This window comes from Erinaceus europaeus, chromosome 7 (assembly GCF_950295315.1).
Source record: "Erinaceus europaeus chromosome 7, mEriEur2.1, whole genome shotgun sequence".
In the NCBI taxonomy this organism is placed as follows: Eukaryota; Metazoa; Chordata; class Mammalia; order Eulipotyphla; family Erinaceidae; genus Erinaceus; species Erinaceus europaeus.
This window is the reverse complement of record NC_080168.1, coordinates 53,350,966-53,639,323: the sequence shown is the minus strand read 5'-3', so window position 1 is coordinate 53,639,323 and position 288,358 is coordinate 53,350,966. Positions and strand designations below refer to the sequence as shown.

The window sequence follows — 288,358 nt, the reverse complement described above, 5'->3', positions numbered from 1 at the left end:
GCATGTACACTAGAACACGCAGTGGCTCCCTAGCCCAATATCTATTCTGGTTTTTAAAAGAGAGATGAGGAATGGGCTGTCAGGGGACAGAAGTTCTCATGGGGTGCCAGAGATCAAAAGCAAGGCCTTGGGTGCCAGGCGGTAGTGCAGCGGTTTAATTGCACATGATGTGAAGTGCAAGGACTGGCGCAAGGATCCCAGTTCAAGTCCCCAGCCCTCCCTCCACCTGCGGGGGGGGGTCACTTCTCAAGCGGTGAAAGTCTATCTCTCTCTCTTCACTCCTCTCTCAATTTCTCTCTGTCCTATCCAACAACGATGACAGTGATAACAATAACAACAACAATGGCAACAAGGGCAAAAAAAAAAAAAAGGGAATAAATGTCCTCCAGGAGCAGTGAAATCATAGTGCAGGCACCAAGCCCCAGCAATAACCCTGGAGGCAAAAAAAAAAAAAAAAAAAAGCAAGGCCTCAGACATTGCAAGAGTCAATTCCTGGTTCATCTTAATAAGTATTTTATAATACTAGGAATGACTAAATTGTATTTTGTCTGTGAGGGTATAAATATTGCCCTTGGAGCTGCATGACAGGAAAAGTAAAAGATCATGTTGATTGCTTCCAAGGAGACTCACCTTCTAAGGCAGAGATGTATGGATATAAAATACAACTCCACGCTTTCTGGAGCAGATGCTACTGACAACCCAGGAATGACTTCTGTTCTCCCAGTCCACACTACACAGTGCCATGACAAGTGCAGGCATTGCATTTGAAATAGCAGACAACCTGGATTCACAAGAACTAAGTCAATCAATTTACAATATGATCTTGGACAAGGGACTAAATAGATCTGAGTGTATGTTTTCATCTGTAAAATGGGATTAGATAAGAGCTTTCCAACTTGCTTGTGAGAACTAATGAAGATCATAGAGAACACATGGGGGTGGGTAGTGGTGCACCTGGTTGAGCACACATTTTACAGTGCACAAGGACCCGAGTACAAGCCCCTGGTCCTCATCTACAGGGGCAATGTTTTGTGTGTGGTGAAGCAGTGTTATAGGCATCTCTCTGTCTGTCTCCTCTCTATCAAGCCCTTCCCTCTTGATTTCTGGCTGTCTTTATTCAATAAATAAATAAAGATCAAAAATATTTTTAAATGATTCTTTTAAAAAAGAGAGAGAAAACACATGATAAGAAATCAACACATAGCTACTGATGCTGCTACTGGTCACTCAGTCTGCAAGCCCCACCTCAGTGTAATTACTCCTGTCTTCGCATATTTTTAGCAACATTTATGATACCCTTTATCTGTAACTCATCCAGTTCCCTTGCTCCAAGACAATGGAGTTCCATATATCTGAATACCAGAATCAAGACTGAGATACCATTCACTGGCCCTGGAACAGGCTTGCTCCCTGCTTAGTTTAGAGCCCTGGAGCTGCAGTTATAAACTGAATGGGCAATCTATGCTTCTTCCCAATCACAACACAACGTTTCTTCTCCCCTTGAGATTCCCCTTCTATACACAGAGTTCTGTCTTGACCTCTGATTCTCATCATTGATGCAATGTTCCCCAGAATACTGGTGTGTTATCAGGATAAGCACTCGGATACATTGCATTATGCCTGATAGGATCACTCCACTCTTAACAGTGGACGATAATGCAGAATATTGGAATCTTCTTTGTAATAATGACTAATATCTAAATAGACTGCAGATTAAAAGTCACTTTCACACAACAACATAAGAGAGATTATTTATTCCTACAGAAAGAAAATGGAAAGTGGAGACGGTTAAGTGAATTTTGCTAGAATCATACATCATCCTAGTATATCCAAGCTAAAACTAAAACAGACAAACAAACAAAAGTCTTCTGACTCGAGCACCTATGAGTTTATCATGTCCAGACTTTCATAAAGTGAGTATCTTCTTTGCCATCTTAATCAAAGCATGCATTCATTTAGTCATCCAATGGTTACTAAGTGAGCACCTGTAGGTTATAAATACTTCTTCTCTCCAAAAATGTCCTCACTCTAGCAAGAATACAATCCTATAAACACAGGTGCAATGTCTTCTTCGTTTTAGAATTATGAGCTTCTGACACAGTACCTGGTACACAGCTTGCTTATTGAATGAATGGATGGATGGCATATGAATGGATATACTAAACATGAAATTGCCTTTTAAGGCTAACAGCAACACAATGAGAAATCATTCTGAGATGCACAAAGAGCTATATAAATTTTAAGCATTATAACTGTATTCAATTTTCGGTGGAATTTTAATTTCAATTAGAATGCCAGAATGAGTTCTTAAGATAATCTTCATAATGTCTCCTTTTATCCTATTGAACATTATTTCCTTCATATTCATAATACCATCAGTCAGAAGACTGTTTTAAGTTCTACTTCAAGGGTTCTTTAATCCTCTGACCTGATTGCAATCACTTCAGCACATTCACCCACACCCCGATTCTGTCACTGTCAAAATCCCATATGGAAGGGGAGGAGTCCTCTCAGAGGACTTGGCACAAATCCTGACCAGCGCACTTCTCACATTTCATTGTAATCATCTGTTGACATGTCTCCACCCCCTCAAATCAACGCCACTTGATAATTTGCTCTCTCAAAACACAACTCATAATTTTTAAATAAAACTTCTCCCCCTAAATTAGGGTAAGATAAAGACACTTTATATTTAGAAAATATTTAACAATATTTCCACTGTTTCATTCAATTTTCTTTTTTATTCTACACTTTTTTATTAGTTATTTGATATTTATTCACAAAATTATAAGATAATAGGGGTATAATTCCATACCTTTCCCACCACCAGAGTTCTGTGTCCCCATTCCCTCCACTGAAAACTGCAGTAGTTCTCCCAAGGTCACAGATATGGGGATGACTATTATTTACATAACCATCTATCTATATTTATATATTTTTGCCCACTTCTATGGTCATGCATTCTCTTCATTTCTAAGTCACACCTGGTACTTCTGAGTATCCCTCCTGTTTTTTGTTGTTTTTTTTTTTTCCTCTCATCCCTCTGGGTCCTGATGGAATCAGAGTTCAGATCCCTCTGGTCACCTCCCCCTAACACTTACCCCTCTGGGAATATGGATCAAATATCTTTATGGATTGCAGAAGGTGGAAAGTCTGACTTCTATAATTGCTTCTTTGCTGGACACAGGCATTGGCAGGTCTATCCATACCCACAGTCTGTTTCTACTTTCCCTAGTGGGGAAGGGCTCTGGAGAGATGAGGTTCAGGGGCACATTGGTGAGATCCAGTTTTCTTAAGATATGGTTTTCACTGAACAGAGAACTCTCAGAAGACTAGAAGTGGACCTACCCTATGACCCTGCAATTCCTCTCCTGGGGATATATCCTAAGGAACCAAATATACCCAGCCAAAAAGATTTGTGTATACCTATGTTCATAGCAGCACAATTTGTAATAGCCAAAACCTGGAGGCAACCCAGGTGTCCAAGAACAGATGAGTAGCTGAGCAAGTTGTGGTCTATATATACAATGGGATACTACTCAGCTCTTAAAAATGGTGATTTTACTTTTTCACCCCATCTTGGGTGGAGCTTGAAGGAATCATGTTAAGTAAGGAAAGTCAGAAAAAGAAGGATGAATGTGGGATGATCTCACTCATAGGCAGAAGTTGAAAAACACGATCAGAAGGGAAAACACTAAGCAGAACTTGGACTGGAGTTGGTGTATTGCACCAAAGTAAAAGACTGGGGTTGGCGGGGGTTGGGGGGAGTCTAGGTCCTGGAATGTGATGACAGAGGAGGACCTAGTGGGGGTTGTATTGTTATGTGGAAATGTTATACATGTACAAACTACTGTATTTTACTGTCAACTATAAACCATTAATCCCCCCAATAAAGAAAAAAAAAAAAAAAGAAGATACGCTTAAGTCAACATGTGAAAGTCTAAGATGAATATTCAATGTCTGAAACAGACAAGAACAAGTAGGAGATCATAACTTTGAATTATAAGGTCCTCTGCTTCCAGCGAATGATGATAATTATTACCTAGTAGTCCAGGCTGATAAATTCTAATGATGAAAGGTCAGTCTACTCAGTTACTACCAAGCTGTTCACTAAAAACAGCGTTGTGAATCTATGAATACCATGAGGCACTTTCAAACAGACATCAGGGACCTTGTTCTGACTTTCTACACAAGATAAATATAAAGTTGCTTCCTTGAGTTTAAGAAAAATATTTAAAGAACAGATAGAATCACTGTTTTAATAACAGATGGTCATTGCTTCAAATTCATCTTGTGTGTTAAATGTGCTTATCATTTTATGTGATATCTGTGTACACATGCTCAGCTATTCCAGATTCTGTTAGGCTCTGATGAATACCAGTCTCTCAGAGAGAGAGAGAGAGAGAGAGGAGCAGCACTATTTTGGAAGCTCAGTATCAGGGAAAGTTGGAAGAGTTCCTGGGGTGATCTATCACTGAGACCCTTGGAAAGCCAAGATTCTTCTGCTTTATATAAATAAAGCAGATATTTAGAGTTTATTCTGTGCACCAGCATCTCCAGATATTTGTATTGGCTTCAGGCTTCTATGGACAAGACCTCAAATACTACATGACTCTCAGAATTCAGTTACATAGAAGGAGATAGTTCATTTTAAGTAAAACTTGGGACAAAATATGAATTAGGAGAGTATTTGACATTCATGGCTTAATTCATTTCTCTGTACCTTTATACACATTTTTAAAAGTCCAACCTTTGAATTTTTGGCTCCTGAAATTAATTTTTTTTTTGCCTCCAGGGTTATCTATCACTGGAGCTCAGTGCCAGCACTATGAATCCACTGCTCCTGGAGGCCATTTTTTCCCTTTTGTTGCCCTTGTTGTTTGTTGTTGTTGCTATTGCTGTCATTGCTGTTGGATGGGAGAAAGAGAAATCAAGAGAGAAGGGGAAGACAGAGAGGGGGAGAGAAAGACAGACACCTGCAGACCTGCTTCACCCCCTGCAAGTGAGGAGCTGGGGCTCAAACCAGGATCCTTGTGCCAGTCCTTGGCTTTGCACCATGTGCTCTTAACTCACTGCGCTACCGCCTGGCCCCCTCTGAAATAATTTTTAAGTGAGAATGCCCAGTTGCAATGTTCAGAAAGTTCATTTTAATGGTCAATGCAATATGGTGGTGGTGGTAGTGGTAGCAGTAGTAGTAGTAAAACAAGCTTTAGGACAAAAACAAGTTAAGGAGAAATTTTGGAGCAGCAATATTCTGTCAAAAGGATCCCAGCCACAATGGCAATTGTGCAGTGACAGTGGTTCTTCCGATACACTCCATCTATGACAGAGCAACTGGAAAAATGACTGACACATTTCATCAAACCTTCCCCTCAGCTGCCTTAGTCAACTGTCGCTGGAAAATGACTTAATCTTTGCTAAACTTTTCATGCAGTAAGAGTAGCGTCTCTGCAAATGTACCCACATATAGACCTGAAACTCTAATGAGATCATTTGACATTCTGATTGATATGAAATCTACACTGTGTTTTGACTTGCCTGCTACCCTTGATAGTATGTATTTCCAGTTTGGAAAGTTAGGAAGTGACAGTTATTTTACATTAGATTGACTGTAATGGAAAATGAAGAGATTTGGAAACACAAGGAATTAATTGCCAGTTATTTGGTACAAGGGAAACTTTTAATGACATTTCCTAGGTATTGGTATTTTTCCCTTTTTTTTAATTTTTTGTTTGTTTTTGATGAGAGAAATACCAGAGTAGTGCTCAGCTCTGGCTTATGGTGGTGCTGGGGACTAAACCTGAGACCTTGGAACCTCAGGCCTGAAAGTCTTTTTGTATAACCACTATGCTATCTCCCCAGCCCTGTACTGGTGTTTTTCTTAGGTAAAGCAAACATAATGAAGGGCAGAGGAGCATCTGTATTGTGTATAATAAAGAGCCTCCTAAAAATAAAGAGTGGGGCGGGGGCAGGTGGTAGCACAGTGAGTTAAGCGCACATGGCACGATGCTCAAGGACCGGTGTGAGATCCCTGTTTGAGCCTCCAGCTCCCCACCTGCAGGGGGGTCGCTTCAAGCAGTGAAGCAGGTCTGCAGGTATCTGTCTTTCTCTTCTCTCTGTCTTCCCCCTCCTCTCTCCATTTTTCTCTGTCCTATTCAATAACAACAACAGCAGTAACAACCACAATAACAATAATAACAACAACAATGATCGACAACAAAAGGGAAAAAAATGGCCTCCTGGAGCAGTGGATTTGTCGTGCAGGCACTGAGCCCCAGCAATAACCCTGGAAGCAAAATAATAAATAAATAGTCATGGGGGTTCTCATGAATGCAATGTTTATGCACCTCCCTTAGATTGAGGGAATGTATTCATGGATGTTGAGATGGCAACATCAGTGGCAGCATCTGCCTCCATCCATAGAAGTCTAGCCACTGCCACACTCAGACACCCAGAACTTTTCTATCAGGGGTTCAGACCGGTTTGGGTTTTATGGCAAACCCACACTTCCCAGATGTGCATCCCATGTGGTTGTGGCTTTTGCTTAGTGCTGATCTTTTCTGCCAACCCCTGTGGCCTTTGAGAGCAGAGGAGGGAAGCAAAATGAATTTGGCTGCCTCCACTACACTGGACTGCAGAGTCAGGTCAATCCTTTTATTATGTTTACATGTGAGCTGGGCAGAGGGGTCCGGCATCTGCATTCGTGTGCATGCCTTCATTTCCTCCACTGCTTAGGAAAGATAAATTGCTATTACCAGAAGTATTAACAGGAAAGCATGTTTGGCTTGTGTCATCTGAAGCCTCTTTGCTGAGGAGGCCGACCTAAGCTTGTTAGTCACCCAACATACCAAGGCTCTGTGACCAACGGCATCAGACTCCAAATTGTTATGCCGATCAGTTTTCCCTTTGTTTTCCTTTCTACCTTTTGAGATGTCAGTCCATCTGCTTCTGATTCTTCACAATTAACTGTACTCTTTCTCTCTCTACTTCCCTCTCTCCCTTTCCTCACTCCTCTCTGCTGTTCTTCTCATCCCTCCTCTCTGCTTCTTTCTCTCTCCCTCCCTCTCTTCTTCTCCCTCTCTTTCTCTTTGTATGTCCCAAGAATTAATTTTCTTTTAATTAGAGAACTTTATCTCACCAACTATCAGAGTTCAAATACAGCCATACACAATTTTCAGCTGAAACTCTTAATACATAAAATTTGAACTGCTTCTCTGTTTGGCAAAATGCCTTGCTTTCTCCAAATTCTTAAGACAGATGAGACACAAAAGTGAGATGAATGATGTCATCCTGCTATTTCAAATGCCATATTGATAGAGTCATTATTTGTGTGCCAATAAGGCTCACTGCCATCTAATTTTAACCTGTTTCTGTATTAATTATGCTTCATTTTTGTCTTTCCTTTTTTTTTTGATAAATTATGTGCTTCATTTAATAGGGCCCAAGCTTGTGAACAATTTAATCCAATTTCAAACAACTTACTGAGTGCTTACTATGTGAAAGTCACTACACTTTCCTCTTGAAATGGCGGCTAGAGAAATATAAAAATGTAAACAGAAATGCCTTGTACATGACAAAGATTCAATAACCTATGAGAAGAGAAAAAGCACAAGAGAGGGAAAGAGGGAAGATAAAAAGGGACTCAATAATTCATTTCATGTAAGAAAATGTATACTTTGTAACTGATTTTTCTAGACAGAGAGATAGAGAGGGAGCAGGGCAAAGAGAGAGTAAAAGAAACTGTAGCACCAAAACTGCCTTCAGTGGTGTCAAGGTCAGGCACAACCTGGGCCGTGCATATGGCAAAGCAGCACACTATCCAAGTGAGGTATTTTACCAGTCCAGAAAACTGTATCCCTTTTTAAAGATTTCTTTATTTCACACACACACACACGCACACACACACACACACACACAGAGAGAGAGAGAGAGAGAGAGAGAGAGAGAGAGAACGACAGAGAGAGAGAGAGAGAGAACGACAGAGAGAAAACTAGAGTCTTAGACTGGCATATGTGATGCCAGGGATCAAACTCAGGACCTCATGCTTGTAGGTCTAGAATCTGCAGCAAAACTGAGGACCGGGCTGGGAGTATGGATTGACTTGTCAATGCCCACGTTCAGTGGGGAAGCAATTACAGAAGCCAGATTTTCAACCTTCTGCATCCCACAATGATCTTGGGTCCATACTCCCAGAGGGTTAAATAATAGGTAAAGTATATATACAGATGTTGAAATATCGTTTTATTTTTTAGTTAAAATCAATAGCTAATATGCTATAAAAAAAAAAAAAAAAAACCTTAAAAGCTAAATCTCCTCCACATCAAGTAAGACTTATTGTAGGGCTGTCCAAGTTGAAAACTGAATGTCTTTGATGGGATTTTCCCTAACAGGTAAAAGGCCTGATCCCTCATCCCTGTTAACAACTCTGCTTCTTCATTTACTCCTTCTTCCAATTTCATCCCTATTTAGCTTTTTCTTTTATTTAATTCTTCTCCATTTAGCCTCCACAAGTCCTCTACTTCTCTTGGACTTAAAAATCAATAGAACAATATGCTTGGAGTCCTCTGTCCTTTACTTTCCACTTTACTATACAGTACCCATCCTATGCCCACCCCTTCTTTAAAAAATATTTTTAGGGAGTCAGGCTGTAGCACAGCAGGTTAAGCGTAAGTAGCGTAAAAAATATTTTTATTTATTTATTACTGGATAAATACAGCCAGAAATCAAGAGGGAAGGAAGAGAGTGATAGAGAAAAAGAGACAGAGAGACACCTGCAGGCTTGCTTCACCACTCATGAATCTTTCCCCCTGCAGTTGGGGACCCGCAGCTTGAACCTCCATCTTTGCACACAGTAATGTGAGTGCTTAACCAGGTGCACCACTGCCTGGTCCCTCACCCCTTATCTTTATACACATTTTATTTATCACAAACAGCCATCTATTTCTTCCTGGGGGTGGGAGGGAAGTATGGTTGCCACAGAGAACATACTGCCAAAATAACAGGAAGTTTATTGTTGATTATTTGTACTTATAGTTGAGATACTCATGAAAAAAAAATCCTTATCCTTTTTGCAGTTAGGTGTGGTGATTAGGAAATCTTGTGTATCACTCTCCAGTTATGCTTTAAAATCCCTCTTGTATTTAAGCTGTTGTAATTGGCTCTTAATTTTATATTGTAAAGGTAGATGAAAAAGAGGCAGCTTACTCTTGAGAGAAATGGAGACCCCAAAACTCATCTGCTATATCCTTACCTTTAGGTTCCTGGCTGTTCAATTTGTTCTGCTTTATAGCTTTCTCATACACCAAGTTGCAGATGTTACCATGACACCAACCTGACTTCCCTGGGCAGGCAACACCACCAATGTGTCTTAGAACCTCACCTCCCGGGGCCCTAATTGGGGAGTCCTGAGATTCCCAAACAACTTAATGGGCTTAGACCTCGAATAAATCCCTCTCTCCATTGTTACCAGTCATTTCTATCAGAATAGACCCCTCTGTGGGCCCCCATAGGATCTTGCCCTCAACTTGGATCAACAATGGTAGAGAATGTTCCATCCTCCAAAAGGAGGATGGACAACAGACTCTATGCTACACCTGAGGAAGATGGATCGATATTGGGGCAGCATGGAATGTTCCTACTCATGACCACAGGATGTGAGCTCAGATCTAGAGGGATGCGGAGGTCACATAGGCTCCTAAGCTAATTATGGGCCCCAGATCACATCAAATCGATAGGGTTTACATTTATACCCCTTTCCCATATTAGGGAGCTACTCTCTTCCCTGATCCAGCTTTCTGGTCCTTTTCCCAGCCATGACATCATCTCCCCAGACAATAACTTGGATCCACTGGCATATCAGATTTCAGGCTCAGGGGCAAAAAGAAAAATGAAAAAAAAAAAAAAAAACTAGTATAGACACAGGCCCTTTGGAATGTAACTAAAATATGCCTACTAGCTATCTACAAAATGGAGGACCCCCCCAACTCTTCATCTGCACTATACCAGCCCTTAGGTCCATGACTGGTCAACAATTTGTTTGGCTTTGTATGTTAACTCTCTTTTCAGCCACCAGGTTCCAGATGCTAGCATGATGCTGACCAGATTTCCTTGGACAGACAACCCCACCAATGTGTCCTGGAGCTTGGCTTCCCCAGAACCCTTCCCCGCTAGGGAAACACAGAGACAGGCTGGGAGTATGGATCAACCTGTCAATGCCCATGTTCAGCGGGGAAGCAATTACAGCAGCCAGACCTTCCACCTTTTGCATCCCAAAGGGTTAAAGAATAGGAAAGCTATCGGGAGGGGATGTGATACAGAGTTCTGGTGGTGGGAATTGTGTAGAGTTGTGCTGGGAAATTGTGCCGATGCAGTCACATCTGCCATGTTGTCCCCTCAGGCTACTGCTAGTTCCCGCCAGAGTTGGGACATTCTCGGAGTGCCTGTTCAGCCATGTTGTGCCCTCAGGGCATTGTCTATATCCCCGCGATATTTGGAGTGCTTTGGTTACTCCTCCCCCCTCCCATTCTCACGAGAGTTATTATCCTATCCTGGAGTGCTATGGTTACTCCTCCCCCTTCCCATTCTCATGAAAGCTACTCCTATAAAAGCCCTTCTTCTTCCGCACCTCGTTCTCTTGCCAGGGCTTCACTCCAGTGTTCAGACGCAGGAAAGGTTACTGCATGAAGTGGCCATTTTTGCTACCTCCACGTGGCCCAACCTGCCTCTCTAGCACCCAACTCTGAGGTGCCAGCACAAATAAAGATCTGTGTTTCCTCTTCGCTCCGGACCCCCTCTCTCTCTTCTCCGCGGCCCATGCACAACAACAGAGTTGTACCCCTCTTATCGTATGGTTTTGTCAATGTTTCATTTTAATAAATAAAAAATTAAATATATATATATGTATATATATATACACACACATATATATATCAAATGAAAAAAGGAAAGAACCTCACCTCCCCAGAGCCCTACCCTACTAGGGAAAGATAGAAACAGGCTGAGACTATGGATTAGCCTGCCAACACCCATGCCCAGCGGAGAAGCAATTACAGAAGCCAGACCTTCTACCTTCTGCACCTCATAATGACCATGGGTCCATGCTCCCAGAGGGATAAAGTATAGGAAAGCTTCCAAGGGAAGGAATGGGATACAGAGTTCTGGTGCTGGGAATTGTGTGGAATTGTACCATTCTTCTCCTATGGTCTTGTAAATATTTTTTATAAATAAATTAACAACAATTAAAAAGAGAGATAAAAGTAAATGTTGAAATCACTGTTATACTGGCAAAGTCATTTTCTAAAGATAAAGTGAATGGCTAGAACAAAAAAAAGTTGTTAAAGGAATTAGACCATAGTAACCTGTCCACCCCAAATGGATCTGGGATCTCTTAATGACTAATAAATAAATAGCCGCCAGCCAAACTTTCACAGCATTCCTGGGGCCACAGGAACATGAAGAGCAGCCTCATTTAGAGGCCTGCAGAGAAGAATAACTATTATTATTTTTATTTTTTTTGCCTAAAAAAGGTTCTAAAAAAAACCTGTCATTTTGTAAAAATATTGCCGTAGGGAGGGCCCCTACTAAGACATGTAAGACATGTGCAATTCACACATCCCTGTGAAATGCACGTGGCTGTGAACTCTGACAGGCTGTAATTACCAGCAAGCAGCTGGCTGTCAGTTGACTGGTATGATTTTAGTGTGGTAAAATGCATCTGCCTGAGACTTCATCCTGTGTGGCCTCTAGCAGATATCTGAAAGCCCCTGTTAGACATGTACAGGTTTAGGTCAGTGATTCTCGAGAGGGTGGGAGGAGGGAGACAATGCTATAGAGAACCTGCCTCCAACTTGTCATTGGTCTGATTGCAGGTTGAGCGACATTCCAGAAGGGAGAGCGACATTTGTGTAATTTGGAAAATATACCCAGTGCTTCATTGTTTCCTTATACAATTAACCAGAATTCATTCTCTTGAATTATTTTGTTTGTTTGTTTTTATTTGTCTTGTTTTGCCTCCAGGGTTATTGCTGGAGCTCAGTGCCAGCACTATGAATCCACCATTCCTGGTGGCCATATTTTTCCCATTTTTATTAGATAGGACAAGGAGAAATTAAGAGGGGAGGAGAGACAGAGAGGGAAGAGAGAAAGACAAACACCTGCAGACCCGCTTCACCATTTGTGAGGCTTCCCCACTGCAGGCGGGGAGCCAGGGGCTGGAACCTGGATCCTTGTGCTGGTGCTTGTGCTTCATACTATGTGTGCTTAACCTAGTGCCCCACCACCCCACCCCGTCTCTTAGTTTTGTATCTTCCTTAGTTGAGGAAATAAAGTTAAAAAAAAAAAAAAAAGCACTGAAAGAGGCCTGAGTTTTGCAATATTGGATAAAAACTATTTAGGTGGAGAGTATCCTCCGTGATTCTTGGAGTAGATAAAATGTCTTCCTGGGCATTGGTTTATCTGCTTACTTTCCCCAACAGCACTGGTTTAGCAGAGTTTTACTTTCACTGGTAGTTTTGGAAAGGGACATGGCAGAATGAGACCTGCTGGATCCTAGGACCTGCTTCCAACTTGTCATTGGTCTGACTGCAGGTTAGGGGACATTTCAGAGGCTTGACAAACAAAACAACTGTGCCCATCATTCCCTGCACACTGCCAGAGACGTTCACTGGCCTGGAGGTGTGCAATGCTCCATCTTTTCACTGCTGCTCACCTTCTTTCTTTCTTTCCTTCCTTCCTTTCTCTCTCTCCTTTTTTAAGAGTTCTTTCCCCACCAGGGTTATCATTGTGGCACAACAAATCCACCACTCCCAGCTCCCATTTTTTTTTCTATTTTTTTATTTCTATTTTATTTGACAGGAAAAAGAAATTCATAGGGGAGGGTAAGATAAAAAGGGAGAAAGAAAGAGAGACACCTGCTGACCTGTTTCACTGCTCATGAAAAGTACCCCCTGCAGATGGGGAGAAGGGGCTCGGACCCGGTTCCTTGCGTGTGGTGATATGTGTGCTTAATCATGTCCCTGGCCCCACTGCTCACCTCTTTTTCCAGATAAGACTGAGTCATTCCTAGAATCACTCTCTAGAACACATCTTCCTTTTGCATTGCCCCAAGCTCACTGACTGCGAACTAAATATATCAGTGGCTGCCTTGCCTCTGCAAATTGCCTGGCCCTGCTTTAGAATGCTGGAGAGGGAGGGACTCTGCAAACCTCTTTCCTTCTTGGGGGAATGTCCTGGGAGCAGGGCTGCCAACAGGGGGCACTGGAGGGAGTCTGCCAAACTGGAGCAGAAGAGGTGTTTTCTCTTCATTTGCCCTTGTGCTTAGCTGGTGATGAATTGGATTGTTGTGCAGGGGTCTGTGCTGCATTTGCCTCAGAGGCACAGTTCACCAACAGGGAGTGTTTATTAGCACATACCATCTCCAGAGGCTTTGGTATCTCCATCTCTTTCTTTAATTTTTAACAGAGACAAAGAAAGCAGAGTGACCAGGACCACAATGGCAAAGCTTCTATCAGTGCAGTGGGGGGTGGGCTCAAACCTAGATCACACACATGTGAGCTATCCAAGTGAGCTATCTCTCCAGCCCTATATCCTCTCTTCTGAGCTGGGATTATTATTCACAAAGGGGGCCCTCCTCCAAGTCCCTGCATCAGTCTTATTTTCTTCTCCTTCAGCTCGAGAACTGGATGCCACAGCTGCTAATTCTGTATTGCTGTGAGTTCTCTTTCTGCCCATTTGCAGTTTGCCATCATTCACCAAGACACTGTTGATCTACTTCCTGCCAGGGTGGTCTCTGTCTGCTACCTGAGTCGTAACTGACACGCCTATGTAACTCCCAGAGCTGGTTAAACAATGCTTCCAGAAGCTTGAAAAGGGGATACAGGTGGAAGAATAGCATTTCCTACTCACACTTATCTCACTGGAAACCCATAACTGCATATGTCAAGCAATAATGTAACCTCTGGACTGGCAAGATAGCCCATGTGGACAGTGTGTTTGCTTTGCCATGTACATAACCCAGTTTTGAGCCTGGTCCCCATTGTCCTGAAGGAAGCTTCCTTCAGTGCTGTGCTATCTTGTTCATTGTCTCTTTATCTCTGTCTATCTGAAAAAGTCAACTTGGATCAGTGAAGCCCCATTAAAGACAAAAAAAGGGGGGTTGATATGGGGTTGAGGAGACAGCCTAATGGTTATGCAAAAGCATGTCATGCTAGGGGAGGGGATGCTGGGCAATAGTACAGCAGGTTAAACGCATTTAGTTTGAAGCACAAGGATCCTGGTTTGAGCCCTGGGCTCCCCACCTGCAGAAGGGTCGTTGCATAAGCGGTGAAACAGATCTGCAGGTATCTCTCTGTCTCTCTCCCTATCTCCCCCTTCCCTCTCAATTTCACTCTGTCCTATCCAATAAAATGAAACAAATGACCACAAAGAGTAGTGGATTTGTAGTGCTGGTGCTAAGCCTCAGCAATAGCCCTGGAAGCAAAAAAAAAAAAAAAAAGAATTTCATGCCTAAGTGCCGGGATAGCCTGAGGGTACTTCTTCCTGAGCTAGTGCTCTCTGGGTTGGAGAGAACTCAACTGGAGCCGATCTAGGCTGCTACGTGGGAGAGGCATCAGGAACTCGTGCCGCACTAACTTCGCAGGAGATACACTCTGGAACCCTTGGAGCCAGAAAGCAATTTCCAAGTGTCTTTAATTAGAAAAGCAGCTGATTTTATACTCTCCAAGTAGGGTGGAAACAGGATGTGACATAGAGAGAGTGGAGCAAAAAGTGACTGGTGGAAGATCAGGGTGTGACAAAGAGAGGATCAGGGTGTGACAAGGAGAGGGGGTGGAGCAGGTGAGAATTCTACCACTAAACCACCAATGCCCTGGAGGGAGTGTGGTGCTTTATGTAAATGTAAAAGTGACTTATGTAAATATACCAAAGCTTTGAATGGGATCAGATCAATCCCTATATAGGCATATGGTTAAGCAGAAGCCAGGGGGAGCTGGCATACTACCCAACACCTAAGGTTCAATCTCCAGCACTACCATAAAGCAGAGCTGCACAGTGTTCTAGCTAGCCCCCACCTCTCTCTCTCTCTCTCTCTCTCTGCATCTGCCATAAATAAATGAATAAATAAATATCTTTTTTAAAAAAGAATTACTTTTTTAAAGATTTTTTAATATTTATTTATTTCCTTTTGTTTTCCTGATTGTTTTATTATTGTATCTATTATTGTTGTTGGATAGGACAGAGAGAAATGGAGAGAGAAGAGGAAGATAGAGAGGGGGAGAGAAAGACAGACACTGCAGACCTGCTTTACCACCTGTGAAGTGACTCCCCTGCAGGTGGGGATCCAGGGGCTCAAACTGGGATCCTTACGCTGGTCCCTGCGCTTTGTGCCGCCTGTGCTTAACCCGCTGTGCTACCACCCAACTCCCATGAATATGTTTTAATTAACCTCTTCTGAGGGCATCCACTCCCCTCAGCTTCTTGATGACAATTTTACCTCTTCATATCTCCTCAACGCTCCAATACCTCTCTCCTGGTTCTCATCTTCACCTGGCAAACCTGCTTTTTCTGTTGTTGACAGAGTAGCAGCCATCAGAAGAGAATGTGCTCTGGTCCCTAGTGTCACTTCCTGTGTCTGGACCTTTTTATCCCACTTGCTGGTCACAAGGAATGAACTGGCTGGGCTACTGTTGAAGACAGGAGGGAATCACACTTAAGCATCAGATCTCGTCTACAGTGAAAGACAAGATGGAGAGAGTCCACTGTACTGTTTCCAAATACGGCTGACTCCAACTTAATCAGGGTGAGAGCTGCTCAGTTCTCACAAATCAGGGAATAAAAATATCAGGATTTCCTTAGAGATGGCAAAGCAATTTGAATCTGTCTGCCCAGTTCTGTTCTATGCCTCAGAATAAGCTACAGCTATGAGCAATGCCACTGTGATTCCAAGACCTAGGCTGATTTAAGTAAGCTTAATAAATGTGTCCCCAGGTTACCTGGTCTCTAGCTTGGGGAGTTTGATTAGTGTCATAATCAATTTGTCAATGATCTGGAGCCAAGGGGATTTTGATCTCATTATTATCCCATCTAGGCAGAATCTTAATGAAATATGTTGATTAAATAGACTTTTACAATAAATCTATTATCTTTCCACAAAGATCAGTTAAGAGCAAGTGGGGTGAAATTTTACTATATCCACAAGGCAAACTACTGGAGGAAGTAATTTTGAGCTGAGGTTAGTGGGGATTTTATTGTTGTTTATTTATTTTGTTTTGTTTTTTGGGAAGGGAATAGGAGCCGGCATTGGTGACATAAACCTCATTCTTTTCATCCACTGACAAGGATTCCCAAAGGAAGAACTTCAGGGACACTATCTGTCCCAGCAGGAAACCAAACAAAAGCTCATCTTGTGTTTGAAGTTTATCACTTTTAAAATATTGCCATTATGATGATAAGCCCTTTTGAGACTGAATTTTTTTTCTCCTCCTATGGAAATTTTGATAGTGCTTAAATCTGAAGCAAAACAAAGTCACCTTTGGATTCCCTTTTTTTTTTTGGTGTGAAGTGTTCTTCACTGAAAACTGAACACCTCATTAGCATGGAAAGAAGAGGCTGAGGAGATTATCTGGTATTTAGACCAAAATTAGGTGTTCCTAGAGGTAGCCCAGTGTCAGAGCACAGGACTTATATGCCCTAGGTCTTCGTGGCCCTGGGTTCAACACCCACCCCCAGTCAAAGCTAAACAATGCTCTGGTGTCTTCCACACATTTTTTTTCTTTGTTCTTTTTTTTTCCTCTCTTTTTCTTTATTAACATTATTTTATTTTATTATTTTTATTTATTTTTAGAGACAGCCAAATATTGAGAGGGAAAGGGGGAGTTAGAGGGAAAGAGAGACACCTGCAGCACTGCTTTACCACTCATGAATCTTCCCCCAGCAAGTGGTGCTAGGGGCTTGAACCCAGGTCTTTGTGCATTATAACATGTGTGCTCAACCAGGTGTACCACTGCCGGGCCCTACAATTATTTTTTTCTAAAAGATATATTTAATGAGGTGCTCCCTGACAGACTATCCAAGGCCAAGTGCGTTAGACAGGGTCCCAAGTAAGGCCTCAACATGTGTGTGCACCTGCTCTCTAGAAAAACAGCATCACAGCTCAACCTGCTGAGAAAATGTTCACTCTGCATCCTCGTGACCAATTTGGAATTAAGAAGTGAAGCTTCTGAGGGGAAAAAAAGAAAGTGTCTAGGACATTTTTTTTCAGAGCTAGAGTCTCATGTTTGTACAATTTTACCACTTTATGCTTTTTCATTCAGATGAAAGAAATGGGAGGTATGGAGTGGGGGGGGGGGGCGGAGAGACCAGCACCAGAGCTTCCTCCAGTAAATGAGTAGGCAATTCACAGAAGAAAAATGGAATAGCCAAAAAAAAAAGTTTAAATCATATGAAAAGAAGGTTCATGGTAAGGGAAATAGCATATAGTGTAATGGTTATGCATAAAAAGACTTTCATGCCTGATGCTACAAAGTCCGTGGGTTCAATTCTCTGCACCACTATAAACCAGAGCTGAGCAGTGATCTGGCAAGAAAGGAGAGAGAGAAAGAGAAGGAGGAGGAGGAGGAGGGGAAAAAGGGTTCAGCTTCATGATGAATATAATATATGTGACTGTTTTAAAAGATATTTTATTTTATTTTATTTTAATGAGAGATAAAGATATATACAGAAAGGCCACAGAACTGCTTAGCTCTGGTTTATGGTGGTGCTGAGGATTTAACTTGGGACCTTGGAGCCTCAGGCATGAAAGTCTTGCAGAACCATTATGTCTCCCAGCCCTTATCCAACTTTTTGTATCAGTGATATGTAACCCAGTTAGTCTGCAGCGGAAAGCCTCAGTCCTTCCTAATGCCTTTGGAATTACTCTGAATCACTTATAATGCTTCCAAAATCATACTCCCCCTTGGCTCCATGAGTTCAGGGGTAAGTGGCCCACAAACCCACCCCAATCCCACCCCTTAGCCATTTCCTTAACTTTCATATAAAAACAGACTGGCCAAAGGCTTATGGCAACACAAGGTGAGAGTCACTATTTTCCCATGTCCTATTTGTTATTTTTTAATAGTTTATTTATTTTATTTTAATGAGAGAAAGATACAGAGAAAGGACAGAATACTGGTCAGCTCTGGCTTACAATGGTGCAGGGGATTGAACCTAGGGCCTGGAAGGCTCAGACATGAAAATCTTTTGCAGAACCATTGCTGACTCCTCTGCCTCAGCCTTATTTCTTCTACAGACTCCCTAGCCTTCCCCTTTCCTCAGAATACTCAGCTCAACCCACCCCCTACTGCTCTACCTCTTCCTTCCAGCCCCCTACCTACATAAAAACTTATCTTCCCTTCTTTTTCTGTAGTTTTCCACTCCCTGCTAGGCTCAAAGCACCTAGAGTCACTGGTATTTTTCAGTAAACAATAAATCTCTACTCTGTGTCCCACCTTCAGCACAGAAAAACTGAAGTGACAGGGGCTTTGAAATTTCTTCCCTTATCCTTCCATAATGTTATAGGTCTCTAAAAAGAATGGGACGGTTTGAGTATTTGTTTTCTCATGATTTTGAATCATGTCACCTCCTTTAAGAAGCAGAAACTGTTTCAACAAGGTTTCCCCCCCTCTTCTATATTAAATTAACTATGATTTTTCATAGTAATACTCAATGCCACCAAGGTTATATAGTGAGACAGACCCATTCACATATAAGCACCAGGAATACAATTCCATAAAATTTTTCAGGGAGCAAATAGGGAGTTCATGAAAGTCAAGAAATTTTGGGATTTATATTTTTGAAGCTAGTAATTATGATTCTAGAAAAAGTATGCTAGTGATTTGTAAATTGTTATTTTGTTTAAGGATGTTTCTTTTCTATATTATTTATAAGGAGTTTAAAAGTACAAAGGCAAGATAGTAAAAATCCTCTTTTTTAAGATTTTATACAATCTCTTCTTCAGAGTGACAGTTTAGACAGGAAGAAAAGATAAACACATATAACAATAGTGAACACAAGGCTTTTCTATAAAGTGCTGATTTCTGGCTTACAGTTCTATGCATACAGAGCTTGAAAAGTATGAAAGAGTTTGAAGAGTTTGAAAGCTTGATGCTAACAAGTGAAAAGATGGACAAACTGAGGCTATCATAACTCTTCTTGAATCTGCAAATGAAGGCTGGGTACTGGGTAGTGAGTCACAGGGAAAGAAGCAGATACAACATAGCACCACTCCACTACTCTCATATGGTGGCCAAAGGCTTGAACCCAGGTCCAAGCCCATGCTGACGTGTGCACTGTACTGGGTGAGGCACCTCCCTGTCCTAACAAGAACAGTATTTGTTTGTTTGTTTTTGAAGAGTGACAGCTGGGGCTCAGTCCTGGCACTACAAATCCACTGCTCCCAGTGGCTTTTTTTTTTTTTTTCCTATTTTATTTGATAGGACAGAAAGAAGAAAATTTAGAGAGAGGAGGAGAGGTAGAGAGGAAAAGTGGAAGTGGGAGAGAGAGAGAGAGAGAGAGAGAGAGACCTGAAGACCTGCTGCACTGCTTGTGTAGAGTCCCCTCTGCAAGTGGGGAATGAGGACTCAAACCCAGGTCCCTGGGCATATGATAATATGTGCACTTAATGGGTATGCCACTGCCCAGCCCGAGAATAGTTTGTTTCTTTCCAATAACAGTTCCTTAAAAAAGTACATTTAAAAACTTTACCTGTGTAAAAAACTAATAAAAAAAATAAAAATGAATAAAATAGCCTGCAAAAAGAAATTAGCTGGTGAGGAGCTAGGTGGTGGCACACCTGGTTGAGTGCACACATTATAGTGCACAAGGAACCTGGTTCAAGCCCCTGGTTCCCACCTGCAGTAGGGAGTGGGGAAACTCCACAAATGGTGAATCAGTGCTGCAAGTGACTCATGTGTGCTCTCTCTCTCTCTCTTTCTCTCATCCTCTGTGTCTCCTCCCTCCCTCCCTCCCTCTCAGTTTCTCTCTGTTTCTACTGTAAATAAGTAAATAAAGAGAAGAAAGAAGAAAATCTAGTAGTTAAGAGTCTGTTAGGGCTGGCAAAGTAGCTCACCCGAACAATGTGCCAGATTTTCTATGCACAGAACCCGGCTTTGATAATGACCTCCACCACATAGAAGGAAGATGTGGTGCTGTGGTGCCTTTCCTTCTCTCTGTCTCTGTTTTTCTTTCTCCATCTGAAAACATCAGTCTGAGATGGTGAAGCCCCAGTGATGACAAACAAACAAAACACATTTATATGTTTCTGTTCTAAGGTAAGATTAAAATAAAAGGCAGATACTATGTACACAGTACACATGCACATAGATACTCTAGGTGTATCCGTGTGTGTGTGTGTGTGTGTGTGTGTGTGTGTGTGTGTGTGTTTTTATATATCATGCCTTTGAAAGACCAGCAACTATAATTATTTCTAGTAATTTTCGCATGTCTCTTCAAGCCAATTTTTGCTCTTTTGGGAGCAAGATCATCCCCACTGAGAATGAATCACCCACAATATTCTTATGAAGAAAAAACAAACACACACACCAACAAAGACACTTGTTGAGCGACACTATGCTGGATCTCTTGGGTTATCTCTGTACAGAAGATTCATGGCATATAAGAGATAGTATCCTAGTTCCTTAAGAATTTGATTCAGGGGCCAGGCAGTGACGCATCTGGTTAAGTGCTCACATTACAATGTGCAAGGACCCAGGTTCAAGCCTCTGGTCCCCACCTGCAGGGGGAAAGCTTCACGAGTTGTGAAGCAGGGCTGCAGGAGTCTCTCTGTCTCTCTCCATATCTCTCCCCCATCAATATCTCTCTGTCTCTATCCAATAATAAATAAATATATATATTCTTTAAAAGGAACTTGATTCAATCAGGGTGTTTGTTTGTTTTTCTCCTTATAATCATTTATACTCATTGGAAACTTTGGTGAAGAGGTAGGGGTAAGAAGTAAAAGGAGATGAAAAACAAAACTTTTAACAATGGATAACCAAGCGTCCCTTTGATAGACAACTATTGGCCATTCTGTACATGTGCCTGGAATTCCACTCTGCTCTCCTCCCTCCTCCCTCGTTCATTCTGCAGACAACAAATGCAGCCACATATCTATATCACTGAGAAAGGATCAATCATTTTTTCCCCTCTGCTGCCGAGACATACAATATTTATCACAGGTTATAGGAAAGAAGAAAAGAAAAACCTGAGAATATTCCCTTCAGCTGTATTTCTGTTGTGGAACCAAGAGAGTCCCAGTTCCTCCTCGTTTTGCTTAGTTGTCAGCTCAGTCCAGAGCAATCTGTAGTGCAACAATGCTGATAAAGTTAGGTACCCACTGGCCATTGGAAAGAAAAACAGGCCTGGTTATTGGTGATCTTCCTCACTAGATTAAACACAACTCCCATTAGGCAAACTCCCTTCCATTGCTTTAAACCTCTCAATACCTTGTAAATAAAATATTTATCAACTGAGAGCCTCTCTTCTAACTGTCTGATGTTTCAGCTCTGACAAAAGTTGGACACTAGCCAGTCGGTGAAAAAATATGTGAAAGGGAATCAGTCACAAGAAAAAAGAAAACTCTATTTCATTTTTATTTCACAGGAACAAACTGCCAACAACTTTCTCCCACCCCCTTTTCTTTTTTTTTTAATTCTTTTTTTTTGTCCTTTTCCTTAAACTTGTCCATATAATGTTTGCTGGAATCAGCAGACCTGGATACTCACTCAATCAACAAATACGTACTGGACAGTCATCCACTGAGGCCATATGTCTGTAGGTGTCTGTAGTCCGCATTAAAGTGTTTCTGGACAAACTTGCCGTTTAAGTTGCACATTGTAACTGATGTGTAACAGAAGTATGAGCTTAAAGCACAGAAATTTGCAAAAGTGCATGGGGTCAGTTTGACAGACCCTATGCTCAAGGAGAATGGAGGGAGCTGTTTATAGAAAGCTTTCTGAGAGAGATAAACCCTGAACCCTGACTTAAAACAAGAGAAGGAATCCATATGGTGAGTGGGCAGAAAGAGGTGACAAATCTACATGAAGACGCAATTTGGCATATTTTCAAGAAAAGTAATATCTCCAACAAAATTGTCATGTCCTTGGACCTCATTTAAATTAAGTCAGAACCATTTTCAGAACTGTTCTATAACTACTCATATAGACTTTTGCCTAAGGTAAGATTGTCAGTGATTATCTACCAAAAACAACAACAACAACAAATCTTCATTTAGGACACTAGGATGTTACATTGTACTCACTGCAGCAATTGTCACTGGTTTTGAGGAAAGGATACATTCCATACATCTAGTGCACATTTGCTATCCAGGACCCAAGTTCATCCTCTATCTTTGACAAGTGGCAATTTTATTTATTTATTTATTTATTTATTTATTTATTTGCCACCAGAGTTATCACTGGTTCTCAATTCCAGCAGTTCCACTGCTCCCAGCAGTCATTTTTTTTCTTTATTTGTATTTGACAGGACAGAGAGAAATTGAAAGAGATGGGGACATAGAAGGGGAGAGAGAAAGAGAGATACTTGCGGATCTGCTTCACCACTCATGAAGTGTCCTCCCTGCTGGTTGGGAATGGGGACTTGAACCTGGATCCTTGTGCATGATGATATGTGCACTTAACCCAGTGTGTCACTGCCCTGTTCCCACAAGTGGTGATTTTTTAAGCATATATACTCCCAGGAGCCACTGCTGGAGCTTCTGATCTAGGGGAAGAGCCTCAATATTTTTTCAATAACTCCATGGGTGGCTCCAAGTTGCAGTACAATAGCAAATGATAGCTCAACACAGTTTCTTAATGCCATGAAGGTTCAAAGTAACTGACTTCATTTTACTACAGAAGAATGTCTACATACTCTACAAAGTCATTTCTTCATCTCATCAGATGTTTTCTATTTTTGTAATTTAAATCTCCTTTCAGGAGAAGAGTGGTGATCTATCTTTCCCTAGTGGGGCAGGGCTCCTCTTTTCCTACTAGGGAAAGATAGAAACAGGCTGGCAGTAGCGCAGCGGTTTAAGTGCACATGACGCAAAGCACAAGGACCCGTGGAAGGATCCCGGTTCAAGCCCCCAGCTACCCACCTGCAGGGAGGTTACTTCACAGGCGATGAAGCAGGTCTGCAGATGTCTATCTTTCTCTCCCCATCTCTGTCTTCCATTCCTCTCTCGATTTCTCTGTCCTATCCAACAACAATGTCAGAAATAAGAACTATAATAATAACAACAACAACGATGATAAACAACAAGGGCAACAAAAAGGAAAAAAATAGCCTCCAGAAGCAGTGGATTTGTAGTGCAGGCACCGAGCCCCAGTGATAAACCTGGAAGCAAAAAAAAAAAAAAAAAAAAAACAGGCTGGAAGTATGGATCAACCTGCTAACACCCATGTTCAGCGGAGAAGCAATTACAGAAGCTAGACCTTCCAGCTTCTGCACCCCATAATGATTCTGGCTCCATGATCCCAGAGGGATAAAGAATAGGAAAGCTTTCAATGAAAGGTAGGGGATGCAGAACTCTGGTGGCAGAAATTGTATCCCCTCCTAGCCTACCAACCTGTCGATCATTATTAAATCAATAAAAAAAAAGTGGTGATCACTCCATTTCTGAGATGTAGCAGTTAATGATTTCTGTAAGATTGTATTAGTCCCTTTCACCTCACACACATGTAAGAACTTCATTGTGGACTGAGCACATAGTATTTTCAGAAGCCTCATGCGAGTCACACAACCAAGAATTTAAGGTTAATGATGGCGGTGGTTTATAACAGGTGAGTTTGTGTGTGTGTATGAGAGAAAGACATGGGTCAGGTGGTGGTTCTCCTAATTGAAAGCACATATTACAGAACACAAGAACCCAGGTTCAAGCCCCTAGCCCCCTCCTGTGGGGGGGTGGGACTTCAGGAGAGGTGAAGCAATGTAGCCGGTGTTTCACTGTCTCTCTCCCTCTTCCTCCCCTCCACTCTTAACTTATCTCTGTCTCTATGCAAGATAAATTTTTTAAAAAGAGATATCTGTGTGTGTTCACAAAACTAAAGGAGAAAATATGAAATCCTGTTCCCAGCTCTTCTAATAAGTACCCACACAGATTCAGGCATCGTATTTGGTACTGGGCAGTGCCTGGTTGCATCAGCAACCTTGTGTTCTGTTTCATACATAGAGCAGAAAAGAAATTACATTACTGCATGGTACATCCTGAGTCAGATGATGACTTATGGGAGGAGAGGAAGAATATGACTGTATGGGAAAAGACCAGAAGAATATGACTATATGGGAAAAGACCAGAAGATAGGACAGTCATACAAAGGTCTCTACTTAACTATTTCTTTTAATTTTATTTTTTGCCTCCAGGGTTATCACTTGGGCTCAGTGCCTGCACTACGAAACCACTGCTCCTGGAGGCCATTTTTCCCATCTTGTTGCCCTTGTTGTGGTTGTTATTGCTATTGTTGTTATAGCTGTTGTTGCTTTTGGATAGGACATAGAGAAATGGAGAGAGGAGGGGAAGACAGAGAGGGGGAGAGAAAGATAGAAGTGAAGTGAAGTGCCCCCCCTACAGATGGGGATTTGGGGGGTCGAACCGGGGTCCTTATGCTTTGTGCCATATATATATTAAGATGCACTTCTTTTCATGAGGGAGAAACCAGACCATTGCTCTGCCCTGGAAGATGGTGGTGCTGGGAATTAAGCCTGGGGCCTCTGGAACTTCAGGCATGCAAGTCTGATACTTTACCACTAAGATATCTCCCTAGCTCTGGATAAGGTCTCTTTGAAATGGGAACATGTGCATCTAAGCTTTCTACGAAGGCCCGAAGGATAAGAAGACATTTCAGGAATGTGAGACAACCTACAGCTGGAAAGGACTTAACCATCCTGGGCCACTGTGTAAAGATTAATTGAGCTGTGCAGTTTCAAATAATACTTCCCCTCTACAATTCTATAGATAGCAGTCTCAAGTAATTAGTAGGTTAGCTGAGAAATGAAGAAAGCATTAAGCAAAGGATTTTATTCCCATCTGATAGACACACTAAAAGTTAGAGATCGAAAAGACCTGTTTGTCTAATTCCAATGCTGCCAATTGGCTTAATGACCCAGAAGTAAGGTTACTCACCCTTTCATATTGGGATAACCAGAAACCTCTATTCACAGATCATCTATATGGCATTTCTTGAAAACATCACTTTTAAAAGGAGAGCTTAATGGACAAAAATACATAAATGGATAATGTAAAATGAAGACAAGAATCAATTATTCTCATTAGTCATGAAGACAGAACAAAAACTAATGGCTTTTAAGCTGTAGTAGGAAAAGCTTGGGTTAAATAGAGCAGAGCTCCCCAGTTCTTATTTCAATAACTGCCATACTCAATAATTTCCAGAAAGAAAACTGGTTGTCTTAGCTAGATTTCAGTAAGCACTGAAAAGCACAAAGGCAGATGGAGAACTCTTGTGAATTAAGATTCCATTATGTTCCAAAATATACTATACAAATGTTTGCTAGGCAAAAACCATGCAATATCTTTAATAAAGGAAGTCTTTGTCAAAAGTAATAAGCTAAATATAAACTTGGCTGTGGCAATCTTCTTCTGTCCTTAAAGAACTTTCCCTCTCTGTTGAGCTCTTACTCTCAAAATCAATAAACCATCAGATGTTTTTCCATATAGCACCATGAATTAAAAGTCAGCCATGAAAGAATCCCTTTTAAACAGAAGGATAATCTTGCTTCAGAAAATGCTTCATCCTATTTATTTTAAATTGATAGATGCATCACCCCAAAAGATGAAAACTGTCCTACAGTGTCATCTTTCCTCTTTCTTCAGAATACAAAAATAAAAGTACCACTTGAAATTTTTTAAAAAGTAAATAATGCCATGTCATTAGCCATTTTTAATATTTCATTTAGAAAGTGCTTTCTGGTGAAACCAGAGAGAAGGGAAGACAATCAAATAACAATGAGGAAAAAAAAAACAACAACAATCAGTCTGCAAATTAAACTATTCCAAATTGGCTACACAAACCCCCCCTTCCTAAAAAAAAGCAAAAACATAACAAAAAAATTACAAAAGGCAGCATAAACTCAAGAGATAGAGGGAAGGAAGAAAAATAGATAAAGCACACTAAACCAGACTGCTATCAAAGCACCAGCAGAGGCAGAGATTGGTTAACGAAGTCAACCAATCAGAAAGAGCTCCAGTCCCCTTGGGAAAAGAAAGAAAGGAGGGGGGAGGGATGGAGGAAGGAAGGAAGGAAGGAAGGAAGGAAATGGAGGGAGGAAAGAAGAAAGAAAGAAAGAAAGAAAGAAAGAAAGAAAGAAAGGAAGGAAGGAAGAGGGAGGAAGGAAGGAAGGAAGGAAGGAAGAAAGAAAGAAAGAAAGAAAGAAAGAAAGAAAGAAAGAAAGAAAGAAAGAAAGAAAGAAAGGAGAGAAAGAAAGGAATAGGAGTATGGATCCACCTGCCAATGCCCATGGTACTTAATATGTAAAATGAGGTGTAGCATTAGTTGTATTTTTTGCTTTACTGTTTTATAGACTGAAATTCAGACATACAGAAATACATCTGAGGAGGTGGAAAAAGTCTTTTTGGAGCACAAAGAGAATCAGAGAAGTCAGAATAGGAGGTGGACTAGGAAGCAGTAGCATTGAGCTAAATCCCAAAGGGAGAGTAAGAATTAAATGCACAGGAAGGAAAGACACAAAAAATACTGAAAACTTTCAAGGGAAGAACTATGTGAGCTCAGCCACCAAGGCACGAAAATTTATTCAGAGCACTGGCAAATGTTTAGTATGAGTGATGAAATAACTTACGATAAGCAGAAGAAGATTGGACCAGAGAGAAGACTGGAGTCAGATCATGCACATTCAAAGGATGACTCTAGCACAAGAGATGAGAGAGCTAGAGAGGGCCAAGTCAAGAAGGGGATTACTGCACTAAGTTTCACTAAGACAAAGGAGACTGAATTGTCAGGAAATTGTGAGGAGCCTCACAAAGCACCCTGCATTTTTCTGCCTCCAGGAGCCTGGCATTCCTTAAAACATTAAGCCAGCTCCCCCTGCTTCACCCTGCATTCCTGATACTATGGCCTATCTACATAATCATTGTTTTGCCTAAAAGATCCCCACCCATTCCATCCCTTTGATCTATCTTCTTTCTACCCTCAAAACCCACCCTGCCTGCAGGATATTATTAATCCTACCAGTTAAAACCCTCGCAGCAGTTGCTAAGGAAGTTCCTACCTTTCTAACCCCTTTTGCCTTTCTCCGCCCCTTTCCTAGCCATTTCCATTTCCGACTTGCCACTTCCAGGTCTGCCCTTTAAAAGCCTTGGCTCTCTGATCAATAAAGATATTGCATTGCCTTGCCATCACAAGCTTGGTTCATAAGTCATCTCCCTCGTATCGCTAAGTGAGTAGCAGCCCAGGCTGGCTCCAGTTACATTCTCTCCAACCCAGAGAGTATGCATCCAGGAAGAGGTGTTGGGAAATTGTGCAGATGTAGTTGAACATTGGCAGGGCCCACAAACCACTATATTTCCATGCAAGTATTATTTAAAGATCCCCACCACGTTATCCCCTCTGGGTATTGCTAATTCAGTTAAAACCATTGCAACAGTTGCTAAGGATGCTTCCACCTTCCCAGCATGCCTTTTGGCTCTCTCCACCCCCTTTCCTAGCCAATCCTGTCCCGATTTGCCACTTCCGGTTTTTGCCCTATAAAGCCTGCTGCTGTTCTGGTTTCACTCTCTTTACTTTTCCACATCCCAACCTGGAGAAGGGCTGGTGGGCATAGCAGGAGGAGGCCATTTTGCTAGCTCCACGTGGCCTAAACCCTTTGTGCCCACACCCAACTCTGGAGTGCCCGTGTGAATAAAGATTGCGTTCCCGCTCTGCCACAAGTTCCTGGCCTCTTCTCTTTCCTGCGACACACCCCGACAAAAAGGCACCCCCACACTAGCCCAGCACTGAATAAAGGTGTTGGTGCATGTGGTGGGATAGAAGTAGGGGTAATCAGAAGGAGAAAGTTCATATGAGCCCAGTTTTCACATATGATCCACACTGGGAAACATTTTCTATTGAAATACATATACAGATATACACATTAGCACACACATGCACAGCTATTTATGACAGAGACATTCATGAAACAATGATTAGCTGGACTACATGCAATGCACTCTATTTTCAATTTTTTTTTGCCTCCAGGCTTATCACTAGGGCTCGGTGCCAGCACTATGAATCCACTGCTCCTGGAGGTTATTTTTACCATTTGTTGTTGCCTTTGTTGTGGTTGTTATTGTTGTTGTAGCTGTTGTTGTTGTTGGATAGGACAGAGATAAATTGAGAGGGGGGAAGACAGAGAGGAGGAGAGAAAGATAGAAACATGAAGACTTGCTTCACCACCTGCAAAGCGACCCCCCTGCAGGTGGGGAAATGGGGGGCTCGAACCGGGATCCTTATGCTGGCCCTTGTGCTTTGTGCCATGTACGCTAACATGCTGCACTACCACCTATCCCCCTCAATTCTTTTTTTAAATTGCCAACAGGATTGGCACTGGGCCTCAATGCCAGCACTACAAATCCACCACTCCCAGCAGATATTTTTTTCTTTTTATTTTATTGGATAAGACAGAGAGAAATTGAGAGAGGAGGTGGAGAGAGAGAGACCTGCAGAGGGAAGGGTGGTAGCACACAGGTTAAGCTCACATGGTGGGAAGCACAAAGACAGTTGCAAGAATCCTGGTTCAAGGCCCTGGCTCCCCACCTGCAGAGAGCTTGTTGATATGTTTGCTTAACCAGGTATGCCACTGCCCAGCCTCCCTATTCTCAATTCTATCTGTGAGGGTTTTTTTTTTCACTTTATTGCAAAAGGTAATGGTTTATAGTACAGTTTTTGACACATAGGTACAACCTCTCATCTCCCCATATAGGTGTCTGCAAGATACTCAAATGCTGATATATAAACTGGATACAGAATACCCTGCAACTCAAACTTTGTACACACACACACACACACACATCTGTTTTGCCCTTCTGTTAAGCCTACTTTTCATTATTTCTCCCAATCCTCACTACTCTGGTCCCTTCATCCCATCACAGTCAAATCTATATATAATCCTGCATTCTGGAAGATTCCCTGTTTTAACACTAACCATCACAAATTAGGCCATATATTTCAGAGTCTAATTTATGAGGATAACTGCAGAGCTGTCATCCTATCTTGGAACAGCAGCATGCTTGAGTTTCCCCTTTCAGTGGGGTACCATGTATTCTGCTGGTAATTTTCACGTGCTAACTGGTTTTCTTTTGTTGTCACGGCCACAAGAGCTCAGCCATTCCCACCACAACAGCCCCCTAGATTTCATTCCTCAATTTCTGCATCCTTATTACCTCCAGGAAGCCTCTTTTACTACCAGAATATCAACTACCAGCTAGGCCAAAATGCGCCAAGTCTCTATCTTCACTCAGCCCATGCCACTTTTTCAGAGTTCCAGAATCATTTCTACATTTGTCGGTTAGGTCTCACTATGAGAAGCACTTCAGTATCAGTAGGTAGGTCCACACAGAACTCATTTTTCATTGCCCTCTCCCAAATCTACGCCTCCCTTAACTGTCCTGTCCCTTGCGTTCTTGATCTCAGACCACTAGAGATGAGAGGTCTTTGAAAGTAAAGAACAGCTAGAAAGTCCAAAGTAACCACTGTCCCATATTCTATTCCTTTAACAGAAACTCTTCATCCTCCTGTAAGAAAGGAAGACTTGGGATTTTTTTTTTTTTAATCCAGAGAGTTGGTCTTATCAACACTTTCAATAGCAGATGATGAGGGTTGCCTACCATGCTTATTGAAGAAACCCTGTTGGCTTGCGGCATTTAGCTTGATCCTCTCATTTTTCCTTTTTTTTTTTTTTCCTACTGGGGCTATGAATTCCAGCAGGACAGTAGAGTCAAGAGAAAAAGATTATCTAAAATGTGAAAAACAGTAAGTTTTCACTGAAGACTTCAAATCCTTTATTCCAAAGATAGGACTCTAAAAAAAAGAAACTAGCGTTTTATCAACCCAGGAGAAGTCCAATCTGTAATCCCAGTGGTTCAAAAAGCAGATGCCAGTTTTAAAGCATCCGTGTCTGTCTCTACAGTACACCTTCTGGGCAGACATTCAAGAAAGTTTTTATTTAAATGTCACAACCTGATGAGATAAGGCACAACCAGCTACTTAATTGGTCTCTAGGCTCTCTCTCTCTCTCTCTCTCTCTCTCTCTCTCTCATTATTAAATCTGATGCTCCCAAGGAAAACACAGGGAAAACAATTTCTCAAGAGCTGTTGAGTAACTTTCTCCAGACCTTTAGGATTCTGTGAGAACCTGTGATATTCAGCTACTGGGCTAAACCACAGGGGACCAGACTTGATTAGTGTAGAACTGGGCTGGAAAGATAGCTCTCTGGGGAGGGTGTATATCTTAGCAGTACACTAGGTATAGGTTCAAGTCCTAGCCTCTCATGGGGGTTTCACAACACCAAGGGGAAGTTCTGGTGCTGTGGTGTCTTCTTTCTGTCTCTCTTGAAAATAAATAAATAAATAAGACCAGCCTGGTAGTGGTAAAATTACACATGTATAAAACCTTGGCTTAACAGAAAGAGAGAGAGAGAAATGGAGAACAGAATTATGGTGTGTCTTTTTTAGCAACAGACAATTCTTTTTTCTGGTCTATGATGGATTGAATGACTCCTGCCATACCCACAAGCCCTACAGTGACATATGCTGAATCCTAATCTGAAATATGATATTTTTAGAAAATAGGACCCTAGAACCTGACAGTGGAGCTTTCATGAATGAAATTAGTACTCTTATAGCAGAGACCTCTCTCACCCCTCTATTATGTTCTGGCATAGCAAGAAGACTGCTTGCTGCCTGTGAACCAGGAAACAGGCCCCCATCAGGTACCAAAACTGTAGACTCCTTGATCTCAGACTTCTTGGCCTCCAGAACTGGTGTGTATATGTATGTGTGCATGTGCGTGTGCGTGTGCGCGTGCGCGTGTTTTAATTTGCTACCAGAGTGATAGCTGGGGCTCAGTACCTGCATGACAAATCCACTACTCCCAGTGGCCACTGTTTTCCTTTTTTTTCTCTCTCTCTTTTCTTGCTTTTGATAGAACAGAGAAAAATTAAGAGGGGAGGGAAAGGTAGAGAAAAAGAGAGGAGAGAGAGACAGAGACCAAGACCTAATGCACTGCTTCACTATTCATGATGCTGTCCTCCCTGAAGGTGGGGACTGGGGGCTTGAACTTAGATCCTTGAGCATGATACCAATAAACATCATTCAGCCCCTTGGTTTGTGATATTTTGTTACAGAAGTGTAGAAAGTAGAATACCACTCATCCCAGGGACAAAAAAAAAATTTTTTATTATTACTATTTAATCTGAAACAAAAATAAATAAATAAATAAATCTCAAATGCCAGAAGTGACTAGAGTAAGCAAAGAGAGAAACAGACCAAGTATGGTTCAACTTTTTTTTCCTGTCATTTCACCAGACACAGCTTTTTTTTTTTTTACTAGTGCTTTAATATTTATTTAAAACGTTGTAAAAAAAAATAGGGGTATAATGCCATAGTTTCCACCACCAGAGTTCTGTGTACCATTTCCTCTACTGAAAACTGCAATAGTTTTCCCAAGGTTACCAATATGGGCTGATTCTATAACTGTCTATATCTAAAACAGACCTACCAGCTTTTTCCAAAACGAAGACTCCAAATCTTCATCTGCAATATTCCAGCCTTTAGGTTCATGATTAGCTAATAATTTGTTCTGCTTTCTATCTTAACTCTTTTCAGCCACCAGAATCCAGATGTTACAATGATGCTAACCTGACTTCCCTGGGCAGACGACCCCACCAATGTGTCCTGGAGCCCTGCCTCTCCAGATCCCTGCCCCACTAGGGAAAGAGAGAGATAGGCTGGGAGTATGGATCAATGCCCACGTTCAGCGGGGAAGCAATTATAGAAGCCAAACCATCCACCTTCTGCACTCATAATGGCCCTAGGTCCAAACTAAGAGGGATAGAGAGTGGGAAAGCTATCAAGGGAGAGGATTGGATACAGAGTTCTGGTGGTAGGAACTGTATGGAGTAGTGCCCCTCTTATCCTATGGTCTTGTCAATATTTCCATTTATAAATAAAAATTTAAGATAATAAAATTTAAAAAATAATAAATAAATATAACTATATATCTATCTATTTTTATTTTAAAACATATTTATAAAATGGAAATATTGACAAGACCATAGAATAAGAGGAGTACAATTTTTTCCCCTCCAGGGTTAGCACTGGGGCTTGATGCCAGCACTATGAATCCACTGCTCCTATGGCCATTTTTTTTCCATTCTTTTTTTGATAGAACAGAGAGAAAAGGGAAAGACAGAGAGGGGAAAAGAAAGACAGACACCTGTAGACCTGCTTCACCGCTTATGAAAAGACTCCCCTGCAGGTGGGGAGCCCAGAGGCTCGAACAGGGTTCCTTGAGCATGTCCTTGCACTTCAAACTATGTACCCTTAACCTGCAGAGCTAGATCGTGGCCCCCTGGTCTAACTTTCTAAATGGTAAAATATCTGCTGCAGTATCTGACATTTAGCATGTGCTTATTAAATACTTCTGACCTTTGCTGGCACTACAAACCCACCACTCCTAGCAGCCATTTTTCCTCTTTCTTTCTTTCTTTCTTTTTCTTTCTTTCTTTCTTTCTTTCTTTCTTTCTTTCTTTCTTTCTTTCTCTGTCTCTCTCTCTCTTTCTTTCTTTCTTCCTTTCTTTCTTTCTTTCCTTCTTTCTTTCTCTTTCTCCCTTTATTTGATGTGGCAGAGAGGAATTGAGAGGAGAGGAAGAAGTAGAGAAGGAGAGAGAAAGATAGACACCTGTAGACCTGCTTCACAGCTTGTGAAGCAACCCCCCTGCAGCTGGGGAGCTGGGGGCTCAAACCTTGGTCCTTGTGCATAGTAATGTGTGCTCTTAACCAGATGAGTCACTGCCTGGGGCCCCTGGACATGTTTTATTTCTTTTTATGAAAGGTAGGCTTTTATGCATTGTGTAGAAGAAAATATTTGTGTAACATATAAGACCTATTGAGAAAAATCTGAAGATTCCAAAAATCTCTACCTCCCTTCAGTAGCTGGAGTGCAAGTGTCATTTGAAAAAAAAATAATTAAGTGCTTGATAAAGACTGAGTACAATATAAAGTGGTAAAACTTATATTTCACTTTTCTTTTTATATTATTATTATCATCATCATTATTATTGCTGCCAGGGTTATCGCTGGGGCTCATAGTGCTGGCACTATGAATCCACTGCTCCCAGTGGCCAGCCCCACCCCTATTTTGTATCAGTGTATCGACATATTAGATTTTATTTGTGTGTGTGTTTCATTTTTCTTTAAATTTATTTTTATTTGTTGTTAATAGTCTGTTACAAGATTGTAAGATCACAATGTATAGCTCCACACCACACTCAGCACCAAAGTTCTATTCCCACCCACCTCCCAAAGATAACCACCAGAGTTCTCACAAGACTTAGAAATAATTTGATTGCTTCTGTTTTTTTATTTATTTTTATTTATTTGCCCTTTTGTTGCCCTTGTTTTTATTATTGTTGTTAAAATTCAGGGGCTCCAGCAGGCCAGGCTAGCTTCGTGGCAGTAAACAGAGACTTGGGGACACACGGCTGGGCCGGGAAGCTGTATTTCTTTATTCACAAACAACGATTCATAAACTAACCCAAACTAATCACCACACAGATCTGTCCCTCATCCTTCTCCTCATGCGGCCGTGCCAAGAACTCTCGAATTACGTAGCATAGGGGGTGGGGAGAAAAAGAGGTGCGAAACTAGCAAGGGCCAAACCAAATCTCTCAGAAGAGGGGGTGGGGGGGAGACCAAACCAATGTGAAGCATACAATAATTTCCCCTTTTCTTTTTAACTAAACGACCAAAGTACCAGGGGTGTGGGGTGAACTTCTTGTATCGTACAGGCATTTTCAAAAAAGAAACTGGCACAAACATGGAGGAACATGTAAGCGAGCAACAAGAAACAGTGTGCTCCCAAGGGAAGGCCTGGGGGGGGGGTGTTTTTGCCTCTGTGGGCAAAACTTTATCAGCTAAAAAAAAAAAAAACATTTCTTGCCTCTGGGGGCTTCTTTTGCCTCTGGGGGGCGTTACTTGCCTCGACGGGCATTTTTTAGCATGGGAGTGGGGAACGGCCTAGAGTCCCAAGGCAGCTGGCTGCAGTCAGTCTTTGAGAAACCCAGCAGCATAAAGGGAAGCTGCAAAGTGTCCAAGAGGTGTACCAGTGAGTCCGATAGAAATGCCAGTCCAAAGCAGATGTCCACAGAAGAATGCCAGGGGGTGGAACATTGTATGAGCAAGGTCAGCTGCTGGAATTCCGCTTTTCTGTAGAGAACTTGACAGCTGCAATTTACTTACTATGAAACAAAACTTGTAGCAGGTCAGAAGTTTATCACAATTGATACCTCTATTACAATCATTAGCATAACCATAGCACAATCTAACGGTTTTAATTGAGAAGGAATTTGAGAATTTTACATATCAATAAGTCTATTTAACCTTTTGTTACACCCATTCAAGATGGATACACACCCTAGGTGTGCGCAGGTTTTTTTTTTTAGACTAACTTAGTTAAAATATATTGATTGTTAACTAATTTTTACCTCAGACTTTAAATGTAAGTTAATTTTACCTTTTTGAGAACTATGTTGAAAACCTTTTTCATTTAACTCTGTCTGGTAAGAATATAGCCTTAAAGTTACATTTTTAACCTTAAAGTTAATGTTTACCAAACTTTAAACACACGTAAACATGGTCTTTAATACACAAGGAGAGAAACCTTTGTTACGAAGACATGTCATTTTAAACACGAATTTAGATCTATACTGTCTTAGTTGTTGGGGGAGTGCATTGTCTAGCGGTGGCCTCTTGAGCAACTTCAGCTTCAGGAATTGTAGGTAGCGATCTCTGGACGAATCTCTGCATATTTTAGCTCGTCTGTCTTCAGACCCAAGTTGGAGATCTCGGCCAGGGGGCCCAGTTTCGGCAGGGAGCCCTTGGTCTCTGGGTGGTCCGGGATCTACCCAGACTTCTAGCAGGAGCCGGGTGGGCCAGCCTTACAGAAGGCGCAGGCCAAGGTGTCCCGGGGTCCAAGCAGCGTGGAGGGAGCCCAAGCCCAATGCCCCGCTCCACACAGCGAAAAGCTGGCTCATGAGGGCTGGTGTTGGGCTCCTGCAGGCTGGCGTTGGGCAGAAACCACAGAGTGGTCCAGAGATAAATGTTCCACAAACAGTGAAACAGTATCGTGAAGAAAGGGCAGAGGCCTTTGGAGATCTCTTCACAAGCAGAAGAGAAGGCCATAGTGCATAGGTAGCCAAATTGTCTTCACTTATCTGAGATGTGTGCAGGTCAGGTCCACGTGGGCGCCATTTGTCATTAAAATTCGGGGGCTCCAGCAGGCCGGGCTAGCTTCGCGGTGGTAAACAGAGACTCGAGGACACACGGCTGGGCCGGGAAGCTTTATTTCTTTATTCACGAACAATGATTCATAAACTAACCCAAACTAATTGCCACACAGATCCGTCCTGCATCCTTCTCCTCCAGCGGCTCTGCCAGAACTCTCGAACTACGTAGCATAGGGGGTGGGGAGAAAAAGAGGCGCAAAACTAGCAAGGACCAAACCAAATCTCTCAGAGGAGGGGGTGGGGGGGGAGACCAAACCAATGTGAAGCATACAACAGTTATTACTGTTGTCGTCATCGTTAGATAAGACAGAGAGAAATGGAGAGAGGAGGGGAAGACAGAGAAGGGGAGAGAAAGACAGACACCTGCAGACCTGCTTCACCAACGGTGAAGTGACTCCCCTGCAAGTGGGGAGCTGGGGGCTCGAACCAGGATCCTTATGCTGGTCCTTGCACTTCGCACCATGTGCGCTTAACCCTCTATGCTACCACCCAACTCCCACTTCTGTTTTTTTTTTTAATCAAGTTCATGTGTATCCAATATCTAGAGTCCACATATGAATGAAACTATCTGGTAGTTGACATACTAGATTTTAAACCATTTGGAAACATGACTAGAAATTTCTAGAAACAAGGTTGTCCCCAGGTGCAAACTTGGAGTAAGGGGAAAATGTGTAACCTCTGTTCTATACATAAATTGATAACCCCCACATGGGTCCTGTGTGACAGCAAACTGTCATCAGACCATTACCACAACATATGTATTAAAAACTGGAAGGAAAGATAGGAAGATGGTGATGGGAGGAAGAAACAAAGGCAGAAGGTAGAAGACAAGAGAAGGAAACTAAAGAAATCTTTCCCCTTTATCTCAATGCTCAGTATTAAATAAGGCATTCTGCAAGCTAGATAGCAGAGTCAAATCACCTTTTGGAGTCTCGAAGTAAATTACCAGCCTAGTCCAGACCCAGGCTAAGACAGATATAGCATTTAACTTCATGGGTGGCTATAATTTCTGGATTTGTGAATGTGAAAGAGTGATTCTTGCTTAGTCTATTCCAAAAGGACATGAAGTTTCTTAAAGGCCTTGTATAAATCAATTCACAATCATACTGAGGTAGTTTGACTGTGACTCCAAAATGTCTGAGTTTCATTTTCTCCCTGTTAGAGATGAAACCACTGACATTCATTTTTTATGGACATTTCTAGCTAAAGACTTTTTTGGTAAGTTAAAATTTGAAGAGCATGAAAGAGAAATTATTCTGATTTATGATGACTTCCAATCAGGACCAATTAAGGGAAAATGAACCAGGGAAATTGGAGTGGGGAAGGGAAATAAGATCCTGCAAAGTGAAAAGAAAGTATTTAAACCTAGGTTTTCTCTCACTTTTGATCCCCTGGGTAGAATTGAGCAAAGGCAGCTTCAGGATCAAGTGTCCTTATGTCCCCAGGTCTTACCTGCATCTGTTTTTTGTTTTGTTTTCATTTGGTTTGATTTTTTGCCTCTAATGTTGCTGTAGGCACCCAAAACTTGGCCTGGCAATCTTTGTACATACCCTTTACTCCCGAGTCAATCAGACATACAGCAGTATGCGTTTCTTGTGCAAGTAAAAGTATAAATTGAATTCTTCTATAACACCAGTTGCTCCAATTATTTGACTTGATTTCCACACAAATGCCCTCTGGTTTCACACTGAAAAACCACAGCCTCGTGGTCTGGAGTAGCTTACTAGCTAAGGCACATGTTCTGCCATGCTTGTAGTTCAGGTTCAAGTTCCAGCACCACATAATATCTTTCACTTGTGTCTCTCTATCTCTGTCTCTATCTGAATAAGCAGTCCAGTGAAATCATGCAAGTCTGAGGCCCTGACATAAAAAAAAAATGAACTCAGATTCCACATTGGTCATTTTTTTGTTTGTTTGTTTGTTGCCTCTAAGGGCTCAGTGCCTGCACTATGAATCCACTGCTCCTGGCAGCCATCTTTTTTTCTATTATTGTTGTTATTGATGTCATTGTTGTTATATAGGACATAGAGAAATGGAGAGAGGAGGGGAAGACAGAGAGGGGGAGAGAAAGATAGACACCTGCAGACCGGCTTCACCACTTTCAAATCAACCCTCCTGCAGGTGGGGAGCCAAAGGCTCGAACCAGAATCCTTGCGACTGTCCTTGTGCTTCGTGATATGTGCTCTTAACCCAGTGCACCACTGCCTGGCCCCCTGATTCCACACGTTTAAAAAGTTATTAACAGTAGTCGGGTGGCAGTAGTGCAGTGGGTTAAGCGCATGTGGCGTGAAGCCAGCCCCCGGCTTCCTACGTGTAGGGGATTGCTTCACAAGCAGTGAAGCAGGTCTGCAGGTGTCTTTCTCTCCCCCTCTCTGACTTTCCCTCCTCTCTCCATTTCTGTCCGTCCTATCTAACAATGATGGCATCAATAACAGCAGCAATAATAACTACAACAACAATAAAAAAACAACAAGGGTAACAAAAGGGAAAATAAATAAATAAATATTTTAAAAAATTTTAAGTTATTTACATCAGTACTGCTCTTAGATCTATGCACAAGGCTCTATGATGGGCTGGTGATTTAGAAGGTCTTAAAAGCATACTTCACCTGTGAACACACACACACACACACACACACACACACACAAAATTATTGAGAACTGTCTGGATGCCTCTGCCCTTTGGGAACTGTTGCTGACATATCAGTAACTCATATTCTAAACACCCACCTTCATGACTGACACTACTAAGACTCCAGAAAAGCCTTATCAACTCTTGCCCCACATCCTCCTCACAAAAGGTGACTTCATCCAATTGTGGATATATATATATATATATATATATATATATATATATATATATATATATATATGTTGGTTGAGCCACTGCTGGTGAACGGGCATTTCTTCGAACTACAAAGGAGACTGCAGTGGCAGAGGCACTTAAGAGACAAGACAAATTAATTAGCCTGTCAAATCTTCCCTCCGAGGTACTGTGAAGGCAATAGATTATTGCATAACAAAGTCTTGTGCCCCAGTGATGTTAAACATTTTCTCATTTCTCTTTGTGCCCCAGTTCATGGTGCCAGAGGTGCTCACAAATTAGTACAGTGTGCAACCACTGCACGTGGTGGCTGAGAAGCCTTTTATAAACTTACACAAGTCTTGTCAGGGGAGAGAGAGTCTATTGGGATTTCTAGCCCTCTAAACTTTTTATATTGGAGGGTCATTGTTTGGGTTTTTTTTGTGGGGAGTTCTCTGGAGACTGGGGGCTTTCCTGTGCATTGTGAGATATTTAACAGCATCCCAGGCAGGCTTCTACTTAGCAGATTCCAGCAGCTTCTTTCAGCTTTTTCTCCACTATTGACAACCTAAAATACTTCCCACACATGGCCAAACCTCCATCACTGAGAACCACTATACTACACATCACCTATGAGAAACCCAAGGCTGTCTCGTCACCTTGGCAATGATGGAGGCTAGACTATAGAAATGCATTTATCTCCATATTCACAAAAACATAAAGGATCAAAATTTGAGAGAGGATCAAAATTTGTTTCAAAGTTATTCACAAGATGAAAAAAATTTGCTCAGAAGCAATGTATTTGTTCCAGAAACTCAGAACTGGAGAATTCATTCCAGATGCTCAGAGCTGTTTTTGTAGGGATCACAGCTTATACTTGTAGCAACAAGTTTCTCTCTCTCTCTCTCTCTCTCTCTCTCTCTCTCTCTCTCTCGCCTCCAGGGTTATTGCTGGGGCTCAGTGCCTTCACTAAGAATCCACTGCTCTTAGAGGCTATTTTTCCCCTTTTGTTGCCCTTGTTGTTTATCATTGTTGTTGTTATTATTGTTGTTGTTATTGCTGCCATTGTTGTTGAATAGGACAGAGAGAAATCGAGAGGGGAGGGGAAGACATAGGGGAAAGAGAAAGATAGACATCTGCAGACCTGCTCCACCACCTGTGAAGCGACCCCCCTGCAGGTGGGGAGCTGGGGCCTCAAACCAGGATCCCCAAGCTGGTCCTTGCACTTTGCGTCATGTGTGCTTTAACCTGCTGCGCAACCACCCAGCCTCCGCAGCATATTTTCTATACCTAACAGTGGCTCCCAGGTTCTTTTCATACTAAGATTTCCCTTTTTAGGAATGCATTAGACTCCACCATGCCCTGTGTCTTCACCTATGCGCACTGAACACCATTACACTTTCCAGGTAGATTCTGAGGGGACTGGTAGTGGGGAGCTGGACCCAGAAAGCAGGTGCATTACAGTACTGCTTGGCAAGAATGAGTCTCAGCTGGCAGCACTGGATGATGTACCTGATGGCTTCTGTTATAGTGCAGGCACTGCACCCAAGTCTATTCTCCCCAGGTGCTGAACACAGAAAATGACCATTAGGTCAGCTTCTGAATGTTAAGACACATCTTATCACTAAGTAGATGCTGTGACAGTCAGAAGTCAAAACAGTGTCATGGTGTTGACGCACTTCAAGCGACACATTTCTGTCCAATAAAATTAAATGACTCTGCTATGTCTACAACAAAAATCACTAAAAGGAACCTGAACAAGGGGGAACGCATATGTATTTCTCTGTTCAGAAAGAAACACACTTCTGTAACCAATTCAACTCAGTGCAATTCAATGTTGTAACAATTTTCACCAATGCCCACTTCAAGTTACCACTTCAGCAGAATTTGTTTACAATTATCAGGGTTACAAATGGCCTTCCAACTCACATCCTGGGGAGACCTGACAAAATTTTCTATCAAAGAAGTGCTGACCCAGTGGGGCAGTTTACAGTCAGGTCCAGAGCACCACTGGAGGTCAATTTCCAAATTCCAACAAGTATCTGAGTTAGCTGTGCCTTTTATGTGATGTTGTGAACTGCCACTTCTACACTGAATTACCTATTCTTAAATCTAATCACTCTTTAAGTCTTATTCTCAGTTGTCAAATACCGTCTTTCCTATGGTGTCAGAGAATGAACCTATAGTTGTCCTTGTGCTCCATACTATTGAGTCCCTACTCTGTTTACATTTTGAGAGAGGAAGGTAGCAAAGCACCACTCCACCATCCATGAAAATCCTTCTGGTGCTGATGAGTCCATGTTGCTCCCTATGGTACTGAGGGTCCAATCTAGGGCTCACTTACAAAGGCATGCAGTACCCTTGTTGAGCCTCCTCCCAGGTCCTGTAAAATATCTTTTAGTTTATTCTATTTTTATTATTATTTGGCCTCCAAGGTTATCGCTGGGGCTCAGTGCCTGCACTACAAATTCACTGCTCCTGGTAGCCATCTTTTTTCCATTGTTGTTGCTGTTATTGTTGTTGTTGCTGCTGTTGTTGTTGTTGGATAGGACAGAGAAAAATCAAGTGAGGAGGGAAAGACAGAGAGGGAGAAAGAAAGATAGAAACTTGCAGACCTGCTCCACCGCTTGTGAAGTGACCCACATGCAGGTGGGAGCTGGAGGCTTGAACCAGGACTTTTGCACAGGTCCTTGCAATTTGCACTGTGTGCACTTAACTTGGTGTGCTACCACCTGGCCCCCATAAAATATTATTTTTAAAGGTCCTCATTGATCTCTGATAAATTGGGGGTGGGAGGGTGGGCCAGGGAATGGTAAAGCATCAGAGAGCCTGGTTAAGCATACATAGTACTAAGTGCAAGGACCCGCATGAGGATCCAGGTTTGAGCCTCCAGCTCCCCATCTGCAAAGGGGCCACTTCACAAGAGGTGAAGCAGGTCTGCAGTTGTCTTTCTCTTTCCTTCCCTATCTCCCCTCCCCTCTCAATTTCTCTCAGTCTAATCAAATAAAATAGAAAAAATGGCTGCCAGTAGCAGTGTATTTGTTGGGCTGGAGCTGACCAAGTCCCAGAGATAACTCTGGAGGAAAAAAAAAACCAAATTCTTACACTCCAAAATAAATTGGTATATTCTGAAATGAATATTTTCCTAACTATAAATTCCATCCTTCTAGCTATAGGAGGGGAAAAGCCTCTAGAGTGTATATTTTAAATTTAAAGAATTAATCCTAATTTTATTTATTTATTTATTATATTTAAGTCTCCAGGGTTATCGTTGGGGCTCGGTGCTGGCACTGCAAATCCACTGCTCCTAGAAGCCATTTTTTTTCCATTTTATTTGATAAGACAGAAATTGAGAGGGGAAGGGAGGGAAGAGAGGGAGAGAAAGACAGACACCTACAGACTCACTTCACTGCTTGTGAAGCATCCCCTTCCCCCTAGGTGGGGAGCAGAGGCTCTAAACTGGACCCTTGAGCAGGTCTTTGCACTTCATACTATGTACGCTTAACAACCAGGTACATCATTGCCCAGCCCCCTTAGAATATTTTTTACATTAGGTCACCCAATTTAGGAGTCCAACAAACATAGGTTCAAATGTCAGGGCTGGGTAAATTTAAGAAGCTATTTACCCTCTTAAGTCTTAGTTTCCTAATATGTAAAAACTATTACCAACCCACTAGGATGTCATAAAGATTGAATGAGGCAATATACGTAGAGAAACTTAGCTAAATGGGCACTGGGAGAAGATGGTAACAGTATAGATAGTATATCTTTGTAAAAACAACAACAACAACAAAAAACAACCTTTTTTTTTATCTGCCCCAATCCCTATGTGAAAAACAGACAAAGCGATTACACAGAAAACTAAAAGTCCATGGGCAATATTTACAGTGAAACTAGATGACAATATTTCTTTGCAGACTTCAAAATGCCAGCTGGTGAAGACAACCATGGACCTCTCAACACCAGTGTGCTATCAGCTTCTGGAGGGAAGAAAGCAGAGAGGCAAAAATAAAGCACTGTGAGTCCAGTGAAGAAAGCCACTGAAACCAGCAGGGTGTTATCCAGCCCAGTAATGGACACTCGCAGAGGGAGCTCAGTGTGGTACTGAGGGGCTGCAGGAATTCAGCAGGAATGAGCATTCTCCTAGGGTCTAACTCCTTTTCAGGAAAAAGCGCTGCAAAGAAAAAGAAACTGCTGGAATGTAATCAAAATTGAAGAGAAGAAGCCTAATAGATTCAAAGGAAAGAAAAGGATAAATGGGAAAGGAAGATTGAATCAGGAAGTTTTGGGAAAACAGCAGCAGATAGGACTCTGGATTGAGATAGCAACACTGGATCAGATCTCTTAAAAGTTCAGATAACTTGTTCCACATAAAAAATGAGTGGCAGAGAAGTATGAAAGTCAAGTCCTATGCAAAGATAAAAGAGAATAAAAAGCAGAATCGCATCACTGTAGATAATAAAGACATCAGGAAGATGTGAGAGATCAAAACTGTAGACTGCTTCAAAATGAGCTAGAAGACATTAGGAAGATAATGCAGTATATAAAAGAACAGTAACAATCAGAATTGTAAAAACTCCAAAATGAGGTGACAGAGCACAGGAAAGAATTATAAATAAATGAAAAACACTTTTCAGAAATGAAGACTAAGCCAAAAGAAACATAAAAGAAAATATAACTTAAGAAATTAGGTGAATGGTGGGGGGCACTGCAAATCAAAAAGAAACATAGAAAGGATTGAAAAGAGAGTAAGAACAAAAAATAGATGTAATATTTAAATTATATAACAGAAATTCTTGAGGAGGAAAACTAAAGTAAGAAGAAAAAAACCCTCAGAAACAATCATTCAAGAAAACTTTTCTGAGGGGCTGGGTGGCGGAATAGCCAGTTGAGTTGCACGTGTTGCTGCACATAAGGATCCAGGTTCAAGACACTGGTCCCCACCTGCAAGGGGAAGCTTCATAAATGGTGAAGCAAAGTTGCAAATGTCTCTATCTCTCTCCCTCCCTATTTCCCTTTCCTCTCTCAATTTCTCTCTGTCATAAAAATAGAATAAAATCAGACTTTTCTGAAATTAAAAAATAAAAAGTAACACTATACATTGAGAACACACCGTACATCTCTAAGAACCCAAACTTTGACCATCACCAAGGCAAATTCTAACAAAATCACTGAATTTTAAATAAAAATAATATTTGAGCATCTAGGGAAAAGGCAAACAATATATAAAGAAAATTAAGTTACCATGAAACTTTACATCAGTATTTTATAACAGAAAAAAAATAGAGCAACCTAATAAACACACTCAAGGAAGAAATGTCAAAGAGAGATTAAAAAAGAAGAAGTGTTTTATCCAGCAAGTCTGACTTTTAGACACAAAGAGAATAAACAAGCGGTTATTAACATTTACAAACTCAAAGAATATCATCCCCATGAATCTTTCTTGAGGACTATATGAGAAATGAACTTGAGACACACAAGACCTAAGGATGAACAGTGAGGACTAAATATATAAAGCACATAGTTGTAGAACTGAGATAAAATAAATGAGTATTAAAAGAGGAAAACATAAAAATAAATGAAGTATCCAATAAGAAGACAGAGGAGGAGAAAGAGGAGGAGGAAAGTATAGCATTATGGTTACGTGCTTAGGAAATGTAGACATAGTACAGCTATCAAAGTTAATGGAGTATGGGAAAAGCATATGCAAAATTTGAAGGTATAATGATCACATCGCCATTGGTATTGTTAGCATCATGGTGAAAAAGAAGATTTTTGGCGTGGAAGAAGAAAACAGGTGCAATTCTAAGGAAGCTAAAGAAAAAAAGAAGTATTTAAGCTAAAAATGTCAACATGAACACACAAAGAAGCTATATAAATGACAGCCATGCCAAATAAACAGACTGTGGTTTTCAATACCCATTCTCCCCAAAATAACACCTGCAGTTGTTTCTAAAGGAAGAAGAGAAAGCTCTCCCGGGTCTCTAACCTGCCAGCTGTTACATTCCTCTCTTCCAGGTCTCCATTTACTTCTCTATCAACTATCTTCCTCTCAGTTGGCCACTGAACTTAAGATTCTCAAGTGACCCCCTTTCCCAAACACCCACTACATTTTACTAGGGAATCTGTACTCACTCCTTCAGTTTCAGTGGCCAACTTCTGTATCCAGAAACCAATCCCTTTTACCATAGCAACAAAAAACAACAAAAATATCTAGGAATAAACCTAACCAAAGAAGTGGAAGACTTGCATGGTGAAAATTATGAATCACTATGCAAAGAAATAGAAAAAGACACAAAGAAGTGGAAAGATATTCCATGTTCATGGGTTGGAAGAATCAGCATCATCAAAATGAATATATAGTACCCAGAGCCACATACAAATTTAGTGAAATCCCCATCAAGGCCCCGCCCACTTTTGTTAATTTTTTTTTAGGAGAACAGAACAAAAGCTACAAATGTTTATCTGGAACCAGAAAAAAAAACTTAGAATTGCCAAAACAATCTTGAGAAGAAAGAACAGAACTGCAGCCTTCAGACCCCCAGATCTTAAATTGTATTATAGGACCACTGTAATCAAAAGTGCTTGGTACTGGAATGGAACGTAAATAGAAACACTGATCAATGGAATAGAATTAAGATTCCACAAGTTAGCCCTCACACCTATGGGCATCAAATCTTCCCATAAAGGTGCTCAGACTGTTGAATGGGGAAAGGAGAGTCTCTTCAACAAATGGTGTTGGAAAAATTGGGTTGAAACATGCAGAAGAATGAAGCTAAATCACTATATTTCACCAAACACAAATGTAATTCCATATGGATCAAGGACTTGTATGTTAGACAAGAAACTATCAAATACTTAGCAGAGAATATTGATAGCACTCTTTTCCATCTAAATTTTGTAGGCATCTTCAGTGATACAAATCCAATTACAAAGAAGACTAAAACCAAAATAAACCAGTGGGACTACAGCAAATTAAAAAGCTTCTTTTCTTTTTTAATTAGTATTTTTATTTATGTGTTGAATAGAGGCAGAGAGAAAGTGAGAGGGAAGGAGAGACAGAGAAAGAGAGAGAGAGAGAGAGACTCTTTTTTTTTATTTTTTTTCTGTTTCAATTTCTTTTTTTTTTTTTTTTTACTTTCCCCCCCACCCAACCACAGCACCCTTTAACCTCTGCTTTAGAGAGATGCAGGTAGGATTGAACCTGGATTTCCAAGCCTCAGGCACTTAGAGGATATCTGCATAACGATCATGCTATCTACACCAGGGGAAAGACTTCTTGTTGGAGTTCCTAGTATAGAGACATTGGAAAAGTGTTCAGATTTATCACCCTCCACCTGTTTTAGAAAAACGAAGATAGCAGGAAGGGCTCGAAACTTCTTAGATTTTTACAACCTGGATTATTACTGGGACTCAGTGCCTTCACTATGAGTCCAGTATTCTTGATGGTGACTTTTCTTTTTTTTTTTTTTTTTTTTCCCACCGCCCAATCTCCATATCCCACCCCCTCCCCTGATAGCTTTCCCATTCTCTATCCCTCTGGGAGCATGGACCCAGGGTCATTGAGGGTTGCAGAAGGTAGAAGGTCTGGCTTCTGTAATTGCTTCCTCGCTGAACATGGGCGTTGACTGGTCGGTCCATACTCCCAGTCTGCCTCTCTCTTGAGAGAGAGACTCTTAAAGCACTGTTTCACCACTTATGAAGCTTCCTCCCTACAGATGGAGACTGGATCCTTGAACCCAGGTCCTTGTGCATTGTAACATGTGCACTTAGCCAGGTGTACCACCACCTGGCCTCAACCGCTTCTGTCAGCTATGCATATATTTTATCTATTCTCAAGTTCTTTTGGCATGTTGGTGCCTTAACCATCCTCCCCACCCCACCCCAAGACACACACTCTATTAGGAACCTCTTCAGAGTAGGAACTGAATGCTATTACCCTTTTTGTTTGTTTGTTTGTTTGTTTGTTTGTTTTTGGACTCCATCCTTAACAGTCTCTTCAAAATGGAGTAGAACCAACAAGTGTAGTAAAGATAGCTGTGTTAAATACTATGTTGACCCAAAAACTCTATAAATGTTATATACCTGCACACAACAAATTCACATCTAAGAATTAAGACTAAACCATCTTTTATATTTATTTATTTATTTTTATTATTTTGTTGCCCTTGTTGCTTTATTGTTGTAGTTATTATTGTTGTCATCATTGTTGGATAGGACAGAGAGAAATGGAGAGAAGAAGGGAAGACAGAGAGAGGGAGAGGAAGATAGAGACCTGCAGACCTGCTTCACCACTTGTGAAGCAACTCCCCTGCAAGTGGGGAGCTGGGGGCTCGAACAGGGATCCTTTTGCTGGTCTGGTCCCTGCACTTTGCGCCACGTGCACTTAACCCACTACACTACCACCCGACTCCCAAGACTAAACAATCTTAAATATATACAAATGGACAGTCAAATGGTATTTCGAGTCTTCTTTAATGTTTGTCAGAAACATGAATATTCCATGTTAACCAAAGTCACAACACTTCCTATGACTTAGGAATTTATTTTTATAGGAAAAAAAAAGTTACCAGTATGCTTCATTTTTCAAGCTGAAAACAACAACAACAACAAAACACTGAACCTTGTGGACCAGGAGGTAACACAGTGGATAGTGTTGGACTTACAAGCTCCAGGTCCTGAGTTTGATTACTGGCATATGTGCTGGAGTGATACTCAGCACCTCTCCCTCTCCCTCTCCCTCTCCCTCTCCCTCTCCCTCTCCCTCTCCCCTTCCCCCTCCCCCTCCCCCTCCCTCTCTTCCCTAAATAAGTCTTAATAAATAATAATGGAGTATGGATCGACCAGTCAATGCCCACGTTCAGCGGGGAAGCAATTACAGAAGCCAGACCTTCCACCCTCTGCAACCCACAACAACCCTGGATCCATACTCCCAGAGAGATAGAGAATGGGAAGGCTATCAGGGGTGAGGGTGGGATGTGGAGATCGGGTTATGGGAAATTGTGCGGAATTGTACCCCTCTTATTCTATGGTTTTGTTAATGTCTCCTTTCTTAAATAAAAAAAAATAATAATAATCCATAAGCCAGAAAAAGGTTAGAATTTAACTTTTGGTATCTATGGACTTTAGGCATTTAGGAGTATGGATGTATTAACAGAGACTTTAGAAATAGGAGACACTTCACAACAATCTTACTCAACACAGATACAACTTGAACACATTTTAGAGATAAAGCCTGCTTTGTGTGGGAAGATAACACTTATTCTTATAGAAGCTGCAAACATTTTACCAGATTTGGTAACAATGAAGTAAGTGCAAGAGGTGACCCAGGCATGTTCTGTGATGTGGCATTGCTAGAGTGAGACAGCAGAAGAGCTAGAGGCCTGGGCTCGGTCGAGAGCTTTCACAGCACTATTAAAAGGGACACAGAAGGTCTGGAGACAGGGATCTAGGAGATCTGTGAACACTTGAATGGTTGCTTCCACTCTCTCATCTGCTGGCTAACCTATAGAGAGGAGGATAAGGAAAAGGATTCTCTCAAAAGTTCCCATGACAGGGGTGGGTGGTAGACCACTCAGTTGAGAACACACATCACCACACTCAAGGATCAGGGCTCCAGCCTCTGCTGCTCACCTGTAGGAAGGAAGTTTCACAAGTGATAAAGCAGTGCTGCAGGAGTCTCTCCTCTCTCTCTCTCTCTCTCTCTCTCTCTCTCTCGTTTCCCTCTCTACTTCTCTCTGTCTCTATCAAATAAACAAATAACTTTTTTTTTGCCTCCAGGATTATTGCTGAGGCTCGGTGCCTGCACTACCAACCCACCGCTCCTGGCAGCCATCTTTTTTTCCATTGGTGATGGTGGTGTTGTTGGATAGGACAGAAAGAAATCAAGAGAGGAGGGGAAGACAAAGAGGGGGAGAGAAAGATAGACACCTGCAGATCTGCTTTACCACTTGTGAAGCGACCCCCCTGCAGCTGGTGAGCTGAGGGATCAAACCAGGATCCTTAGCGCCTTACACTACGTGCACTTAGCCCAGTACACTACCTTCCGACCCCCCCAAAAACATTTTTTTCTTTTGCCTCTAGGGTTATTGGTGGGGCTCTGTGCCTGCACTAAAAATCCACTACTCCTGGAGGCTACTTTTGCCCCTTTTCTTGCCCTTGTTTTTATTGTTGTTGTTGTTATTATTGTTTTCATCATTATTAATAGGACAGAGAGAAATGGAGATAGGAGGGGAAGACAGAGAGGGAGAGAGAAAGATAGATGCCTGCAGACCTGCTTCACCGCTTGTGAAGAGACTCCCCTGCAGGTGAGGAGCTGGGACTCAAACCAGGATCCTTACACTAATCCTTGCGTTTCACCATGTGCGCTTAACCCACTTCACCACCACCCAGCCCCCCCAAAAACATATTTTTAAAGTTCCTGGCACTGGTCAGTGGTACACCCAGTTGAGTGCACACATTACCATGTACAAGGACCCGAGTTCAAGACCTCTCTCCACCTGCAGAGAAGTTTCACAAGCAGAGAAGCAAATCTCAGGAGGTCTCTCTTTCTCTTTCCCTCTCTATCTCCCCTACCTCTCTCAACTTCTCTCTGTCCTATCAAATAATAATAATAATAATAATAATATTTCCAGGACAATCTTCCAAAAGATTTCCCACCCGACTTCCTAGCTAGGTCTGTGTCCACAGGGCTGTCTCTAGGTATTTGAAGTTTAGGTCCAATTAACTTCAACCTTTCCCACCACCAAGAGGAGTCCTTACTTCTGGCCCAGCTTGTGGTGGAACCCACACTTGCACAAGCAATGATTGGGGGGAGTGTTTACATTTATCTTTGGGATCACAAGTTACTTCCAGAAGAAGAAAGAGTGAGGAAACCATCCTACTCTCATTCAAGAACAATAAAGTGGTCCAAATTTGAAAACGGTGTTCTGCTGCAAAACTCTTCTAAGGGATTTATTTCTGAACTGTGCTAATTAATCCCAGAAGCCATACAAGGGTGTTGTTTCATGCTGCTTCTGAGAAATCCCCTCTCTGAGTCACCAGAGTGTCCCTACCAGCCACACGTTGGCCACAGGCCTCAGGAAGAGCCTGCAGATTTGTCCCCTCTACTCCTCCTGAGCAGCTCAGCAGACACCCCCCCCCCCAAAGTGGGTAGAAATATTCATAGGAGCCAGACAGATGCAGCAGAACAGCTCAGCAGTGCCAGGACGCAGTCAAGTAAACAATCTCGTGGCCTCTGAATGTGTCAACAAGTGTGGCATCACTTCAGTCCTCTTCCCTTCTTTATCCCACAGGACAGGAAAGGAGGTTCCGTAGTTACAGAAGGCACGCCATTTTAGAAGGTTAGCTCAGGGGCCAGGTGGTGGTGCATCTAGTTAAGAGCACACATTAAAGTGCATGAGGACCTGGGTTCAAGCCCCTGGTCCCCAGCTGCAAGGGAAAGCTTCATGAGTGGGGAAGTAGAGCTGCAGGTGTCTCTCTGACTCACTCCTCTCTCTATCTCCTCCTCCTCTCTCAGTTTCTCTCTGTCACTAACCAATAATAAATAAATAAAATATTAAAAAGAGAAAAGAAAAGGAAAGGAAAGAAGAGAAGAGAAAAGAGGAGAGGAGAAAAGAAAAGAAAAGAAAAGAAAAGAAAAGAAAAGAAAAGAAAAGAAAAGAAAGGGGGTGGTGGTAGTCCAGCAGGTTAACCACACATGGCATGAAGCACAAGGACTGGCATAAGGATCCCAGTTCGAGCCTCCAGTCCCCACCTTGAGGGGGGTCACTTCACAGGCTTCACACAACAATGTCAGCAATAACAACAATAATAATAACCATAACAGTAAACAACAAGGGCAACAATAAGAAAAAAATGGCCTCCAGGAGCAGTACATTCATAGTGCAGGCACCGAGTCCCAGCAATAACCCTGGAAGCAAACAAGAAAGAAAGAAGTTTAGCTCAAATCACCCTTGTGTATTATAATATTGAGCACCTGTAGCTTTATAAATACTAAACTGTGCTTTGACCAGGGGCCTCTTTAGAGGAGGAAAGAAAAGATGCCACTAACAGTGAATTGAGACAAACAGAAAAGCATGGTGGGAACTCAGGAAGTCAAAATTACCAACTCCTGCAACTACTGGCATTTGCAATTTGGAAAAGAAGTGTTTGTGGCATTAAATCCTGAAAGATGGATAGGTACCAAGATGAGGATGGGCATTTGGGACACAGAGAATAATATATCAATGGTCATATCACCCAGAACATGCCAATCTCATCTGATCTTGAAAATAATGTGATGGAAGATGAGAAGGAATGAAGGAGCAAGAACAGTCCTGGGGCGTGGAGAAGGGTGTCTGGGGTGGGAGTAGACAGCATAATAGTTATGCAAAGAGACGCTCATACCTGAGGTTCCTAAGTCCCAGGTTCAATCCCCTTTACCACCATAAGCTAGAGCAGAGCAATGCTCTGGTTAAAAAGGAGAGAGAGAGAGAAAGAGAGAGAGAGAGAGAGACGGAGAGAAAGCTGTCTGGAAATGAGCTTGGAGACCCAAGATAGCGCCTGGACACAGAGGTCTTCATCCCATTGCAAACTTCCTATATGATGTCCCAGGCGGAGAACTCAGGCCAGCAGCTATGCTGAGGGCTAACCAGTGGTTTACAGGTAGAGCACAACAAGCCTTGTCCTCACATGAGATCGATCTGCCAATGCTTATGTCCAGCGGAAAAGCAATTACAGAAGCCAGAACTCCTACCTTCTGCATCCCAAAAACAATTTTGATCCATACTCCCAGAGGGGAGAAGTGATAGGAGGAAGAAAATAAGAGGGCTCTGAACTCCAGCTCCAACAGGACCGAGAGAGAGAGGAGGAAAAAGGGACATTTGGATGTAGTAATAGAGTTGTGTGTGACTTGGAGGGGAAGAAAGGAGTGGGCCTAGAAGAAAAAGGAGGCAAATATGTACAGATATAGACAGACAAATATAGAGATGACAGTTAACCCATGTCTGCAACCTTAGGAGGACTGTGGTGGCTTGCAATGGAGGGATTGGGGATTCAGAACGCTGGTGATGGGAATGATATGGAATTGTAGCCCTGTTGACATGTAATTTTGTAAATTAATATTAAACCACTAATCAACTTTTTAAATATGTCAGCCTGAGAGCAGAGGAACTGCACATGTATAAGTCAAAAAAATAAAATTTCTATTAAAAATGAAAATGGGGATAGTTGTATCTAACAAGATTACAGTGATGTAAGTGAAACTGTGTACCACCTATTTGTTACTATTACCCTGAAAAAATAAATTTCTACCCATCTACCTACACATATTACTCAAACTGTTTTGTTTATTTATATATTTACTAGTCCACTTATCCAGGGACAGTTATAAAGTGCTTGCAGTGTACCTTAAGCTGTGATAAAAGCAGATGTATAAGGCAGTGCCCACTCTGTAGGGAAGAAGACATAAATACACAAAGGCAATACAAAAATAATATGAAAACTCCCTTGACTCCTCCAGTTGTGAGTAATCAATCATATATCTGATTCTATATGTCATTTTCATCACTTAAGGCAAAATTACCTCATAACATAGTTAACATCTCACAAAGTGGCTGAGATTTATCTTCCCCAGCCAGATGTAAGTTCTGTAAGGATGGGCAATGTACCTCATCATTTTTGCACTCTCTCTGATGCCTTCTGATCACAAGAATTTAATAAATACATTTTAGTGACGGTGATGAGATGGAGAGGCAGCACCAGCCGCGTTCACTTAAAAATGTTTACAAGGCTAAAATCTACTCGTGTGCTATTCAAGTCTTTCATGTCGACCAGTCTCTTCTAAGACAGAAAAAGTGATGTGATAAAAATCTTCATTGTAAGATGGGTGATTTCTCTTCCAGGCTTATTTTTCTTTCTTTTCTTTTCTTTTCTTTTTGTTTGTTTGTTTGTTTGTTTTTGCCTCTATCACTGGGACTTGGTGCCTGTACTACGAATCCACTGCTTCTGGAGGCTATTTCTCCCATCTTGTTGCTCTTGTTATTGTTATTATAGCTTTTGTTGTTGTTGTTGGATAGAACAGAGAGAAACAAGAGAGGAGGTGAAAACAGAGAGGAGGAGAGAAAGACAGACACCTGCAGAACTGCTTCACTGCTTGCGAAATGACCCCCCTGCAGGTGGGGAACTGGGGGCTCAAACCGGGATCTTTACGCCAGTCCTTGTGCTTTGCCCCGTGTGCACTTAACCCGGTGTGCTACCGCCCTGCCCCCCAGGCTTATTTTTCATGTTGACAGGGCAAAGAGAGAACATAATTACAAGAACAAAAGAGAACAACATATGCAAGGCCCCCCACCTGCAGGGGTAAGCTTCTTTAGTGGTGGAGCCATGCTACAGGTCTCTCTCTCTCTCTCTCCCTCCCTCTCTCTCTCTCTCTCTCTCTCTATATATATATATATATATATATATATATATATATATGAAATGACCACTGGGATCACTGGACTTGACATACTGACACCTAGCCCCAGTGATAACCCTGGTGGGGGAAAAAAAATAGAATGTGGGAAATAATTTAAGAGGAAATAATTTAAGACAAGACGAAGTCTGCAACTATCTTAAGTTACCTATGAACGGGAGAGACACACTCCTCACACAATATAAAGTCACTAGACCTACTTTTATTAGAAAAACAGGCATTATGGCAGATTTCAGCATGTATTGTCCACTGCAGTTTCAGTGCATATTTTGGATTTCAACTGAGTGAGTGGGCTGTGCTGTAGAGTCAATGGAAAGAGTTCTCACCTGGGGCCTGAGTGGTGACACACTGAGTAAAACGCATATAGTACAAAGCGCAGGACCAGTTCAAGGATCCTGGTTCGAGTCCCCGGCTCCTCACATGCAGGAGGTTGCTTCACAAGAGGTAAAGCTAATCCTTTTCTCTCCCTCATTATCTTCCCCTCCCCCTCTCAATTTCTATCTGTCCTGTCAAAAAAAAATTTTTTTAATGGCCCCAGGAGCAGTTTTTAGTGTTAAGTACCAAGTCCCGGTGATAATCCTAGAGGCATAAAAAGAAAAAAGAAAAATCTCACCCCAAGGGGTAAACACAAATCCACAACTCCACTGTTTGAAATGGCTCTTGGACTACATGGTTTTCATGTCAGTAAGTTACGTATCTCCATCTCTAAAACTCTATTATTTCACATTCAGTCGTTTGAAGGAGAAAGAGAACAATTTCAGGCATGATGATTCTTTTTTTTTTTAATTTTATATTTCTTTATTTTCCCTTTTGTTGCCCTTGTTTTTTTGTGGTTTTGTTTTTTTTTTGCCCTTGTTGTTTTTTTATTATTGTTGTAGTTATTATTGTTGTTGTAATTGACATTGTCATTGTTAGATAGGACAGAGAGAAATGGGAGAGAGGAAGGGAAGACAGAGAACGGAAGAGAAAGATAAGACACCTGCAGACCTGCTTCACTTCCTGTAAAGTGACTCCCCTGCAGGTGGGGAGCCAGGGCTCAAACTGAGATGCTTACACTGGTCCTTGCTTTTGCACCATGTGTGCTAAAGCCACTGCTACTGCCCGACTCCCCAGGCATGCTAATTCTATGGTCAGATCTTTTTTTTTTAAAGATTTTAAAAAAATATTTATCTATTTATTCCCTTTTGTTTCCCTTGTTGTTTTATTATTGTGGTTATTATTGTTGTTGTTATTGATGTTATTGTTGTTGGATAGGACAGAGAGAAATGGAGAAAAGAGGGGAAGACAGAGAGGGGGAGAGAAAGATAAACACCTGCAGACCTGCTTCACCGCTTGTGAAGCGACTCCCCTGCAGGTGGGAAGCCGGGGGCTCAAACTGGGATCCTTACGCCGGTCCTTGCACTTTGCATCACCTGCGCTTAACCCGCTGTGCTACCACCCGACTCCCACTCAGATCTTATATTAAGCCATTAATATCCTCCCCCCAAAAAAAGCTTTCCAGGTACTTCAATGGAATTATAAGAGAAGTATAGGACAGTCTGCATGTCAGGAATTACAGAAGACTCGATTGGTTTAGTCTATTTTTTCCCATTTCTCAGTGGCCCCCAGTTTTATGTGGAAAATAATGTATTCTCAGCAATGCAGGAAGGCACATCGGTCTCCCTTTTTTTTCAGGCTGCAGGACTTCTGTTACACAACTAGGAAATAAATGTTCTCCACTGACAAACTGGGCCCTCTTCAAACATCACCACATGCATGCAATACACTGTTTCTTTGCTTATGAAAGAAGACATTTTGGGGTAGCATCTGGGCGGCGAAAGATTAGTCTTTGAAGTTCTATGACATTATGTCACAAACTGCATGTATATCAATCCAAAGGTAGTATGCACAGTACCTGCTCACTCTCGGATTCACTCTTTTCTGAGTAACTGCTAAATTGTATTTTCTTTGATTCTTCTGAAGACATTAGCATGAAGAAAAAGATAATAAAGTGTTCCCATTCTGCTAAGTAGTGATGCTTCATTCCAACAGCATCTGTACCTGCCACTGGTGCTTTCTAAACCATATCACCTGACAAGTGACAAAACTCAAGGCTCTGTTTCTATTATTCCCATCAACAAGCAGTGACTTGAAGAAGGCAGATGTAATTACACGAGTCTTCTTCCTCCCTTGCTTTTCTCTACAAAAGTAGCTTTTCCAAACACTTTACTTCATTAAGCAGGGTAATATTTAATAAGCCTTGGCTGTTTGCAAGGCCTTCCCTTCTTCATCATGATTCTTATGCTTTCCAGAGTTCTGTGCCATACTCTTGTTCTTTTGTTTGGATGTGTGTTTTTATTTTCATTATCTTTTTTTTTTTTTTTTTGGTAGCAGTGACAAGATTCTAAGAATGACATAAAAATAGCCATGTAATTCCAGCCAGGATGTCCACCAATGACTAAACTTATAACGCTGTGGTCTCTTCCACTCTACCTTGTTCTCTGCCTCTATCTTAAAAAAAAAAAAAAAAAAAAAAGTATAGGGCGTCTAGCTGTGGCACACCCAGTTAAGCACACACATCACTATGCCTTAGGACCCAGGTTTGAGTTCCCACTCTCCACCTACAGGGGAGTCGCTTCACATGTAGTGAAGCAGGTCTGCAGCTGTCTGTCTTCCTCTCCTCCTCTAAATCCCTCCTCCCCTCTCAATTTCTCTCTGTGCTGTCAAATGAAAAATAGAAAGAAAAAAAATGAAAAAATGACTGTCAGGAGCAGCGGAATAGTAGTGCAGGTACTGAGCCCCAATGAAAACCATGGTGGCAAAAAAAAAAAAGTATAGAGTTATCAGCTAGGGAGAAAATAATAGCCATGTAAAACTTTCATACATAAGACTGTAAAATCCCAGGTTCAATCCCTGGCACCATTATAAGCCATAACTGATCAAAATAATAATGATTATTTTAAATATATTTATTTATTTATTTTGGATAGATACAGAGAAAAGCTGACAGAGAGAGAGGGAATGGGATGGTAGAAAGGGAAAAATGCACCAAAGTAAAAGGCTCTGTGGTGGATGGGGGCAAGATTTCAGGTCCTGGAACATGATGGCAGAGGATCTAGTGGACATTGTATTGTTATGTGGAAAACTGAGAAATGTTATGCGTGTACAAACTACTATATTTACTGTCAACTGTAAAACATAAATCCTCCAATAAAGAAATAAAAAAAAAAGATAGGGAAGGAGACACCTACAGAACTTCACCTTGTGAAGCTCATCTCCTGCAGGTGGGTACTGGGGGCTTGAACTAGGGTCCCTGTGCATTATAATGCGTGCACTTAGCCAGGTATACCACCATGCCACCGATTATTACCATTACAATAAAGGTATAATGATCAACTTTTCCAAATCTGATGACTGTTCAGTATGTACAAAGAACTATATCAAGTATCTTTCTCTTAAAACCAGTCATGAAAGGGGCTGGGCAGTGGCACACTTGGTTAAGTGCACCCAGTACTAGGTACAGGGACCTGGGTTCGAGCCCTTACAGTCAGGACACTTCACAAGTGGCAAAGCAGGTCTACAACTGTCTCTCTCCTTCTCTATCATTGCCTCCCCTCTTAAGTTATTTCTGTTCTATCCAATAAAATAGAAAGAAAAAAAGGAAAAAATGGCCCCTGGGAGAGGTGAATTTGTAATGCTAGCACTGAGCCACAGCAATAACCCTAGTAGCAATAAAAAAAAAAATCATGAGAATTAAGCAAATATTAAAAGCACAAAATAATAATAATAGATTTCTCACTGGAAATAAGACAAGTGAGAGGAGGTAGAGAAATACCTTTAAAGTACTTAAAAAATAACTCGCTAATGCAGAATAAAGACAACAATGAGATACCACTTCACTCCTGTGAGAATGTCATGCATCAAAAAGGTAGCAACAACAAATGCTGGAGAGGTTGTAGGATCAAAGGAACCCTCCTACATTGTTAGTGGAAATGTAAATTGGTCCAACCTCTGTGGAGAGCAGTCTAGAGAACTCTCAGAAGGCTATAAATGGACCTACCCTGTGACCCTGAAATTCCTCTCCTGGGGATGTATCCTAAGGAACCAAACCTACCCACCCAAAAAGATTTGTTTATACCTATGTTAATAGCAGCATAATTTGTAATAGCCAAACCCTGGAAGCAACCCAAGTGCCCAACAACAGATGAATGGCTGAGCAAGTTGTGGTCTATATACACAATGCAATACTACTCATCTATTAAAAATTGTGATTTCACTTTCTTCATCTCATCTTGGATGGAGCTTGAAGGAATCATGTTAAATGAGACAAGTCAGAAAGAGAAAGATGACTATGGGATGATCTCACTCATTACTACCATGACGCCAACCTGACTTCCCTGGGCAGAGGACCTCATCAATGTGTCCTGGAACCCTATCTTCCCAGACCCCTAACCATCTAGGGAAATACAGGAACAGGTTAGGGGTATGGATCAACCTGTCAATGCTCATGACCAGTAGAGAAGTAATTACCGAAGCCAGACTTCCCACCTTCTGCATAGAGATCTTCCCCATAGAGATCTTTGATCCATACTCCCAGGGGGATAGGGAAGCTTCCAATGGAAAGAATGGGATACAGCACTCTTGTGGTGGGAAATGTATGAACTGTACCCCTCTTATCCCATAATCTTGTTGATCATTATTGAATCACTAATAATTAAATGTAAAAAGAAGCTGAAAAATAAGAAAACACAAAGCAGAACTTGGACTGGAGTTGGTGTACTGCACCAAAATAAAAGACCGGAGTGGGGGTAGGGTTCAGTTCCCGGAACATGATGGCAGAGGAAAACCTAGTGGGGGTTGAATTGTTATGTGGAAAACTGAGAAATGTTACACATGTACAAACTACTGTATTTTACTGTTGACTGTAAACCATTAACACCCCCAACCAAGAAAAAAAAAACTGTTAAAATAGCAGTTAGTTAGTTAAAAAGAAAAGTACTTTTTCTTTTTACTTAATTGGAGGGTTAATAGGTTGGATTTGGTGTGAAAATAACTTTTAAAAGTAAAACAGTGGTAGAGGAGGTGACTTGGTAGAGTACTGAATTTACATAATTGAGTCCTCAAATGCTCTGGATTCTCTATCTATTGCATGTGAAATTCTCATATAAAATATACAGACTTTTAAAAAAATACTAAGTGAATTTTATATGCACAGCTTAAAATAATGCATTAAAACTATGTGGATAGATAGAAAAAAATTATCATATTATTTAATTCTCCCTAGAATTGATTTGCATTTATAGCAAAGAACATATTAAATGGAGCTTAATCATTACTTGTTAGGAAAAATGCAAATTAATCTAACAACAAAATGCCATCACCCATCAATTAAAATCTCTAGAATTAAAAATACCAATGCACAGGAGCAAATAAGATGTGCTTTCATGCACTACTGGAGGAAATGTAAGATGGCACAACCACAACCAGTCATTCCATTCCTAGATATTTCCTGAATAAATAGGAAATTCCAAATTGACACAACTCAGACACAAATGCTCACAGCAACTTTATTTGTTAATCATCAACAAGTGGAAATACAAGCCAAATGCCCATCAGTATAAATATAAACAGTGGGGTTACCTTGGGGCCAGGCAATGGCTCAGCTGGTTAGGCACACACATTATGTTGTGCAAGTACCCAGGTTCAAGCCCCTCATCCCCACCTGCAGAAGAAAAGCTTTGCAAGTGGTTGAGACTGCAGGTGTCTCCATGTCTCCTTCTCTCTCTACTTTTGTATTATGTTTATTTATTTATTGGATAGAGAAAGCCAGAAATCGACAAGGGAGGTTGATTGAGATGGAGAGAGAAGAAAAACACCTGCAACCCTGACCCACCACTTAAAAGATTTTCCCTCTGCATGTGGGGACTGGGGGCTCAAACCCAGGTCCTTGCACATTGTAACACATTCACTCAACCAGGTACACCACCACCACCTAGACCTTCTCTCTTTTCCCCTCTATCATTCCTCCCCCTCTTAATTTCTCTCTGTCTCTATCCAATAATAAATAAGTAAATAAAATATTTGTAAAAAATAAAAACTTGGACTTCCAGAGGCGGGGCTATGGAGCAGCAGCATCTCTGTTTCTCTCCTCTCCTCTCCCGGATTAACTAGGAATACTAAAGGAGACCATATGGGACCGCAACAAGACAGGACTACGACTTCAGGAACCCACCAAATCACCTGTGAGTGCAAACACATGTGGCTCATGGACAGAGAGGAGGCTAGAGAGAGCTTAAGTGGCTGGTAACAGTTCCGAAGTTTACCAGTTGAGACACCACCTCCAGTCTGTTTCACCAACAATACCTACAAACTTCCAAAATTAAATAAAGGGGAAATAGAAAACATGAAGAGGCCCATCACAGCTAATGAAATTGAAACAGTTATCAAAATTCTCCCCAAAAATTAAAGTCATGGACCAGATGGTTTTATTAATGAGTTCTACAAAACCTTCAAAGAACTAATACCTCTACTTTTAAAAGTCTTCCAGAAGATTGAAGACACTGGAATACTCCCTGCCAGCTCCTATGAAGCCAACATCACTTTGATACAAAAGACAGACAGGGACACAACCAAAAAAGAAAACTACAGACTAGTATCTCTGATGAACATAGATGCGAAAATATTGAACAAAATTCTAGCCAACCGGATACAGCAGTATATTAAAAATATTGTTCATCATGACCAAGTGGGGTTTATCCCAGGCATGCAAGGTTGGTTTAATATACGTAAATCAATCAGCATGATCCACCACATCAACAAAAGCAAGGCCAAAAACCACAAGGTCATATCAATAGATGCAGAGAAAGCCTTTGACAAAATACAACATCCCTTTATAATCAAAACACTACAAAAAAATGGGAATAGATGGAAAATTCCTGAAGATAGTGGAGTCTATATATAGCAAACCTACAGCCAACATCATACTCAATGGTGAAAAACTGGAAGCATTTCCACTCAGATCAGGTACTAGACAGGGATACCCACTATTACCATTACTATTCAACATAGTGTTGGAAGTTCTTGCCATAGCAATCAGGCAGGAGCAAGGAATTAAAGGGAAACAGATAGGAAGAGAAGTCAAACTCTCCCTATTTGTAGGTGACATGATAGTATCATAGAAAAACCTAAGGAATCTAGCAAGAAGCTTTTGGATATCATCAGGCAATACAGAAAGGTGTCAGGCTACAAAATTAACATAAAAAGTCAGTGGAATTCCTGTATGCAAACACTAAGTTAGAAGAAACGGAAATCCAGAAAGCAATTCCTTTTACTATAGCAACAAAAACAATAAAATATCTAGGAGTAAACCTAACCAAAGAAGTGAAAGACTTGTATACTGAAAATTATGAGTCACTACTCAAGGAAATTGAAAAAGACACAAAGAAGTGGAAAAATATTCCATGTTCATGGGTTGGAAGAATTAGCAACATCAAAATGAATATACTATCCAGAGCCATCTACAAATTTAATGCTATCCCCATCAAGAGCCCAACCGCGTTTTCAGGAGAATAGAACAAATGCTACAAATGTTTATCTGGAACCAGAAAAGACCTAAAATTACCAAAACAATCTTGAGAAGAAAGAACAGAACTGGAAGCATCACACTCCCAGATCTCAAATTGCATTATAGGGCTGTTGTCATCAAAATTGCTTGGTACTGGAACATGAATAGACACACTGACCAGTGGAATAGAATTGAGAGCCCAGAAGTAAGCCCCTACACCTATGGATAGCTAATCCTTGACAAAGGTACCCAGACTATTATTATATGGGGAAAGCAGAGTCTCTTCAACAAATGGTGGTGGAAAAAATGGATTGAAACATGCAGAAGAATGAAACTGAACCACTCTATTTCATCAAATACAAAAGTAAACTCCAAGTAGATCAAGGACTTGAATGTTAGACCAGAAACTATCAGATACTTAGAGAAAAATATTGGCAGAACTCTTTTCCGCATAAATTTTAAAGATATCTTCAATGAAACGAATCCAATTACAAAGAAGACTAAAGCAAGCATAAACCTCTGGGACTACATCAAATTAAAAAGCTTCTTCACAGCAAAAGAAACCACTACCCAAACCAAGAGACCCCTCACAGAATGGGAGAAGATCTTTACATGCCATACATCAGACAAGAGGCTAATAACCAGAATATATAAAGAGCTTGCCAAACTCAATAACAAGAAAACAAATGACCCCATCCAAAAATAGGGAAAGGACATTGTCAGGATATTCACTACAGAAGAGATCCAAAAGGTCAAAAAACACATGAAAAACTGTTCCAAGTCTTTGATAGTGAGAGAAATACAAATCAAGACAACAATGAGATACCACTTCACTCCTGTGAGAATGTCATACATCAGAAAAGGTAACAGCAGCAAATGCTGGAGAGGTTGTGGGGTCCTGCACTTCTGGTGGGAATGTCAATTAGTCCAACCTCTGTGTAGAATAGTCTGGAGAACTCTTGGAAGGCTAGAAATGGACCTACCTGCAATTCCTCTCCTGGAATTGCAACCCAACAATCTGGTCCCCTACGCCTTCACTGAACTTCTCTGTTCCAGTCTCTTGGAAACAGAGCTGGCAGTCAGCTGAGGTAAAGAACAAACATCTCATCACAGACCCCTGCAAGCGTCAACCTGGCTTTGACCTAGCACGTTATGATTGGGCCCTCCTCAATCGCTATCGAACAGGCCATGGCCGGTGCGCCGCTATGTTCCATCACTGGGGAGCCAGAGACGACCCGAACTGCCCCTGTGGCTCCAGACAGACTATGACCCACATAGTCAACGACTGCCACCTCTCCAGATTAAAAGGAGGTCTTAAAACTTTACATCAGGCTCAACCTGATGCTGTTGACTGGCTACGGAAGAAGGGCAAATGCTAGAAGAAAAAAAGCAATCCAACACACCCATCCAGAAAGATCTGTGTACACATATGTTCTTAGCAGCACAATTTGTAATAGCCAAAACCTGAAAGCAACCCAGGTGTCCAACAACAGATGAATGGCTGAGCAAGTTGTGGTATATATATACACAATGGAATACTACTGAGCTATAAAAAATGGTGACTTCACTGTTTTCAGCCGATTTTGGATGGACCTTGAAAAATTCATGTTAAGTGAAATAAGTCAGAAACAGAAGGATGAATATGGAATGATCTCACTACCAGGCAGAAGTTGAAACCAAGATCAAAAGAGAAAACACAAGTAGAACCTGAACTGGAATTGGCATATTGCACCGAAGTAAAAGACTCTGGGGTGGTTGGTGGTGGGGGGAGCATACAGGTCCAAGAAGGATGACAGAGGACCTAGTGGGGGTTGTACTGTTATATGGAAAACTGAGAAATGTTATGCATGTACAAACTATTGTATTTACTGTCAAATGTAAAACATTAATTCCCCAATAAAAAATAATAAAAAATAAAAACTTTAAAAAATAGTGTGGTGGCTTGTGATGCAATTCTCCTGAGGAATAAAACAGAATTCACTACTGGCATACACAATGCTGACGGTGATGCACACAGCAACAAAAATGAGTATCAAAACGATGATCTTCAGAACACAAAGTTCAGGGGCCAGGTGGTGGCACACCTGGTTGAGCTCAAGTGTTCCATGAGCAAGAACCTAGCTTTGAGCCTTTGGCCCCACCTGCAGGGGAAATCTTCACAAGTGGTGAAGGAGGACTCCAGGTGTCTCTCTGTCTCTCTCCCTCTCTATCCCCCCCCCTTCCCTTTCAATTTCTGGCTGTCTCTATCCAATAAATAAATAAAGATAATAAAAAATTTAAAGAGACCTAAAAAAAAAAAACAAAATTCAACAAAAAAAGTAAAGGAAATGCATTAGTACATAGAGTGCTAGAAAACCCAGATTAGTTCAGATTCAGATAAAGCAAAGTGATGGTTGGAATCTAAATGGGGTACAGGTATGTATATACACTAAGTTACGTGCTTTAAAGAGGAATTATATACTTGAAACATCAATTAGAGCTCCATGACACTTTTTTAATGTAAAAGAATAATATTAAATGTAATCTTTATGAGGTAAGGATTATTACTTTTTTTGTCTACCTTAATTGTTAAATCCCAACCACAAGCAAACGATTGACATAATACTCTATATTATAGATACTCATTAAGTATTTCTGTAACCCAAAGTACTAAAAAATGCTATGCTGTCTTTCTATAGGATTGTGTATGGAAGGTATTCATTTTATTAGAATATGATCCTATTGTAAAAAAAAAAATTTGCCTAGCTAATAGCTTTCAGTATCCTAGTAAGAGCACTTTCTAGAAAATGTTTAGCAGCACAGTTACCTAGATATCTTCTTTCTTTTATATATAGAGATAGAGAGGGGAGTCAGGCAGTGGTGCACCTGGTTAAGTGCACACATTAAAGTGCACAAGGACCCAGGTTCAAGCCCCTGGTCCCCACCTGCAGGGGGGGAAAGCTTTATGAGCGGTGAAGCAGGGTTGCAGATGTCTGTCTGTTTCCCTCTCCATCTCCCCTTCCCTTTCAATTCCCCTCTGTTTCTACTCAATAATAAATAAATAAAAACATTTTAAAAAATAATAAAGTCAGAGAGGCAGAGAGGGAGTGAAAGAGACCATAGCTCCAAAGCTTCATTCAGTGTAGTGGGCATTGGACTTGAACCTTGGTCACACATGGCAAAGTAGCACTCTATTCAAGGGGACTTCTCTAGTTCTTGACACTTGGCTACTGTGGGTTCTTAAATTCATAGAAACTTTAATTTGATTCAAACTTGGTAACAGTGCTGGAGAGTGGTGGTGGCTGGTTGGTGGCACACCTGCTTGGAAGCACATGTTAAAGTGTGCAAGGACCCAAGTTCAAGCCCCCAGGCTCCCCCACCTACAGGGAGGAAGCTTCATGAGGTTTGAAGCAGTGCTGCAGGTATCTCTCTCCCCCTTCCCTTCTCTAGCTTGTTCTTTCTCTATCAAATAAATAAATAAAATATATTTTAAATGTTCCTAGGGCCAGGTAGTGTCATACCCAACTGAACACACACACACTGCCATGTACAAGGACCCAGTTTCAAGCCCCCACTCCCCACCTATAGAAGGAAGCTGCACAAGTAGTGAAGCAGGGCTACAGGTGTCTCTCTCTCTCTCTCTTTCTCTCTATCTATCTCTATCTCCCCCTTCTATTTCAGTTTCTCTCTGTCTCTATCCAATAAATAAATAAATAAAATATTTAAAAAGAGAGAGTGGCCATATGTCCACCAAATATTCATCATCTCTTCCCATCATATAGCCCTAGAGTTCAGGAGGCACTGCCCTGTTGAAGATAATTTTTGTCTGCCTCACGTCCTGATAAATTGCTTGTGTGACCTAGTACAGAATTAAAATACAGAGAGCCCTCTTGGAGAAAAATTTTGTAAGAACTTCGAGATAACGACAGAAGAATAGTAGACTTATATATAGAAGAATATAGCAGAGAACACTTTTTTTTACTTCTTTATTGAGGGATTAATGTTTTACAGTCGACAGTAAATACAATAGTTTGTACATGCATGACATTTCTCAGTTTTCCACACAACAATACAAACCCCACTAGGTAGCAGAGGGCACTTCTTTATTTTTTATTTTTGTTTTTTGTTTTTTGCCTCCAGGGTTATCTATGGGGTTCGGTGCCTGCATTAGGAATCCACTGTTCCCGGAGGCCATTTTTTACCATTTTGTTGCCCCTGGTGTTGCCCTTGTTGTTGTCATTGCTGTTGTTGTTGTTATTGGATAGGACTGAAAGAACTCAAGAAAGGAGAGGAAGACAGAAAGGGGAGAGAAAGACAGACAACTGCAGACATGCTTCACCACTTGTGAAGCGACCCCCCTGCAAGTGGGGAGCCGGGGGCTTGAACCGAGAACCTTAGCCAGTCCATCCGCTTTGTACCATGTGTGCTTGACCCGCTGCATTCCCAATGGCCCCCAGCATTTCTAAACATGATGGTAGAGAGGGATCTAAGTTGCGGGTGAAAGTGTTTTGCAAACACCCATGACAAGGAGATGAGAAATTATATCCATCTGTCAGTTACTATATTGTAAACCCTTAGTGCCCAAATAGAATTATTAAAAAGTTAAAAAGGGAATACCCCTTTCCTACAGAGGTCACAATGGGTTTCCCAGAAATTGTCATAATATATCTAGAAATTGCCATGATATAGGTTAAGACCATTACATATCACTGTAGGGTCTAACCCCTTTTGAGTAGAAATAGCCCAGTAAACACACAAATTACAACTATCCAGGAGGCCTGAAATTGTACATGGTCAGAGGGGAGTTGTTGAGAGAGGAGAGAAATAGACATGTAGAGGGGCCAGGTGGTGGTGCACCTGGTCAAGTGCACACATTACAGTGCATGAGGACCCAGATTCAAGCCCCTGGTCCCCACCTGCAGGGGGAAAGCTTCATAAGTCGTCAAACAGTGCTTCCGGTGTCTCTCTGTCTTTCTCCCTTTCCCTCTCCAACTATCTCTATCTCTCTAATTCTCCCCTCTCAATTTCTTTCTGTCCTTATCCTAAAATAAATAAATAGAAATAGTCATATAGTTTTTAAGTCAAAGCAAGACAGAGAGATTACTTCAGAGAAATGCATTTCTGTCCACAAACCAGATTTTATTCCTCCTGGCAGCACCATTGCCTTTAAATGGAAGAACCTATCTCCCTTGTCACACACACAAAAATATTTTGGATCTTACTGTACAAATCTTCCAAAAATAGCTGTGTCGCTACTGTATGATACCGAACTGAAAGTGGTACAATAACCATGCAGTATGTAGCAAGACTTTGAAGTTCCACATCTGAGGCAATAATCATTTTTTAATTGCTGTAATTAATTTCACATCTAAGTAAGCAATTTAATGGCAAAATATTTTTTAATTCCCCACAGGCAGAACCTATAGAAATTAACTTATATCCCTCTCCCCCCAAGCTCAAGAGATGTGTGGAGGCCTTGCTGAAGCTCCACCAAAGTCTTTGATAATAGAGTTTTACCTTCATTTTTCTCATATTGAAAGAGAGCTACTTCAATTCTAGTAGAAAGAAGCCTTGGTAAGGGACTCAGGCGGTAGCGCCGTGGGTTAAGCGCATGTGGTGGAAGTGCAAGGACCATTGTAAGGATCCTGGTTCGAGCCCCTGGCTCCCCACCTGCAGGGGGGTCGCTTCACAAGCGGTGAAGCAGGTCTGCAGGTGTCTATCTTTCTCTCCCCCTCTCTGTCTTCACCTCCTCTCTCCATTATTCTCTGTCCTATCTAACAACGACAACATCAATTACAACAGTAATAAAAAACAAGGGCAACAAAACGGAAAATAAATTTAAAAAAAATAAGCCTTGGTAAATTGGTAGTTCCCTACTCTGTATTTTTTTACATTTTTTGTTGCCCTTGTTGTTTTTATCATTGTTGTGGTTATTATTGTTGTTGTTATTGATAGATAAGATAGAGAGAAATGGAGAGAGGAGGGGAAGACAGAGAGGGGGAGGGAAAGACAGACACCTGCAGACCTACTTCACCTCTTGTGAAGTGACTCCCTTGCAGGTGGGGATCCGGTGGGGCTCAAACCGGGATCCTTAGTCGGGTCCTTGTGCTTTGATAAAAAGCAAGGGCAACAAAAAGGAAAATTAATAAATAAAATATTTAAAAAAGAAAAAGAAAATCAGAACCCTGAATCGTGGGGGTGGGGAGCTACAGCGATGGGGAAGCAGAGATTGAGGGTGCCTCGGCCCCTCCTCCTTTGGGCGGGGCCAAACTAAAATGAGACAGGCTACCGGGGCTTTGACTGGCTGGAGTCTTAAGACCCGCCCGCCCCTCGGGGGACCTTTCACCTGCTTCTATGAAGTAGACTGAAGTCCCTTTTGCTGAGGCTGAGCGCAGGTCCCAGCGGCCTGGAGCACAGTGTCTCAGCTCCAAACTGGGATGGGGGACCCCCTGCCGACCCCCCAGTTTGCAGCACGCTTAGGCACCGCTACTCTGTCTTTTTATAAGTTCATGGCATGCACAAAACATGCACAGATAATAAGTAGGCAGCTCAAAGACCGACCACAAGGAGTACACATCTATGTCAACATTGGCCAAGCAAAGAATTGAACAGCTACACACCTTCACCAAGACCCCTTCCCCATCATAATCCTTCAGCTGTCTCACAGATGACTTACATTCTGATGTCTAACACCCTGGCTTTTTCCTTTTTTGAATTTCACATAAAGGGAACACCATATGCAAACACACATGTCACAATACGCAAGGATCTGGGCTTGAGACCTCAGCCCCTACTTTCAGGGGGAAAGCTTCACAAGTAGTGAAGCAGTGTTGCAGGTGTCTCTCTGTCTCTTTCCCTCTCTATCATCCCCTTCCCTCTCAATTTCTGGCTCTGTTTATCCATGAAATAAATAAAGCTAATAAAAAATTTAAGGGAATACCATATGTATCCCTTGTTTTCACATCTTTTTTCTTCTGTAAACATTTAAATCTACAGAAAAGTTGTAAAATTATATAAAGACTTATATATTATAAATTATATAAATCGTAAAGTTATATAAAGACATATTATAAAAAATTATATGTCACTAATGTGGTTATAAATGTTAGGTTACACTTGCTCATTTCAGCTCTCTCTATTGATTGGTAAATTAATCACTAGAAAACAAAGTACACATTGTAAATATAACACCTTTTTTAAATTTACTTGACAGAGACAGGCAGAAATTGAGAGGGAAGAGTGAATAGGGAGAGAGACAGAGAGACACCTGCAGCACTGCTTCACCACTTGCAAAGCTTTCCCCCTGCAGGCAGGGGCCAGAGTCTTGAACCTTAGTCCTTGTGCACTATAACATGTGCACTTAACCAGGTGCACCACCACCTGGCCCCGGCTCTTCATTTTTATCTATTTCACCACGTGTGTCCTAAGATTAAAACCATTCTTATACATAACTTTTAGACACAGACTTTCTCTAAGCAGTATTTATTAAGGCTTCACATCTTATATTTGGTTGACTACCTCTTTAGTTTCTCTTAAGGTAAGAACTAACCTCTATTACTTTTTATTTTCCTCCATAACATTTCCTTTTTGGAAAGTTTAGACTAATATCATATCTTTTAGAGTGACCCACCCTCTGGATTTCTCTGCTTTCCTATGGTGTAATTGAACTTGTGTCTCTAACCTTATATTGTTTACACAACAGATAAAGTCTACAGACAAGATTGGTCATGTTCAGGGTGGTATGGCCGTAGAGATTAGGTCTACAGATTTGAGTAATTCAAGTCTACTATTTTTGCTAGCATTTTGTTTAATTGGGGGGAATTAATGGTTTACAATATATACAGTTGTTGGTACATGTGTAAAATTTCTGTTTTCTGCACAACACTCTCACCCTCAGCCTAGGTCCTCCTTCACCATCAAGCACCAAGACCTGAAAACTCCCTGCCGCCACCACCACCCCACCACCACCATCACCACCCCATCCTTTACTTTGGTGCAATACACCAAAGCCAGTCCAAGTTCTTATTTGTGTTTCCCCCTTCCGTGCTGATTTCTCAACTTCTGTTCATGAATGTGATTATCTCATATTCATCCTTCTCTTCCTGGCTGATCTCACTTCACATGATTCCTTCAAGCTCCATAGAAGCATAGTCTATTTTCATATCTGTGCAATATCCAATATGCATTCCTTGCATATGATTTCCTTTCCAATTTTCTGTGACTGTTTCTAAGAACAGCACCTGGTAAGCCCCAGAAACCCTTCTAGAAAACTATAGAGGTTCCCAGAAAACATGGAAGGAAAGTGGCTGATGCATGCAAGGCCCCTAGGGAAGTGTGATGAAGATGACTGCGGCATCATTTTTGTTGAAGCCTTAGTTTCCTTACACTTGTGATGGCAAAACAAAATCTTTAATTTTGTGTCAGAAGGACAGCATACTCTTCTTCTTGTTATTTTAGAGATGCAGCCATATATATATATATATATATATATATATATATAGCAAATATTCCTCAGTGCAGTTCATATCTATCAGCATCAAAAAAGGCAAGAAAAGAGAATTTAAATAAAATAAGGGAATCAGTAAAGAGAAATCCATTGCATTAGAGAGGTAATTTAAAATGTTTTAGACCTAAAAACAAATACATATAAACTTTAAAAGGTATTTCAGAAGAGAAAATACAAGTAGAACCTGAACTGGAATTGGCATATTGCACCAAAGTAAAAGACTCTGGGTGGGTGGGGGGAGAACACAGGTCCAAGAAAGATAACAGAGGTCCTAGTAGGGGTTGTATTATTATATGGAAAACTGAGAAATGGTATGCATGTACAAACTTTTGTATTTACTGTTGAATGTAAAACATTAATTCCCCAATAAATAAATTTAAAAAAATACAACAAAAGGGAAAATAAATAAATATAAAAAAGGTATTTCAAAAAACCATCCTTACCCCTACCACATGTAAAGAAACCCTGGTATTTTATATCTTTGTGATGATATTCTTTCAAAAAAAAAAAAGAAGAAGAAGAAGAAGAATCTGTGTTTTATCCAGAAATTTACCTAGTCCCCAATGATTCATAACCTGGAACTTGGGGGGGTTATTAGATTAAATTAAGTGTTTGGCAAACAAGGAAGAAATAGAGTAACAGTAATACATAAGGAATTCCTTTCTGCTTTATGGCAATCCAAACCCATTTTCTCTTTCTTTTCTCAATCAGTGTGAGGGAAAAAAAAAAAAAAAAAAAAAAAAGCCCTGATGGCAACTGGAGAGAGTAAAATAGTTATGCAAAAAGACTTTCATGCTTGAGGCTCGAAAGTCCCAGGTTCAGTCCTCTACATCACTGTAAGTCAGAGTTGAAAAATGCTGAGAGAGAGAAAGACTTGAGCCCCTGGATTGCAGAGGTTAAAGGACAAAGAGAATGTGACAATAAGTGGCATATAAAAGCAATAAGTGGATGCTATTTTATGGTTTGAGTCAGCATTGGAAGTTATAGTTCAACTTCCCTTTCTCTTGGCAAGAGCAGAGTAAGCCATGAGAGAATCATATTAGACTATACCCCACCACCCTGATAGCCCATCACTTCTGCAGATGTTTCAGATCTTCTGGAGATGGTAGCTAAGATGGTCACAAGCACAGAGGCCAAAAGATAGTGGGATGTATCTATATCCCTTCAGAGGGAAGCAGTGCTTGGCTCAAGAAATGGTGGACTGATAACATTAACTATCGATTGTCTTTTTGAACCCTAAGACAGCAGGAACCTCACATCTCCACTATAGAGCCCCTACTTCCCCCAGTCCTGGAATCCTTGGATAGGGCCCACTTTCCCGTATGCCTCTCCCAATCCATATCAAATGATATTGCATCCGCTGATCACAACCTAACCAACGCAACAATTGCCACCTCAACATGCTTCACCTCAGACTGTGTCCAGAGACTTCACGTGTGGAATGACAACCCTTCAGCTTCATTACTCGGGTGAGACCTTTCCTTTTATAGTACACTCTAATTTCATCTCAGGTGGTTCACTTTCTAACAAAGTCCCATAACCTAGATATACACCAGTTTCTGTGAGAGAGAGCTTATGTTCACACGTATCCATTGCAGTGAGTACCTCCCTAACACTTCCTCTCCACTATTCCAAGCTTTGGGTCCATGATTGCTCAACAATTTGTTTGGCTTTGTATGTTAACTCTCTTTTCAATCACCAGGTTCCAGATGCCACCAGGATGCTGGCCAGGCCTCCCTGGATTGAAGACCCCACCAATGTGTCCTGGAGCTCAGCTTCCCCAGAGACACACCCTACTAGGGAAAGAGAGAGGCAGACTGGGAGTATGGACAGACCAGTCAACGCCCATGTTCAGCGGAGAAGCAATTACAGAAGCCAGACCTTCTACCTTCTGCAACCCTCAATGACCCTGGGTCCATGCTCCCAGAGAGATAGAGAATGGGAAAGTTATCAGGGGAGGGGGTGGGTTATGGAGATTGAGTGGTGGGAATTGTGTGGAGTTGTACCCCTCCTACCCTATGGTTTTGTTAATTAATCCTTTCTTAAATAAAAAAAAATTTTTTTTAAAAGAACAAAAAAAAAAAAAGAAAAGAAATGGTGGACTTTGTCACAAATGACAGCTCAGAAGATGTGAATTTCTAGCCCTGAAAACAGTAATTGAAAAACCAATAACATGGTTCAAGTGTGTGTGTGTGTGTGTGTGTGTGTGTGTGTGTGTGTGTGTGTGTGTGCTTGTTTATTCCTCTAAGAGTATGTGTCTTGCTTATCATTTGCTTTAATTATTCCTAATGTGTTGCCTATCACATCACAAGCTTCTTCAAAGGGAAAGGAATAAGCAGTTGTCATAACAACAAAGCTCTTCATTACCCTGGGAACCTTCGACAGCTTTATTTAAAATGAAGGAGAATAAAGAATCCTGACCGATTAGCTTTATCAGTCTGATTCATGTTCTTCTTAAACTGATAATAGTGTTTCCAGAAGAACTTACAATTATGATGGGGAATGTGTCATGAATATTTATGGTAACATAAAACTCTGAGGAAAAAAAATGGCAAGCTAATTATCACTTGGAAGGTGCTTGTGGTCAAATTCCTGCCCAGTGATCCATTTGATTTTTTGGTCATGACTCTATTTAAACAAATCAAAGAGTTAGTGGGGCTTTTGCCCACATCTATCCATTGGTTCAAGAACAGCAATGAGTCCTATTTAGGTTGAGACTTTAAAGTCATGGCTTCAGCCTCAGCTAATTTCATTTGCATTCAGTTACACCAGAAATGCCCTTACCAGCTTCCCATTCTCCCTTCCCTGTGCCTGAGGTAGAACGGAAGTCCCTAGAGAATTTTAATGCTGCCCTTCTCTGCATAATTTTAAAAACATATGCTTTCTTCTGACTTCAGGAGATAAGACTGAGAAGTAATTATTGTCTGGTCCCAAATCCCACAGGTGTTTTCATTCCTGCCCTGTCACCACAGGAAAAATAAATAGTAAATCTGAGGAGGTCTAGTTGGGGCTTTCTTCAAATTCAAACTTGAAGCCAAATGTTTGAATATCTCCTGCATGGGGGAAAAACTATTGGTTAAAGAGCTTTTGGTAATGAGCTAGATATCAAATATTTTGGGGGAACTTGGATTTTTATTGTTATTACCCAGTATCACCATTGTTGAGTGAAGCAGTCATGGGTAGTATGTAAACCAATGAACTTAGCCTAATTTAGCCCCCTCATTGCTGATTCCCTAGGACACTACTAGTAAGAATGCAAACTGGTGTGGTCCCTGTGAGAATGGTAAGAATATTCCTTTCAAACATAAAAATGTAAATACTTTTTGATTTGCAGTATCACTTTGAGGTGTTCACCAAAAGGACACAAAAACACTAATACAAGAAGATATATGCAACCTTCTCTCAGTTCATGCCTGCAATATATACATAGTCAAAACAATCTAAATGGAATAGAATCAACCTAAACAGAGTCAACCCAAATGTCCATTCACACATGACCAATAAATGAATGGAATACTTTTTGGTCATTAAAAAGAGGAGGGGGAAGAAGAAGAAGATGATGATGATGAAGAAGACACTGTCATTTGAAAAAATGTTGCATGGAATTAGAAACTATTATGCTTAGAGGACTCAGGAAAGAAACAAAAAGCAAATACCTGCTGGTTACACTCATATGTGGAATATCAATGACTAAAACAAAGGAAATTGTTAAGAGATGATAATAACCTGCTGACTCTAACTCCATGAAGGCTATGGTGGGGAGGGGAAGACTGGGGAAGGGAAGATTGGGAGAGGGGTCTCTGGTGGAAGGACACACGACCTTTGGTGGTGGATGTGGTGGGTATAGTGATATATACAAAACTATACTATACTCCTAAAGCCTTAACATATTATAAAAACAATGTTGAGTCAATTAAAAAAAGATAAACAAATTTAAAACCCAGGTGTTAAAAAAACAAAAGAAGGTTCCTAAGAAATCAGGTAGCACCACCAAGGAGGAACAGGCATCCAAGTCCTAAAATAAATAAATAAATAAATAAATAAATAAATAAATACACAATGAATGCTTCAAAATCATGTTCACAAAGAATTTCCACATATATTACTTCATCTAATCCGGAAATGAGGATTACCCTAAGAAGTAGGTATATCATGTGAGAACGTCACTTAGGGTATTCAGGTAATATCCTAGCTTATCCAGATCAAACAACCCATCTCTTATTATCAGTTCCAGTGACTTTTCTGTCAGGTTGTCAGAAAAGTCATGATGCACTCTTGTGTAGAAAAGTGCATGCCAGTGTCTCCAACAACCCACTGCTACACTCCCAACCGCCACAAAAACAAAGCATTTGATACTCATCAAACAGAAAGATAAAAATTTCTAAACAATGTACTTCAATGGGTTCTAGAGCTGTTAGTACTCAAAAGAAGAGGGGAAAACAATCCTCCAGAGGGCACGGTGGTGGCACACCTAGGTGGGCTCACATTACTATGGGCAAGGAACTGGGTTCAAGTCCCCAAACCGCAACCACAGTGGGGAAGCTTCACAAGTGCTAAAGCAGTACTGCAGGTGTCTCTATTTCTCTCTGCCTCTTTATATTCCCCCACCCCCAATTTTTCTTCATCTTACCAAGTAAAAGAGGGCTGAGGGTGGGAGAGAAGAAGAATGACCACTGGGATTGGTGGATTCATTGTGCTGGCATTGAGCCCCAGGGGTAACCCTGGTGGCAATAAAATAAATGAATGAGAAAATAAATAAATAAATAAATCCTTCAACACTTACTAAGTCCATTAAGTTCCCCATGATCTTGAAACAAACATGAGACTACGCTGTCTATGACCAGAAAGCTAGAGAACGCCTGTGTCTAAAATCAATTCAGAAACTACACAGGCCCACTTCACTCCAAATTGCCATCACAAACTAAAATCAACTATGAGTTCATCACTTGTTCAGAACCAGCTAAGGACATCCACCTAGTAACAGAACACAATGAATCAAAGGCAGGAGTCATTACTGATGATGCTTAAGGTCCACATGTAGGGAAGATTCCTCAGTTACCAAAGATTGTGCAAGCTGCTATTACTTAATTATGACAACTATACACAGTCAGGATATTGCATTAGGAAACGCAGATGCACCATCTGTTCAGGAAACATGATTAAACTGATTTTTTTTTTTCCACTAGGCTTCAGCTTTGTGAATATTAACTCTACATTGTTCAGCTCAGAAAAAACTCTCCATGAAACACACTGCTGATAGGGCATCTGTCAGTGAGATCCTCTGCACCCAATTCAGTTCACTCTACAAGCATGGACATAATATCTCCTAAGTGCCAGGCATAGCCAAAGAGCCTCTGCCGTCAGGTAGTTTTCTTTGCTAGCAATAAGAACAAAACACACAGACAAATGAGTAAGATGTAAGACAGAATCTCTTGCGAGAAAAGACTCGCTGTTACAAGGATTCAGAGGAAAAAGTGACCAGAAAGAGGAAGAGAAGAGAGGGAGGGCTTATGAAACAGAGGGTCAGGGAAGGTTCAGGGCCCCTGAGACTGGGTGCTAAACAGCCTGGGGAAGAATAAGGTGTTTGGTGTTTAGTTGGCTTAGAGGGAGTAGCTCACTGGGTTAAATGCACATCGTACGAAGAACAAGGACCCACGCTAGGATACCGGTTCGAGCCCCCGGCTCCCCATTTGCAGTGAAGCAGGTCTTCAGGTGTCTATATTTCTCTCCCACCCCCCTGTCTCCCCCTCCTCTCTCAATTTCTCTCTATCCTATCCAAAACAACAACAATAATAACAGCAGCAACAACAATGGGAAAAAAGATGTTCACTAGGAGCAGTGTATTCATGGTGCAGTCATTGAGCCCTAGTGATAACCCTGGAGGCAAAATAATAATAATAATAATAATAATGAAGCCCCTGGGCAATATTTAACCTGGAAAGAATTTCTGGTGTTTGTTTGTTTTGTTGGGGTGGGGAGTTGGTTTACACAGTACTTTTTTCTCAAGACAACTTTGTAATAATAAAGTAGGATGTTTCATGCAAGCATTTGCTTCTAGCTCCCTGTAAAGATAGGAAAACCAAAGCAAGGGAAATATCTCGGTGGGTAGAGTGCAGGACTTGCAAGCTTGAGGTTCCCAGGTTCCACCCCCAGCAATGTGCATCTCAGAGTTGAGATGGTACTCTGATGTCTGTTTTTCTTTGTTAAAAAATAATATATATACATATAAATTAAATATAAGTGACCGGAGCAGCATTACTGCATGTCAACAAGCATGTTGTGCAGAGGCTGAGCCTTAGGTGAGGTCATGCCCCTCCCACTTGGTCCCATATAGATCCACTAGATCTACCTGTTACCTGCATGGTCTTAGTAGACGTTTGAAGGTGGCCTTGGGAAACACTTGTATTTGCAACAACTAGTACAGAAGAAACACCTGAGATGTCTTCCAAAAAACACAAAAAAATGTCAGTAGTATTACAAAAGTACTTAAATTATCCTTCTCTGCAATAATAAGTGGTCAACTCAAGCTGCGGAGACAGCATAACTATATGCTTTCATGCCTAATTCTCCTGAGGTCCCAAGTTCAGTTGCCTGAACAGCCATAAGCCACAACTGAGGGTTGTCAGGGATAGATTATCTGCATCTCTATCTCTGTATCTCTCTTTCACTAGAATAAATAAATATGTTTTTAAAAAGTAACTGTTCAACAATCACATCATGAGCCATAATTTTTTTTTTTTTATTGCTTCTAGGGTTATCACTGGGGCTCAGTGATTACACAAAGAATCCATTGCTCCTGGTGGCCACTTTTTCCATTTTGTTGTTGTTATTGTTATTATTGTTGCTGTTGCTGTTAGATAGGACAGAGAGAAATCAAGATGGGATTGAAAAACAGGGGGAGAGAAAGACAGACACCTGCAGGCCTGCTTCACTGCCTGTGAAAGGAACCCCCCCACACAGATGGGGGGGCTGGAGACTCAAAATGGGATCCCTACGTTGGTCCTTGCATTTTGCACCATGTGCGCTTAACCCGCTGCGCTACCACCCAGTACCCCCTGAGCCATAATTCAGTGAAACAGGGGAAGCATATTGAGTCATCTGTGCTGTAGAGAAGACTTGAATCAAGCTAGAAATTGTTAATAATACAGTTAATACTGGTGAGCAATTAGAAGTTTTTCTTTACAGAGAGGAGTGATATGGTCGTCGTTAATGTTGGCTTTTTCAAAATATGCTGATTCTGACTAAAATAAATGTTTAGATGTGATGCTTTTCCCCCCCAGAAAGTAAACAGGTTATTTTATGAACTATGTTAGAAATAAATGTGCTGGGAAGGGGTAGATAGCATAATGGTTATGCAAAACAGACTGTCTTGCCTAAGGCTTTGAAGTCCCAGGTTCAATCCCCTGCACCACTGTAAACCAGAGCTGATCAGTGCTCTGGTAAAAAAAATAATAATAAAATATTAATTAATTAAAAAAATAAAAAAGAAAGAAATGTGTTATGAAGCACATTTGTGTTTAGATTTATTGCTTGACCTCAATTTGAAGCACTTTTTTTCAGTGCTCTGCATGAATTCTACAACAGTTCCCATAAACTCAAATATAAATATATGTGGAACCACAATCATTAAAATACTTTAGTTTTTACAAGTTGTGCATTTGCCTATTACTTTTCTTTTCTTTATAAATAACACTTATAGGCAATTATTTCCAAATGGAAAATAATTCAGGCTGAATATCATCTAAAGTCCATTTACAAAGCAAAGGAAAATCATTTACGAGCACATGTTCTAAAATTCTTCACATTGGCTGTTGACTATTATTGCAGTTCGTCATAAAATGCCAAAATGTCACTTGATTACACAAGTGAGTTAAAGTTAATCTTTCATAACAATTATATATGTACAATTAACCTTTCTGAGTAGCTCATAACTCAGGCAAGAAATTTTTCATTTATATTTAAAATACTCATGTTTTCTTTATGTATTCATATAATAAATTTAGTATCGTGTGGCTATAATACAGCTATCATTTAAGAGAATGAGCAAAGCAATGTTAAGCACCTTTCTGATAATAATTTAGATTAGTTCAAGCTCTTTTAGCTTTTCTAAGAAACTATGTCACTGAATGGGTACATCTCCCACTATCTAGCATTTTTATTTTTCATTTATTTTCTCTGTTCTATTACTTCTCTTCTCCTAGAGTCACAGTAGTCACGATTCGCTGTAAGATCTCATATTTGTAAAATTCCAAATTTACTTTCAGGTTATTTCCAAGAGTAAGTCCAGCAACCTCTACTAGCTATCTATCCATTCGGGCTATTTTTCATTCCTATTGCCACAGGAAGAATTTTTCTTTAGAACTATAGTCCCTTTAGTTTATTACAGATGAGCATGGGTTCAACAATTGTATGTAAACTGCACACTACTTTTTTGTTTGGATAAAGCTGGCTGAATATAAACTTTTAAATCATCTCCTCTCCAGGGCAAGGGATATTACTTAAGGCAAAAAAAAAAAAAAAAGAAAGAAAAGAAAAGTTTATCCTTAACAATATAACTACAAAAACAAAACAAAACAAAAAAATAACAATTTTGATAATCATTGAGTTTCTGGGAGAGATAGACACTTGCACATGTTAAGGTGTTTGTTGTTCCAGTCATAGCTCATAAATCAATCTGGCAGGTCCTTATAATCACTTGTGTCTTTCACATCTGAATATCCTTTGTTTTGCATTGTCTCCCCAGTGCTGAAATTCTAAGACCTTGTATAGTATTACAAGAGTGTCTCGCCAAGAAGATACAGACAGACTTGCCAATATTTGCCTTGATCTCTAATGCAATTTCTTTGCTTAGTCTACCTAGAATTAGATTGTGTTTCTGTCTACACCCCCTGGCATTGCATATTCATATGAATTTGCTACCAGTTATGACTCCAATCTATCTAGTGTTACTAGTTTCCAAGTTCTCTGCCTTCTATATGAATGCCTGTGTTTCCTATCACATCTTCCAAATACATTAGCACCATTTATCACATCGCTATTCGGAATAACTCCTTGTGTATCATTAGCAAATTTTCTTTTCACATTTCATGCTAATGCATGCCCCGGTAGGGATTTGGCAGTGATTTTTGAGAGCCCCTCTAGCAAATAAATGATAGTAAATTCCTTCATGTACACTTAGATCTCTTATCCCTATTTAAAGTACTTGTTCACCTATCACTGGAATATGTGATGTCTGCATCTTCATGACCTGTCGAGTAAACCTCTCTGCATGAGAAAGCATGAAAACTTCTCGATCATTCACAGCAAGAAATTGACAGCATGATATGCTATGTGAGGAATATCACTGATCACATGCCATAAACAGCCTTGGTATATTAGAGAGCTTATAGTAGCATCTTTCAACTTGTCTCTTTTGAACTTTTTAGGTCCTGTCTCCTCAAATAAGTTGTAAATGTTTGAGACCATGGAAAGAAAGAAAGAAAGAAAGAAAGAAAGAAAGAAAGAAAGAAAGGGAGAGGGGACATAAATCTCAGGGTGCATAATGTCCATAAAAGAAGTATACAGTTCTGTGAAGAAAGGGATGGAGGGGACAGGGGAAGAAATGGGCAGTAGGAATCAAAATCCTTTATTAGCACCAGCACAGGGAAAGCAAGGGACACAGGCCTGACTGACATATCACCAAGTCACTTGGCATGAAAAATTCTTTTATTATTATTATTATTTTTTTTTAACACCAGAGCACTGCTCAGCTCTGGCTTATGGTGGTGTAGGGGATTGAACCTGGGACTTCGGAGCCTCAGGCATGACAGTCTCTTTGCATAACCATTATGCTATCTACCCCCACCCGGCATGAAAATTTCTATGACAGAAGACAAAGAGAGACTGGGAGAAGTAGTCCAGTCAAAGACTGCTTGTGTTGTTTGAAAGAGAAAGATAGATAGATAGATAGATAGATAGATAGATAGATAGATAGATAGATAAGTAAATAAGAACCATTACAGAGAAAAGGAAAACTAACAGGTCTTAAAGAGGCCGCAGTAAGGGGGCCAGGCAGTATCGTAGTGGATTAAGCACATGGACCGGTGTATAAATGCTAGTTTAAGCCCCCAGCTCCCCACCTGCAGGGGAGTTGCTTCAAAAGTTGTGAAGCAGGTCAGCAGGTGTCTATCTTTCTCTCCCTCTCTCTGTCCCCCCCCACTACTCTCTTGATTTCTCTGTTCTATGCAACAATAGCAATAACAACAACAAGGGCAATAAAAGGGGAAAAATGGCCTCCAGGAGCAGTGTATTCATGGTGCAGGCACTGAGCCCCAGCAATAACCCTGAAGGCAAAAAGGGGGGGGGGGAGATGGAGACCTTTGCACAGAGAGGCCTTTTTGGGACCTTCCCAGGGCCCTCGGGGAAAGTGTCCATGAGCTTTCTCTCTCCCTCTCCCTCTCCCTCTCCCTCTCTCTCTCTCTCCCTCTCCCTCTCCCTCTCCCTCTCCCTCTCCCTCTCTCTCTCTCTCCCTCTCTCCCTCCCTCTCTCTCTCTCTGTCTATCTTTTAAAAATATTTATTTACTTATTCCCTTTTGTTGCCCCTGTTGATTTATTGTTGTGGTTATTATTGTTGTTTTTATTGTTGTTGTAGTTGTTGGATAGGACAGAGAGAAATGGAGAGAGGAGGGGAAAACAGAGAGGGGGAGAGAAATATAGACACCTGTAGAACTGCTTCACCACTTGTGAAGTGACTCCCCTGCAGGTGGGGGCTCGAACCAGGATCCTTATATGGGTCCTTGTGGCACCATGTGCACTTAACCTGCTACGCTACCACCGGACTCCCTTCTCTCTCTCTTTAAATTTTTAATTATCTTTATTTATTTTATATAAACAGCAAGAAATCAAGAGGGGGTGAGAGAGAGAGAGAGACTTGCAGCCCTGCTTCATCACTCACAAAGCTTCCCCCCCCCTTGCAGTGAGGACTGGGAGCTTGAACCTGGGTCCTTGTGCACTATAACATGTGTGTTCAACCAGGTGTGCCACCACTTGGTCCTCCTTTCTAATTTCACTACTGCACCAATTCTACCTCATAATGTAATAAAGGATGATTTAGAGATTGCACACCTATCATGCATGTTCTCTTGGAATTCTTTCAAGCAAATTTCACGTCAGACCCACAGAAGGGAATTTAGTGCCCCCTTCACCTCTTACAGCTCCACTGTTGATAGATACTCAATGTATTTTTAACAGTCTCAGCATGTAACAGGGACTCAGCACATGTTCTCAGGATTTATTTACATCATTTGTATGAACTTGATCCTATGCCAGTCTCTGAGCATGTGAATTATCTCTACTGCAAAATTCACTAAATGTATAGGAAGAAGTAATCAATCCATCTCATATAAACACCTGTCTAATATGTTGGACTCACAGAATTCTTGCTAACTCTATGAAGGAAGTACTATTGGAACTTTTGTTTGTACATGTAAACAGGTGAGGAAACTCATGTTAAAAAGTGATGAGAAACCGATCCAAACTTTTCTAACTAGCTAGTAAGTGGCTGGGCAGAGGAGTTCTAATACCAGAGCCCGCATTTAATCACTAATCCACAATTCTAGGTATTCTTTTATATAAGTAATACGTCTCAATCTCATCATAGACAAGTTCACTCTGAGCAAGATAGAAAGGGGCTTGAATAAGCACTTCAGCTTCTTTTGAGCTCATAGGTCAGACTGCTGAAGGGAGCATTCTAGCAGTAATGTCATCCTACAGAAGCAAAAAAACCACAGTGATTGTTTATATAAATAATAATCAAAATTCTGAAAACAAATACAGTTGGGTCAGGAAAACTTACTCATCTTTGGAACACTAAAGACTTACTGATTTATGCCAAACTCTCTGAAAGTCATTGGATCATGGATAGTAAACACTGATTTTTTTTTTTGCATTTTCCTTCCTTTTGTTGCCCTTGTTGTAGTAGTTGTTATTGATGTCATCGTTGTTGGATAAAACAGAGAGAAATGGAGAGAGGAAGGGAAGAAAGAGAAGGGGAGAGAAAGATAGACACCTGCAGACCTGCTTCACTGCTTGTGATGCGACTCCCCTACAGGGGGGGAGCTGAGGGCTTGAACCCGGATCCTTATGCCAGTCCTTGTGCTTTGTGCCACTTGCACTTAACCCACTGCGCTACTGCCCGACTCCCATAAACACTGATTTTTAAGAGCATATGCCATGAAATAGCTTTAATAAATGGTCATAGTACTAATGGTGGCATTCATCTTGAACGCAAAAATTATAGGGGAGGTAAATTATATGTAGGTCAGAGAAGGCTCTGAGCTCCAGTATCACTAGGACCTGGAAAGAGAAAAGGAAGAAGGAGAAGGAGAAGGAGAAGGGAAGGGGAAGGGGAAGGGGACGAGGAAGAAGAAGGAGGAAGAGGAGGAGAAGGAGAAGAACAAAAAAGAGATGGACACTCAGAAGTAATAGGTGTGACTTAGAAAGGAAAAGAAGGCAGGACCATAGTGGGGCAAATATATATAAATATAGATAGATAGTTATAAAAATAATAGTCAATTCATATCTGTGGTCTTGAGAGAACAACTGCAGTTTCCAATGGAGGGAATGGGGACACAGAACTCTTGTGGTGGGAAAGGTGTGGAATTAAACCCCTGTCATCTTATAATTTTGTAAATCATCTTAAATTAAATATTAAATCATCAATAAAAATTTTGAAAAAGGGGCTGGATGGTGGAGCACCTGGTTAAGCACACACATACATTACAGTGAGCAAGGACCAGGGTTCAAACACCGATCCCCACCTGCAGTGGTGAAGTGGTGCTACAGGTGTCTCTCTGTCTCTATCCCTCTCAATTTGTTTCTATCCAATAAAATAACTGATTAGTTTTTTAAAAATTTAAAAAGATACATAGGTCAGGAGTTGCAAGCTTTCTGTTCATATCCAAATTAAAATAAACAGCAATGAGCTACATCTCATACAACAGTAAAGAGAAATTATGACAGTAATTGGGAGGAACTATTTTTAATGAAGTATTACATATAGTAACAGTCCCTTCTTGCAGACGAGGACTTAATAAACTATTTCCCAATATAGTCTAAGAAGAAACAAATGGTTTCTAATCATAACAACTGGAGTAAATCACCAGTAAAGACCTCCAGCAATTTAGGCTGAAGACTCACTCCCCCTGAAGGCTGCTGCTGCAAACACCAGAGTGGATCATAGTCCAAAACTGTTGCTTGTTCCCAAGAGATTGGGTCACCCTGTTGAGTCCCCCAATTTATTTAAATCTGTTATTTTATTTCAAGTGTTAATTGTCTCTCACAACAAACAGAGACTCCACTCAGCTGCAATTATTGGCATTACAATAGCTAATCAACAGGAAAGTCTGAAAGCAGGCTGGGAAGAGTTGCCTTGGTTACCAACCTAAGATGCCTTTGGTATAACAGTTGTGGCCATGTTTTGAAATATCCTAAAACACCCCGAGAGCAAAGTGTTACATTATTTCTTCGCTTCTTGTGGCCCATGCAAGTCAGTTTTTAGCCAAAAGAGAAGCCTATCCTTATATGGATATTCATAAGAGGTCTCTCCAATAAATGATCCTTACAAAGTGAGATTTTTTTGTTTGTTTGAAACATTTGTATATATTGTTCATGTGCTTTGGGAAGAATGAGAAGGAATTGGAGCTATTGTTTCATGCTAGAAACATATTATATTTGCTCTCCCCATAATCATACAATGCAACCATTACCCTCCATTATAATCTCATCTCTCTTCTTTAAAAAGAGAACAGAAAAATAAATCACCCCTCCAGTCCATTCCCATTCCAATTCCAAAGTGTAATTTCCCCCCCTTGAATATGGGCTAAGTATAACCAGTATGGCAGACCGAGAAGGTAGGTCTCTATAAAAATGACTATGCTAACAAATTTTTTTGTTTTGTTTTTCTACTTAGAAAACTGAGGTTTATTGTTTTTATTTATTTATTCAAGAGAGAAAGACCAAGGTAATGCTTTCTCAGACAAATGTGATATTAGGGATCAAAATATGAGGGGTCTCATACAATCAAGTCCTATACTCTGCCCACTGAGTTATCTTTCCAGTCACAGGGGAAATTGAGATTTTAAAAATTAGGATGATGGGGCCAGGTGGTGGCGTACCTGGTTGAGCACACATGTTACAATGCCCAAGGGCCTAGGTTCAAGCCCCAAGTCCCCACATGCAGGGGAATGTTTTTCAAGTGCTGATGTAGTGCTGCAGGTGTTTCTCTCTGTCTCTCTCCCTCTCTATCACTCCCTTCCCTCTCAATTTCTGGCTGTTTCTATCCAATAAACAAAATAAAGATAATTTTAAAAAATAATAATGAAAGTTAGGATGATTATTCAGATAACAATGTATTATTACTTGGAGCCGGGTGGTGGAGCACCTGGTTGAGCACACATGTTACAATGTGCGAGGACCTGGGCTCAAGCCCTCGGTTTCCTACCAGCAGGGGGAAAGCTTTGTGAGTGGTGAAACAGGGACGCAGGTATCTCTCTCTCTCTCTCCATCTCCCCCTTCCCTCTCAATTTCTGACTATTTGTATCCAATAAATAAATAAAGATAATAACAAAAATAACAATATATTATTTTAATTATATGTTTCAGAAGTGCAAGAAAACACATGCTATTCTTTGGAGAACAACCTGTTTCAGATCAGGCTGTACTAGTGGCTAGTGTGATCTCTCTTTTCACTCATTATTCTTGATTACAGATATATTCTTAGTCCCCAGATATCACATGTACACCCACCTGACTCACACTTCCCCTACCTCAATGGAACTATTCAGAAATATGAACGATGCTCTCACTTATTAAGGACTTAATACATAGCAAATGCTTGACATGAACTTTTGATAAATACATTTACTAAGTAACTATTAATAACAACCCTATCATGCAGGACTTGTTGTCCTGGTCTAAAGATTAAAAAAATGGACATTTACAATAGAACATGAGGAATTTTTTTTAACCCAAAACTGTTTTTACTAACAGTGTAGAGTTAAATGCTATGGGTCAGAATCCTAGAGTACAGTCCTTCTTATTTATTTATTTATTTAGTTATTATTGATGTCGTTGTTGTTGGATAGGACAGAGAGAAATGGAGAGAGGAGGGGAAGACAGAGAGGGGGAGACAAAGATAGACACCTGCAGACCTGCTTCACTGCCTGTGAAGTGACTCCCCTGCAGGTGGGGAGCCAGAGGCTCAAACTGGGATCTTTACGCCAGTCCTTGTGCTTTGCGCCACCTGCGCTTAACCCGCTGCGCTACCCCGCCCGACTCCCCCAGTACAGTCCTTCTTACATTGGTCATTTAAGACTGTGAACCACTGGCAAGTTAGCTGACCTTTCTGTGCCATAGACTTTGCAGTCATAAAATGGGGAAAGTAAGAGACACAGAGTGACAATAAGAATGAAGTGATTATCAAACACTGAGAAAATTTGTCAAGTAGGTAGTAACACTACAATATTAACTCTTTAAATGTTTGGGACACTGTATTAATTTCCCAATGTGACGATGTTTCTTTAAAAACTATTTTAATCATTTATTTATTTACTTTAGATAGAGACAGAGGAAATGTGAGTGGGCAGAGGAGATAGAAAAGGAAAGAGAGAGGCACCTGTAGCACTACTTCACCACTGAAGTTTTCCCCTGCAGATCTGAACCAGGGACCCAGGTCCTTGTGTACTATAATGTGCACATACCTGTACCAGGTATACCACTGCCTAGTCCCAAAGTGACTAAGCTTTAATTATGTAACTATAGACATTTCGTCTAGCTACGATTAGTTTAATTATTTTAATCAAGTCACTGAAGATCAAAAAATATCAGTGTAAAGTATTTCTATGCCATGCTTAGCATAGTTAGGTAGGCAATATGATGTTAAACACAAATATGTCTTGTTTTGTTACTAATCATTTACTAATATTTACAAGCAACATTATTATTATTATAATTTTTTTTTGCTTCCAGGGTTATCACTGGGGCTTGATGCTAGCACTAAGAATTCACTGCTTCTAGAGGCCATTTTGTATTGTGTTTTATTGGATAGGACTGAGAGAGGAGTGTGAGATAGATAGACGACAGACAGACAGGGAGAGAGAGAGACCTGCAGACCTGCTTCACCACTTGTGAATCGACCCCACACACGGGGGCGGGGGGACGAACCGGGATCCTTGTGCCGTCCTTGCACTTCGTACTATGTGCACTTAACCTGGTGCACTACTGCCCAGCCCTCTACTCCTGGCCCCCAGCAACATTAATCTTTAACAAGATGATCAGGGGCATTAAATATTTCAGTCAAAATTAATACTGCTAAATTATCACAAGCACACCTTCCTATCCTGCAGCCCTCAGTAGTTTCTTTTGTGTTCCTCTCCAAGTTCACTAGAATCTGTCTCCCTAAGTATTCTCCTCTTTTAAAAAAAATAATAATTTTTATTCTATTCATTTATTTTGCACATAGACAAATTGAAAGGGAAAGGGTGCATATATAGAGAAGGAGAGAGATATCTGCAGAACTGTTTTACCACTCGTGAAGTTGACAGATGGGGACCAGGGGCTTAAGCCACAGTCCTTACACATTGTGATATGTGCGCTCAACCAGGTCGGCTGCCACCCAGCGCCCCCCCCACCAAGAGTTCTTCTCTGTCAAAACCAGTTTGCAAATCTTTCTATTGATGGTAAGTGTGCTGTCTATTAAGCTTCTGTCTTTCCAGGATGGAATTCCATTCCTCCACAGTCTATGAATATGGTGCTAGGTCGAGAGGACTTTACAAAAACTGCTTCTTCAGGGGTAGATACCATAATAGTTATGCAAAGAGACTTCCATGCCCGAGCCTCCCAAGTCCCAGGTTCAATCCCCGGCACCACCATAAGCCAGAGCTGGGCAGTGCTCTTGTCTCTCTCTCTCTCTCCATCTCTGCATATCTCTCAAAAATAAAATAAATAAAATATTTTTTAAAAACTGCAGGGGTCGGGCGGTAGCACAGCAGGTTAAGCACAGGTGCCGCAAAGTGCAAGGACCAACGTAAGGATCCTGGTTCGAGCCGCTGGCTCCCCACCTGCAGGAGAGTCGCTTCACAGGCAGTGAAGCAGGTCTACAGGTGTCTATCTTTGTCTCCCCCTCTCTGTCTTCCCCTCCTCTCTCCATTTCTCTCTGTCCTATCCAACAACAACAATAATAACTACAATAATAAAACAACAAGGGCAACAAAAGGGAATATATATGTAACTGCTTCTTTGCCTTCTAAGCACCAGCAATATAGGAGGGTGGGAAGAGAGAGAAAGAGAGAAAGCTAGAGGAGCTGTTTTTTCTAGTCAGCTGTTCATGTCTTCTCAACAATGGTAGCAGTGGCCCCAGTCTCCAGCTTTCTCACCACTGTAAACAGCTTAGAAGCAACATGGTGTCCCTTCATGAACTCCTGAGTCCCAAATCCATGGGGCGGTTCCTCTGACTTCCCCAAGTGGCAGAAGCAGCAAGACAGGGCTCCCTCTGCAGGAGTCTGATCTTCAGTCTGCAGAGCCTCTTCTGAAGCTCCTAGATTTAGATCATTCTAACTTCTTTCTTTTGTCTCTGGGGCCCCAGTTGAGAGCTACTTCCTATAACTTCTCTGTTTAATTTACATGCAAACCTTCTGCTTTTTTTTTTTTTTTTTAATTCTTCCGACAGACTTTGGTTTAAGCCATTCTTCATTTTACATCCCCTCTACTGAAATGTCTAATGTGGTTTCTTATTTCCTGTCTGGACTCTTCTTGATTCAAATATGCCATAAATTACTGCTTAAAATGTCATATTCTTGGAAGTTTCAGAAATACATCAAGAAGAAAGACATGGAGAAAATTTCTATATAAAGAGAATTTCTCTTTCCTTTTTTAAAATTTCTTTATTGGGGGATTAATGGTTTCTAGTTGACAGTAAATACAATAGTTTGCTACATGCATGACATTTCTCAGTTTTCCACATAACAATACAACCCCCACTTGATCCTCTGCCATCCTGTTCCAGGACTTGAGTTCTCCCCCCCCCCTTTTCTCAATATATCTCATTTATTTATCTACTGGGGAAAGAAAAATCAAAAGGGAACGGGGAGATAGGGAGAGAGAGAGAGACATATGTAGCACTGCTTCACTCCTTGTGAAGCCCCCCCCCCCCACAGGTGGGGACCAGGCACTTGAACCCTGGTTCTTGCACATTTTAAATGTGTGTTCCAACAGGGAGCACCACCCCCCTGGACCCAGAATGGAGAATTTTAAATGCCTTTCAATAGACAGAGAAGACTTTTGGGGAGGAGGGGGAACGGGTGGGTGGGTCCTCTCTGGACTGAAAACAATTTTGTTTTTTAACTCTATCTCCTTTGCCCCCTCTCCCCAAATAATTATACTTTATCTAGGCAGTCAGCTCTGGCCACAGGCAGAAGGAATGTTCCCTTATTTGGGAGAGAATCAATTTTTTTGTTCTATTCAGACCTTCACCTGAAGGTCCTCCCTGATGCTTTTACTCAGTCTACCAATCCAAATGCTCACATCATCTGAAAATACTTTCATGGAAATATTCAGAATAACAGTAGACCACATATCTGGGCACTGCAACACAAAGTCAAGTTGGTCAGAAAAAAGAAAGAAAGAAAGAAAGAAAGAAAGAAAGAAAGAAAGAAAGAAAGAAAGAAAAATAGAAAGAAAGAAAGAAAGAAAGAAAGAAAGAAAGAAAGAAAGAAAGAAAGAAAGAAAGAAAGAATCACTATTACTAAGTGACCAGAAGAGATTTTTGTCTGTTGTTATTTTGGGGGCTGGGGAGATAGCTCCACATGTAAGAGCATAGGACCTGCAGGACTGGATGTCCAGATGAGGTCCTCTGAGCAACACTCTGATTTCACTGTCTATAATGACATCATCATTGTCATAATAATACTAGAATAAATCTGCAACAATTAATTGGCTAGGTTATTAAATAGCCATAGTTGAGGGAGAGGGACAGAGAGAAAGAGATAGAACTCTGCCCATCATCCTGTCTTTCTTTGTAAACTTCTCTGTGTCTTTCCTGTTGAAGAGTTTTGTTTTATTTTGTTTTGTTTTTCCCTCTCTGTCAGGGCTTCCTGTGAGTCTCTTGGCTACTCAGATTATGTGCAGTGCCAAACAGGAACAAAGCAGTGTAAAGAACCCAGCAATCTTCTGGGAAAAGTGAACTAAATAAAAAGGCATGTGTCCCCCAAGGTAATTTAAAAAAAAAAAAACATGATCTGGAGGCTGGGCAGTAGTACACCCAGTTATGGGCCCATATCACCATGCATGAGGATCCGGGTTTGAGATCCGTTCCTCATCTACCAGGAGAATGTTTCATCTGTGGTGAAGCAGGTCTGCAGGTGTCTCTCTTTCTCTCTTTCCTTCTGTCTCTCCTCCCTTCTCAATTTCTCTCTGTCCTGTCAAATAAAAAGAGAAAGGAGGGACCAGGGTGGTGGTGCATCTGGTTGAGTGCACATGTTACAAGGTGCAAGAACCTGGGTTTAAGCCCCCAGCCCCCATCTACAGGGGAAAGATTTGCAAGTGGTGAAGCAGCACTGCAGGTGTCTCTGTCTTTCTCACTCTCTATCACTTCTTCCCTCTCAATTTCTCTCTATCTCTATCTAATAAATAAGCAAAGATAATTTGAAATTTTAATTAATTAACTAAAAATAGAAAGAAAAAAAATAGCTCCTGGGAGCAGTGTATTCGTAGTGCAGGTACCAAGCCCCAGTGATAAGTCTGGTGACAAAAAAAAAATGGTCTGTATGTTTTTCAAATGAACACTGAATCTAAAATGCGTGTGATTTTTTTCCTATGAGCTGTGCTCATTCAGCCAGGGTGTTTAAGTAAAAGACTTAGGCCAGTAATCAGCATTATGGACTTCTGTTTCATTAGGAGCCCTTTTGATGACTCTTACCTTTGTTATCTGCAAGATGTCAATAGCAAGTAAAACACAGGGTCTAGTAGCACATGAAATCTTAAATAATTCAGAGACTGATTATAAGGCTTGTGAATTACTATATCTATCTCTTCTCATATCTCACACTGCCCACATTCATTAGCTTCTCTCCCAAGAGGGTGGCTTTGAAAAGTTAAAATTTATAAAATGGGATCTGGGGCCAGGTTAAGAGCACATGTTACAATGTACAAGGACCCGGGTTCGAGCCCCCAGTCCCCACCTGCAGGAGGAAAGCTTTGCAAGTGGTGAAGCAGGTCTGTAGGTGTCTCTCTGTCGCTCTCCCTCTCTATCATCCCTTTCCCTCTCAATTTCTGGCTGTCTCAATCCAATAAATAAATAAAGATAACAAAATAAAATAAATAGATATAAATAAATAAATGGATCTATCCAATCTGAAAGAGACTTAAAAGGCTAAATATACCTTAACTTTGTAGGCTAACCAGTGGTTTTAAAGAAAGCAAAGTTAATTGTCAAGGTTTATTGAATGAGTTAATGGAAGGAACTAAACTTGGACAATGAGATTCTTATAAACTCACTTGATCATTACATTGCTCAAGAACCCAGATTCTAGCTAGCCCCCTGGTCCCTACCTTCAGGGGGAAAGTTTCACGAGTGATGAAGCCTCTGTCTCTCTCCTTCTCTATCTCCCCCACCCCTCTCAATTTCTCTCTGTCTCTATCCAATAATAAATAAATAAATAAATAAATAAATAAATAAATAAATAAATAAATAAATAGAAGAGGGTCTGGGTGGTGACACACCGGGCTAAGCACATATAGGAGGAAGCACAAGGATCCCAGTTCAAGCCCCTGGATCCCTAACTGCAGGGGGGAGGGTCACACCACAAGCGGTAATTCAGGGCTGCAGGTGTTTCTCTGTCTCTCTCCCTCCCTATCTCCGTTCCCCTCTCAGTTTTTCTCTGTCCTTTCCAATAAAACAGAAGAAAACAGTCTCCAGGAGCAGTGGATTCATAGTATAGGCACTGAGCCACAGCGATAACCCTGGAGGCAATAAACAAATAAACACTCACTTGGTTGCACCTCTGTGGTATTCTGAGAAAAGAATTACAATAACAGTGGAAAGGAGACTGGGGGTTAGCTGAAGAGTTTAATTTTCTGTCTTTTTCCTTCTCCTTCTTCTATGGAAAATACGAAATTGAATAAACTATTGATAACGTTTCCTAATCCAGTGTCCCAAGCCTAAATCATCATGGATTTATAAAAGGATAGGCAGGTAGACAGTTGCACAGGAAGATACAGAGACACAAATACAGCTACAAGCTATTATCCTTTGCCTTTGAAAATGCTACAATGTTGACAGAGTGATCCCCCTTATTTACAATTACAGTTAAAGAGGTGGAAGCTTCCTCCCAGCTGACCTGCCACACAGACACATGAATCAAATGTCCTTTCTGAGGGACACAGCCCCTCCATTCAAGCACTGTCACTGACAGAGGCTGCCACCACTTCATCTATTTTCTACCAGAGTCCCTGACACCCACGGTCAGCAGCAGAGCTAGTAAGGGCCCTTCCAAATGTAGCTGGAGAAACATAACATCTTAATTCTCCCTGGCCATGTCTCCTGTGGCTCAGATATGTTTAAAAGGAAAACTGGGAGAAATAACAGGGAAGAAGACATGAGGGATATACTGAACACACTTAATCCTGCTAAAAAGAAGAGGTGGCATTAACATTGTATTAGGTACACTGAATCCAGGTAGCATTCTTTTGACCTGCAATTTTTCTCAAACACTATTAGGGAGCATTTTTCTGATTAAAATCAGTCCAGGCATACCTATATCCTCTAAGTAAGATGCAAAAAAAGGTTCATTTGTGAATTTATATGTTATAATTCATCCAGCCTTATTGCTAACATTTTCTGGGGGGGCTGGAGGGGGCAGCAATGTCCTCCTGCTTCAAAACTTTGAATCATACAACAGATTGACAATTTCTTTCCTCTTTTCTTGCTTTTTGTTTTTTTACTTTTCTTTTCTTTTCTTTTCTTTTTTTTTCATCCAGTCACTGGGGCTCAAACCTGAGTCCTTATGTGTATCCTTGTGCTTAACTGAGTGTGTCACAGCCTAGCCCCCAGCACTTCCTCTCTTTGGTACTTTCTCATATGCAGTCGCTCTGCAGGGAACATTTGTCTACCCTCCTTGCTGACACAGCCTGCTAGAGGTACCCCTACCACTCTCTCCTACAGGAAGCCTTCTTACCTCCAAGGGATCTGTGATACTCAGTCCAAACACTTTATTATTATCTTTTTTTGTTTCATTTTATTTTTGCCATTACCAGAGAGCAACTACTCTAAGTTGACTTTTTCAAACAGAAAGAGAGAGACAGAGGGGGAGAGGGATAGACATCATAGCACTGAATTGCACCCCCCCCCCCAGTCTGGTGGGAGCCAGGTTTGAACCCGGGTCATACACATGGCAAAGCAGGCACTCTCCCAGGTAAGCTATCTTGCCAGCTCCCCCACCCCCATACCTGTCCCCAGCCCAATTACTTTAGCTCCTGGGTTTTCCTACCTCGGTATCCTTGCACACTGCATTATGTTAACCAGTGTAACTTAGAGGGTCTTGTGGAATGTGTGCCTTTTGAGACTAGTAAAACAGTAAGTGCAAAGTATGTGCAGGATCAACAGATATCTCACTGGAGAGGGCAAATACTCCACCATGCACATAGCCAAGGTCCCCCCAGCACCCCCTACTGATGGGCTTAACTTGGCACCAGTTGGCAAGGAAGACATATTCTAGCATCATTAGCAGGGTGATGGAGAGTGGGCTTGTAGCTGACAGGCCATAGTGGGTAACTGGTACATCCATCTAAATAGAAGAGAATTGTGTCCACACATAAGGAGTGTGCTGCTTTTTTTCCAGATTCTCACAAAGGCACTTTGTGGCCTGAGTGGTTGGCTTGTTTTGTTTTGTAATTTTATTTGTATTGCCACCAGGGGTGTCACTGGGGTTAAGAACCTGATGATGAATCCACTGCTCCTGGTGGCCATTTTTGTTTTCATTTCTTGCTTTCTTTTTCTTTCTTTTTTTTTGGATAGAGACAGGGAGAGAATGCAGAGGTAGAGAGGGAGAAGGAGACACACCTGCAGTAGGGTTTCATTGCTCATGAAATTTCCACCCTACAGGTGGAGGTTAGGGGCCTGAACTCGGGTCCCTGTGTATAGTAATATGTGCTCTCTTTTGGATGCCCCAACCTGGTCCTGTGAGTGGTATTTTAGAGTCATGAAAACATAGCCAAGGAGTTGACTCAGCAGAACTGCATTCTTTGTATGTGTGAGGACTTGCCAGAGCAGTGTCCCCCCCACTTCCTCTTCCTTCTTTCGCTCCCCACTCTCATAAAATATATAAATAAATGTCTTTTTAAAAAGATTTTATGATTTACTAATGAGAAAGATAGAGAGAGAGAGAGAACTAGACATCACTCTGGTACATGTGCTGCTGGGGATTGAATTTGACACCTCATGCTTGACAGTTCAACGCTTTATCCACCGCATCACCTCTCAGACCACAATAAATGTCTTTTTTATTATTATCTCTTATTTATTTATTGTATAGAGACTGCCAAAAATCGAGAAGGTAAGGGGAGATGGAGAGGGAGAGAGGAGAGATACCTACAGCCCTGCTTCACCACTTGTGAAGCTTTCCCCTTGCAAGTGGGAGACTGGAGGTTCAAACCCAGATCATTGAGCACTGCAATATGTGTGCTCAACCAGGTGTGCCACCATCTGACCCCATAAATGTCTTTTCAAAAATAATCATATGGACCTGGTTTGGGGGACTTGGTGTCAAAGGATTCTTTTTTTCTGCTTTGCACTTCATAACTGTTCTACTCAGATGACTGCTTTCTGAGATAATTTACACTATTTTCTTAATGTGGCACCAGGGAATGAACCCAGGGCCTTGGACATGTGCTATACTAAATGAGCAGCCTCCCAGATTCTGTGTCTCATTTGTTATTTTGGGGAGGGAGCAAAGAGGGGGCAAATCCAAAAGACACCTCCATGGAGCTCTCCAGTACCATTCATGGTGTTCCCATGGGGTGTTGAAACTCAAAAGCAGGGCATGCCCTCAACTGGGCGAGTTATCATCCAGCACAAGATATGCTATTTCCACTGACCGTGCCTTTAAATTGCTCTATCTTCACACCTCACACTTACCCCACCCTCACCCCCCCAATCCTGGTGGTCATCTTTCTCCAGACACAGCTGCATGTACTGTCTTAACATACATGTCAACACAACACCTGGGCCCTTTCTTATTCCAAACGTGGGCCTTGCAACTGATGCACATCAAGTGTGACAGATGAAAGATGATGCCTTCCCTAGTGCTGACTCTGATGAAGAAACAGGACTTCTGTCACGTTGAGGTTCCCTGACTTTTACAAAGCAGTTTGTCTTACAGCATCTGCCTGAGAGGGATAATGTCTTGTGACATCAAATCACAATAGTATCTCCACTAATAGAGTTATAATCGTAATAGCTACTTATACAGAGTTACACAGCATGAAACTATGGCTTGTTGTCTCTTCCTATTTGTATTGTTTCTGTTTCTAATATTTTAACCTACAAAAATAAAATGAGAATATTGCTATACATACCGAGCAGTCTATTTATCCTGATGCACTGAAGAAATACACTTAACTACACATTGAAGAGAAAGTCCTATTTCTAATGTATTAAGGATAGAATTGATGTCACTTAGTTCAGCCAACATTTATTGAGGCTGGTAAAGTCACAAAGAAAGAAGAAGGTGGTATTGTAACTTTGCCCCAAAGTAACATGCAATCTAATATCTCCTGCCATGGCTTTCTGTTGGGAGCCTGTAGACTGCACTTAAAAAAAAAAAAAAAGAAACATTTTTCTCCTCTTTTCTGTGATACTTTGATATTAAATGAAAGCAGAAAGCTGGAGAGCTACACCGTATGATGATCTGGATTTTGTTGAGAACTACTGTGAGCGATTGTCTCCTTTATCTGGAGGTGTACACTCTCGTTTCTGAAAGGACCTTGAGAGGGTAAACAGTTCGAAAGTAAAATCTAAATGTAGCTCTATTCAAATGTACTTGGTAAGCAATTCCTTATATTCTGGGGGGGAAAGTGTCACACACAAAATCTATAGAGAAGCTTTGACTGTTTCATTATAATTCATGGAGAAACACGGGGGGGGGGGTGTCTGTAAATAAATAAGATGTAGTAAGTCTAATAACCATTACTTTGAAGAAAAACAACATAGGCAGTTTGGATAAATCAAACTTACTCACCAGTGATGCCTTTCCACAGAAGTTTGAGCGCAGGCTTAAACAGCATTAATCCAAAGAACATACATTGGATGCTCTGGAGAAAGGCAAAGAGTCAGAGGTCCAGTGAATCAAATAAAATTGATAATTAATGAGGAGTCAGGTGGTGGCGCACCTGGTTAAGCGCACACATTACAATGCTCAAAGACCCAGGTTCAAGCCCCTGGTCCCCACCTACAGGAGGAAAGCTTCACAAGTGAAGCAAGTCTGAAGGCATCTCTCTCTCTCTCTTTCTCTATTTCCCCCTTGCCTTTCAATCTCTCTCTTTCTATGTAATAATAAATTTTAAAAAAAGAAAACCAATTTTTTAAATATTTATTTTATTTATTTATTCCCTTTTGTTGCTCTTGTTGTTTTATGTTGTAGTTATTATTGTTGTTGTCGTTGTTGGATAGGACAGAGAGAAATGGAGAGAGGAGGGGAAGACAGAGAGGAGGAGAGAAAGACACCTGCAGACCTGCTTCACCGCCTGTGAAGCGACTCCCCCTGCAGGTGGGGAGCCAGGGTTCTAACCTGGATCCTTATGCCGGTCCTTGTGCTTTGCGCCACCTGCGCTTAACCCGCTGTGCTACAGCCCGACTCCCTGAAAACCAATTTTTAAATGATAATTAATGCTAGCAGCAGTCTCTGTAGAGCCCAGGAGGTGGTTTGGTGGGTAAAAGCCCACATGCTAGAGTGATGCTCTAGTGTTTTTCTCCTTCTTCTCCCCTTCCCCTCCCTCTCTCATTAATTAAGTTTTAAAAACACTTTAAAAATGTTCTTCATTGTTCATAAATCAGACACTATTCTAAATCTATAGCTGGTATATTAGTTGTATTTTTTAATGCCATTCCAGGGACTATAACTCCAGGACTTGAGCTAAGTTGTCTCCTAGTCCTTTTTTTCCCATTTTATAGAGAAATAAAGTGAAAGGGGGAGAGGAAGATACACAGAGAGGCAAGGCATCATAGAACCTCGATACCATGCATGGAGTCCCTTCAGTGCTGTCCATGGTGGTCCCATATGGTGCCAGGGCTCAAATCCCCAGTCTCCACATGGTAAGTCAAGGCTATAAGCTGAGCTATTTCCCAGTATAATCCTAACATTTCTTCAGAGAAAGAGAACCCAAATGGGGTGTGTGTGTGTGTGCGCACACACACGCGCACAGGAGTGAACACAAGTGTGTGTACAGAGACAGACAGACAGGCACTATCAGAATTGACTCCTGTGGCTGTGAAAGCTGAGGAGTTCTGCACTCTACTGTCTCTACAAGCTGGAGATCTCAACTGTAATAAGTTGGAGTTCAAGACCTGTAAATAGAAAGAACTTGCTGTACCAAGTGTAGGAGAATGAGAAAATGGATATGTCAGCACAGGCAGAGAAGAGCTGCCCTTCCTCTGCCTTTATTATTCATTTAAGACCCCTGAGGTCTTTCTTATTATTTTATTTATTTTTTGTTTATTTATTTATTTATTTTGTCTCTAGGGTTATCTCTAGGGCTTGATGCCGGCACCACAGATCCACTACTCTTGTGGCCATTTTTCCCATTTTGTTGCCGTTGTTGTTATTGCTAATGTTGTTGTTGGATAGGGCAGAGAGAAATTGAAGAGGGAAAGACAGAGAGGGGGGGAGAAAGACAGACACCCGCAGACCTGCTTCACTGCCTGTGAAGTGACCCCCACCTGCAGGTGGGAAACTGTGGGCTTGAATTGGGATCCTTACACGGATCCTTGCACTTCACGCCATATGTGCTTAACCCTATGTGCTACCACCTGGCCCCCTATTATTTTATTTTTATTAGTAATTTAATATTTATTTACAAAGTTATAAGACAAGAGGGGAATAATCCCACTCCCTTCCCAACCCCAGAGTTCTGTGTCTCCATCCCCTCCACTGGTAACTGCAGTGGTTCTCCTGGAGGATTTTTTTTTTTTTAACATTAGAGATAGAGGTAGAAAGAGCCAGAGTAAAAGAGACTCCAGCACTAGAGCTGTACTGCTTCAATGTGGTGGGGGCAAGGCTTGAACCCAGGTCCCACATATAGCAAAGCAGTGCACTATCCAAGTGACCTATTTCACTGGGCCCTACCCTCTAGGGATTATATAATGCCCACTTGCCTTGGTGAAAGGACTCTTTTTCATTCAGTCTACCAATCCAAGATATCAAGTCCCTTTTGAATGGAATGCAGACAGAGCCAGAAATAACGTGCCAAAAGCTGCCTTGGGCAGCTCTTCTCTCCATCAGGTTGACAGCAGATGAACTATCACAGGTAGGTGTGGTCATTATCAGCTAGCCTGACCCCACTTTCAACCATTCTATTCTACTGAAAACATATTACACACTTTAACTTGAATAATTCTGTTAAGGTAATGTGTGGAAGACCATGACCTTTCCATTGGCAATTAATCTATAAAATGTAGGATCCATGATTGCTAGAATGTTCGTGGGATAAATGTAAGCAAAGAGAAAATACTGGGGTTGGAGGAGAGCTTATTCAGTAGAGTACAAACCTTATCTTGCATGGGGGAGGCAGCACAATGGTCATGTGAAAAGAGTCACATGCCAGAGCCTATGAAGTCCCAGGTTCAATTCCCCACACCACCATAAGCCAAAGATCAGAAATGCTTTAAGAAAGAAAGAAAGAGGGAGTCAGGCAGTAGTACAGCGGGTTAAGCACACATGGTGCAAAGCGCAAGGACCGGTGTAAGGATCCTGGTTTGAGCCCCCGGCTCCCCACCTGCAGGGGAGTCACTTCACAAGCAGTGAAGCATGTCTGCAGGTGTCTATCTTTCTCTCCCCCTCTGTCTTTCTCTACTGTCTCCATTTCTCTCTGTCCTATCCAACAACAATGACATCAATAATAACTACAACAATAAAACAAGGACAACAAAAGGGAATAAATAAATAAATAAATAAATATAAAAAATTAGAAAGAAATAAAGGAAGGAAGGAAGGAAGGAAGGAAGGAAGGAAGGAAGGAAGGAAGGAAAGAAGGAAGGAAGGAAGTCGGGCAGTAGCACAGCGGGTTAAGCACATGTAGCGCAAAGCTCAAGGACTAGCGTAAGGATCCCAGTTAGAGCCCCCCACTCCTCACCTGCAGGGGAGTTGCTTTATAGGCGGTGAGGCAGGTCTGTAGGTATCTGTCTTTCTCTCTCCCCTCTGCCTTCCCCTCCTCTCTCCATTTCTCTCTGTTCTATCCAACAATGAAGGACGACATCAACAATAACAATAATAACCACAACAAGGCTACAACAATTGTGGAACTATATGAAAGCTTGGTAGAGCTTAGGGAAGCTCTCCCATCCTTGGATGGAGGTCTGGAAAGACACCCTACTTGTTAGCCTCTCTCCTTATAGAAATGAGCCAAGAGGGAAAAGTCTCCCAGACTCAGTTTCTCCTTCTTAGTCTCTCAAGCTCACAGAAAGCCTACAAGCCTCTCACACTTAGTTCCCCCTGTTAACAGGCCAAATGGCTGCCTGCTTGAGGGTTCATTCAAAGTTCACACATCCACTATAACTTCACCTTTTGATCATATAGAACACAGTCTATGATACACCCCTGCCAATACCAGGCAGTGAGGCCCCCATATTCTATTTCCTTGTTCTCTTTGATATCTGTGATTCACATCAAGCTTTGTTTTTCTTCTTCTCTACCTCACCTTTCTGGTTTAACCCCTATGCTTCTTTCAAATACCTTTGGATAATTAACTCACCTGCATCATGGAGACTAATCGTTTTGACCTTTATGTATCTCATCAATTAGTCATACCAGCCCCCTACCATAGGGGCAAGCTGACCTTTAAGAAACCTATAATTTCTCACATATGTGAAAAATGTTCTTTGTTTAACTCAGTATAAAGGCCTGTACCCTTCTCCAAATAAACGAATGTTCGTACCAGAATGTTCCACGATGCCTCTTTCTAATTCATGCAGCCAGTAGAGCTGGTGAGGGAGGGTCAGAGGCTTATCTCCCCCTCCAGTTGGGGCCACTCCACATGAGCCCCAGCAAACAAGGGCAAGAAAAAGGGGAAAACAATGGCCTCCAGAAGCAGTGGATTCATGGTGCAGGCACTGAGCCCCAGCAATAACCCTGGAGGCAAAGAAAGAAAGAAAGAGAGAGAGAGAGAGAGAGAGAGAGAGAGAGAGAGAGAAAGAAAGAAAGAAAGAAAGAAAGAAAGAAAGAAAGAAAGAAAGAAAGAAAGAAAGAAAAATAGCCCAGCTGGTAAAGCACAGGACTTACACATCTGTGGTTCTTGGTTCAATCCCCCACACTGCATCTTCTGCAGTGATGCTCCAAATTCTTTCTATCTCATAGATAGAAATAGATACAAAATAGATAAAATACATATTTTATACAAATAAATGTATTATTAAAAGCAGCAGCAGCAGCAGCACACCCACGTCTCCTGCAAGGAAGATGGGGAAGGAAAATGTTTGTAACATTTGATCTTTCCTTTTCACCAAGATCCCTCTAATCCCCTCTGCTTTCTACACTGGTCTCATAGGCTTGTTTTTGGTGCCTCTGGTGTATGTCATCCTTAATATAGGGCCTGCAGTGATGGGAGAAGTGACTGGGCCAGTCCTGTCTTGGAATTATTTCCTCTTCAATCTAATCATCTACAGTCTGAGAAGGTGTCAGAAAATTTAAATGTGAGGCTGTAAGGCAACAGCCTTGGGTTGGCGAGTGTGTACTGGGAAGGGTCATTGTATATTTGTGAGCAAATCAACCAACATCTAGTCTACAGAAGAGAGAATAGGAATACAGATAATTCAACTCTGTGTGCCTAAGTTTCCACATCAGTGAAGTAGGAACGGGAAAGATTTTTGTGTACGTGTATGAGAATTTGTGATTTAATTTATATGACATGCTTAGAATATACAATGTCTTTTTTTTTTTTAGAATATACTATGTCTTATCTAGAATATACTGTCTATAGTTACTATCAGGGGTCAGTTCAGCATGTGTAGACTAAAGAACCTAGAATATCAAGGGCCAAGCCATGGCACACACAGTCAAGTGCACATAATACTAAGTGCCAGAACCTGAGCAAAGATGCAGGTTTGAACCCCTGGCTCCCTACCTGCAGGGTGGATGATTCATAAATGGTGAAGCAGGTCTACAGGTGTCTCTTTCTTTCCACATCTCTCTCTCTTTGCCTACAGGGTTACCTCCTGAGCTCAGTGCCTGCACTACCAATCCACTGCTCCTAGAGGCCACTTTTTTCTATTTCATTGGATAGGACAGAGAGAAATTGAGAGAGCAGGGGAAGACAGAGAAAGGGAGAGAAGTTAGACACCTGCAGACCTGCTTTACCGCTTGCAAAGCACCCTACCTGAAGGTGGGGGGTGGGGAATGGGGGCAGGGGACTCAAATGGGATCCTCCCTTGCACCAGTCCTTGTGCTCTGTACTATGTGTGCTTAACCCAGTGTGCCACTGCCCCCAGTGGTTGAATTTTTATAGAAGAACTAGCCAGTCAATCATTTCCAGGAACCCACACTGATTTTTTTTTTCCATTTAATTGATTTGTATCTTGACCACAGTGTAGGCATGTTCTGAAATGCAAACATTATTGAACAAAGTAAAACAAAGTGGCCCATTAAAACAGGTTGCATGACAACTTGGACTGGAGGTGGTGGACTGCTCCAAAGGAAAAGACACTGGCGTGGGGGTGGAGGTTCAGGTCCTGGAACTCGATGGCAGAGAAGGACCTAGAGGGGGTTTAATTGTTATGTGGAAAACTGGGAAATGATTTGCATGTAAAAACTATTTTGGTTTATTGTCAACTGTAAACCATTAATCCCCCAAGAAAGAAATTAAAAAACGAGCGTCAGAGCGGTAGCACAGTGGGTTAAGCGCATGTGGCGCAAAGCAAGGACCAGAGTAAGGATTCCACTTCAAGCCCCCAGCTCCCCAGCTGCAGGGGAGTCACTTCACAGGCGGTGAAGCAGGTCTGCAGATGTCTTTCTCTCCCCCTCTCTGTCTTCCCCTCCTCTCTCCATTTCTCTCTGTCCTATCCAACAACAAGGACATCAACAGCAATAATAACTACAACAACAATAAAAACAACAAGGGCAACAAAAAGGAAGTAAATAAATAAATAAATTATTTAAAAAATGAAATTAAAAAACAGGCTGCATGGGGCAGTGAGAAAGCTCACTTGGATGGTGCGCTGCTTTGCCACCTGCAGAAGCCAGGTTCCTGCATAGCCCCCACCACACTGAAGGAAACATTAGTGCTGTGGTCTCTCAGCCTGTCTCTCTCTCTCTCTCTTTCTCTCTCTGCCTTTTTGCTGCTCTTTCTCTTGAAGGGAAGGAAGGAAGGAAGGAAAGAAGGAAGGAAGGAAGAAATGAGAAAGGAAGGAAGGAAGGAAAGAAGGGAGGAAAAAGGGAGGTAGGGAGGGAGGAAGGAAGGAAGGAAGGGGTGCAATAAAATAAAGCTCTGCTGGTTTTTAAATAAGCTACCCCCATTTTAAAGTAGCAGAGGGTTTCTTTTTAAGTCTTCATGACTTGAAGTTATCTTGTGATTTCTGATACAGAAATAATGTGGCACTATTCTCTATCCCTTGAAAAAAATATCCCCCCATCCATTTCTGTTTTGTGTAGTGCCGGGAGCCAAAACCTTAGCTAAGTCTCTCACATAACTGGTGAACGGACATTCTGATCATTGTAACTGCGATTACCATCTAACTGTTTGGAAAGTTGCTCACCCACCTCCCTCCCCCCACTACCTTAGCAGAACTTCCTCATGGTGTGTGCTTAAAATGCGGCTGTAAAATAAAATTTTCAGAGCTTGATCAGAAACCTGTCTTGCTCTCGTTCTTCGTGTCTCATGTCCCCTCCATTCTCTCGCCCCCTACCCTAGGTTTCTGTCGATAACCCCGCAGGCCGGGGCAGTGTAGCATGCTTGGCAATTACAATTCTAGCTCATTTTTCCCCCCAGGGGTTATTTCTGGAGCTAGGTGCCTGCACAATGAACCCACCACTCCCAGTGGTCATCCCCCCCCCACCCTTGTTTTATTTGATAGGACAGAAACTGAGAGGCAAGGGGTAATTAGAGAGGCAGAGTGGAAGAGAGGCACCTGCAGTGTGGCTTGAACCCAGGCTCTTGCCCATGGTAATGTGTGTTCTCAATCCAGTGCACCACTGCCCAGCTCTTTAATTCATCTTGTCTTACTTTTTCTCTGAAATCTAACATTATCGAGGATTTCAAGAATGTAGATAATCCCATAGTTTTTCCTATGAAAGGGAGTATGGATTTTGAGTGTGTGGATTTTTTTTTTTTTTATTTTGCATCATGGCTGTCTCTACCCCCTCCACTTCCCTGAATTAACTTATCATTCATTTTTGTACTGCCTTCTCACTTTCCAAAGAAAAAAAAGTTATTTTTTTTTTTTAGTCCTTTCCCTCTGTACTGTCACTTGAGATTCACAGTTGCTAAGTGTTCCAGAAGCCCACCAGAGGGACTATCTCATGGTGTGATTTGCAAACTTTGAAATAACACCCACCAGCAGAAGCACCATATGCTATGGAGTTACACAGTAGGCTGACAGAAGCACCTCATTTGTCATTTGAAATTCAGGAAATGTCAGCAATTTTCATACTCAGCACTTGCCTAAACATCTCTCTGGTTAGCAAGGAAGAATTTTCATTATCAGTGCTCATGAAAATGTGAAATTTTATACTGGGCTTCTAAAGGAATAATAGTAGCAAAGCCAATGTTCAAACCAACACAATTCCATAAGGATATGGACAGACGTATCAACTTCCTTTCTTCACTGTATATCCTATTGTGCATCTCTTAGGGGAATGGTTTCATCCATAAGGCTTATAGTATTTGGATTATGTGAGTGCTGGTGATTCAAATGTGCCTTTTTATGATAAAATATAATATTAAAGAATATTTTAATCCATTAAAGGCAAATTGAACATAAAACACAAGCTGTTCCCTTTGTGATGAAGTTGAACTTCCATCCAGCTGCATTTAGCTACAACAAAGACAAGACAGAAAACAACTTGGCAATTCTTCCTAATTAAAAAAGATGTTAATTACAGCTAAATACCATACACTTTCTATGTTAGAGAGGTTCTTCTAAATCAATGTTATTAAAGTGCTAAGGAAATTGATAATGATTTCAAGCCTCCTAAATGTAGCCAAACTACCCATAAGTTCATACTTTCAAATTACTTTTGCAGTGAAAGATCTAAATCGGGTGGTATAAAAACTGGCGTGTTGATGACCTCACACATTTAGTACATCTTTAATGTATTAATTGTACCACCTGGGGGCCCGGCAGTAGCGCAGCGGGTTAAGCACACATGGCAGGAAGCATAAGGATCCCAATTCAATCCCTAGGCTCTCCACCTGCAGGGGGTATCGCCTCACAAGTGGTGAAGCAGGTCTGCAGGTGTCTATCTTTCCCTCTCTCTCTCTGTCTTCTCCTCGTCTCTCAATTTCTCTCTGTCCTGTTCAACAACAACAAAATGGAAAAATATGGCCTCCAGAAGCAGTGAATTCATAGTGCAGGCACCAAATTCCACCAAACCCTGGAGGCAAAAAATTAATTAATAATAATAATAATAATAATGCCTAATGTGGTCTACTTTCGCCCCTACATATTAGTGAAATGTATACAGAGATCTGTAAGTTGGAGGTAATTATATACCTCAAAGTAAAAGTGCCCTATAGTCCAGTGTAATTAGACTTAGGCCTAAGAAGCTTGAACCCCCACCCCCCACCCACCCCAGAGTCTTTTATTTTGGTGCAATACACCAATTCCAGTCCAAGTTCTGCTTAGTGTTTTCTCTTCTAATCTTGTTTTTCAACTTCTGCCTGAGAGTGAGATCATCTCATATTCATCCTTCTGTTTCTGACTTATTTCACTTAACATGATTTCTTCAAGCTCCATCCAAGACAGGCTGAAAACAGTGAAATCACTATTTTTACTCTGAAAATGTCCAATAGTTCTAGTTTATCTATCACTTCATTTATGTCCCTTGTTTCTTTATTGATTTTCTGCCTGGATGATATTATCTTTATTTATTTATTGGATAGGGACAGCCAGAAATAGAGGAGGAGGGTAGAGAGGGAGAAAGACAGAGAGAGACCTGCAGTCCTGATTCACTCCTAGTGAATCTTCCCCTGGGTGGTGGGGGCCAGGGGCTTGAACCTGGATCCTTGTGCATTATAACATGTATGCGCAATCAAGTGTGCCACCACCCATTCCCCTCTTTCTCCCTCTCTGTCTCCCCTCCATATATATTTCTCTCCTTCTCTATCATAATAAGAAATAATAATGAAGGTTTCTCTCTTTCTCTCTCTGCATCTCTTTCAGAAATAAAATAAATAAATTATTTTAAAAATAAAATAATTTTTAAAAGAAATTATAATGAGAAATAAAATTTAAAAAGAATACCTCAAGTGGTTGGAGAGACAGCATGATTATGCAAAAAAGACTTTCATGCCTGAAGCTCTGAGGTCCCAGATTTGATTCTCAGCACCACCATAAGCCAGAGCTGAGCGCTGCTATAGTGTCTTTCTTCTCTTTCTTTCTCACTCCTCTCCTTCTGTATCTCTCTTTCATAAATAAATATCTCACGACATGTGAATGCCCATGAAATGTTTGCAGCTATTTATTTTGTTTGAGCTCTTGGAATCCACAGATGGGAGGAACTGATAAAAAAAAGGGGGGGTCGGGCGGTAGCGCAGTGGGTTGAGCGCATGTGGCGCAAAGCGCAGGGACCAGCTTAAGGATCCCCGTTCAAGCCCCCGGTTCCCCACATGCAGGGGAGTCGCTTCACAGGTGGTGAAGCAGGTCTGCAGGTGTCTATCTTTCTCTCCCCCTCTCTGTCTTCCCCTCCTATCTCCATTTCTCTCTGTCCTGTCCAACAGCGAACAACATCAACAATGGCAATGATGATGGCCACAACAAGGCTACAACAACAAGAGCAACAAAAGGGGGAAAAGGATGGCCTCCAGGAGCAGTGGATTCATGGTGCAGGCACCGAGCCCAGCAATAACCCTGGAGGAAAAAAAAAAGTCTTGGAGAATCAAAGAAGGCTTTGCAAAAGCACTAGCATTTGATCTGCGCCACGTGAACTTGACATTCAGAGGAAAGTTGGTGGTTATGAAAATCCAGCAATATAGATGGCTTGGAATGGCCTACACCACTTGCAGCCTTCAATGCCCAAGCCATCTCCAAACTTTTAAATAACTCTTGTGAAACCAGGTTAGCAAGCTATTCTCTTTCCATGTTGATTTACACTCTTAGGAAGACCATTATATGAAAAAAGGAAAAAAAAAAAAAACAACTATTTAAAAACACATAGTTGTCAGAAACAATCTAAGATACCCTCACTGGAAGACTGCATAAGAGAACCTCTTAGCAGAATGAAATTGCTCCTAATGTGCAGGCAAATACAGGAATCCATCAGCCCTTTCTTGGCACTCTTGTCTGTTAATTTTATATAGTTGCCCAGTTTGACAAGAAATCCAGAGAAGGGCCAAAGAGTGTTGTCACCATAAAGATGGGAGAGGAGTGATATACTAGGCTAATAAAAGGACTCACAAAGGTTCCTGAAGTCATCAATCCTGCCTGCAGCTTTTAAAGTCATTTTCCTTTGTAGGAATTGCTGTGATGGAGCTTCAGCAGAGGGCCCTTTCTCTCCTCTTCCCTGCATTATAGGAACCCATAGCTAAGTGCAAGGAGAGAAGACAAAACATGATATAACTCCCTGCCTCAACTGTTCTCTCTCCCTCCCAGCAGATCTGCGGATGCCTCACTGGTAGACTGTAGCTCCTGCCAGGGCTCTTTAATCTGCCCTCCTCTGCCTGGGCTGGCTGCCTCTTTTCTCCCTCTAAATTCCCGTTATTGTCTCCTTCCTACACACTTGGACATCTACCCTGATTCTCATACATTAATCCAAGTCCTGAGCATTTAAAAATGTCATGAGGTAGGGGGACCAGACAGTGGCACACTGGGTTAAGTGCACATAGTATGAAGTGCAAGGATTCACACAAACATCCCGGTTCAAGCCCCCCAGGCTCCCAAACTGCAGAGAGGTGACTTCACAAGTGGTGAATCAGTTCTGCAGGTGCCTACCCCTCCCCTCTCCTCTCTCAATTTCTCTCTGTCCTACCCAATAATAATAGTAATAAATTGAAAAAATGGCTGCCAGAAGCAGTGGATTCATAGTGCAGGCTCCAAGCCCCAGCAATAACCCTGGAGGCAAAAAAACAAAAACTGTAATGGGTGGGTTTCTCTTCAGTTTTAAGTAGGCTTCGTTGCAGGACTCTGGCACAGGAAATGGTACAAATCAAGCAAACACTCGGGTTTTACTCAACCAAACGTTATGAATGGTCTCCAAGGATTCCCCAAATAGGTCATCTATGAAAATGAGCTTCCAAGTGACACAGCTCCCACATTGCTGTGTTTGAAGTGATCTGCTTTCCCACACTTAGGAAATACAAACACATTCCTATACATTCAGGAAAAAGGCAATCAGGGAAATGCCACTGTACAAATATACTACACAAAGACCTCCAGGAGGCATGGCCTAGGAGTAACAGGGAACAGAATTGGTCTCCCCCCAAACAACAAGTACCTACAACTATTGAACTAAACAAAATTCACCAACTACAACTGAGACATCCACAGAAGCACTGCAGCCTCAGCCACCAAGTTTCAGAAACTACTATGATTTCATCCTGACTTCCCTGGGCAGACAACCTTACCAATGTGTCCCAGAACCCCACCTCCCCAGAGCCTTACCCCACGAGGGAAAGATAGAAACAGGCTGGGGGTATAGATCCACCTGCCAACACCCATGTCCAGTGGAGAAGCAATTACAGAAGCCAGAACTCCCACCTACTGCACCCCCCTAAATAATTTTGGTCCCCATTCCCTGAGGATTAAATGTTAGTGGAAGATGACCAGAGGGCTCTGAACTCCAACTCCATCACGACCCACAGAGCAAAGAAGAAAAAAGGAAGGACATTCAGAAGTAATAACAGATGTACGTGTGACTTGGACAGGAAGAGAAGACAGGACCATGGAAAAAGATGGGCAAATATATACAAATATAGATAGATAGTTATAGAAATAATAGTTAACACACATCTGTAACCTTGGGAGAACTACTTGGGAGAGCTTCCAGTGGAGAAAATGGGGGATAGAGAACTCTGGTGGTGGGACCAGTGTGGAATTATACCCATTAACTTATAATTTTGTAAATCAATATTAAATCACTAATAAAATTTAAAATAAAAGATATAAAAATAAAAATAGAAAAAAACATAAAAATGTACAACCTGAGGGAAATATTGTGGCTGGGAAGGGGGTTAGGAGAGTTCAGCAAGTAGACTATGTACTTGCTTTGCAAGCCTGAGGTCCCTGGTTCACTACCAGATACTAGATATGCTAAAGCAATGCTTGCTCACCCTCCCTCTATATCATAGGACAGAGAGCAATTGATAGGAAAGGGAGAGATAGAAAGGGAGAGATAAAGACAGACACCTGCAGACCTGCTTTACCACTCACGAAGCCTACCCCTGCAGGTGGGGAGTAGGAGCTCGAACCCAGGTCCTTCCACATGGTACTGTATGCACTCAACCAGGTACACTACCACCCCAACCTCCATAACGTTCTTTTTCTAATAAAACAAGAAAATAACTCTTCACAAAAAATTACTAACATAACTTTAACCTTATCATATATATATACATATTCTTAGAGAGAGAGAGAGAGCAGAGCACCATCTGGTCATATCCAGTACCAGGGGATCAAAATTGTGACCTCACACATGTAAGTCCTGGACTCTATCTACTGAGCGATCCACCCAACTGTAATACTAACACATTATTATTAGTAAGTTTTTTTATTTACCCATATATTATTTTTTCTTATACACTGTATTTCAGTGTTCTTAAAGATACAATGAAATTTAAGTGCCCTTCCTGGATAAAGAAATTTGATTTGGGGGGTGGGGTGGTAGCACAGTGGGTTAAGTGAACATGGCGCAGAGCACAAGGACCAGGGCAAGGATCCTGGTTTGAGCCCTCAGCGCCCCACCTACGGGGGGGGGGGGGTCGCTTCACAGGCAGTGAAGCAGGTTTGCAGGTGTCTATCTTTCTCTCCCTTTCTCTGTCTTCCCCTCCTCTCTCAATTTCTCTCTGTCCTATCCAACAATAACAACTACAAGGGCAACAAAATGGGGGAAAATGGCCTCCAGGAGCAGTGGATTTGTAGTGCAGGCACTGAGCCCCAGAGATAACCCTGGAGGCAAAAAAAGAGAGAGAGAGAGAGAGAGAGAGAAAGAAAGAAAGAAATTTGATTTTTAGAGAATTTCCTTTTTTAAAAAAAGTTTCTACTTTATTCAAGAGAACAGAGACCAAATTGAGAGGAGATGGGTAGCTAGAGAGGGAGAAAGAGAGACACCTGCAGACCTGCTTCACCACTTGTGAAGCATCCCCGCTATAGGTGGAGAACGGGGGCTCGAGCCCTAGTCATTCTGTGGGTCCTTGCACATGGTACTATGTGCACTTAACCAGGTGTGTCATCGCCCAGCCCTTCTCCTTCTCCTCCTATTTCTTCCCTATTAGTTGATTTCTCTCTGTCACTACTGAATAAAGAAAAACAAAATTTTAAATAAATTATGGCTCTAACTGCCACATCTGAAATAAAAGATAATGTGAAAATGGATTATTAAGCAGTGGCTTTAAAAACTAAAGAAAAAAGAAATAAAGTTTAAAGGTCTGGAGGTATTGGGCAGTAGCGCACCCAGTTAAGCACACAAAGCATGAAGTGCAAGGACTGGCCTAAGGATCCCCATTCAAGCCCCTAGCTCAGCTCCCCACCTGCAGTGGAAGGTCACTTCACAAGTGATAAAGCAATTCTACAAGTGTCTTTCTCTTCCTTCTCAATTTCTCTCTGCACTATCCTACTAAAAAAAAAAAGTGGAAAAAGTGGACTCCAGGAGCAGTGGATTTGTGGATCCTACACCGAGCCCCAGAGATAACCCTGGAGGAAAAAAAAATTAATAAATAATAAAAAGTAAAAGCCCTGGACTTGTGAGAAGAAAAAAAGATTCAGGATGAGAAATTTGAGAAGCAGAATATTTGAAGCAGACTTTTTTAAAATGGAGCCACAAGATCTTGAAGATACTCAAAGGAAAAGTTCCTAAAACTTGGAAGGCAATTCCAAAATAACAATCCCCAAAACTGTTTTTTATTGATAACAAAGTGGTATTGAAGAAAGTATATAAATATCCCAGTTTGGTGTGTGGGACAAGGCAGTGAAGCACCTAATTGGATATGTGAATCGTGGCCTATTTGTTAAACATCAGACATATTACCCTAGAGTAATCTCTTTAAATATGCATTGTGTTCAGATACAGGGAAAACCAACTTGGTATACCAGTGTGTTTTATTTCTTTTTTTTTTTTTTTTTTTTTTTTTATTTAAGAAAGGATTAATTAACAAAACCATAGGGTAGGAGGGGTACAACTCCACACAATTCCCACCGCCCAATCTCCATATCCCACCCCCTCTCCCGATAGCTTTCCCATTCTCTATCCCTCTGGGAGCATGGACCCAGGGTCATTGAGGGTTGCAGAAGGTAGAAGGTCTGGCTTCTGTAATTGCTTCCTCGCTGAACATGGGCGTTGACTGGTCGGTCCATACTCCCAGTCTGCCTCTCTCTTTCCCTAGTAGGATGGGTCTCTGGGGAAGCTGAGCTCCAGGACACATTGGTGGTGTCTTCAATCCAGGGAAGTCTGGCCGGCATCCTGATGACACCTGGAACCTGGTGATTGAAAAGAGAGTTAACATACAAAGCCAAACAAATTGTTGAGCAATCATGGACCCAAAGCTTGGAAAAGTGGAGAGGAAGTATTAGGGAGGTACTCACTGCAAACTCTAGTATACTTCTGCTTTCTTACTTTGGTGCCATACTCCAAACTCAGTCAATTTCTGCTTTGCGTTTCTACTTCTTTTTTTTTTTTTTACATGCATAACATTCCCCAGATTCCCTTTTAGCAATACAACCCCCACTATTTCATTCATCATTTTTCATGGACCTGTATTCTCCCCACCCACCCACCCACCCCAGAGTCTTTTACTTTGGTGTAATACTCCAATTCCATTTCAGGTTCGACTTGTGTTTTCTTTTCTAATCTTGTTTTTCAACTTCGGCCTGAGAGTGAGATCATCCCATATTCATCCTTCTGTTTCTGACTTATTTCACTCAACATGATTTTTTCAAGGTCCATCCAAGATCGGCTGAAAACGGTGAAGTCACCATTTTTTACAGCTGAGTAGTATTCCATTGTGTATATATACCACAACTTGCTCAGCCACTCATCTGTTGTTGGACACCTGGGTTGCTTCCAGGTTTTGGCTATTACAAATTGTGCTGCCAAGAACATATGTGTACACAGATCTTTTTGGATGGATGTGTTGGGTTCCTTAGGATATATCCCCAGGAGGGGAATTGCAGGGTCATAGGGTAAGTCCATTTCTAGCCTTCTGAGAGTTCTCCAGACTGTTCTCCACAGAGGTTGGACCAATTGACATTCCCACCAGCAGTGCAGGAGGGTGCCTTTGACCCCACATCCTCTCCAGCATTTGTTGCTGTTACCTTTTCTGATGTGTGACATTCTCACAGGAGTGAAGTGATATCTCATTGTTGTCTTGATTTGCATTTCTCTGACAATCAGAGACTTGGAGCATTTTTTCATGTGTTTCTCGGCCTTTTGGATCTCTTCTGTGGTAAATATTCTGTCCAATTCCTCCCCCCATTTTTGGATGGGGTTATTTGTTGTCTTGTTGTTGAGTCTGGTAAGCTCTTTATATATGTTGGTTATTAAACTCTTATCTGATGTATGGCATGTAAAGATCTTCTCCCATTCTGTGAAGGGTCTCTTGATTTGCGTAGTGGTTTCTTTTGCTGTGAAGAAGCTTTTTAATTTGATGTAGTCCCATAGGTTTATACTTGCCTTAGTCTTCCTTGTAATTGGATTCGTTTCATTGAAAATGTCTTTAAAATTTATGCAGAAAAAAGTTCTTCCAATATTTTCCTCTAAGTATCTGATAGTTTCTGGTCTAACATCCAAGTCCTTGATCCACTTGGAATTTACTTTTGTATTTGGTGAAATACAGTGATTCAGCTTCATTCTTCTGCATGTTTCAACCCATTGTTTCCAACACCATTTGTTGAAGAGACTCTGCTTTCCCCATGTAATAGTCTGGGCCCCTTTGTCAAAGATTAGATGTCCATAGGTGTGGGGCCTCATTTCTGGGCTCTCAATTCTATTCCACTGGTCAGTGTGTCTGTTCATGTTCCAGTACCAAGCAGTTTTGATGACAATGGCCCTATAATATAGTTTGAGATCTGGCAGTGTGATGCCTCCGGTTCTGTTCTTTTTTCTCAAGATTGTTTTGGCAATTCTAGGTCTTTTCTGGTTCCAGATAAACATTTGTAGCATTTGTTCTATTCTCCTAAAAAATGTGCTTGGGATCATGATGGGGATAGCATTAAATTTAGATGGCTCTGGGTAATATATTCATTTTGATGATGTTAATTCTTCCAACCCATGAGCATGGAATATCTTTCCACTTCTTTGTGTCTTTTTCAATTTCTTTGAGTAGTGACTCATAATTTTCAGTATACAAGTCTTTCACTTCTTTGGTTAGGTTTATTCCTAGATATTTTATTGTTTTTGTTGCTATAGAAAAAGGAACTGATTTCTGGATTTCAATTTCTTCTAACTTAGTGTTTGCATAGAGGAATGCCACTGACTTTTGAATGTTAATTTTATAGCCTGACACATTACTGTATTGCCTGATGATTTCCAAAAGCTTCTTGCTAGATTCCTTAGGTTTTTCCATGTATACTATCATGTCATCTGCAAATAAGGAGAGTTTGACTTCTTCTCTTCCAATCTGTATTCCTTTAATTCCTTGCTCCTGCCTGATTGCTATGGCAAGAACTTCCAACACTATGTTGAATAGTAATGGTGATAGTGGGCAACCCTGTCTAGTACCTGATCTGAGGGGAAAGGCTTCCAGTTTTTCACCATTGAGTATGATGTTGGCTGTAGGTTTGCTATATATAGACTCCACTATCTTCAGGAATTTTCCATCTATTCCTATTTTTTGTAGTGTTTTGATCATAAAGGGATGTTGTATTTTGTCAAAGGCTTTCTCTGCATCTATTGATATGACCATGTGGTTTTTGGTCTTGCTTTTGTTGCTTTGGTGGATCACATTGATTGATTTACGTATATTAAACCAGCCTTGCATGCCTGGGATAAACCCCACTTGGTCATGATGAACAATCTTTTTGATATACTGCTGTATCCGGTTGGCTAGAATTTTGTTCAATATTTTCGCATCTATGTTCATCAGAGATATTGGTCTGTAGTTTTCTTTTTTGGTTGTGTCCCTGTCTGCTTTTTGTATCAGGGTGATGTTGGCTTCATAGAAGCTGGCAGGGAGTATTCCAGTGTCTTCAATCTTCTGGAAGACTTTTAAAAGTAGAGGTATTAGTTCTTCTTTGAAAGTTTTGTAGAATTCATTTGTAAAACCATCTGGTCCAGGACTTTTATTTTTGGGAAGATTTTTGATAACTGTTTCAATTTCATTAGCTGTGATGGGCCTGTTCATGTTATCCACTTCCTCTTTAGTTTTGGAAGTTGGTAGGTATCTAGGAAATCATTCATTTCTTCCAGGTTCTCTAACTTGGTGGCATATAGTTGTTCATAGAAGCCTCGCATGATATGTTGAATTTCTGCAATGTCTATTGTGATATCTCCTCTTTCATTTACTATCTGATTTTTTTGGGTCTTCTCCCTTTTTTGTTTTGTGAGTCTGGCTAAAGGTTTGTCGATTTTGTTTACTCTTTCGAAGAACCAACATTTACTTTCATTGATCTTTTGTATGGTTTTCCTATTCTCAATGTTATTTATTTCTGCTCTAACTTTAGTAATTTCTGTCCTTCTGGTTGCTTTAGGGTTCCTTTGTTGTTCTTCTTCTAGGTCTTTAAGATGTGCAATCAGGCTGTTTATTTGTGCCTTTTCTTGTTTCCTAATGTGTGCATGTATAGCTATGAACTTCCCTCTTAGGACTGCTTTAGCTGTGTCCCAAATATTTTGATAGCTTGTGTCTTCATTTTCATTGAACTCTCGAAAAATTTTGATTTCTTCCTTGATTTCCTCTTTGACCCAGAAGTTGTTAAGAAGTGTACTGTTGAGCTTCCACATTTTGGCACTGTTACTAATCTTTTGTTGATTGTTAAGTGTTAGTTTAATTCCACTGTGGTCTGAGAAGATGCTTGGGATGATTTCAGTGCTCTTGAATAGGCTGATGCTGTCTTTGTGGCCTAACATATGGTCTATCCTTGAGAATGATCCATGTGGATTTGAGTAAAATGTGTATTCCAGTTTCTTGGGATGAATGACTCTGAAAATGTCCAATAGTTCTAGTTTATCTATCTCTTCATTTAGCTCCCTTATGTCTTTACTGATTTTCTTCCTGGATGATCTGTCAAGTTAAGATAGTGGGGTGTTGAAGTCTCCTACTATGATTGTGTTACTGTTAATATATTGCTGTAGCTCTTTCAGTAGAAGTTTGATGTATTTAGATGGCTTCTCATTGGGTGCATAGATATTAATAATTGTTAAGTCCTCTTGATTGACTGATCCTCTGAGCATTAAGTAGTGTCCATTCCTATCTTTTTTAATCTTATGTATTTTAAAGTCTATCATGTCAGATATGAGAATAGCTGTTCCTGCCCTTTTTTGTGGGCCATTGGCTTGAATGATAGTTTTCCATCCTTTCACTTTAAGTCTGTGTTTGTCTTGTTGCGTTAGGTGAGTTTCCTGTAGACAACATATTGTTGGGTTGTGTTTTCTGATCCATCTTCCTACTCTGTGTCTTTTAATAGGTGAATTCAGGCCATTCACATTTATTGATATCAAAGATTGAAGATATTTTAACGCCATTCTCGTAGAGTTTTAGAGTGTTTTGATATATGTTCTATTTGTGGTGGTCTGTTTGTTTATAGGAAACCTTTCAGAACTTCTTTCAAGGCAGGCTTGGTGATGGTTGCTTCCTTCAACTGTTGCTTGTCTGAGAAGGTTTTGATGCTTCCATCTAGTCTGAATGACAATCTAGCAGGATATAGTATTCTTGGCTGAAAGCCTTTCTCATTGAGCTCTCGATAGATATCTTGCCATTCTCTTCTGGCCTGTAGTGTTTGTATGGAGAAGTCTGCTGCTAATCTTATGGGTTTTCCTTTGTAGGTGACTCTTTGTTTTTCTCTTGCAGCCTTGAGGATCCTTTCTTTATCCTTATTCCTTTCCAATCTAAGTATGACATGTCTTGGTGTCTTTAGGTCTGGGTTAATTCTGTTTGGGACCCTCTGGGCTTCTTGAATCTTTATGTCTTTGGTGTTGTCTAGACTAGAGAAATTTTCAGCTATTATGGCCTGGAGAACGCTTTCTTCCTCCCCTTCTCTTTCTTCCTCTGGTAAGCCAATAATGCGTATATTGTTTCTTTTGAAGTCATCCCATAGGACTCTGTTGTTGTTTTCAGCATCTCTTAATCTCTTTTTGAGGTTTCTTACTTCTTCTTTAGTTGTCTCTAATTCATCTTCAATCTTGCTAATTCTGTCTTCAGCCTCATTGATTCTATTCTCTCTGCCCTCTACTGCTTTCTGGAGTTCATCTATTTTGTTGCCCTGCTCTGATACTGTTTTAGCTTGTTCAGCTAGTTGCCTTCTTAGCTCAGCAATTTCAGCTTTCAGCTCTCTAATAACCATGAGATTATTAGAATTTTCTTCCATATTTTCATTTGTTGTTCCTGCAGTTCTGATTACAATTTTTTCAAATTCTTTACTCACTCCTGTTATTATTTCCTTAGCTAATGTTTGGATGTTGAACTCGTTGTTTTGTGCTTCGCCCTCTGGAGGACTTTTAGCTGGACTCTTGTCCTGGTTCGAGTCTCCATTATTTTCTCTTGTTGTTTTAACCATTTTATATAAGTTAAGAGGTTTTTCAATCCCTGAGTTGGAGTTCAGTGGTGTAAAAGCCTTTTTTTTTCCCCTGTAGGCTATGGTAGCCTGAGGGCTTTTAAACTATCAATAGGCTTCTTGGCTTAATCAATGACTCCTGACCAAGAGATAAAGCAGGGTGTGGCAGAGATAACCCAGTGGTTATGCAAAGAGACTTTCACAGCCCTTCAGCTATGCCACCGAGGTATAGGTCTTCTCCTGAGTTTCCCGGTTAGATCTCTGTGCCCTGGTGTCCCTCCCTGTTGCTGCTCCAGATTCTGAGGGTAGTAGCAATGGAGACTCAGAGTTGTACTTGGTGAGTCTCTGGGGAGTCCTTTCCTCCCTTCAGCTGTCCCCTTGTTAGTGGAGCAGACTGGAGGTGGTGTCTCCACTGACAAACTGTCGAACTGTTAGCAGTCACTTAATCTCTCCTTAGGCCCCTCTCTCCTCTCTGTCACCAGCCACGCGTGTTTGTACTCACGGGTGATTTACTGGGTTTCTGTGGTCATTCTAGTCCTGTCTTGTTTCGGTCCGGGTGGTCTCCTTTGGTATTCCTAGTTGATCGGGGAGAGGAGAGGAGAGGAGAGAAAGCGATCTGCTGCTCATAGCTCCGCCTCCGGAAGTTGAATCTCAGTGTGTTTTATTTCTTTATTGCTGGAGGTCCTATTCTTTTGTTGTTGGTATTGTTGTTCTCCTCAATAAACGAAGTCTTCTTATTTTTCTTATATGAAAATATTTATGTGTCTATGTGAGGAAAGGAGGGTTTTTTTTTTTTTTTGGTGCATTGTTCCTTGAAACTTTTTTTATTTCTACATTACTGCATTCTGACACATCTTTTTCCATGGGGCAGAATGACTATTTTTGCTTTATAACCACCAGTTCACAAATCCACTGGGACCCAACATGGCAAGGCTCATGATAACTTTCTAGTTGTAAAAGATCTAGGTGGGGAACTATATTAACTTCATACCAGAAGAGGAAGTCACTCAACTTTATTTGAAACCTTTATCAGACTGACCCCTTGAAGACAAAAGGCCCTGGGCTATCCAGGTTGCAGGAGGTACAGTGACCCAGAGTCTGAGCATAATTCAAGCTACAGCCTGACTTCATCTATACTTTGTGAGTGTTGGACCAAGGAACTTACTCGACTTCCTGAAATTTCAGTTTCTTCTTCTAGTGCTTCCCTCCTAATGCACAAAGAGACTATGAATATTAACATCAAGGGACTTTGAGTGCTTGAAATACAAGGTACTAAGCAATCTGAAAAACTTCACTTCATGATTATCATATAATCAGGAGGATTTTTACCAGATCAGTTACTTTATGCTAAATCCAACTAGATAATGAAAAAGAGATTGGTGAAAGTAACAGAATCTAGCACATGTCCTACAGGGACACGCAATAACACTTTAGCCAGTATGGAGGCCAAGACAAATCAGTAAGCAAACTGTCAAGAAATTGTGAGGATGTGGTAGAGCCTGGCAGGACTTAACCTGAGGAGTGTGTCTATCCTGTCGGTCTCTCTCTCTACCAGGAGGTTGAGTAAGGAGGGACAGGAGTAACCCCAAAAGTTCGCCCCATCTTATCAGACTCCCTGCCTCACAAAACACCCTGCATTCCTGATACTATGGCCATTAGATAAAAAGAAAGGGAGAGGTGTTGGGAAATTTTGAGGATGTGGTTGAGCTTGGCAGGGCTTGACTTGAGGGGACATCCATCCTCTCGTCTTATCAGGTTTATTATCTACATAATCATTGTTTTGCCTGAAAGAACCCCACACATTCCATTCCTTTGATCTATCTTCTTTCTACCCCCAAGGCCCTCCCTGCCTGCAGGGTATTATTAATCCTACCAAAACCCTCACAACAGTTGCTAAGGAAGTTCCTACCTTTCCAGCCCCTTTTGCCTTTCTCCGCCCCTTTCCAAACCATGTCAAGCCATTTCCTTTTCTGACTTGCCACTTCTGGGTCTGACCTTTAAAAGCCTTGGCTCTCTGATCAATAAAGAATTGAATTGCCTCTCCACCATGAGCTCTTTTCATGAGTCATCTCTCTCATCGATGAGTGAGTAGCAGCCAAGGCTGGCTCCAGTCACATTCTCTCCAACCCAGAGAGTACACACCCTGGAAGAGGCACCCCCACGCTTGACCCACAGCAAACTACCTGGTTGATGTGCTTGATTTTACATGATCACTATCCCCATCTGATAGAGAAGATCAAGTTCAGCTCAGAGGAAAAGAAGTATGACAAAAATGCTCATCATTAAGCACCAGTGAAATGCAAGTTAAGTAAAAGAAAGTGGTTACACACCCAGTCAAGTGGATAAAAGTCAAAAAATGGACATTACCAAACATTAGTAAAGATGCAAAGCAAGCTGATCACAGATTATTGGCAGGAGTGTTAAGAGGTGTAAATCCTTTGGGCATAGGTGTGGGAGATTCTTACAAAGTTAAATGGCTCCCACAATTTCACTTCTATTTTAATATTAGTTGACAATGTGGAAAAATACTTACCAATAAAAAAGTGTATGTTCACAAAAAATGCATAAGAATGTTCACAATGAATTTATTTACACTAGCCCTAAATTGTAAATTATCCAAATATTCATTCACTGGTGAACAAATAAATTTTCATGGCATCATGAAGGCATGAAATTAAGTGCTACTCAGAAATGAAAAAAAGAAAACTCAGGGACTAGATAGTGGCTCACCTGGTTAAGTGTACACATTACAGTGTGCAAAGACCTAGGTTCAAGCCCTTGGTTTCCACCTGCAGGGGGAAAGCTTCACGAGTGGTGAAGCAGGGCTGCAGGTGTCTCTGTCTCTTTCCCTATCTCCTCTTCCTTTTTCAATTTCTCTCTGTCTCTATCCAATAATAAATAAATAAAATATTTTTAAAAAGAAAGAAAAAATCTTTTTTAAAAAAGCAGGGAGTCGGGCGGTAGCACAGCAGGTTAAGCGCAGGTGGTGCAAAGCCCAAGGACCGGTGTAAGGATCTTGGTTCAAGCCCTCAGCTTTCCACCTGCAGGGGAGTTGCTTCACAAGCAGTGAAGCAGGTTTGCAGGTGTCTATCTTTCTCTCCCCCTCCTTACTTCTCCATCTCTCTCCATTTCTCTCTGTCCTATCCAGTCACAACAATAATAACTACAACAATAAAACAACAAGGGCAACAAAAGGGAATAAATAAATTAATAATAATAATAAAGTAAAGAGAGGGTGCCAGGCAGTGCAGCAGGTTAAGCACACATGGTGCAAAGCACAAGGACCAGTATAAGGATCCCGGTTCAAGCCCCTGGATTCTCACCTACAGAGGTGTTGCTTCACAGGCAGTGAAGCAGGTCTGCAGGTATCTTTCTCTCCTCCTCTATGTCTTCCCCTCCTCTCTCCATTTCTCTCTGTCCTATCCAACAACAAGACAGCAATAACAACAACGATAACCAATAAGGGCAACAAAAGAGAAAAAAATAGCCTCCAGGAGCAGTAGATTCCTAGTGCAGGCACCAAGCCCCAGAGATAACCCAGGAGGCAAAAAAAAAAAAGTTGAGAGTGGTCCAGGAGGTGGTGCAGTGATTGGACTCTCAAGCCTCAAGCATGAGGTCCTGAGTTTGAATCCCAGCAGCATATGTACCAGAGTGATGTCTTTCTCTCTCTCTCTCTCTCTCTCTCTCTCTGTCTCTCTCTCTCTCCCATCTTTCTCATTAGTAAATGAATACATTTTTTTTAAAAAAAAAAGGTAAAGAGAGAAAGAGAAACTACTAGTATGGCAACAATATCGCTATATCTTGCATGGGGAAAAAAATAGACAAGGGAGATATTAGGTTGACAGTAACTATTCTACCACAAAGACTGTTTTCCATTTGCAGCTGCTGAATTATAACTAATTCTCATTGTATCTCTGTCTTTCTCACACACATAATCTATGAATTCATGGCACATAAGAATGTAAAAGCGTTACACTAAAGTCAAATCCATAAGCATAGCCCCCAAAATTTAGTGCTTCAAATAGGTCAGAGACCATAGCAGATGTTTATGTGAACTGCTTCATATCATAGACAGGGCACTATTATTACCTATTTATTTGTTTTATTATTTTTAAAATTTATGTCCTTTAATGTTATTTACATATAGCTATATTTTATAAAGTGATGCCACCAGGTTGCGATCGGCAGATGCAATACTATTGATATGAATTGGGAGAGGCATGAGGGAAAGTGGGCCCTACCCTAAGGTTCCAGGACTAGGGAAAATATAGGCTCTATAGTGGAAATGTGAGGTTCCTGCTGTCTTAGGGTTCAAGAAGACAATGGATAGTTATTGTTATCATCACATTATTTGGTAATTGGGTTAACTTTGAAAAGTCCCATTGTTAGGGTTTGCTGTACAGTACCCAGTATCTTGTAATAGCTGTGCCACTGGTTGCTTCTGATCTACTTGGTCTAGGCTTTTGAGAGAGTCGACATATCAAAGACACAGCCTATATATTAAAAAGACTCAGTCTGTGTTTTAAAAACTTCCAGACATACAATCAATTTTCCCCTTCTCATATTAATTAACTAGTGATTTACATGACTACACTTTGCTAGGAGTGTACATAAACACCATTCCCACCACCAAAAGACTGTGTCCCATCCTACCCACCCACCCACCCCCAACCCCCGCTGGCCCAAGAAGCCACATGTCTATCCTCCCCCTCACCAAAGGGTTTTTACTTTGGTGCCCTACTTTCAATTTAGTCAGATCCTGCTTTTAGTTTCCCTTTCTGATCTTCTTTCTCAACTTCTGTTGATGGGTGAGATCATCCCATACTCATCTTTAACTTTCTGACTTAGCTCACTTAACATAATTCCTTCTAGCTCCATCCAAGATGGGTCAGAGAAGGTGGGCTCATTTTTCTTAATAGTTGCATAGTATTCCATTGTGTATATATACCACAGCTTTCTCAGCCACTCATCTGTTGTTGGGCACCTGGGTTGTGACTGCCACCTCAACATGCTTCAGTTCAGACTGTGTCCACAGACTTCAGGTGTGGAATGACAAGCCTTCAGCTTCATTACTTGGGTGAGACCTTTCCTTTCATAGTATTCTCTAATTCCATCCCAAGTGGTTCACTTCCTAACAAAGTCCCAAAACCTAGATATAGACAAGGTTCCATGAGATGGAGTATACGTTCACATGTATCCATAAACTAGTGCAAAATATATAACTGAAAGCAGAAGTACACTGGAGTTTGCAGTGAGTACCCCCCCCCCAGCACTTCCTTTCCACTATTCCAACCTTTAGGTCCATGATTGCTCTACAATTTGTTAGGCTTTGTATGTTAACTCTCTTTTCAGCCACCAGGTTCCAGATGCCATCAGGATGCCGGCCAGGCTTCCCTGGACTGAAGACCCCACCAATGTGTCCTGGAGCTCTGCTTCCCCAGAGACTCACCCTACTAGGGAAAGAGAGAGGCAGACTGGGAGTATGGACCGACCAGTCAATGTCCATGTTAAACGTCCATGTTCAGTCAACGTCCACATTCAGCGTCCATGGAAGCAATTACAGAAGCCAGACCTTCCACCTTCTGCAACCCACAATGACCCTGGGTCCTTACTCCCAGAGGGATATTGAATGGGAAAGCTATTGAGGAGGGGATGGGATATGGAGATTAGGTGGTGGGAACTGTGTGGAGTTGTACCCCTCCTATCCTATGGTTTTGTTAATGTCTCCTTTCTTAAATAAAATTTTTTTTAAAAATAGTGATGCCACCAGTTGCTTCTGTTCTCCCTAGTCTAAGCTTATAGGTGATTTAAAATTTCAAAGAACAAGCCATTATTAGATATGTATTAACAATTTGAGCCCACTGTTAAAATTCAATCTGATTACCAACTTGGAGTCTTAAGTGCTTAGAGTGAAAGAATATATACTCAAAAAGTTTTTAGTATTTTTTTACCAGAGCACTGCTCAGCTCTGACTTATGGTGGTGCTGGTGATTAAAACTGGGATCTTTGGTGCCTCAGACATGAAAATCTTTTTGCATAACCATTATGCTGTCCATCCAGCCCTTTTGTCCCTGTTTTACAGAAAAGGAAACCAAGGCTGAGAGCACAATTTAGTCACACAGATAAATACGAACAGAGTGGAACCCAAACCATATTATGTTCAATGCTTCAACTACCCCTTGCTGTGTACTGCTAGTTTGGTTTTCACTGAATCTGTGCATTATTTTGAGCAATACAGAACTAGTAACAGCATTAATTATCCCAATGCATCAGCAAGATTTCTTCAGTTCACTTCATCAGTGCCTTATAGTTTTCAGTTTGTCTTTTACTTCCTTGATTAAATTCATCCTCAAACATTTTATTTATTTTTATAAATCAGGACTGTTTTCTTAACTTGTCTTCCTGGTAGCTTATTACTGCTTAGGGAGGGTGAGATAGAAAGGGAAAGAGACAAAGAGATACCTGCAACCCTGCTCCACCACTCAGGAAGCTTCCCCCATGCAGGTGGGGACCCTGGGCTTGAACCCAGGTCCTTGTGTACTGTGATGTGTGCATCACTGCCTGGCCCCACAGTGGAGTCTTCATACAAGAACTGAGCCACTGAGCCTAAATAATAATCTTGGCAGTAATTATTTTTAAAAGGAGGATGAGAAAAATAAAAGAAAGAGAGAAAAAAAAAGGATGAGGAGGAGAAGGAGAAGGAAGTAGAAGAGGAGGAGAAGAAGAAAGGGGAGGAAGAGGAGCAGTGGTGGTGCACCCAGTTAAGTGCACATATTACTATGTGCAAGAACCCAAGTTTGAGCCCCCACGTCCCACCTGTAGGGGGGCCACTTCAGGAGCAGTGAAGCAGGTCTGCAGACATCTCTCTTCCTCCATCTCCCCTTGCCTCTCAATTTCTCACTATCCTATAAAAGGAAAATAGAAAAAAAAAATTTTTAAGGTTTCCAGGTAGAGTGGATCTCTAGTGCCCACACCAAGCCCCAGAGATAACACTGATGGCAATAAAAGTAATAAATAAATAAATAAACAAATGCCAGGTATCCGGGCTGGGAAGGCAGCACGATGTTGATGAAAATTATTTTCATTCCTGAGGTTCCAAGGTCTCAGGTTCAATCCCCAACATCATAAGCCAGAGCTGAGCAAACAAACAAACAAACAACAAAAAAATACACGGGTGGGGCTGCTGGGCAGAGGCACACCGGGTTAAGTGCACATACTATTACCAAAGGTAAGGACCTGAGCACCCCCCCACCCCCCACCCCCCACCCCTGCTCTCCACCTGCAGGGAGTCTGCTTCACGAGTGGCGAAGCTGGTCTGCAGGTGTCTTTCTCTCCTTACCTCCCCGCCATCTCTCAATTTCTCTCTATCTTATCTAGTAAAAATTAGAAAGAAAGGAAGGAAGAAAAAAAAAAAAAAAAGGAAAAAATGGCCACCAGGGGAAGTGGATTTGTAGTGGTGGGTACTGAGCCCCAGAGATAACCCTGAAGGCAAAAAAAAAAGAGTTGCAAACTAAAAATGAAAGAATGCAAGGAAGACACACAAGATCCTCTGGGTGTGTGTCTAGCCACAGAGAATTGTACGTCAGCCCGGTGGCATTCTGGCTGATCCTGGGAGGAGGAGGAGAAGGAGGGCAACCTGGAGGAGGAGGCCCCAATACTACTACCTCAATGGCTACCTCTGGCGCCCACCAGGTCCAGCTGAACCTGCTGCCCTACCAGAGGTCACTCCTGGTGGTCAAGCTCTCCTTGCCAGTGCAGATCCCTCATCCTGTCCTCTCATCAGATGCCATCTTCCCCCCCACCCTTCCAACCACCACAAGAGCCTCCTGAGGTGTGCGGCCTCCCTGCACCAGCTGGGCCTGGGCCTGGGCCAGGCCACACGGGCAAGCTCTGAGCTGCATAACTGCTGCCCTGCCCTGGGCCAGGGAGCCACAGTTCATCCAGAAGCCATTCCCACAACAGTCCCCGCCCTTCCATCCCAGAACCTAGGGTTTCCGCCTCACAGCCTGCTGTCTGGCCCTCTCAAGTCCCTCCCTCAACCCCTCAACGGCTTCTGGGGCACCAGAGATGCTTGCCCGCCACCCCACCCCACCCCAACACCCGCTGAAAGAAACCCTTGACTGGCCTCCAAAGCTCTTGTCCCACCCAGGCCTCTGCGATCAACCCCAAATTTGCATAATGGTGATGCAAAAAGACTTTCATGCCTGAGGTTCCGAGGTCTGGGTTCAGTCCTCATCACCACTATCAGTCAGAGTTGAGCAGAACTCAGGTCTTTCTCTCTTGTCTTTTGTTTCTGTATCCCACTACCCCTCTCTCTCTCTCTCTCTCTCTCTCACACACACACACACATACACACACACACACACACACACACACATTCAAATAAAAGTTAGGAAAGCTTCCAGTGGATTGGATGGAATACGGAACTCTGGTGGTGGAAAAATGTGTGGAATTTTACCCCTTTTATCCTTTTTTTTTTTTTTTTGGCGATATTTTCTATTTTATAAATAAGTTTAAAAAAATAAAAATAAAAGTTAAAGAAAACAAAGTGGCCACTCTGGTGGCCTCTGTGTCCTGGAGGTGACTGGTAAAACCAGGCCTCTCGTGCACAGGAGCCATGGGGCATCCAGTTCCAAATGTCCTCAGTCCCTAAGAGGCCACTTCAGGCCTTTTTAGCTCCTCTCATCCTCCCCTCCCCCAAATAATACCCTCCTCCTGACCCCCTATACCCAGCCTGGCCTACCTGTTCGGGGGGCACAGCCTCAGGAGGTGAGCCAGGCGCCCTGTCTGGCTGGTGCACCGACCCTCAGCGGGCAGAGCGCATGCGGTGTCCAGTGTCCACCCCCACCCCCAGGCCGTGACCCCCAGGTGACCTTGACCCCGCCCACAGGTCCGTGGAGGTACTTGAGGTGTGAAGGGACACCAGGTGTGCACAACAGCCTAAGGCCTGCTCAACCAGTGGAGTGGAGCTCTCCCCACCGCCCCAAGGTCCAGCCCTGGTCCCCTGCCTGCCCGAAGATTCTCCCCCAGCAGAGAGGGAGCAGGTAACGTCTCTGCAAACAGAAAGTTCCCACTGTGAGCCCTCCTTTAGAGCACATGGAGGGAGTACAGGCCCGCAAGATAGTCACCTGGATAATGCGGTTGTTGCTTTGTCATGTGCACAGACCCCGGTTCAAGCCTGGTGTCTTTCTCTCTATCTCTGTCTTTTCTCTGGAAAAAAAAAAATCAGTCAGAGTGGTGGAGACCCAGTGCAATAAATAAATAAATGCAGCAACGCACATGGAGAAAATCCATCACGGTCCAGGTGAATCATCAAATAAATGGAGCATTTCTGAGTAGAGCAATAAAGGGAGAGGGCTGGGAAGACAGCATAATAGTGATGCAAAAGACTTTCAAGCCTGAGGCTCCAAGGTTGAAGGTTCAATCCCCTGCACCGCCATAAGCTAGAGCTGAACAGTGCTCTGGTCTTTGCCTTTGTTGTGTTTGCTTTGGTAACACATATTTAAAAAAGAAAGAAAGAAAGAAAAAAAGAAAGAAAGAAAGAAAGAAAGGAAGAAAGAAAGAAAGAAAGAAAGAAAGAAAGAAAGAAAGGAAGAAAGAAAGAAAAAGACTTGTTTTTTAAACAAATGACAGGCCGTGGGGCGTTGGTAGCGCATTGGGTTATGCTCACATGGCTTGAAGCGCAAGGACGGGTGTGAAGATCCCGTTGGAGCTCCCCGACTCCCCACCTGTGGGGGAGTGAGGGGGGATTGCGTCACAAGCAATGAAGCAGGTCTGCAGGTGTCTTTCTCTCCCCCTGTCTGTTTTCCCCTCCTCTCTTCATTTCTCTCTGTCCTATCCAACAACAACGACATCAATAACAATAATAACCACAACAACAAGGGCAACAAGAGGGAAAAATATAGCCTCCAGGAGCAGTGAACTCATGGTGCAGGCACTGAGACCCAGCAATAACCCTGGAGGCAAAAACAAAACAAAACAAAACAAAAATGAGAGGGCCAGTGAAATAGCTCTTTGGGATAGTGTGCTGCTTTGCCAAGTTTGCAGCCCAGTCTCAAGCCTGCTCCCCTAACACATAAATGGAAGCTTTGATGCTATGGTGTCTTTCACTCACTCCCTGCCTCTATCTAAATAATAAAATAGTTATATGAGAGACATACCAGAGAGCCACTCCTATACCTATAGGACTTGCAGTCTAACCCAGACAACACAGGGCAAGTTCTGTGCTGCACCACCAGCTGAGCTCTTTCCCCGGGCAGCAAGGCTTCTGTTTGGTAGACTGTTGATATTAACAAGTAGCCATAGGAATAAACGTTATGGTTTAACATTTTTCCATGTATCTTCAGCAGGTGGGTCCCTTACCAAGTGCTAGGCTATGTTCTCTGAAGGCATTAGTGAACCCAGCAGACAGTGCCTGCCCTGGAGAAGCTGAAACCCAGCAGAACTGCTATCAGTATGGGAGAAAGTTTTGAATTTCCTTTTCCAGTATAATTCCTTCCAACTTCTCTAGATCCCAGAAGCTTTCCTTTGCTCAGGGGCAACTTGATCTTAACTGGGTCTCCATTAACATCCTTCCTCCCTCTAGTCCCATACCTACCCTCTAATTATCCATGAACTCTTCCTCTCCCCCTTCTCTCTCTCTTTCTCTCTACATCTCTCTCTCCTCCTATTCTCTCTCTCTCTTCGCGTTTCTCTTTGCAAACTGTCCAAGACGGACTTCTTTAATCACTACAACTCTCTTTGTGAAAGGAGACTAACCGTTGTATACCTGAATTTGTTGATGTTCCCATGTAACACAAGGAAAACTAGTTTATTCATTTACTTATTTGCCACCAGATTATCGCTGGGGCTCAGTGCCTGCATGAGGAATCCATCACTCTTGGCTACAATCTCCGCCTCCCCCCCCCCCCATTGATTTTTCTTACATTTTTTTTCTTTTGATAGAAGCAGAGAGAAATTGAGAGGGGAATAGAGGAAGAGATAATTGCAGCACAGCTTCACCACTCCTGAAGCTTTTTCCCCCTGCAGTAGGGATTGCATCATATTGTTTAATATTAATTGTTTATATTTGGAATCATCATCCCAGGCCATTCAATGTTAATCTGAAGTAAACAGCTTCCTCAAGATTTGCTACAATGCTTCATGACCATTCTTAGAAACATATCTGCATATCCTTGTTTTCTAAGGGAATTCCAGTTGTAAAACTGCCACATTTTGTGACTTTATGGGTTATGGGTTATCAAATTGGCTAACTACAAAATTGTTTCATCTCACCCTTCTATTTCTTTAATAAATATACATTTGTGTGTGTGTGTGTGTGTGTGTGTGTGTGTGTGTAAAGAAAGAGGAAGAATGGAAAGAGAGTCAGAGCATCATTACTCTGCTAAGAATTGAACTTGGCACCTCATGCTTGTGAGTTCAAGGCTTTACCCACTATGCCATCTCAGGGCTATCCACCTTATCCTTCGACTAGCAATAGATGGAACATTCTATCACCTACAGGGTTGGCAAGATTTGATAATATTGTGCCTATTGCTAATTATTACCAGGATGAAATAGAACTATGTCTTCTATATAGTATTTTTCATAAATTTTAGTAATCTTTATATGTTTTGTATCACATCTATTTCTTTCTCCCATATTAAAAATATTGTATTTATGGGTTTGGGTGGTGGTACACTTGGGTAAGTACACATGTGACCCTGGACAAGGACCCAGGGTACTGCTTCACCACTTATGAAGCTTCTCTCCTTCAGGTAGGGACTAGGAGGTTTGAACCAGGGTCCTTTAGCATTACAGCATGTGCTCTCTACCAGGTGTGGCACTATCAGGTCCCTTTCCTATATTTTCATTGGAATGCCTTTTTAATGACTGGTAAACATTTCTACATATGGTGACTTTGAATTTTTCTTTTCTTTTCTTTTTTCCTTATCTTTATTTATTGGCTAGAGACTGTCAGATATCAAGAGGGTAGGGGGAGAAAGAGAGGGAGAGAGAAAGAGAGACACCCCCCCATCCCTGCTTCACCACTTGCAAAGCTTTCCTCCTGCAGGTGGGGACCATGGGCTTGAACCTGGGTCTTTGTGCATTATAACAAATGTGCTCAATCAGGTGCAGCACCACTTGGCCCTGAATTTTTCCTTTTAGTGTTTCACGTTTATCTTTTTTTTTAAACCAAAGCACTGCTCAGCTCTGGCTTTTGGTGGTGAATGGAATTGAACCTGGGACTTTGTAGCCTCAAGCATGAGAATCTCTTTGCATAACCATTATGTTATCTACCCCATCATGTTTTTCTTATTTATTTATTTCTAGATTTATATTGTTACCAGGGTTATTTCTGGGGCTCAGTGATGAATCCACTGCTCCTGATGTCTCTCTGTCTCTCTCCCTCCCTATCTCCCCTCCCCTCTCAATTTCTCTCTGTCCTTCCAATAAAAATGAAATATGGCCACTGGGAGTAATGGATTGGTAGTGCAGACACCTAGCCCCAGAGATAACCCTGGAGGTAAAAATAAAATAAAATAAAGTTAAATTAAAAGTTCTAATGAAGGAGTCAGGCGGTGGTGCAGCGGGTTAAGCGCACGTGGCACAAAGTGCAAGCACCGGCGGAAGGATCCCGGTTCAAGGCCCCGGCTCCCCACCTGCAGGGAAATCGCTTCACAAGCAGTGAAGCAGGTCTGCAGGTGTCTGTCTTTCTCATCCCCTTCTCTCTCCATTTCTCTCTGTCCTATCCAACAACAACATCAATAACCACAACAATGTTAAACAACAAGGGCAACAAAAGGAAAAATAAATAAATAAATATTTTAAAAGTTGTAATTAGGGAGTCGGGCTGTAGTGCAGTGGGTTAAGCGCAGGTGGCGCAAAGCGCAAGGACCGGCATAAGGATCCCGGTTCAAGCCCCCGGCTCCCCACCTGCAGGGGAGTTGCTTCACAGGCGGTGAAGCAGGTGTCTATCTTTCTCTCCCCCTCTCTGTCTTCCCTTCATCTCTCCATTTCTCTCTGTCCTATCCAACAACAATGATATCAATAACAACAATGATAACTACAACAATAAGGGCAACAAACAAGGAAATAAATAAATATTTTTTAAAAACTTTAGTTTAAAAAAATGTTCTAATTATATTCAAATTTTGTCTACTGTGTGAAGCTTAACTTGCTGACTTTCTCTTATTTATTTGACTATTATCTTTTATATATAAATTCACAATTTTATATATAAATTCATAGTGCCTGCACTACAAATCCACTGCTCCTAGAGGCCACTTATCCCATTTTTTTTTCCCTTTCTATTTTTATTTGACAAGACAAAGAGAAACTGAGAAGGGAGGGGAGATAGAGAGGGAAAGATAGATATATAAATGTATATACAAATTCAACACCATAATATATATATTAAGGCTACTGCATGCAGGTTACAAAGGATTCAAGTATAAAAGGTATGATCTCTGCTTTCACATATCTATGGAGACCCAAAAGCTATAACTATCTCTGGTATATCCCCTCAGTTAGAAAATATTTTATTTTGGTTAGACTGAGAACTTTAAAAAAAATTTTTTTTGAGGGAGATGCAGAGAGAGAGAGAAACAAACACCAGAGCTTTACTTAGCTCTGGCTTATAGTGGTGCAAGGGATTTAACCTGGGACTTTGGAGCCTCAGGCATGACAGTCTGTTTGCATAACCATTATGCTATCTCTCCTACCTGAAAATATTCTATTTTTAATTAATTGATTAATTTTTTAATTTATTTTAGATAGAGACAGAAATTGAGAAGGGGGATAGGAAGGGAGACAGAGAGATAACTACAGCACTGCTTCACTACTCATGAAGCTTTTCCTCTGCAGGTGGGAACTGAAACCTTGAACCCAGGTCCTTGCACACTCTAACATGTGTGCTCTGCTGGGTGTTCCACCACCTGGATCCTCCCTCAGTTCTTTTTTTTTTACACCCCCTATATTTATTTTATCAATCAGTTTGGAAGACTAAGAACACAGGCATCTTTCGGCATAAAATAATTTACACGGCATATACACTATCTGAAATCTGTCCATTTCATTTGACCCTGACAAAGATAGTCAACTTTCACAGTGGCCCTGAAATCTTTCCAAATTACTACTCTTCTGTCCTCTCCAGATCAGTAAGACCTATCTCCTGTCATTACTACCAAACCAAACTATGTATTTTCCATGGTTCCCGTTTTCCCCAGTAACCTTATGCTTGGGTAGACGCCTTTGTGTTTGTGTTTTGTATTTAGAGCTAACATGGTAGGAACCTGCAGTAACAAAGCTCATTATATTAGGATTTGGAAAGAACATGGGCCGAACCCCAGATCCTAAGACACAGCAATTAATATAATAGAAGCCTGGAATAACATCTTTAACCTATAAGGAGAGCACTGTAGCTGTCCCTGAACAGCTCGTTACAGAATCTCTACCACATTGTCAGTTCTCCCCATCTCCATGGCAGCCTGCAGATGTTTACCAGCATTATCACTGGCTGAATGGGAAGATTAAATGACCTGTAAGGTCTGGTTTTACCTCCCTTAATATTCTGTAATTTTGGTGCGTTTCCTTTTCTTGGAAGTCGGGCACAAACGCTTTGTTTTACCAAAGTTCCCGGCACATCATCTGCCAGTGGTAACAAGGGAGCTTACAGAAAGTCACCCCACTTCTCCATGGCTCTGTAACTCATCTGTAGTTACCATGATGGATCTGTCTCATGGGCATGTTGTGAGCATTGAATAGTTCATTCAGATGAAAGGTCAAGGAAATAGTTCAACTGGCAGAGTACAGTGCTTGTGGATAAAGAATTTACAACTCTGACTACCACATATAATGTTTACAATAAACTATGTTACTATTGCTAGCAACAACCACTATGTGATTCAAGAATTCCACCATGGGGGCTGGGCAGTGGGTACTAGGTTAAGCACACATAGTACGGAGCCAAAGGATCTATGTAAGGATACTGGTTCAAACCTCCAGCACCCCACCTGCAGGGGGGGAGTGTCACTTCACAAGCAGTGAAGCAGGTCTGCAGGTGTCTTTCTCTCATCCTCCCTATCTTCTTCTCCTCCCTAAATTTCTCTTTGTCCTATCCAATAAAAATGAAAAAAAAAAAAAAAAGTTGCCACAGGAGCTGGGGATTCATAGTGCAGGCACCAAGCCCCATAGATAACCCTGGAGGCAAAACAAGCATAAAGAATTCCACCAGGAAACACTGAAGTTTGATCTTGGATCAGAATTTTATAAACTTATCCAAATCTTTTTAAATACACTGTCTCATTAAAATAAAAAGGTTTTGAAGTTAGAAAGGCAATCTTTTTTGTTTTTTTTTTTTGGGAAAACTAATTCTCAGCATATACATCAGGCACATACTTATTGAATCTATAAATGAAATCCTCTTATAGGACTATGTTTGCATAATTCTGTTATATTAAAAATATTCATATCTACTTATCAGAGCTTGAATCAAGCATTACATACACCCTAATATCTCTTTGCAAAATCTTGATGTAGGTGTGTGTTAAATATTCTAGTCAGTCCACCAGATATGAGGTACTCACTGCAATTTAAAATGCATCATCAAAGAGCACATTAAATAATTCCACAATGCTTGGGAAGTTAACTTTTAACTACTTGGTGGCTTAAACAACATGTAAATATGGCACATTCACTCTTAAGTCATTCTAGAAGCATTAAAATGTATTTCAAAGATTTCAAACAGGCAATTATTGTTCCTGCCACTCAAAACATGGGATAAACATTGCTTTAAAAAGATATGTGCCTTTTTAGCCATCAAAACAAATAACTTAATGAATAAAAATAGCTTCCCCAGACCATTTTTTTCAAACATTTCAACTGCTCCAGCAAGTTTTCTTTCTTTCTTTCTTTCTTTCTTTCTTTCTTTCTTTCTTTCTTTTTTTTTTTTTGTTGTTGAGGCAACTGTTTCTTTTGAATATACTGTTGTATCTGGTTGGCTAGAATTTTGTTCAATATTTTAGCATCTATGTTCATCAGAGATATTGGTCTGTAGTTTTCTTTTTTGGCTGTGTACCTGTCTGTTTTTTTGGTATCAAAGTGATGTTGACTTCATAGAAGCTGGGAGTATTCCAGTGTCTTCAATCTTCTGGAAGACTTTTAAAAGTAAAGGTATTAGTTCTTCTTTGAAGGTTTTGTAGAATTCATTTGTAAAACCATCTGGTCCAGGACTTTTGGGGGAGATTTTTGATAACTGTTTCAATTTCATTAGCTGTGGTGGGCCTGTTCATGTTATCTACTTCCTCTTTACTTTGTTTTGTAAGTTGGTAGGTATCTAGGAAATCATCCATTTCTTCCAGGTTCTCTAGCTTGGAGGCATATAGTTGTTCATAGAAGCCTCGCATGATATGTTGAATTTCTGCAGTGTCTGTTGTGATATCTCCTCTTTCATTTATGATCCAATTTATTTGGGTCTTCTCCCTTTTTTGCTTTGTGAGTATGGCTAAAGGTTTGTCGATTTTGTTCACTCTTTTGAAGAACCAACATTTACTTTCGTTTATCTTTTGTATGGCTTTCTGATTTTCAATGTTATTGATTTCCGCCCTAACTTTAGTGATTTCTATCCTTCTGGTTGCTTTAGGGTTTATTTGTTCTTCTTCTTCTAGGTCTTAACAATGTGCAATCAGACTGTTTATTTGTGCTTTTTCTTGTTTCCTAATGTGTGTTTGTATAGCTATGAACTTCCCTCTTAGGACTGCTTTAGCTGTGTCCCAAATATTTTGATAGCTTGTGTCTTCATTTTCATTGAACTCTCGAAACATTTTGATTTCTTCCTTGATTTCCTCTTTGACCCAGAAGTTGTTAAGAAGTGTACTGTTGAGCTTCCACATTTTGGCACTGTTACTAATCTTTTGTTGATTGTTAAGTGTTAGTTTAATTCCACTGTGGTCTGAGAAGATGCTTGGGATGATTTCAATGCTCTTGAATTGGCTGATGCTGTCTTTGTGGCCTAGCATATGGTATATCCTTGAGAATGACCTATGTGGATTTGAGTAAAATGTGTATTCCAGTTTCTTGGGATGAATGACTCTGAAAATGTCCAATAGTTCCAGTTTACCTATCTCCTCATTTAGCTCCCTCATGTCTTTATTGATTTTCTGCCTGGATGATCTGTCAAGTTGAGAGAGTGGGGTGTTGAAGTCCCCTACTATGACTGTGTTGCTGTTAATATATTGCTATAGCTCTTTCAGTATGTTTGATGTATTTAGATGGCTTCTCATTGGGTGCATAGATGTTAATAATTGTTAAATCCTCTTGATTGACTGATCCTCTGAGCATTAAGTTGTGTCCATTCCTATCTTTTTTAATTTGATTTATTTTAAAGTCTATCGTGTCAGATATGAGAATAGCTGTTCCTGCCCTTTTTTGTGGGCCTTTGGCCTGTATGACAGTTTTCAATCCTTTCACTTTGAGTCTGTGTTTATCTTACTGAATTAGGTGGGTCTCCCGTAGACAGCATATTGTTGGATTGTGTTTTCTGATACATCTTCCTGCTCTCTGCCTTTTAATAGGTGAATTCAGGCCATTGGCATTTACTGATATCAAATATTGAAGATATTTTAACGCCATTCTTGTAGAGTTTTAAAGTGTTCTGATAGATGGCATATTTATGGTGGTGTGACTGTTTATAGGAGACCTTTCAGAACTTCTTTCTTAGCAGGCTTGGTGATAGTTGATTCCTTCAACTGTTGCTTGTCTGAGAAGGTTTTTATGCCTCCATATAGTCTGAATGACAGTCTAGCATGATACAGTAGTCTTGGTTGAAAGCCTTTCTCATTGATCACTTGATAGATATCTTGCCATTCTCTTCTGGCCTGTAGTGTTTGTGTGGAGAAGTCCGCTGCTAATCTTATGGGTTTTCTTCTATAGGTGACTCTTTGTTTTTCTCTTGCAGCCTTCAGGATCCTTTCTTTATCCTTATTCCTTTCCATTCTAAATATGATGATGTGTTTTGGTGTCATTAAATCTGGGTTAATTCTGTTGGGGCCCTCTGGGCTTCTTGAACCTTTATGTCTTTTATGTTGTCTAGACTAGAGAGGTTCTCAGCTATTATGTTCTGAAGCATGCTTTTTTCCCCTCCCTTTCTTTCTCTGGTAAGCCAATAATGCGTATATTATTTCTTTTGAAATCACCCCATAGGTCTCTGTTGTTGTTTTCAGTATCTCTTAATCTCTTTTTGAGATCTCTTACTTCTTTTTTAGTTGTCTCTAATTTGTCCTTGATCTTGCTAATTCTGTCTTCAGCCTCATTTAATCTATTCTGCCTCCCCTCTACTGTTTTCTGGAGTTCATCTATTTTGTTCCCCTGTTCTGATACTATTTTAGCTTGTTCAGCTAGTTGTGTCCTTAGCTCAGCTATTTCAGCTTTAAGCTCTCTTGAGATAATTAGTGCTTTCTTCCAGAGTCTCATTTGTTGTTTCTGCATTTCTGATGACAATTCTTTCAAACTATACTCACTCCTGTGATTATTTCCTTAACTAGTGTTTGGATGTTGACTTCATTATTTTGTGCTTCAACCTTTGGGGGCCTTTTAGCTGGACTCTTGTCCTGGTTCATTTCTCCAATATTTCTTCTTGTTTGTTTAACCATTTTATATATTATGTTATGAGATCACTCTCTCAGTACTTTTCAAATTACTGATCATTCTTGCCTGGATTGACTTGTGTCTAAGTAAGACAATGAAAGGGTTCACAGTTGTGGAAGTTGACAGTTGTTTCAATAGTATTTTAATCCCTGAGTTGCAGCTCAGTGGCTTAAAAGCCTCTTTTGTTCTTTTTCTTCCCTGTAGGCTATGGGAGCCTGAGGGCTTTTAAACTGTAAGTAGACTTCTTAGCTTAATCACTGACTCCTGACCAAGAGATAAAGAAGGGTGAGGCAAAGATAATTCAGTGGTTATGCAAAGAGACTCTCACAGCCCCACTACAAGGCCAATGAGGTATAGATCTTCTCCTGAGTTTTCTGGTTAGTTCTCTGTTCCCTGGTGTCAGCACAGGGTGTCGCTGCTGCTGCTCCAGGTTCTGAGGGCAGTAGCAATGGGGACTTACAGTTGCATATGGTGAGTCCTTTCCTCCCTTCAGCCATCTTTTTGTTGGTGGAACAGACTGGAGGTGGTGTCTCAACTGGTAAACTGCCAAACTGTTACAAGCCACCCAATCTCTTCCTAGGCTCCTCTCTGTCTGAGAGCCACACGTGTTTTGGTGGGTTCCTGAAGTCATTCTAGTCCTGTTTTGTTGTGGTCCCAGGTGGTCTCCTTTGGTATTCCTAGTTGATCCTGGAAAGGATAGGAGAGAAATACAGCTGCTGCTGCTCCATAGCCCTGCCTCCAGAAGTTCAAGTTTTCTTTTTTAAGTATGAAATTACAGAAACCACTAGTAAAGTATATTATTGCCTCCCCCCCACAACACCATAAGAAAATCAGGGGGTCAGGCGGTAGTGTAGTTGGTTGGGCGCACATGGCACAAAGCACAAGGACCAGTGTAGGGATCCCATTTCGAGCCCCCAGCTCCCCACCTGCAGAGGAGTCACTTCATAGGCGGTGAAGTAGGTCTGCAGGTGTCTATCTTTCTCTCGCCCTGTCTTCCCTTCTTCTCTCCATTTCTCTCTGTCCTATCCAACAATGACAACATCAAAAACAACAATAACCACAACAATGATAAAACAACAAGGGCAATAAATGGAAAAAAAAGTAGCTTCCAGAAGCAGTGGATTCGTGGTGCAGGCAATAACCCTGGAGGCAAAAAAAAAAAAAGAATCAAAATGCATTGATCTCAAAGTGTGCTTGACTACTCAGTACAAACTCCTCCAGTACAGTGTACCATGTATCGACTTTGGCATCCCACTCACTGGCATAGCTGTACTTTTGTCTGCTTGGCTGTTATTGGTGGCTTATGCTTTCTTTGTGGATAAGGCACATTTTATACTATGTGCACTTAACTGGGTGTGCCACCATCCAGCCCCAAGGCACATGTTGTAGTCCTAATCTCCCTATATCGTTCCAAAAAGAGAATTGTCTTCTAAGTTAACTCAGCAAATAAGTCTGGAGCATCTCCTCTCTGAAAAATATGCCACTGGCTATTTTCAGGGGGTTAAAGGTGGCTACAACAGGTTCACTCCCTCCGAGATACCACTCAGGGTGGACAGAAAGGCAGTGCAGATAAACAGACCCACACAACTAACTGCTTTGTCCTGCTGCCTTTACAAGTTCTAGGCCGAAAATAGCAATACAACAAAGGGATAACACATAGGCCAATGAGAGTTATACCTTTGAGCACCCCTGCTTGACACCTGTTCTCCATTACCTAGTCTCAATTTCCCAGTTAAAAATCTGGCTCCCTCCACCCACCCCAGGCTCATACATTTGTTGACAGATACATCTAGAATTTCTCTGCTGACTCCAACATCTCTTCACATTTTCCCCCTCTTCTGTCACCAAGGATATTGCTGGGGCTCAGTGCCCACATGATTCTCCAGCTCTTGGTGGCCATTTGCCTTCTATAAATAGAAATAGGAGGGGGAGGTGTTGGGTCATAGTGCAGTGGGTTAAGCACACATGGCTCAAAGTGCAAACACAGGCGTAAGGATCCTGGTTCAAGCCCCCAGTTCCCCACTTGCAGGGGGGTCGCTTCACAAGCAGTGAAGCTGGTCTGCAGGTGTCTCTTTCTCTCCACCTTTCTGTCTTCTCCTCCTCTCTTGATTTCTCTTTGTCCTATCCAACAACAACAATGATAAACAATAAGGGCAAAAAGGAAAAAAATAGCCTCCAGGAGCATGGATTCGTAGTGTAGGCACTGAGCCCCAGTGATAACCCTGGAGGCAGAGAGAGAAAGAGAGAGAGAAGGAGAAATACCACAGCACTGCTCTTGAAGCTTCCCCTTGTAGGTGTTCCTATGGGGGTGGTCCAGAGCTCAAACCCAACGCTTTGCACATGGCAATGTGTGCACTCCACTGAGTGATCCACCTACCACCCCCACTTCTCTCAACTTCTGAGTTCCAGCATTGCAAGACTCCAGGAAAAAGATGAGTCTGCTAATTATTTTTCTTGCATGTAAGCTTTTTAAAATTTTTTTTATCTATTTATTGGATAGAGACAGTCAGAAATTGAGAAGGAAGGGGTGGTAGACAAAGGGAGAGACAGAGAGACACCTGCAACCCTACTTCACTACTTGTGAAGCTTTCCCCCTGCAGATGGGGACCAGAGGCTTGAACCCGGGTCCTTGTGCCTTGTAACATGTGCACTCAACCAGGTGCGACACAACCTGGATTATTATTATTACTATTATTATTATTATTTTGCCTTCATGGTTATCACTGGGGCCCAGTGCCTGCACTACTCCTGGCAGCCATTTTTTCTACTTTATTGGATAGGACAGAAATGGAGAGAGGAGGGGAAAACAGGGATGGGGAGAGGAAGATAGATACCTGCAAACCTGCAGGTGGGGAGCTGGGGGCTTGAACCAGGATCCTTACGCCGGTCCTTGCGTCTCATACTATGCACACCACTGCCCGGCCCCCTGCTAGTTATGTTTTGAAAGCTGATGATATTTAGTCTAGATCCTTCTGGTTCCCTGCTGTCCCTTCCCCCCATCTGCCTGCAGCAGATGGGCAATCAGAAAAAAAAAAAAACAATAATTTTACTAAAGGATGTTATAGACATAAACCAGAGATCAAATAGTTCACTGTATAGGGAACCTGCGTTGTCAAACACAGTGCTCGGAATTGAGCCCCAGGACCATATGGGAGGTACTATAGCGATGGAGAAAGCTCTGGTGCTGTGATACCTCTCCCTTTATCTGAATTAAAGACTTGCCTGGAGAGATGAAATTGAGCATCTACAAAGCTCTAATGTCCTTCCCATCAAGAAAAAGGAAAAAAGATGAAGTGTTGGGTGGTTCTGGATGCCAGCATGATGCCAACCAGACTTCCCTGGACTGATGACCCCACCAATGTGTCCTGGAGCTCTGCTTCCCTAGAGATCCACCATACTAGGGAAAGAGAGAGGCAGACTTGGGAGTATGAATTGACCAGTCAATGCCCATGTTCAGCAGGGAAGTAATTACAGAAGCCAGACTTTCCACCTTCTGCAACACACAACGACCCTGGGTCCATACTCCCAGAGGGATTGAGAATGGGAAAGCTATCAGGGGAGGGGATGGGATACAGAGATCTGGAGGTGAGAATTGTGTAGAGCTGTACCCCTCTTATCCTATGGTTTTGTTAATGTCTCTTTTCTTAAGTAAATAAAATATATATAAAATAAATAAATAAAAGAAAAAAAAGAAGGGGGTAGACAGCATAATGGTTATGCAAAGAGACTCTCATGTCTGAGGCTCCAAAGTCCCAGGTTCAATCCCCTGCACCACCATAAGCCAGAGCTGAGCAGTGTTCTGGTGAAAAAAAAAAAAAAAAGAAAAAGGAAGAAAGAAAAGAAAAAAAGGAAGGAAGGAAGGAAGGAATAAAGAAAGAAAAAGAATGATATAGGGTGATAGAAAACCAACACTGTAGAAAAGTCAGAAGAGGGGGGTCGGGCGGTGGCGCGGTGGGTTATGCACATGTGGCGCAAAGCGCAGGGACCGGCGTGAAGATCCCTGTTGGAGCCCCGGGCTCCCCACCTGCAGGGGAGTCGCTTCACGGGCGGTGAAGCAGGTGTGCAGGTGTCTATCTTTCTCTCCCCCTTTCTGTCTTCCCCTCCTCTCTCCATTTCTCTCTGTCCTATCCAACAACGAACAACATCAACAATGGCAATAATAATAACCACAACGAGGCTACAACAACAAGGGCAACAAAAGCGGGTAAAAATGGCCTCCAGGAGCAGTGGATTCATGGTGCAGGCACTGAGCCCAGGAATAACCCTGGAGAAAAAAGAAAAAAAAAGAGAAGTCAGAAGAGGGAGTTGGGCGGTAGTGCAGTGGGTTAAGTACAGGTGGCACAAGGTGAAAGTACCAGCTTAAGGATCCCAGTTCAAGCCCCAGCTCCCCACCTGCAGGGGAGTTGCTTCACAGGCAGTGAATCAGATCTGCAGGTGTCTCTCCCCCTCTCTGTCTTCCCCTCCTCTCTCAATTTCTCTCTGTCTTATCCAACAACGATGACATCAATAACAACAATAATAACTACAACAATAAAACAAGGGCAACAAAGGGGAAAATAAATAAATAAATATTTTAAAAAACATAAAAAAAAGAAAAGTCAGAAGAGTGATAAATGGCTACTGTATTTGAATCTTTCTCTTTCTTCTTCTCCTTCTCCTTCTCCTTCTCCTTCTCCTTCTTCTTCTTCTTCTTCTTCTTCTTCTTCTTTACAAATCCACTGCTCCTGGAGGCCGCTTTTTTTGCCTTTGTTGCCCTTGTTGTGATTATTATTATTGTTGATGATGATGTCATCATTGTTGGATAGGACAGAGAGAAATGGAAAAAGGAGGGGAAGACAAAGAGGGGAAGAGAAAGATACACCTGCAGACCTGCTTTACCACCTGTGAAATGACCCTCCTGCAGATAGGGAACCTTGGGCTCCTTAAAATACTCCTTGTGCTTTGCGTCATGTACACTTACCCCTCTGCACTACTGCCCAGCCCCCCCCCCTTTTAAACCAGAGCACTGATTGGCTCTTGTTTATGGTGGTGCAGGAGATTGAACCTGGGACTTTGGAGCCTCAGGCAGGAAAGTCTCTTTGCATAACCACTATGCTATCTACCCCTGCCCTGTATGTGACTCTTTTCTGACCCTGCTCAGGAAGGTTTTCAAGAATGCCTGGCAGGAGGAACTGGAGTCAAATAAACAAGCTTATAACCCTAGAAAGATGAGATTTGAACTATCAAAATAATATATTTTTACGCAAATGGATAATATTTTTTGTGTATGTGTGTGGAGGTGGGAGGTGGGGGGAGAAGAACTGGGATGTTTTAAACAGCTTCTAAAAGCTAGGTACTTTCCAAATTCAGTGTGTTTGTTATTCACCTCCATATCCCAACAGCAATATAACTTTTCTCTAAGGAGGAACCTCCAGTGCTGAAGCTCCCCCTCCTCCTTAGCATTTTCAGTTGTGGACTTATTATTGCTCTTATGACTGACTTCAAAGTGAATCAGTATGTGTAGTCATCCCCAAGACAAAGAATAACTCTTTCTATTCAGATGTCACATTTAGACTAATTCTAATTCCTGGACCTCAAAGTCATCTGTCAACACAGGTAGTAAGTACAGCCTGGGAAGACAGACTTAGAACTTTGAGGGAGCAATAGGCATACGTACAAACTTGGAGCAGCAGCAGCAATGTCTCAGGACCTGATTTGGCAGCAAAGAGCATCAGGGGAGGCAGAGTGTAAAAGAAAAACTACACAGCAATCCCATCTTTTCTAGAAGCATCCTGTGGTTAGACAGGGCCCAAGGGTGGCCATTGTGAGTAGCAATCAAGCCACTTATCTCTGGAGGTTAGGAAGGGCTAAAGCCAAAAGAATTCACATAAAGCAGTTTCACGCTATAAATCCTTGAAGTGACTACGAACAGCAACAATTTCTGCTAGTCTCTTCTTTCAGTCATTGGAGCTTCACCTTTTTTAGTCTCTCTCTCTCTCTCTCTCTCTGTCTCTCTCTCTCTCTCTCTCTCTCTCTCTCTCACACACACACACACACACACACACACACACACACACACACAGAGTGAGAGAGAAAGCCATAGCACCAAATCTTTCCCCAGCATGGCAGGGGTGGGTTCGGGTCTAGGTTTCGAGCATAGCAAAGAATGCTCATTCAACTTAATTTGCTAGCACCCCCCACCCCCGCTAGTCTTAAACATAGACATCACACCTCTCTCCCCACAAACCTCCCACCAGGAGCTGGTCTACAAAACAAAAACACTCATCCCATCAAAAAATTAAAAACTATACAAAGGTTCAAGAGAGTAAAGGAAACAGAGACAAATGAAGATAATGAATACTACTAGGGGAAAAAAAAGTTTCCACAGAGCAGATAAAAATTTGGGTCATTAGAGGGCTCTGAATTCCAATTTCATCAGGACCTGGAGGGAGAAGAGTGAAAAAGAAGGAGGAGAAGAAGGAGAAAGAGAAGAAGTAGAGAAGGCAGAACCATGGGGAGGGGGAGTAAAGTGGAGATATATATAAATATAGATAGATAATTATAGAAAAAAGTTAACCCATATCTGTGACCTTGGGAGAACAACTTCTTTTTCTGGAGAAAATGGGGATGCAGAACTCTGGTGGTGGGAAAGGTGTGGAATTATACCCATTATCATTAAAAAAAAAATGTATTATATTTGTTTATTGGATAGAGACAGTCAGAAATCAAGAGGGAAGGGGGAGATAGAAATAGAGTGGGAGAGAGACAGAGAGACACCTGCAGGTGAGGACTGGGGCTCAAACCTGGATCCTTGAGCATTGTAACGTGCGCTCAACCTTGTGTGCCACCACCTGGCCTCCTATGCCTGTTATCTTATACTTTTGTAAATAAATATTAAATCACTAATTTAAAAAAAAAAAGGATAGTAAGGGAGCACATGAGGTGAAAAAATTGGGTCAAACATGGTAAGATAAATTAAGATACTATATTGTCGGGAAATTGTGAAGATGTGGTTGAGCTTGGCAGGGCTTGACATGAGGGGACATCCATCCTCTCCTCTTATCAGACTCCCTGCCTCACAAAGCACCCTGCATTCCTGATAATATGATCTGCTCCCTTATTATCTACATAATCATTGTTTTGCCTGAAAGAGCCCCACCCATTCCATTCCTTTAATCTATCTTCTTTCTACCCTCAAGACCCTCCTTGGCTGCAAGGTATTATTAATCCTACCAGTGAAAACCCTCCAACAGTTGCTAAGGAAGTTCCTACCTTTCCAACCCCTTTTGCATTTCTCCGCCCCTTTCCTAGCAATTTCCGTTTCTGACTTGCCACTTCCGGGTCCAACATTTAAAAGCCTTGGCTCTCTAATCAGTAAAGAATTGAATTGCCTCTCCAACATGAGCCTGTTCCTGAGTCATCTCTCTTGCATCGCTGAGTGAGTAGCAGCCCAGGCTGGCTCTGGTTGCATTCTCTCTAACCCAGAGAGCATGCGCCTGGGAAAAGGCACCCCCATACAAGCCCCATACTATATAAATAAAAAGAGGTGGAGGTAAGAGTTCCTATCAAATATATAAGAGCATGGGGAAGTTAGTCAATAGTATATTACATGATTTGGCAAAACCTGGAAAACAAAGATTTCACTGGGAGCAAGAGATGCTGCTAAAAAGAATGGAGAGAAACAAGTCTATTAGGAATCAAAGAGTGCAATTCATTGGAGTAGAAGGAAAAAAATAGGCATGTTAGATGAAAAAGATTAAGAAATCTAGGAAATCACTAATATCCTAAAGAATAAGTAGAAGACTATGAACAACTATATGCCTCCAAGCTAGAGAACTTGGAAGAAATGGATGATTTCCTAGATACCAACCAACTTACAAAACTAAAGAGGAAGTAGATAACATGAACAGGCCCATAACAGCTAATGAAATTGGAACAGTTATCAAAAACCTCCACAAAAATGAAAGTCCTGAACCAGATGGTTTTACAAATGAATTCTACAAAACCTTCAAAGAAGAACTAATACCTCTACTTTTAAAAGTCTTCCAGAAGATTGAAGACACTGGAATACTTCCTGCCAGCTTCTATGAAGCCAACATCACTTTGATACAAAAGACAGACAGGGACACAACCAAAAAAGAAAACTACAGACCAATATCTCTGATGAACATAGATGCTAAAATATTGAACAAAATTCTAGCCAACCGGATACAGCAGTATATTAAAAAGACTGCTCATCATGACCAAGTGGGTTTTATCCCAGGCATGCAAGGTTGGTTTAATATATGTAAATCAATCAACGTGATCCACCACATCAACAAAAGCAAGACCAAAAACCACATGGTCATATCAGTAAATTCAGAGAAAGCCTTTGATAAAATACAGCATCCCTTTATATGATCAAAACACTACAAAAAAATGGGAATAGATGGAAAATTCCTGAAGATAGTGGAGTCTATATATAGCAAACCTACAGCCAACATCATACTCAATGGTGAAAAACTTGAAGCATTTCCACTCAGACCAGGTACTAGACAGGGCTGCCCACTATCACCATTACTTGCCAGGAGCCAAAACCTTAGCTAAGTCTCTCACATAACCGGTGAACGGACATTCCGATCATTGTAACTGCGATTACCATCTAACTGTTTGGAAAGTTGCTCACCCACCTCCGTCCCCCCACTACCTTAGCAGAACTTCCTCATGGTGTGTGCTTAAAATGCGGCTGTAAAATAAAATTTTCAGAGCTTGATCAGAAACCTGTCTTGCTCTCGTTCTTCGTGTCTCTTGTCCCCTCCATTCTCTCGCCCCCTACCCTAGGTTTCCGTCGATAACCCCGCAGGCCAGGGCACCTGGTGCCCGACGTGGGGCCTTTTTGGGTCTGGGGTCCGAGAGAACGTCGCTCCCCGATGGTCAACCAAGGAGCATAGGACCGCCACTTCAGAGAAGGAGTGAGTGAAGGTTCGCATTGGATCGCGGCTCTAGCCCAGAGTGAGTGAAGATCCGCGTGGTGATCGCCACAGATTCGCCCGTCTGTGAGATTGATCTGTTTTGAGGTAAGAAAGAGCGACGCAATTATGGGACAAGCATTGAGTAAACATGATTTGTTGCTTAAGGGCCTCAAAGAGTCCCTCAAGACACGAGGAGTAAGGGTTAAGAAAAAAGATCTCAAGAAGTTTTTTTTTTATTTTGTGAGTGATGTTTATCCGTGGTTCCCTTTAGAAGAGACTACTGAAGAAAAAAGATGGACCAGAGTAGAAAACTGTTTAAGAGATAACCTTCTGTTTGTGAGTCTGTCTCTATTCCCATGCCTGATTCAGGAGACCCCATCCCTGAGGCTCCTGCTAAGTCCCCTCCTGTTAAGATTTACCCCTCTTTGACAACCTTAAGACCCCCCCCCTCCCCCGCCAAAGATGGGCCTGATGATAGTCTTTCTCCTGAAGAGGCCTTATCCCTTGATGAAGAGATGGCCAAATATCATAGTCCTGACTGGCCACCCCTTTGCTCTTCTTTGTCCAGACTGCCTCCCTATGCCACCACCCCTCCGTTTTGTGCTCCGGTCCTCGACTTGGCTGACACCACCAAGGCTAAAACTCAACTAGCACAAAAAACTGCTTCCCTTAGAAAATTAGTAGAAGAAAAATGAGACCATTTACAATTAGTTAAAGAACTGTGGGCTCTTGATTTGGCATTATCTTAAAACTAGCCAGCAAAAAAAAAAAAAAAAAAAAAAATCCAGGTTTTTCCCTCTGGCTACCACCAGAGCTCTCAGAAAGCCAGTTCTGAGTGAGAGCTTATCTGGCTAGCAAGCTATTCTCTAAAGAAAGAATAAAATCAATCAAACAAGATGTTCTATTTAACTTAAAAACTATTAATTAGAGAACCAGTACACACTTTTGATAGAAATTTAATGAATTGTTTCTTTAAAACTGTAAAATGTACCTTAGCCCAGAAAAAGAATTTTAAAGATTTTTCTTCGTGCGTGGTAAACTAAGCCCACCTGTTCCGTCCGTGAAGCCAATCACATCACAGAGCTCCTGCTCCACAGATAGGCAAAGACTGCAGTCAGTCATTCCTCTAGCCACACCCACCCCTCCTGGGGTCGGGGTGGGGGGGGGAGTGGCTGTGAGCTAAGGAAAAAAATTTTTTTCACCAAGAATGTCTGTTTTAAGTCTGTGCTAACCTTGTTTTTACTAATATGTGTTAACCCTCCAAAATAATAGAGTTTGCTTTAAGTTTTAAATAAGATTCAGTTAAGCTAAATATGGTTTTAAAGATCCCGACTCGTAAAGTTGGCACACCTTTACCAGAGTAAAATATAGGACAGTTTCATCCTTCTGATAGCTAATATCAGCATCAGTTCATTAGTTAAAAGATTTTCTGAGGTCTCTAGGCATGGTAAAATGCCCCTGCAGTCTCTCTCCCTCTTGTGAGAATTGTAAACCTTAACAGCACCCCAATACCAACTGCCACTGTTTTTTAATTTGTTAATTCCATGCTTGAAATGGCTTTCTAGTGGCCCAGTCAGTGTAGAGCAGTGGCCTTGCCAGGAAAAAAGGGTTAAATGTGGTATTCCTGGCCTGATAAAAAATTTTCATTTGGTAGATGTGATTCACCAAAATTATTTAGAATAAAATGGTCAACTATAAGAAATGTTAACAGTAAAAATTTATTTTGAACATTTTCAGCTATGAGGTTTATCTTAGCTTTTTAAGTTACCTATCCAAATCAAAGTGAAATATAAATTAAGTTGTGCACCCACCCTTATTCATAGCTGCCCTAAGGGTGTGATAGCTCTGTGATAAGCAAAGATCCTAACAAACAAAGTTTAACATTTTACTTAAAATTGTTTTTAAAATACTTTCTCAACTAAACAGGCAAAACTGGCTTGGGTTAGTAAAAGATAACACAATGGTTATGTTAATTATCTAACACCAGAGGCTTTTGCTCTGATAAATGAGGTTTAATTTAAATAAGGTATGTAAAAAAAAAATTTTTTTCCAAATAAAACTTATCAAATAAATATGGGGTGGCCTAATGTAGAGCTGTATAGATGTTTTCTCTAACCTTTTTACACTTTATTCAAGAAGTATGCCCCTGGTTTCCCTGAAAAAGAACACTAGATATTAAAACATGAGAGACTAGGTAAAAAGTTGAGAGTTTTATGTCTGATATAGACAAAAATGTTCCGGTTAAAATTTTTATTTTAAAACTTGTTAAGAGATTTTTAAATCTTACTCATGAGTTAGTTACTTTTGCTTTTACAGTAACTTACTCCTAATAAAGTTGTTACTGAGATAACTCCCCTATTTAGAAAAACTACAAAAAATATCAAATAATTGGCTTTTGAGAGTACATATTCTACATGTCAAACTTTAATCAGTTCTTTTAGAGAGCAATAAATTTATCTGGCTTGTTTTAAGACACTGCCAGAGGTTTATTATTGATAAATTAAGGTAACACATGGTGCTTCTGGTCTGATAGATTTGTTTTGGAAAATCCTGATTTAACAAAATTATTATTTTAAACATTTAAGCTATGAGGTTTTATTTTAGCCTTTTAAGTTGCCATATTAGAGTTCTAAAGAGCAAAATCTATTAAGAGTTTTATATCTATGCTTACTCATGATAGCTTTGTGATGAGTAAAGATCTTAGTAAACTAAGTTATAATAGTGTGCTTAAACTGTCTAATCAGTTTAAAATTGGATCGACCTTCTCATGGTGCATCCCGTGAGTACCCATTCATTGGGGAAACTGACGATCCTTCCTAACCGACTGAATCCACATGGATCCCAGTCACTTTCAAAGCCAACAACAAGCAGCTCCTGAAAGCTTTCAACCTGACCTGTTGACTGGCTACGGAAGAAGGGCAAACACTAGAAGAAGAAGAAGTTTAAAATAATGCTAAAAAATGGTAAACATTTTATCATGTCAACACATTAGGTATTGACTTTCTATAACATATTGGTATATTTTAATAAAGAGCCTTCTAAAATCATATAAAAGAACTTAAGCCAATTCTAACCATTAGATCATCAATTAACTTGGTACAAGTTCTCTCCCTAAGTAAATAATTATAGGTACATCTGCACATGAAGAACTGACTGCTCATATGGTAAGATTTAAAACTAAACATTTTTGATTTTTTATTTATGGGTGTGTGATGACTCCTAAAGTCACTCATATCCTAAAATTTTTCTCATTTTTTTAGAAGCCTCTTAAAATTTTAACAATGACCTGCCATAGTGAGAGCACTTTACTGGCTCCTGCATGGTTTAATTAAGATCCTGCTATTCAGACTTTTAAGATTAATACCCATTGATAAAAGCCAATGCTCTCTGGCAGATTGATGTAATTCACTTGCCCATGTTTAGTAAACAAAAACATTTTTTTTTCTCAATTGGTACTTTTTCTAAATTTATGTGGGCTACAGCTCAAACAAGAAAAAGCTCAAAAACCTTAGGAGTCATATACTCTGTTTTGCTTCAATAGACATCCAATCCATGTATTTTTGTTTCCTTTAGAACATTAAAAGTTCAATAAATAAATTTAAAAAAGAAGGGGAATGCACCCCCCAATATTCAGTTGGCTAAAGAGTCAATGAAGTAATTATACTAAACCTTTTTAATATTTACAAAAATTTGAATTGTCCATTTATTATATCTCATTGACAAAGCCACCCACTCTCCCAGCCATAGAGACATATTTCTTCTTTTTCTTTTTTCAAAACTGGATGTCCATGTTTGTTTTCCTTTTATTATGGTGGATGACATTATTGATCTTGCAAAATCCACAGTCCCTGTTGGCAAGTCCTTACCACAAAGGACACCATGGCAGTATATAGTCCAGCTAACCTCACCAGCCTATCCAAGTCTTCTCTTTCTGCTGACCTACCACAGCTGACTTCATCTTTGCATGTTTATTGACTGCTCACTTTTCTCCCAATATTCCTCATGTTCAAGGAACCTCACCTTGACTTCTAATGTGTATGCACCTCCTCTGTCTGTGTTTTGGTACAACACCACCCTATATTTTCATGTCACTTCTTCTCTACCTGGTCCTTGCCTCCTAGTTTTGCTTGTTCCACAGCTGACCCTCTATGAAGAAGAAAAATTTCATCAGTTGGTGCCGACGATGACCAGAGGACCAGACGTGCTGTTTCTTCCCCTGGACATCACATCCACTGACTGCTTCCCTTAGACTTGCTGGTGGCGCGCTAGGACATTTTGATGCCCCTTATGGGACCCCTGATTAGTATTTTGTTAATGATTACCTTGGGACCCTTTATTTTTAATAAGATTATTGGCCTTATAAAACAACAAATTGACTCATTGGCATCGAAACCCTTACAGATATATTACCATAGACTTGATTTGGCTGACAGAGGTTTGGCTGAACCTGAGGGTGACACACCTCTTTTAGGAGCTGCATAAAACTCAGATTTATGCACGCCAGCCTTGGCATGGCATGGGCACCGATAAGGGGTGCAAGGCTAAGCACTGCACGGGGAGGACCCTATAGTCCGCCTCTGAGTCCCCCATGAAGCAAACCTGATTTGCATGGAGGTTGGTGTCAGTCATCAAAACTGTTCGCCATGAGTTTTCCTCACCTTAGAAATAGTGGCTCTTCCTCCCCTCCCGAAAAAGACACCAAGAGCCGTATAAGATGCTGGAAGATCAGTTCTATATTTACCCTGCGGGAGAAATCAGGTCAATACTTCACCCCTCTGGTTAATGCCTGCTTATCTCTTGATAAGATTCCTAGCTTTTACCCTCAATTGCCGCCTCACTTAAATTGTAAAAAGGGAGGACATGCCGGGAGCCAAAACCTTAGCTAAGTCTCTCACATAACCGGTGAACGGACATTCCGATCATTGTAACTGCGATTACCATCTAATTGTTTGGAAAGTTGCTCACCCACCTCCCTCCCCCCACTACCTTAGCAGAACTTCCTCATGGTGTGTGCTTAAAATGCGGCTGTAAAATAAAATTTTCAGAGCTTGATCAGAAACCTGTCTTGCTCTCGTTCTTCGTGTCTCTTGTCCCCTCCATTCTCTCGCCCCCTACCCTAGGTTTCCGTCGATAACCCCGCAGGCCGGGGCAATTACTATTCAACATCGTGTTGGAAGTTCTTGCCATAGCAATCAGGCAGGAGCAAGGAATTAAAGGGATACAGACTGGAAGAGAAGAAGTCAAACTCTCCCTATTTGCAGATGACATAATAGTATACATAGAAAAACCTAAGGAATCCAGCAAGAAGCTTTTGGATATTATCAGGCAATACAGAAAGGTGTCAGGCTACAAAATTAACATTCAAAAGTCAGTGGCATTCCTCTATGCAAACACTAAGTTAGAAGAAACTGAAATCCAGAAAGCAATTCCTTTTACTATAGCAACAAAAACAATAAAATATCTAGGAGTAAACCTAACCAAAGAAGTGAAAGACTTGTATACTGAAAATTATGAGTCACTACTCAAGGAAATTAAAAAAAGACAAAAAGAAGTGGAAAGATATTCTATGGTCCTGGGTTGGAAGAATTAACATCATCAAAATGTATATACTACCCAGAGCCGTCTACAAATTTAATGCTATCCCCATCAAGATCCCAAGCACATTTTTTAGGAGAATAGAACAAATGCTACACATGTTTATGAACAAATGCTACACAGGTTCTGGAACCAAAAAAGACCTAGAATTGCCAAAACAATCTTGAGAAAAAAGAACAGAACCGGAGGCATCACAGTCCCAGATCTCAAATTGTATTATAGGACTATTGTCATCAAAACTGCTTGATACTGGAACATGAATAGATATACTGACCAGTGGAATAGAATTGAGAGCCCAGAAGTAATCCCATATACCTATGGACATTTAATATTTGACAAAGGTGCCCAGACTATTAAATGGGGAAAGCAGAGTCTCTTCAACAAATGGTGTTGGAAACAATGGGTTGAAACATGCAGAAGTGAAACTGAACCACTCTATTTCACCAAATGCAAAAGTAAATTCCAAGTTAATCAAGGACTTGGATATTAGATCAGAAACTATCAGACACTTAGAGGAAAATATTGGCAAAACTCTTTCCCACATAAATTTTAAAGACATCTTCAATGAAACGAATCCAATTACAAAGAAGACTAAGACAAGCATAAACCTATGGGACTACGTAAAAGTAAAAATCTTCTGAACAGCAAAAGAAATCACTACCCAAACCAAGAGACCCCTCACAGAATGGGAGAAGATCTTTACATGCCATACATCAGACAAGAGGCTAATAACCAAAATATATAAAGAACTTGCAAATCTCAACAACAAGACAACAAATGACCCCATCCAAAAATTGAGGGAGGACATGGTCAGAATATTCACCACAGAAGAGATCCAAAGGCCGAGAAACACATGAAAAAATGCTCCAAGTCTCTGATTGTCAGAGAAATGCAAATAAAGACAACAATGAGATACCACCTCACTCCTGTAAGAATGTCATACATCAGAAAAGGTAAAAGCAGCAAATGTTGGAAAGGTTGCAGGGTCAAAGGAACCCTCCTACACTGCTGGTGGGAATGTCAATTGGTCCAACCTCTGTGGAGAACAGTCTGGAGAACTCTCAGAAGGCTAGAAATGGACCTACGCTATGATCCTGCAATTCCTCTCCTGGGGATATATCCTAAGGAACCCAACACACCCATTCAAAAAGATTTGTGTACACATATGTTCTTGGCAACACAATTTGTAATAGCAAAAAGCTGGAAGCAACCCAGGTGTCCAAGAACAGATGAGTGGCTGAGCAAGTTGTGGTATATATACACAATGGAATACTACTCAGCTATAAAAAATGGTGACTTCACTGTTTTCAGCCGATTTTGGATGGACCTTGAAAAATTCATGTTAAGTGAAATAAGTCAGAAACAGAAGGATTAATATGGGATGATCTCATTCTCAAGCAGAAGTTGAAAAACAAGATTAGAAAAGAAAACACAAGTAGAACGTAAACTGGAATTGGCATATTGCACCAAAGTAAAAGACTTTGGGGTGGGTGGGTGGGTGGGGAGAATACAGATCCAAGAAGGATGACAGAGGACCTAGTAGGGTTTTGTATTATTATATGGTAAACTGGGAAATGTTATGCATGTACAAACTATTGTATTTACTGTTGAATGTAAAACATTAATTCCCCAATAAAGAAATTTAAAAAAAAGAAAAATCTGTTAATCCAAAAAAAAAAAAGAAAAGAAAACTGAGAAATGCTATGCATGTACAAACTATTGTATTTACTGTTGACTGTAAAACATTAATCTTCCAATAAAGAAATTAAAAAAAAAGAATAAGTAAAAGATCAACAAAATAGGGTGGAGAGGTAAAGATTTACTTCAAAAATTAACTTCCAAAAAAAAAAATGGCACAACATTTATGAACTGAGGGTTCACACTGAGTTGACCAGGACAGTTTGACACAGAACACTTAACCCTGAATCAGGAGTTTAGTGAAAGCTACTGAATTCTAAAGGGGGAAAAATGTGCATCAAGGTAAAAGTTGAAGTCAAAATGTCAATTTCCAAGAGAGAGAGGCTGGGAGTATGGATTTAACCTACCAACGCTCATCAGTGGAGAACCAATTACAGAAGCCAGACTTTCCACCTTTTGCACCCCATAATGATCCTGGGTATATACTCCCAGAGGAATAAAGAATAGGAAAGCTTCCAATAGAGGGGATGGGATATGGAACTCTGTTGGTGGGAATTGTGTGGAATTGTACCCCTCTTCCCCTATGATCTTGCCAATATTTACATTTTATAAATAAAATTTAAAAATATTTTATATTTAAGACAAAAAATATGTCACTTTCCATAGCAGTGTCCAATACTTGAAGACACTGGAGCAATGGGAATGAAGTGTGTGTAGCCAATAGTTCTACATGGCTACAGTCATTACAGAAGAATGAAAATTTTATTTATTTATTTATTTATTTATTTATTTATTTATAACCAGAGCACTGCTCAACTCTAGATTACGGTAGTGCAAGGGATTGAACCTGGGACTTTGTGGAGCCTCAGGCATGAGAGTCTCTTTGTATAACTATTATGCTATCTACTGCTGCCTTAAAATTTATTTTTGAGTCCAAGCCCTTCCTGAAGAAAAGTGTTGTAGACCTAATGTTGAAAAGCAAAAGAGAGAAAAAGAATGGTGCTTCTAAGTATGGACTTCATTTCCATGTAGGACTGAAACTGAATTGACTGTGGGACTATGGTCACAGAACAGAATGAAAATGGTAAACTCTTTAATGATGCAGAAATAGCGTAGTGAAGGTTTGGAGGATGAGAGAACAGATGGGGGTAGGAATGTCAATATGATGATTTTCATATCTGGTAGAGCAGAGAATAGAAAGATCATGCACTAGAGCTACAGGTGCATTTAAAGTCTGAAGAATATGATACGAAAAATTACACTATAATCAAGCATTGGGTGAATCTTGGCAACAGTTGAAAATAATGTCCCCATTACAAAGGGCAGGAAGTCAAGATGTAGAAATTTGGGGCTGGGTGGTGGTGCATCTGGTAGAGTGCACACATTACCATGCACAAAGACCCAGGTTCAAGTCCCTGGTCCCCACCTGCATGGGAGTAGCGTCAGCAGCGGTAAAGCAGGCCTACAGGCGTCTTTCCTTTCTCTCTCTCAACTCCTGTCTCTATTAAAAATAATTAAATATATTTTTAAAAAGAGGTAAAAATTCATGTGTAGGGGGCTTGTCAGTGGCACACTTGGCTAAGTGCTTGTTACCACATGCATGGACCATGGTCCAAGCCCCCACTCTCCACCTGTGTGGAGGGGTGCCTCAGGAACAGTGAAGCAGGTATGCAGGTGTCTATTTTTCTCTCTCTTTCTCTATCTCCACCTCCCTCTCAATTTCTATCTATCCTAGCAAACGTAATAGAAGTGGGGGGAGAAATGGCTGCCAGGAGCAGTGGACTCATAAGACCAGAACTGAGCTCTAGCAATAACCCTAGTAAAGAGAAAAGGAAAGGGAGAGGGAGAGAGAAATGCAAGTGTAGGTATTTGGGGAAGGGGTCCTGTCATATATTGCTGATAGGAATAGGTATAGGGAAGACTTCATAGGATTACTATAGTCCTGTCTGTATGGGACCAAGAGACAAAGCAAAACAGCTCTAGGCATTGAGGGAGGGGGAAATACAGCCAAGAGAAGCAGTGAGTCCTTTCCTGTTATAAAGTATGAGTCACTACTCCAGCCTTACCTGGTTTTGTTGTAGTGGAAGCTCCCTATCTTTGGAAGACTGTGCTGCCAACCAGAAAAAGGTCACACTTGCTTTTCCAATATCTTATTTTTCTCCTTCCTTCCTTCTTTCCTCCCCCCTTCCTTCCTTCTTTCCTTTCTTTTTTCTGCAAAGAGAGAGAGGAATGAGACCACAAGGTTTTCTAGCCCAGAAGTTCTAAAAGCATGGTTCCTGGATCATAGTACTCAAATCACAAATAGCTCCTTGAAAACACACATTTTATGGAAACTCTGGAGGCTGGGCACAGGTATAGATTTGGAAACTCTCTTGATGTTTCTAATAATACATACTGGAGTTTGAGAAACACTTTTTTTGGCGGGACAACAGAACCACTTCAATTAAAGGAGCATCTTTCTTAAAGGAAATTCACTTTAAGATAACACACTTCAGCATATTAAAGGACCCCCCCCCCCCAAGGACTAACCAATCTAATCTCACATGGAAGAAATAAAGGATTTGGAGCTACTAATACTGAAGGAACTTTTTTTGGGAGGACTGTGAGCTATTTAAGTAACCTTCCATTTTCTCAGGGTAAACAATCCCAATTCCTTTTGTTTTGTTTATAATTACTTAGGAAAGCCCAGCCTTTTGAAGCTCCAAAATCAAAGCATAATAAGCTCATTTTATCATTTACATGACCTTGAGGGCTAGTGAATAGCTCCCCTGGATAGTGGGCTGCTTTGCCATGTGCATAGCTCTGGCTAGATCCTGGCTCTGAAGGACTTTTTTTTTTTCGCCTCCAGGGTTATTGCTAGGGCTAGGTGCCTACACTACAAATCCATTGCTCCTGGAGGCTGTTTTCCCCATTTTGTTGCCCTTGTTATTATTGTTGGATAGGACAGAGAGAAATCAAGAGAGGAGGGAAGACAGAGAAGGGGAGAGAAAGATAGACATCTGTAGACCTGCTTCACTGCCTGTGAAGCGACTCCCCTACAGGTAGGGAGCCAGGGGCTCGAACCGGGATCCTTACGCTGGTCCTTGCACTTTGCGCCATGTGCGCTTAACTGCCTGGTCCCCCTGGAGGAACTTTCAGTGCTGTGATCTCTTTTATTCCCTCTCCCTCTGTCTCTATCTTAAAACAAAAACAAACAAACAAACACACCCAGTTAGGTACCCATATCACCTTGCACTAGGACCTGAGTTCAAGTCCCTGCTCTCCAACAGGATACTTCACAAGTCATAAAGCAGGTCTACAAGTGTCTCTGCCTCTCTCCCTCTGTATCTCTTCTCTCCTCTCAGTTTCTCTCTGTCCTATCAAGTAAAATAAAAAAAATTAAAAGAAGGAAAAAAATGGCTGCTGGGACCAGAGGATTCATAGCACTGGCGTCGAGTCCCAGCAATAACCCTGGTGTGTGTGGTGGGGGCGGGAGAGAAACAAAAATAAATAAATCAACCTTTAAACAAACTAAAACACAATTCTTATTGTTCAACCATAGAAACTAATGCCACAAAGCTGACGTTTTTTTATATTCTCCCAGAGTTTTACAGTACAAGATGAGATCTGTCCTCCTCCTCACCCCTCTTCTTCCTTAAAAAAAAAAAAAGTTTTAGTTCACTGTAAGGTCACTGAGTATTTCACATACATTGTGTTAAACATTCTGATTCTTTGGCTTGCCCTATTAAGAATTGACCAGATGGATATTCCTCTGACTCTCTTCTGAGCAGGTTTTAGTTAATTAAAAATGATTATTATTTACTACATCTTTTTTTGGGGGGGGCCTCCAGGGTTATTGCTGGGGCTAGGTGCCTGCACCATCAATCCGTTGCTCCTGGAGGCGTTTCCCCCCCTTTTTTAATTACCCTTGTTATTTTTTTTAATCGTTGTGCATATTTTTATTATTGTTGTTATTGATGTTGTTGTTGGATAGGACAGAGAGAAATGGAGAGAGGAGGGGAAGACAGAGAGGAGGAGAGAAAGATAGACACTGGCAGACCTGCTTCACCGCCTGTGAAGCGACTCCCCTGCAGGTGGGGAGCCCGGGGCTTGAACCTGGATCCTTACGCCGGTCCTTGTGCTTAGCTCCACGTGCGCTTAACCCGCTGCACTACCGCCTGACCCCATACTACATCTTTTATACATCTGCCAGATGTTACCTGTGGTCATCTCTGGAAAGGATCATTTAGTGGTAGTCCTAATCTATAGACTCCCCTTTTAGAAGGTCCACTCCTGAGTACAACCAGGAAAACAAACTGATTTCATCTCCTTTTTTTTTCCCCCTAGTGCAAAATGGGTGGAATGTTCCATTTTCTTTGAAAGTATGACTTATTCAAATTTTGCCTCTGTCATCTGGCCGTATTTATGTTGAATTAAAAAAATGTAATATTAATAATAATATAATAATTATCAGGCTGATAGGAGAAAAATAATTAGTGGTCACACTCTGAATGTAAGCTGATTTTCCCAGAGACCAGTTGGGTTCATGGAAGACAGCTGTGTATGACATAGCAAACCATTCTCTTGTCAGAATTGGTTTTGTCCTGTCATCGGAACTGATTCTGCCTGTCATCTTGTGGATCAGCCTCCAGACAGGTATTTGTAACAGCTCCTGCTTTTTTTTTTTTTTTTTTTCCCCTCCAGGGTTATCGCTGGGGCTCAGTGCCAGCACCACGAATCCACTTCTCCTGGAAGTTATTTTTTCCCTTTTGTTGCCCTTGTTGGTTATCGTTGTTATTGCTAAAGTCCCAAGTTCAATACCCTGCACCACCATAAGCCAGAGCTGAGCAGAGCTCTGGCGTATCTGTGTCTTTCTCTCCCTGCATCTCTCTCAAAAATAAAATAAATAAAATATTGATTTTAAAAAAAGGAGAGGAAGATAGAGAGCGGGAGAGAAAGGCAGACACCTGCAGACTTGCTTCACCGCTTTTGAAGTGACCTCGCCCTACAGGTGGGGAGCCAGGGGCTCAAACGGGATCCTTACGTGGACCTTGTATTTTGTGTCGTGTGCTTAACCTGCTGGGCTACTGCCCGGCCCCCTCAGCTTCTGCTTTTGAAGATCTCTTTGGGTATTAATTTTCATGTAAACCAGATTTATCCACATTTCCTATTCGTGTTAAAAAATTCACGAGGGGCTGGGTGGTGGTGCACCTGGTTGAGCTCACATGTATTAGACACAAGGACTCAGGTTCAAGCCCCCAGTCCCCATATGTAGGGGGAAAGCTTTGAGTGGTGAAGCAATGTTGTAGGTATCTGTCTCTCTTTCTCTCTATCTCCCCCTTCCCTCTTGATTTCTATCTCTATCCAATACATAAAATAAAAACAATTCACAATGAGACACTTTATGAAATTATTTTGTGATTTACACTTGTTATTTTTCTCTCCATTAGTGAACTAGAATCCAAAGCACCTCTACAAAAGCCTCTTTTTTCTTGAAATACAATAAAGCAACATTCAACTTTATTATAAAAAAAAATCAAGTTGTTGAGGGCTGGTGAAATAGCTCACCTGCATAGTGTACCTGCTTTGCCATGTGCACAACCCCTGGTTGAGCCTGACCCCTCTGCACTAGAGGAAGCTTACTTTGTGGAGTCTCGCTTTCTCTACACCCATCCCCTCTCTGGAAAAAAAAGAAAAGTTGTCCTTGAGTGGTGAAACCCTAATGATGAAAATAAAAAATATTAATAATACAAGCAAACAAAATCCCTCAAAATTATTGAAAAGTTATTGAGACCACCTAAAAATTCTGAAAATCTAAAAGAATTGGCCAGGTATCATTTGGATTTCATTCAAAAGTCTGAAGTTAGCACTGTTGAAAAAAAAGAGTATTGGGCATTCAGGATGTACAAACAAGTAAGAAATTCTCAATACCAAAGCCCTGACCATGTCTTTTAGTGTTGTGGGTTGAAGTTCTAGTCTCAGCTCTGGCTTTCTTCTTCTTCCTTTCCTCCTCCTCCTCTCCTATTGCAGCATGAAGACTTGTATGACTCCACCACCCCTCAGAAGTTTTTCATTCCTTTCCCCCTTCAGATAAATTGACAGATATGGAGAGACAGACAGACAAGGAAGATATACCTGATGTGGAGCTTCCCCTGGTGTCCTGCTGCTACCATGTGGTGCTGGGGTTTGAACCAGGGCTTCAAGCATAGTAGGCACATGTCCTACTGGATGACCCATTTTCTGGTCCCTCAGCTCTGATTGCCTGTATGACTTTATTACACAAGTGACTTCCCCACTTTATGATTCTTTTATCCTCCAAAAAGTGTTGTATAGAAGCAGGTATTTTCCAAATTCCTTTTTTAGGCCTTCAACTATGCGGCTGATTGCTTCAAGAGTAACTTTTTTAAAAAAGACTTTTTAAAAAATGTTTTTTATTTATTCCTTTTTTGTCATTGTTGTTTTATTGTTGTAGTTATTATTGTTGTTGGATAGGATAGAGAGAAATGGAGAGAGGAGGGGAGAGAGGGGGAGAGAAAGATAGAGACACCTGCAGACCTGCTTCACCACTTGTGAAGTGACTCCCCTGCAGGTGGGGAGCTGGAGGCTCGAAGTGGGATCCTTATGCTGGTCCTTGCGCTTCAAGAGTAACTTTCAAGGCAGCACAGGAGGTGACCACATTAGACAGAGGACCAGATTTGTAAGCTTGAGGTCCCGAGTTCAGTTGATGACATCATATATGCTGTGGTTCTCTCTTCTTCTTCTAGCGTTTGCCTGGTTCTCTCTTATTTTAATGAATGAAATAAATCTTTAAAAGTAATACCTTTCAAGGCCTAATATGCTTTATTAAACAATCACAGCAATTTTTTAAGCTTTAAATCTTTATTGGGGAATTATTGTTTTATATTCGACAGTAAATACAACAGTTTGTAAATGCATAACATTTCCCAGTTTTCCTTATATCAATACAACCCCCACTAGGACCTCTGTCAATCACAGCAATTTTTAATAAGAATAATTTTGTAATTTATTTGGAAGCCTTTAAAATTATTATTATTATACTTTACTATTATTTTTACTTTCCACCAGGGTTATTGCTGGGGCTTGGTACCTGAATAATGAATCGAACATTCCTGGTGACTCGTTCATTCCTTTTTTTTTTCATTTGATAAGAGTAGAACTTGAGAGGGAAGGGGAGTTATGAAAGGAGGAAGACAGAGAAACATCAACAGCATTCACTACTCATAAAGCTTTCCCCTATGCAGCTAGGGACACACATGGGGCTTGAACATCCTTGAGCATGGTAATGTGTGTGTTCAACCAGGTGCACTAATGCTCTGCTGCTCAATTGGAAGTTTTAAAAATGGAACACAGCCTCTCATTTTCTAATTATACAAAGTATATGCTCCCAGTATCCTGAAGTACACAAATGTGCTTGAAAAGTAAGTTACAGTCACCTCACCAATGACCTCTTTCTCTTTTCCAGTGCCATCAAGATCTGCTAGGGTCTTAAAACCATCTTACATTTGATTTCAAGAGTCTGGTAAGGGGCAGATAACCTGACGAAGAGGCAAAGAGTCCTTGGAATAAATGATCTCCAACCCCCTACCCCCTACCAAATCTCAGATTACTTACCTTTAGTTCAGGCCATGCTCATCAGCCTCTAATAGGTCTGGGGAACTCACCAGTCTTAATTTCCTATGTGAATCTGTAATTGTCCGCAGAGGCCAATTTTAGTGGATGCCTCATATAAATTAGAATAGAGGATAATGATGCCTGTTCACTTGATCAACTCAAATGGCCAGCTGGGTTTAATGGGAGGGACACAGAAACCCCTGCAAAATTGGAATCACTGTGAAGGTGAGAGGATGTAATTATTTTTCTGTGATGTTTCTTCTCCAAAGGTGACTGACTAGCTGTTGTGTTGGTAGGGGGACTGGGGCTTGTTATGAAGGACATGACACTTGGAACCACTGGCCACAGTCAGTCAAATGTCAGTTTTCTGCTAAGGCACTTTGGGGAAAGCAAAATCTCTCATATTTATTTATTTATTTATTTATTTTCCCTTTTTGTTTATTGATGTCATCATTGTTGGATGGAGAGAGGAGACAGAGAGAGGGAGAGAAAGACATCTGCAGATCTGCTTCACTGTGAAGCAACTCCCCTGCAGGTGGGGAGCCGGGGACTTGAACCGGGATCCTTATGCCTTGACGTGCGCTTAAGCCACTGCGCTACTACCTGACTCCCCCTCTTTCTCATTCTTTTAGTCATTCTACCTACAGCTAGAGATGTACTTTAGGGGGACTTGCCTTCCATGGACTCCTGAGAGGCAAATTCTAATTTAGCCCCCTCCCAAAAAAAAGCATTTTCTCTTTATAGCTAGAAAATGTTTTCTTGGAGTTGTTATAATTACCTTCAGGGTAATTAAGAGTAACATAATTTTGGGTCTTTTTAAAAAATTTTTGCTTCTTCCCCCCTTTTGTTGCCCTTGTTGTTTTATTGTTGTTGTTATTGATGTCATCGTTGTTGGATAGGACAAAGAGAAATGGAAAGAGGAGGGGAAGACAGAGAGGGAGAGAAAAAAATAGACACCTGCAGACCTGCTTCAATGCCTATGAAGTGACTCCCCTGCAGGTGGGGAGCTGGGGGCTCAAACCGGGATCCTTACCCCGTCCTTGCGCTTTGCGCCACGTAATTTTGGGTCTTAAAATTTGACATCAATTTATTTCACAGTTGAAGCAACTAAATCCAAGGGCGGGGATTAGAACTGACTGGACCGAGAGCTGGGGTAGCACAGCAGGTTAAGCACACGTGGCGCAAAGTGCAACGACTGGAGGAAGGATCCCGGTTCGAGCCCCTGGCTCCCCACCTTCCCGGGAAGAAAAAGGGGAAAACTATGTAGAAAATCCAGACAGAGAGTTGTAGAGATGATAGTTAATGGATTCATGCCGGCAATCTTGGGTGGACTGTGGTAGTTTGCAAAAGAGGGACTGGGATTCAGAACTCTGGTGTTGGGAACCGTGTGGAATTAACTGTTGGGAACTGTTGACATGTAATTTTGTAAATAAATATTAAACAACTAATTTGAAAAAGAGTTTTTGAAAGGATATATATACATGACCAGGCAGTGGTGTACCTGGTTGAGTGCACATGTTACAATGCACAAAAACCTAGGTTTAAGCCCCCAGTCCTCACCTACAAGAGGAAAGCTTCACTACTGGTGAAGCTGTGCTGCAAACTCTCTCTCTCCCTATCTCCCCCTACCCTCTCAGTTTCTAGCTTTCTATATCCAATAAGTAAACATAGTTAAAAATATTACTTTGCTTCCCACTAAAAATGACCATAATTCTAATAGTTAACTCTCTTGAATAGGAGAAGAGTGGTGGAAAGAATAGAGGAAGTGTAAGTAAGAATAAACTTTTTTTTTTCCTCCAGGGTTATTGCTGGGCTCGGTGCCTGCACCATGAATCCACCGCTCCTGGAGGCCATTCCCCCCCCCCCCCCTTTGCTGCCCTTGTTGTTCGTTGTTGGATAGGACAGAGAGAAATGGAGAGAGGAGAGGAAGACAGAGAGGGGGAGAGAAAGTCGCCTGTGAAGCGACTCCCCTGCAGGTGGGCAGCCGGGGGCTGGAACCGGGATCCTTACGCTGGTCCCTGCGCTTTGCGCCACATGCGCTTAACCCACTGCGCCACCGCCCGACCCCCAGAATAAACTCTTATATGCTGTTTTATTTATTGTTAAAGATTTATCTTTGCACCAAAGTAAAAGACTCTGGGGTGGGTGGGGGGAGAATACAGGTCCAAAAAGGATGACAGAGGACCTAGTGGGGGTTGTACTGTTATATGGAAAACTGGGGAATGTTATGCAGGTATAAAATGTTGTATTTACTGTCGAATGTAAAACATTAATCCCCCAATAAAGAAATTAAAAAAAAAAATAAGACAAGTTTTGGGATTTTTTTTCTCTCTTTTTTGCCTCCTGGGTTATTGCTGGGGCTGGGTGCCTACGCAATGAATTCACTGCTCCTGGAGTGAATTTTTCCCCCTTTTGTTGCCCTTGTTATTATTATTATTGTTGTTGTTGTTGGATAGGAAAGAGAGAAATGGAGAGAGGAGGGAAGACAAGGGGAAAGACATCTGCGGACCTGCATCACTGCTTGTGAAGCAACTCCCCTGCAGGTGGGGAGCCGGGGCTTGAACCGGATCTGTACGTGGGTCCTTGAGCTTTGCGCCATGTGCGCTTAAACTGCTGCACTATCACTAGGCCCCCTGACTTTTGGAATTTTTTAAGATTTAAAAAAACTTGACAATAACTACAGTTTCATATTAAAGTATCACCAATTTCATTAATAAAAGAGAGCTATCTGTTGTCAAAAATAAAGATGGATTTTCCTGGCAGAAAATCAGAATCAGTCCAGTGACTCCTGAAGCTGGCAGGACAGAGCAGCAGTACAGGGACATGGTGTGTCCTCTTGCAAAAACACATTAAACTCGAGGCAGTTTGACTTTGTTATTTTTTTCCCACAGAATTTAATGTTGTCAAAGCTCTCATTCATTTTTTTTTTCCCCCAGAGCTTTAAGGAGGAAAATTTTCATGAAATTAACAGTACAGATCTTCTTGTCCTCTGGAGCATTTCACACACGTGGTTGAAATGAGTATCATGTCTGGATTTGTTAGGTCTTTTTTTCCCCCCTCATTCTTTGAATCATCAATATATGCAGTGGCCGTTTTAGGGAATAAAACTCAGATATTTATTCTTCCATTAAAAAAATAATTCAAGCAATTACGTAGAGAGAGAATTAAACATTGTTGCAAAGACAGAAAGTTGAAGGAATTAGCCAGTGACTTAAGACATAGGAAGATCATGATAAGCTGCATATCTTCCAGTCACATGATGGTAAATCTGTGAGGAAAATGAGAACCGAGTTAGTAAGCGCCATGTTTTCATACAACACAACAAGTATCAATGGTAAGACACAAGAATCACTTACTTAACATGTCACTGTCAAGCTCTTCTCCACCACCCTCCCAATTTGGAGCTCTACAGACTCAACTCACCCTTTAACCTGTGTCAGGCAAAGCCTTGCTTGGGAGATACTAGAGAGGCCTGGGCCAATGAAATGAGTTTTTGTTGTTGTTGTTTTTGTTTTTTGCCTCCAGGGTTATCGCTGGGGCTTGGTGCCTACACTATAAATCCACTGCTCCTTGGGGCCATTTTCCCCCATTTTTGTTGCCCTTATCATTGTTGCCATTGTTGTTGGATAGAACAGAGAGAAATGGAGAGAGGAGGGGAAGACAGAGAGGGGAGGGAAAGACAGACATCTGCAGGCCTGCTTCACCGCTTGTGAAGCGACCCCTCACCCTGCAGGTGGGAAGCCGGGGGCTGGGACCAGGATCCTTAGGCCCAATCTGATGAGTTTCTATCTCTAGTTCCAATGGCTCAATCGCTGATGCCCCAAGTGTTTCTCAAAACCACTTGCCCACTAGTTTCAAGGATGGTGGGTTCCAACTCACCTGCCTCTCGATGTCAGAAAGCAGAGTGCTGGCACCTATACGGAAGAGTTCAGGTGTCAGCCACTCATCTCCAAGCTCCTCCTTAACGAGAGATAGCCAGGTAAGGGAATCTTTGGCGCTGCGGATGCCTCCTGCTGGTTTAAAGCCCACCTAAGAGGGAAGGTGGGAAGAACAATGCTTACTGTCTGACATAATGATCCTGGTCCATGCTCCCAGAGGGATAAAGAATAGGAAAGCTTCCAGTGGAGGGGATGGGATGCAGAACTCTGGTGGTGGGAACTGTGTGGAACTGTACCCCTCTTATCCTGCTCTCTTGTTGATCATTATTAAATCAATAAGGATAAAGAAAGAAAGAAAGAAAGAAAAGAGAGAAAGAAGTTAATGGTATTGCTTTGACTGCTGGCTCTCTAATGATATCTTCTCTCTCTCTTTCTTCCTCTCTCTCTCTCTCTCTCTCTCAAAATCCATTTCACTTAACCCAGCAAAAGAGCTTAGATCATGAACTCATGTCCATTCACACTACAGAATGACTTCTCCAAGATTAATGGGAAGACTGTCACTACTTCTGGGAAGACACTAATGAGAGTTAATAACCCTCATTAACATTTCACTTATCAGAAAGTCATAAACGCCAACCATCTAGACTACAGCTGTGAACCTGGGAAAAACAGGAGAGGGGTTGGTGGATGGGAAAATAGATCACAAAAACCCCCTGCAGTCACCACTTCTGCAAGCAAACCTGTACAGTCACCTTCCAGCCTTTGTCCTGAGGTGCAGAAAGATATCCTTTTAAGATAAGATGGAAAAGGGGGTCGGGCGGTGGCGCAGTGGGTTAAGCGCATGTGGCGCAAAGCGCAGGGACCGGCGTAAGGATCCCCGTTCGAGCCCCCGGCTCCCCACCTGCAGGGGAGTCGCTTCATAGGCGGTGAAGCAGGTCTGCAGGTGTCTATCTTTCTCTCCTCCTCTCTGTCCCCCCCTCTTCTCTCCATTTCTCTCTGTCCTATCCAACAACAAACAACATCAACATGGCAATAATAATAACCACAACGAGGCTACAACTACAAGGGCAACAAAAAGGGGGGGGGGAATGGCCTCTAGGAGCAGTGGATTCATGGTGCAGGCACCGAGCCCAGCAATAACCCTGGAGGGGAAAAAAAAAAAAAAAGATAAGACGGAAAAGAGGAAGGAACCCATGAAGCCACACTAACCAAACTGGAAGTGATCCAGCAATGTGGGTTTTAGAGTTTTCTTCATCAACTTAACTGCAGAATTTCTTCCTTTTTTTCTTTCTTCAGTTAGAAGTAGACAGAGTTGTGCCAAACTAAACAACAAGAAAACAAATGACCCCATCCAAAAAATGGGGAGAGGACATAGACAGAATATTCACCAGAATAGATCTGAAAGGCCGAGAAACATGAAAAAAATGCTCCAAGTTGGGAGTCGGAGGATAGCACAGCAAGGTTAAGTACACATGGCGCAAAGTGCAAGGACGGGTGTGAGGATCCCGGTTCAAGCCCCATGGCTCCCCACCTGCCAGGGAATTGCTTCACAGGTGGTGAAGCAGTCTGCAGGTGTCTATCTTTGTCTCCCCCTCTCTGTCTTCCCCTCCTCTCTCCATTTCTCTCTGTCCTATCCAACAAGATGACATGAACAACAATAACTACAACAATAAAAACAACAAGGGCAACAAAAAGGAAATATATATATATATATATATATATATATATATATAAATGCTCCAAGTCATTGATTGTCAGAGAAATGCAAATAAAGACAACAATGAGATACCACTTCACTCCTGTGAGAATGTCATACATCAGAAAAAGTAGCAGCAACAAATGCTAGAGAGGTTGTGGGGTCAAAGGAACCCTCCTGCACTGGTGGGAATGTCAATTGGCCCAACCCTTGGGGAAAGCAGACTGAAGAACTCTCAGACGGCTAGAAATGGGCCTACCCTGTGATCCTGTAATTCCTCTCCTGGGGATATATCCTAAGGAACCCAACACACCCATCCAAAAAAGACCTGTGTATACACAGATGTTCTTAGCAGCACAATTTGTAATAGCCAAAACCTGGAAGCAACCCAGGTGTCCAGCAACAGATGAGTGGTTGAGCAAGTTGTGGGCTATATACACAATGGAATACTACTCAGCTATTAAAAATGATGATTTCACTGTTTTCAGCCCATCTTGGGTGGAGCTTGAAGAAATCATGTTAAGTGAAATAAGTCAGAAACAGAAGGATGAATATGAGATGATCTCACATACAGGCAGAAGTTGAAAACCAAGATCAGAAGAGAAAACACTAAGCAGAACCTGGACTGGAGTTGGAGTATTGCACCAAAGTAGAGTATAGGTCCTGGAAAAGGATGAAAGAGGACCTAGTGGGGATTGTATTGTTATGTGGAAAACTGAGAAATGTACAAACTATTGTATTTACTATCAAATGTAAAACATTAATCCCCGATTTAAAAAAAAAGTAGATAAAGTTGTAGAATGCAACTGTGCCAGTTAATAAGCCCTGAAGAAAAGGATGAGTTCTTTACACCTTGGGAATCTTTGAAAGTGACCATTAAAATGTTAAAGGGGCAACATAGGCAAAGAAGGGAAAATAAATAAATTAAAAAAAAAAAGAAAGGAAAAAGAAAATAGTTCTCTTCTAAAGAAATGTTAAAGGGGAAAAGCCGTTCACAATAAAGAACTGATAGAAAGCATGATTATTCAGGTAAATTAAACTTTATTGAACACAAAAACGTGTTAGGAAAGAGAGAGAGAGATAGAGATAGAGAGAGAGAGCATATGATAAAGAAAGGGGACTGAGAACTGACTTACAGCCTTGATGGTCGCATGGTAGTCTGGAAAAAGGAAAGTGTGCCAGAATTTGATGTTTATGAATAATGCCCTTGACTCCATTAGTAAAGGATAAATGGTGGTCCGGGAGGTGGCACAGTGGCTAAAATGTTGGTCTCTCAAGCATGAGGTCCTAAGTTCAATCCCCGGCGGCACATGTACCAGAGTGATGTCTGGTTCTTTCTCTCTCTCCTACCCCCCTCATTAAAAAAAAAAAAAAATTAAAAAAAGGAAAAGGACAAATGTGTTCTAGCTACAGCAATACCCACTTATCAGGATTTACTTGTTTCAAGAACTTGACTATCCATTTAAGTAGAGAATCTATAGCTAGAAGCAATCAAAACAACATCCCATTGTCCAAGTACTAAGTAAGATTCATACACTTGACCACTCAAGAGTTGTTGGTTTGATAGGCAGCTCCAGTAGAGGTGATTGCTAACTGAACTCTAAAGAAGAAAGAGAATAAAGGAACAGCCCCGTATCAGCCAGGTTAGATAACCTCCCAGCTAACTGGGACTCTTGCCATTTCCTCCCAGCTCTACACCCAATCCATCAATACTCAAGCTTCATTAATACTACCTTCTTAATTTCTACATGCACACTTGCCTGTCTCTAATTCTCTTGTTTTAGAATGATGCATTATCAGTTATTTTTTTATTCTTTAAATTTTTTTATTATTTTTATTTATTTGTTGGATAGACACAGCCATAAATCGAGAGGGAAGGGGGAGTTAGAAGAAAGATACCTGCAGCACTGCTTTACCACTTGCAAAGCTTTCCCTCTGCAGGTGGGGACCAGGGGTCTTGAACCCAGGTCCTTGCACATTGTAACATGTGCACTCAACCAGGTGTGCCACCACCTGACCCCTTACCAGTCATTTTTTTTTTTGCCTCCAGGGTTATCACTGCAATACTAATCCACTGCTCCTGGAGGCCATTTTTCCCAAATTTGTTGTCCTTATTGTTGCCAGTGCTGTTGTTGGATAGGATAGAGAGGAATTGAGAGAGGAGAGGAAGACAGAAGGGGGAGAGAAAGATAAGACACCTGCAGACCTGTTTCACCTCTTGTGAAGCAACCCTCCCTGTAGGTGGGGAGCCAGGGGCTCAAACCAGGATACTCATGCTGGTCCTTGTGCTTTGCACCATGTGTGCTTAACCCACTGTGCTACCGCCTAGCCCCCACCAGTTATTTCTTATACAAGATTTGCTTGTTTATTCCTAAGAGGGTGAACAAAGAGAGGACCAGAACACTGCTATCAGGAATCAAACCTGTAGCCTCTGGTGTCTCAGGCATGCAAATTGGTCCTCTAGCAGACTAAGCTATATCCCCTAAAAGCTCTGTTTATCAGATGTTACAAGGGGTATCAGTAAAGTCTTCTAACTGGTTTCCTTGCATCAATCACTTCATGGCTTGCAGCAAAGACATTATACAGAGATTTGAATCATATCTGCCTAAGACTCTGAGCCTTAGTATGTAGGAGGAGGAGGGATAGGGGGCCAGGGGAGATGGGTGGGATGAGGTTATGCATTGAGAACACCCCTCCCCCCAATCAATGAGCTGATATTAGCATCCATGGTCATGTCTATCATGTAGTCAAGGCTGCGTATAGATTTTTCTATGTAGTCCAGTTGGGTCAGCAAATCTGGTTGGCAGTGTTTTTAAAGAGAGGTTCTAGCCTAAGTTGTCTTTTTTTTTTTTTAAGAGAATATGGAAAACATAAATCTACAATGAAATCAGTTATGAAATATTAAACCTCTGCTTCTCAGTGGTGACACTAATCATGGTCTGGAAGGCAGCCCGCCACATTTTAAAACAGCCCTTAAATCAATGGCATAGAAACTTCTGAGCTTCACAGGCAACATGTCAGCAAGCCTGAAAGACTGCAGATGCAGTCACAGATTCCCCCAGTGTGAACTCAAACACGAACAGTGTAAGTATGATTTGTACCTGATTGGTCCCCTTCTCCTTACATCTAGGATGAAATGTGTCTACTAGCTGAGGTCAGTAATTTAAAAACAAACAAACAAACAAAATAATAAAATAAAAAACAGTATGCCCCATCCTCTGTCCGAGAACACTTAACATTTTTATTGAAATGCTGTGCCTGTTTTTTAAGGGATCTCTTGGGAAGGGACTTAGTCACTTAATATTTTTAATATTTAGCATAGGTTATAACAGATCACAATGAACTACTCAGTAATGTTTGTTAAGCTGAAGAGGTGTGCATCAGTAGATCACAGGACTTGCATGTCTGAGGGCCCAGATTCACTCTCCTAAACTGAACAGTGTTCCAATCTGAGTCTCTCTCTCTCCCTCTCTCATAGGAGACAATTAAAAGAATAAGTAAGTCTTCACAAACAAAACAAGACAAAAAAGGAGAAAGGCCTAGAATAAGACCAAAAAATCAAGAATACAATGAATGTTGAAGAACACAACAAGCATGAGTTTCAGTCCTGAATAAAGAGTGTATGCAATGCTTAGTTAGCTAAGGAAGGTCCAGATATCTCTAAGTATAAAAAGCTTCACACCTGCTTTGATGCTCTTGGCCAAGCAGAATAAGAACTGCTGGTTAGGTGAGTGGTGACAGTCTCAACTTGGAGCCTAGAACTAGATTCTTCTTCATTTATTTTTTAAGATAGTGTATCTTAGTTAAAAAAAAAAAAAAAGTAATAGCACTACTGCAATCAAAGAGGTTACTCCAAATTGGGCAACTTTCACATGCAGATTTTGTGGTGGACATTTATCCTATTTGTACTTGTTTTTCTGAGATACTAAGTTATTCTGAGGCAATCAGTTCTGGAGGAGTTCATTTCCTGTCAGATTATCCATTCTAAAAAAAGTTAAAAAAAAAAAAAAAAAAAGCCCCCCAGAGGCAGAACCCTATAGAGTCATCGCATCCAGTGGCAAAGGATTAAAGGTCTCCTAGGGAGGTTTCTAGTTGGCAGAAATGAAGCGATTGGTTTGAAAAGATGCCTTCATAGGAAGAGAAAGTCTCATTAAAAGAAAAAAAAAAATTACTTTTCTCTCCAGTGATGCTGAAAAAAAAAAATCCTTTGAGATAATTTGCAGCTAAACAAGCAACTTGAAGTGAAAAGGAAAATCCAAACTCCTTTTAAAAAATACCTCATACAGATTTTTCCTTTTAACTTCGTATGTTTCAAGAAAAATATGTATTATTTTTCAAAAAGCCGACAAAAGCTAGCATATACCCTCCTCAGCTTAACAGTCTTCCAAAGAGCACATCCAACTGCCATAAAACGCAAAAATGGATATTTAATTCAAGAGCTATATAACGTCTAGCTACCTTTTCCCTGCTGTTTCACAGCATTTCATTATTTTGTTTAATAAGTTCATCTCCTCGAGAATTTTCTCTTCACCTCATATTATTAAAAGTAATAAGTTTTTCTGGACGGGGGTTTCCCAACAGAAAAACCAATTTATGTGTGTCCTTCAATAATGACAGGAAAAGATTATTTCCCATTATATTGCCTACTTTTCATATCACCACCACAGCTTATCATTCAATAAATGTTACTCTGCAATTCTTTCCATTCCTCAAGGAAGTTTAATTTCTGCATTAACCTGTTTTTGCTGGCCAATGCCTTACCAGAAAGACTCTGTGTTGCAGCTGAATTAGTTTGCTAAAGAACCTATTTAGGACTCTCTTGTCAGTGATAAAATTGTCTTCGGTTAATAAAAGGACATAAAGTGAGTTTACATCTTGATCACACAGACTTCTTCCTACACTCACACTCACTAGCTGCTAATCGCACATTTTCCACCATGAATGTGCTCTTTTGTAATGAAAGGTAAATTAAACATTGATCTTAATAAAAGTAACTCATTTGCACCTTCTGCATAGAAAGACAGTTATCGCAGCTGTAACTAGTATTATAAATAACATTATCTCTACCCTGAAGAAAGGTTTTTCTGACAATAATATACCTTGTTTCCAGTTTTCCAGAAGAAATCTCTAATGGCCCGTAGCATGACAATAGCTACTGGGAAGGTGGCATTTACTGTTTCTTTTCCAGTTGAGGTCTTAATAAAATCGGATCCTGAAACAAAAGGAAGACACATTCCATGTGAATTTAAAAAGCTATTTTTTTTACACTTTTGAGTCAGTGGAAGACACAAAACTTGTAAAAATACCTTTTCCTGAGGAACACTTTATTTCTCCTTAATTTGAAAAAAGTAAAGCCAAGACACCCCCCCCCATCTCTCAAATGCCCAGTTAATACATGACCACCTTTACCATAAGATGAGTTGAATGAGGCACCAAATGGGTTCCCACTGACCCCTGGGGACCTGACATCAAATTTCCACGTCAACAATTAAAATTAAGTTGGTTTAGTTGATGCATAACTGAAATGGATAAAAACAACATGGGTCCTCTTCTTTTTTATTATTATTAGTGATTTAATAATGATCAACAAGATTGTGGGATAAGAGGGGTACAATTCCATACAGTTCCCACCACTAGAGTTCCATATCCCATCCCCTCTATTGGAAGCTTCCCTATTCTTTATTCCTCTGAGAGTATGGACCAAAGATCTTTCTTCTTCTTTTTTTTCATTATCTTTATTTATTGGACAGGCACAGTCAGAAATCAAGAGGGAAGGGGGTGACAGAGAGGGAGAGAAACAGAGAGACACCTACAGCCCTGCTTCACCACTCATGATGCTTTCCTCCTGTAGGTGGGGACTGGGGGCTCGACAACGGGTCCTTGCGCATTGTAATACATGTGCTCAACCAGGTATGCCACCACCCGGCCCCAAGATCTATCTATCTATCTTTCTTTCTTTCTTTCTTTCTTTCTTTCTTTCTTTCTTTCTTTCTTTCTTTCTTTCTTCTTTCTTCCTTCCACCCGGCCCCAAGATCTATGATCTTTCTTTCTTCCTTCCTTCCTTCTTTCCTTCCTTCCTTCTTCTTCTTCCTTCTTCTTCTTCCTTCCTCTTCTTCCTTCCTCTTCCTCCTCCTCCTCCTCCTCCTCCTCCTCCTCCTCTTCTTCTTCTTCTTCTTCTTCTTCTCCTCCTTTTTTAAAGATTTTTATTTACTTACTAATGAGAAAGATAGGAGAGAGAGAAAGAACCAGACATCACTCTGGTACATGTGCTGCCGGGGATTGAACTCCGGACCTCATGCTTGAGAGTCTAGTGCCTTAGCCACTGCCCACCTCCTGGACCACCAAGATCTTTCTTCTTAATGCCATATACCACAACCTTCACAACACATTAGTATGACAAAACTAGAGTGCCTTCTCATTCCCCCTCATTTTCTTATGTTTAATAGAAACGACACAGGACAGCTGTAGAAAACATAAGATGCATCAGTCACCACAAGCAGATGCCTACTATCTTCTTCCTGCATGAAAGCACTGTCTCCCCACCAGATTAGATTTTATGAAAGACTCCATGGTATTTTTTTTTAATTTCTAAAAAAAAAAATTTATTTATTCTCTTTTGTTGCCCTTGTTGTCTTATTGTCGTAGTTATTGATGTCGTTGCTGTTGGATAGGACAGAGAGAAATAGAGGGAGGAGGGGAAGACAGAGAGGGGAGAGAAAGACACCTACAGACCTGCTTCACCGCCTGTGAAGCGACTCCCCTGCAGGTGGGGAGCCAGGAGCTCGAACCGGGATCCTTACGCCGGTCCTTGGGCTTTGTGCCACCAGCGCTTTACCCGCTGCGCTACTGCCCGATTCCCTTTATTTTTTATTTTTATCACTTGCAAATATCTCAAACGACTTTCCTGTCTCTCAGATGTATTGAAGCCTAGTCCTGTAGTTCAACAGGATAATACAAGGAAACAAACAGGTAATAGTAACTAGGATTCACTGAGCACACTGAACCATTCATTCCAGATGCTTTTTACAAATATGAACTCAGTTAATTATCAACATGACTATATCAGTTAAGTTCAATATCATCTCCATTATAAATTCTACTTTAAATATTTATTTTTATTTATTTATTTTTTTTGTCACCAGGGTTATCCCTGGGGCTCTGTGTCTACATGGCTACACTGTGTATTTTCTTTTTTTTTTTTCTTCATTTCTTTTATTTCCTACTACCCTTCCTCCTCCTCTCCCTCTCTCTGCAACCTTCAATAGAAGGTGAGAGGCAGAGAGCCAAAGAAGCAGTGAGGTACAGAGAAGATTCACCTGCAGCTTGAATCAAGGCCCTTGAATATCGGGTGCTCTATTGGTTGAATCACCGCTCAGCCTTTTCATATTAAGTTTTAAAAGATTATTTATTTATGAGCAAGAACCAGAGCATCATTCTGACATACGGAGTGCTGGGATCTCATGCACACTAGCTCTGTAATCTGTCCTTGAGGAGTCATCTCCTCAGCCACTAATCTCTACTTTTTTTTTTTCGACCACAAGATCCAGAGATCCCATCCTATCCCATCCCATCCCCTCCCCTGATAGCTTTCCTATTTTTTCCCCCCTGTTTTATATCTTTTTTATTTGGGGAAGGCCATCCTCTTTGACCGAGCGCACAGCTTCGGGAAGGATGCCCATGGAGCGGTGCGGGAGGAAGGGGACACCCGCTTAGCCAGCCAGATCAGCCGAATCAACCATGGCAATCAATGGGGTGACAGATGTCTCCATCTTTCACATGCTTACCTAACCCCAAAATACTCAGAACATGAGTTTGGTGAAAATGGTGACTGTCAAGGCACAAGCCAAATCAGAATCTGAGTACAAGCAAGGTAATTTCCTTAGTAAATGTGGGGTTCTATCCCACTGGATCCTTGCAACCACAAAATAATGGGCACTAATACATGCACAAAATAATGGGCACTAATAGCTGCAATTCCACTAGTAGCCATTACAGAAATGGCTGATGGAGGGGGCAGGTCGGTGGTGCACCAGGTTAAGAGCACATAGTATGAAGTGCAAGGACCCGTGCAAGGATCCTAGTTTGAGCATCCGGCTCCTCACCTTCAGGGAGATCGCTTCACAAGTGGTGAAGCAGATCTGTTTGTTTGTTGGTGTCTGTTTCCCTTTCCTTATCTATCTTCCCTCCTCTCTCAATTTCTATCTGTCCTATCCAATAAAATGGAAAAAATGGCCACCAGGAGCAGTGGATTCATAGTGTCAGCACGAAGCCCTCATGATAACCCTGGAGGCAAAAACAAAACAAACAAATAAAAAAAGGCTGATGGAAATGGAGGAAAGAAGTGATCAAAACGTTCTCCGATAGTTTCAAGTAAAAACAATATTACCGTGGTGATTTTATGTACTGAAAGTTTCAAATCAACACACTTGTGAGTTCCTTCACAAATTCCATCTTTTTTTCTTAATATTGGCAGACTTCATCTCTTTTTTTAATTTTAATTTTTATTATATTTATTTATTTATTGGCTAGAGAAAGCCCGAAATGGAAATGGAAAGTGGTGATAGGCAGAGAGATACCTACAATACTGCTTTGCCACTCATGAAGCTTTCCCCCTGTAGATGAGAACTGGGGTCTCAAACCCGGGTCCTTGCACATTGTAACATGTGTGCTGAACCAGGTGCATCACCACCTAGCCCCTCAAATTCCAACTTCTTACCTTTTTTTTTTCTCTACCCTCTCACTTGTAAATTAGATCTGAAAACTCTGATTTATTTCCCACTGCTCTACAAGGAATGAAGAGGCAGTAGATATGATATAGCACTTTGGAAATTGTCCAGGGCTATATGAAGCAAGGACCTAGATAGGGCTGCAGTCACAAAACACAAATGACAATCAGGGCAAGTTATTAAAGAAATAAATGCTAGGTTTTGCATTAGCAATACCACAGCCTCTCCTTAGGGCTCATGTAAACTCAATATCCACCCAACTCACCTGTGCTCACCTGTGTGAGGGCCAGGGAGCTTGGGGGGGGGGAGGTATACTACAGATGTTTTGGGTATTTGTGTGTTCATGAGTTTTCTGTGTGTGTGTGGTTGTTTTTTCCTCAGGTTATCTCTGGGGCTCAGTTGGGCAGCCGGGGGCTCAAACTGGGATCTTTACGCCGGTCCTTGCGCTTTGCACCACTTGCCTGACCCCCTGAATTGCTATTTTTAATCTCCATTTGTGGTATATCTCTCCATTGGCCTTATTCAAATTCTTCAAGACAGATAGCAAATGCATTATAGTAAACATTGACTTCTGATGATCAGATCTTGTTTCCTTTATAGTCACATGTTCTAAAGAAAAAAAAAACACTTGGGGGCTGGGCGGTAGTGCACTGGATTAAATGCACATAGTGCAAAGCACAAGGACCAGCATAAGGATCTTAGTTCAAGCCCCCGGCTCCCCACCTGCAGAGGGAGTTGCTTCACAAGCAAGCAGTGAAGCAGGTCTGCAGGTGTCTGTCTTTCTCTCCCCCTCTCTGTCTTCCCCTCCTCTCTCAATTTCTCTCTGTCTTATCCAACAACAACAACAACAATAATAACAGCAACAATAATGGAGGAAAAAAAAGAAAGGATGGCCACCAGGAGCAGTGGATTCATAGTGCAGGCACTGAGCCCCAGCAATAATTCTGGAGGCAAAAAAAAAAAAAAAAAAAGCAGTTCAGGCATACAGAATACCACTGGTTGTTTCTCTAAATCTAGGAAATAATACTTAGATTTAAATATGCAAAACACTTTAGAAAACACATCACTGTGTTACTATTGCTAAAAGAACAATGGATGTTCTACTGGAACTAAGTAGGCACACTCTTTTGATTTAGCTCTTTCTTTAATAATGCTTCCCTGGATTCTCTGCTAAAACAAAGTTACCTTAGAGAAATAAATGCTAGGTTTTGCATTAGCAATACCACGGCCTCTCCTTAGGGCTCATGTAAATTCAATATCCACCCAGCTCACCTGTGTTCACCTGTGGGTTGGAGGAGTGACAGTATAAGAATAGCTCACAATTAAAATAACTATCCCTATAAAAGTCCTTTCAACTCAATGCTCACACATTGCAATGAAAGACAAAAACAGGAGAGGAAAGGCCTGGAGAGACAAAAGTAATATATCAAGGAGGCTGGTATTCAACTGTGATTAGTCAAAATCAAAATTAATAATAAAATTGTATTACTTTAAATGTTTTAAAAATATCTTCTATTTATTTATTTATTTATTTATTTATTTATTTATTTATCAGAGAGAGACAGTCAGAAATCGAGAGGGAAGGGGGCTAGGGAGACAGAGAGATACCTGCAGCCCTACTTTACCACTCATGAAGCTTTTCCCCTGCAGGTGGGGACTAGGGGATTGAACCTGGGTCCTTGTGTATGGTAATGTGTGCACTCAACCAGGCCGTGCCACTGCCTGCCCCTGTATTACTTTAAATTTTATTTTATTTTCCCAATTTGATATCTCCCAGCAAAATTTTTTCTTTTGTGGTCTAAGACAACTCAAAGCTTTTCTAAGACCTATAATTACAAGTCTCCATGGTACAGTTTCATTAAAAACTTTCATTAAACAACAGCTGCCCTTGTATATGGTCTTCTAATCAATTTGGTCAAACAGAATGACTTCTAATCAGCTGTTGATAAAAATAGAAGATGAAATTTTAATTCTAATAGATTAACCACAAACTCAAGACAGTCTTCAAAATCCATCTAGCTCTATTCTCCAGTGGATTTAATGACTATTCAGCAACTCATTGCTAAATAGAACAAGATGAACATTTTCCAGTTCATTAAAGAAATGTACTATGTATTTTTGCATTGTCCTCATGATTCGTTACAGGGAGTCTTAATTACAAGATAATGGATAATGGTTATTAAATGCAGACTGCAGTAATGAAGCTCTATTCATTTGCGAACCTCAGAGACTGCAAAGAGAAGAAAATAAAATTACTAGCTTCAAAAGATTAACGGATCAAATTATTATTCAATTTTGAAAATCTCATTCAGACTTCATAGAAACAAGAAGAGATTAAAAACTAGTATTAAGACCAAAGTAGTACATTAGAAAAAATAATATCTTAAGGCTATTACTGCATAATAAGCTTCAGATGTGATTATTAGAAAAACATATAGCGAACAATGAGAAAACATACATTTTTATTTCCCGAACAAATCTTAGTTACAAGATAGGAAGAGTCCTGGTGAACATGGAGGATCTATGCTATTAGGCTATAAAAGAACAGCACAATAGAAGGTATTATTAACATTTTATACTTCTAATAAAAAAATAGGATTTAGAATCAACTGCTGCTTGAGAAAGCTTGTCATTAAGTGGAATTCATGCCAACCCTATAATAAGAGCTTCTGGGCACATTATTCATTAGCACCATGTTTTCCATTGCTCTCTAAGAAATTACCAATTCAAGTTAGCAAGAGCATTTTGTATGGCAATTCTGGTAATTCTGACACTAATTTATACTTGCAATCTGTAGTGGGACACTTTTTCCCCCCATAACAAGTACACTATGAAAAAGCAGGAAGCCTTAAATTAAAAATATAGTATTATTTAATAGTGCCTTCTTTTCTTTTCTTTCTTTCTTCCTTTCTTTTTCTTTCTTTTTTTTTTTTTTTTGCCTCCAGGGTTATTACTGGGGCTTAGTGCCTGCACTACGAATCCACTGCTCCTAGTGAGGGGAAGACAGAGAGATGGAGATAAAGATAGACACCTGCAGACCTGCATCACTGCTTGTGAATCAACCCCTCCTCCCTGCAAGTTGGGGGGGGGGGGCTGGAATCGGAGATCCTAGCACTGGTTCTTGTGCTTCGTACTATGTGTGTTTAACTCAGTGTGCCACCACCTGACCCTCTGATAGTGTTTTCTTTGATTAAAACACAGGCTTAGAAATAATTTGGGGGTGAGGTATAAAGGTCCAGAGTTTTATGTCTGGAGAACTGGCCTGAGGAAAGATGGAAGCATTCGGTCACTGTGGTGGCATCAGTGTGATCCTAACACTCAATCTGGACAGGAGTATATTAGAAAAATATCCTCTGTTATCATCAAGCATAATACGTTGCCTTGTGAAAAGGGGAGAAATATTTCCCTAAAGACAAAAGAAAAGTCTAAGGAGAAACATAAAATCACCTGCTCTTGTGCTCTGTCTCTCAGTTCTCTGCTTCAACCCAAATAGTAAATTCTGGAAACACTTCTCAGTGGGTCCAGTCCACTGCGTGAGAAAGGCAACAGAGCGTCGTAATTAAGCAGTAAGACGTGTTCAAGTAGAATGGCAATCAGAAAGTAATCACAGTCTCCGAGCTAGAAAATATCTCAACTACCCCCAGGGTAAGATTAGCTCATGATAACCACATTCCTTGCAGTTGCTTTCCCCTCAATAAAAATAAAAAATGTGGTCATTTAAAATAATATAAAACAGTATGATTCAAATGAGACACAATGTGGGGGGACTCCCAGCTACATCATCCTTGGTAATTGACAGTAATGTCCCTATGAGAATATTCTAGACAATTATGCCAACCACACAAATATGTGTATTAGAATCACCTGACACAATCAAGAGTACTTGAGTTATGTCTAATATGCCAGAAGGTTCCTTTCACTTTTGAAACTTGGGTTGTTTGAAACTAGCTTTGGAGTGGTGATAATGCTAGAGACACACTGCCAATCGATACTTTTCATTTTTCACAGATTTGGAAGAGAAAAAGGATTCTTTAAACTCAATGCTTTCCAGGCCAGATTGCCAGCATTGTGGACCAAGAGTCAAACTGGGAAATGTCATGGTGTCTCCTAAATGAGTGGGTGTGTGCCTCCTCTCATTTTGAATGTTGGATTCACAAACTTGCTGAGGATGTTTGCAAATATTACAGAGAGAGGATAGTTCTAAAATGGATTACAAAACGCCCTGCTGCAATTCTGGGCTGGGAAGATAGCATAATGGTTAAGCAAAAAGTCTTTCATGTTTGAGGCTCTAAGGTCTCAGGTTCAATGACCAGCACCACCAGAAGCCAGAGCTGAGTAGTAGTCTGGTAAAATAAAATAATAGTAAAACAAACAAAAAGCCCTGTTGCACTTCTAAGTCTTTGCCTCTCCTTTGTCCTCTTTTAAATGAGGCTATCAAAAATGGCAGTTATGGGCTGAGAAGTTTTCCAACTAAAACAGAATGTTCTGTGGTCTGATAGGTGGCTCAGTGAATAAAGCACTGTGGACTCTCAAGTATGAGGTCCTGAGTTCAATCCCTGGCAGCACATATACCAGAGTGATGCCTGGTTCTTTCTCTCTCTCTCCTCCTATCTTCTAATAAAAATAAATAAATAAATAAATAAATAAATAAATAAATAAATAAAAAAAAATAAAACAGAATGTTCTGGTCCAGGGAAGTGGTTCAGAGAACCAGACCTGCATGCTTACAGTTCTATGTTCTGTCTCTACCACTACATCTGAAATCAGGGTAGAGAGGCTATATAGTTTTATACTAAAAACCTTAAATGGTACATTTTAATTTTTTGAGATATCCTTATTTATTGTATAGAGTCAACCAGAAATCAAGAAGGAAGGGGGTGATAGAGAGGGAGAGAGAAAGAGAGACACCTGCAGCCTTGCTTCACCACTCACAAAGCTTTCCCCCTGCAGGTGGGGACCAGGGGCTTGAACCTGGGTCTTTGCACACTATAACATGTGTGTTCAACCAGCTGTGCCACCACCCGACCCCTTTAAACTGTACTTTTAATATTTTTTTAGATGAGAGACAGAAAAGTTGAGAGTCAGAGAGAGTAGGGGGGGAGATAGCATAACAGTGATGCAGAGACTCTCATGCCTAAGGCTCCAAAGTTCCAGGTTGAATCCCCTGCACCACCATAAACCAGATTATCAGTGCTCTGTTTAAAAAAAAAAAGCGGCAGAGAGAGTTTAAAAAAATCACAGCACAAACTTCCTTCAATGCGATGACGGTTGGGTTTGAACCTGGGTCCAGTGCATGGCAAAGAAACACATTCTCCAAATGAGCTATTTCACCAGCCCTGAACTGTATGTACACTTTCAAGGTTGGATTTTATAAGGATTACCTCAGTTTAAAAGAAAAAGTGTCAAGGAGTATATTCATGAGGGAGAAAACCAATTCTAAGCAAAACCATCAATTCACTGGCAAACCAAGTTCCCTCACTCCCTCTCCATGTCTTCATACATGTCTTCTCTGCATGTGGTCTCCCCACCATACTTCCAAGCTGGACACTAACAATGGAGTCCTCCCTCCTTAGTTGGCCACAACCATTAGAAAAGAACATGTGTTGGTCTATCTGCATGTTAGCTGTCACGCTCAGGCAAAAATTAGTAAAATCATGGCACCCCCCCCCCGGAATATACCTAAAATAGACCTACTAGTCTTTTCCAAAATGGAAACCCCCAATTCTCATCTGATATACTTCTGCCTTTAGGTTCCTGGTTACTAAACAATTTGTTCTGCTTTATACCTCAAGGTTTTTCAGCCACCAATTTGTAGATGCTACTATGACACCAACCTGACTTTTCCTAGGCAGACGCCCCCACCAATGTATCCTGAAAGCCTACCTTCCCAGAGCCCTGCCCCACTAGAGAAAGACAGGGACAGGCTGGATCAACCTGCCAAAGCCCATGTTCAGCAGGGAAGCAATTACAGAATTCAGACCTTCCACCTTCTGTTCCCCATAATGATCCTGGGTCCAGGCTCCCAGAGGGATAAAAAATAGGAAAGATTTCAAGGGAGAGGATGGGATACAGAACTCTGGTGGTGGGGAATTGTAGCCCTCTTGTCTTATAGTCTTGTTGATATTTTTTATTTTTAGAATAAATTTTTAAAAAGATTTAAAAAAGAAAATAACATGTAGCCACTGCTGGTCTAGATGGATACAACTCTCAGCCTCTAATGATTCATTATGTATTAAGGTTGTAAGCCCAATGAACAACATTCATACTTCAGTGTTAGAACAATTTAACATGTGTCAATGGATGGTGGTAGTTCCTAGAACAGATTTTTAAGTTTCATACTAATCCTGAGAACTAAATTCTAGTCCCAAAGAGAGAATTTGCAGGAAAGGCCCTTTTGGGACTACCATATTAAATGCAGCTAGAGGGGCTGACTTGGCCCCATCTGGGGCTGCACTCACAGCCAGACTACTGCCACTGTCCAGTGTGGTGCCTGAGCTTTGGAAGTGTTCTTAAGTATAAAACTCGCCCCTCCCATGACTCCCCCCCACAAATGCAAAATGCCTTACCAGCAATTTTTATTTTGATTACACAGTGAAATGAAAACACTGTGGGTTTTCTGGGTTAAATAATATCTATTATGGTTACCATTACCTGTTTCCTTTCTAATGTGGCTATTCCAATTTTCTTTCTTTTTTTTTAAATATTTATTTAATTTATTTATTCCCTTTTGTTGCCCTTGTTGTTTTATTGTTGTAGTTATTATTGTTGTTGTCGTTGTTGGATAGGACAGAGAGAAATGGAGAGAGGAGGGGAAGACAGAGGGGAGGAGAGAAAGATAGACACCTGCAGGCCTGCTTCACCGCCTGTGAAGGGACTCCCTTGCAGGTGGGGAGCCGGGGTTCGAACCGGGATCCTTATGCTGGTCCTTGTGCTTTGCGCCACCTGCGCTTAACCCGCTGTGCTACAGCCCGACTCCCCCAATTTTCTGAATTGTTTATTAGACAGCACTGGTCTAGCAAGAATCTCCCCTCCAAACCGCCACAGTCTCCGCCCTAAATCTGCAATCATTTTGTGAAGACCACAGGTATGTCCTTCTAAGTTAATACTACTTAAGTTTTGATTTAAATGTGTTTAGGAAAAAGGGTTTCATTTTACCTAGAGGTAGAATAGGATTCCTTTTACCAGAACTTCCTTATTCTCTGTGATCCAAATAGCTTTTGGCTCCGACCCCAAATAGAATACTTGACTTAGCAAAATAAAAGCTCTGTGATTAAGCAGGCCCACCCTACATAGAAAGCAAAACATATATGCCTGGAGAATGTCTGCAGTGTCCCAGTACAGTGGTGGACCTGGTTGAGTGCACTTGTTATTATGCACAAGGACCTAGGCTCAAATCCTAGGTCCCCACAACTGGTGAAGCAGTGCTGGGGGATGAATCCATGCTTGATATTGATGCTTAGCAGCCTCCTCAGATCATTTTTTTATTCTTCAGTTTAAAGAGAGAGGGAAGGAAAGATAGAGAAAGAGAATAGACACAAAAGCACCTCTCAACCATCTATACAGCACCCCTTCACCCAACCCTCAGTTCCCTCCCATGGTTCTGGGACTTGAATCCAGGGCCTTAGTTTTACTAAGGTGTATGATCTACTGAATGAGCTACCTTCTGCTTAAAGATGAGGCTTTCCTCTAGAGAATTCTAGGTGTGTGTGTGTGTTGGGGGGCAGACAGTGGAACACCTGATGAAGTACACACATTACAGTGTGCAAGGATCAGGTTCAAGCCCCTGGTCCCCACCTGCAGGGGGAAAGCTCCAGGAGTGTCAAAGCAGGACTACAGGTGTCTGTCCCCCCCCCTCAATTTCACTCTGTCTCTATCCAATAATAATAATAATAAAATAATAATAATAATAATAATAATAATAATAGGATTCTGTACTACTAAAGCTTGGGGGAATGCATAATGGTTATATGCAAATGACTTTCAAGTCTGAAGTTCTGAGCTGCAGGTTCAAAGCCCCGCACCACCGTAAAACAGCACTGAGCAGACTCTGGTTAAAAAAAAGGGAGGGGCGAGCCATAGAGCAGTGGGTTAGGCAGAAAGATTCACAAGTGGTGAAGCAGGCCTACAGGTGTCTATTTTTCTCTCCACCTCTGTCTTCCTCTTCTCTCTCCATTTCTCTCTGTCCTATCCAAAAACAACGACAGCAATAACAACAACAATAATAACAGCAACAATGAACAAGGGCAACAAAAGGGGGGAAAATGGCCTCCAGGAGCAGTGGATTTGTGGTGCAGACACCAAGCCCCAGAAATAACCATGGAGGCAAAAAAAAAAAAAAAGAGAGAGAGAGAGAGAGAAAAAGTCAGTAATAATATTAGTAGAGGCAACAGTGACTTAGTTACACAAGTTTTCTTTTTCCAAAGAGAAAAAAAGTTATCTGTCACCATCACATTACTGTCTTTTTTTCAGAGAGCTGGAGACACTACGAGAACAGATTCACGACAGTAGGACAGTGTTCTATGACCAAACGAAAATGCTGGAAAACAACCATAGGCATTGTTACTGTAGAGGTGTAATTGTTTGGAGAACATAGTAGTGTTTTAGACTCAACATGAAGTTGAAACATCAGTCTGTAAAACAAGTCATGAAGGCAGATGCCTCAAAATTGAAATGTTTTCCCAGTTTGGGCCAGTCCCTAATGATGTAGGAATTCACTATGTTAAACAAATGTCCTCTGTTGATAAAATTTTAAAGTCATCTTATCTGGAAATGACACAACCATATCTAACATATTATTTTTTATTCCATTTGCTAGGAAGAGGAGATGGAACCTCAATACAACGTAAAATGTGATTTGGTATCACTATACTTAGGCAAAGAAGAATAAAATGAAGAAGAAACGTTTTAACAAAATAACAAGCTAGATATGATTTAAACAACTGAATTTCATTTTGATTGCGCTTTCTATTGTCACTAGCAAGTTTGGAATATATAGTATATATTAACATTAAAAGTCAGGTATGCTTGTGTGGAATCTATTAACTTGAGAGAAAATTACTCAAATTGAAGAAATAGCTGCTTAAAAATGGATTTAGAAATACATTTTATGGAACAAAGCAAGCTAGAAAATTAGGCTACTTTATCAGGATTAGAAAGTGCTATGAATTTTAAACACAAAGCTTTTAAAAACAATGCAGAACATATTTGAGATTATCATACCTCAATGTCATCATAAATCTTTTTTCCCCCTCAACAACTTATGATAAGCATGCAGAGTTACTTTATATAGTGACCCATCTTTCACAAAAGAAGTTGTGTTAATTCCTCCCCTCCCCCATGGGGAGTTTTATCTCTAGGTGATTGTTCCTCCATACCTGGAGACTCCTGTTCTTCCCATTAGCAGATGTACAGATAAATAAAGAGAACCTTCAAAAAGGCTCAAAAGAAAAGACTGTTTACTGGGGAGCCCTAGGGCTGGCCATCAGGGTTGAGGCAGTGGTAACTTTCCAACCATTTAGCAAGACAATGCTGCCTCACTCTTCCAGTTTGCAATTTTCAAGTTAGAATCCTGTCTCTATTTTTCAGTCAGTTACACCTAAACTGTTTTTTTTTTTTTTTTAATCTTTATTTTTTTCCCCTCAGCCGCCACCAGAGACCTTGATTCCTCAACAATAGAGGAACATGTTGGCCAAGGAGAATGCTGATAGGGCCCTGCAAACTCCTCCACCAGGGAAGGTCTCAGTAGAACCAGTTAGAGCTAACTTCTGCCAAGCCCAGGATGCTTCCTCAGGATGGGAGACCCATCCACCTATTTCCATCAACACAAATGAGGAGAAAGGAAGGGAAGTTGAAATGTGCAGACTGGGCAGAGAAGGATGTCTCTGACCTGGGCTTTGCAAAAGTCCCTAATTAATAATGCACATTTGCAAACTGGATCTACTGGGCATGTTAACTACAACTCATGGAGATGCTCCCTGGCGTGGCCTTGCCAATATGTAGGCTCAGATAAGTGTATACTCACACTGCATTTTCACTCACAACAGAAGGACTATGGGTTCCTTTTCCAAAATTCTTAAATAGAAATTGCATACAGCAACGATGCATATTCCAGACAAATAAGAGGTTACACCACAGTTTTGGTACTGGGGCTTTATCTGTCTCTCACAGAACTTCCTATTACAGAACTAATAGGTTTGATTAAAAAGCTATTCGTTTTTAAGAGATTACCCCCCACCAAAAAAAACCGATATAAATATTTTTAATATGTATAAGTTAGGTCTTTACCTGCCTTCCTTTTAAACCCACATTTAAAAATCTTTTAATACATATTTAATGTTTTTAATACTGCCCGCATAATTGCTTTGAGTGCAGCTTTTATTTTCTTCCCCCTAAAGTACATGTTATATGGTGGATATAATTTCTCCCAGGTATTTCAGGGGAGTTATTAAATGTCAAAATCCAAAGTGAACACATAGGCAACTTAAAAATGTAAAACCTCAAGTGAAGAAAAAAAAAAATTCAGCTGTTAGATTTGTTACCAAAAATGAGATATGGGATTCACAATAAGAAACTAGAAGGTAAAAAGGCACTTAGGAAACTGGGTTTGAGAGAGTGAACATGTCAATATATGCTTAGAGATCCATATCCATGCAATTCTCTCACAAATATCTTAAATTTATTCTTTGAGAAGGCTTTCTGGGTTTCACTTGGTCTGGTTTTTGTTTATTTGTTTGTTTTTCTTTTTCTTTTTTTTGTCTCCAGGGTTATTGCCTACACTACAAATCCACTGCTCCTGGAGGCTATGTTTTCCCCATTGTTGTTATGTTGTTGGATAGTACAGAAAGAACTTGAGGGAGGAGGGGAAGATAGAGAGGGGGAGAGAAAGACAGAAAGACACCTGAAGACCTGCTTCACTGCTTTTGAAGCAACCACCCCCCCACCCCCACCCCCACCCCCACCCGCAAGTGGGGAGCCCAGGGCTGGAAGCTCAAGGACCGGTGGAAAGATCCCAGTTCGAGCCCCCAGCTACCCACCTGCAGGGAGTTGCTTCACAGGTGGTGAAGCAGGTGTCTTTCTTTTCCCCTCTCTGTCTTCCCCATCTCTCTCCATTTCTCTCTGTTCTAACAATGACGACATCAATAATAATGACAACAATAATAAAAAACAAGGGCAACAAAAAGGGAAAATAAGTAAAATAAAATATTAAAAAAATTAAAAGAAAAAACATCTTAGTATCTCCACTTTCCAGAATGCAAATGTGACCTAGTGGTCCATTGTTCCTTTCAGGCAAGAGAGGGGAGAAGGGTCTGAGAAAGCTGTTAGGGGTTTAGGAAAAGCTAGAAGTGAAGCACCATGCAACACCAGAGATTTCTGTTCAAGAAGCAACCACCTGAGACACTGGAGAATGAAACATGGAGACATGAATATGCCTGAACAAATCATTAGAGAAACAGAGAGAAGTATAAAGAACAGAAAATCGAGGAAGGGAGGTTGCTTGGCATTATCCATATACAAGAAGCCCTGGGTTCAGTCCCTCATACTGTATGGAAAAAAATGAAAAAATGAAAATAAAAAACTAGTTAGTTCTGACCAAAGTTACTCTGCTAAGCAAGTTGAGGAATACCAAGGGGAGAAGACACACACAGACACCTTTTTTTTTAATTTTTTTTATGAGGTAATGTTGGCTTCTAAGACTATATATATTTTACGTGTAAAACTTGACTTCTCTTCAAACTGTGTGTCATCACCATGGGAGAAGTCAGTCTTTCTTGTTTGCCTGTTTGGATTGTAACCTTTCTTCTTTTTCTGCCTTCATCGCTACATAATTCTACAAATCCCAATGGATTCCCCACTCCTTTTCACATTTCAGGGAGGGAGGGAGAGAGAGACAGAGAGGGAGAAAGAGAGAACATCACAGCATAGCACCACTCCACTGTTCATGCATGGTACTCCCACGCAGTGTGGAGAGCTTCAACCCAGGTCCTCATGCATGGTAAAGCAAGTGTCTACACAGGAAAAGTCTCCTAGCTCCAGAGAAGATGATTTTTAAGAGTAATTTATCCAAGGTGAAATCTTGGAAAATTCTTTATGGCTTATGGTCCCCAGGTCTGGGGACCTTTCTTCCCTATGTTTCGGTACATGGCCACCACACTGCAGGCTCCATGCTCGAGGCTGACAAGCCTCCCTGGCTGCAAACTGCTCTGTCCTGAGGGTGAGGCGGGCACATGTGGAGTGGTTTGAACACAGTGGGAAAAGAGGAAGGGGACAGTCTGGAGTTGCAATAATAGAGTCCAATGACAATGACAGGGTACAGTGACAGATGTGATGTCTATATGGGGCCACAGTGTAAGGAAGGGACTTCCTGACCCCATCCAGAGATGCAAGAACAGGTTATCTGGAGAGAGTTTGACTCTCTGGGCAGACTAAAAAAATCAAGGCTCTTCATTAATTCCATTGCTCAAATCAGCATTGTGCTTTCCAGCTCTTAGTCCTAGTCTTTCAGTTTAACTGAGAAACCTAAATTAAATTGCCCCCTGCTTCGGGCCAGCTGGCAGAGTACGTGGTTGAGCGTACATGTTACACTGCGAAAGACATAGGTTCGAGCCCCCGGTCCCTAACCGCAGGGGGAAAGCTTCAGGAATGGTGAGGCAGGGCTACATATGTCTCTCTGTCTCTCTCCCTCTCTGTTACCCCCTTCCTTCTCCATTTCTGGCTGTCTCTATCTAATAAACAAATATTTTAAAAAAAATACCCAAGGACCAGATTCAAGCTCACGGTCCCCATCTGCAGGAATAAAGTTTTGTGAGTGGTGAAGTAGTGTTGCAGGTATCTCTCTCCCTCTCTATCACCCCCTCCCTCTCGATTTCTGGCTGTCTCTATCTATAAATAAATAAAGATAATTAAAAAAATAAATAGTCTCCTGCTCTCTCTTTTGAAAGCTATTTATGTAATTAGAGCATTGATATAAATGATCTTGATGAATGAATAATGCTTTGACTTGGGGTGGATGAATGTCCTGATTTCTTTTCTCTCCTTTGTTTCTTTTCTTTTCTTTTTTATCCTTGGAGAGGAAAGGGGGCAAGGATTGTAGAGAAGAAAGGATTGTAACCTTTCATCTCAAAAGATTAAAATAAAACAAAATATTATCCGCAAGCCAACACCTACCTCTCTCCAGCTGTCAGCTTGCCTACCCAAGTCTGATGTTACAGTGTTATTGGCTGGGTTGCTTGTCTCAAATGGATTTAATTGAACAGGCTTAAACCAAAGAACGAGGAGCACAGTCGAATTACAGACATGAGCCACAGGAACAGGGAGAGGGCAGTATTTCAAGAGATTGCCAGGGAGGTTTTCTAAAATTGGACCACTTACACCAGCATGCTTATGTTCCCAGAGTTTTCTGTTCATTGCAATCTTGTCTGCTTCAAAATCTACCCTCCCATGGAGCATAATTTTCCATGTCTGCAGGTCCCAACAGAACTAATAAGTGTTCACTGAATTTCTTCATTGGTTCAATATTAATCCTGGTGCACGAGAAAAACTTTGCCAGGCTTAAAAATGAAGTTTTAAAATTGGTCCAACCACTGTGGAAAACAGTTTGGAGACTTCTCAGAAGACTAGAAAGAGACCTGCCCTATGACCCAGCAATTCTTCTCCTGGAGATATATCTAAAGGAAACAAACCCACCCATGTCATCCAAAGAGATCTATGTATACTTATATCCATAGCAGTACAATTTGCGATAGACCAATCTTGGAATCAATCCAGATGCCCAGCAACAGATGAGTGACTAAAGAAAGTTGTGTTATATATGTACACACACACACACACACACACACACACACACAATGGAATATTACTCAGCTGTTAAAATCAATGAAGTAATCTCCTTTGCTTCATCTTGGATGGAACTTGAAGGCATTATGTTAAATGAGGTATGTCAAAGAGAGAAGGACAAGTAAGTACTTAGGGGAGGTGTGGCCATGAGGTAACTGGGATTGGATCATCTTTCCTCCCTCCCTCCCCCCAAAAAAACCAACAAATAAATACTACAAGAGACCCCACTGAATTCATAATCTACAGCTGAAAGATCTGCAGTCTCAGGTGGGTGTTCACACATGGTTGGGGAAAAGAGCTTTCTGGTCCTTTTTCCAGCCATGACATCATCTCCCCGACAATAACTTGGATCCACCTGCATATCAGATGTCAGGCTCAGGAAAAAAAAAACAGCAAAAAACAAAACAAAACAAACAAAAAACCAGTATAGTCATGGGCTCTTTGGAATGTAACTAAAATAGGACTATTAGCTATCTACAAAACGGAGGACCCCCCCCCCCCAACTCTTCATCTGAACTATTCCAGCCTTTAGGTTCATGATTAGTCAACAATTTGTTTGAATCTATATGTTAACTCTTTTTTCAGCCACCAGGTTCCAGATGCTACCATGATGCCAACCGGACTTCTTTGGGCAGATGACCCCACCAATGTGTCCCGGAGCCCCGCTTCCCCAGAGCTCCACCCCACTATGGAAAGTGAGAGACAGGCTGGGAGTATGGACACACCTGCCAACACCCATGTTCAGTCAGCGAGGAAGTAATTACAGAAGCCAGACCTTCCACCTTCTGCATCCCATTAATGGCCCTGGGTCCATACTCCCAGAGGGATAAAGAATAGGAAAGCTATCAGGGGAGGGGATGGGATATGGAGTTCTGGTGGTGGGAACTGTGTGGAGTTGTGTTGGATAGTAAGCCAGCTCCCCCTGGCTTCTGCTTAACACTATTCTATTTATATAACCACTACATTCTATTTACATAACCATTGTTAACAAGCACCACCCTCCCTCCAGGGCATTGGTGGTTCAGTGATAGGATTCTCACCTGCTCTGCCCCCTCCTTGTCACACTCTGATTTTCACCAGTCACTTTTCTCTCCACCCTCTCTATATCACATCCTGTTTCCACCCTACTTGGAGAGTATAAAAACAGCTGCTCTTCTGATTAAAAATACTTGGAAATTGCTTTACGGCTCCGAGAGTTCCAGAGTGTATCTCCTGAGAAGTTAGTGCGGCACGAGTTCCTGATCCCTCTCCCACGCAGCAGCCTGGATCAGCTCCAGTTGAGTTCTCTCCAACCCAGAGAGCACTAGCTCGGGAAGAAGTACCCTCAGGCTATCCCGGCATCTGGCGCCTGAACAGGGACACGTAAGCAGCAGATTTACAAGAAGACATCCTAGATAAGTACACACCTTTTGGGTATCTGCAATATTGTGTTAAGGCACTGTGATTTTTTTTCTTTCTTATTGTTTTCCTGAGATCTCTCCACCATGGAAAATCTTTTCCAAATTCTGCATTCTTTTTCCAGTATACAATTTTTATATATCTGGGACATTTTTCTCGGGGCTGCACCTTACATCCTGTTGATCATCATAGCAGCTTTTAAGGGATATATAGGGCAACCTCTCAAAAGGCTTAAGGACCTAGAGGCTGAGGTCCAAGAGATAAAGGAAGTGATCATAGAACTTAACCAGCACCTTAAGAACAAGAAGAAGCAAAGGCCTGTCATGATCCTGACCCACCCTATTTCCTCTGCATCTTGCCCTGAGGCCCCTATTTTGGCAGACATGTGTCCGAATTCCCCTTTGGACTCCACAGCCACTTCTTCGGCCACCCCCATTTTGGCAGACACGTGTCTGGAACCTCCTGCTGCCTCCACGGCTGCTTCTTCGCCCACCCCTGTTTTGACAGACACATGTCCGAATTCTCCTGTAGCCTCCAAAACCACTTCTTTGGCCACTTGTCCAGAAGCTTCCACTTCGGTGACTCCTCCTACCGCTACACACTTATCAGAGCAAGTCCACACATTTCCGGTCAATGTTGCCCCCAATAGACAAAAACCTCAGGCCTTGGTATCCATATTCCGCCACAGACCTGAAGGAACTACGCCAGGCTATCAAGGATGACGGTATTCATGCCCCATGGACCAGGTCCATTTTACAAGGCCTGCTTCAGAACCTTAATACCCCCCAAGATTGGAGGGATGTAACTCGTGCTACGCTCCCAGGCCCCCTCTTCCTGCAATGGGAGGCATTCTTTCGCGACGAATGTTTACAACAATCGCGGAAAAATATTCAAAATCAGCCAGAGGGGAATTTTGATGCATTGTTTGGAACAGGCCAATTAGAAACAGGAATTCAACAGGAGGAAGCCAAGTTTCCACTGGGGTATTTTGATCAGGTACGCCTGTGTGCATTAAAAGCATGGGAGGGATTAACACCACCCATGGGAGCGGCCTCAGCCCCCATTCTCTCCCTTCAACAAGAACCTGATGAATCCCTCGCTAAATTCATTGCCAGGGTCCAGTCGGGTTTGGAAAGGAAGATTTATAATCCTGACGCTCGTTTTCTCCTCCTGCAATCCATAGTCTGGGATGGAATGCTTCCGCATTTTCGACAGGCCTGTATCACTCTTAAAAACGAACACCCAGATACTTGGATTATAGCTACACAAGATCTCAGATCAAGCTCTTTTCAAGGACCTATGTTACAGGCCTATGCAGCTACCTTACATAAGCAAAAAGGGGCCTGCTTTCAGTGTGGTCGCCAAGGGCATTGTCCAGAAAATAAATGTCCAGAAAATAAACCACGACCCCGCCTCCAGTCAGGGCAACCCGCCTCCAGACAGGGAATCAGAGACCATGAATGCCTTGTCCCAGATGCCAGAAAGGATTTCACTGGAGGAGAGATTGTTGGTCAAGGTTCCATAGGAATGGCACGCCTCAGCCAAATGTAAACAGGGATTTAAACTAGGTGTGGGGCTTCCCTTAGCCCCACCCCCAAGAGGGAAGGAAGCAGGTCGCCCGCTTGGTGCTGTGCCCTTCTTCCACAAACAGAAGCCCAGCTTGGGACCCCATCCATCGCTACACCCACCACGCCAAGTAACAATAACAGAGGGTGAGCAGAAGGAGGAACCCGCGGTATGTGGGAACTTCCAGCATAGAAATAACCAGCTGGAGCAAGAGAACAGCTTGAATTCGGAGCCTGAGATTTTATGGACCACCCCTGTTTTAGAAAGGGGTCACCCAACTATGACAGTAAAGATTGGTAATATTCCTTTTAAGTGTTTGATTGACACGGGAGCAGATAAGACAATATTAAGACAAGCAGAGGTTCCCCAGAGTTGGGAACTCCTCCCAGGACCACGCTTACATGGTGTTGGAGGATTGACTCAGGCATTCCGCACACAAGATTCCCTTGTGTGGGAAGATCCAGAAGGGACTATCGGACGCTTTCAGGCTTTAATAGCTGATATAAGCACCAATTTATTGGGAAGAGACTTGCTGGAATCTTTAGATGTAGTGATGTCCTCAGACACCTCTGCAGAACACCACATTCACTCCTGTGAGACTGCTAGACCCAACCAGCACCCCCAATACTAACTGCCACTGTTCGTAACAGAACTCCCCGCTTAGATTGGCTTTCTAATGAGCCTGTCTGGGTGGAACAGTGGCCTTTGCCTAGGGAGAAGCTAGAAATTTTAAAAGAACTCGTCCAAGGGCAGTTATCTTTGGGACACATTCATCATTCTTGGAGCCCATGGAATACTCCAGTCTTTGTGATTAAAAAGCGCTCAGGAAAATGGCGCCTCCTCCAAGATCTTCGTGCAGTTAATAAAACCATGCAGGTTTGGGGCTCCCCCCAAAGGGGTTTGCCTCTTGCTTCCGCAATTCCCACAGGAATTCCAATCATAGCTATTGATATACAGGACTGTTTTTTCTCTATTCCCTTACACCCACAAGATTGTAAACGTTTTGCTTTCTCTGTTCCTTCTATTAATAATGCCAGCCCTGCCGAAAGATTTGAATGGGTGGTACTGCCCCAGGGCATGGCTAATAGTCCTACTATTTGTCAAGAGGCTGTTAAATCTGCCCTTTTTCCATATATTCATAAGGGCCTTAAGGTTTTTCATTATATGGATGACGTGTTAATATGGGGAGAATTAGATACAGATCTCTCCGCCCTACGTGATTTTCTAATCCCTGCCTTAAAGAGAAGTGGACTTAATGTAGCTCCTGAGAAAATACAGCTAATTCCTCCAATATCTTTCTTAGGCTCAGAGATTTCCCTAACGCAGATTTGTCCTTTAAAACCTTGTGTTACTTTTCCTTCTAATCTCACTCTTGCTTCTTTACAAAGTTTTCTTGGAAATTTGAATTGGCTTAGGCAGTATCTTTATCTGCCTACGAGCTGCCTGCAACCACTGTTCGATCTGTTAAAAGGAAGCAAACAGCCCTCCTCAAAGTGTATGTTAACCCCCGAAGCCTCCTTGGCACTGGAAAAAGTTAACCAGGCTCTCCAGGACATGCACCTCGTTCGGTTCTCCCCTTCCTCTCCAGTAAATCTTCTAATCTTTAACACCACCCCCACAGTAGTGGGGGCATTGTGACAGAAACATGGCGTTCTCGAATGGCTTCATACACCAGTAGGCAGAGCTCCAAGACTCCTTACCGAGATTGATGCCTTAGCATTTATGGTTCGCCAAGGAAGAAACAGATCGGTTCAGGTCTTAGGAAGGGAACCAGATTCAATCATTCTTCCCTTTTCTCTCACAGATACAGAATGGCTCATACGCCACCATTCTCGTTTTGCCATAAGTTTAATGGGTTTTCCAGGACAATTAGATAATCATTTTCCCTCTAATAATTTGATAGCTTCTTTACCTCTGTTGCCTCTACTAGTACCTAAATTTTTCTCTTGAGATCCCATCCCCTCTGCTCCTACAGTGTTCACTGATGGTGGAAAAAAGGGAGCTGCTGCCCTTATATATTATCCAGACCGGCAATACCCCAAACCTCTCTTTACTGAACTTCCTGATAATTCCCCTCAGTACAAAGAACTTTATGCTGTTTTCCTTGCATTAAAAGTTGTACCAGAATCCTTCAACCTTTTTTTCTGACAGTGTGTATACTGTTAACTTACTTCCATGGCTTGCTCGATCTTATGTAAGAATTGATGACAACCCACTTTCTCCTCTTTTAATTCAAATTGCCTCTATGCTCTGTTCTCGAACCCAACCACTGTATGTTCAGCACCTACGTTCCCACAGCCCTCTTCCTGGTCCCCTGTCCGAAGGGAATGCTGCAGCCAAACACCTTGCCTCCACAGGAATTCTCCTAGCCTCTGTCTCTAATCCTGCTGACTTTCATTCCCTAACCCATGTTAAAGGTCTTCAAGCTCGATTTCCTGATATTCCTCTGGCAGTTAAAACGTATTCTTGCTAGATGTTCCTCCTGTGCAGGTCTAATCAAAACACCTGCTATTCAAACTCTGGGGGTTAATCCTCGAGGTTTAAAAGCCAATGCTCTTTGGCAAATTGATGTTACCCACATACCCAACTTTGGCAAACAAAAATATGTGTTTGTCTCAATTGATACCTTCTCTAAGTTTATGTGGGCTACAGCTCAGACTAGAGAAAACTCAAAAAAGCTTATAAGCCATATGCTCTCCTGTTTTGTTGTAATGGGCTTACCTCTTCAACTTAAAATGGATAATGGACCTGCTTTTACCAGCAAACAATTTAAAGATTTTTGTTCCCTCTGGAACATTACTCATACTACAGGCATTCCGTATAATCCACAGGGACAAGGCATTGTTGAGAGGGCCCATCAAACTCTTAAGGCTCAATTAAATAAAGAAAAAGGAGAAATGTACCCCCCCAATATCCAGCTGGCAAAAGCCTTAACTACATTAAATCTTTTTAATATTTACAAAAACTCAGACCAACCTCCTATTATTCTTCATTGGCAAACACCACCCACCCTCCCAGCTATTAAAGTCAAATGGAAAGACCCACTTGATAAAATCTGGAAAGGACCTGACCCCCTGTTGACTATGGGGAGGGGTTTCGCATGCATTTTTCCACAAAATTACTCCAAGCCTGTTTGGGTTCCTGCCCACAATGTCCGACAATACCCACATGATGGCGCTGATATCCCTGAAGAACAAGAAACACTGCAAGAAGACTGGCTGCAAGAGGACTGGCTGCAGGATGCACCCCAGGATCCATAATACAGCATGGCAGAATCAAAAAAATATATATATGATTCACAGAACTCTTCCCCCCCCCCCCCGAATGTCTTATGCTATGACTGGCCAGTTGTGTTTTGTGAGTGAGTGAGTGAGTGAGTGAGTGAAAAAAAATTGAGTGAGTTGAGTGACCAAAATTTTTGTACGACCCATTGTGCTCAGAGTACTCTGAAAGTTAACTGACTTTATATAAAACGGCTGGACGCAGCCATGGTTTCTGGAGACGTCCAGAAACAGTCCAAAAATTGTTCATTCCCCTTTTTGATTTCTTTTTTAAGTCTTGATATCAATATGAAATGTTTGGTCTTAAACTGTGTGAGTAAAGATGGTTCAACTATGACAGTAGATCTAAATTCTCATTTGAAATGATATGTCTTATTTACAAGTTTTCACTGCCAATGTGCAACCTTTCTCCATTCATTTGGTTGGAGGCAAGTTGATCTTTGGAATAACCTTCTCAATCCTGACATAATTCCTTTTTCTTGTCCTCCCAATCATCTAGGGGACACGTGGGTGGGTGGGGTTGGCTAGCTCATGAAACTGTGTTGTGAAGTCACCCACATGCTAAGAGAGACGGCAGTCTTTTCAACTTCTCAACTGCCTTTCAGTGAGATTTGACTGGCAAGATATAGGGCATGAAACCCAAACCTCAGTTGTGGTTTCCTCTTCTACCTAGTTATTCACACTTGAGTTCTAGGATGATCAATACCATTAAATTACCAAAAAGGTTCTAACCCCTTGTTCTAAGAAACACGCAGAAACGGAGAATCTTCTAGATCTCAGGTCCCAGACCCTGAGTTAGAAAATTCACAAACTGAATTTATAGTACAAGGACCTTTAATTCTTTAAAACACATACTTGACAAACATAATCTTTGCTATTAAAGAAAAAGAATATAACAAAGAACCAAAGTCTCATAAAGTCATTTGTTGCCACTGTAGAATGAAAGCATTCATAATATCCTCTTATTTTTAAAAAGATATGACAGCTTAATAAGTTATAGCAACCACTAATAAAAATTTAAAACAGGGCAGTTCAGTCCTTTGTTTTTCTTCTCTTTTTCAAAAAATTATTTTTATGTTTTATGTTTTTAACGAAAGATATACAGAGAGAGTGAAAGAGAGAGAGATGCCAGAGCAATGCTCAGCTCTGGTTTATGGTGGTGCTGGGGATTGAACCCGGGACTCTGGAGCCTCAGACATGAAAGACTTTTATATCATCAATATGCTATCTCTGCAGCCCTCTTCCTCTCTTCTTTTCTTCCTTTGGTTCTCTCTCTCTCCCTCTCTTTAACCAGAGCACTGCTCAGCTCTGGCTTATGGTAGTGCAGGGGACTGAACCTGGGACTATGAAGCCTCAACCATGAGAGTCTGTTTGCATAACCATTTTGCTGTCTACCTCCGCTTTCTTTCTTCCTTTCCTTCTCCCTTTCTTTCCCTATAGAACATGCAAGATTTTACCAATTCCTGGCCACTTTTTCATTCAGAGAAAGAGAAAGGGGTGACCATAGTATCAAAGCTTCCTCATGTTACCATGGGACTCCCATGTTGTGGTGCCAGGGCTTAAACTTGGGCCTTTTGCATGGACCAACCAGGTGAACTCTCTTTCAGACCCCCTTTTTCTGAAAATATGGGGGAAGTCTGGCCCCTTGGGATTCTGGGAGCTGTGACATCATTGTTCTGGTGGCTAGGTAGGGGACAGAGGGAAGGGGGGCAAATACAGAAAAAAATATGGGGGATCTTCTTTGTCTTCTTTACTGCTTTATTACTTTTTTCAATGCACTTACAGAAAACTGAGAGTTGTTATGTTTAAAAGCATTTTCTTTTTAAAGAATAAGGACTAGAGGAAGTATGAGACATCTAGATTAATAAGCTTAAAGAAAGAAACAAGAATTGGTATGGAACAAGGTTGTTAGGGAACAGGTAAAGTATTTTTTGTTTTATTTATTTATTTTTTATTTCATGCGGTAATTCCTTTCGCCTTAAGTAGGGTCTCTGGGGGGAAGTGTGTGTGCTTTCTGATTCTTTCCTCTGTATCTATCTGTAGTTTGAATATTTAATTTTAGATTCAGACTGAAATGATTTGCATTTGTTGCGGTGACAGATGACTCCACAGACAAACTGGTTATATTTTCTGCCCTTTAATTATTAAATTGAGCTGTTTAATATGCAGTTTTTCTAACCTAGAAATGGCTTGCATTCCAAACATGTTTGCAAATCCACAGCTGGCAGGAAATAAAAAATGTCTTTCCCCAAATTAACATTATTTCATCTGGTAGCTAACTCCCAGGTCAGCCCAGAAAAGCATGTTTCACCTTAATTGAATCTAACGAATAGTCCTACCACCTGTTCTCTAAGCAGTGGGCACAAGGGTGGTTTCTTAGGCAACACCTGACTGACCATCTCAACAACCTACCACCTGCCAGGCTGGTGGTGGGATCTCTGAGCTTTATTTTATTACATTTTCTTTTCTTTTTTTAAATATTTTTTTACTATTTTTATTTATTTATTATTAGAGACAGAAAGAAATTGAGGGGGAGGGAAGATAGGGAGAGAGAGTGACACCTACAGCCCTGATTCACCTTGAACCCAGGTCCTGTGCACTGTGATGTGAGTGCTTAACCAGGTGCGCCACCTTCTGGCCACTTACATTTTATTTTCTATAACACATTGAATTATTTATTTTGGATAGAGACAAAGAGAAATTGAGAGGGAAGGAGGACGTAGAAGGGGAAAGAGAAGGAGAGAGAGATACTTGCAGCACTATTTCACCACTCCTGAAGCTCTCACCTTCCCAACCCTACCCCCCCTGAGGACTAGAGGCTTGAACCTGGGTCCTTGCAAACTATAATATGTATGTTCTTTACTAGATGCACCACCACCCAACCCCTCCAGCTTTATTTATTTATTTTAAATAGAGGCAGAGAGGAAGAGTGTCAAAAAGACTACAACTCTATTTCCCTTTAATTCAGTGGGGGTTAGGATCTCTGAACTTTATTTTATTGATTGCTTGATTTATGAAAGACCGTGTGTGTGTGTGTGTGTGTGTGTGTGTGTGTGTGTGTGTGTGTGTGTATGAGAGAGAAAGAGAGAGAGAGAGAACACATGTGGGTATGTTTAAAAGAGACCATAGCACTAGGGAGCCAGGCGGTACAGCAGCGGGTTAAGCGCACGTGGTGCAACGTGCAAGGACCAGGGTTCGAGCCCCCAGCTCCCCACATACAGGGGAGTCGCTTCACAGGCGGTGAAGCAGGTCTGCACGTGTCTGTCTTTGTCCCCGCCACCCCCCCATCTTCCCCTCCTCTCTCCATTTCTCTCTGTTCTGTCCAACAACAACAACAACAGCAATGGCAACAAGGGCAACAAAAATGGGAAAAAATAGCCTCCAGGAGCAGTGGATTTGTAGAGGAGGCACCAAGTCCCAGCAAATAAACTTGGAGGAAAAAAAAAAAAGCATAGCACTGAAACTTCTTTTAATGCAGTGGAGGCTGGGCTTGAACCTTGGTCAAAGTAGCACACTATCCAAGTGAATTATCTCACTGGGATCCCTGAGCTTTAAATTATTAAGGGAGTTTGCACAGGGACAAAGATCCCAGAATGATGAGGCAAAGAAGGCCAGGATAGGGGTCAGGTGGTAGCGCAGCGGGTTAAGCGCAGGTGGCACAAAGTGCAAGAACTGGTGCAAGGATCCTGGTTCCAGGCCCTAGCTCCTCACCTGCAGGAGAGTTGCTTCACAGATGGTGAAGCAGGTCTGCAGGTGTCTTTCTCTCCCCCTCTCTGTCATCCCCTTCTCTCTCCATTTCTCTCTGTCCTATCCAACAACAATCAGAGCAATGACAACAATAATGACAACAATAAACAACAAGGGCAACAAAAGGGGGAAAAATTGCCTCCTGGAGCAGTGGATTCCTAGTGCAGGCACTGAGTCCCAGCAATAGCCCTGGAGGCAAAAAAAAAAAAAAAAAAAAAAAAAAAAGGCCAGGATATCCAGGGGGAGAAGGGTGGTGAGTTGTAATGGGGGCTGGGAGCAACTTAGGCATAAAATACTTGGAATAATTCCCACCCAGGTCCCAGTAACTCTTGCATCCCTCCAGGCATTCCCCACTCCCACCTCCCCAAAACCAGAGAAAAATCTCAATCATTAGCTGAGATGGGGTGGGGCTTCTTTTGCTTGCTAGTATTTGACTATGTATCAGACTTACTTAGTTTTAATACAGAGGTGGGAATAAATTCAGGGCCTTGTGCATATGCAATACCCCTAAGTGGTCTTCTTGGCCCAGTCCTCTATTTTCTCATTATTTTTTTCCTTTTTCTGCCTCCAGGGTTATCACTGGGGCTCATTACTGGGACTACTACTGCTTCTAGTGGCCATCACCTTCCCACACTTTTATTAGATAGGATAGAGAGAACTTGAGGGGGGAAGGGGAGACAGAGAGGGAGAGAGAAAGACACCTGCAGACTTGCTTCACCGTTCTTGAAGCTTACAAGAGCCAATTTTTACCCATTGAGTCTTCCACTGTATTTGTGTCTACTTCTGTAATTTCTCTGGAAAGTAATTTATAGCATCTATAATCCTGCTGTCATAAAGTGACTGGTAACCATTATCGTAATTTTATTTGATTGAATGCATTTGGGCCATGAAGGAAAGGAATATTGTGTCTGGGAAGTTCATAGTGGGGTTTCTTTTCTTAGCTCCCAAATCACCTGAACTCTCAACAAGTTTCTAGTTAGTTCCTGGCCCTCCCCACTCAATGAGCCAGCCACTCTGACCTTGGGAGCAAATAGTCCCCCAACTCATGACCTCACCTTTCTCTGAAAGTTCTCTAATACCGCTGAGATACATCTTTCCCTCTCTGTCCCCCTTTCCTCCCTTTCCTTCTTTTTTTTTTTAATGTCTTTTATTTATTGGAGGCACAAAAAATGCAAAATTGCCAAGATATCAAACATTTCCCGATCAGCTACAATACTACCACTATGTACAAAAGATCCGATAACTGCACACATGTAAAAATACAGCATGCACCACCTCTGTACAGCACATGTGCAAGATGTATGGCATTCAGACATGACACGGGGCTGGTCTCAATAGAGACAGAGAGGCAGAAAGGGAAAGAGACAACAACACCAAAGCTTCCTTCAATGCAACAGGGGTCAGGCTTGAACCCAGTCACACACATGGCTAAACAATACCCTATCTAATCCAGCTATTTTACTGCCCCATCACTGAATCCTCTTCCCTCCCCTCTACTTTGTTAGGTTACCTAAAGCAGACCTACTAGCTATTTCCAAAACGGAAATATCCACTTGCAATATTCTTTAGATTCATGATTAGTCAATGATTTGTATGGCTTTATATATGTTAACTCTTTTTCAGCCACCAGGCTCCAGATCCCAACTGGACTTCCTGGGCACACAACCCCACTAGTGTGTCCTGAAGCTCCAATTCCCCAGATCCCTGCCCCACTAGGGAAAGAAAGAGACAGGCTGGGAGTATGGATACACCTGCCAACGCCCTTGTTCAGCGAGGAAGCAATTACAGAAGCCAAACCTTCCACCTTCTGCACCCCATAATGACTCTGGGTCCATACTCCCAGAGGGATAAAGAATAGGAAAGCTATCAGGGGATGGAGTTCCAGTCATGGGAATCGTATGCCTCATATCCTATGGTCTTGTCAGTGTTTCCATTTTGTAAATAAAATTTTTTTAAAAAGGTTAATGGTTTACAATACACACATAGCTATGACCTCCATCTTCCCTTAACAGATATGCAAGACAGTTGCTCTCCCAACCTAGGTCCTTTTCCCCATCAGATGCCAAAGCTCAATGCCCCTCCACTCCATTCCTTTCCCAGAATCCCTTGCTTTGGTGTAACACACCACAGCTGGTCCAAGTTTCACCTTATGTCCTCCCTCCCTTACTATTCTTTGTTCTTAAGTTCCACTTATAAGTTAGATCATTCAGTATTTGTCCTTCTCTTTCTGGCTTATCTCAACTCAATGATACCTTCAAATACTGTTCAAGCTGTGCCACAGGAGACAACTTTGCCATTTTTTAACAGTTGCACAGTATTCTCTTGGATTCTCTTTCATCTCACCTCCTAGATACAAATTCAGCTAGGTCCTCTGCAAATCGGCAGGACACGTGTGTGATTTATCAAACACTGCATACCTTTTAAGGCATCAGCCACAACAGCTCAAGAGAATATAAGACTAGGGATTCCTGGGGGTCCCCAAGAGCCTGTCTGCTTCTTCTTCTAAGACCCTATTTCTTTCCCAGCTCAGTGTTGAATCTCCCTCTTCTGGAGTGGATACTAACCCTGAGATTTTTCTAGGCAGGTCCTTAAAAAACAACCCATGAGACAGAGAGAAATCAAGAGGGAAGGAGGAAACAGAGGAGAGAGGAAGACAACTGCAGCACTGTTTCACCACTTGTGAAGCTTCCCCCTTGCAGGTGGGGAGCAGGGGCTTCAACCTGGGTCCTTGCACATAGTGGGTGGATTTAACATGGGTGGATTTAACTCAGCAGCCTGTTCAAGGCTCAGGGGAGGAGCCAGGCACCTCCTGGGGAGTCTGTTTAAAAAGCAGAACAAGGGGGGCTGGGAGGTAGCAAAGCAGGTTAAGTGCACATTGCACAAAGTGCAAGGACCTAAGCAAGGACCTGCATAAAAATCCCAGTTTCAGCCCCCAGCTCCCCACCTGCAGGGGGGTCACTTAGCAAGCAGTGAAGCAGGTCTGCAGGTGTCTTTCTTTCTTCCTCTCTGCCTTCCCCTCCTCTCTCTATTTCTCTCTGTTCTATCCAACAACAACAACTATAACAACAATAATAATAACAACCATAAAGGCAACAAAATGGGAAAGACAGCCTCCAGGAGCAGTGGATTTTTAGTGCTGGCATGGAGTCTGCACAGACAGGCATAAGGATCCTGGTTCGAGCCCCTGGCTCCCCACCTGCAAGGAGGTTGCTTCACAAGTGGTGAAACAGGTCTGCAGGTGTCTGTCTTTCTCTCCCCCTCTGTCTTCCCCTACTCTCTCGCTTTCTCTCCGTCATATCCAGCAATGACAGCAATAACAACAACAACAATAATAACAACAATGATAAACCACAAGTGCAACAAAAAGGGAAAAAAATAGCCTCTAGGAGCAGTGGTCTCATGGTGCAGGCACTGAGCCCCAGCAAACCCTGGAGGAAAAAAAAATAATAATAAAAAATAAAAGAAAAAGAAAAAACTAACTGTAGGGCTGAGGAGACAGAATAATGATTATGCAAAAGACTTTGATGCCTGATGCTGTGAGGTCCCAGGTTCAATGCCCAGCACCATCTGAAGCCAGAGCTTAGCAGTGCTCTGGAGCTCTCTCTCTCTCTGTCTCTCTCTCTCTCTCTCTCTCACACACACACACTCCTGTCACACACACACACGCACATGCACACGCACACACACACCTGTCTATCTTTCTCATTAAATAGAGCCCTGTCCCACTAGAGTCCAGCCCCACTAGGGAAAGAAAGAAACGGGATGGGAGTATGGATAGCCCTGCCAACAGGACCCCTCATTTCTTTGTTCTAATATGGCAATATAACCTTTGTCTCGCTCCAGCCAATGTTTCCCTCGGTTAACACATCCCTTGTGTTTTGTTTTTTTCCATGTATTTGGTTGATAATGTAAACTAAGAAGCCTGTGAATATTTTCTTTTCAAAAGCAAATAAAGAAATATTCACCCATGCAGAAGAGAATGCAGGAGAATCACTCACTCCATTTTATAATATTATGGTACATTGTGTAGTTTTGTGTCAGTATTTATTATCAGTCATTTAGTTTATGATCGAGAATAACTTTTGATTACCGATGCCTGTAGTATTACTCACTCTGTCTTGGACTTTTAGAAGATCAGTATTTTTATTACAAAGTCCAATAAAAATAAAGTGAAAAACCCATAGGTCCCCAAACTGATTCATGGCGTGTGCTGTATGTCACTCCTTTCCAATCTAAAAAGTATTTCCTTCTACTGTTAGTCTCTGTCTCTTGCTCATAAGCAAATTTATCTTCTAATGCCTCCTTCTTTATTTTAGCCATTAATCTCCCACTGAGAACCTTACCAAATGTTTTTTGCAGACAAAAATATTTAATATCTACTAGATTTCCCCTATCCACAGAACCATCCAGCATCGCTTGGAGGGGAAAAAAATCAATCTTTTGTACCTGAATTTAAGTTTGTAGGCTAGACTCAAAGTATTTTTCTCTAACTTCTTTGGGTCTTTATGGGAAATAATAGAAATACAGTGAACAAAGCCTATTTCTTTTTGATATGGGTGGAAATCATGTCCTGCAAGAAGAGGTATGTCAAGTTTCAAGCCCCACTATCTCAGAAAAGTGAGCAATCTGGACATAAGATCATCATAATGCCAACAAATAAAAAATGTGGTCTTGGGAGTCGGGCTGTAGCGCAGCGGGTTAAGCGCAGGTGGCGCAAAGCACAAGGACCGGCATAAGGATCCCGGTTCGAACCCCGGCTCCCCGCCTGCAGGGGAGTCGCTTCACAGGCGGTGAAGCAGGTCTGCAGGTGTCTATCTTTCTCTCCTCCTCTCTGTCTTCCCCTCCTCTCTCCATTTTCTCTGTCCTATCCAATAACGACGACAACAACAATAATAACTACAACAATAAGACAACAAGGGCAACAAAAGGGAATAAATAAATAAAAATTAAAAAATTTAAAAAATTTGGTCTTTCTGAGTAAAGCAGGGATTTACATAAATGATTTTAATTAAAAAGAGAAGCAAAGGGGCTGGGTGGTGGTGCATTTGGTTGAGCACACATGTTATAATGCACAAGGAAACAGATTCAAATCCCCGGTCCCCAGCTGCTAGAGAAAAGCTTCACAAGCGGTGAAGCAGGGCTGCAGCTGTCTCTGCCTCTCTCCCTCTCTATCACCCCTATCCTCAATTTCTGGCTGTCTCTATCCAATAAATAAATAAAGATAATACCAAAATTTTAAAAAAGAGAGAGAGAGAAGCAAAGATACCAAGGAAAGGGAGATTATGTGATCATGGAGGCAGAAATTGGAACAATGCAGTGACAAACACTGCCAGCAAACACCAGCAGAAGGTGAGGAAGATGAGAGAGAGACAGAGAGAGGAAGGGAGAGAGGGAGAGAGGCCATAACACCACTCCACTATCCAGGTAGCTCCCCCACGCCATTCATGGTGTTTCCATGTTGTGTCTGGCTTGAACCCAGGACCTCACACACAGTAGAGTGTATGTACACTCTGCCAGGTTAGCTATATCCTGTGTCCTCCCTTCCAGATTTTTTTTTAAAAATATTTATTTTATTTATTTATTCTCTTTTGTTGCCCTTGTTGTTTTATTGTTGTAGTTATGATTGTTGTTGTCGTTGTTGGATAGGACAGAGAGAAATGGAGAGAGGAGGGGAAGACAGAGAGGAGGAGAGAAAGATAGACACCTGCAGACCTGCTTCACCACCTGTGAAGCGACTCAACTGCAGGTGGGGAGCCGGGGTTCGAACCGGGATCCTTATGCCGGTCCTTGTGCTTTGCGCCACCTGCACTTAACCCGCTGCGCTACAGCCCGACTCCCCTCCCTTCCAGATTTTAGAAGGACCATGACTCTGCTGGTAGCTTAATCTAAGACTTCTATCCTCCAGGTTGTTAGCATGAATTCTATTGTTTTAAGTCATCCAGTTTTAAGGTACCATGAACATACAATCCACTCCCTTCCCTATTACTTCTCTCTCTCTCTCTCTCTCCCTCTCCCTCTCCCTCTCCCTCTCCCTCTTCCTCTCTCTTTGCCTCCAGAGTTACTGATGGAGCTCAGTGCCTGCACTATGGATCCACTGCCTCACTGCCTAGTGACCATCTTTTTTCATTTTTGTTGTTGTTGTTGCCATTATTGTTGGATAGGACAAAGAGAAACTGAGAGAAGAGGGGAAGACAGAGGGGGAGAGAAAGATAGGCACCTGCAGACCTGCTTCACTGCCTGTGAAGCGACCCCCCTACAGGTGGGGAGTCAGAGGGCTCTAACCGGGATCCTTGTGCTGGTCTTTGTGCTTCATACTATGTATACTTAATCCGGTGTACTACCACCCGTCCCCCTACCCCCTATTATTTCTCTATATGGAAGCTTTACCTACACTGGGTTGGAAACTATATTAGGGGAGAGATAGATAGATAGATAGATAGCGTTTTTTTTTCTCTTTTATTACATTGGGTCACAATAACTCCAAGGCAGAAAGCTGAGTCTCAAGCTTCCAACAACAGCTCCACCAAGTTGTCATTCATCCAGATGTGTTTTAAACATCTGATGCCTCCCTACATAACATATCTAGTGTCTGGACAACATGATCTTTGAACAAAACTACCTTAAGCCAGTCCAAACTCCATCTTTCCATAACCTCTAAATGTCAGCCCAGTTCTTCTCCCTTGGAGTAACAGAGAACAGCCTTCCTCCTTCATCTTAGTGACTGTGTGCATGTATCTGAGCAGATGGTCACAACTCCACTTTCTTTCCCACTGCTCTCCATGGGTCAGATTCCTTTCTGCTTCCCCTTTGCCTACCTGTGCTCCAAGTCCATGGCTGACCTGTCCCTACCTTCTTTTTAAAAACATTTTTTAAATTATTTTTATTTACTAGATAGAGACAGCCAGAAATTGGGAGGGTAGGGAGACAGAGAGGGAGAGAGACAGAGAGACACCTGCAACACTGCTATACCACTTGTGAAGCTTCCCCCCCTCCAGATGTGAGGACTGGGGGCTTGAACCTGGGTCCCTGCACACAGTAACATGTGCACTCAAACAGGTGTGCCACCACCCCCCCTTTTAATTTTAATTTTTTTGCCTCCAGGGTTATTGCTGGGGTGCCTGCATTACAAATCCACTACTCCTGCTGGCCATTTTTTCCATTTTGTTGTTGTCATTTTTGTTGGATAGGATAAAAATTGAGAGAAGAGGGGAAAACAGAGAGGGGAGAGAAAGACAGGCATCTGCAAACCTGTTTCACCACTTGCGAAGTGACTCCCTGCAGGTGGGGAGCCGGGGGTTTGAAATGGGATCCTTGCGCTGGTCCTTGTGCTTCACACTATGTGTGCTTAGCTCCTTGTGCAACCACCTGGCCCCCTTATCCTCACCTTCTTTTTTTTATTTCTTTTTTTTTTAATATTTATTTATTCCCTTTTGTTGCCCTTGTTGTTTTATTGTTGTAGCTATTATTGTTGTTGTCGTTGTTGGATAGGACAGAGAGAAATGGAGAGAGGAGGGGAAGACAGAGAGGAGGAGAGAAAGATAAGACACCTGCAGACCTGCTTCACCGCCTGTGAAGGGACTCCCCTGCAGGTGGGGAGCCGGGTTCAAACCGGGATCCTTATGCCGGTCCTTGTGCTTTGCGCCACCTGCGCTTAACCTGCTGCGCTACAGCCCGACTCCCTTTTTTTTTTTATTTCTTAATTGGGGGATCTTTCTTTCTTTCTTTCTTTCTTCTTCTTTTCTTTTTTTAATCCAGGGTTATCACTGGGTCTCAGAGCCTGTACTACAAATCCACTGCTCTCCTAGAGGTCATTTTTCCCATTTTGTTGCCCTTGATATTACTGTTACTGTTGTTATTGCTTTTACTGCTGTTGTTGTTGTTGGATAGGACAGAGAGAAATCGAGATAGGATAGGGAAGACAGAGTGGGGGAGAGAAAGATAGACAACTGCAGACCTGCTTCACCACTTGTGAAGCACCCCCCTTGCAGGTGGAGAGCCGGGGGCTCGAACAGGGATCCTTACATTGGTCCTTGAGCTTTGTGCCACCTGCGCTTAACCGTTGTGCTACCACCCGGCCCCCACAGCTATGTTCCTAGGCATCCCCCAGCGAGGAAGTTTCAGGTGCAGCAGCCCCTTTTCATAAGTTAAATGCTTCTTATCAAAAGCAAAATCTTACTTAAAAAAAAAAAAAAACAGGCTACTAGACCTCTAACAGATCCCTCTCTCCACCATCACTGGTCATCTCCATCAGGAACAACACAGTGGACCCTCTTATGGGCCTCTACAGGACCTTGCCCTTAATGTGGGTCAACAACTGTAGGGACTGCCCCACTCTCAGATGGGAGGTTGGGTCAACATACTCTGCCACTCGAGGAAGACAGGTCCTGCAATGAGTGCAGCCTAGAATGTTCCTAGCTGTGACCACAGAATGTGAGCTCAGACCTACAGGTATACAGAGATTACACAGGCTCCTGTGCTCAATATGGGCCTCAGACCAGATCAATGGAATTTACAGTCAACAATATTTACATACTTTTCCCATATCTGGGAGCTACTCTCTGTCCAGATCCAGCTTTCTAGTCTTATTTCCAACTCTGACACCATCTCCCCAGACAATACCTTTGGTCCACCTGCATGTTACCTATCAGTTTCAGGCAAAAATTAGTAAAGTCATGGCCTCTTGGAATATACCTAAAATAGACCTATTAGCTTTTTCCAAACTGGAGATCCCAAATCTCATCTGCTCTATTCTTACTTTTAGGTTCCTGACTATCTTAATGCTTTTTCAGCCACCAAGTTGCAGATGCTACTATGACATCAACCTGACTTTCCTGGGCAGAGGACCTCACCAATGTGTCCTGGAATCCCACCTCCCCGGAGTCCTACCCCACTAGGAAAAGAGAGAAACAGACTGGGAGTATGGATCAACCTGTCAACGTCCATTCCCAGCAGAAAAACAATTACAGAAGCCAGACCTTCTACCAACTGTACCCCATACTGATCCTGGATAGAAGGATAAATAGGAAAGCTTCCAATGGAGGGGATGGGATACAGAACTCTGGCAGTGGAAACTGTACCCCTCTTATCCTATGGTCTTGTTGATCATTATTTAAAAAAATAAAAGTAAAAAGCAGGCTTCAACACCACAGGGGTCTGGCTGTGCCATCTGGACAGAGACTCATAGAGGAGACAATGACTGAAGAAGGACTTGGTATTACTGGTGACCACCTTCAGGAAAATAAACCTTCACTGTCATTTACTGTTCGATGCATATTTTTTTAAAAGTATTTTATTTATTTTATTTTTAAGAGATATGCAGAGAGAGAAAGATAGAGAGAAACACCAGAGCACTGCTCAGCTCTGGCTTATGGTGGTGCGGGGTATTGAACCTGGGACTTCGGAGCCTCAGACATGAGAGCCTCCTTGCATAACCATTATGCTATCTACCCCCACCCTTCGATGCATATTTTTAAATGTCAACTTTTTTTTTAATGCTGGTTTTAATTTGTATTAATCATATCAATTTTTTGAGGCACCATGCCCCACTATTTCTCCACCTTTAATTTTTTTAAATGGCTTCCCTGATCCTTTCTTTCTCTCTCTCTCTTCCTTCCTTCCTTTTTTCCTTCCTCTGCTTCATCCCATTGTTTCTCTAGTACTTTGTTCTCCTTGGCTTGGAATTTTGAATAGGAGCACCTCTGGGCTTCCCCTTTTGTTGTGCAAGTGATTTCCCTCACATTGAACAATCTTAGCCAAGTGTCACGCTCATTTTGCATTCTTTCAAAGTCTGCCCCCCCCCCCTTAAGCTCCATATTTCTGTTAGGACTCTTCCCACAGACCTTCATCAGCAATTCAAACGTGATGACATTAAGATTGCATCTTTAGTGCTTTTTGACACCAGCCTTCTTTATCATGCATGCATTATTTCCAAAGATACCGGCTAGAATAACTCCAAAGTGGAGCTTGTTAGCTGTTGCATGTGTGTGTGAACAGTCAGTCCACCACGGCTGAAAAAAAGATAGTCATTTTCCTACATCCAAGTTACTTTTTTTTTGCCTCCAGGGTTATCACTGGGGCATGAAGTCACTGCTCCTGGAGGCTGTTTTTTTTTTCCCTTTTCTTTTGTTGCCTTTGTTGTTTTATCTTTGTTGTGGTTATTATTGTTGTTATTGATGTTGTTGTTGGTAGGACAGGGAGAAATGGAGAGAGGAGGGGAAGACAGAGAGGGGGATAGAAAGATAGATACCTGCAGACCTGCTTCACCACTTGTGAAGCGACTCCCCTGCAGGTGGGGAACTGAGGGCTCAAACCAGGACCTTACACAGGTCCTAGCACTTCACGCCAGGTGTGCTTAATCCGCTGTGCCAACCCCCCAACCCCACCCCACCCCAGTTATTTTTAATGTGTGCATTTGTGGGATGGAAATCCCCTTAGCAGTAGACCAACTGGTTTCAGATTTCTGTCTTCTTATATGAGTGTGTTTCTTTTCTCTCTCTCCCTCTCTTTGTTTCTTTTTAACCAGAGCACTGTTCATTTCTGGTTTATGGTAGCACAGGGGATTGAACCTAGGACTTCAGAGCTTCAGGCACGAGAGCATAACCATTATGTTATCTACCCCCACCTGTATTTCTTTTTTTTCTGTCTTACTTTCTACCATTTTGTTCTTGGACTGTTGGATGAAAAAATATGGCTACCCATTCTCTTTAGTGATTACGTTCCCTCCAAACTATTCCTATATCACTTGTTTTTTTCTCACCACACTGCCACTTCCATATCTGAAAGTCTGATGCTCTACCAGTCGAGCTACTTCCCCATTTTCCCATAATGCATCTGAAAGATCTCTTTTCTCTTATCAAAAAGTCAAGGCAAAATTTTATTTCTTAGTTCTTTCCTGCCTCCAGAACCCTCACAACTTTAATGCATTATGCATGGATTGTCTAAACAGTGCCTTGAATATATAATCTCCTTGTCAAAGGTATAAAGTCTCTTTTTGGTACAACTGGAGGTAAAAAAAAAAATGTTCTAGCTTGGGTGGAAAATATTAACCTGCAAGTCCAAGAAGTCCAGCAAATCACAAGCAGGGTAAACAGAAGGAAAAAAAAGTAGAAATGGAACTTTTAGGACTTAAGTTATTTAAAGCAATGAACAAAAATAAAACTATCAACCCAGAACACTTTATTCAGCAAAACATACTTTACTTGAAACTGGGGATGGAAGAAGGACACAGAATTTTTGTTCAAATGAACAAAGCCCAAGAGAAATAATCAACAATATATTCACAGAAAGGAATAAAAATGGCAGTGGTCCGGGAGGTGGTGCAATGGATAAAGCATTGGACTCTCAAGCTTGAGGTCTTGAGTTCGATCCCCGGCAGCACATGTACCAGAGTAATATCTGGTTCTTTCTCTCTCTCCTCCTGTCTTTCTCATAAATATTTTTAAAAATGGCAACAATATACATATAGGAAAATATGAAAGATTGTTTTCACTACCTGTCCACTAGAGACAGCCCTGGAGGGTACTTTAACTGGGTTCCACAAAGAAATACTCATTCTATTATTTTTAAATACTTTATTTTACTTATTCCATTTTTGGTTAGAAACAGAGAGAAATTGAAAGGAAAGGTGAGGATACAAAGGGAGAAGAGACAGGCCAGGGGGTGGAGTACCTAGTTGAGTGCACATATTAGCATGCTCAAAGAGCCAGGTTCAAATCCCTGGCCCCCGCCTGCAAGGAGAAGCTTCCCTACCAGTAAAATAGGGTTGCAGGAATCTTTCCTTCTCTCTCCCATTTCAATATCTCTCTATCCTATTAAAGGGGGGGGAGAGGGATAAGGAGACAGAGAGATCTGCAGTATTGTTTCACTACTCATCAAGTGTTCACCCTGCAGGCGGGGAATGGAGTCTTGAACCCAAGTCCTTGCACGTTAAACATGTCTGCTCTCCCCAGTGTGCCAACGCCTGCCCCTCCCCCCCCTCAGGACATAATTATTACTGTATCCCTCATCAATACAATTGATGAGCTACCGTCTTAAGTTGTCCACTTCTTTCTCTACAATTTCCAGAGATTATATTCTAGATGAGACTGTCAGAAAGGAGAACTGGATGCACACACAGTGGCGAGAATAGCATCATTAATACCTAGCAGGCTGATTTCTCAGTTCCAGTGGAAGACTCTAGTCAGACAGAGAATCCCAAAAGGACATGAGAGCATTAAATTCTAAGGTCTGGGACATAAGGCAGTGTTAGAGCAAAGGACTTACATGACTGAGGACCCAGCAACCAATGCCTGGTAGCTCCATATGCTAGAGCTGAACAGTGCTCTATCCTCTCTCTCTCTCTTAATTTTTTAAAAAAAATTTCTTAATTGGATAGAGACTGCCAGAAAATGAGAGGGAAAAAGGAAGAGAGAGACAGACAGACAGAGAGAAAGAGAGACAGAAAGACACCTGAAGCCCTGCTTCACCATTTGCAAAGCTTGCCCCCTGCAGGTGGGGGCAAGGGGCTTGAACCTGGGTCCTTGCACACTATAACATGCGTGCTCAACCAGGTTGAACACCATCACCTGGCCCCTCCTTCTCTCTTTCATAAAAATAAATGATTAAATCCTTTTAAAGATGTATAATGTTTTTTAAAGACAGGCAGAGGCAGAGAGAGTCAGAGAAAGAAGAAGAAATCACAGCACCAAAGCTTCCTTCAGTGTGGTGGTGTCAGCCTTGAACCTGAGCTGTACACATGGCAAATCAGCAAACTATCCAAGTGAGCTATTTCTCCAGCTCAAACACTTATGAAAATGTAGTGGATTGGGTCCATGATTGCTCAACAATTTGTTTGGCTTCGTATGTTAACTCTCTTTTCAGTCACCAGGTTCCAAATGTCATCAAGATGCCGGCCAGGCTTCCCTAGACTGAAGACCCCACCAATGTGTCCTGGAGGTCCACTCCCCAGAGACCCACCCTACTAGGGAAAGAGAGAGGCAGACTGGGAGTATGGACCGACCAGTCAATGCCCATGTTCAGTGGGGAAGCAATTACAGAAGCCAGACCTTCTACCTTCTGCAACCCTCAATGACCCTGGGTCCATGCTCCCAGAGGGATAGAGAATGGGAAGGCTATCAGGGGAGGCGGTGGGATATGGAGATTGGGTGGTGGCAATTGTGTGGAGTTGTACCCCTCCTACCCTATGGTTTTTTTAATTAATCTTTTCTTAAATAAAAAAGAAAAGAAAAGAAAAGAAAAGAAAAGAAAAGAAAATGTAGTGGATAACCAGAACAGAAACCCAGGTCTCAGGCCTGAGAAGTCACATATCTTCACTTAACAATCAACACTCATTAGTGTGAGATCACTGGAGTGGTTCAGACAATGTTGGGGAGGAGTTCGGGGGGTGGGAGCAGATGGCAATGGGATACGAGGTAGCTTCAGGGAAAAAGACCTGAAAAGACTGACACCTCTGCTGAATCCAAAGACGTTTGGGGGAGTTATGTGGGCAAAAGATATTTTAGGGGGAATCACTGCACAGCATGTGCAAAGACTCAAAGGAGTGATGTAGAGGAGAGCTGGAGCATAAGCAAAGTGAAGAGATGACAGAGCTAGGGGGCAGGGTCTTGGGGAGAACCTTTTTGAAAAGTCAGGCTGGGGGAAATTTACATTTTACCTTGAAGATAAAGGGAAATTACTGATGGATTTTTAAGTAAAGCAATACCACCATCAAATTGGGATTTTTTTTTTTTTTTTTTAAGAGATCATTCTGGCAGCCATGTGGAGAACAGAGTGAATGGGGATAAGAGTAGCGAGAAGGAAAAGAGTTGGGAGACTGCTGAGGTAATGAGCGTGGGCATGACAGAGGCCTGACACAGTGCCACTCAGAAGGGAGAGAAGATGCAATAATCGCCTTAGCAAAGAGGTCACTCTCGCTCCCAACCCTGGGTCACTGATTCATACCAAGGTGAGGAAAAGAAGGACTCAGTTTCCAGCTTTCATGTTCAGACATGTAAATGGAAGAATCTGCAGCTCGTGGAGATAGAGAGTAAGTCAACTAGGAGTCGGGTGGTGGCACACCTGATTAAGTGTATACATTACAATGCGCAAGGACCCAGGTTCAAAACCTGGTCCCCACCTGCAGGGGAAAACTTTACGAGTGGTGAAGAAGGGCTGCAGGTGTCTCTCTGTCTCTCTTCCTCTCTATTCTCCTCCCCTCTCAATTTCTCTCTGTGTCTATCTAATAATGAATAAATAAAAATATTAAAAAAAAACTATAAGAAAAGAGAATAAGTCAATTTACATTTCAAAGTATTTTTTAAAAGGAAAAAAAAACCCACCCAATGCCCTGCTAAATTTAAAAAGAAAAAAATTAACACAAACAAAAAGCACAGGCTGCCTGAGACAGAATGAATACATATTTCTGAGAAAAATCAAACACTTACATTCACAGAGAGGAATAAGTCAGAGTTAAAGAAATTCCTGTCAAAAAAAGAAAACGAAATTCCTGTCTAACATATGTTGATAAATGAATAATCAAAGAATAAGGCAGGAAGCAATCCACTAGCAAGAGAGCCATCTACTGACTCTCAAAGAAAGTGCAGCAATGAAGTGCCAAAAAAACATGGAAGAAAGCCAAGAGCTTTGACCACTTCACACTATATGTGTATTAGCAAAATATCTGGCCCATCCTGGAAACAAGTTCCAAGTGTTGTTAGCTCGCAGCTAAATGCTTTGGCTTCCCTATTTCTCTGAACAGCACTAGTTCGATAGAAATCATTATTTGAATAGAAAACACTTACCTGCCATCATTGCTATCATACTGGCTTTATAGACATTAGTAAGACATCCAAGTTCTCCTGTTGCTAAGATGGTTTTGAGATGAGCCTCCCCACAGGCCTTGCGAAACTCACGAATCTCATGGTAGAGGGCTGGGGAAGAAATAATTGAGGCCCGTTACAAAGCAGGCAAGTGATAACATGACTTGGCAGACATTTAGAGCTGGTGGAACTCATCTCAGATTTAAGACACATAAAACATTTGTCACTTTCTAAAAATCACCCCAATTTAATATCGCCTGGAGCATTCTGTTGCAGTTCACATCCTGTTACAAGGGAGGTTTAGTTTGCTACCACGATACCATTACAAAGCTCGAGGTCCAGAGCCACTGAGTTTTAAAACAATCATGAAAGTGACATACAGGGAGTCGGGCTGTAGCGCAGCGGGTTAAGCGCAGGTGGCGCAAAGCACAAGGACCGGCATAAGGATCCCGGTTCGAACCCCGGCTCCCCACCTGCAGGGGAGTCGCTTCACAGGCGGTGAAGCAGGTCTGCAGGTGTCTGTCTTTCTCTCCTCCTCTCTGTCTTCCCCTCCTCTCTCCATTTCTCTCTGTCCTATCCAACAACGACAACAACAATAATAACTACAACAATAAAACAACAAGGGCAACAAAAGGGAATAAATAAATAAAATAAATATTAAAAAAAATAAAATTAAATAAATAAATAAATTTAAAAAAAAAAAAAAAAAAAAGAAAGTGACATACAAATTACAAATAATTTCTATTCCTTCTACATGATGTTTGATAACAAGAAAAAAAATTACATTTACTGAACATGCAGGGGGTGTAACACTGAAGGGGAAAGACACTCAGGTTCTAATTAATTCTTCCATTCACACATTTTTAAAAAAATATATAAAACAGGCCTTTCCTGAGTGTTTGGCTAATGACAATAAAGCTGTGATAGCCTGCACCATTTAGGGCGGGGGTAGATAGCATAATGGTTATGCAAAGAGACTCTCAGGCCTGAGGCTCTGAAGTCCCAAGTTCAATCCCCTGCACCACCCTAAACCAGAGCTGAGCAGTGTTTTGGTTAAAAAAAAAAGGGGGGGGGAAGCATATACCACTTAAAAACATATAGCATGCAAATGTGACTTGAAGCCTAGAAACAAAAACTGAACACAAACAAAAGGTAAATTTTTTTTTTTCCTCCAGGGTTATTGCTGGGTTCGGTGCCTGCATCATGAATCCACCGCTCCTGGAGGCCATTTTTCCCCCTTTTTGTTGCCCTAGTTGTTGCAGCCTCATTGTGGTTATTGCCATTGTTGACGTTGCTTTGTTGTTGGATAGGACAGAGAGAAATGGAGAGTGGAGGGGAAGACAGAGAGAGAGGGGGAGAGAAAGATAGACACCTGCAGACCTGCTTCACCGCCTGTGAAGCGACTCCACTGCAGGTGGGGAGCCGGGGGCTCGAACCGGGATCCTTACACCAGTCCCTACGCTTTGCGCCACGTGCGCTTAACCCACTGCGCCACCGCCCGACCCCCGGTAAATTCTTTTATATATATATATATATTTTTTGCCTCCAGGGTTATCGCTGGGCCTCCATGCCTGCACTATGAACCCACTGCTCCTGGAGGCCACTTTTCTCATTTCTTGTTTGTTGTTGTTAGATAGGACAGAGAAATTGAAAGAGGAAGGGTAGATAGAGAGTGGGAGAGAGAGACACCTACAGACATGTTTCACCACTTGTGAGGCGCCCCCCCCCCCCATCGCAGGTGGGGAGCCAGGGGCTCGATGGAATAGGGATCCTTAATTCAGTCCCTGCACTTTGCCAGATGCCCAAAAGGTAAATTCTATTACAAGATGTCTGGTAAAGTTTAGAATTTGTTGCTGTCAAGAGATGGTATCTACAGAAGGGTTTTCAAACAAAGAATGAATGTTTACATATAGCCCTAATAATCAGTAGTGCTAAGATGATCTGAGGTGCTGGACCACCCTTTGCACCCAGAAATCTCAAGTGAGAAACTCATCTTACTCTATCTTACTTCTATCTGAATCACATGTGTGAAAGCTACAACCAATAAGAGACTATGTGGCCATAATGAGTTCTGTTCTTTTAACTCTGATAATGAAGCATGGGTGGAAATACATTTGTGAGTTTAAGAATGTGGAAAAAGGGGGGTTGGGCGGTAGTGCAGAGGGTTAAGCTCACATGGCGCAAGGACCAGCGTAAAGATACCAGTTCGAGCCCCCAGCTCCCCACCTGCAGGGGGGTCTCTTCACTGGCAGTGAAGCAGGTTTGCAGGTGTCTGTCTTTCTCCCTCTCTCGATTTCTCTGTACGATCCAACAACAACAGCAATAACAACAATGATAATAATAACAACAAGGGTAACAAAAATGGGAAAAATGGCCTCCAGGAGCAGTGGATTCGTAGTGCTGGCACCGAGCCCCAGCAATAATCCTGGAGGCAAGAAAAAAAAAAAAAAGAATGTGGGAAAAAAAAGTGAAGGGCCAAGAGGTGGCGTACTTGGTTAAGCACATACACTACAGTGCGCAAGGACCCAGGTTCAAGCCTATAGGTTCACCCACCTACAGGGAGATGCTTCACCAGTGATGAAGCAGGGCTGCAGGTGTCTCTGTCTGTCTGTCTCCCTTTCTATCTCCCCCTCCCTTTTTCTGTCTCTATCCAATAATAAATAAATAAATTTTAAAAAAAGAAAAAAGAAAGTTGCTTTCTAAGGACTAGTGGCAAGGAAGTCTCCTGAAAATTCAAGAAAGCTAATCTAGAGTTAATATGAAATTTACTTAATGATTTGTCTTCCATTATGAAGTAATGTCATTAACAGTGAATTTGAGAGATAGACAAATGTGGGGCCAGGTGGTAGCACACCTGGCTGAGTGCACATATTAGAATGTGCAAGGGACCCAGGTTCAAGCCCCTGGTCCCCACCTGCAGGGGAAAAGCCTCACAAATGGTGAAGCAGTGCTGCAGGTGTTTCTCTGTCTCTCTCCCTTTCTATCAGCCCCTTCCCTCTCAATCTCTAGCTGTCTCTATCAAATAAAGATTTACAAAAAAAAAAAAAAGGGAGTCAGGAAGTAGTTCAGCAGGTTAAGCGCACGTGGCGTGAAGCACAAGAACAGACAAAAGGATCCAGGTTCGAGCCCCTGGTTCCCCACCTGCAGAGGAGTCGATTCTGAAGCAGGTCTGCAGGTGTCTATCTTTCTCTCCCCCTCTCTGTCTTCCCCTCCTCTCTCTATTTCTCTCTGTCCTATCTAATAACAATGACATCAATAACAACAACAATACAATAAAAAACTACAGCAATAAAAAATAATAAGGGCAACAAAAGGGAAGATAAAAAAAGCTCCATCTCTTTCTTTGTGACCTCAGGCAAGTTATTTCTCTTGACCTCAGTTTCATCTTTAAAACATCCATATTAATATTTTATAGGGTTATTAAGGAGACTTAAATAGTACATATAGTATATATAAACATACATATGTGAAATATATGTAACATATTTTACACTTTGTCAGAGATACAGGGGACATATGGGAGGTAAGCACATCTCTTGGAGCTATTGTGTACAGTAAATAAGCTGCTACATATAAAAGAGCTGAGGACAGAGTTAAAGTGCTGCAATAGAGCTAAGCCCAAGTAATGTCAGCTATGCTTATCGTTCCTGTGCAGCAGGTCTGCCGTTACTGTTTATTAGGTTCGAGGTAGAGAGGGACCTATGAAAGGAAAGAAAAATATGGTGCCCATTTTGCAAATAGCATAAAGTAGGGGCCAGGTGGTGGCGCACCTAGTTGAGCGGCACGTTACAGTGCTCAAAGATCCGGATTCGAGCCCCTGGTCCCCACCTGTAGGGGGAAAGCTTTGCAAGTGGTGAAGCAGGGCTGCAGGTGTCTCTCTGTCTCTTTCTCTCTCCCGCTTCCCTCTCGATTTCTGGCTTTCTCCATCCAATAAAGATAATTATATATATATATTTTTAAAAAAACAAAAGGGTAAAATATAACTAGACTAACGAGACAGCTCACCATGAGGATGCATGCTTGGTCATGAGTGCACCCCAGGGTGGACCCCAGCACCACGTGGTATCAAAGCATGGTGGGGGGAGAAGCTCCAGTGCTGGAAAAGCTCATCTCTATCTGAACTAAAAAGTAGCTCAGGGGAGTCCGGCGGTAGCGCAGTGGGTTAAGCACACATAATGTGAAACGCAAGGACCGGCGTAAGGATCCAGGTTCCAGCCCCTGGCTCCCCACCTGCATTGGAGTTGCTTCACAAGCGGTGAAGCAGGTCTGCAGGTGTCTGTCTTTCTCTCCCCGTCTTCCCCATCTCTTTCCATTTCTCTCTGTCCTATCCAACAATGACGATGACATCAACAACAACAGCAATAAATACTACAACAATAAAAGAACAAGGGCAACAAAAGGGAAAATAAATATAAAATTTTTAAAAAAAAAAATTAGCTCAGGAGGGGCCGGGTAGTGGCACACCTGGTTAAGTGCACGTTACAGTACTCAAGGACCCTGGTTCGAGCTCCCCGATCCCCACCTGCAGGGGGGAAAACTTTGCAAGTGGTGAGGTAGTACTGCAGGTGTTTCTCTTTCTCTCTATCTCCCCTACCCTTTTAACTTCTAGCTATCTCTACCCAATAAATAAAGACAATTAAAAAAATAGGAAGTCAACTTTGAAAAAAAAAGTAGCCCAGGAGCACCAAAATTATGGATGTTTAAGGGCCTGGCTCCAAAAACAAATAAACACTCACACCCACACACACACTGGAACAACAAAAACACAGTGTGTGTGTATTTGGGGTGGGGGTTATCACATCACACTCTCTTTGAAACAAACAAACAAACCTGGTGGGGGCTGGGAACTGGCACACCCAGTTGAGTGCACAAGGGCCTGGGTTCAAGCCCCTGCTTCCTACCTGCAGGGTAACCACCAGTGGGGAAGCAGGCCTACAGGTGCTCTCTCCCTCTCTTATCTCCTCTCCCCCCTCCCCAATTTCTCTCTGTCCTATCAAATAAAATAGAAAAAAAAAATAAGGAAAAATGACCACCATGAGTGGTGGACTCACAGTGCTAGCACTGAGTCCCAGTGATAACGCTGGTGGCAACAATAAACAAACCTGGTGCCCTGTCCTCCTTCAGAGCTACTTGCTAGTTAAAGAAACTGGTTGGAATGACTCAATTTCCCTAAGTCTAATTTTGCAGCCTACAGGCCACACCACCCTGAATGCATTTATCTCCTCTAATTATGCAGAGAAGCTACGTCTGCTCACATGCTAATGTGAAGATGAAGTAAAGCAATGCATGTAGCTAGGATAAAGATAGATATCTGGTAAGCATGGAACCATTCGGCACTAGTTTTCCAAATTTCTTTTTTTTTTAATATTTTATTTTATTTTTGAGAGAGTCAGAAAGAGAGACACAGAGAAACACCAGAGCACTGCTCAGCTCTGGCTTATGGTGGTGCAGGGATTGAACCTGGGACTTTGGAGCCTCAGGCATGAGACTTTGTTTACATAACCATTATGCTATCTCCCCCACCCCCAAACTTATCCTTATATATAAACATACACAGAAACACAAAGATAACTTTAAAAAAACAAAGCCCTGTACTTAGGAAAGCATAATTTGGAAAGCACAGGGCTTACATCTAAGAAAACGTCACAAGGACAGTAGCTGTGGAAGCCACACAAACTGTGTTATTAGTGTCTAGATAGTTCTATGGAAGTTGGTAATGAATAATGCATACAAGGACAGACATCTCAGAAACTAGATGATAGGAGGGGTCAGGTCCTGGAACATGATGGCAGAGGAGGACCCAGAAGGGGTTGAACTATTATGTGGAAAACTGAGAAATGGGGAGTCGGGAAGTAGCACAGGGGGTTAAGCAAAGCACAAGGACCAGTGTAAGAATCTCAGTTTAAGCCCCCAGCTCCCCCCCTTCTGGGGGGGGGTCGCTTCACAGGCAGTGAAGCAGGTCTGTAAGGTGTTTATCTTTCTCTCCCCCTCTGTCTTCCCCTCCTCTGTTTCTCTCTGTCCTGTCCAACAACGACAACAACAATAAAACTACAACAATAAATAAAGGGCAACGAAAAGGAATAAATATAAATAAAATAAATAAAAGAAAACTGAGAAATGTTACACATGTACAAACTACTGTATTTTATTGTTGACTGTAAACCACTAATCCCCCCATAAAGAAAAAAACCTAGAAGATACATGCAAATCAATGTGATTTGACGACTGAAATGTAGCTCAATCTCAAATCATAATGTCTTTCAACAGACCAACTGTCATTCCCTTTCAAAATAATAGGAAGAAAATGAGGGGGAAACTAATGATTATATTTTCCCAATATTAGTAGGAAAAAACAGCAGTAGGCTGTGGATTTATATAATCACTAGTGAACTACTGATCTATATGTGGAGAAAATTACAAGTGGGATAATAAAGTTCAAGGAATCCTTTTTCCACAAAATTCTTCCTGGGGGAATAATTGCTGAAAAGACAGAGAAATCCCTTAAGTTTTCAAAGCATCTTCCTTGAAAAATGAGCAAAGTGTTTTCTGTACATTCTTTAAACATCCCTCATGCGGCAGCTGGCAGTTACCTCCACGTTTCAGATGTGAAAAGTGAAATGTGGGAAATTGAAATAACTTGCTTAAAAGTGCTATCACTAGTCAGTGATAGAATACAGATCAAAAAGGGGCCGGGTGGTGGCACACCTGTTGGAGCATGCATTACAATGCACAAGGACCCGGGTTCAAGCCCCCTGTCCCCACCTGCAGGGGAAAGCTTTATGAGTGGTGAAGCAGGGCTGCAGGTGTCTCTCTATCTCTTTCCCTACCACCCCCTCCCTCTTGATTTCTGGCTGTCTCTATCCAATAAAGATAATAATAAATAAAAAAATTTAAAAAACTGTTTAAAAAAAAGAATACAGATCAGAACTCATGTCTTCAGATATCGAATATTGATTTCTTCAAACTTGATTTCTTCAAACTTGATTTCTTCAAACTTTTTTGTATCCATCGTAGTGCATGAACACACGCGCACGCGCACACACAGACATGATACCTCCAGTGTTTTCCCCAGGAACTACATTGGGGAATGAAGAGTAACCATCAAAACCTAGATCCTAAAGAAATGTCAGCTCCCATCTGCTTCAAATGATTAACTTCGCAGAAACATAAAGTGCTTACTTTTGTCTGATTTTTTTTAATTTATTTTATTTATTTATTCCCTTTTGTTGCCCTTGTTTTATTGTTGTAGTTATTATTATTGTTGTTGTCGTCATTGTTGGATAGGACAGAGAGAAACGGAGAGAGGAGGGGAAGACAGAGAGGGGGAGAGAAAGATAGACACCTGCAGACCTGCTTCACCGCCTGTGAAGCGACTCCCCTGCAGGTGGGGAGCCGGGGTTCGAACCGGGATCCTTATGCCAGTCCTTGTGCTTTGCGCCACCTGAGCTTAACCCACTGCGCTACAGCCCGACTCCCACTTTTGTCTGATTTTTATATGCCAACAACAATGTATAAAATGCCCGATTAGTCTTCTGGATGAGATCATAAGTGGGTGATGTGTTATAGTATGGCATACATGTTGAAACTGGAACTTTAAAGCTTGCCTGTTAACTAGTTCTGGCATCTGGAAGACTTACTTTTTTTTTTTAATGTTACTAGTGATTTAATACTGATTTACAAAATTATATGTCAACAGGGGTATAATCCCATACCGTTCCTACCACCCACAGGAGTTCTGAATCCCCAACCCCTTGATTGCAAACCACCACAGTTCTAAGGTTGCAGACATGGGTTGTTGTACTACCTCTACAACTATCTGTGTATATTTGTAAATAATCACCCTCTTATGCTTCCAGGTTCAGTTCTCCCTTCCCCATCTAAGCCACATGTAACCCTATTATTACATCCAAATGTCCCTCCCTTTTTCTTCCTCTCTGGGTCCTGATGGAGCTAGAGTTAAGAGCCCTCTCTTATCCTTTTCCTGTTATCACTTCTCCCCCACTGGGAGTTGGAAGACATTTTTCAAGCCCCTCTTTTCTCAAGATTAAATAGAAGAGCTTTGTTTTTACAGTTCAAACACAGGCTGGAGTGATAGCATAGTGGCTATGCAAAAAAGTCTTTCATGCTTAAGGCATCAAAGGTCCCAGCGACACCACACCATTAAGTCAAGAGCACTGCAATACTCTAGTGGAAGGAGGGAGGAAGGGAAGAAAAACTTGAGTTTGACGAAACAGCTTACTTCTACGTGACCATGTATGTGACTCTACTGAAGGAAAGCTCTGTTCTGTAATTTGTTTATATCTAATTCTTTGTCCCTCTCTAAAAAAGGAGGAAGTGGTGGAGGGAAAAGAAAAAGAAAAAGAAAAAACAGGGTGGGGGTAGATAGTATAATTGTTTTGTAAAGAGACTCTCATGCCTGAGACTCCAAAGTCCTAGGTTCAGTCCCCTACACCACCATAAGCCACAGCTGAGCAGTGCTCTGGTAAAATAAGGAAAAAAAAATACAGTTCAAACACATGTCAAATTCTGTCCAAAAATGTAAAAGTAACTACTCAAACGATTATGAAGGCACTTAATCATTTTTCTTCTTAGATTCCTTTGACAATATGCAATGTAAAAAAATAAAAATAAACTTCGTTTGACTCTAGAGGGGTAAGCTATTATCACTAGGGTCAAAGAGCTTTTTTAAAAATAATTATTTATTTATTCCCTTTTGTTGCCCTTGCTATTTTATTATTGTAGTTGTTATTGATGTCCTTGTTGTTGGATAGGACAGAGAGAAATGGAGAGAGGAGGGGAAGACAGAGAGGGGGAGAGAAAGATAAGACACCTGCAGACCTGCTTCACCGCTTGTGAAGCGACCCCCTGCAGGTGGGGAGCCAGGGGCTTGAACTGGGAACCTTACGCCAGGTCCTTACGCTTTGTGCCATGTGCAGTTAACCCACTGAGCTACCACCTGACTCCCTCAAAGAGCTTCTTTCTTTTTAATTTAAATTTTTAATTTCTTTACTGGGGAATTAATGCTTTACATTTGACAGTAAATACAATAGTTTGTACATGCATAACATTTCCCAGTTTTCTATAAAACAATACAACCCACACTAGGTCCTCTGTCATCCTTTTTGGACCTGCATTCTCCTCCCTACCCACCCTTTGGTGCAACATGCCAATTCCAGTTCAGGTTCTACTTATGTTTTCTCTTCTGATCTTGTTTTTCAACTTCTGCCTGAGAGTGAGATCATCCCATATTCATCCTTCTGTTTCTGACTTATTTCGCTTAACATGAATTTTTCAAGGTCCATCCAAGATGGGCTGAAAACAGTGATGTCACCATTTTTTATAGCTGAGTAGTATTCCATTGTGTATATAAACCACAACTTACTCAGCCACTCATCTGTTGTTGGACACCTGGGTTGCTTCCAGGTTTTGGCTATTACAAATTGTGCTGCTAAAAACGTGTACACAGATCTTTTTGGATGGGTGTGTTGAGTTCCTTAGGATATATCCTCAGGAGAGGAATTGCAGGATCATAGGGTAGGTCCATTTCTAGCCTTCTGAGAGTTCTCCACAGAGGTTGGATCAATTTACATTCCCACCAGCAGTGCAGGAGGATTCTCAAAGAGATTAAGATTGCTTCTCCACCTGCATATCAGATTTCTGGCTCAGGGGAAAAAAAAAACCTAGTATAGCCACAGGCCCTTTGGAATATAACTAAAATATGCCTACTAACTATCTACAAAATGGAGACTCCCCCAACTTTTCATCTGCACTGTTCCAGCCTTTGGGTTCATGATTAGTCAACAACTTATTTGGCTTTTTATGTTACATTTCTTTCCATCCACCAGGTTCCAGATGCTAAGATGATGCCAATCAGACTTCCCTGGACAGACAACCCCACCAATATGTCCTGGAGCTCCGATTCCCCAGAACCCCACCCCATTAGGGAAAGAGAGAGGCAGGCTGGGAGTATGGATCGACCTGTCAACACCCATGTTCAGTGGGAAAGCAATTACAGAAGCCAGATCTTCCACCTTCTGCATCCCACAATGACCTTGGGTCCATACTCCGAGAGGGTTAAAGAATAGGAAAGTTATCAAGGAAGGGGATGGGATACGGAGTTCTGGTGGTGAAAACTGTGTGGAGTTGTACCCCGTTTATCCTATGGTTTTGTCAGTGTTTCCTTTTTATAGAGGAAAAAAAAAAGGTTGCTTCTGAAAGACAACTCTGAACTGTATTAATGGGACCTCTCAGCCAGAGAGGAGGTAGAGGAAGTCTGGGGACAGGCATGTCACCATGGCAGGAAAACTCTTGGTACTTACAGGGTCAGCAAAATCAAGGGAGATGTTTATCACTGAAAACTGGGAATTCTGGAGAACTAGGGGGTGTATGGACAGCATGAGTACGTGGGAGATAATTCATATGGTTAAGAAATTATTATATATGAGGAAAGTGATCAAATAGGTGCCACAACTGAGGATGATGAGAGTAAGATTTCTCACTGACAAGATGAGCAAAAATATAGAAAAGAAGAGAGAGCAAGAATAAATCACGGGCTGCTGACTGTGGTGGAAGTAATCACTGGAATTCATGGGTTTTAATAGATGGGAAAAGAGATCAAAGCATGTGCATCTCTACTCTCTCTCTCTGTGTATGTGTGTGTGCATGTGTGTGTTTGTGCGTGTGTGTAGATAAGCATTCACACATTTCTTTATTTCTTTATTTTTGCCTCCAGGGTTATCACTGGGGCTCGGTGCCTGCACTATGAATCCACTGCTCATGGAGGCTATTTTTTCTTTTTTGTTACCTTTGTTGTTTATTGTTGTTGTTGTTATTATTGTTGTTGTTGCCATTACTGCTGTTGGATAGGTCAGAGAGAAATTGAGAGAGGAGGGGAAGATAGAGAGGGCGAGAGAAAGACAGACACTTGCAGACATGCTTCACTGCCTGTGAAGCGACTCTTCTGCAGGTGGGTAGCCGGGGGCTTGAACCAGGATCCTTATTTCTGGTCCTTGCTCTTCGTGCCATGTGCATCTAACCTGCTGCACCACTGCCCAGCCTCCTCCCCCCCACATTTCTTAGTTCTGTCCTCTGAGAATAACTGTTTCTTTTGCCTAGAGACAACAACACCCCAGAAGGAAGAAGCACACCTGTCACTCAGACCTTGGTTTTTAAATGCCATGCTTCAATAACAGGAAGAAGAGGTCCTTGGGAAGATGGGCTGATTTCAGGTCAAGGGCAGAAAAAAGTTGAAGGCAAGTTGAAATATCCTTTATACAAAGGTAAGGAAGTTCTCAAAGAAGAAGAAGTTCTCTTTTGAAGTAGGGACATGTCAAAAGCAAAAAAGACCCTATTGGGAGCAGCTGGCATTACTCAGTACTGAGTATCAAATAAACAATGGTAGAATAGAATCCAAACAATGGTACAAATAAGAATCCATGAGTTCCTACAAAGAGAAGACAGGAAAATGAGAAAAGGTAATGCTAAGCTAACAAGTATAAAATCTATAACAGAAAAAAAAAATGAACTGAAAAAATCATCATTGTCAATTATCAGAACAACCAGCGAAGAACTGTCAATTAGTGATGAAAGGACTCAATCAAAATTAATGAGGGCAGGGATATATAGCATAATGGTTATGCAAAGAGACTCTCATGCCTGAGGCTTCAAAGTCCCAGGTTCAATCCCCTGTACAACCATAAGCCACAGCTGAGCAGTGCTATGGTAAAATAAAAATAAATAAATAAAAAAGTTAAAAAAAAAGAATAAAAAATAAAAATTAATGAGAAAGTAGACATTAATATAGTCCAAAATATTTCCATGTACATATACACTACTTACTAAAATACAATTTGTTTCTTTTTTAAAAAAATTTTTATTACTTATTTATTGCATAGAGACAGCTGGAAATCCAAGAGGAAGAGAGAGAGAGAGACAGAGAGAGACACCTGCAGCCCTGCTTCACCACACGCAAAGCTTCCCACCCCTGCAGGTAGGGACCAAGGGCTCAAACCCGGGTCCTTGTGCACCGTGATATGTGCGCTCAACCAGGTGTGACACCACCAGGCCCAAATTTGTTTCTTTTTATTTATTTATTCTTCCTTTTCTTTTTCTTTCTTTCTTTTTTTTTTTTAGATAGAGACAGAAGTCGAAAGGGCAGAGGTAGACAGAGAGGGGGAAGAGAGAGAGATGCTACCAGTCCTGCTTCACCACTTGTGAAGTGTTTCCCTTGCGGGTGGGGACTCAGGGCTTAAACCTGGGCCCTTGTGTATGGTAATGTGTGTGTTCTACCAGGTATGCCACCACCTGGCCCCTTTTCACCACTTTTCAATGTTAAGAGTGGAGAAGCTTGGCAAAAACCATTTAAAACTCAATTAAAAGAAATTTAACTGAACCCAATTAAAAGAAATCAATCCTCAATAATGTGATAAGTCAGCATCCTGTGACTGCTGAAATAATGCACTGAAAAGAACAGAACAAAACTTCAGTGGCACTCTTACCAGAAAGACATACACTGAATCTCATCATGAGAAGAATCATCAAAGAAACCCAAATGACATGCTGACATTTTAAAAAGTAAAAGGTCTCTATCCATCAGTGGCAGGGACAGATTGCAGACTAGTTCAGAATCAAGAAGATGAAAGAGATCTATAGCAGTGTGTCCTGATAAAGAGCATTGCTGACATCACCTGCAAAAGCTGAACAAGCTGCCCCAATTTCAGGACCCCTCTTCCTCAGGTGGAAGATAGAGTATGTTTTCCAGCCTCCTTTCAGAGCATGGAACATTCTCTGTCATTGTTGATCCACATTGAGGGCAAGGTCCTATGGGGGCCTACAAAGGGGTCTATCGTGTTGTTCCTGATAGAGATGACCAATAACAGTGGAGAGAGGGATCTATTCGAGGTCTAGGCTCATCATGTCTGTTTGGGAATCTCAGGACTTTCCCAACTAGGACCCCAGCCAATGGGGTGGCCTGATAGTGACTAAAGAGAGTGTGCCAGTCTCTTGCCCTTATTCAGCTTTTGCAGGCCCCAGATCAGATCAAATCGATGGGATTTACAGTCCACAATATTTATACACCTTTCCCTTATTTGGGAGCTACTCTCTTCCCAGATCCAGCTTTCTGGTCCTTTTTCCAGCCATGTCATCATCTCCCCAGACAATAACTTGGATTCACCTGCATATCAGATGTCAGGCTAAGGAAAAAAAAAACGGAGGCGGAGCTACAAGCGGCAGATCGCTTTCTTTCCTCCCCTCCCCTCCCCTCCCCTCCCCTCCCCTCCTCTCCTCTCCCGGATCAACTAGGAGTACCAAAGGAGACCACCCGGGACCGAAACAAGACAGGACTAGAATGACCACAGGAACCCAGTAAATCACCCGTGAGTACAAACTCGTGTGGCTGGTGACAGAGAGGAGAGAGGGGCCTAAGGAGAGATTAAGTGACTGCTAACAGTTCAGCAGTTTATCTGTTGAGACACCACCTCCAGTCTGCTCCACCAACAAGGGGACAGCTTAAGGGAGGAGAGGGCTCCCCAGAGACTCACCAAGTGCAACTCTGAGTCTTCATTGCTACTACCCTCAGAATCTGGAGCAGCGACAGGAAGGGACACCAGGGGACAGAGATCTAACCAGGAAACTCAGAAAACCTATACCTCGGTGGCATAGCTGAGGGGCTGTGAAAGTCTCTTTGCATAACCACTGGATTATCTCTGCCACACCCTGCTTTATCTCTTGGTCAGGAGTCAGTGATTAAGCTAAGAAGCCTATTGAAAGTTTAAAAGCCCTCAGGCTCCCATAGCCTACAGGGAAGGAAAAAAAAAAAAAAGAAAGAGGCTTTTAAACCACTGAGCTCCAACTCAGGGATTGAAATAACTGTTAACTTCCACCACTGTGAACCCTTTAATTAACTTACTTAGACACAAGTCAATCCAGGCAATAGTGATCAATAATTTGAAAAGTACTGATAAAGGGAACTCATAACATAATATATAAAATGGTTAAAACAACAAGAAAAAATATGGGAGAATCGAACCAGGACAAGAGTCCAGCTAAAAGTCCTCCAGAGGGCGAAGCACAAAATAACGAGTTCAACATCCAAACATTAGCTAAGGAAATAATAACAGGAGTGAGTAAAGAATTTGAAAAAATTGTAATCAGAAATGCAGGAACAACAAATGAGAATAAAGAAAAAAAAAAACCAAAAAACTAGTATAGTCATGGGCCCTTTGGAATATAACTAAAATAGGCCTACTGGCTATCTTCAAAACAGAGACACCCCCAAATCTTCATCTGCATTATTCCAGCCTTTAGGTTCATGATTAGTCAACAATTTGTTTGGCTTTATATGCTAACTCTTTTTTCAGCCACCAGGTTCCAGATGCTAAGATGATACCAACCGAACTTCCCTGGTCAGATGACCCTACCAATGTGTCCTGGAGCCCCGCTTCCCCAGAACCCCACCTCACTAGGGAAAGAGAGAGACACCCATGTTCAGTGGGGAAGTGGTTACACAAGCCAGACCTTTTACCTTCTGCACCCCATAATGACCATGGGTCCATACTCCTAGAAGGATAAAGAATAGGAAAGCTATCAGGGGAGTGGAGGGATAAGGAGTTCTTTCTGGTGGTTTTTGTCAGTGTTTCCTTTTTATTAAAAAAAAAAAAAAAAAAAAAAAAGCTGAACAAAGTCTGTGGAGTTAATGGCAGTATGATATCAACATTGATTTCTTTATTTTGAGAGTTTCTTGTGACTTGAGCCAAGAACCTCCCTGCTTTTAGAAAACATACTAGAAAAGTATTTCCAGTCATGGATCAAACAAAAGTGTAATTATAAATGGCACATATTACTTGGATACCTCCGTCTCTTGCTCAATACATCAGAGACATCTGTCCAAATTTATATATTTCTGTTTTTAATGACTGTACAATTGTTGACTACACAGTCATAAATCACTTATTCAATCATTTTTCTATTGTTGGGTATTTAAGGTTTCAGATTTATTTTGCTATTATAAACAACATTTCAGTAAATGTCCTGATGGTTAAATCTGCATACATCATGGCTGTATTCCCTATAGGTCTGTATTAATTTTTCTGCTACATACAGATATCTAACACACACTCACTGTTCAAAACTCCACATTACGGAAACTGAAAATTCCCCCATTAAAAAAAGAAGAAGAAAAAGAAGAAAGAACAATGCCTGCATTTGCAGGTACCAGAAAAATAATAATTTGGAAGGCTATTTATTATAAAAGATGACTGACAAATGAAAATGAAACTCAAACACCACGACTGCAAATTAGTTAGAATAATGCAAAATTTAACAAAAACACATACACCAGGGAAGTGGCTGGCAGAGTGATGTCACATTAAAAACCTGATAATAAATGTTTTGACTTATAATGAGGTTTTCAGGACTAGTGAAAGTGGGTGTACTAGAAACCCAGGATGTATTACATCGCAGATGCTTAATCAATACAGTGTTGGAGCCAGCAGAGGGGCTGTCTCCTACCTGTCCCCTGACATCCCTCCTGATCCTGCCATGTTGATGAGGAGAAATGGAGGTCACATCCCAGCTGAAAAAAATAAGCACAGCTCTGCTGGGGGTGGGGGAGGTCCTTGCTGACAGGAATCAGAGAAGTGAGCCACTCGAGAAGAACCTCAGTATAGATAGTATAGATAGAATGGTGATCTAAGGAGTGTGGGGGGTCAGGTAGCATGTTTAATATCCATTTAATTTGCATTTGTTTCTTTATTTGTATAAACAGTGTCAGGGAATAAACCCAAGGTTTCATGCATTATAAAACTATACCACTGAGCATGCTCCCTCTACCCAATATTATTATTATTATTTTGTCTCCAGGGTTATTACTGGGGCTCGGTGCCTGCACTACAAATCCACTGCTCCTGTGGCCATTTTTTCAATAGGATAGAGAGAAATTGAGGAATGGGGAAGGGAAGACAGAGAGGGGGAGAGAAAGACAGACACCTGCAGATCTGCTTCACTTCTTGTGTAGCGACCCGCCCCAAAGGTGGGGAGCCAGGGGCTTCAACCAGGATCCTTGCACTTCATACTGTGTTCTTAACCCAGTGCTCCACTGCCCAATCACCTCTACCCAAATATCTATTCTTTTTAAATTAGAAATCTTTTCAAAAGATTTCATGTTATACCTTTTTTTTTTTTTTTTTTTTTGGATTGAGACAGAGAGGAACTGAGAAGGGAGGGGGAGACAGAAGAGACACCTGCAGCCCTGCTTCACCACTGATGGGGTGGAGACTAAGGCCTTGAAGTAGGTCCTTGCACACTGTAGCATGTGTGCTCTACCAGATGCATCACTGCCTTGCCCTCAATTTCTTCTTCTTCCTCTTCTTCTTTTTTCCCTTAAGAAAGGCAAAGAGATAAGAAGAGAAAGAGGGAGAAACATCAATGCACCACTGCATTCATACAACTTCCCTGATGCTATCTATGGTGCTCCTATTTGGTACATGGGATTGAATCTAGGACCTCAGACATGGTAAGGTATGTACTCGACTGAGTAATTTATCCCTCAGTCCCTGGGCCCCCATGCTTTATGTACTTATAAATTGTTATTATTATCAGTGTTACAGAGTTGAGGCCTCATGTATGTATACTTTCACCATGTAGGGTCACATTTTCATTCATTGAGATATATTTATATGGGAGGGAGTGGCATCATAGCATCAGAGCTTCTCATGAATGTGGCTCAAATCCAGACTGTGTGTACAAAACAAGGCACATGAGCTATTTTTCTGGCCCACTGGACAACAAGTCTTAAACAGCATCCCAAACAGGTAGACAACTGGTTTACTCTCAGCCATCAGTTTCAGCAGGAATTCTCGTCAGCAGCATTTAGCCCTTCTCTTTTCAAAATTATCTTGTCTATGGGGCCAGGTGGTGGCGCACCAGGTTGGGTACACATGTTACAATGCGTAAGGACCCAGGTTCAAGCCTCTGCTCCCCATCTGCAGGGGGAAAGCTTTGTAAGTGGTGAAGCAGGGCTGCAGGTGTCTCTCTTTCTATCTCCCTTTCTATCTCCCCCTACCCTCTCAATTTCTGACTGTCTCTATCCAATAAATAAAGATAATAATTTTTTTTAATTATCTGTCTACAGAGTCTATCTAGAAAGAGAATACATCATTTGTCTTGACACTGATGGGAGTTAAGATTTCTGGAAAAGCACTGCTACAGGTAGAAAAAACTCAGCAAAGCCTTCATGCATAGAAATCATGATTTAACTAATAATCCAAGTGTTTAAAGACTATGTTTCCTATAAAAATCATAAAGTAGATTTTCTTTTATATTTTATGCTATTCAAAGGCACTTCGGAATAATTGTTAATGAACATATCTAAGCAATTATTTTTTGAGTACTGGAAAGATGTTCAACACTGCACAAGAATGGCCTGAAAATAACTCTTAAGATAATTATATGTACAGTAAAACACTTAATATAAAATTGTACAGCAACCTTTTAAACTAAAAAAGTCATAAAATGTTCAAAAACAGTTTTTAACCACCAAGGCAGCTAATTAAAATCTTGTAAGCCTAAAACAGAGATGAGCAAAAACACAGGTAATAAAATAACCTACAAATGATATAAAGCACACATACTTTTGTCAATAGTATCTGAAGTTTTGAAGAATAATAGCATAGAAACAAAACTATACAAGCATACAGCTGCCATAAATATCCCCAGAATTTCTGTTCACTTAAAGAGTCATAGAGTATAAATCATGCAATTCACCCCTCCAAAAAATTATCTATAGATTTAGAGATGGCTTTTCTCTCTAAAATATTATGATTAGCAGCTCTTCAAAACAAACAACAAAAAAAGCAACTTAATTTAAGATATGTCTTTTCCCAACCTCACCAATGTGCCCTGGAACCCTACCTCTCCAGAGCCCTGCCCCACTAAGGAAAGATAGAAACAGGATGGGGGTATGGGTCTACCTACCAACACCCATGTCAACCACAGAAACAATTACAGAAGCCACCTTCTGCACCCCATAATGATCCTGGGTCCATGCTCCTGGAGGGGTAAATAATAGGAACGCTTTCAAGGGAAAAGATGGGATATGGAGCTCTGGTGGTGGGAACTGTACCCCTCTTATCTATGATCTTGCTGATATTTTCATTTTATTAAAAGAAAAAGAAGTCTTTTCCAAATTCTGTTCCTGTAACAAGTAAATCAGAAAATTAAAGTGTTGCTGAGATTCAGTAGTTTCAGGATCCACTTATATAAGATGAAATGATCTACATCCTGGATTTCGCTCAAGTATTTCACTCTTACCCTTAAACTCTTGACAGAACATGAAGCACAATGTATTTCCAAACACAGAAGACCCACTCCGGGCTGAGGAAGTGAAGAGGGTGAAAAGTACATGGGATGGGATTCAGAAAACAAATATTATCTCCAGTTTAGTTTCACTAAAGTCACCAGACTAGAAAAATATCACTTTTAGATTCAACTGGTATTCAGTGAGAAACAGGTTTCTAAAAGCCAGACCTAGGTCTTGAGCTTGAGGAACTGAAGATTTCTGAACATGGTAGAATCTGACAGCACTTCTATATGACTAACAAAAGTATCAGGTAAATTGAGGGGAAAAAAAAGGAAAAAAAAAATGAACAGCTCTGTATATCTCTGTATATTTTCATAGCATGGGGCTAAAACCTGATTGATTGCACATAGTACAATGCTCAAGAACCCAGGTTCGAGTCCTCAGTCCCCATCTGTAGAGGGAAAGCTTTATACGTGGTGAAGGGTTGCAGATGTCTCTCTATATCCCTCTCTATCTCCCTTTCCCTATCTATTTCTGGCTGTCTCTATCCAATAAATAAATAAAGATAGTAAAATAAATTAATACACACACATATATATATTTACACAGCAAGAAATTCGTTTCATTTTCAAAACCTGCTCAGTAATACAATGATGAACTCCTTCTGGTGAACATTTTTTTCCCCCCCAAAGATCTAAGGACTGTAATCCAAACTTCAACCTCAATATCAACATAAAGAAATACTATAGGGGGTGTGAGGGGGGTGGGTGGTAGCGCACTGGGTGTGAGGGGGGTGGGTGGTAGCGCACTAAGTGCACATAGTACAAAGCATAAGAAATGCTATGGGGGGGGGGGAGCCAGGTGGTAGTGCAGCAAAGCACGTGGTGCAAAGCACAAGGACCAGTGGAAGGATCCCGGTTTGAGCCCCCTGCTTGGTTCCCCACCTGCAGGGGAGTTGCTTCACAGGCGTTGAAGCATGTCAGCAGGTGTCTCTTTCTCTCCCCCTCTCTGTCTTCCCTCCTCTCTCCATTTCTCTCTGTCCTATCCAACAACAACAACAATAATAACTACAACAATAAAAAACAACAAGGGCAACAAAAGGGAATAAATAAATATTAAAAAAAATACTATGGGGGACAATTGGTGGCACAAACAGTTGAGAGTCCATATTAGCCTTCATGAGAACCTGGATTCAAGTCCCTGGTCCCCTACAGTCCTGCAGGTGTCTCTCCCTCTCACTTCCCCTTCTATCCTTATTTCTCTGTCTGTATAACAGAAAGTGGGGGGAAGTGCTGTATTACTAGTACATATCATGTGAATAATATCCACAGATTACAAAAATAATAAACACAAAACCATAGACCAATTATCATCCTAAAGGATTGTGAAAATCATTAATATTTCTAATGTGATACTAAGAAATAAACTAAAAGTCTTTCCAGCTCAAAATATTATTATTTTTTATTCTATAGTCTTAGACAAAGAGTCTGTCCTGTAGGCACTGAGCCTTAACAATAACCCTGGTGGCAATAAAATAAAAATGAAGGGGAAGAAAAGAACAGGGGAAATATGATTTATACTAATTAATCAATACATCAAGTCAAGCAACTTTCAATCACCTGGCCCCTAAATTATATAAAGTTGAGAACTAAGACATACGATGAATGAAAAATATGTTCAAAGTAAGTGCTTCATAGGATGATGGGATGGCAGGGGAGAAAGGGGTGAGAAACTAATTTGACGTGATTTTTACATTTAAGCAGACACCTATATTCTTCCCTGGCGACCTGCTCCCAATTCTGACCTTACGCATGACTTGGGGAATGTACTTGATTCTGTGAGGAAAGGAGTTGGGATAAGTAACTTGTGTCAGGTGATACAGAAAGCAGAAACAAATAACAACAACAACAACGATAAAGAACAAGGGCATGGAGTCCGGCAGTAACGCAGTGAATCAAGCGCACATGGCGCAAAGTGAAAGGACCGGTTAGGATCCGGGTTCGAACCACCTGCAGGGGAGTCGCTTCACATGGTGAAGCAGGTCTGCAGGCGTCTCTGTCTCTCTTCCTCTCTATCTCCCCCTTCTCTCTCAATTTCTCTCTGTCTCTATCCAATAACAAATAAATAAATAAATAAAAGAACAAGGGCAACAAAAGGGGAAAATAGCCTCCAGGAGTAGTGGATTCCTAGTGCAGGCACAGAGTCCCAGCAAAAACCCTGGAGGCAAAAAAAAAAAGCCTATTTAGAGACAAGGTGGGTGTCAACAGCATAATAATGGCTATGCAAAGAGACTCTTATGCAGGAGGCTCCGGAGTGCCAGGTTCAATCCCCTGCACCACCATAAGCCAGAGCTGAGCAGTGCTCTGGTTTAAAAAAAAAAAAAAAAAAAAGAAGAAGAAGAAGAAAGAAAGAAAGAAAACCAGAGACAAACTGCAAATTCTATGCAGCTAAATTACCATCGCCAGCCAAATGCTAAACACAGACATTTCTGTGAATGCAGCACAACATGGCATAACTAGCTTTGAAAACTCTGACAGCAAAACACTCAACAGCAAAGAACCAGGAAAAGCAACCATAACAAAACTCCATTAACTAAAAAGAGAAAGTCAAAAAACACAGGTGTCTGTCCAGTTAGCCTTGGGTGAGTGACTTTAGAGACCTCACTGGTTCCTGGGGACATAACGTGTATCCCAGTACAGAACAATCCTGCATGATGTAGGGAAAAATGTGATATTTAATCAAGTGTCCTTAAAGATAGGGCTATGCAAGAGGGAAAAAATATGTTTTTAACATTTATTTATTTTCCCTTTTGTTGCCCTTTTGTTGTTTTTTTAATTGTTGTTGTAGTTATTGTTGTTATTGATGTCGTTGTTGTTAGATAGGACAGAGAAAAATGGAGAGAGGAGGGGAAGACAGAGAGGGGGAGAGAAAGATAGACACCTGCAGACCTGCTTCACTGTCTATGAAGCAACCCCCTGCAGGTGGGGGAGCCAGGGGCTCGAACTGGGATCCCTGAGCTTTGCACTATGTGCACTTAGCCTGGTGTGCTACTTCCCAGCATTCTACCTTTTCTTTCCTTTTCAAATCCTGATCTTATTCTGTCTCCCATTGGTGTCTTGCTTCTTATTGTTTTTAAAATTTAATTTAATTTTCCACCAGAGTTATCACTGGAGCTAGGTGCCTGCACAAAGAAAGACTCCACTGTTCCAAAGAAGGAGACAGAGAGAGAGAGAGAGAGAGAGACCTAGAGTACTGCTTCATCATTCATGAAATTTTATCCCAGGTAAGGGCAAGGGACTTTAATCTGGGTACTTGCACATAGCAAATGTGTGCTCTACTGGGTACACCACCACCCAGCTGCACTCCTCCTCCTCCCTCTACTTCCCCCTCCCCTTCCTTTTTTTTTTTTTCCTTAAGGCTTATTGATTAGCTTGAGAGCAAGAGAGAGAAAGAAAGAGAGAGGGAGGGAGGGAGGGAGGAAGAGAGAGGGAAGGAACAAGACCATTACACTGACATATGTGATACCAGGATTGAACTTTGGACCTTATGTTTGCAAGTCTGAAATCCTAAGCACTGTAAAACTTCCCAGACCACAAAAATAATAATAAAAAAACAATACTATGCTTACTCATTTTATATTACTGTAGTCTTAACTCTTAACTGAAATACTTTTATTTTTTTATTTTTAATGATTGGAAATGCCTAACATAGGGCATTAGAATAAACATCAGAATACAAAAACAGCAGGAAAAAAATAACTCTGTAGGAGCCAGGAGGTGGCACACCTGGTTAAATGCACACATTACAGTGTGCAAGGACCCAGGTTCAAGTCCCTGGTCCCCCACCTGCAGGGGGAAAGCTTCATGAGTGGTGAAACAGGGCTGGAGGTTTCTATATTTCTCTCTCCCTATCTCCTCTTCCCTCTCAATTTCTGCCTCTACCCAATAATAATTAATTCATTAATTAAAAAATAACTCAAGGAGGTTGGGGCAGTAGTGCAGTGGGTTAAGTGCACATGGCCTGAAGCTCAAGGACCAGCTTAAGGATCCTGGTTTGAGCCCCCGGCTCCCCACCTGCAGGGGTGTCGCTTCATAGGCGGGTCTGCAGGTGTCTATCTTTCTCTCCCCCTCTGTCTTCCCCTCCTCTCTCGATTTCTCTTTGTCCTATCCAACAACAATGACAGCAATAACAACAGTAATAATAACCATGACAATGATAAAAAAAACAACAAGGGCAAGAAAAGGGAAAAAAATAGCCTCCAGGAGCAGTGGATTCATGGTGTTGGCACCAAGCCCCAGCAAATAACCCTAGAGGCAAAAAAAAAAAAAAAAATTAAACTAGAAAAATCTATGGAGCCACCCACACATGTTAGTGTTGTTAATTTAAAAAAACAAACAAACAAAAAAAAAAACAGTTGGTATATTGCATCAAAGTAAAAGACTCTGGGGTGGGTGGGGGGAGAGTACAGGTCCAAAAAGGATGACAGAGGATCTAGTGGGGGTTGTATTGTTGTGTTGAAAACTGAGAAATGTTATGTATGTACAAACTATTGTATTTACTGTTGACTATAAAACATTAATCCCCCAATAAAGAAATAAAAAAAAAAACAGGGAAGAAAATGAAAGTTAATCAACACCTGAATAAAAGTCACTGTCACCTGAACTCTTTAGAGGGATATAGAAAGTCTATGCAGGCAGCCAACTGCTGAGGTATATGAGAGGCAAAGAATGAACAAACCTTGCCATGGCTTCTTTCTGATTCACCTGCTACCCTAGAGACTTGCGTTCAAGAACAGCAACATCTAAACCACATTGCCTCTTACCAGATGTGCTCACCACTGGGCTCACCAGGGAAGAACTAACTATGCACCTACCTTCCCACTGGCCTGTGAGCACCAAGGTCCTGTTTATTACCACGTCAATTTCCGTAGCTCCATCTTCCACAGCCAATCTGATCTCTTCCAGTCGTGTTTTTAAATGGGTCTGTCCAGCTGGAAAACCAGTAGCCACTAGGAAAAAGCGAAGAAAAACAAAGACAGAAAGGAGGAAGGTTGACAATTTTCAACTGGTTGGTATTTCAACAGAAACTTTCAAACAAAAATAATCCACCCTTTGGACCAAAGCCATCAAAGGTACTTAAGAACTTCATGCATACTTACAAAGTTAAACTTAAAAGGAAAAGAATGCGGGTCCAGGCGGTGGCACACCTTATTAAGTGCACACATTACAGTGCACAAGGACCCAGGTTCAAGCTCCAGGTCCCCACCTGCAGAGGGAAAGCTTCACAAGTGGAGAAGTAGGGCTGCAGGTGTCTCTCTGATGCTCTCCCTCTCTATCTCCTCCCCCTTTCAATTTCTCTCTGTCTCTATCCAATAATAAATAGAATATTTTTAAAAAGAGTGTCATCTCACATATAGGTATTAGGATAAATAGAAGCATTATATCCTGTGGAAGACTTCTAATTAAGTTTCTGCAGAGATGCTTAGGAGGGTATATTAAATAACAGCAGTTAAGAAAATAGGTTAGCTATAACAGAAAATAGTAGCTATAAACCTGTTTTGGTAAATACTAGCTAATTTTGGATCCTATTCTTGGTTGAACTATCAATATATTTATGATTTACTTATTCACATTCTTAATTGTTGCAACCACATTTTAAGAGAAGTTCTTTTGTCAACTAGAAAAATAAATAAATAAAAAGGCATCAGAGGAGGGAAATGCTTCCAATTTGTCAGGGTTGGGAAAAGCAGGACTAAGTATTAAGAAATGAGAAAGGAGGGGCTGAATGGTGGCACACCTGGTTAAATGCACACATGACAATGTGCATGGACCTGGGTTCAAGCCCCCAACCCCCACTTGCAGGGGGGAAGATTCACAAATCATGAAGCAAGTCTGCAGATGTCTCTCTCTCTCTTCCTCCTTCCCTCTAAATTTCTCTGTCCTCTCAAATAAAGTTAAAAAATAAAATGAGGCTTTGGAGGAAGATGGCGGCCTGAGAAGTCGCTGACAGCGAGTGCTCTGACCGCATCGTCGGCAACGGTAGGATTTTCTGCCTTTAGCAGGCCAGTCAATAAGGGGGGGCACCAAAGAAGTGATTACAGTTTAATTTGGGTTAAGAATTAGAGTAAAGGTGACATGGACTAGCGGGGCTCCAGAATTCCCAGGGCGCCGGGCAAGGCGAGTGCGCCGGGCATTGTCCTCCGCCCGCCCAGGAAGGCGGCTCCTCCGCGGGTTGCAGAGCGCGGCGGGCAGAGGACCCGGAGAGAGCACTTTAGCTCGGGGGCTTCCTCTTGGGAGAATCCAGGGTCCACCGCGACCCTGAGAGCAGATCCAAAGACTTCTTGAGTATAGCTCTCATTGGATCAAAGGATTTGGAGCTAGTTTTCATTTTTGAGAAATCCTTTAAAAAAGTCTGGAGGGGGGGGTTTCCTGGAAGATGGCGGACGGAGAAGCGGCTAGCCTTTGAGCTCCGGACACATCTCGTGTAAACAATAGGATTTTCTGCCTTTAGCAGGCCAGCCAATAAGGGGCCATAGCGGTCATACCAAGGAGGTGTCTATAACTTAATTTGGGTTAAGAATTAGAATAGGGGAAAAAAATTCTTTTTTCTTCCTTTTAATTTTCAAGCATACATCCTTCCCGCCGCCCCCCCCCCCCCATAAGCAGTGCCTGGGACCAGCTACTAGCAGGATACCCCATACCACCAAACAGGTTTTTTTTTTTTTTTTTTAAACTCACTGATACACATTTGGGAAGTTCCTCGCACTGCCCTTTAATTACAACCCTTCTTCTTATCTTCTCCCTTTTCTCTCTCTTATCTCTCTCTATCTCTTTTTTTTATTTTTTATTTTATTATTTTTTTTATCTTGTCATACACTTCTTTCTTCTTTGCCTTTCTGAATTTGTGAATTACTTTGGGGAAGAAATCTGACCCAGAGTGGACTCTCTATGTGTGTATCTCTGCTCTAGTTCCCTTTACACTCTTGTTACCCCTAGAATATACACTGCATAGTAGATTTGCATAACTGTCTATTCTTGCTATCCTCTCTTTCTTTTCTCTTTCTTCACTGGGATTTGGTTACTATTTTTTCACGGACTGGAGAAATTTTTTGGCTAACTGGTAATGATTAAACTCCTTCAATACTTACTTCAGTTGCTACTGTAATTCCGGAGGTTGGTGAGTGCAATTGTCATAAAGGTATTTAGTACAGTGTTACTTGTGCTCAAAACACAACAACTGAGGAACAACAGAGCATTAAAAAAAAAAAGAGAGAGAAACACATAAATAAAAAAAAATGGGTAGATTAAAAACAAATAAAACTGCTACCCCAATGAATGAAGACAAGAGCCCAGAAGAAACCATAAATCAGTCAGAAGTAACCATAGATAAGAAAAGTATGCAAGCAATAATAAACTTATTAATCACAGAAATGAAAACAACATTGGAGGAAAGGAATGGCAGTATTAGGGAAACAACAGTTGAGACCCCCAAGGAAAATACTGATTATCTTGAGACAATTAGAGAACTGAAAGCTGAAATAGCTGTAATGAAGAAAGAAGCTGAGGCAAGGGAAAGCAGACTAACAGAAGCAGAAAACAGAATTAGTCAGACAGAGGATGAGTTAGAGAAAACTAAGAAAGAGGTGAAAGAGCTTAAAAAGAGATTGAGAGACACTGAAAACAACAACAGAGACATATGGGATGATCTCAAAAGAAGTAACATTCGTATAATTGGCCTGCCAGAGGAAGAGAGGAAGGGGAAGCAAACATTCTAGAGGAAATAATACAAGAAAATTTCCCAGATCTGAATAACAGAAAGGATATCAAGATGCAAGAGGCCCAGAGAGTACCAAACAGAATCAACCCAGACCTGAAAACACCAAGACACATCATAGTCACAATGAGAAGAAGTAAGGATAAAGAAAGGATCCTAAAGGCTGCAAGAGAGAAACAAAAAGTCACATACAGGGGAAAACCCATAAGACTTTCTGCAGATTTCTCAACTCAAACTCTAAAAGCCAGAAGGGAGTGGCAAGATATCTATCGAGCCCTGAATGAAAAAGGGTTTCAACCAAGGATAATATATCCTGCTAGACTTTCATTCAAGCTAGATGGAGGGATCAAAACCTTCTTAGACAAACAACAGTTAAAGGAGGCAACTATCACCAAGCCGGCCCTGAAAGAGGTACTAAAAGACCTCTTATAAACAAGAACATCACTATAATACTTGTAATATATCAGAGTAAACAAATCGGTTTTTAGAACAATGGCACTACAATACATTAAATCCATAATATCAATAAATGTCAATGGCTTAAACTCACCCATCAAAAGGCACAGGGTGGGGGGATGGATCAGAAAACATAACCCAACCATATGCTGCTTGCAAGAATCCCATCTGTCACAACAAGATAAACACAGACTTAAAGTGAAAGGATGGAAAACTATCATACAGGCTAACGGTCCACAAAAAAGGGCAGGAACAGCCATTCTCATCTCAGACACGATAGATTTTAAATTAAATAAAGTAATAAAAGATAGGCAAGGACATTACATAATGATTAGAGGATCAATCAGCCAAGAAGACTTAACAATTATTAACATCTATGCACCCAACGAGGGACCATCTAAATACATTAAACACCTACTGAAAGAATTTCAAAAATACATCAATAGTAATACAATAATAGTGGGAGACTTCAATACCCCACTCTCACACTTAGACAGATCAACAAAGCAGAGAACCAATAAAGATACAAGAGAATTGAATGAAGAGATTGACAGACTAGACCTCTTGGACATTTTCAGACTCCTCCACCCCAAAAAACTGGAATACACCTTCTTTTCAAATCCACATAACACATACTCAAGGATAGACCACGTGTTAGGCCACAAAGACAGCATCAATAAATTCAAGAGCACTGAAATCATCCCAAGTATCTTCTCAGACCACAGTGGAGTAAAACTAACTTTTAACAACAAACGGAAAATTATTAAAAGACATAGAATTTGGAAACTAAACAACATGCTCCTTAAGAACCACTGGGTCAGAGACTCACTCAAACAGGAAATTCAAATGTTCCTGGAAACTAATGAAAATGAAGACACAACCTATCAAAATATTTGGGACACAGCGAAAGCAGTACTGAGAGGGAAACTTATAGCCATACAATCACATATTAAACACCAAGAAGAAGCCCAAATGAACGACCTTACTACACACCTCAAGGACTTAGAGGAAGAGGAACAAAGGAACCCTAAAGCAACCAGAAGGACAGAAATCACTAAAGTTAGAGCAGAAATAAACAACATCGAAAATAAAAGAACCATATAAAAGATCAATGAAGCCAAATGTTGGTTCTTTGAAAGATTAAACAAAATTGACAAACCCCTAGCCAGACTCACCAAACAAAAAAGAGAGAAGACTCAAATTAATAGAATTGTAAACGATGCAGGAGATATCACAACTGACACCACAGAAATCCAGAGAATTCTGCGAAACTTCTATAAAGAACTATATGCCACCAAGCTAGAGAATCTGGAAGAAATGGAACAATTCCTAGAAACCTATGCACTTCCAAAACTGAACCAAGAAGAACTACAAAATCTAAATGCACCAATCACAGACAAAGAAATTGAAACCGTTATTAAGAATCTCCCCAACAACAAAAGTCCTGGACCAGATGGCTTCACAAATGAATTCTACAAAACTTTCAGGAAACAGTTAATACCCATACTTCTTAAGCTATTCCATAAGATTGAAGAAACAGGAATACTCCCTTCCACCTTTTATGAAGCCAACATCACCCTGATACCAAAAGCTGATAGGGACAGAACAAAAAAGGAAAACTACAGACCAATATCTCTGATGAACATAGATGCCAAAATATTAAACAAGATCTTGGCCAACCGGATACAGCAACACATCAAAAAGATTGTTCATCATGACCAAGTGGGATTCATCCCAGGAATGCAAGGCTGGTTCAACATCCGTAAATCAATCAATGTCATTCATCACATCAATAAAAGCAAAGCCAAAAACCACATGATTATCTCAATAGATGCAGAGAAAGCCTTTGACAAAATCCAACACCCATTCATGCTCAAAACTCTACAGAAAATGGGAATAGATGGGAAATTCCTCAAGATAATGGAGTCTATATATAGCAAACCTACAGCCAACATCATACTCAGTGGAGAGAAGCTGAAAGCATTCCCCCTCAGATCGGGGACTAGAGAGGGCTGTCCACTGTCACCGTTACTCTTCAACATAGTATTGGAAGTTCTTGCCATAGCAATCAGGCAAGAGAAAGAAATCAAAGGGATACAGATTGGAAGGGAAGAAGTCAAGCTCTCACTATTTGCAGATGATATGATAGTATACATAGAAAGACCTAAAGAATCCAGTAGAAAATTACTAGAAGTTGTTAGGCAATATAGCAAGGTATCAGGCTACAAAATCAATGTACAAAAATCAGTGGCATTTCTTTATGCAAACACTAAATCTGAAGAAGAAGACATCCAGAAATCACTCCCATTTACTGTTTCAGCAAAATCAATCAAATACCTAGGAATAAAGTTGACCAAAGAAGTGAAAGACTTGTATACTGAAAACTATGAGTTGCTACTCAAGGAGATAGAAACTGATACCAAGAAATGGAAAGATATCCCATGCTCATGGATTGGAAGAATAAATATCATCAAAATGAATATTCTCCCCAGAGCCATATACAAATTTAATGCAATACCCATCAAAGTTCCACCAGGCTTCTTTAAGAGAATAGAACAAACACTACAATCATTTATCTGGAACCTGAAAACACCTAGAATTGCCAAAACCATCTTAAGGAAAAGAAACAGAAATGGAGGCATCACACTCCCAGACCTTAAACTATATTATAAAGCCATCATCATCAAAACAGCATGGTACTGGAACAAAAATAGGCATACAGACCAGTGGAACAGAATTGAAAGCCCAGAAGTAAATCCCAACACCTATGGGCATCTAATCTTTGATAAGGGGGCCCAAAGGATTAAATGGAAAAAGGAGGCTCTCTTCAATAAATGGTGCTGGGAAAACTGGGTTGAAACATGCAGAAGAATGAAATTGAACCACTTTATCTCACCAGAAACAAAAATCAACTCCAAATGGATCAAAGACCTAGATGTCAGACCAGAAACAATCAAATACTTAGAGGAAAACATCGGTAAAACACTTTCCCACATACACCTCAAGGACATCTTTGATGAATCAAACCCAATTGCAAGGAAGACCAAAGCAGAAACAAACCAATGGGACTACATCAAATTGAAAAGCTTCTGCACATCCAAAGAAACTATTAAACAAACAGAGAAACCCCTCACAGAATGGGAGAAGATCTTCACATGCCAGACATCAGACAAGAAACTAATCACCAAAATATATAGAGAGCTCAGCAAACTTAGCCGCAAAAAAGCAAATGACCCCATCCAAAAATGGGCAGAGGAAATGAACAAAACATTCACCACAGAGGAGATCCAAAAGGCTAACAAACATATGAAAAACTGCTCTAGGTCACTGATTATCAGAGAAATGCAAATCAAGACAACACTAAGATACCACCTCACTCCTGTAAGAATGGCATACATCAAAAAGGACAGCAGCAACAAATGCTGGAGAGGATGTGGGGACAGAGGAACCCTTTTACATTGCTGGTGGGAATGTAAATTGGTACAGCCTCTGTGGAGAGCAGTCTGGAAAACTCTCAGAAGGCTAGACATGGACCTTCCATATGACCCAATAATTCCCCTCCTGGGGTTATACCCCAAGGACTCCATAACACCCAACCAAAAAGAGGTGTGTACTCCTATGTTCATAGCAGCACAATTCATAATAGCTAAAACCTGGAAGCAACCCAGGTGCCCAACAACAGATGAGTGGCTGAGAAAGCTGTGGTATATATACACAATGGAATACTATGCAGCTATCAAGAACAATGAACCCACCTTCTCTGACCCATCTTGGACAGAGCTAGAAGGAATTATGTTAAGTGAACTAAGTCAGAAAGATAAAGATGAGTATGGGATGATCCCACTCATCAACAGAAGCTGACTAAGAAGATCTGAAAGGGAAACTAAAAGCAGGACCTGATCAAATTGTAAGTAGGGCACCAAAGTAAAAACCCAGTGGTGAGGGGTAGGCATGTAGCTTCCTGGGCCAGTGGGGGGTGGGAGTGGGTGGGAGGGATGGGTCACAGTCCTTTGGTGCTGGGAATGGTGTTTATGTACACTCCTAGCAAAATGTAGACATATAAATCAGTAGCTAATTAATATGAGAGGGGGAAATCAATTGTATGTCTTAAAGTTTCTCAAAAGACAAACTGAATCTTTTTAATATATAGGCTATGTATTTGATATGCGGACTCTCTCAAAAGCCTAGACCAAGTAGATTAGAAGCTTCCAATAGCACAGCTATATACAAGATACTGGGTACTGTCCAGCAAACCATAACAAAGGGACTTTTCAAAGTTAACCCAATTAACAAATAATGTGATGATAATATTAACTATTGATTGTCTTTTTGAACCCTAAGACAGCAGGAACCTCACATCTTCACTATAGAGCCCCTACTTCCCCCAGTCCTGGAACCCTTGGATAGGGCCCACTTTCCCGTATGCATCTCCCAATCCAAACCAAATAACATTGCATCTGCCGATCACAACCTAACCAAAGCAACGATTGCTACCTCAACATGCTTCACCTCAGAATGTATCCAGAGACTTCACGTGTGGAATGACAACCCTTCAGCTTCATTACTCGGGTGAGACCTTTCCTTTAATAGTACACTCTAATTTCATCTCAGGTAGTTCACTTTCTAACAAAGTCCCATAACCTAGATATACACCAGTTTCTGTGAGAGAGAGCTTATGTGCACACGTATCCATAAACTACTGCAAAATATATACCTGAAAGCAGGACTACACTAGAGTTTACAGTGAGTACCTCCCTAACACGTCCTCTCCACTATTCCAAGCTTGGGATCCATGATTGCTCAACTAATTGTTTGGCTTCATATGTTAACTCTCTTTTCAATCACCAGGTTCCAGATGCCACCAGGATGCTGGCTAGGCTTCCCTGGATTGAAGACCCCACCAATGTGTCCTGGAGCTCAGCTTCCCCAGAGTCACACCCTACTAGGGAAAGAGAGAGGCAGACTGGGGGTATGGACCGACCAGTCAACGCCCATGTTCAGCGGGGAAGCAATTACAGAAGCCAGACCTTCTACCTTCTGCAACCCTCAACGACCCTGGGTCCATGCTCCCAGAGGGATAGAGAATGGGAAAGCTATCAGGGGAGGGGGTGGGTTATGGGGATTGGGTGTTGGGAATTGTGTGGAGTTGTACCCCTCCTACCTTATGCTTTTGTTCACTAATCCTTTCTTAAATAAAAAATTTAAAAAAATAAGATAAAATAAAATGAATTATTTTTTAAAAATGGGGAAACAAAATGACATAGGAAGAGAAAATGCAACTATACTTTTGAAAAAGTTATTAACACTTTTGACACACACGCCATTAATATCATTCTGTTGTGTATAGATAGCCCCTGGTATTTCCTGATGTTATCAGGCTCCTTGGGTCTACCCCCTTAGAGGAAAACACATTTCCTTGCTGTATAGAGGAAAAACTGAATTGATTGGGGGATAATAAAAATTCAAGGTTCATAAAAGTGTAGATGCCAGACCTTTGGGGAAGCTCCACAAATAGGTTGTGGTAAATACTGAACAGTATGTTTCTTTTCATACATTTCTAATAAACTAAATGAATGATCATACATGCTTCTTTTGCAAAGTACTATGGTATTCCTCTAACATCTTTAAAAGTTGAATTTGGGGGCCAGGTGGTAGCGCAACAAGTTAAGCACACATATCACCATGAACAAGGACCAGGGTTCAGTCCCTGGCTCCCCACTTGCAGGGGGAATGCTTCACAAGCAGTGAAGCAGGGCAGCAGGTATCTATATTTCTTTCTCTCTTTCTATATCCTCTCCCCTCTCAATTTTTCCCTGTCCTGCTGAATAAAATTGAAAGAAAAAAAATGGAAAAAGTGGTCATCAGGAATGGTGAATTCATTGTGCCAGCACCAAGCCCTAGCAATAAACCTGGTGGCAATTAAATAAAAAGGGGGGTGGGAATGTGGTAGTGCAGTGGGTTAAGCGCACATGGCATGGAGTGCAAGGACTGGCATAAGGATCCCAGCATACGAATTCCGTTTAGAGCTCCAGGCTCCCACCTACAGGGGGTTGCCTCACAAGTGGTGAAGTAGGTCTGAAGGTGTCTATCTTTCTCTTTCTCTCTGTCTTCCCCTCCTCTCTCAATTTCTCTCTGTCCTATCCAACAACAACAACAATAACAACAACAATGGGAAAAAATGGGGCCGGGTGGTGGCACACCTGGTTGAGCACACATGTCAAGGTATACAGGACCCAGCTTCAAGCCCCCAGTCCCCACCTGCAGGGGGAAAGCATTGCAAGTAGTGAAACAGGGCTGCATGTGTCTCTCTGTCTCTCTATTCCCTCCCCCCACTCTCAATTTATAGCTGTCTCTATCCAATAAATAAAGATAATTAAAAATTTTTTTTTTTTAAAAGGGGAAAAATGGCCTCCAGGAGCAATGGATTTGCAGTACAGGCACTGAATCCCAGCAATAACCCTGGAGAGGGAAAAAAAAAAAGAAAGTTAAATCTAACTATGTACCTACCTTTCCCTCAGGCCAAGTCTACTGAATTGATTTTAAAAAAATTATTTTTAGTGGTCTGGGAGGTGGTGCAATAGATAAAGCATTGGGCTCTCAAGCATGAGGTCCTGAGTTCAATCCCCAGCAGTACATATACCAGAGTGATATCTGGTTCTTTCTTTCTCCTATTTTTCTCAGGAATAAATAACTTCTTTAAAAAAATTATTTTTAATGAGCAACAGAGAGCTACAAAGAGAAAGATACACAGAGAAATAAAGATGCCAGAGCATAGCTCTCAGCTTGTGATGCTGGGATAGAACCAGGGACATCAGGCATGAAAGCCTTTGGCATAACCATTACGCTATCTCCTCGGCCCTACTGAATGGATCTTACATCAGCTCTTGAATATATTCTCTCTTTTGTATCTCCCAAGCTTTGGGGTGGCTCTCGGCAACTTTCACAGGGAGCATAAATCTCCTAGTTCTATTTTATCCCTCTCTAATGTGCCCACTGCCATCAGCAAACACTGAAAGTATGTCATGAAGTTAGTGGTGTCATGCTCTGCTCAAGCCTTTCAGTGTTGTCTGCTTCTAATCCATGGGCTGGGGGATAGCTCTGTGGGTAGAGGTTCTTGGTTCCATTCCCAGCACCATATACAGCATGAGGAGCTCCATGGATAGTTGAATGGTACTTTAGTGTTTCTGCTTCTCATTTTCTCCCTACCTTCTCTCCTGCTAAGTGCACAGATTTTTTTTTTTTTTTTTTTTTTTAATCAGGTCTGGGAAGCCTCTCAGGGGTATTAGGCATACATGAGACATTTGGTTCATTCTCTGGCCACACAGAAAGAGAACAAAGCCCAAATGGCACAGCAGGGAATGTCTCCTTACAAGATCTGACCCCAGTCCACCAGTTTCACCTACCATGCTCTTCCTCTGTCTAAACTTGGTGTCCAACAACTCATCCAAAAGAGAACTTTGGATTCTTTGAACATGACCTCTGTTCTGGTTTCTCTGATGGTTTGTTTTTTACCGGGGCGCTGCTTCAGCTCTGGCTTATAGTGGTATGGGGGACTGAACCTAGGAATTTGGAGCCTCAGGCACCAGAGTCACTTTGCATAACCATTATGCTATCTTACCCCCCCTCCCCTTTGCCTGTCTTAGCACTTGATAAGTGCTTGTCCTCCTTGTCCTTGGAGACCCAGGCAGTGAAATTTCCTCTGGAAAATACTCCCTCACTCCCAGTGTCACTGGCCTCTTAAGAATCCATGTCCTCACGCCCAGAGCTACAACCATACAGTCTACATGACTGGCTTCATTATAAAACACACACACACACACACACACACACACACACACACACACACACACACACACAGACACACACACACACACACACACACACACACACACACCTTGTATCTTGTATTATGATTTTTTTTTTACCAAACTATCCCTCCTCAACAACTAAGTTTCCTGAAGGACAGCACTACAGTTCCGCAATCTCAGGGAATCAGGATGGCTGCTACTTGGCAGGCAATGACTAAATCCTAAAAGAATGAATAAAACAGCCAATTAAATATAAAAAATGGACTAAAGCCCAGCCCAATAAAGATAGTGGGAGCTGGGGCTGGGTGGTGGTGCACCTGGTTGAGCGCACATGTTGCAACGCGCAAGGACTGAGGTAGGTCCGAGCCCCTGGTTCCCACCTGCAGGGGGAAAGCTTTGCGAGTGGTGAAGCAGGGTTTGCAGGTGTCTTTCTGTCTCTTTCCCTCTCTGTCTCTCCCTTCTTCTCGATTTCTGACCGTCTGTATCCAATAAATAAACATAATTAAAAAAATAAAAAATAAAGACAGTGGAAGCCAGATCTAAGGATGCAAAAGTGTATGAGTTAAAGAACTGGCAGAGGGGGGTCGGGCGGTGGCACAGTGGATTAAGTGCATGTGGCACAAAGCGCAGGGACCGGTGTAAGGATCCTGGTTCAAGCCCCTGGCTTCCCACCTGCAGGGGAGTCGTCTCACAGGCGGTGAAGCAGGTCTATAGGTGTCTATCTTTCACTCCCCTTCTCTGTCTTCCCCTCCTCTCTCCATTTCTCTCTGTCCTATCCAACAACGAACAACATCAACAATGGCAATAATAAATGTCCAAAACTAGGCTATAACAAGGGCAACAAAAAGGGGGAAAAATGGCCTCCAGGAGCAGTGGATTCATGGTGCAGGCACCGAGCCCAGCAATAACCCTGGAGGAAAAAAAAAAGAACTGGCAGCGTTGAAAAGCAGCAACAAAAGCCCCGGCAAGTTCTACCTGATGCCACTGGGATGGTGCAGCCTGCGGCCTTCAGTGCTTTCACCGCATCACAGACACGGGCAGGATAAACACAAACGGCAGCTGTAGTGATGCCTAGGAAGAAAGAAATCACAACAGCCTACTTTATGTGAGGTTCAACCCGTACAATATGCATGCAGTTATTATTTACACTACAACATTGGCAGAAATCAAAATGAGGGAGAAAGATAATGTTCTCCCGATGCTACAGCAGATTCAAAGGGTTTTCATCAGCAGATTCAAAGGGTTTTCATCTCCACATTCCCTGGAAGTTCTTGACAAGTGGATCCCTGTCTCATCATCACAGCTGCAGAAACAGACAACTCTGAAGCACCCCAGGTAAGACCAGCCTCATTTGCCAAACCTTCCCAAGTCGCAAACTTGGAGGTCTCAACTTCATGCAAATGCTTTATTTCATGTAACATGAAGACTACTGTATTCAAGCTGGACAGTGAATTAAAATATATACCTTTACAGCATCATGACAATACTATACCTTGACTTACAAAAAAAAAATAAATCAAAATCTGGACTAAACAATTCCTTGATCTGGAACTGAGAATTAAAAAGAAAAGAAAAAAAAAAAAAAGGTAAGGGTCAAGGGAGCAAGCATAATGATTATGCAAAAGAAGGACTATCATGCCTGAGGCTCTGAAGTCCCAGTTCAATTCTCCACATCACCATAAACCAGAATTGAACAGTGCTCTGGGTTAAAAAATTTTTTTAAAGTAGCTATTGTAAAGCAAAGAAATCATCACTCATTCAAAAAGTCTCACCTTAAATGTGATATATAAGGTGAGGTCTATAACACTATAGGGCTGTACATTTCCTACAGATTACCTACATTTCCTACAAATTACTTAGAGTAAAATATATACACTGAGTTCAATGCCAAACCTCTGAATGAACTCATTAAAGACAAGACACACCAGCACCAGGAAGACTTTTTCTTCTCTTTTGTTTTTGTTTGTTTGTTTGTTTGCCTCCAGGGTTCTCACGGGGGCTCTGTGCCAGCACTACAAATCCACTGTTTCTGGCAGCCATTTTTTCCATTTTTTACTGGATAGGACAGAGAGAAAATTGAGACGGGAGGGGAAGATAGAGAGGAAGAGAGAAAAGGTCCTTCATAGAAAGAGCTACCTCCTCAAACCACACCAAAACGTAGCCAGGCATACTGCTTTAGAAATACACCTTAGTGAGATGGACCAACCTGCCAATGTCCATGTCTAGTGGGGAAGTAACTACAGAATCCAGACCTTCCACCTCCTGCACCCCATAGAGATCTTTGGTCCATATACCCAGAGGGATAAAGAATAGGGAAACTTCCAATGGAGGGGATGGGATGCAGAATTCTGGAGGTAGGAATTGTATGGAACTGAAACCCTGTTAACTTACAATTTTGTCAATCACTATTAAATAAATAATTTAAAAAATAAAAGAGGAGGAAACTAGGAGGTCAAGGTATGAAGGGGGTTCACTTGGTAGAGCACACTCCTCAACACGTGTAAGAACCCAGGTGTGAGCCTCTGGCCACCATATGGGAGTGTGTGTGGGGGGGAAGCCTCATGAGCAGTGTTGTGATATCTCTCCTTTTCTTTGTCCCTCTCTCTTGTTCTCTCTCTTTATCTCTCTCTCCTTGTTTATCACCCTCTATCTAATAAAAAAATAAGGCTACTAGGAGTCAGGGAGTGGTAGAGTTGTGTAGGAACTGGGTGCTAGTAATAACATCAGTAGAAAAGAAAAAAATGGGGGCTAGGCGGTGGTGCACTGTGTTAAGCTCACATAACACAAAGTTTAAGGACCCGCTCAAGGATCTGGATTTGAGCCCCTGGCTCCCCACCTGCGGGGGCTTGGGGAGAGGTCACTTCACAAGCGGTGAAGCAGGTCTGCAGGTGTCTTTCTCTCTCCCTCTCTATCTTCCCCTCCCATCTCAATTTCTCTGTTCTATCCAATAAACATGGAAAAAATGGCTGCCAGAAGCAGTGGATTTGTAGTGCTGGCATTGAGCCCCAGCGATAATCCTAGAAGCAAACAAACAAAACAAAAAAGAGAAGAAAAAAGAGAAATCAGGGGATCAACTTTCAAAAATTTCCTTCATTTCTACAGCATTAAGGTTCTAAACTTATGGCAACTTTAGAAAGCCCTTTCTTTCAAGTCTACAAACACAGCAAATATAACTTTTTTTCAAAAGATCTAACCTAATATACGGAAAAGCAATCTATTTCCCATTTGCATTTTATTCTCCACAGTATTTCATTTACTCACAGAAAATACGTTATGTATGAGATGTGATTATTAAGTAATGAGACTGGCTTTTTTACAAGTGGCTAGGGAATCAGAATTGGGATTTTTTTAGATTCACTAGACAGAAAATTTCTAAAACTGAAGAACTGGAAAGAAAACGAAAGAAAGTCTCTACCAGCAAGTTAGCAACTTTTAATTCATGATAGAAAGAACTGACCTAAAAAGAAGATGCAGGTTCTCTCCCTGCTGATTTGCAGAGGACAGTCTTGATCATGTGTTTATGTACACAGTTCTTATAGAATTTGTTGCTACCATCACTTTTAAAAAATATGTATTTATTCATTTGTTTATTGCGAGAATAAGCGAGGGAGAAGAGACAGAGAGGCAAGCACATTACTAAGCTTTGGTCAAAGGTGGTGCTAAGGACTAAACCTGTGGTCTCTGAGGTATGCAAGGTTGTGCTAACAGATGGAGCAATCCCACAAGCTCTCCTTTTTTTTTTTTTTTTTTTTTTAGCAGATGACCCTGGATTTCAATTGTTTTAGAATTAGGAATTAGTGGGTGGGGGAAATAGAATAATGGTTATGCAAAAGATTCTCATGCCTGGGGCTCAAGGTCTAAGATTCAATTCTCCAGACTACCATAAGCCAGAGCTGAGCAGAGCTCTGGTAAAATACATTTAAAAAAAAAATGAGGAATTAGTATTGCAAAGAGAGAAACATCAGACAGATCATATACAAGGGCATTACCTTTATCGTGCACATCTAAAGCTTTTAAGAGATCTTCCCGAATGGGATACTTGGCTTTATAGCAGAGTCTCTGAACATTGCAAGAAGTGTCATCGCCTGACAGTGTAGTGAGATCTATAAAGGTAACAGCTTTCAGGAGCCAAGCAGCCTGGTTAGAAGAAAAGATAAAACCAGGTTAAACATGAATCCTCTTCAACCCAGTTAGTTAGTTTATCACTAGATAAATAGGAATGCTAAAGTCAGATCTACAAAGTTCCAAGGCATACCAGGCTATATGCTGGCTTCTTTGCAGATCACAGAAAGGTTTCTTCTACCTTCTACCAAAGTAAAGCTTTCTGACATGTGATAGAAACATTAACTCAAGAGTGACCAAGCCAGGGAAACATCTCAATGTGCTAAAGCACAGGACTTGCATGCCTTTGGCTCTAGAGGTTCTGAGTTCAGTTCTGGACACCAACATAAGAACTGAACAGTACTCTCTCTTCCATCCTCCCTTCCTATGAAAATAAATGAGGAAGCAAGCCTTTTTTTTTTTTTAAAGAGTGACCAACAAGTATTACAGAAGACAAAATTAGAAATGTAAGAAAAGTCTTAAAAACTTTTCTTTTCTCAAAGATACCCCTATTAAAACCCCTAACAGATTACATTTCCCTGCATTTATTTATCTTTACTTTTTTTTGTTGTTGTTTCTTTACCAGAGCACTGCTCAGCTCTGGTGCATGGTGGTACAGGGGATTGAACCTGGAATTTTGGAGCCTCAGGCCTGACTGTCTGTTTGCATAACCATTATGCTATCTACCCCCACCCCATCTCCTTGCATTTAACTTCTCCATCTCATCCACAAAGGCCCTATCACATGAGGGAATTCTTGAGTGTCTCTCTGACATTCTACTTCCAAGAGATCGTATACAGAAAATCTCTAAATAAAGAATCTCTAGCTTTCCTCTCCCCCCAATTTTTATTTTATTTTATTTATTTATTCCCTTTTGTTGCCCTTGTTGTTTTTTTATTATTGTAGTTATTATTGTTGTTGTCGTTGTTGGATAGGACAGAGAGAAATGGAGAGAGGAGGGGAAGACAGAGAGGAGGAGAGAAAGATAGACACCTGCAGACCTGCTTCACTGCCTGTGAAGCAACTCCCCTGCAGGTGGGGAGCCAGGGTTGGAACCGGGATCCTTATGCCGGTCCTTGTGCTTTGCGCCACCTGCGCTTAACCCGCTGTGCTACAGCCCGACTCCCTCCCCCCAATTTAATCCAAGTCTATTTTTTCCCTTTTTTTATTTCTTATTATTTATTTATAAAAAGAAAACACTGACAAAACCACAGGATAAGAGGGGTACAACGCCACACAGTTCCCACCACCAGAACTCCGTATCCTACCACCTCCCTTGATAGCTTTCCTATTCTTTAACCCTCTGGGAGTATGGACCCAAGGTCATTGTGGGATGCAGAAGGTAGAAGGTCTGTCTTCTGTAATTGCTTCCCCACTGAACATGGGCGTTGACAGGTCGATCCATACTCCCAGCCTGCCTCTCTCTTTCCCTAGTGGGGTGGGGTTCTGGGGAATTGGAGCTCCAGGACACAATGGTGGGGTTATCTGTCCAGGGAAGTCTGGTTGGCATCATCTTATCATCTGGAACCTGGTGGCTGAAAAGAGAGTTAACATATAAAGCCAAACAAGTTGTTGACTAATCATGAACCTAAAAGCTGGAGTAGTGCAAATGAAGAGGTGGGGCGGGGGTCTCCGTTCTGTAGATAGCTAGAAGGCATATTTTAGTTAAATTCCAAAGGGCCTGTGGCTATACTAAGTTTTTTTTTTTTCCTGAGCCTGAAATCTGATATGCAGGTGGATCCTAACTATTGTCTGGGGAGATGATGTCATGGCTGGAGAAAGGACCAGAAAGCTGGGTCTGGGAAGAGAGTAGCTCCCAAATATGAGAAAGGTGTATAAATACTGTTGACTGTATTTTTTTCTTTTTTAAAATTATGTTTTATCTTTATTTACTTGCTAGAGATAGCCAGAAATTAAGCAGAGGGGAGAGATAGAGTGGGAGAGAGACAGAGAGACACCTGCAGCCCTGATTCACCACTTGTAAAACTTTCCCCCTACAGGTGGGGGACTGGGGGCCTGAACCTGGGTCTTTGTGCATTATAACATGTGCGCTCAACCAGATGTGCTACCACTTGCCCCCCAAGTCTATTTTCAAAATAATATATATTTTTTGCCTCCAGGGTTATTGCTGGGGCTTAGTGCCTGCACTGCGAATCCACTGCTCCTGGAGGCTATTTTTCTTATTTTGTTGCCCTTGTTGCCATTGCTGTTGTTGGACAGAACAGAGGGAAATCAAGAGAAGGGGAAGACAGAGAGAGGGAGAGAAAGACAGACACCTGCAGACCTGCTTCACTGGTTGTGAAGTGACTCCCCTGTAGGTGGGGAGCCAGGGGCTCAAACCAGGATCCTTATGCTGGTCCATGTGCTTTGTGCCATGTGCACTTAACCTGCTGAGCTACCACCCAGCTCCCCAAAATGATATTTTTTTACAACTTGTTCCAGTGAGTTTCCGGTTAGCTTTTCGATCAGAATATTTCCAAGGATGAGCAAAATGTGAAATGTGTCACCCTGAAGGACTCCATCACAATGTTTTGCTTCACTTGTGACTTGTACTCTTAAGTTCCTTTTAGCCCTGCAACGTCCACAGAACATGTCTTCCGTTGGTATACACTAACAAATAAAGCCGACCGCAAGAGCTTCATCAAATGCCATTTTCTGAATTTTTGAGAAATGACTTATGGAAACTAACAGTAAGAGGAAACATGTTGGTCAAAGAAGGTCAACTCTTTTTTTTTTTTTTTAGAAGGTCAACTCATATCTAAAAGGGTCTCCAAAGTGGACACGCCGGTTTAGATATTATGGTTTTAAAAATTAAAATAGAAGACAGCCAGAAGAAGGTATGTCTAAAACACTGAATAACGTGTTTTGAAAACATGCCATTTAATTCACTCATGAATAAAGATGTTTCAAATTCATTTGCAGCTTTGCCATTCAACAGTGATAAGATGTTTAACTTGTTTGGATAAATGTGTTATCTTTCTCCAACCCATCATAATCATATATGAATTATTAAAATAAGTCATGGACAGCTACAATCTTTTAAGTGTAGATGCATCTTGAGCGAAATCCAATATCATGGCCTTGAGGGAAGAGACTGCTGGGCACAGCAACTGAATGTTCAACGAGGACCCTTACCTGCCACTCCTTCTTCACACTCCTGAGGGCCTGGAGCTGCTGGGCGCGCCGCAGGACTGCTGGCTGGTTCACTTGAATTTTGGAGATACAACTTAGGTCTGCAGGGGAAAGAAGAACCAAAGAGCTTTGGAAACTTAAAAGTCTTTTGTTGGGGCTGGGTAGTGAGTGGCGCACCTGGCTGAGCGCATGCTACAATGCACAAAGACTCAAGTTCAAGCCCCCACCCCCACTTGCAGGGGGGAAAGCTTTACAAGTGGTGAAGCAGTACTGCAGGTGTCTCTCTCTGTCTCTCACCTCTATCCCTCCCTTCCCTCTCAGTTTCTGATGGTCTCTATCCAATAAGTGAATAAAGATAATACAAAAACTTTTTAAAAGTCTTTTGTTGGGGGGGGGCAGGCAGTAGCACAGTGGGTTTTAAGCGTACCTGTGGGGGAGGGAGGGACCACCTCACAGGCGGTGAAGCAGGTCTTGAGGTGTCTTTCTCTCCCTCTCTCTGTCTTCCCCTCCTTTCTGTCCTATCCACAATACACAGCAACTACAGCAATAACAACAACAATAAACAACAAAGGGCAACAAAAAAGGGGGGGGGGGGAATAGCTTCCAGGAGCAGTGGATTCATAGTGCAGGCATGGAGCCCCAGTGATAACCCTGGAGGCAAAAAAAAAAAAGTCTTTTGTTTGTTTGTTTTAGATCTCACTGGGGCTTCAGAACTCAGGCAGACTTTTTCTCACAGAAAGAGAGGTAGAGGAACAGAAGGAAAGACCTCACAGCACCAAAGCTTCCACATTGTAGTTGGGGCCAGGCTTGAACCTGGGTCACAGGTAGGGCACAGCAGGCACCCTCTCAGGTAAGCTATCTTGCTGGCCCCAAACTTAAATGTTTTATTATTAAAACATTTGCTTGTTTTTAAAAATATTTTAATGAGACACAGAAATAGATAGGGAGGGAGAGAGAGGGGCTGAGAATAGAGCACTACTCAAACTCTGATTTATGGTGATGCTGGAAATTGAACCTAGGACCTCAGAGCCTCAGGCAGGCAAGACGGCCTTTCTACACAACCATTATGACATCTCTCCAGCCCCGTTCACTTATTTATTTTAATATTAGTGATTTAATAATGATTAACAAGACTGTAAGATAACAAGGGTACAATTTCATACAGTTCCCATCACCAGAGTTCTGTTGTGTTGCATCCCCTCTATTGGAAGCTTCCCTATTTTTTTTTAAACTTTATTTTATTTACTGGATAGAGACAGCCAGAAATTGAGAGGGACAGAGGTGGCAGAGAGAGCGAAAGACATAGAGACACCTGCAATACTGCTTCACCACTTGTGAAGCTTTCCCCCTGCAGGTGGGAATGCACACTGTAACATGTGCACTTAACCAGGTGCACCACCACCCCTATTCTTTATCCCTTTGGGAGTATGGACCCAAATTCCTTATGAGTGCAGAAGGTGGGAGTTCTGGCTTCTGTAATCTATCTTTTTTTTTTTTTTTTAAGATTTTATTTATTTATTAATGAGAAACATAGGAGGAGAGAGAAAGTGCCAGACATCACTCTGGTACATGTGTTGCCAGGGACTGAACTCAGGACCTCATGCTTGAGAGTTCAATTTTTTATCCACTGCACCACCTCCCAGACCACATAATCTATCTTTTTTTTTTTCTTTTTTAAAGAAAGATTTTTTTAAAAAAGATTTTATTTATTTATTAATGAGAAAGATAGGGGAGAGGGAGAGAAAGAACCAGACATCACTCTGGTACATGTGCTGCCAGGGATTGAACTCAGGACCTCATGCTTGAGAGTCTAGTGCCTTAGCCACTGCGCCACCTCCTGGACCACTATAATCTATCTTTTTATATGGTCCTTAAGAAGATGTAATAACCCTTTGACATCAAAGCTCCTTTTTAAAGCTTATCTTTCCTTCAAAGCACAAGTAAATATCATGAATTGTTTTGAAGGAAGCCTGGTGAAAGAAAGACAGGTATAATGTAAAATCAGGTGCATTTGGAACTTGCAGAATCCATAGATTGACTACACAAACATTTCAAACACTATAGGGAAGCACTGTGTACCCATATTCTAGGCCTGTCTCTCTTCTGACAGAAAAGACTTAACTTGCGAGAGCTCAGACCAGGAGGATAAATGCTTGACTAATCCTTAAGTGACATAATGTCAGGGGTTCATGGGATCCTTGGTCAGCACCCATTTGCTGCCCAGATGAACACTGACCAGATGCCCATTCCTTCCTCCCAGGAGAGTTTTCCAAGATGTGTTAGAAATTAAAATACTGATATAACCTCAGTTCAGACAGGGAAAGAAAAAAAAACAACTCATTCCAAATTCCAGGAGACATTTCCATTACTTCTGTGCAGAAATGTTCTCTCCTATCCCAGCCTACCTTTTCTCTTCTTCTGGTTGACTAATTTCTGCTTTAGGACCCAGATGAAATGTCAGCTTTTGTGAAAACACTACCGAGTGAACATTTGGATAGACCTCTGGGACAGGATGTGCATCTAGGGGGCCAGGCAATGGTGCACATGGTAAAGCGCAAGCTACCCAGGTTCGATTAAGCTCCCAGTCCCCACCTGCAGGGGAAGGCTTCACAAGTGATAAAGCAGCACTGCAGGTGTCTCTCTCCCTCTCTATCTCTTCCCTCTTGATTTTTCTCTTTCTCTATCATACATATATATCCTGTGCCTATTTCACAGAGGAATCATGGAAAAGTAGTCTCTCTGGGGCTAGGCAGTGGCAAATCTTCTTGAGCAGACATGTTACAGTGCACAAGGACACAGGTGTCGGTTGGGGCCAGGTGTCAGGCTCAGCTTGAACTCAGGTTCAAGCTTCTGGTACCCTCCAGTAGGAGAAAAGTTTCACAAATGGTAAAGCAGTGCTGCAGATATCTTTCTATCTCCTTCTCTATCTCCCCCTTCCCTCTCTTGATTTATATATACATATATATACATATATATGTAATAAAACAAGGAAGTAAAAAAAAAAAGTAGCATCTTGTATTTATGATACTGGGGGGTCATGATCTCACTCACTTTTTAGTGTCTAAGACTAAACATAGTATTCGGTGCACATGCATTTCATCCATGGACACTCCACAACACAGGTGATTGCACAGCTACAACTAACCTAGCACCTATGCCCTTCCAGCAACCTCAGGCTTCTGAAGAATATTTCCTTAGAAGAGTATTAAAAGACTACTGTGGGGGGGGGGGGGCTGGGAGGTGGCACATAGGGTTAAGTGCACATAGTATGAAGCGCAAGGATTGGCACATGAATCCTGGTTCAAGCCCTGGATCTCCACCTGCAGGGGGCCTGCTTCACAAGTGGTGAAGCAGGTCTGCTGGTGTCTCTCTATCTCCCCCACCCCTCTCAATTCCTCTCTGTCATATTCCATAAAAATGAAAAATGACCTCCAGGAGAAGTGGATTTGTAGTGCAGGCACCAAGCCCTAGTGATAACCCTGGAGGAAAAAGAAAAAAACTACTGTGGCATGCTGGGCAGTAGATAAAGAGTTGAACTCTCAATGTACTAAGTCCTGAAACGTGATCCCTGGAATTGCAGGTGTCAGCTTGATGCTCTGGTTCTCTCTCTCTTAAATACATATAGAAATCTTAAAAACAAACAAACAAACAAAAAAACTACTGTGGAAAAGTTGTTGTTGACTAGGAAATATGCCAAAGTAACACACGTCTTTATAACATGATGGAGGAAATGGTGACTGAAAATTGTACTGTTTACAACACAAATAATAAAGTGTTTTGCACTGGGGGCCAGGCAGCGGTGCACTGGGTTAATCGCACATAGTACAAGTGTGAGGACCTTTGCAAGAGTCCTGGTTCCAGCCCCTGGATCACTCCCCCACAACCCCCATAGGGGGGCCCCTTCTGCAGCTGTCTCTGTTTCTCTCCCTGTCTCCCCTGCTACTCTTAATTTTTCTCTGTCTTATCCAATAAAGTGAAAAATAAAATAAAATAAAACAAACTAAAGCATTTGCACTTCACAGAGACAAGAACACTAGGAAAGCCAGATTCTACAAAAGATACTCTCTCCCTCATTTCCATTTGAGTCTTATCAATATCAATGGCAGAGAAATTCCAAATCTGAATTTGAGTAATTAATAACATTCTTAATTAAATCTCAATGAAGAAAGAATAGAATTTCGGTGCACTTCTTTTTTCTAATTAAATCATTTTGCTAGCTGAAATCATTTAACAAAACAGATTTTTTTTTTTTAACATTTCGAATCCATCTGCTCCTCAAAAATATTGGATGTTTTCCTGCTTGTCTGCTAATCCAACTTCACAGAGAAAACAGGAGTTCAAGGTCAAGCAAATGAAACGTGCTTCTTCCCATGCAAAGACTAATTACATTCAAGGTAGAACCCAAGAGAAGAAAGCCCAGATATACCTGACTCATCCCAATTTAAGATAAGAACTGGGCTGGGGAGGTTATCACCATGGTTCTGCAAAAGACTTTCATGCCTGAGGCTCTGGTTTCCCAAATTCAGTCCTCAGCACCACAGACAGCTGAATAATTCCCTCATATCTCTCTTTCTGTATCTTCCTCATTGTACCTCATTAAAATAAACTATTTTAAAAAGACAGCATTCTGAAGGGGGGAAAAAAAGATCGTAAGAAGCCCTTTTGGGTCTGGAGGTAGCTCATCCAATAGAGTGCATGCCTTACCATGCACAAGACTCATGTTCAATTCCTGGCACCTCATGGGAACACCATGGACATCACAGAGGGCCAAGGACGGTGGTGTGGGGTGGTGTGGTGCTGTGTTGCTGCTGTTATACCTCCTTTCTGTTTCTGTCTCCCTCTCCCTAAATAGACAGAATTTTTTAAAAAGTTGGGCTGGGGAAATCAGTCAGCAGCATCACACATGTGTGAAGTATTGAGTTCATTCCCCCAGGCAGCCCTGCAAACAAACAAACAAACAAAATCAACTCTCTCAGCAAATTTCGAACATATAGTATAAACAAAACTGTGTAGCCCCAAATGCCTCTGACTAAAAGGACTTTGGATTTCCACAAGAGAAGTTACAACTGAAGTACAAATTGGGATACTTAGGAAACACTCTTTAAAAACTGAGTTTTAGAAGCTTTAGAGGCAGCACAGTAGGTAAAGTGTTGGAATCTGTCTTGAGCTCAATCCCTGGTATTGCCAATGGTGATGGTCTGGTTCTCTGTCTTCTTCCCTCTTCTCCTCCTTCTCTTCCTCTCTCTCTCTTTCATTAAGGAATAAATATCTTTAAAATAATAATAATTTATCATTTCTAGGGGGCTGGCTGGTGGTGCACCAGGCTAAGGGCACATGTTATCATGTTCAAGCCCTACTCCCTACCTGCATGGGGGAAGCTTCAGGAGCAGTGAAGCAGGTCTGGAGGTGTCTCTCTTTCTCTCTCCCTCTCTATCTCTCCTTGCCCTCTCAATTTCTCACTGTCCTATCAAATGAAAAACAGAAAGAGGGGGTCGGGCAGGTTAAATACCCCTGGCCTGAAGCAGAAGGACCAGCACAAGGATGCCAGTTCAAGACACCAGCTCCCCACCTGCAAGGGGACTGCCTCACAAGCATTGAAGCAGGTCTGCAGGTGTCTATCTTTCTCTCCCCGTTTCTCCTCCTCTCTTGATTTCTCTCTCTGTCCTATCCAACAACAACATCAATGGCAACAATATCAATAATGGCAACAAAGGCAGGAAAAAATGGCTGCCAGGAGCAGTGGATTTGCAGGCACTGAGCCCAGCAATAACACTGGAGACAAAAAAAAGAAAAGAAAAAAGGGGAAAAATGGCTTCCAGAAGCAGTAGATTCATAGTGCCAGCAACGAGCCCCAGCAATAACCGTGGTGGCAGAATAATAATAATAATAAACAACTAAGCTTTAGTCTAGTAATGACTGCTCTCTCCCATCTCTCTGCAAGCAAGCCACCCACAGAAAAATGTACGGAAAGGACTTGCCTCACAATATCAGCCTCCCTCCGTGGCTAGAAATATCATCAGTAGTCGTAAAATCATCCAGCCCTTATTTAACACAGCCTTCGAATTTGCCTCTGTGACCTCCCATGGTAATGAATTATATAAGTGACTATCTCATTTTATTAGCGCTTAATTTGCTACTCTAATTTCATCAGATAACCCTTGTTCTCCTCTTATGGGATCTGGGGAAAAGAAAGGACAGATTGGCCTTCATTATGTCCTTCATAATCTTTAATATTTTACTGGAGTACCCTTTAGCGTCTCCTGTCCGGGAGAAGTGATGCTAGCGCACGCAATCTCATCAGGACCATTGAATCTTCTGTTCCGGGGCAAGAGGTGTTTTAAGTATGTGTGTCTTTGAGTAGAACAGACATGAAACCATAATTGGAAGGAGAGCCTACTATATCTAAACCTCTCCTGAGAAGAAAGTCTTAGTAGCTAAGATTCCCCATTGTGTCTTAGTAGCTCGTCTGGATGGCTTTAAGACTTCCACGCAGTTATGAAATTCTTTTCATAGACACTTCTCACAATCTCCTATTGTTTTTTTCCCTGCTTTAGTTTCAGCAATGACAGAAATCATTTTACCTGAGAAACTACTCAATGGTCTTTCTTTCCATCAATTCCATTTGTGTTTCTAGGAATGCACTTTGGAGTCTTCCTAAAACATGTAACACCAGGGCAGGGGTACATAGCATAATGGTTATGCAAAGAAACTCTCACGCCTGAGGCTCCAAAGTCCCAGGTTCAATCCCCTGTACTACCATAAACCAGAGCTGAGCAGTGCTCTGGTAGAAAACAAACAAACAAGTAACACCAAATGATAACTCTAAAAAAGGATGTTTAATACAAATTTGGTTTTTGCTACTGTTCCTAGTGGGGAAAGAGATCAAGTTTCCTTCATTCTGGGCTTTTATTTCAAATTGTACCACTCAAATGTATCCCCTAATGCCCTCTCCAAACATTCATGTGAATAGGACAGTTTTAATAAAGAGTCTATTACTGAGTACCTTGGCTGACTACAGTTGTTTCTGAGTATTCAATTCCATTTTGCTACTTTCCCAGATACAGCTTTACCCTGCCACAAATGCAGGTGCCTAGAACAGAAATGACGACTCAATCAGATGGTTGCATGGCAATAAATTTTTACCTCAGACTCTGAAACGAGTGAAGTATCGACTAGATGATGTTCACCTAAGAGATGTAGAGTAAAAATAACTGGAGGGGGCTGTAGAGCACTTAGAGAAAATAAAACATTGTAAGAAGCAGAAGAACTATTGACAATTCCTATAAATAATGTCCTCATCCATAACACAAGAAGGTAAAGCTATTAAGAAAAATAAACATTTGGAAACGTACAGTGCTCTCAGAAATTGAAAATGTAGCAACGAAAATGAAAGACTTGAAAGATAAAGTTGAGGAAATCTCCTTGTTCCCTCAGCCTTCCAAGAAACAAAATGAGCTAAAAACTGGGGTGGGGGTGAAGAAGAAGGAGGAGGAGGAGGAGGAGGAAGAAAAGAGACTGGTGCATTATTCTAGAAAATCCAACATGTATGCCTGATAAAACAGCAGAATGGATATGCAAAAAGTTTTCATGCCTGACACTCCAAGATCCCAGGTTCAGTCCCCAATACCACAATAAATCACAGAAAAACACTTGAGCTCAAATTTCTGACACCACATGGGAGCAACCATACACAGCAACAGGGGAAGCTCCATGGATGATGAAGAGGTGCTATAGAATTTCCCCTCTATCTCTTTCTCTCCATCTCTATCATCATCATCATCATCATCATCATCATCATCACCCTCACCATCAGTATCTACAGGAAGGAGCAGAACAGAGAACTGAACATGTGCAAGGCTCTGGGTATAAAAAAAAGAAGAAGAAAGGGAGGAAGAAGGAAAGAAAAAGAGGGTAAAACTAAGAAAATATGAGGGAAGAAATAAAAAAGAAAATCAAGGGTCAAGGATGTAGCTCTGTGACAGAGTACATGCTTTTTATGTATGTGGACCTGGGTTTGATCCCTGACACCTAACATGTAAGTGAATTAATAAAATTTAGGAAATTTTCCCTTGAGTACAGGAATATGTAATCCATGAACTGAAAGAGCCACTTGAGTGTACAAAGTAATGGAAAAGAGACGACAAAACACAAAGCACATCATAGTGAGATTTTTGAGAATAGGTTCTCAAGTATCCAGAAAAGAGAAAAGAAAAAAAAGAAAAAGGAATCAGAGAAATAGCTCAACTGGATAGGGTGTTGCTTGGCCATGTGTGCGAGCCATGTTCATATCTGGCCCCCATGGACTGAAGGAAGCTTCACTGCTGTGGTCTCTTTTCTCTGTCTCTCTGTCTCTGTCTTTTACCTAAAATACAATAAAACAATGGGACTGCAATATAAGTATGTATAAGAACAGCATCAAGTTTATTAACAGGAACACTGAAGTCAGAATAAAAAACTTAAATACAGAATTCTGTCATCCAACAATCAGTTAAATATGATTGAAGGATAAAAGAAATTGGACATTCAAAGCATCTGTAGTCAGGAAGTTACTGAGGGCTGTGCTCCACCAGAATTGGGAAGAAAAGCATGAAAGAGGAAGACATGAAGCCCAGAAAACCAGAGACTTACAAGAGAGGTCTGAAAAGAAATCCAAGATGGTAGGGAAGGGGACCAGGATGGCAGAAGCACGGAGGGTCCAAAGATGTTGGACAAGAACATTAAGACTGAGGACCCTGGGGGTGAAGCTTCCAAAAAAAAACATAAACCAGGCTGGGGAGGTAGCATAATGATTCTGCAAAAGACTTTCATGCCCAGGGCTCTAAGGTCCAAGTTTCAATCACAAGCACCACCATAAGCAAGGGTTGAACAGTGCTCTGGTGCCTGCTTTCTTTCTTGCCTTCCTCCCTTTCTTTATTTTCTTTCTCTCATCAAAAACAAATATTTATAGGAGGAAACTATACACTAAAAAATTATATGATCTGTTTGAAAAAGAAGAGCTTCATCTCTGACATCTAGTATGGAGTTGATTTAGAAATAACTGCATAATTTCAGTCACCAAGTTGCCGATGCTACTACAATCCTGAATGAACTCCCTAGGCAGGCAACCTCCCCAATGTGTCCTGGAACCTCACCTTTCCAGAGTTCTACCCCACTATGAAACAGGCTGGGGGTATGGATAGACAGGCTAACATCCACATCCAGCAGAGAAGCAATTACAGAAGCCAGACCTTCCACCTTCTAAACCTTAAAAAGAACTTTGGTCTATACTCCCAGAGGCATGGATGCTAGGAGAAGATGACCAGAAGGCTCTGAGAGACCTGGAGAGAGAAGGGGGTGTGGGTTAGGATGGGGAAAGGAAGGACACTGAGAAGTAGTACATGTGATCCAGAAAGGAAGAGAAGGCTCCATAGGAAAAAAAGGGCAAATACACATAAATATAGACTGATAATTATAAAAATAATAGTCAACCCGTATCTGTAACCTTGGGAGAACTACTGCAGTTTCCAAAGGAAGGAATGGGGACACAGAACTCTGGTAATAGAAAAGATGTGGAATTATACCATTATTATCTTTTTTTAATTTATTTTTTATATTTTTATTTATTTTTCTCTTTTGTTTCCCTTGGGTTTTTTTTGTTGTTGTTGTTGCTGTAGTTATTATTGTTGTTGTTACTGATGTCATCATTGCTAGATAGGACAGAGAGAAATGGAGAAAGGAGGGGAAGACAGAGGAGGGAGAAAAACCTGCAGACTTGCTTCACTGCTTGTGAAGCTACTCTCCTGCAGGTGGGAGGCCAGGGCTCGAAACAGAATTCCTAAGCTGGTTCTTGCGCTTCCCGCCACGTTCGCTTAACCCTCTGCGCTACCACCCGATTTCCAATACCCGTTATCTTATAATTTTGTAAATCAATATTAAATCATTAATTTTATTTATTTATTTTCCCTTTTATTGCCCTTGTTTTTTATTGTTGTTGTCGTTATTACTGCTTTGATGTCATCGTTGTTGGATAGGACAGAGATGGAGAGAGGAGGGGAAGACAGAGAAGGGGAAAGAAAGACATCTGCAGACCTGCTTCACCGCTTGTAAAGCAACCCCTGCAGGTGGGGAGCCAGGGCTCGAACCTAGATCCTTATGCTGGTCCCCTAACTTCGTGCCACGTGAGCTTAATCCGCTGTGCTACCGCCCGACCCTCCAATATATATATATATATATTTTTTTTTTTTTAAAGAAATAACTGCATAGAAAATTAAGCATTGAGTGCCTGATGTTCCTGGTTCAATCCTGAACACTGCATGTACCACAGTGTTCACTTGTTTCTTTCTCTCCTACCTCTTGTGAAATTTTCTCATATGCAATCAAAATAAATTAAAAAAAGAGAAGTGAAAACTAAGTAATGAGACAGTTCCACAGAAAACAAAAATGTATAGCAAAAAATGCAATCTTAATTGACCATATATTTTGTAAAAGTGTTAAAGATATATTTAAGGGGCCAGGTAGTGGCACACCTGGTTGAGTGCACATGTTACAGTGTGCAAGGACCCGGGTTCAAGCCCCCAGGTCCCCACCTGCAGGGGGAAAATCTTTGCAAGTGGTGAAGCAGGGCTGTGGGTGTCTCTCTTTCCCACCCTCTCTCCCCTATCCTCTTGATTTCTGGCTCTCTCTATCTAATAAAGATAATTTTTAAAAAGATATATTTAATTGCAAAGGGAGATGGGGAGGAAGGTTTACATTCCTTTGTTTTCTCAAAAGATTAAGTGACTAAGGCTCTCAGGAGTAAGAGTCTGAATCCATGACTGAAGCCAAGGAGCCAACTTCACCTCAGTGCTTAAAAACTACGTGCTTATAAATGACTATATTGCTCTGATAATTCCCAAGAGATTTACAGTCAGGTATGCATCCAACATTCGAATCATTGTCTGCCAAGATTTCTTCCTGCTATTTCAGAAATGCAAATTGTTGAAACAACACATTTTATTTTTATATTTTGTTTTAGATAGAGACAGAGAAATTGAAATGGGAGGGGAGATAAAAAGGGAGAGAAAGGTGAAGCAGGTCTGTAAGTGTCTATCTTTCTCCCCTCCTCTCTGTCTTCCCCTCCTCTCTCCATTTCTCTCTGTCCTATCCAACAATGATGACATCAACAACAACAATAATAACTACAACAACGACAATAAAAAAGGGCAACAAAAAGGGAAAATAAATAATAACATATTTTTTTTAAAAAAGGGAGATACCTGCAGCAATTTTTCATAATTTGTGAAGATTCCCCCCTACATGTGGGGGCTGGAGGCTTGAGCCTGAGTCCTTGTGCACTGTAATGTGTGTGCTCAACCAGGTGTGCCACTACCTGGTCTCCAGAATGCAATTTTCTGTCATTAATTTCCAAAAAAAGTATGTCATTATGCTCCAAACTTTTAGATACAACTTCTTTCATGTAGGAAGAGGGAGGGTAGGAAACTTTTTTTTTTTTCTACCATACAGATATTTATTACATCATTTGGGAGCCAAAAAAAATTATCAACTTAAATATTAGCACGTAATGTTGCTATGAAGAAAGTTCCAGGGCTCATGCAGTGGCGCAATGGGTTAAGTGGACACCGCGCAAAATACAAGGACCCGTGCAAGGATGCTGGTTCAAGCTCCTGGTCCCCCACCTGCAGGGGGGTCGCTTCACAAGTGGTGAAGCAGGTCTGCAGGTGTCTATCTCTCTTTCCCCATCTCTATCTACCCTATCTCAATTTCTCTCTGTCCTATCCAACAACCACAACATCAATAAGAACTGCAACAACAGTAAGAAATAAAAAAAAAAAAAACAAGGGCAACAAAAGGGAAACTAAAAAAAACAAACAAACAGAGAAACAAAGAAGGAAGCAAAGTAGAGGAAGTAGGAAGGAAAAGTGCTCCTAGATTTATATACCCAGACCAAATAATTTCATGGCTGCTATGAGGCCCATGAGTCAGATGTCACCAACTCTTTTACAGTCAGTACAGAGCTTTGCATTCTGACTCATGAACTTACAGGATGAAATGTTTTCCCATATCCCAGGCTTTGCTTTTTTCTTTTTTTGAGGGATCAGGTTTTTAATTTTAATTGTTAATTTATTTATAAAATAAATCATTTACTGTCCACTGTAAAACATTAATCCCCCAATACAGAAAATAAAATAAAATAAAAATATCAACAAGACCATAGGATAAGAGAGGTACAATTCCACAAAATTCCCACCACCAGAACTCTGTATCCTATCCCCATCCTTGAAAGCTTTCCTATTCTTTATCCCTCTGGAAGCATGAGCCCATGAGACAGAACACATGTGCATATGTACCCATAAGTTAAGGGAAAATATACATCTTAAAGCAAAAGTGTATGATAGTTTGTAGTGACTCAAAATAGCAGACAAATAGAAAACCTTAAAAAGGGGGGTGGTGGTCGGGTGGTAGCGCAGCAGGTTAAGCGCACATGGCGCAGAGTGCAAAGACCAGCTTAAGAATCCTGATTCAACGCCCCCCGGCTCCCCACCTGTAGGGGAGTTGCTTCACAGGCAGTGAAACAGGTCTGCAGGTGTCTTTCTCTCCCCCTCTTCTCTCCATTTCTCTGTCCTATCCAATAACGACATCAATAACAACAATAACTACAACAATGATAAAACAACCAGGGCAACAAGAGGGCAAAAAATAACCTCCAGGAGCAGTAGATTCATGTTGCAGGCACCAAGCCCCAGCAATAACTCTGGAGGAAAAAAAAAAAAGACACCATAAAGTAATACTTTCATACTTTTCTCATATTTGGGAGCTACTCTCGGCCCAGAACCAACTTTATAGTCCTATTTCCAACTCTGACACCATTTCCCCAGATAATACCTTTGGTCCACCTGCATGTTAGCTGCTGTGTTCAGGCAAAAATTAGTAAAGTCATGGGCCCTTTGGAATATACCTAAAATAGACCTACTAGGTTTTTCCAAAATGGAGACCCCAAAACTCATAACTACTATATTTATTTATTTTTTTATTTATTTAGTCTCCAGGGTTATCGCTGGGGCTTGGTACCTGCACTACAAATCCACTGCTCCTGGAGGCCATTTTACCCTTTTATTGCCCTTGTTGTTTATCATTGTTGTTATTCTTGTTGGATAGAGAGAAATGGAAAGAGGAGGGGAAGACAGAGAGGGGAGAGAAAGATAGACACCAGTAGACCTGCTTCACCGCTTGTGAAGCGACACCCCTGCAGGTGAGGAGCTGGGGCTCGAACCGGGATCCTTACGCCAGTCCTTGTGCTTTTGGGCCAAGTGCGCTTAACCTGCTGCGCCACTGCCCGGCACACAATTGCTATATTTCTTGCCTTTAGGTTCCTGACTATTAAACAATTAGTTATGCTTTATATCTTAATGCTTTTCCATTTCCTTGCTGCTAAGATATTTTCTCTTGTCTTTAAAAGCAAAGCCTGTCCCTATCTTTCCCCAAGTGGGGCAGGGCTCTGGAGAGGTAGGGTTTCAGGATACATTGGTAAGGTTGTCTATACAGGGAAGTCAGGTTGGTGTCGTGGTAGCATCTGCAAGGAAATGGAATTGTCCTTAACAATTGCTGTTACTTCCTACTGGCCTCTCCTTGGCCTTTATGAAATGAACTCACTCCACTAGCCTCAATACTGGTCCTTCAGCCTTTTCTCCCTCTTTTGTTACTGTCCCAGGTAAAGCAAGGTAGGTGTCTACATGGGTTCTTACTTATCAAATCTGGAAAACTCTCTCACGCACATTTACGTACCAGACAACACTGTGGATTAACACTTGAACTAACAGTTTAAAAAATTGTCGTAGATTGCTCAACAATTTCTTTGGCTTTGTATGTTAACTCTCTTTTTAGCCACCAGGTTCCAGATGCCAGCATGATGCTGACCAGACTTCCCTGGACAAACGACCCCACCAATGTGTCCTGGAGCTCCGCTTCCCAGAGCCCCAACCTACTAGGGAAAGACAGAGGCAAGCTGGGAGTATGGATCCACCAGTCAACGCCCATGTTCAGTGGGGAAGCAATTACAGAAGCCAGACCTTCCACCTTCTGCATTCCACAATGACCTTGGGTCCATACTCACAGAGGGATAAAGAATGGGAAAGCTATCAGGGGAGGGGATGGGATATAGAGATCTGGTGGTGGGAATTGTGTGGAGTTGTACCCCTCTTATCCTATGGTTTTGTTAATGTCTCCTTTTTTAAATAAATAAAAAAAATTTTTAAAAATTTCATGGAAAAGTTGGTTCTCTTTTCATGCTCTGCAGTAAAGTTCACATCTTAAGTGAACATGTTAATAGATAAAATTTCCTGGGGGCCAGGTGGTAGTGCATCGGGTTAAGCACATGTGGTGAGAAGCACAATGACCTGCCTAAGGATCCAGGTTCCATCCATTGGCTCCCCATCTTCAGGATGGTCGATTCACAAGTGCTAAAGCAGGTCTGCAGGTCTCTATCTTTCTCTCCCCCTCTCTGTCTTCCCCTCCTGTCTCCATTTCTCTCTATCCTATGCAAGAGAAATAACAGCAATGGCAACAATAACAACAAGGGCAACAATACAGGAAAAAAAATGACCTCCAGGAATAGTGGATTCAGTAGTGCAGACACCCAGCCCCAGTGATAAAGGTAAAATTTACCATCTTGCAAAGGAAATTCCTGGCTGAGATGTTAGTTCTACTACTACACATGCCTATAAAGATATATCGTAACTCCTATACCACCATAATTTACCCGCATCTGACTTTTCAAATATAAAGTCTTTGAATTGCAAGTACTCTGGGAAACTTCTGAAGAGTTTCTCTGAACCTCTAAATGTGCCTTGTGTTCAGAAAGAATCATTAGGCCTTGGAGAAATTCATCAAGAAACTAGAAAACCTTGGTCCCCTGTTGAGTAAAGATCCAACATCAGTCCTTTGAGAAGATTTGATCAATTATTCCAGGAGCTCAGAGCTTCAGAGGAAACCGATTTAACTGTTCCCCCATGAGGAAACACTAGATGATGGGCCTGAATTTGAATATGTCCACAAATGACCCGTTATTTATTAAATTCACATTGGAAGTCAAAAGAAAATATTCAGAGAGCTATTGCAGTGGATACTGTGCTGCTCATACAAGTCAGAAGATTATGTACATCTTGTGAAATGAAAGCCCATGTTAAAGGAACAAAATAATAAAAACAGTAAATCTGAGGAGACAAATATAATTTGTTATATTTCAGTGAGAAACACAAGAAAAAGGTTTAACCATATGTAGATTTTCCTAGGGCAAGCGGAAGACTCAAAGTGGATAAAATCAATGCAGTATGAGGCCCCCTCCCCTTGTGATTTAGCAATCAAAGAAAAAAAAAGGGGGGGATGGAACTACAAGATGATTTTTTAATGGTAGAAACAGTAAGGCCATTATTATCTACCATGCAGAAGAACAAGTAAGAAATAAAAGGCTTAGAAAGAGAAGGATGGGTGTTGGTAGCACAGTGGGTTAAGTGCACGTGGCGCTTTGACCAATGTAAGGATCCTGGTTTGAGACCCCAGCTCCCCACTTGCAAGGGGGTCACTTCACAGGCGGTGAAGCAGGTCTGCAGGTGTCTATCTTTTGTCTATCTTTCTCTCCCCTTTCTGTCTTCCTCTCCTCTCTCCATTTCTCTCTGTCCTATCCAACAACGATGACATCAATAACAATTGCATCAACAATAAAAAAAAACAAAGGCAACAAAAGGGAAAATAAATATAAAGAAATTTAAAAAAAGAAATAAGTATGAATATGGGATGATCTCACAGATAGTTAAGGAGGCTCGGTGGTGGAGCACCTGGTTGAGTGCACATGTTACAATGCACAAGGACCTGGGTTCAAACCCCCAGTCTTGTATGGGGAAAGCTTTGTGAGTGGTGAAACAGTATCACAGGTATCCCTGTGTCCCTCTTCCTCCCTATTTCTCCCTTCCTCTCGATTTCTGGCTGTCTCTATCCAATAAATTAATAAAGATAAAAAAAATTAAAAAGGAAGTTGAGAAATAAGAACAGAAAGAGAAACACAAAGTAGAACTTGGACTGGGTTTGGTGTACTGAACCAAAGAGACTCTGGGGGGGGGGGACATTTTTAGGTACCCAGATACAAAATTCCTTATGTTCACACTATATAAGCCTAATTTTACCTGTAGCCTATAGAACTATTAATGATCACCAAAATGATTTCATTTTCATGAGGGCTGTTTGTAAGTGGTTCAGAAAGTAGAACGCAGGATGTTCAAGCCTGAGACCTCATTTCAATTTTCAGCATTGTACACACTGGAGTTACAGTGCTCCAGGTACCCCCTCTTTCTCTAAGAGCTTTTTTAAAAAGATTTTATTTATTTATTAATGAGAAACATAGGAGGAAAGAGAAAGAACCAGGAATCACCCTGTTACATGTGCTACCAGGGATTAAACTCAGGACCTCATGCTTGAGAGTCTGATGTTTTATCCATGGCACCACCTCCCGGACCACTCTCTAATAGTTTTCATTTACTTATTTATTTCATATGAAAGAGAAGAGAGAGTTTCACATACGGTAGAGAGAAGAGGAATGGTAGAGACCAGTCAAGTGCTATTCTGGTCTATACAGAGCTATGAACCCAGCTGAGGATCTCAAGTATGAAAGTCCAAAGCTCTACCAGCCCACCCATTTCTCTGGTCACTTGACTTTCTCTTATTTATTTTTAATATTTATTTATTTATTTATTACTGGATAAAGACAAATTGAGAGGTTTGGGAAGATAGAGAAGGAGGAGATACCTGCAGCCCTACTTCACCACTTCTGAAGCTTTCCTCCTGCAGGTGGGGCCTGGGGGCTTGAACCCTTGCACATTGTAATGAGTGTGTTCAGCCAGGTGCACCACCACCCAAGTCTCCATTTAACCCTCTCCGTCTCTCTCGTTTTTCCTTTTTATCTTTTAAAAATTATTTATTTATTGATTGATTGATTGTTTTTCATCCAGGGTTATTGCTGGGGCTCAGTGCCTGAACTACAAATCCACTGCTCCTGGAGGCTATTTTTCCCCTTTTGTTGCCCTTGTTGCTTATCGTTGTTATTGTTATTATTGTTGCATAGCACAGAGAGAAGTGGAGAGAGGAGGGGAAGACAGAGAGGGCGTGAGAAAGACACATGCAGATCTGCTTCACCACTTGTGAAGCGACTCCCCTGCAAGTGGGGAGCCAGAAGCTTGATCTGGGATCCTTACACCAGTCATTATGTTCCACGTCATATGCGCTTAACTTGCTGTACTACCGCCCAACGCCCAATTTTATTTTTATTTTATTGGATAGAGACAGAGAAATCGAGGGAGCCGTGCAGTGGTGCAATGGATTAAGCACAAGATTAAGTGGTGCAATGGATTAAGTACAAAGCACAAGACCTGTGCAAGGATCCCGGGATCCCGGTTTGAGTCCCGGGTTCTACATCTGGGGGTGTTTTTGTGTGTGGTGAGGTGGGGGTGGTGGTGGCTTCACAGGTCTGTAGGTGTCTATCTTTCCCTCCTCCTCTCTATCTTCCCCTCCCCTCTCAATCCTATCAAAAAATTAAATTAATTAATTAATTGCCGGGAGTCCGGTGGTAGCGCAGCGGGTTAAGCGCACGTGGCACCCCACCAATGTGCCTTGGAGCTCCGCTTCCCCAGAGCCCTTCTCCACTAGGGAAAGAGAAAGACAGGTTGGGAGTATGGATGGACCTGTCAACGCCCATGTTCAGCGGGGAAGCAATTACAGAAGCCAGACCTTCAACCTTCTGTGATCCACAATGATCCTGGGTCCATGCTCCTAGAGGGTTAAATAATAGGAAAGCTATGAGGGGAGGGGATGGGATACAGAGGTCTGGTGGTGGGAACTGTGTGAAGTTGTACCCCTCTTATCCTATGGTTTTGTCAATGTTTCCTTTTTTTTTTTTTTTTAAATATATTTATTTATTAATGAGAAGGATAGGAGGAGAGAAAGAACCAGACATCACTCCAGTACATGTGCTGCTGGGGATTGAACTCAGGACCTCATGCTTGAGAGTCCAACATTTTATCCACTGTTTCCTTTTTATAAATAAAAACATTTTTTTTAAAAAGCGCACGTGCTGAAGCTCAAGGACTGGCGGAAGGATACTTGTTGGAGCTGCCAGCTCCCCACCTACAGGGAAGTTGCTTCATAAGCAGTGAACCAGGTATGCAGGTGTCTTTCCTCCCTCTGTTTTCCTCTCCTCTCTCCATTTCTCTGTCCTATCCAACAACAGTGACATCAATAACAATAAATAATAACAACTACAACAATAAAACAAGAAGGGCAACAAAAGAAAATAAACAAATACTTAAAAAGTAAAAAAAAAAAAAAAAAAAAAAAAGGGAGTCAGGCGGTAGCACAGCGGGTTAAGCGAAAGTGGCTCAAAGCGCAAGGACCGGGGTAAGGATCCCGGTTCAAGCCCCTCAGCTCCCCACCTGCAGGGGCGTCGCTTCACAGGGTGAAGCAGGTCTGCAAGTGTCTGTCTTTCTCTCCTCCTCTGTCTTCACCTCCTCTCTCCATTTCTCTCTGCCCTATGCAACAACAACAATAATAACTACAAGAACAATAAAACAACAAGGGCAACAAAAGGGAATAAATATAAAATTTTTTAAATGATTTAAAAAAACCTAAAAAATAAATTAAAAAATAAAACAAATTAAAACAAATTTTTAAAAAAGCAAAAAAAATAATAAAACAATAAAAAAAAATAAATTGCCTCAGGAACAGTGGATTCATAGTGCAGGCACCAAGCCCCAGCAATAACTCTAGAGGCAAAAAAAGAAAGAAAAAAAGAAAGGCTGAGAAATAGGAAAAAGAGAGATAGGAAGAGACAAAGCGATACTTCAGCACTACTTCACTACTCATGAGGCTTTCTCCCCTGCAGGTGGGGAACAGTGGCTTGAGCCTGGGTATTTGCACATGATAATATATATACAATCAGTTGCACCACCACCTGGTCCTGAACATTGATTGACATGAAAGAAAGAGAACTCAGAGCACCATGACAGCACGTGAAATGCCAGGGATTAAACTCAGGAGCTTTAAAGTCCAGTGCCTTATCTACTGTGCCATGCAGCGCCCCCAACCCGAACGCCAGGGAGCCTGACAGGGTCATCTCCTCTGGACCTGCATTCAGACTTCAAGGAAGCTGGGCAGAAGGACGGGAATGGGTCGACACATTCTCCCCCCGTTATTGTTACAAACAATTATACTGTCACAATTGATTAATAATGCTTTGGCAGTGCCTGGTGGAAATGGAGAGTTAGAAGCACCCCCTCTCCCTTACACAGGGGCATATTTGAAAGTTACATTATGAAAGTGGAAAAGGTGGGTCAACATAGACAGACAAAAGAAGTTATGACTTGCCCCTCATAAAAACAATGCAGAGATTGAGGCCTCCCAGGTACAAGCTGACGTATTGAAACAAAGAAAGATTAATAGTTAAACTGTACCAGACCTAGATGAGCAGTGGTCCACGACTAGGCAAAGATCTGTATGCCTGCCATTGAAGATTAATGGTAGAGATAGCCCTCAACAAAAGTCTAAAACAATTCTGGGTATGACCTCCCCTGAGAACAGAATGATACAAAGTATTGTACCCATTCTTTACAGTTATAGGGGAGTAACATGTAGCTTGCCAAAGCCACAAGACTATGATGTTTATTGTTACTTCTTTATGCTTAGGCAACCTGAATGTAACCTGAAAAAAGTATAAAAGCTAATGCAGTTTCACTATTAAAATGAGTCCAGATTCACCCTCCAATAGAGTGTGGTGTCTATCTGTTCTCCCTCGCGCCGACTCCTGATCCACCTGGGAGGTTGCCTTCAAGACCCCTGACCCTCCTGCTGCTCATCCACTGTGGTGGTCCACGGCAGTGCCACGTCCCAGCTCACCCCACTGAACTTTCTTGAGACAGTTGGAAGAGAATCCTACTTTTCTCTAAGACATTTTCATTATTATTAGCACCCCTGGCTTTCTCTAGATTTCACAAACTGCTATTTTATATAGCTTCTTGATCTTATATAATTACTAATATAATACCATAGCCACAAAAACAGAACATTCATCTACAGATGAAACCATACTTTGTCCTGAAACATGATGGCAAAGGAGGGCCTGGTGGGAATTGAATACAAACGTGGAAAACTGAGAAATGTTACACATGTACAAACTATTGTGTGGGTCTCATGCAAGGTTGAGCATAGACGGCTGACCCCCCTGGAAGTCTGTCTATCAGCCTCCCACTGGCATGCCAGCTGTTGTGGTTGAGCGAGACAGCCCAGAGTACAGGGAATTCCAACCCGTCTATCAATCTCACCACAACACTTCACCCCTCCTCCCTCTGGTGGGTTTTGCCTTCTTTAAGTTTCTATTTCCCCGTTCCAGCATCACCCTCCATACCTTCCCCTTGCCTTGCTCTCTCTTTCCTTATAAGGAGATAATAGTCTCACTGGGTGGCTTGGCTGCCTTCCCCTGCACAGCTACCCCTTTATAAACCTGTAACTGAAACAACAAGGTGTTTCATCTACTGCCATAGTGCCCTGGGTGGTTTGTTGTACCATCCACTGCCACGGTGCGCTGGAAGACCGCTTAGCGAGCTCACCCCTGCCACTGCTGGCCTGAGATTCCCTGCTCTCCGTCTGCCTCCGGTGGCCAACAGACCAGATGGTGAAGTGGGAGCCAGGCTGGCCCGTTCCCCCAAAGAACCTGACACTATTGTATTTTATTGTTAACTGTAAACCATTAATCCTCCAATAAAGAAAAAGAAAGAAAGGAAAAGAAGGAAGGGAGAAACTGTATTTTGTTCTCTTATTGGAGCCAGGTCCATGGAGATGTTTTCTCTGATGAAACTCACAGCCATCTTTGCCAAGCTCAAGACACTTGCTGCAGTATATGTACCTCAAGGTAAACAGGGATAATATTGACGGTTCCCTAAGTCATAGCTGTTGGTGGCATATAAGTGCATTCTATAGGGTACATGTAGCACCAGGGACTGACCACCAACTTCAGGCAAGCTAGTCTGATGATCTGATGCAGCTGAAAAAACTTAGTTGGGGGGGCTGGGCCGTGCAATTGGCACACTCAGTAGAGCGTACACATTGCCATGCACAAGGGCCTGCATTCAAGCCCCTGGTCCCCACCTGCAGGGGTGAAGCCAAGCCATAACTGCAGGTCTTCCTTTCTCTCTCCCTTTCTATCTCCCCCTCCCTATTTCTTTCTGTTCTATCAAAACAAAAAGATGAAAGAGAGAACTAAAGAGAAAGGGAGGGAGAGATAGAAAAACCTTATCTGGATGTACATTATAAGAGCTGTTAATTTGGATATTTTGACCAGACATTAAAGACCACAAACTTGACATCATCAATAACCACAATTCCAAAGAATCTTGGCACCAGTGAAGTGGCTCTTTTCAGAGAGTATTTTAATTACCAGAGGCTACTCTTATTTCAGACTATTGGGGAGGAGGGTCTGAATACACAAAGCAAGCCAGAAATTTCAGCCCAAGTGTTTCAACATTTAAGAAATCTGTATAGTTAGCTGGAGCAGAGATGAAACATTTATCTTTCTCTTGCAACCACTTTGGTTTCCAGGGAACTGATTTCAGGCAGCGGCAGCAGCAGGCTGAGGCGAGAGAGATACATCTGTAGACACACACACAACACACACCAAAGTGAACGGGAACATTTCAAAGTGCCTTTTTATGCCTTTAACTCAAAGATGAACACATTTCAAGGTGACCCAATCCTCAAGTGACAGACAGTGTTTTGAAAGGGCCAGAGCGCTCCACTTAAACAATTTCTAGTGACATGTTGAAATCGCATCCTGGAGGGCTCTATCTGCTGTCTCATTTATGAGTCTTTCTTTCCTCACAGAAGCAACTCATTTTAAATGAATGCTTGAAGTTTGTCTCCCTAACAATTAAAATTCACAAGGCCTGGATGCTTGCAAAAAAAAAAAAAATTAGCAGTCACCATGGAAGACTTTAATTATTTAATTACACAACAAATCCAATTTCTTACTTTATGGTGCTCCTTATATCAGAATAACAAAAGACTGAGTTACATAACTCATGCTTACAAGCAAGAGGTAGAAGTTCTAAGGCAAAAATCAAAGTCTCCATTCATATAAGTATGCCTCACTTAAAATTAAAAAAAAAAAGTACATAACCATTATAGCAGCTGTGATTTATTTTACACACAGAACAGGAAGGATTTTGTTCTTCTTTCTGAAATATTACTCCTAGCCATTATATAAGAATGAGATTACACTAGAAATCTGAAAACTGAATTCCTTTAGTGAATGGAACTCAGTAGGCTGCTCTTGGTCTATTCCTGTGTTCAGATGGCTCCCTGGCCATCTGTGAATTCAGCTTCATCTTTCCCTTTTGACCTGCTATCACCACTTAGGTGACTAGCCCCCTTGAGAACCAAGAGCTCTACCAGAGCAGAGACCAGGTTTGCTCACTTTGGTTTTCCAGATGTGGCATGAGCACAAGAGTTACATTTGTTAAATGCCAGAGAAGCCAGGGGAACAACACAACTGGTAGGCCATCAGACTAGCATGCCTGAAGTTCCTGGTTCAATTCCGGGTGTTACATGTACCAGAGTGATGCTCTGGCTTATCTTTCCTTCTCTCCGTCTCCTGTCAAACTCTACTATGTAGGAAAATAGGGCGAAAAGCTTCACAAGTGGTGAAGCAGGGCTGCAGGTGTCTCTTTGTCTCTCTCCCTCTCTATCTCCCCTCCTTCTCAATTTCTCTCTGTTATATCAAATAAAATAAAGTCAAAAGAAAAAAAGAGTTCTTCAAAACAAACAAAAAATGCATAAACTGGGTGCCAGGTGTTGGTAGACCCAGTCCAGTACAGATGTCACCAAGAGCAAGGACTCTTCAAACCTCCAGTCCCCACTTGTGGACCGGGGGATGGGGGGGGCTTCATGCATGTCTGTCTTTTTCTCTCTCTCCCTCTCTCTCTTTTTGTCTTTATTTATTTTGGGTAGAGACAGAGAGAAATCAAGAGAGGAGGGGGAGAGGAAGAGTGGGGGAGAGACAGAGAAATACCTGCAGCCCTGCTTCACCACTTGTAAAGCTTTCCCCCTGATGGTGGGGACCAGGGGCTTGAACGTGGGTCTTTGCACACTGTAGTGTGTGCACTTAACCAGATGTGTCACCACCCGGCCCCCTCTCTCCCTCTCTCCTTCCTTTCTGCCTCAGTTTCTGTCTTTATCCAAATAGATAAAAAACATATTCATTTTATTTATTTATTTACCTGTAACACATACCCTTATTGTCTCACAGTTACCACAGGTCAAGAGTCAGGATATAATTTTTTTTAATTGTATTAGTGCCTTAATATTGATTTAGAAAATTATAAGATAACAGGGGTATAATTCTGTACCATTCCCATCACCAGAGTTCTGTATCCCCATTCCCTCCATTGGAAGCTATAGCAGTTCTCCCAAGGTTGCTCATACAGGTTGACTAGGTGATCAGATTCTTTTTATTTAATTAATCTTATGGGGGGGGGTTTGCTAGTGATTTACAGTATAGTCTTTAACACAAAGATACACAGCCTCTCATCTCCTCTTGATTGATGTCTAGAAGACACAATGTCTTTTCATCCCATCCCTTCCCCAGAGTCCTTTGCTTTGGTTGCTATATGCCACACCCAGTCCAACTTTCATATGTAAAAAGTGGGTATATTTACAATTTGTATTTATAAACTAAATTATTAAAAACAGTTGATTTATCATATATGTGGGGGAGAAAGAGAGAGAGAGAGAGAGAGAGGGAGAGAGAACAAGAACACAAGAACACTAGAGCCCTGCTCAGCTCTGGCTTATTAAGGTGCTGGGGATTGAATTTGGGACCTCAGAGCCTCAGGCATGAACGTCTTTTTCCATATCCAAGATGCTGCCTACCAAATTAAAATTTAAGCCATTTCTACTCCTCATCCTGAACAAGTGTATGAAACCTGGCAAGGTAGGGATGATGGGAGAAAACATGGTAGTCCATTATGGCTCAGAGTTTGGTTGTAGAAACCAAATAAATCAGGACCCAGTCCTGCACAGGGGTGAGCCAGGACCTAGAGTCTAGTTACCATCTGGAGGGTGTCTGCACAAAGTGGTGGTCAGATACAAGGGCCAAGCCAAGGACAGCATCTTTGTGAACAGAACAGGCTGGGTGATGGAGGAGCGGGGGAGGGCCTTCAAGTAGGATGAGGAGGTGCCTGGTTCTGACTGTTAAGAGACTGAGAAAATCCAGAGGATTTTATCCACTGGGTAGGGGAGGGGGGAGATCATTCAGCCCAGCATGTGAAACGTTTCAGAGAAAAAGGAAGAGAACAGAGTCAACCCTGTGGGGTTGGTCTATGATCGGAGGTATGAGGGTGATCATGGTTTTCACTATTTAGAGAAACACACGGATAAGCAAAGGAACAAATGTGTGTGGGGTGCATACACTCCCCAGCTCTCCTGAAACACCACTCAAGATGAACACACATACTACTTAGAACTTGACTTTTTTTTTTTTGTCATTGCCAGGGCTTCATCACTCCTGACTAACTTCTTCTGTTAAGAAGAGAGAGGAGGTAGTGCAGCAGGTGAAGCACACATGGTGCAAAGCGCAAGGACCGGTGTAAGTTAGGATCCTGGGTTTGAGCCCCCGGCTCCCCAGCTGCGGGGGGGCCACTTCACAAGTGGTGAAGCAGGTCTGCAGGTGTCTTTCTCTCCCCCTCTATCTTCCCCTACCATCTCAATTTCTCTCTGTCTTATCCAGCAATAACAATAACAACAACAATAAAGCAATAAGGACAACAAAAGGGAAAAAACAGCCTCTAGGAACAGTGGATTCAGATTCATAGTGCAGGCACCAAGCACCGGCAATAACCCTGGAGGCAAAAAAAAAAAAAAAAAGAGAAAGAAAGAGAGAGAGAGAAAGAGAGAGAGAGAGCAGTGACAAAGGGAAAGAGAAAGCAGTGACAGACAGAAGGAAAGGGAAAGAGAGAGCAGTGACAGACAGAGGGAAAGACATCACAGCTATTCCTGAGTGTAGTGGTGACCTTTCTCAAACCTGAACTTGACTTATATTTTTAAGACTTAACTTATTTACAAGAAAGAGAACAAATCATAGCCTTTCTTGGCATATGTGGTTTTGGGACTGATCTTGGGACACTCAGAATTTAGCTTCTTACAATAACAATAAAAAACAAGGGCAACAAAAGGGAAAATAAATAAATATAAAAAAATAAAAAGAATTTAGCTTTTAGGTACCACTATACAGAGAAGACATTTCTTAAAGAATCAGATGAACATCGGTGTCAGAGCAGGGAAAGTTTAAGATAAGCCTGGAGTATCTGCTTAAAACAAAAATAAGGACACATTTATTAAGAATGATGAAGTCTTCTTCACCTCATCTTGGATGGAGCCCAAAGGGATGAATCATGCTAAGTGAGTTAAGCCAGAAAGAGAAGGCTGAATATGGGACAATTTCACTCATGGACAGAAGCTGAGAAATAAGAACAGAAGGGGAAACACAAAGCTTGGACTGGGTTTGGCGTATTGCAACAAAGTAAAGGATGGGGATGGGGGGGGGGAGTGCAAATAGCATAATGGTTATACAAAGAGACTCTCATGCCTGAGGTTCCAAAGTCCCAGGTTCGATCCCCTGCATCACCATAAACCAGAGCTGATCAGTGAGTGCTCTGGACAATGTGTCCTGGAGGCCCACTTCCCCAGATTCCCGGCCCACTTCCCCAGATTCCCACCCCACTAGGGAAAGAGAGAGACAGGCTGGGAGTATGGATTGACCTCTCAGCACCCATGTTCAGTGGGGAAGCATTTGCAGAAGCCAGACTTTTCACCTTCTGCACCCCATAATGACCCTGGGTCCATACTCCCACAGGGATAAAGAATAGGAAAGCTATCAAGGGAGAAGATGGGATATAGAGTTCTGGTGGTGGGAATTGTGTGGAGTTGTACTCCTCTTATCCTATGGTTTTGTCAATGTTTCCTTTTTAGAAAAAAAAAAAAGGATTCTGGGGGAAGGGGTGGGGGTGGAGGCTTTCAGGTCCTGGTGCATGATGGCAGAGGACCTAGATCAAAGGTGAGAGTGTTTTGCAGAAAATTTATACACGTCCAACAACTGTATATACTGTAAACCATTAATTCCACCCCCATATGCCAGAGCTGAGTAGTACTCTGGAAAAAAAAAGTCTTGGGGGGTCTGGAGGTGGTGCACCTGGTTGAGTAGACATGTTACAATGTGTAAGGACCTGAGTTTGAGCCCCTGGTCTCCACCTGCTGGGGGAAAGCTTTACAAGTGCTGAAGGTATCTCTCTCTATTCCTTTATATCTCCCCCTCCACTCTCGATTTCTGGCTTGACTCTATCCAATAAATAAAGATTAAAAAAAAAAAAATCTTGGCAGCCCAGGAGGTGATGCAGTGGGTTAATCATTGTAATTTCAAATACAAGATCCTGAGCTCAATCCTTGGCATCAAATGTGCCACAGTAATGCTCTGGCACTCTCTTAATTTATAAATAAATATTAAAAAAATTATTGTATATTGATTCTGTTACTTGCAACTTGACTTGCTTCATGCGTTAGTTCTAACAGTATTTTAGTGTAGATATTACTCTAGTTTTCTTTATGTATCATTTCATTTGTAAACAGTGACAGTCCTCCCTTTCCCATTCCATTTTAGATGACTTTTTATGTCTTGTCCTTACTCTGGGCCTAAAAGACCCAATACTATGCTGAAAGAAAGTGGCACGTTGGGCATCCTCGTCTTGTTCCTGCTCTTAGAGGAAAATCTTTCAACTTTTCACATTTGAGTACTATGTTAGCTGTAGCCTTGTCACATATGGCCTTTATTATGCTGAGGTACTTTCCTTTTATGTAGTTTGTGGAAAGTTTTTATTATAAATGGATTTGAACTTAACTTTTTAAATCCCATTCTCTAACCTACTTTCAACTACACTCAAATTTTCACATTACCTGGTAAAAAATATAATGTTTTGTTTGGAAACAGGACTGACTTACATAACTCAAAGACTACTATCATACTCTTCCACACAAATTAAACAAATTAGTTAAGAAATTAGTGAAAGGTGTTTTTTTTTTTGGGGGGGGGGGCTAGGAAGATAGTGCAATGGCAGAACACAGGACTCGTAGGATCAATCCTGACACTACCATAATGCTAGTGCTGAGTGGTGCTCTGAGCCTGAACTCTCTCATAAAAATATAAATCTTTTTAGAAACAGGCTGGGGGTATGGATTGACCTGCTGAGTCCATGTCCAGCAGAGAAGCAATTACAGAAGGCAGACTTCCCACCTTCTGCACCCCATAAAGAATTTTGGTCCATACTCGCAGAGGGATAAAGAATAGAGACCCTTTCAATAGAGGGGATGGGACATGGAACTCTGGTGGTGGGAACTGTATGGAATTGTACCCGTTACCTTAGAATCTTGTACATTACTATTAAATTAATATATCTATATATGTGTGTGTTTATCTTTTTTGGGACTGGGCAGTGGCACAACTGTTTGAAGGCACTTGTTCCAATGCGCAGGGACCCAGGTTGAAGCCCCCAGTCCCTACCTACAGAGGGGAAACTTCACTAAAGGTGAAGCAGTGCTGTAGTTCTTTCCTTCTGTCTCCCTCTGTATCTCTACTTCCCCCTCTCAAGTTCTCTATTCTAGAAAATAAATAAAATGTAAATAATAATAATAATAAATGCCTTAAAAAAAAAGAGATGTTGAATTGCAAAGACAGCTCACAGGGTGAGGTGCATGTATTACCATGTGCACTGCCCAAGCTGGATTCTCTGGGGATACCAGGGAAAGCTTCCATGCCCTGGTGTTTCTCCCTCTCTCCCTCTCTATTTGAAAATGTTGACCTAGAATGGGGATGGCCCCAAAACAATACCAACAACAATAACAACAACCTTCTCTGTGCCTCAGTTTCTCAGTTTGCTTATCTAGGAAAATAGGGGTCATAATCATCATCATATCTTCTTCACTGGGATGTTGTAAAGATTCAATGAGGTGATATAAAATGCATTTAGCTTTGCGAGCTGGGTGGTGATGCACAAGGTTAAGAGCACATAGTACTAAGGGAAAGGATCTGGGTTCAAGCCCCAGACCTCCCACTTGCAGGGGGGATGCTTCACAAATGGCAAAGCAGGTCTGCAGATGTGTGTCTGTCTTTTTTTCTTTCCTTTCTACCTTCTTCCTTCTCTTTTTAAAAATTTTTTAAAAATATTTATTTATTTTCCCTTTTGTTGACCTTTTTGTTTTATTGTTGTAGTTATTTTTTGTTGTTACTGATGTCGTTGTAATTGGATAGGACAGAGAGAAATGGAGAGAGGAGGGGAGGACAGAGGGGGAGAGAAAGATAGACACCTGCAGACCTGCTTCACGGCTTGTGAAGCGACTCCCCTGCAGGAGCTGGGGGCTCTAACTGGTATCCTTATGCTGGTCTTTGTATTTGTGCTACATGCGCTTAACCGCCGGACTCCCTCTTTCTTTCTTTCTATCTCCCCTTTCACCCTCAATTTCTCTCTGTCCCATCCAATAAAATGGAAAAAAATGTCCACCAGGAGCAGTGGATTTGTAGTGCCAGCCCCAAGCCCCAGAGATAACCCTGGATCTAGGCAAAAAATTAAAAAATAAAAATAAAATGCACTTAGTCTTCCTGTTGAGATGGAAAACTACAACAAACTAAAATGCATTTAGCCTAGCACATAGCTACTTCTCTATGTTGGCACTAACACTGCACTCTAGTGCACACACTGCATAGTGTCTGGCTCACAGGTGTTAAATAAAATCACTGTGCAAGCACCTTCCCCCCTGAAAAAATCTGTACATTTATGACCCTGTTCAAAAAATTATTAATTAAAAACTAATTCATAGGGGGCGAGTGGTGACACACCTGCCTGAGTGCACACATTACAGTGGGCAAAGAGCAGGGTCCAAGCCCCTGGAGCCCACCTGCAGCAGGGGAAGCTTTATAAGTGGTGAAGGAGGGTAGCAGGTATCTCTCTCTCCCTCTCTCTATCCAAAATAAATAAATAATATATTTAAAAACAAATTCATAAGGGCTGGGAAGCTAGCATAATGGTTATGGAAAAGATTTTCATGTCTAAGGTTCCTAGGTCCCAGGTTCAGTCCTCAACACCACCATAAGCCAGAGCTTAACAGCGTTCTGGTTTTTAAAAACAAAACAAAAATCAAACAAACAAGAAAGAAAAATTCTATTAAATTATAAAAATCAGCACTATCAAAACCAGACACATTCTACACCAGTTAAGCAGTTATGCCTTTATGAATATCAGAAATGAATCCCCTACAGTGCTGATCCTCAATAATTTCTTTAAAAGACACTAAAAGTTTTAAGGCAAGAGGGCCAGAGCACTGTTATCACAAGCCATTTCAGGTGGAGCTTAGGCATTTTAATCAAATTTCCTAAAACAAGCAAAAGCAAATAGGAAATAACTGCATAACACACTGGCAATTATTTTCATTGCAGCTTTGGCTTGATTCCCAGTTTCTCAGCCAAACTTTGCTCTGAGACAGCAATCACTGTCCATCCTGCCTTCCCAGTGCCCAGGATAATTACCACTTTTAGGGTCTGGTAAGAAAGGTTAGATGGCCTAATTGTATTTCTCAGAGGAAAAGACACTACGTTCAGGAGAAATAATCGATAATTCTGAAAACGCCAAAGTAAGATGTCATCTCACCCATTACCCCATCTCTTATCTCCAAGATTTTCCAAAGAAAAGCTCCTTTACTACCAAAGTCCATATTCCAGAGATAGAACGAGTTTGAAATGTAATGTGCTAAAGGGCAGTGACTCAAGGACAGTCAGTTTTTCTTGAGGAAATCAGTTGTCACTGTAAAAACATACTCCTACCACTTAGCAAAAGTCCTGGAACATTTCTTGAAGTCCAAACTGCTAAACAGAACAGTCTAGTGCACTTTAAAGAGAAAGGGGGAAAAAAAAAAAGCCTCTGTACATTGCATATAACCTAAACCTAATTTTCTCAAAATTAGCCCCTGAAAACAGCACTCTGTAAGATAGTAGTAGTATATGCTAGGTCACACACACTTTACAAGCACTTTTACTTTCTCTCATTTCAGCTCCAAATCACTGTATGAGAGAAGTAGATAATACTATTATTTTACCATTTTACAGAAAAGAAACTTAAGCATGGCATGGTTAACTGGCCCAAAGTCACAGCTACACTGATAACCCAATATACTAAACATTCAACCTAAAAAGTTGGTCACATGAGGTAGCGTAATCATTAGGCAGAACGACTTTCATGGCTGAGGCTCCAAAGTCCCATCATAACCCAGAGCTGAGTAGTGCTCTGGTAAAAAAAAAAAAAAAAAAAAAAGCAAGTTAAAATACTTAAACTGAGGCTTTTAACCTTTGACTTGATCATGGCTTTACTGTTTGAATTACAAATCTATCAGTTTCCAAAATCTGACCCACCATATCAATGAAATGGCTTCAATGGGGAGAGAATATAGACTCTTTAAAAGATCTTTCTGGCTTTAAAATCATATGCAACCTAGTAGAGAGACCTGCCAACTATTATTCCACCAACAAGATGACTTCTGAGTGAGATGTGTTGGAATTACCTATTTACATTCAGGGTTTGTTTTGTTTTGTTAATTTTTTCACCAGAGCACTGCTCAGCTTATGGTAGTGCTGGGGGCTGAACCTGGGACCTTTGGTGCCTCAGGCTGGAAAGTCTTTTTGCATCACATTATGCTCTCTTCCCAGCATGCACAGGAATTCCATTCAAAGTGCAGAAGGAAAGGTGTTTTTATTTTTTAAATCAGAGTCTTAGTATTTCATTTTTGCTCTTTGCAGCCAGGGAGTCAGGAGGTGAATGAGTTAAGTTGTAATGGCAAAAAGTCTTTTTTTTTTTTTTTTTAAACCAGAGCAAAATGTAGTGGTGTGTGTGTGTGTGGGGGGGTATTGAACTGAGGATTTGGATCCTTTAGGAATGAGTTTCTTTGCATAATCATTACGCTATCTACCTCAACAAAAAGTCAAATCTATCCCTAGCCCTTTCCTCATAAAATCACGGATTGGGGGCCAAAGCCTCGGTGCCCATCAGGGCAACCCTGGGGGTTCCTGCTGGGTTTGAGGTGGGCTGCCTGGTGGGCGCGCACACTACAGTGCTGCTTCCCCCAGCTCCCAGGTAACCAGGGCCGGGCGGGAGGGGGCCAAGCTGGCCGGCTGCAGGCGGCGGGGTTGCTTACCCAACTCGGTGCCGCGGTTGTGTGCCGACATGTCGCGGGTGAAGCTGCAAAGGCGGGACCTGGCCTCCTGCCCAGCTGCGAGCTTCCTCCTTCCGGCGCCTAAGCCTCCGTGCTCGCCCCGCCCTGTCCCCTCCCCTCTGGGGCGCCAGGGCCAAGGAGCCTCTGCTCTCAGAAACAGGGCCTTCACTGTGCAGGGTAATGTGTGCACTTAAATATGTGCACCACCACCACCCGGCCTCAGAGTTTACTTGTTGATGAGAGAAGAGAGAAAGCCAGAGCACCACTCTGGCATTTGTGATCCCAGGAATTCAACTCAGTTCCACAGTCTTAACACCACATCCATTGTGCCACCTCCCAATGCATTATAGGCAACACTTTATTATATGGGCAACCATGTAATATTATTATATTTCCCCTTTTGTTACCCTGGTTGTTTTACCACTGTTGTGGTTATTATTATCGTTGTTACTGATGTCGTTGTTGTTGGATAGGACAGAGAGAAATAGAGGAGGGGAGGGCAGAGAGGGGGAGAGAAAGACACCTGCAGATCTGCTTCACAGCCTGTGAAGTGACTCCCCTGCACGTGGGGGCGGGGGCTCCAACTAGGATTCTTCTGCCGGTCCACGCGCTTTGCGCCACATGCACTTAACTCGCTGAGCTACCGCCCGACCCCCGCATTATTATATTCTCAACGGTCACCAGGGTCATGGGTTTGGTGCCTGTACAACAAATCCAGTGCTCCTGGGAAGGGCAGGGGCTTGAACACAGGTCCTTGAGCTTGATAATCTGTGCACTCAACTGATAATGCCAGCACTTGGCCTCTGCCACTATGCATTCTTTTAGACAAGCAAAGAAAAGCTATGTGTCCTGAAAACAGTCTAGCTCCAGTAGTAATTCTTTTAGTTGGGAATCCCAGGAGGGTTCAGATCAATATACACAGTTGACTTATATGGTAACAATAGGAAATACTTTTTGTGCTAAAATGTTAGCGCTCCAGATGAAAAAACTAAGCACATAGTAAAGAAATATTGGGTTGTATTCTTTTTATTATTTTTTCATACTTTACTATTTCTGAGGAAGAGACAGCACAGAACTGCAGCCCCCCCCCACCCCCAATCTGTGAAGCTCACCCTAGCTGTTAGGTTTGCCCTAGTCCCTGTCACAAATTTCTGATAACTTGTTACAACAGCAATAGGAAATCAATAAAAGGGAACCAATAATTGTTCCCAGTGTTGGATCCTCAAGCATAAGCTCCCTAGTTTGATCCTTTGCATCACACTGCTGTCTGGTCTTTCACTTACGAATCTTTAAAAAAAAAAAAAAAAAACAGACCTAAAATTACTTCATGGGCATGGGAGGTAGCATAATGGTTATGCAAAGTATTCAGTACTTTCACTCCCGAGACTCTGAAGTCCAAGGTTCAATTCCCTCCACCAACATTAGAGCTGAAGCAGTGTTCTGGTTAAAAATAGAGGCAGGTAGTGGCACACCTGGTTAAGCATAGAAGTTACTGTGTACAAGGACCCAGGTCCAAGCCCCCACTTTGTATCTATAGGAGGAAGCTTCAGAAGCAGTAAAGAAGTGCTGCAGGTGTCTCTTTGTCTCTCCCTATCTCCCCCTTCCATCTCAGTTTCTGTCTCTATCCAATAAATAGGGTTGAAGAGACAACAGAGTTGTGCAAATGACTTCTATGCTGGAAGCTCTGAGCTCCCAAGTTCAATCCCCAGTACCGTCATAAGCCAGAGCTGAAAGCTAGTTCTCTCACTAAAATAAGTAGAAGTTATATTTTTTTAAAAATCAATAAATAAAATGTTCTGAGTACACAAGTCTGGCAAAGTGCCAAAAAGGGCCTTTACTTTTATGAAGCCCAAGAAGAAATTAGGTTGGTTTGCAAGTTTCATAAATACTACTCAATTTCAAGATTCCAATTTGGTGCATACAAACCTCAACTCTATTTAGAAATATCACTGAAGTAGAATCTGAGCAACCCAAGATTGATTGTTAATACTGCTGCTTCAAAACAAGAAATCATGCAAATAACAAGTTGACTTTAAGCCATGATCACCCTGGCAGTCCCCTGTGCAACAGCAGCTGTTCCTGCAAGGCTGCCAGAGCCTATAGTTCATTCTTTTGGAATACCTAGGAAACTATCTCCCTAGCCTACAAACAGGTCTGCCTTTTGGTTACCACACATCCTCAAAAACCGACCATATTTCCCCACTGGCTATTGTTTTTCTTTTAATATAGTATTAATTTTTTAAAAATATTTATTCCCTTTTGTTGCCCCCCCTTTTGCCTCCGGGGTTATTGCTGGGGCTCAGTGCCTGCACCATGAATCCACTGCTCCTGGAGGCCACCCCCCCTTTTGTTGCACTTGTAACCTTGTGGTTATTATTATTGTTGATGTTGTTTGTTGTTGGATAGGACAGAGAGAAATGGGAAGAGGAGGGGGAGACAGAGAAAGATAAGACACCTGCAGACTTGCTTCACCCCCTGTGAAGGGACTCCCCTGCAGGTGGGAAGCTGGGGTTTCCAACCCGGGTCCTTGCACTTTGCACCACAGAGCTTACTCCACTGCGTTACCGCCCAACCCCTGCCCTTGTTTTATTGTTGTATTATTATTGTTGTTGGATAGGACAGAGAGAAATGGAGGAGGGGAAGACAGAGAGGGGAGAAGAGAAAGATAAGACACCTGCAGACCTGCTTTACAGGCTGTGAAGTGACTTCCCCTGCAGGTGGGGAGTCGGGGGCTGGAACTGGGACCCTTACACGGGTCCTTGCACTTTGCGCCACATGCGCTTAACCCGCTGCACTACCACCCGACTCCCAATATTGTATTAATTTTAATGAAATACAGAGCCAAAGACCAGAGCACTGCTCAGCTCCGGTTTATGGTGGTGCTGGGTGGGGATTGAAATCTGGGACCTTGGAGCCTCAGTCATGAAAGACTTGCCTAACTATTATGCTATCTTCCCAGCCACCTGGCTATTTTACTTTTTTCTTTTCTAGCTATTTTAAAGGAAGAATTACTCACAAACACCTCAATCTAGGAAAGGAGATAAATGCAACCATAGTGAAGGACCTGTACATTAAAAAAAAAAAATTAGTCCAAGCAATTAAATTTCAAAATTAGCAAACAATGATTACAGGAGATACTTCAGTCAGGCTTTCTTTTAATATAGTAACAACATAGAAACACTTTGATTCCTATTTTAGAAAACTCAAAGTCCCCCCAACCCAAAACAAGCGTTAATTTGTTTTAGAGACATTTTATTTGGACAACTAAAAACAATTAGATATTCAGAAGCCATGTTCAACTAAAGAAATCAAACCAGACACTTTATCATGTATTCCCTCTTCTTTATATCTAAAGCATTAAAAAAAAAAAAAAAAAGGCTTTCTGTTTTAAGGGCAAAGTCAGAAAAATAGGCCAATATATTTTTCTACTTCATAATAACAAACAGCTACAGGAAATCTAATTGTAATAAGAGAAATTGGATGTTGGCTTGCACATACTCATTAAAAAGACATCAGGCCATCGAGCAGAAGAGCTTAACTGCACCTGTCTTCATCAGTACTCTTGAGTTGTCTCTTACAGGTAACACAGAGTTAGTTCCAGCATGGGAGCTAATTCATATTCCTCAACATTTACTGCTCATGTTTGCCTTAAGCAGAGAGTAACTCTGGGAAGCTGATGCTTTTCCCTGCTTGATTGTTTTAGTCCATAAGTTGTACACTATATGTGGCATAGGCCTGATGCTCAGGCCTTAACTTCGGGAGTTGAACTATAGATTGAATCTGAGTTCTCTGAAGCAATTTCTTCTACAATGAAAAAAAGAAAAAAGCATGTTAGTCAACTTAATAGTAGCAAAAAAGTACTCTATATTTATGTGTAAATCGTTTTTAAGTGTGATGAGAGGGAAATTAAAAGAGAAACAGCATGTTGCCATTTCTGACTAGATTCATACCACTGAAAAAGCAATAAAGAAAGTTCACTTAACTGCTTTTACACCATAACTTAACCTCCTTTACTGGGTTAAATTGTCAACAACTAGATATCTAATCAATACTGAACTTAAGTTGTATCTCTGAAAGATAGGCCCCCCTCCCTTATTAATTCCACCTCAGACAAAATTACAAGATCAGGGCATATTCTGCATTTGGGTGAGAGCTCTTGGTATGTAGTGTTTAGTAAATGTAAAATAGCAATCTCAACAGCACAATATATTTCAGCGTCTGCTTCCTAAGTAAGTTCTATAGCAGCCCCAGCCATCAAATTAGTACTATCTCTGCATGTTGACCACCAACAGGTGAGTATTCAAGTACCTGTTTTATGTAAAACAATATACATTCAGTATACATAAGTATCACATATTTAAACATGTTCATATTTAAGAAGTGTCCTTAGTCAACAAAGCAAAATCACACACAACCTCAACTTTCAAGCACAAGGATTTTACAAAAGTTAATTCATTAGTATTTTTACCTAGTTCCTCCTCTGTTGTCTCTGGGAAATTCATCTTTGGCTTTGCCAATTCACCACTATCTTCTTCTAAAAAAAAAAAAAAAAAGACAACAACGCTCATGTGAATTATATTACAACAAGTAAATTCTAATTATTAAAAAGCAGGAAGAGTAAGGCATGACTAAGCAATGAGCTACACAATGTAATAGGAACAAGCCCTTTTATTAATTTTGATGCTCAAGTACTAAGTTTTTTTTAGTTCATCCTATAACTACTTTGGGATGAATAAGTAGGTATGTCTTTAAATTAAAAACATGTCTACCTAATTAGTAAGTATCAATCAGTAAAACAATTCAGAAACTAAATACATTTATATGTAAATTTATATGAAATTAAATCGATTCAAATCACTGAATGATCTACAATAACAGAGAAAACTAGTTAACAAGGTTGCTGGAAAACAAATGCAGTCATTTTACAACTACGAGCTTGTCTCTGTTTAAACCATCTTATTGAATTTTAAATCTACAAGAGGCAAAACACTGACAAAGAATGATTCAAAAATGTGGTAGCACAACGGGTTAAGCACCCATGGACCAGCAAAACACAAGGGCCAGCGTAAGGATACCAGTTCGAACCCCCAGCCCCCCAACTGCAGGGGGTCGCTTCACAGGTGGTGAAGTAGTTCTGCAGGTGTCTTATCTTTATCTTCCCCCGTCTTCCAGTCCTCTCCACTTCTCTCTGTTCTATCCAACAACAATAACAGTAACAACGATAAAACAAACAAGGGCAGCAAAAAAGGGGAAAAAACAGCCTCTAGGAGCAGTGGATTAGTGGTGGAGGCACTGAGCCCCAGCGATAACCCTGGAGGCAAAAAAGAAAAAAAAAAAAAGGGACCTGGGGTTCAAACCTGTAGTCCCCACCAACAAGAAATATTTTTTTCTTTTTGTCTGTGCATGTACTATGAATCCACTGCTCCTGGAGGCCATTTTTTCTTTCTTTCTTTTCTTCTTCTTCTTCTTTTTTTTTTAATATAAGAGAAACAGAGAGGAGGGGAAGACAGAGAGACACCTGCAGACCTGCTTCATCGCTTGTGAAGCTAACTCCCTGCAGGTAGGGAGCTGGGAGCTTGTACTGGGATCCTTTTGCCAGTTCTTGTGCTTTGTACTATGTGCACTTAACCCCAGTGCACTACTGCCTGGCCCCCACAGGAAAATCTTCATAAGCAGTGAAGCAGTGCTACAGGTGTCTCAAAAAGACACAATGTCATGAAGCTTCATTTTTTTGTAGCTTTAAATAAAAATTCTTACCAGGAAGAACACATTTCCAAAGGCCGTATGTTTTTCCAACCACAGTCTGCCATAGTCTCAAGGTTCCATCTTCAGAACCACTGGCATAGAGCTCTCCATCAGGGCTAAACCTCACGCAGTGAATAGGACCAAAGTGGCCTTTGTAGGATTCTGAAAAACAGTTGAAGGGTTGGTTACTAGATATTATTATCACAAAGTCACAGCATGCCTACCATTTCTCTAAGAGTATCCCTTTCCATCTTTAGTAAAAACAATAGCTTCAGACTATCT

General features: G+C 41.5%; 2 protein-coding genes across 2 annotated transcripts in view; both read right to left on the bottom strand.

Annotated features, from left to right (window-relative positions):
- Nucleotides 1-159,624: 159,624 nt before the first annotated feature.
- Nucleotides 159,625-282,417, bottom strand: DERA (deoxyribose-phosphate aldolase). Its single transcript, XM_007527618.3, has 9 exons — nucleotides 282,314-282,417; nucleotides 251,024-251,121; nucleotides 247,777-247,924; nucleotides 244,763-244,858; nucleotides 232,624-232,758; nucleotides 209,435-209,563; nucleotides 167,206-167,318; nucleotides 160,412-160,561; nucleotides 159,625-159,800 (listed from the first exon to the last, which is right to left on the bottom strand). Exons 1-9 carry the CDS (start codon nucleotides 282,342-282,344, stop codon nucleotides 159,744-159,746), a joined length of 957 nt encoding a protein of 318 aa, XP_007527680.1. The 5' UTR covers nucleotides 282,345-282,417; the 3' UTR covers nucleotides 159,625-159,743.
- A 3,052-nt stretch (nucleotides 282,418-285,469) lies between these two features.
- STRAP (serine/threonine kinase receptor associated protein) overlaps nucleotides 285,470-288,358 on the bottom strand; it is a 23,919-nt gene continuing 21,030 nt past the window's right edge. Inside the window, exons 8-10 of the mRNA XM_007527619.3 lie at nucleotides 288,089-288,238; nucleotides 286,800-286,865; nucleotides 285,470-286,135 (exon numbers count right to left, since the gene is read on the bottom strand). Coding sequence (XP_007527681.1) covers nucleotides 286,074-286,135; nucleotides 286,800-286,865; nucleotides 288,089-288,238 — 278 coding nt within the window. The 3' untranslated portion in view covers nucleotides 285,470-286,073. The remainder of the gene's footprint in view (nucleotides 286,136-286,799; nucleotides 286,866-288,088; nucleotides 288,239-288,358) is intronic.

Coding starts and splice junctions, on each gene's coding strand:
- DERA (XM_007527618.3), bottom strand. CDS start 282,344: ATGTCGGCACACAACCGCGGCACCGAGTTGG. Junction 247,925..251,023: donor GTGTGAAGAAGGAGTGGCAG/GTAAGGGTCCTC, acceptor TCTTCTAACCAG/GCTGCTTGGCTCCTGAAAGC. Junction 244,859..247,776: donor TTTAGATGTGCACGATAAAG/GTAATGCCCTTG, acceptor CTTTCTTCCTAG/GCATCACTACAGCTGCCGTT.